General features: G+C 44.0%; 1 protein-coding gene and 1 long non-coding RNA gene across 6 annotated transcripts; one reads left to right on the forward strand and one right to left on the reverse strand.

Moving 5' to 3' along the window:
- Positions 1-110336: 110336 nt before the first annotated feature.
- Positions 110337-133525, reverse strand: LOC130282282 (uncharacterized). Of its 5 annotated transcripts, none has more exons than XR_008846318.1 (5): positions 133094-133525; positions 131188-131320; positions 118118-118174; positions 115845-115934; positions 110337-110449 (listed from the first exon to the last, which is right to left on the reverse strand). It is a non-coding gene; the product is annotated as an uncharacterized LOC130282282 (long non-coding RNA). The 5 variants fall into 5 exon arrangements; XR_008846315.1 differs by lacking the exon at positions 110337-110449 and adding an exon at positions 115039-115327; XR_008846317.1 differs by lacking the exon at positions 118118-118174.
- LOC130281650 (vertebrate ancient opsin-like) lies at positions 114000-234478 on the forward strand. The gene is made up of 5 exons (XM_056529097.1): positions 114000-115174; positions 125089-125299; positions 210115-210232; positions 218359-218598; positions 234128-234478. Exons 1-5 carry the CDS (start codon positions 114829-114831, stop codon positions 234359-234361), a joined length of 1149 nt encoding a protein of 382 aa, XP_056385072.1. The 5' UTR covers positions 114000-114828; the 3' UTR covers positions 234362-234478.
- The last annotated feature ends 53880 nt before the right edge of the window (positions 234479-288358 follow it).

Here is a 288358-nt window from a genome sequence, read left to right on the forward strand (position 1 = left end):
TTATAAGGAAAATGGACATCCCAAATAAATTATATCACAGAAAAAGAGTTCCAGGTTGGCACTGCCACAGGATAATTTGGATCTTGTGCACTTCGTCACGGCTACTCACGGACCCCCACTAGCTCCCGGTGCTCTTCCAGACATCTTCCTGGCAAAATCAGATAAAGAAGATACGGAGGCACTTCAGGTAACTTGCGGGTGCTTTAATGTGAACAGGTCATACAACAATGCTCAGTCTTAATTAACTCACCATATGTGTGAACAAAAATTGTGACATATTAAAAGCGACGTCTCATACAAATATTACAACGTTGTGAAAATATGCAAATATACAAATACGTTACACATGCAAATAACTTATTATCCATCATATAGATTAAACTTCATAAATTAAATAGGCTACTAGTTATTGCACACCAACACTTTGATGGTTATACTATAATAGTACGGAAATACCCCATATGTGGCCCTAAACTGTTAAACTTTAAATACAACAAGGCTCCGAAGTGCGCATTTAAGGCCTAAATCAGGGAGTCTGGCAATACTGGGAGTTGTTGTTTTGCAACAGCTGGAAGCTCCGTTTTGGAAACAGTACAATAGGTTTTTAATTTTTATTGGGGGACTGTGTAGGGGTATATGTATATGTAGTGTTTTTAACTTTTTATTTAGTGTAGTGTAGTGTTTTTAGGGTACATTCACAAGGGCAGGGGTTTACAGCGAGTTTCCCAATGGGAGTTTTAACTGCAGTGGAAAAGTTGCTGCATCTCAAACTTGCAGCGAGAAAGACACTGTAAACCCCCGCCCGTGTGAATGTACCCTGTACATTCACATGGGGGAGGGGGTGGGCTGATGATTGCCGACATGGGGGATTGATTTCAGAAGGGATCCCGCTCCGGTCCCCACCCGGCGCGCCTTTTTTTACACTATTTTTTGGGGGAAAAGCATTGATAAATTCCCCCCCAATGCTGTAATTTCAACATTGGAATTACTAACATTTTCTTTTTTTTTTTTTTAAAGAAATGTGGGCACTTCCATAGACTTTAATACAATGTTTTCCAAACAGAGTGTCTCCAGCTGTTTTAAAACTACCCTTCCCAGCATGCCCAGACAGCCAAAGGCTATGTTGTTTTTTTTTTGTCTGACCACAGTGCTCTCTGCTGACACCTCTGTCCATGTCAGGAACTGTCCAGAGCAGAAACAAATCCCCAGGTGTCAACAGAGAGAACTTCCTGTAGAGCATACAGCAGCTGATAAGTACTGTAAGGGTTAATATTTTTTAATATATGTAATTTGCAAATCTGTTTAACTTTCTAGCACCAATTGATTTGAAAAAAAAAATAGTTTTCCACCGGAGTACCCCTTTAAGGGTAGAGTCACAGGTAGCTCCAACAGCTCCATCCTGTGGTGTGCTAGTAGTGGTGGATTTCTTGCTGTAGACACAGTGCTCGCTTCTACGAGCAGACACACAAAGCTACCTGGCCCGTAGGAGGGAGCTTGCTCTTGTGACTGCCTAGGTATGACACTACACTAAAGGGTTTTTCTCATCTTGGAGAGTTATCTCTTAGCCACAGAATAGTGAATTACTATCTGATTGTGGGGTCAGATGGCTGGAACCCCTGCGATCTAGAGCCTTTCGTTAGAATAAAGTGGCGGGTTGGGCATGCACTTTACTGCTACATTCATTCTCTATGGGAGCCACAAAAACAGCTGAGCACTGTAGTCATCAATATCCAGCAGCTCTTATAGAGAATGAAGGGAATGGTGGCACATATGTGCAACCTGCCACTTTATTCTAGTGAGAGAATAGGGTCGGTCTTGATCTTGGGAGGGCCCCAAAGGCCAGACCCTCGTTATCAGGTAGTTATCCCCTATTACAGAGAAGGGTCCAAAAAAGAGAAAATATGCAGTGAGCGGCAGTTGTGTGGACTAAAATGCATGGTTGATGTCAGAGGAGAATGGTCAGACTGGTTCAAGATCACAGGAAGGCAACAGCAACTCAAAAAACCACTGGCTACAAAAAAATTTACGCAAAATACCATCACTAAATACAAAACATGCCAAACCTTAAGCAGATGGGCTACAGCAGCAGAAAACTAGAAGACCAAGTGCCACGTCTGCAGCTTATAATAGAAAACTTAAGCTACAATTTACACAGGCTTACCAAAATAGGTCAATAGAAGACTGAAAGAGCTTTGCCTGGTCTTATGAGTCTCAATTCCAGCTGCAAAATTCAGGTGGCAGGGTTACGATCCATCCTGCCTCGTGTCAGTGGTGTAATGGGGTGGGGGACAATTTCTTGGCACACTTTGGGCCCCTAAGTACCAATTGAGCATCGTTTAAACACGACAGTCTAACTGAGCCTTTATTACCTCAGTGGACCCATCTTCGGATGGATACTTCCAGCAGTGATATGCTCCAAGTAAAAAAGCTGATATCATCTCATACATGACAATGATGTCACTGTCCTACAATGGTCACCAGATCTCATCCAATAGAAAACCTTTGGAATGTGGTGGAATGGGAGATTCATATCATGGATGTACAGCCAACAAATTACACCTAGTAGAAAGTATGCCCCATAGAATGAAGGCAATGTTAAAGGCAAAAAGGGGTCGAACCCGGCAAGGTGTACCTAATGAAGTGGCCTTGTGAGTGTATATGTGTTTTATAATTCTCTGTCTAATAGATGGAGTAGTACTTCTCACATAGTTTAGATTGCATTTTTCAAAAGTGATCATTTAGACAACATGGGTGCTCTCACAATCTGCAACCATTTCAAACCACCAATAGAGGGAGCATGAGTCACAAAAAGACTTGAAGCCACACTATTACCTACAGTCCGGCCTCTTTTGACTACAAAATCTGATCCATATTTCAAAATATCCCAGAGGTCAGGGTCCAGATCTATAATAGATAAGTATCTCTGAATGATTTTGGTTATGTCACTGTCCTGAGCACTATAGGTTGTGATAAATCTAACTCTGTTATAATTATGTATTGTGCATGTCTTTTTTTGTTTTGTTAGCTGTGCTCTTGTGCGACTTTTGGCTATATTTGCCCCTATGAAGGGCACTGTCTCTGACTACCCCTCATGCATTGCCACATCCATAATTTCTCAACCTCATATTGTTGTGCTTCCCTACATATTCCCCTCACCCCAATGAACTAACCAATAGGTAGGTGAGACAGAATGTAAGAAGGGTGGACTACTACTAGCATGCAGAAGGGATATGCCTGTTATTGGTTTTCTGTAAATACTAATGTGTAAAAACCAGATCACATTCAGTAGTATTAAAATACTTGACAAACTTAGGTATGGACAGCACTGACCCCCTCCAAATAATAAGGAGATCATCTATGTACCGTCCACACCAGAATATGTCTTGACAAAACAATTATGCATAAGTACATAATTTTTTAAAATAATTTATAAAAATTTCATATTTATAACAATGTTGGGAAGCTATGTTGAAAGGCACAAGAGCATGGGGTAAACTATTATTTGCAGATTTTTGTTTTATGTTTAAAGTATGTTTAAAGCGAGACTAAGGATTGTGTAAAAATGTCTTCAGTTCGGACTCTGAGACTAATAAATGGCTGAAGGAGGAGGGGATAAAGTGATAATATGCTTATGATGTTATAGAGGCAGTTGGAGGGATCGGGTAAGGAGAGGGGGGTTAAGTGTAGTATAGAGGTTCGTGTGAATGGCACGGATCTCGGAGAGGGGGAGGGTTGGGGGGAGGGAGGGAAGGGAGGGCAGCAAGCTAGGTTTCTCTCTAAGAGTAGATTTGCATTCATGTGGAAGGAGGTGAATCAATAAGTAAAGTAAATGGATAACTACATCAGAGGGGTCAAAAACAAAAACAAGCTTGTTGTGATGTTTGAGAGGATTAATAAATATCTTCCTTCAATTGTATGTCTCTTAGAGACTCATCTGGCTAGAGAGTCATTATCCATATTGGGTGGGGGTTGGGCAAAGTAAGTGTTCCACTCCACATTTTCTGATTATTCCTCTGGAGTGTCAGTACTTTTCGACAAGGCAATCAATATCCAGATAATTAATTACCAGACTGACCAGAGGGGAAGGTTTGTGTTTTTGTATACTAAATGGGAGGGAAGACTTACCATTCTGGAATTTACATACACCCCCCCCCCCCCCCCCCCCATTTTCAGTAGAAGTGCTCCAAACGCTGATGGGTTTTCAAAGTGACAAAGAGTACCAGGATCTATTGTGCTTGGAGACATGAACTGTGTAATGAACAAAAGAACTAAATTGCCAGGGAAGAAATCTGGAGAAAGGCAACACCCTACTGTATAAATGGTGCCAAGAGGTGAGGTAGGAAGATGCCTGGTGCAATTTATATCCTAACAAGAGAAATTTCTCTTGTTTTAATGCCACCCATGAAACCGCCTCTAGGATCGATCATGTATTGGCCAATAGTTCAGCGCTAGCATCAATACAGAAAATATCGTATGAGCCTAGATGTATCTCGGACCATGCGATGTTGGTCTGTTACATTAGAAAGGGGCAGGAAAGAAAACGAAGCTGTTAGGAGCATGTACATTGACTAAAACTAGACAAAATAACTGTGGATAGGGAAATCAAAGAGTTCTGGGAAATAAATAAAGGTCTACTAACATTCTCACAGTCTGGGATACACTACAGGCATTTCTGAGAGGGATATTAATTAGAAAAGCGATTTTTAAGAAGAAGTGTAAAGATGAGCCAATAGAGGAGCTAATAGAAAAAATAAGAAGAACAGAGAGTATATATGATAGCAATCCTAGAGAAGAAAATTGGCATAAGGTAAATTCACTCGAAGAAATGCACCGGAAGATAGTAATGGAGAAGGCACAACACACAGGTTTTTTTAGGAAACAAAGACACTTTTTTAGAGACAGGAAAGCCGAATAAAACCTTTATGAGGATTATTAATCAGAGGGAAAAAAAGAGGATTTCAAATAAAAAGGGGAGGGAACCCTGTAAGCAAGAGGAAATATCACGCATTGCACTGGAATTTTACCAGGATTTATACACTAAGAGTAAGAGGTCCGAAAGAGAAATTGAGTTCTTCCTAGATGGGATTAACCTCCCCACAATTAGTGAAGAAGAGCGTACAGATCTCGGGAAAAATTTTAGTCTAGAAGAAGTGGAACGGGCCCTTAAATCCTTTACCCATAGTTCCCCTCCAGGGGTCGGATGGCCTGGCATTTGATGTATATAAAAAGTTTAGTGAGTCCCTGTTACCATATTTCCTTGAGGTAATCGATGAATCCTTATGTAAAGGGGAACTGTCCCCCACAATGGCGGAAACCATTATTGTTTTAGTACCAAAAAAGGGGAAGGATAACCGGGATATTGACACATATAGACCAATCTCGCTGCTAAACACTGACTAAAAGTCATTTGCTAAGATCTGGGCCAGGCGATTACAGCAGGTAATCAAACATCTAATAGGCAGTGAACAAAAGGGATTCGTACCAGGAAGAAACATCTATAGCAATATCAGATGTGTATTAAGGAATATGCAGCTGCCTGAGGATGGGGACCCTCGCTCCATCATGTACTTAGATGCTCACAAAGCGTTTGACAGGGTGGAGTGGGGATTTCTCTTCTGTGTAGCGAAGCGTATGAACTTGGGAGAGGTATTCCTAAAAGTTCGAAAAGCAATATATCATTCCCCTAGAGCCAGAATTAATATAAACAATGAAATCTCAGGAAGTTGTTCAGTTACAGAAGGGAACAACGCAGGAGTACCCCCTGTCCCCCCTCCTTTTTTCCATTTTTATCGAACCCCTTGCTCAGCTTATAAGGGAGACAGAGATATTCGAGGGGTTCCGCATTAATGGGAAAAACGAGAAAATACTACTATACGCAGATGATGTGGTATTATTTATATCGGACCCGGTTAAGAAAATAGCTAAAGTAAATGAGTTGATAAAAGAATACGGGACATACTATGGTTTCCAGATTAATGGGAGAAAATCAGGATTATTGATGTTATCGGGTGATAGCCAAGGGATCCCAGAGGAGGTCCATATAAGAAAATGAGTCCCTGGAATATCTAGGGATTAAAATATCCAAGAAGATAGAGGATTTTTCCCAATTAAATATGAATCCATTAATTCAGAAAGTAAGAACTAAAATACAAATATGGAATAAACTTCTGATGAATATGGCAGAAAGAATTCTGCTGATAAAGATGATAATATTCCCTATGATATTACACATGTTGAGGGCAGCACCAATTTGGTTGAGGGAACAGCACTTCAAAATAATCCAAAGGGAGATAAATAGCCTATTATGAGATAGGAAACAAGCATGCATGAAGCACGGATTCCTGAATCCCCCTCTGGGAAAAGGAGGATTTGGAATCCTGAACTTGCAATTTTATTACATTGCACCACAAATTGAATATATGGCGAATGAGGATGGAACACTAAAAGATTTTTTTGTAAAATTGGGGAGCACAGGTGGCACTACACTAGAATTAATTGAAAGTAGTAGATGTATTCATGAGGGAGTAAAAAAGATTCCCCCTTAGCAATATGCTAAATAGAATATGGAGATACACGAGACAGCTTCTTGACATAAAAGGGAGTCTACACTATACACTGCTTTGTGATAATGGGTATTTAGTTGAATTCTTCAAATTGAGAGGATATGTGAATTGGGAAAAAAAAGGGTGTTAAGAGAGTGAGTAATTTAATAGTAGATGACAAATTAGAAGAATGGAATGTTGTTACTAGGGAATATAGTTGTTACAACTAGCTCTCCTGCCTTGTTCTCCTCTGTCGGCGGTGCCGCGGTTCACTTCGCGGCACGCGCTCGCATGCGGGCCCCGTGCCGTTACTCACCTCCTGCTTCCTCCGCTGTCCCAGGTCGCCGGCGTGTGTGTACCAGCCCTCTAGGGCGCGCACATGCTGGCTCTCTGTGATTTAAAGGGCCAGTACACCCTTAATTGGTTACTGCTGCTTGCTGACACTATAAGTGTCAGCAATTCCTGTTTTCCCTTGCCGGATCTTTGTGCTCACCTAAGAGAAAGTGTTCCTGCTGTGTATTGCCTCATTGTGTACCTGACCACTTGCTCTGTGACCTCACTTTTCTCCTGTGTCGCCTGCCCTTTGCCCTCCTAGCTTTGTTCCTGACTACGCTCCTGTGCCGCCTGCCCTGACCTATTGCATGTCCAGACTTTGACTATGTCTAATCCTTCCTGTGCCACACTTCACCTCGGCAGCCTGTGTGGACGAGTCGTATCAGGGGTAGCGACCTGGGTGCCGCCTGCTGCAGCAAGTCCATCCCGCTTTGCGGTGGGCTGTGGTGAAAACCAGCGGCACCTTAGACTCCAATCCCTGGTACGGCCTACGCCATCATCCACACAGGTTCAGCGGATCCACTTCTCCACTGCCGTAACTATAGTCTTGATCAGAGTAGTTTCTTTCTTTAAATGCAAGTGAGAAGTACTTTTGAGAAGGGCAGGTACAATCCAAAGTAGGAAACCTGTAAACATGAGTTAATGGATTATATATTCAGCATCCAGATGACTTGAACAAAAGTTTTAGGCAAGGTTTATAAAGGGTTGGTAAAAGCATCCCGAGATAAGAGTGTTCCAAAAAGTAGAATAAAATGGTCACAGGAGGTGGAGTGGATAGAAATGGAAGAATGGGAGGAGGTGTTTAAAAACATTACCCAGTCTGCCCTGAACATTAACCATAAGATTTCAATGATTAAAATGGCACATAGGATCCCATACACACCGATATTCCTGCATAATATCGGGAAAAGAATAGATTCTAAGTGTCCAAAATATGTCAAGCAGAAGAGGCGGATCTTATCCATATGACATGAGGATGCCCTAAGATTAATAAGTTTTGGCTTGAGGTGTATAATACGGTTGAAAGGAAGTTAAGAATAAAAATACATTTTGATATAAATCAGCTATCCGGTATAGGATTAATAGGTAGAGAAAGGAATAATATCCCTCTAAAAGTTTTTGGTAGTGATGTCGCGAACATAAAATTTTCGGTTCGTGAACAGCGAATGTGAACTTCCGCAAATGTTCACGAACCGGCGAACCGGGCGAACCACCATTGACTTCAATGGGCAGGCGAATTTTAAAACCCACAGGGACTCTTTCTGGCCACAATAGTGATTTAAAAGTTGTTTCAAGGGGACTAATACCTGGACTGTGGCGTGCTGGAGTGGGATCCATGGCAAAACTCCCATGAAAAATTACATAGTTGATGCAGAGTCTGGTTTTACTCCATAAAGGGCATAAATCACCTATTATTCCTAAATTCTTTGGAATAACGAGCTTTAGCCCCCTTTAGGCAGCACTTAGAGCCCCCCTTTAGGCATCACATAGTTAGATCCCCCTTTAGGCAGCACATAGATTCCCCCATATTAGGCAGCACATAGTTAGAGCCCCCTTTAGGCAGCACATAGATTTCCCCATATTAGGCAGCACATAGTTAGAGCCTCCCTTTAGGCAGCACATAGATTCCCCCATATTAGGCAGCACATAGTTAGAGACTCCCTTTAGGCAGCACATAGAGCCCCCTTTAGGCAGCACATATTTAGATCCCCCCTTTAGGCAGCACATAGATTCCCCATATTAGGCAGCACATAGTTAGAGCCCCCCTTTAGGCAGCACTGGTTTTATTTCACAGCCAAAAAAGGTATTTTTTTATTTTTATTTGAACAACTGTCACATCAAATGTGATTTGCACTAGTGTAACAATGAGCAAAAAAGGTTGCCAGCGGAGTTCCCCTTTTAAGCAGTGGTCCCCAACCAGGGTGCCTCCAGCAGTTGCAAGACACACGGACTGAACTTATAGCCCTTTTAATACTATAGTTAGTTGCTTGAAGGAAATTAAGTTTTACACCGGAGTACCCCTTTTAACCAGCGGTTCCCTCCCAACCAGGGTGCCTCCAGCTGTTGCAAGACACACGGACTGAACTTATAGCCCTTTTAATACTGTAGTTAGTTGCTTGAAGGAAATTAAGTTTTACACCGGAGTACCCCTTTGAACCAGCGGTTCCCTCCCAACCAGGGTGCCTCCAGCTGTTGCAAGACACACGGACTGAACTTATAGCCCTTTTAATACTGTAGTTAGTTGCTTGAAGGAACTTAAGTTTTACACTGGAATACCCCTTTTAACCAGCGGTTCCCTCCCAACCAGGGTGCCTCCAGCTGTTGCAAGACACACGGACTGATATTTGAGCCCTAAAAAGGGCTTTTTTGGGTGCTGTCCTTAAAGCAGATGTTAGACTAGTGCTTTAGGATTAAGTGGACCCTGAATACACCACCTAGCAGCAACCTAGCTATCGCTTTCCCTATACAGCCGGAGCAGCTTCTCTGTCCCTCCACTTTCTAAGCCTGCAGCATGCCGAATGAAGCTAAAATGGCGTCTGTGCAGGAGGTAGGAGGGTCTGGAAGGGAGGGACTGCTGCTGATTGGCTGTAATGTGTCTGCTGACTCTGACTCACAGGGTCAAAGTTTACCGCAATGTTAAAGTATAGAAGGCAAATCGAACTTCGCATATGTTCGCCTGGCGATGCGAACATGCTAAGTTCGCTGGGAACTGTTCGCCGGCGAACAATTCGCGACATCTCTAGTTTTTGGTTTGGCAAAAATACGAATTCTAAGGAGATGTTTGCCCCTGAAGGTCCAACAGTGAAGGAATGGCAAAATGCAGTAGAACAGATGAACGTATATGATTGCCCCTAAGATTTACAATGAATGGAGTAATTGGGAGGAGATAACCTAGCTGGCTGGAGAAGAGTAGGGGGAGGGAGGTAAGGGTGGACGGAAGGGTCATCAGCTGTTGTTCTGTATAATGTATGTCAATGTATGAACATTTAATATGGAAAATAAAAACTAAAGAAACAAAAAAAAAAGGAAAATGATTTTGTTTTAACAATCATAATACATTTGCTTAGTGCAGAGGAATGCCCTGTCATATGTGCCCCTTTCATATAATGCCCCCTGTGATGTGCCCCTCACTTATAATGCCCCCTGTGATATGCCTCGTATATTAAATGCCCCTGTCCTGTGCCCCTCAGATTTAATGCCCCATGTAATGTGCCCCTCAGATATAATCCCCCCTGTATAATGCCCCCATAGTGCCCCAAACAGTAAAAAAAAAAAATACAATTGTACTCACTTAATCCATGTTCCCATGAGCAGGTCTCTCCCTTGCTTCTGGCTTGCAGCATTTGAGCTGCAGGGACAAGATCTTCGGCAGGCGCGAAGATGTCACATCATTGTGCCGGCCTGCCGGGGATCGTGTCCCTGCATGGAGTAGTGAGTTTATGTGAGTGAATGGAGGAGCGGGAGCTGATAGCATTGATTGCGTTGCTGGGTGACACCATCGCGGGATTACTTCCAGTTTAATGGTGTCACCCCATTTCATATTTCTAGGTAATTTTTAGTTGCTTGTAGATAACTATCCAGCCAAATACTATGTTCCTAAAAAATTGGACAAACTATGATGGATCTTCATAGAGGCAAAAAGACCATCTTATGTATTTTAGGCATGACATGAAAAATTGGACAAACAGGATGTTGTTCGAAGTGTAAGTGTCATCCAGCTATGTCAAACGTTTGGATCGCATCAGGTCTCAGTCCTGAGACTTGCTGCAATTGTAACAAATTGTGACAAAGACGGGTGAAGTGTGCACCGGCCGTACTTCACTCCCCGGCTGTCAATCAAATCCGACCTTTTCTCTGCATTAGTCAGAAGTGAAGTGCACTGCCTTGCACTTCAGCTGACTATTACTGACAATCACAGAGGGTCTCTGGACTGAGACAGGGAGCAATCTAGACTTTAGACATTTTGAATGTTTCTACAAATGGCACTAACGCTTTAACGGTAAAACACTACATTTGCTTCTTAGTAATAACACCACCTCTAGCAAAACCTTTTGTAAGTTCTGTCTGAAATCCTCTGTAGGATCCACTTCCAATTTTTTGTATTCTTTCTCATCTGACAACATTGGCATCACCCCCCATTATCTGATAATTGTATAGGGATTTCCCTGTAATGATTTTCATGTCTGCCTCTTATTTCTCATTATATTATTATTGCTGGTAGACTTCTTGTTATGTAGTTCTCTCAGATTCCTCTATTTCCTGGAATTGGTCCATAACCTTTGACCTCGTCTGTACAAGGTAAAATTCTAGATTACCAAAACACAAAGGCTTCACATTCTTTGTTATATTACATACTGTAATATTTCTAGTTCCTATTCATTCCATCAATTTCTTTTGTAATAATTTCAAACTAAGAGTAGATATTTATTTATGGAATGTAACACCTTTACTTGAAGGGGTACTCCGGTTGAAACCTTTTTTTTTTTTTTTTTTTTTTTATCAACTGGTGCCAGAAAGTTAAACAGATTTGTAAATTACTTCTATGTATAAATCTTAATCCTTCCAGTACTTATCAGCTGCTGTGTACTCCACATGAAGTTCTTTTCTTTTTACATTTCTTTTCTGTCTGACCACAGTGCTCTCTGCTGACACCTCTGTCCATGTCAGGAACTGTCCAGAGCAGGAGAAAATCCCCATAGCAAACCTATCCTGCTCTGGACAGTTCCTGACATAGTTACATAGTTACATAGTTAGTACGGTCGAAAAAAGACATATGTCCATCAAGTTCAACCAGGGAATTGAAGGGTAGGGGTGTGGCGCGATATTGGGGAAAGGATGGGATTTTATATTTCTTCATAAGCATTAATGTTATTTTGTTCCAGGAATGTATCTAATCCTGTTTTAAAGCTGTTAATTTTTCCTGCTGTGACCAGTTCCTCAGGTAGACTGTTCCATAAGTTCACAGTTCTCATGGAAAAGAAGGCGTGCCGCCCCTTGAGACTAAACCTTTTCTTCTCCAGAGGGAGGGAGTGCCCCCTCGTCCTTTGGGGGGGGGGGGGGGGGATAACCTAGAACAGTTTTTCTCCATATTTTTTGTATGGGCCATTAATATACTTATATACGTTTATCATATCCCCCCTTAAACGTCTCTTCTCAAGACTAAACAATTGTAACTCCTTTAATCGCTCCTCATAGCTAAGATGTTCCATGCCCCATATTAGTTTAGTTGCGCGTCTCTGCACCCTCTCCAGCTCCGCAGTGTCCCTTTTATGGACTGGTGCCCAAAACTGAACAGCATATTCCAGGTGAGGCCGTACCAATGCTTTATAAAGGGGGAGTATTATGTCCCTGTCCCTTGAGTCCATGCCTCTTTTGATACATGACAATATCCTGCTGGCTTTGGAAGCAGCAGCCTGACATTGCATGCTATTCTGTAGTCTGTGATCTACAAGTACACCCAGATCCTTCTCTACCAGTGACTCTGCCAGTTTAATCCCACCTAAGACATACGACGCATGCAGGTTATTAGTACCCAGATGCATAACTTTACATTTATCCACATTAAACCTCATTTGCCAAGTGGATGCCCAGACACTTAGTCTATCCAAGTCATCTTGTAACTTATGCACCTCCTCTATAGACTGTACCGTGCTACAAAGCTTGGTGTCATCTGCAAAGATAGAAACAGAGCTGTTAATGCCATCCTCTATATCATTGATAAATAAATTAAACAACAGCGGTCCCAGTACAGAACCTTGGGGTACACCACTAATAACCGGGGACCAATCAGAGTACGAATTATTGACCACCACTCTCTGGGTACGATCCATGAGCCAGTGTTCAATCCTGTTGCAAACTAAAATTTCCAAACCCAAAGACCTTAACTTACCTATCAGATGTCTATGAGGGACAGTATCAAATGGTTTAGCAAAATCCAGAAACACTATATCCACAGCCATTCCAAGGCTTCTACTCACCTCTTCATAAAAGCAAATTAGATTGGTTTGACAACTTCTATCCTTAGTAAACCCATGCTGGCTATCACTGATAATACAATTATCCCCTATGTATTCCTGTATGTAATCCCTTATAAGTCCTTCAATCAATTTACCCACAATGCTTGTTAAACTTACCGGTCTATAGTTTCCTGGGGAAGACCTAGAGCCCTTTTTGAAGACTGGCACCACATTCGCCTTGTGCCAGTCCCTTGGCACAATACCGGTCACCAGTGAATCTCTAAATATCATGAACAGGGGTACAGATATTACTGAACTTACCTCTCTAAGAACTCTTGGGTCTAGTCCATCCGGCCCTGGAGATTTGCTTACATTTATATCACTTAACTTACCTTGTACCATCTCTACATTAAGCCAGTTCAGTACATTACATGATGTGTTACCAGCACTGACCTGGCCAATGTCAGCTCCTCCTTCTTCCATAGTATATACAGAACTAAAGAACCCATTCAGTAGCTCCGCTTTCTCTTTATCGTCTGTGACAACCTCCCCATTATCATTATTAAGGGGTCCTACATGCTCTGTCCTTGTTTTTTTTTGCATTTATATATCTAAAAAAATATTTAGGATTAGTTTTGCTTTCTTTGGCCACCTGTCTCTCATTTTGAATTTTTGGTGTTTTTATTACATTTTTACAGATTTTATTAAGCTCTTTGTACAGTTTAAATGTTATAGCTGACCCATCAGATTTGAATTTTTTGAAGGCTATTTTTTTGCTGTTTATTGCTCTTTTAACATCATTTGTCAGCCATGTAGGATTTAGTTTTAGTCATTTATATTTGTTCCCCTTTGGTATATATTTAGCTGTATAGTTATTTAGAGTTGATTTAAAGATGTCCCATTTACCTTCTGTATCTGTATTTGACAACACCTCCCCCCAGTCTATGTCCTGTAGTGCAGCTCTCAGCCCGGGGAAATTTGCCTTTTTAATGTTATATGTTTTTGCCTTCCCCGTCTGTCTTTGTTTTCTACATTTTAAGTCAAAAGTAACTATATTGTGGTCGCTATTACCAAGGTTTTCCTGCACAGTTACATTACCAATCAGCTCTGCGTTGTTGGAAATGATCAGATCCAACAAGGCATCACTTCTTGTTGGGTCCTCCACAAACTGGCCCATAAAATTATCCTGCAGTAAATTTAGGAATTGTCGCCCCTTTGTAGTTTTAGCCAACCCCGGACCCCAATCTATATCTGGATAGTTAAAATCTCCCATTATTACCACTGTACCTGCCCGGGCGGCCCTCTCTATTTGTTTATGAAGCCGACCTTCTATCTCTTCAGTGATATTAGGGGGTCTGTAGATTACACCAAATATTATTTTTTCAGTATTTCCCTCCTTTTGTAATTCTATCCACAGTGATTCCACCTCCTCAGAATCATCACACACTATGGCATCGTTCACACTGACTTTCATACCACTTCTTACATACAGACAGACTCCACCACCTTTTCTGTTCATTCCATCCTTGCGAAACAATGTAAACCCCTGCAGATTGACAGCCCAGTCATGCGAGGAGTCCAGCCATGTCTCAGTGACCCCAACTATATCAATATGTTCCTCCAGTATCAAGGCCTCAAGCTCCCCCATTTTATTTGCCAGGCTTCTGGCATTTGTGAACATACACTTTACATTTCCATCCTTTATGTTATTAGGGTTAATGGGATTCAAGGGTGTAAGTTTTATTTTCCTTTGAAGCTTATAGACAGAGGTGTCAGCAGAGAGCACTGTAGTCATACAGGAAAGAACTTCCCATTTTCTCTAGGGAATATAGCAACTGATAAGTACTGGAAGAATTAAGATTTTTTAATAGAAGTAATTTACAAATCTGTGTAACTTTCTGGCACCAGTTGATTTAAAAAAAAAAATAGTTTTCCACCAAAGTACCCCCTTTAAGTTTTCCCCATTACGTGCATTGCTTGATATTTGTATATTTGAAAAAAATAAACTCCATTATTTTCCTCCCCTGAAAAAATGCTTTTTATCTGTGAATAGTGTCCTCAGTTTGTTGACCTCCTTGATTCTATGATGCGAATTACATTTTTAAGCAGGAGCAAAATTTAGACTTTTTTCTAACACCTGGATTTTAGTTTCTGCAATATGCACACCGACAACTTCACCATGGTAACAATATTATTTTCATCACTTCCATCTATTTGTTGTATCCCCTGGTATAGTAGGTTTTCACCACTCCTTTAATACTTTTTTGTGTTTTTAACCTCCCCTACGTGTTATTTTGTGTGTTGTTTCACCTTATCTGTTGTTCGTTCCAATTGTTATTTTGATTATGGCGTTTAGTACGATTTACTTTGCCATCATCTAAATTGGATGTATCTGCCATTGTATCTGTATCCAAAGTGGAAAAATAAAATATATTTTGTTAATTATTTCTTCTACGTGTTTTTTCCCAGAAACTTTCCAGATTTCTCTCTTTTCTTTTCTTGCAAAGTACAGTGAACCCTCAACTTACAATGGCCTCAACATACAATATTTTTGGTATACAATGGTCTTTTATGGACCAATGTTACTTGAATCCAGACTAAACATACAATGTACGGACAGTCCAGATCTGTGGAACATGTCAATGGCTGTAAGAACTGACCAATCAGTTTGGATATTTCACTGGTAAAACCCCTGTATTACTGAAGTGTATGCACTGACTGGCTGTCTGGAAGCGCCTCCCTACAGTACAGGGAGGTATTACATGTTCTGTACTACTCTTTACCTGTGTCAGGGTTAGCTGCTCCTTTGGACACTAGGTAAGGGTGGCACAATTACTTTTTTTGGGACACTGCATAAAGTAGCCCCTGTCTCTGCATAGATTTACAGCTTCCAGTAGATCTTTCTCACTTTTTATATGTAAGGACTTTCTTTATCTGTATTAGATATCCACTTATTTTTCTCAGAACCAATCACCAGGTTTCCATAGAGTTATGGTCTCAACATACAATGGTTTTAAACTTTTAACATACAATAGTCATCCTGGAACCAGTTGATATTGTAACTTGCGGGACCACTGTATAAAATCTGTGATTTGCACAATCTTTACAATTGCTTTCAAACGCTGTTACGCTCATCTGAATGTCGTTCTCTAACTTGGCAATATCTTTTTAATTTACTATTAAACTCTGAAAAGAGAGGGTTTTAGTGAGTCTCTAATGGTTTTCATTTCCACATCCATTTGCCAAAACTTTTGTTGTTCATGCTTAGTTGAAATACGAATCCGTTGTAGGGGGCATTTGATAACGCTTCATACCACTTGTGTATTTTGTGTGTATTTTGACCTATAGGGGTTTTATTTTCTGTCTACAAATGTGTGGAAACTAGCTTTGGGGTTTCTCTATGGAAAATGGGGTACTCCGGCAGTAAACAATATTTTTCATATCAACTGGCTCCAGAAAGTTAAACAGATATGTAAATTACTTCTATTAAAAAATCAGTCTGACCACAGTGCTCTCTGCTGACACCACTGTTCATGTCAGGAACTGTCCAGAGAAGGAGCAAATCCCCATAGCAAACCTCTCCTGCTCTGGATAGTTCCTGACATGGACAGAGGTGTCAGCAGAGGGCACTGTGGTCAGACAAAAAAAGAACTATACAACTTCCTGTGGAGCATACAGCAGCTGATATGTACTGGAAGGGGTAAGATTTTTTAATAGAAGTAATTTACAAATCTGTTTAACTTTCTGGCACCAGTTGATTAAAAAAAAAAAAAAAAAAAAAAAAACATTTTCCACCGGAGTACCGCTTTAAGGTTGGGAATTATTGTTCTCTGGCCTAAACACCCTAATGTGTTATCTCACTGGGTGTTTTTTTTTTTATTTCATGCCTATCTTTTAAATGGATTAATTAAAATGTTGGACTTTTAATATCATAATTTTTTCCTGGGAGCTGGATACCCTTCCCTATTTTTGGGATTCTCCTTGCATTGTACTTGCTCGGCATCATCCTGGCTTCCAGAATATATATACCGAGTGCTTGGACTAAAGTATATACAAGCGGTGAGCTGGTTACGATTTTTTTCTTATGACTGGCAGAAACACCCTAGTGCAGTGTTTCCCAACCAGCGAGCCTCCGGCTGTTGCAAAACTTCAACTCCCAGCATTCGCTCTCCTGGGATGCTGGGAGTTGTAGTTTTGCAACAACTGGAGAAACCTTTGTTGGGAAACACTGCCCTAGTGTATCACGTTTTATTCTGGAAGAGCCCGGCCCTATAACACAGGGTGTTTGGCAATGAGTATGATATGGGAGTGCAAAAAATAAACAAACAAATAAATAAATAAATACAGCAATACTTATCCCCTGCTTACTCCTAGTCTAGCACTGCCATGTCATAGTCCCCAGTGAAAGTCAGCCATCACACGCACTTGTTCTTACATGGGACTGCTATGACCAGTGATTGGTTGCATTGTCCTATGCTGAGTATATGGGGATCTCACCAAAGAACTTCTACCAGGGACCAGGAGCAAACAAAGGGTTAAGTATTTGCCCACACTTTCCCTGCCACCAGGCAACTTTAGGGAAAGCCCAGAGAATCAAGTGGAATAGAAAATCCATATATTCTGCTAGAACAAAACAAGTAACTGGAGATTATCAAGTCCTGCAAAACAAAGAGAGATCAACATTCACAAAGCATGGACAATATGACAATTGACTCTGCATCTATCTGCTGATAACCTAAATTACTTCATTATTTATTGTATGTTTAGACGTACATTGCAGCCGAATCTTCAGCAGGAGCGCCTGTCAATCAATAGCATTTAATTGTGAAGCATTGTTATACACGGGAGAAGGATTGTTACATTGCTGATGCTGATTTAAAGACATATTTGCATACAGTACATCCATTAAAAGGCATTGCATAGAAGCTAAACCAGACTTATTTATTATTACTCAACATTTCCCTGACACTGTACAGATTATCTATCTATCTATCTATCTATCTATCTATCTATCTATCTATCTATCTATCTATCATCTATTTATCTATCTATCTATCTATCATCTATTTATCTATCTATCATCTCTCTATCTACTTCAATCTATCTAACTATTATCTATCTACTGTATCTATCTATCTGTCTGTCTATCTATAACAAAGAATCTCTCCTCAGTACTCCAATCAGCAAACAAAGTGAAATTTATTCCATAAGCAGTATCTCACAAAAGCAACATTTTGACCAGCTCCTCCTGGTCTTTCTCAAGCATGAGAAAGACCATGAGGAGCTGGTGGAAATGTCGCTTTTGTGAGACACTGCTTATGGAATAAATTTCACTTTGTTTGATGGTTGAGGTACTGCGGAGAGATTCTTTTTTTCTGCATCAAGTTGAGCCCCTAACCAAGGCTTGAGATTCTGCATGCACCAACTTATTGGACTTTTGCAAGAAAAAGTCCACAAGAGAAGTACAGTCGGCACTGCCTCTCTTTCTCTATGACATGCAGGATGGACGCAGGCTTGCCAGTGCTCATAAATTCCTTGCTCCTGTCGGTGCTCAGTGGTAAAAAGACATAGCTTCAAGTAAATACTTTGTGTAGAAAGAAACCACGGCACTCGATCCGGATGCAATTAAAAGTCTTTATTACCGCTGGAGGTACATAGACGTGTCAGGAGGGGGAGAAGAGACGGGACTACGTCCCGACTACGTAGGGACCGGTAGAAGCAGAGTGATCTGTGAAACAGACGTAGTCCCGTCTCTTCTCCCCCTCCTGACATGTCTATGTACCTCCAGTGGTAATAAAGACTTTTAATTGCATCCGGATCGAGTGCCGTGGTTTCTTTCTACACAAGGTATTTTATTGGACTTTTGCTTTGGGATGTGCTGTTTTTCTTCCTTTTGCTATCTAAAACCATGGGAGTGGAATCTGCCGACTTAACTTGTCTATGCTTAGATACCTGGGGTGAAATGAGGGTATTTCTATCTTCACTCTTCGCTATATCTCTCGCTCTAGACACATTCCAAGCCGATTAGCCCCGTGCCCGGAGATGGCTGGATGACTGAGTAGAGTGAGGTCCCGTCAGCCGTGACACACGAAAAATGATCCTCCCTCTTCACTGTATTGAACATCCCCAGCAGGTGTTAACTGTCCTTGATGTACCCGGGAATATGTGGGATCAAGGGCTGCAGCATAGCATCAACCCAAGAGCAGAGCCTCTCATTGAGAGATGATATACCCATTAAAATAGGACAGAGAGGAGGAGGGAAAACACCTTTGTGGGTCTTTGAAAGGGAATGTAAAATAGGCACGACAGGGTCCAGGGGTAGCAAATATTCAGCCTGATTCTTTGAAAAGAAACCTTTAAACACCCCCAACCTTATAAGCTTCTCCAACTCCCCTCTAAACTCACTAGTAGGGTTCCTGGGCAAAGGCCTGTACATGTTTAAATCTTCCAGGATAAGTTTGTTCAAATTATAATACAGACCCTTGTCCAAGATGACAATGGCATCACCCTTGTCAGCCTGACGGATGGTTACATCTTCCATTTCCCCTAATTGTGTCAGTGCAACCTTCTCTTTAGCTGTCAAATTCTGATGGAAAGCAATTTTGTCTCTACCAGAACTATTCCTGGACAAGGACATCAAGTCCCACTTCACCGATTCCTGGAACCAGTCCAGGGTCAGAGTTTGTGACATGATGGGGTAAAAGGCAGTATTTGCATTGTTAAATGCAGGTACCTGTGATGTAACAGACTTGTCAGCTAATTGGTGGTGATCTGACAGGGCCATGAGCTCCACATAAGTGAAGCTGACAGCTTCTTCAGATCCCTGTTCATCATATCCATTGTGTATTCCACAATCAACATTTTGTTATATAGTATCAGAGCCATCATGATGCAAGTGATTTATACAGTATTTGTATCAACTGGCAAAATGTTTGTGAATGGTAATGTTTCTTGTTAATCTATTAACATCCAGTAATGTCTTGAAAACATCCATTCACATTGTAAAATCCCTATATATATGAGTGGGAGGTACTATTGCATCACCATTGCAGGTGTTACCTGCAGGTGATATGTGCTACATCTGGGATCCTCCCCCTTATAAGCAATAGTGTGGTAGTTCAACAGTTGTATGAGTAAGGCCAGGTGCCTCTGGCCGAAACGCGTCACCTCCATGCTTACCTGCTGTACTGCGTGCTACTAATACCAATAAATGCACGTCTTGCTTTGAGCTTCTACGCCGGACTACTATTTCTTCTTTTAGTTTGTGTCTCTGGTGAAGTCCACACCTGTTCTTGACATGGTGGGTCACGCTGGGAGAGCTGACTATACCTCTCTCCTTCTGCAATCTATCTAGCTATCATTTATTTATTTATCTATCTATCTGTCTGTCTGTCTATCTGTATTTATCATTTCTCTCTCTCTCTCTCTCTCTCTCTCTCTCTATCTAGATACAATACAAAAGAAGGGCAGGGTCACAGGTGCAGCAAAGCTATCAAAAGACAAAGCTGCAGCACTCCAAAATGGTGATGAAAAAAATGGTGAATTTATTCCATCCAAAAAGATGCAAAGTCTCAGTCGCCCAATGCGGCCATTTTCAAGCATGTAACATATCTATCTATCATCAAAAAAGAAGTTGGCTGCAGCACACAAAATAGAAGTTCAGGTTCAGCCACCCATGCGGCCCTTTTCAAGCACAAGTGAACAGTGATCATAGGTAGTATTTATATGGTATCCAATATATTATTAATTACATCCAAGTAGTAACAAAAGTGCAACATTATATGAATAAAACAGGATAAATACATAGTGTACAGTGTATCTCATATACATACTCATTTTTCCATTAATATATAAAGTGCAGATGTGCAGATCGTAATAAATAGATAATAACTTACAAACAATGTGCAAGTGAAACATGTGTGGCATAATTAATCATAATTACAGGGAGGAGGAGGCAGGCAGATCTGGTAACACTCACCTATCGGCAGTGTTAGTGTATATACAGAGCATAGCGTGTTTGTAATGCACACGTGTAAGTCCATGCTGATCAATACACAGTCACCGGCAGTGCATCACTCAAGGCGCACACTGATCTGCGTACTTCTAGAGCTAGATAGAAGCCAGTAAAGATGTGCCATGTTAGAGTCATGTGTTTCAGAGCAGGCAGATGACCCGTGCATCTGCGCACACAAGTATATTGGAGTAGTAGTGCCATCATAATAAAGGGCAAAGAAAAGAGCAAAATGTATACACAGTCTAGCAGTAGGAAATCACAACTGCCAATGATAAAAGAGCATATGTATAATCATATAGGACCCTAAGGTCACACATGGAAATCACAATCTAAGATCAGTCATGGAGCACATTAACCCCACACATACCGTAGGACCACATCTCCCAGCACAACCTGGCATGACATTATTGAGTCACCCTTTGGCCCTCACGGGGTAAACCTGATGTACCCCAGAGTGGTCATCCGGGTGGGAGAGGGCGCCACACCTGGGACGGGAAAAGCTCCTGAGGAGTGCATAAGCAACACACATGCATGTACCTGCGGGTCCAAAAAATGGCATAAAGTATCAGATCATAGTGTATTGTTATTAAAATTTATTATAGTGATATAACCAAACAAATGGGCATGATGGAAAAGATTATAGTATAGTGGGACAATCTTACTGGCTTCTTATTAGATACCAGATGAAATACAAGATAAACTAAAGAAATAATAAAGTTCCTAGGTGAGAGTTGACGACCGTATGCTTCTCCCCGTCTCTGTAAAAGAAAAAAGAGAGAAAAAAAATTATTAGAAAATAAAGGAATGAAAAAGGTCACAAAGTACAAATCATAATAAGCAGCAGTGAATCTCAAGACGGGACGGGACTATCTTGCACTGTAGATCTGGGTGGAGACAGTATAATCTACATTAAGTCCTTTCGGACATAGCGACTGAAGTTTATATATCCATTCAAGTTTGCAGCATTTTAATTTACTCTCTCAATCTCCACCTCTTTTCAGAGGAGGGATGTGGTCAAGCAGAACAAATTTCAGATTTCATGAAGTCCCATGTCGTCTCCCCTACATAGAGGAGACAACATTGGCACACCAGGACATACACCACGAAATCACAAGAGCAGGTTAGGTAGTGTTTCAAATGATATACCTGGTTTGTAACAGGATGTACAAAGGTTGATCCCTTGAGCATATGCGCGCAATTGACGCATCTGCAACAGGGGAACGAACCCTTGCGCCGAATAGGCAGGTATTTCTGTGTGGGTTTTGAAAAAGAAACATCAGATTTTACCAACTTGTCTCGCAGGTTGCCAGTACATCGAAAAGATAAGAGTGGAGGACAGGCGAATTCATTAATTTGGGGAAAACTATGTGAAAGTAATTTCCAATGTGCCCATGTCATCTCCTGTATGTAGGGGAGACAACATGGGACTTCAGGACAAGATTCAATCACCACAGATATACTGTAACGAAAAAACGGTTAGACTTACCTGTACCTAAACACTTTGTTGAAGTTAACCATATTGAGAAAGATCTGAAATGTGTTCTGCTTGACCACATCCCTCCTCTGAAAAGAAGTGGAGATTGAGAGAGTAAATTAAAACGCCGCAAACTTGTATGGATTTATAAACTTCAGTCTCTACGTAGAAAGGACTTAATGTAGTGTCTCATACTGTCTCCACCCAGATCTACAATGCAAGATAGTCCCGTCCCGTCTTGAGATTCACTGCTGCTTATTATGATTACTAATTTTTTTCTCTTTTTTGTTTTACAGAGAAGGGGAACACACACAACAAGAACGTGGTCTCAAATGTCAGGAAGTGCTCAAGCCCAAATGCTGGCGTGCATTTATAGGGAATAGCAAGTCCTGCACTTGTGGTCCGTTGCTATGGGCAATCCCCAGCAAAAAAATGCATACAATGGAGGATGTCTGCAACCGACCACAAGGACCACCATACATCATCCTTACCCGATGAATGAGTGTGTGGATGTGAACATAGAGAAGTACAGAAACACAACATAACATCAATGCACTGGTGTGGTGGATGTAACAATGACATTAGCTAACCCTCAAAACTGATGTAAAATTGAGACATTAGCCAGTATATCCTTATATGAAGGACATACCTGAGCCCGCATACCACGCCAATGTTTCTCAAGTGATGCGGGAAGGGGAGAAGCGTCCGGTCATCAACTCTCATCGATGCCACATTTTGCAGATATAAAACTTTTAGTTAATTTTTTATAAATTTTTTTTGGGAATAAAATGTGACTAACAAGCAGCATTTGTGGATTTTTTTTTTTTACGTTTATGCCGTTCACCATACGGGATCATTAACAAATTTTCAAATATGTTTATTTAAAAAAAAATATTTTACGCATTTTGGGGGTAAAATGGGAAAAACTGACAATTTTCATTTTTATTGGGGGAGCGGATTTTTCACTTTTTATTTTTACCTTTTTCAACTTTTTTTTAACACTTTTTATGTCCCCATAGGGGACTACCTATAGCCATCATTTGATTGCTAATACTGTTCAGAGATATGCATAGGGCATAGCACTGATCAGTATTATCAGTGATCTTCTGCTGTGGTGCTGCGGATGCTTGTCCCCCAGAATTCAATGGAGACAGGAGTAAGCAAACATAGATCCCTCCGCAGGGACCATTTTATTGGAGAAAATAATAAAAATGCGGGGTACAGATTACGCATTTCGAGGGAAACACCCTGTTCATCAGATCTACACAGCAAAGGTAAAATGCAGTTTAAATAATGAGTAATTGGCACCAAATGCTTTAAGTAGGCAGAGCCAAAGGTGCAGAAAATGTAAACAGGAATTACAGCAAGAAGAAAACTTTCATAACAAATATTGCATAAAATCATTATAAAGTAACACACATCCATTAGGTAATACATATATGTATCAATGAGAATACACCAAAGTATAAAAATTCATTAGTATTGACAGATATCATGTCATGGGTCCTGGTTTCAGTAGCGCTGCATGTACGGGAGGGCTTCCTGTGGTTAGGAGCGCATCAGGAGGGGGGCGCAGCGCCCATGTGACCAGGGTAACCAATCACAGACTTGTGAGCTCGACATCACTGACAGAAGCCGGGAAGCAGAGCTTACTAGTGTAAACAAGCGGGGAGTGTGTTAGGGACTCAGTGTGAGTATTGAAAGACGTGGCAGCTGTGAGGATGTCTTGCAGTGGTTGTATTCACATAATGGCTGTAATAAATGTGTAGGGAACTATTAAAAGGTAGGTATATGTGAACCATGTAGGTGTCTATGGCAGGTATGTGCAGACAATACAAATCATGTTGAATAATGGGGATATGAGTATTTTTGTTATTGGACAGAATTGAATATAAAAAATAAATTTGCCAGAAATATGTATAAAAAAGGAAAACATGCAAATTAGCTCACCACACCCTCTTCACAGGTAGTGCGTCCTGCAAAACAGCTCAGGCTCCATTAAGAAGTCTCAGAAATGATTGGGATTTATGCCAAGCCAGAACTCTCTCTCCAGAAGGAAAGAGGCCCATCTGCAGACAGCTGTTTTGGGGTGCTTGCCTCTTTTCAGTACAGAGCAGGGTAATCTGGCTTGGCTGGGGTGTGACAGACCTCTCACCTCAGCCAAGCCAGATTACTCTGCTCTGTACTGACGGGGGGCAAGCACCCCGAAACAGCTGTCTGCAGATGAGTCCTCTTTCCTTCTGGAGAGAGAGTTCTGGCTTGGCATAAATCCCAATCAGTTCTGACACTTCTTAATGGAGCCTGAGCTGTTTTGCAGGACGCACTACATGTGAGCTAATTTGGTGAGATAATTTGCATGTTTTTGTACCCAGAAGCCCGCGGAGTGCTAAATGGCCTACTAGAATCTTCGTTTTTACACCAGAAGTGGTGCCTCTCCCTGAGGAAAACACTGACCCCATTTAGAAAAGGAATTAAATATTAGTAATATTAATACTGGCATGTATTGAGAGGAAAGTAAAATGGCTCAAATAGGGAAAAGTACTCATATGCACACATATAGCATGGGAGTAGGTAAACCCATAAAAACACACATAAAATAGTGTGAATGCCAGTGGTAAATAGTAAATATGCCAATATTGTGTATATGAGCATGATGGAATAAAACACAGATAAAATATAAAAATTATTATAACATAAAACACAATAAGCAAAAGATATGGGGTACAGTGATATAAACTACAGCAAAAAAACTGCAAAAAAAAACCCTGAGAGGTGTAGTAAAACCATATTGCGTAAAGTTTGTGAGGTGGAGTCCTGAGAGAGTGTCTGGTGTCCTGAGGAGGCCTGAAGCCTACCACACAGCCACGCATCCAAAAGTCCACTACCCCACAGGTGAAAGTCAAATCTGGTAAGCTACAAACGGGGTGAAGTCAGTCTAGTCAGTCCTTGTCAAGTCAGTCAAGATCAATCTGTATCAAGTCAGTGTGGCCCTGCATCAAATTGTCCAATTCCACTATGAGTCCCAGCGAGCCCTGAGATCTCTGAAGTCACTGTCACCTCTTTGGGCCTAGCCAAGCTGTTCAGACTGTCTGACACTTGTCTGACTCAGTAAAGCTGCCGTTGTTCCGTAACTTGGTGTCGGAGTCATTATTTGTCCCCGTGACAAGCCCAGGATCCAGCGGTATACCTTCGGGTGGTAAAGAGGTAAAACCATGCCCTGGCGTCACAAACACAAGGGGTTAATGCCATCTGCCCCTAGGATAATTCCATTTGCCCTCATCACACCCTCACCACAACTTTTGGTGTCACGAACAGGATACGGTGTGTGCCTTATACCAAAAGTATCCCCCCAGTCTGAACTGTGTCCAGTATTGCAGAGTAAAATGCACGAGTGTGCGACAAAAATTGCGCCAGAAAGTGTACTGGACTTTATAAGTGAAAAATGTTTATTCCAAGGCACTTGTGAAATAAAGGGGGAGGTGAAGAGAAGTCAGTTATATGCCATTGTGAACTGTCCAATATGTACATATGTAAAATTCAGTCTGAAGTTATGCTATGTAACAAAGTGCTGGCTGTACCTGAAAGGGTTAAAGATGTGCCGGAGAAGCGCGCAAAAATGTCCCGCACTGGTCAGCGTCCCGCCCCTGGGCTTGGAATCCATGTTGCAGTATCGAATCCCAAGTGAAACGTGAAAGATCCGCCTCTTGTTGCTGGGGGAGCGAAAGTAAGCGCTGCACCGCTGACGCACTTCCGGCCAGCGGCCATTTTTCTGAAGACCTGCATAAAAGAGACCTTTTCAGTTTGCCAGAAGTCTGTGAGGAGCAACATGGCGGAGCAAGCAAGCACGAGTTCAGAGATTCCCAAGATGGTGCCGGAGGCCCAGAAAGTCGCCACAGCGCACATGTTTCAAGAGCTAGCGGATCGTTTACAGAAAATCTCCATCAGGGCCGAAGAGGCCTATCTCAAAGTCTCGCTGCCCAAGGACGATCGAGAGTGGCCAGCAACTCCGGCGGGAGGAATGCCGGCATCTTCCAGATGAGCGTTGCCGGTGAGGCTGTCCCCTTATCACTAAACCTGGGATCCTGGACGGAGATCCACACTGAAGAATCGGATGCGAGTACTCTGGTTGAGGATGCTTTCTCTACCCCTCCATCTACCCCCAGCCCAGGGCAAACCCCCCAGGTCAAGGAGTCTGCAGCACACCCCCCAGTCACCACTGCTGCCACGGTGGCTATTTGGCGATGAGCCTAGTCTGATCCAATACATGAGAGAGCACCTTCTACCCCTGCCAGGGAAGCCCCATGCCCCAGTTCTGATGGCCCAGTCTGAAAGAGCTAAGCGAGAAGCCCAAGTGGCCAAAATAGTGATGGGGATGAGGGCACAAAGAAGGAAGGAGTATGGGCCAAAGCTGCTACCGTATGAAGTGTGCCAAGCGCAACAGTAGGACATTAAAACCCTGGAGGCCCTGTATATTAGGATGTTAGACCACCCCTGAGAGGGAGAGTCACCCCTGGAAAGGCGCAGAGCTACAGTTGTGAAGTTTGACAAAGTACAGGGGTTTGGCACCCTCATGGACTGTCATCATAGTGGAACAATCCTTGTGAATATTTGTGCAATTAAAAGTGCCCAACATTCTCTTTAGAGTGGGAAGATTGTGGAATACACTCCAGTTCAAAGCGTGAGAGGAGACCGGGCAGCAGCGGTGACCCGTCCGAAGAACCCCACACAGATTCCTTTTACATATTTTCCATTGGATGACTGGGATGTGGATCCCATCAGTTTACTGGCTCCTAAAACCAAAGAGCCTTTTCAAGAAGAAGAGGAGATCTATTTGCCAGAAGTGCCTGTCATGGCACCAAAGTACCTACACAAGTTGTCTGCGGATGTGCCCAGGCCTACTCCTGTTACTGAGGAAGTTTTGCCTAACCACCGGGCACCAAGTAAAGTGCCTCAACCTACTCCTGCTTAGGAGAAGGTTTAGCCGGCCCAACAGGCACCAACACCAATCCCCCCAGTGGCACAAGCTGCTGTGCAAACAGTGGTTACCATTAGTCCCACCATCACTGAGTCTAGCCTGTCCAGGGAGAATTGGAAGGCACGAGTTAGTCCTTTGGAGGGGGTACAGTCCTGTGGTTCCCGTTATATGTCCCAGACTAGGAAGTAGAAGATTCCCAGGCTGAAGAATTTATGTGAGATAACTTTGCTATTCAGTCGAGAGAAGCGCCATTATTGTTTTCTAGGTTCCTGCAACGTTTAAGAAAAGTGCCTGGTAGACTAATCAAGAACTCTTTGCAACCATTTTGCGTAAGTGTATGTGCCCGGCTTACAGCCGTGATCCTTTACTGAGAACTCTAATGTACCAGAACTGTGGAGTGATACTCCAAATCTAATTACAGCATGATATATTGTTTATTCTTTTTGCACAGGTGAATGCAATTATTGTTATTGTCGTGAAACTGTATTATTTGAAGTACATTGTCATAAAGTGTATATAAAATGTTTATACAAAAGGTCTAAAGAGTTTAATGTCCTTTCTATTCATGGCAATTGTATAGGAGATATCCTGACCTTGTCAGGAGAAGGGTATCCACTTACCTCACTGCCATACAGTTACCTGCATGATATAGGGAGTAACAATGCCCTTGTATAAAAGTTATTTGTCCATAGTATACTAAGTATACTAATGCCTAGTTAGTATAGCATAATTACATCTGATGTCATTTCATGTACAGATAGTCAGATAGATAATGTACATAGCACTTATGTATCTAAAATAGTCAAATGTCATATAACTAGTTAGGATGGTACCTAACAAGTCTAAATATTCAGTCCATAATAGTTATTTAATCTATAATTATTTTCCTGTCCATCATTTACAGGGTACTCTTGTGGCCTGAGAGTTTTCCTGGAGGTGTAAATAACAGGTACAATAACAGAGCTACTGTGTATATAGGTAACATTCTTATGTGTTGTCAAAATGAAGAAAAAAAAAGAAAATGTGTATTTACTTGTATAATGTTATGGGGAGAAGTAGCTAAAGCCTGAAGGGCCCCATTAGCAAAGGCATTCGGGTAGAGAGCCTTTGGCAGCCCGATCCGAATTCATCCTTATTCTCCAGCAAGCAGTTACGAGTCCAAAAATTCTCCTATGTGTACATATTATTGTCCCAGTTATTAATACCCACAAAATGGAGCATGTATGGCCGTTAGGAGTAATGCTACATGGACTCCTCCACAGTTTTGTCACAGCGAGCGCTCGGTCCCCGCCTCCGGACCGGAGCGCCCGCTTCCTCGCCCCCTCTCCTCAGGATCCCGGTACCTCCCGCTCAGACACACTGACCGGGAGCACGGGAGCCCTTGTGTCGGGGATGCGTTGCAGCTGGTCCCCGCTCACGCGCCGCATCCCAGTTTATCTTACCCGGCGCCTCGTTCCCTGCGCCGACACTCTCTGCTTCCCGGCGCATGCTGCCCCCCTCTCTAGGGCGTGCGCGCGCCACCTTCAGTAAATTTAAAGGGCCAGCGCACCATTGATTGGTGCGCTGGCTAATGACCCCTGCCCCTTCCCAATAAAAGTTGCCTGCCCCTTCCTGCCCTTGCCGGATCTTTGCGCCTTGTGCCTCTGAGAAAGCGTTCCTTGTAGCCTGTATCTCCTTGCCTGTTGCCGAACCCGTTGCTACCGTCTTATCGCCTGTGAACCCTTGCCGCCAGCCCTGACCTTTGCTACGTCCGACTACGCCTTTGCCTGCTCCCTGTGTACTTCGCCATATCAGCTGCCAGAGAGGTCAAGCCGCTATTGGGGGAACGACCTGGGTACTACCTGCCGCTGCAAGTCCATCCCGCTTTGCGGCGGGCCCTGGTGAAGACCAGTAGTCCCTTAGACTGCGTTCCCCTGGTACGGCCCGTGCCATCGCCTCTCTGGTCTAGAGGATCCACTTCCAGTTCTGCCAGTTCGTGACAAGTTTATTTGTTCACCAGCCCTGAGAAGGACATTTGTGATATGCTCCAGGAACTGTTTGTTGCTATCACCAGGCCTCAGTGGGCACTTCATGTCGTCCGCCCTCCAGGACTGGGTGCCGAGGATGGCTGTTGTTAAGAGGGGGAGTTTGTGGTGCCCCTGTACAGGAGTGGCATCCCTGTACCCCTGCTGCCCTGTCAGGCAGACTTCATTCAGTGACCCCTGCCCCCCCCCATTCACCTATGTGCCCTAACTAGTTAAGCAGTGCCTATGTTCTGTATTGTAATGTACATACAGTATATTGTTATATACCTTTAAGTAATGTTGCTATGTGTTGTAACCAGGCAAGGTACCAGTGACCATGTGACCTATGGGACCCCTCCAGAGTCTCCCCCATATAAACCCTGGGAGGAGCTAGCTAGTCAGTATGGAGTTCTTGCCCTGCTGAGGAACAGTGTGGTCAAGTCCTGAGAGAGAGTGTCTGTTGTCCTGAGGAGGCCAAAGCCTACCACGCAGCAATGCATCCACAAGTTCACTACCCCACAGGTGATAGTCAAAACCTGGTAAGCTACAAACGGGGTGAAGTCTAGTCAGTCCCAGTCAGGTCAGTCAAGATCAATCTGTGTCAAGTCAGCGTGGCCCTGCATTAAATTGTCTAAGTCCACTACAAGTACCAGAGAGCCCTGATGTCTCTGAAGTCACTGGTCACCTCCATGGGCCTAGCCAAACTGTTAAGACTGCTATACCTGTCTGACTCAGTAAAACTGCTGTTGTTCCGTAACTTGGTGTCGGAGTCATTATCTTTCCCCGTGCCTAGCCCAGGATCCAGCGGTATACCTTTGTGTGGTGTAGAGGTAAAACCCCGCCCTGGCATCAAGAACACAAGGGGTTAATGCCATCTACTCATAGTGTAATTCCATCTGCCCTCATCACACCCTCACCACACTTCGAGACCCAGAATAGGCATAATTCAGTACTCCTTAACCTCTTAAGGACATAGGGCATACCTGTACATGGAATGTATATGGAATTTTATGTGCAAAATTGAAAGCATTATGATTTTTAGAAGGTGATGAGGAAAAAATGAAAATGCAAAAACGGAAAAACCCTGCATCCTTAAGGGGTTTAATTATGCTTTAAAGTCAGTTTTGGTTTCTTGGATATATGACTTCTGCTGGAGAGGGTTGCAAAAATGGCCGGCCATGGGCTGTGATGACCATAAGACACTGTATAGCACTGTTGTTAGATAACTTTATGCATGGAGCTATTAGGGTGGGTTCACACCACGGATTAGATCCGGGGACTGAAAACCGGGCACTCCCATATCTCAGCCCGACCCGGCCCCCTTCTCATTCATTTGAATGAGCTGCCCGGAGTCAAACAGTGACTTCTGTCTGCTAATTTTTTGCCCCGTATCCGGTTTTCTGACCGGACTGACAACTGTGGTATTCTGAGAAAAACGGATACGGGGCAAAAATGACCCGACCGGAGTCACTGTTTGACTTTGGTCAGCTCATTCAAATGAATGAGCAGAGAGCCGGTTTCGGCTGGGATACAGGGGCGCCCCGTTTCAAATCCCGCCAGCTCCCATCCAGGATCCGGTCCCATACTAAGAAAACGTGATGTGAACCCTCCCTTAGCTGTTATTTGACCAATATTTAGTACTGTTATTGCCATCTTTAATTTGACACTGTATGGTTTGGCTATTAGAGATGAGCGAATCAAATCTGAGGAGTTCGAATTAGTTACGAATTTCTTGAAAAATCCGATTTGCAATGAATTTGAATATCGCCGCTATACTATCACGTAAATCGCTTCATTAACCTCCATTTAGTGCGGTCCAGGCTCCAGGTTATCTAAAATGCACATGTGAGGACATGGGGCAAGCAATCCTGGGAAGGCAGGAACAAGAGTAGGCAGGATGACCCTGAATCACATGCAGAATGCAGCAATAAGCAGCCAGTCACCCCTATGTCACAGCCCTTTATAATCGGCAGCCATATTCCGGCTAGTCACTTCATCCTTTCACTGCAGAGAGATAGGACAGACAGCACTTTGTGTGTTACACAGAAAAGCTTTTTCCAGCAGTGTTTCACCTCCTAGTTACATCTGCGTTCTGGTGGACAGAGAGCAGTGTGTTTTTCCACAGAAAATTATTTTTACTGCAGCGATTAACCTCCCAGTCACTTTCTACAGCATTGTATTACAGAGAGGGCAGAGAGCTGTGTGTTACCTCATACATTTGAACAAGCTGGCTCAGCTGGAGAAACCTTAATAGAGGAGGGAGGAATACATTTATAGTGCAACTGTAAGTCTCAAGGCAGTAGGCTGGAACACAGGAGGTAGTGGATCCGCTGGACCTGTGTGGCAGATGACACGGCCGTGCCAGGGAGCGGAGTCTAAGGTGCCACTGGTTTTCACCAGAGCCCGCCGCACTGCGGGATGGTCTTGCTGTGGCAAGTGGCACACTGGTAACTACCCCTGGCATGACTCGACCACACAGGCGGCTGAGATGAAGCGAAGCACAGAAGGGATGAGACAAGACGTGGTCAGGATAGCAGGAGATCAGAGCTGGCGTCACTGATGCGTAGACAGGGACGAAGCAGGAGGTCAATAGGCAGGCGGCAAGGAGCAAGGTCAGGTCATGGAATACAAGGGTCTGGAACACAGCAAGGCAACACAGAATACAATTTCTCTAAGGCCTGAGATAAACAAAGATCCGGCAGGGGTGTGTGGGAGGTGCAGGAACTTATAACAGAGGTACAGGTGGGACACATAATTACGGGCACACTGACCTTTAAATCTTAGAGCTCTGGCACACACGCACCCTAGGAGGCAGGGGCACACGTGCCGGAGGTGTGGGGGCGCAGGCTGTAACAGTACCCCCTTTAGGTCTCCCCCTCCTTTTGAGGCTCAAAAAAATGCTTCAGGAGAGAACAGTCCAGGATGTTTTCCTCGGGCTCCCAGGATCTCTCCTCAGGACCAAATCCCTTCCAGTCAACCAGGAAGAATTTTCTTCCTCGCACAGTCTTAGTGGCCAAAATCTCTTTGACTTGAAAAACATCCGAGAAACCTGAGACAGGAGTGGGAGCAGTGTACTTTAGAGAGAAACGGTTGACTACCAGAGGTTTGAGGAGGGACACATGGAGTTGGGAATATGTAGAGAAGAAGGCAAACAGAGTTTATATGAGACTGGATTGATTCTTTGCAAGACCTCAAACGAACCCAGGAAACGAGGACCCAACTTGTAGCTGGGAATCTTGAAACGAATGTACCTGGAGGATAACCGAACTTTATCACCAGGAGAGAAAGACGGAGGAGGTCTTTTCTTATCTGCCTGGGTTTTCATGCGAGAGGAGGCTAGAGACAAAGAATGCAGAGTCTGTTGCCAAATGGAAGAGACGTCACGGACAAGTTCATCAACAGCTGGCACAGAGGAAACTGGAACTGGAAAAGGAGAACAGTGATTATGTCCATAACCAACAAAAAAGGGAGAAGTCCTCCGTGGACTCAGAATCCATATGATTATAGGAGCATTCGGCCCAAGCAAGAAGATCAACCCAATCATCCTGATGGGCTGAGACAAAATTACGTAGATAAGTCTCCAGAATTTAATTTACCCTTTCCACCTGACCATTGGACTGAGAGTGGTAGGCAGAGGAGAAGTCCAGATTGATGTCAAGACAGGTACAGAGAGCTTGCCATAATTTAGAAAAAAATTGAACTCCGCGATCCGAGACCATATGATTTAGTAGACCATGAAGGCTAAATATATGCTGTAGGAAGCGCTTCACCAGCTGTAGAGCAGATGGGAGACTAGGTAGTGGAATGAAATGAGTCATCTGGGAAAACTGACGACCCAAATGACTGTGTTATTACGGGATGGTGGCAGATCGGTAATAAAATCATAGCAATGTGAGACCAGGGAGTTTCCAGAATGGGCAATGGCTGTAAGAGTCCTGCAGGTTTCTGCCATGGAGTTTTGTCATGGGCACAGGTAACACAGGAACAGGCAAAATCGGAGACGAGTTCTAGATGCGGCCACCAGTAGTGCCAGGAGATTAGAAGTAAGGTCTTTCGAACTCCCGGATGACCTGCCAAAAAAGAAGAATTACCCCATTTCAGTACGTTGCATCTCAATCTGGCGGGCACAAAGGATTTTCCAAGAGGGACTTGCTGAAGATCGTCAGGAGAGGCAGAAGTCAAACAATCCAGAGGAATAAGGTGCCTAGGCGTGGAGTCCAATCTTATGACCTCAGAGGACCTGGAAAGAGCATCAGCTCTGAAGTTATTTTTAGCTTGAAGGAAATGAATTAAGAAATTAAATCTGGAAAAAAATAATGACCACCTTGCCTGGTGGGGATTCAATCGCTGAGCAGAATGGAGGTATAGAAGATTCTTGTGGTTAGAGTAGATACTGACCGGATGAGAAGACCCTTTTAACAAATGTCGCCATTCCTCCAAGGCAAGATTTATATCTAGGAGTTCTTGATCTCCAATGGAGCAGTTCCTCTTAGCTGGCGAGCAAGTCTTAGAAAAGAAACCACAGGTTACAGTCTTGCCCTTGGAGTTTTTCTGGGTAAGAATGGCACCAGCTCCTACTGATGAAGCATCTACTTCCAAAGCAACAGGCCTCTCCGGATCAGGTCTTAAAAGCACAGGAGAAGAGGCAAACACAGTCTTTAGGCAGTTGAAGGCCTCTTCAGCCTCAGGAGGCCATGACTTGGGGTTAGAGTCCTTCTTAGTGAGAATCACAAGCCGAGAGATTAGGAAGAGAAATGTGTGTTGAACTGACAATAATAGTTGGCAATTCCCAGAAAGCGTTGAATAACCTGAAGTCCAGTAGGGCGAGGCCAATCCAAAACTGCAGTCAGTTTATCAGGATCCATCTGCAGGCCTTTATGAGAAACAATGTAACCAAGGAACGGTAGACAAGATCTCTCAAATAAGCATTTCTCCAGTTTAGCGTGTAGAAGATTCTCCCGTAGGCGCTGAAGAACCAAACAAACATGTAAGAGGTGTTCTGCCAGATTAGGTGAGTAGATCAGAATGTCGTCCAGATATACAACAACAAAGGTGTAGAGAAGGTCTCGGAAGATGTCATTGACAAATTCTTGAAAGACAGCTGGAACATTACAGAGACCGAAAGGCATCACCAGATACTCAAAATGTTCATCTCGGGTATTGAAGGCCGTTTTCCATTCGTCTCCTTCGCGGATACGGATAAGATTATATGCTCCCCGCAAGTCCAATTTAGTGAAGACCTTGGCACCGTGTAAACGATCAAAAAGCTCAGGGATCAGAGGAAGAGGAGAACAATTTTTGATCGTGATATTGTGAAGACCTCTGTAGTCTATGCATGGACGGAAAGAACCATCCTTCTGCAATACAAAAAAGAAACCTTCTCCGGCAGGAGAAGAGGACTTCTGGATAAATGCCCTTTGGAGATTCTCTTGGATATATTTTTCCTTGGCTTGAGTTTCTGGAACAGATAATGGATAGATTCTTCCATGAAGAGGCACGGTTCCTGGCTGCAAGTGGCTGTGGTGGTAAGGTCTCAGCCTGCTTTTCATAGAATACATCAGAATATTCTTGATATGGATGAGGCAGACCAGGCATGGGAGGATGATAAGAGACAACTTTAGACTGGACTGGCACAAGACAGTGATTTCGACAAAATTGACCCCAGCATGTGATCTCTCCCGAACTCCAGTCAAGTTGTGGAGAATGCCGTTGATGCCAGGGAAGACTAAGAAGAAGCTCTGAGGTACAATGAGGAAGCACATAGAATAAAATGTTTTCCTTATGCAAGACTCCCACTTGCATGACAAGAAGCTCTGTGTGGAAAAGCACCGTACAGTCCAGATTTTGTCCATTTACAGAAGAAATAAACAAGGACTTAGCAAGCCGGGTCACACGTAGGCAAGGTTTATGGACCAAAGAGGCATTAATGAAGTCGCCAGCGGAGCCAGCGGGCACGCACGCGGAAACTGATAGACAGAGAAGGAAGCAGCAGAGGGTGGAGGAGAGTGACGGTATGAGATTCGCAGGGGGGCACATCCTACAATGCGAATCCCAGCCAGGCCGGCAGCGGAAGTGAGAGGGGTAATGCGCTCACGGCCAGAGTGTCTGGCCAGAGTGCAGTCTGTAAAAGCAACTCTGTGGCCCTCATTTACTAAAGTCCAACCGACTCTTTTTCTCAGTTATTGCGCCCAAATTCACACCCTAACCAATCAGAACTTTAGACATGTCCCATGGATATATCAAAAGGTTTTTGTAATGACAGGTACAATTTCATTTTTCTAGCCAAATTTGCTGCATATAAGAACAGAAACAGAATTACTGAATCACTTTCTGGTATTTCCACATCCCGTGCCACAAATATGGCTCCATAATAACTCCATTTGATAAATTTGAGGTTAATGAAGTGCCAGATTATCTATATTAGACTACAGTATATCGAGTACTCTCTATGATTGAGTTGAGAGATATGTTAGAGGCGGTTCATGGCTTGTTGACCACATTGATGTTGAGGCCAAGAAGAGGATAGGAAAGGATCTAATACACTACTGGGCCTCCAGCCATTGTTCTCAACAGGAAAAAGAGATGTGTAATGACAACTTTAGGTTCTCGTTCCCTGTAAGTTTTCAATCTTTGAGAGTTCAGGGACTCTTGAAGATGCTGGGATTCTGATGGATGATTATTAACTATTCTTAGGATCCAGATGTATCTGTTATTATAACCTGGAAAGATGTTTATAAGAAGCGATGGAATGTGATAGTTGCATAAAGCAAATTCCCTGGGATTACTTCCTTATACACGTAACGTGAAGGTTCGGCTTCATGTTCAAAGATCTTTTCACAATTCCTCCATACCCATGTTCCTAGACTTTATCTGATTAAGAACAGGTGCCTGATTACATTTATCCTTATATCCCCATAGTAAATGTGCCAAGGAATGTGACATTATATAAAGCAAGGACATGATGAACATATTAAGATATAATACATTTAAAATGAAGGAATATTACACCTTAAGCCAAACAATGTTTTATATAAAAATGTGCATTGGAATCTCTGTCGTCTCCCTTCAACATAGGTTTCCTTTTGTGTCATTTCCATTTACTGTATCATCAAAACATTTTTATTATGTATAAATAATTATTATTAATACAATATTATTATTATTGTCATTTTTTTATTCTACTATTTTATGTAATTTCCACATAAATGTGTTTTCACACTGTCTACTATAGTAGGCTGACACCTCCAGCTTTGCTGTGTAGACTGAAAATTGGGTTGCGCTGCAATACTACACGCAGCTCATGAACAAGGATGACACTGTTTATTTATATATTTATTTTAAAAAATTACTTTTTTTTCTTACATAAGCAGCTCCTTTAAGATGCTTCCTTTTTTTGTTGTTTACTCTATGTGATCATCTGCTCTGGATTAATACAATTCTAGGAATCCAAGGTTGTTCTATAAGCCATTTTTCACATCGTTCTGCTGAAAAAAGTAATAGGACGGAAACTCTTACAAAATATGAGAATTCGGTAAGATTAATAGACTGTGACATTAGGTCTATCAAAAGGTTAGAGATCAAAAGAAGTAAGCAGGGGACTGCATCCATGATACATCAAGAATGATAGAGCTTCTATGAAGTAATGGGCCATAAGCATTATTCTATGCAGGCTATTAAGTTCTGTTTTCTGCTTACTCCTCATCTGTTCCTTACTTTTTACTTTTGGTTTTGGGGGGGGCTACTATAACCAAATATGAAATTCTGAAATGATATAAAGTCTTTAACAGGCTCTTGACCCACCAGTTGTCATTTATAATACTTGTGTCTTCTTATGCATCAGAGGGGCTTTTGGGCCTCCTAAGGCATCCAAGCCCAAGGGCAACTGCCAAGTACCCCTGCCCCCCTACACCTACAATCATTGGAAATTGGCTTTCTACAACAGTGACCTGGCAACATTCAAACCTACTCTACTCTGCCTACTATCTATATTGCATCTAAAATTTGCTAGACTGAAAATTGTCTATCAGGGTGTAAGCATAGGACAGTGGTCTCCAAACTGTGGGCCAATAGATGTGGTAAAACTACAACTTCCAGCATTTCCGGACAGCCAACAGCTGAAGACCCTCTGTCATAGTGGGTACATAGATTCCAGTTGCACCAAGGCTTTTGTTCCTGGAGACAATAGTTCTATATAAAAGGCTCATGGTATTTAAAATCTCCATGGGATTTGTATGGACTCCCCTTGTACAAGAAAAGGGCCAATTTGAGGTTATTTTTGGGAAAGATCTAAGGCAACCTTAAAGGGGTACTCCACCCCTTAAAGGGGGACCCCCCACGATCTCCCTGCTGCACCTGGCGTTCGCTTAAAGCGTTGGATGCAGCGCCAGAGGCTCGTGATGTCACGGTATCGCCCCGATCGTGATGTCACTCCCACACCCCCAGAATTCAAGTCTATAGGAAGGGGCTGTGACGCCCCCTCCAATAGACTTGCATTGCAGGAGCGTGGCCATGATGTCATGAGCGGGGCGTGACCGTGACGTCATAAGCCTGCGCCCTGCATCGCCAGTCATCTGGCATGGAGCGAAGATCGTTCCATGCATCGGATGTCTGGGGTGCTGCAGCCGAGATCGCAGGAGTCCCCAGCAATCAAACATCTTATCCCCTGTCCTTTGGATAGGGGATAAGATGTATAGGGGCGTAGTACCCCTTTAACCCCTTAAGGACCAAGCCCATTTTGGCCTTAAGGACCAGAGCGTTTTTTGAACATCTGACCACTGTCACTTTAAACATGAATAACTGCAATGCTTTAATCTATCATTCTGATTCCGAGATTGTTGTTTTTTCGTGACATATTCTACTTTAACATAGTGGTAAAATTTTGTGGTAACTTGCATCCTTTCTTGGTGAAAAATCCCCAAATTTCATGAAAAAATTACAAATTTTGCATTTTTCAAACTTTGAAGCTCTCTGCTTGTAAGGAAAATGGATATTCCAATTTTTTTTTATTATTCACATATACAATATGTCCAATTTATGTTTGCATCATAAAATTGATGAGTTTTTACTTTTGGAAGACATCAGAGGGCTTCAAAGTTCAGCAGCAATTTTCCAATTTTTCACAAAATTTTCTAACTCGCTATTTTTCAGGGACCAGTTCAGTTTTGAAGTGGATTTGAAGGGTCTTCATATTAGAAATACCCCACAAATTACCCCTTTATAAAAAAAACCTGCACCCCCCCAAAGTATTCAAAATGACATTCAGTCAGTGTTTTAACCCTTTAGGTGTTTCACAGGAATAGCAGCAAAGTGAAGGAGAAAATTCAAAATCTTAATTTTTTACACTCGCATGTTCTTGTAGACCCAATTTTTTTTATTTTTGCAAGGGGTAAAAGGAGAAAATATTTACTTGTATTTGTAGCCCAATTTCTCTTGTGTAAGCACATACCTCATATGTCTATGTAAATTGTTCGGGGGGGCACAGTAGAGGGCTCAGAAGGGAAGGAGCGACAAGGGGATTTTGGAGAGAAAATTTTTCTGAAATGGTTTTTGGGGGGCATGTCACCTTTTGGAAGCCCCTAGGGTGTCAAAACAGCAAAAAAAAAAAACATATGGCATACTATTTTGCAAACTAGACCCCTCGGGGAATGTAACATGGGATAAAGTGAGCCTTACTACCCCACAGGTGTTTCATGACTTTTGCAAATGTAAAAAAAAAATTATAATTTTTTTACCTAAAATGCTTGTTTTCCCCAAAATTTTACATTTTCAAAAAGGGTAATAGCAGAATATACCCCCCAAAATTTGAAGTCCAATTTCTCCCGATTCAGAAAACACCCCATATGGGGGTGAAAAGTGCTCTGCTGGTGCACTAAAATGCTTGGTTTCAAAAACATTTTACATTTTTACAAAGAGTTAAAGCAGAAAATACCCCCAAAATTTGAGAAGTAGTCACATTTGGTGTTTTGGAAGCAAATTTTGCTCTGGGGGCATGCCACATTTTGGAAGCCCCTATGGTGCCAGGACAGAAAAAAAATCCCCACATGGCATACCATTTTGGAAACTAGACCCCTTGGGGAACGTAACAAGGGGAAAAGTGAACCTTAATACCCCACAGGGGTTTCACGACTTTTGCATATGTAAAAAAAAAAAAAAAAATTACCTAAAATGCTTGGTTTCCCCCAAAAATTAACATTTTAAAAAAAGGTAATAGCGGAAAGTACCCCCCAAAATTTGAAGCCCAATTTCTCCCGATTCATAAAACACCCCATATGGGGGTGAAAAGTGCTCTGCTGGCGCACTACAGGTCTCAGAAGAGAAGGAGTCACATTTTGGCTTTTTGGAAGCAAATTTTGCTCTGGGGGCATGCTGCATTTAGGAAGCCCCTATGGTGCCAGGACAGTATAAAAAACCCCACATGGCATACCATTTTGGAAACTAGACCCCTTGGGGAACGTAACAAGGTGTAAAGTGAACCTTAATACCCCACAGGAGTTTCACGACTTTTGCATATGTAAAAAAAATTATAATAATTTTACCTAAAATGCTTGGTTTCCAAAAATTTTACATTTTTACAAAGGGTTAAAGCAGGAAATAGCCCCCAAAATTTGAAGCCCAATTTCTCCCGATTCAGAAAACACCCCATATGGGGGTGAAAAGTGCTCTGCTGGCGCACTACAGGTCTCAGAAGAGAAGGAGTCACATTTGGCTTTTTGGAAGCAAATTTTGCTCTGGGGGCATGCTGCATTTAGAAAGCCCCTATGGTGCCAGGACAGCAAAAAAAAAACAAAAAAAACAAACCCACATGGCATTACATTTTGGAAACTAGACCCCTCGGGGAACGTAACAGTGTTACAGTGAGTACTTACACCTCACAGGTTTTTTGAACAGTGGGCCATAAAAGTGAAAACTTTGATTTTTTTTGCACTATATTGATAGTTTAACCCCAAATGTTTCATTTTCACATTGGGTAATAGGGCAAAAGGCCCCCAAAATTTGTAGAACAATTTTGTCTGAGAAAAAAAAATACCCCATATGTGGATGTAAATTGCTCTGTGGACGCACTGCAATGCTCAGAATAGAAGGAGTGAAAATTTTCGTCGGGGTCATGTGCATTTATAAAGCCACCAACAGCCAAAAAAAAAAACACATGTGACACCATTTTAGAAACTACACCCCTCAATGAACATAACAAGGGGTACAGTGGGAAATAATACCTCACAGGTTTTTTGAAAAGTGGGCCATAAATTGAAAAATTTGATTTTTTTACACCAAAATGCTGGGGTTACCCAATTTTTAACATTTTCACAAGGGGTAATATGAGGAATTGGGTTACAAATTTTGGAGGGCTTTTTCCCCTGACTATAAAAATGCATCCACATATGGGGTAACGTGCTGGGCGGCCCACTACAAGGCCCAGAAGTCATAGAGGTCACTTTGTATTTGTCGCCTATGGCATATCAGTAGCTGACGGTTACATACATTCCGAGGAAAATACAAAAATGAAACACCCACATGTGACACCATTGCAGAAAGTACCCACCCTGAGGAATGGGTATAGGGGTAAAGAGGACATTTTGGACGCACGGGTGTTTCCTAAATTTATTTTCCAGGAATGGATGAAGGGTAGCTTTTGAAAATTGCAATTTTCAATCTATGCTCTGCTTCCTCTTTCTGGGAACAACAAACATGTGACTCCGAATTGTCGCCTGGAAATACGACAGAGCTCAGCGAGAACTCTTCGCATTTTAGGCGGATGTTTGTTACGGACCTACCAGTTACAGACATTCAGAGGAAAATACAAGAAAGGATCACCCACATGTGAACCTATTACAAACTACACCCCCTAGGGAAGGTGTATAGGGTGAAGTGGAGATTTGGAACAGACGAGTGTTCCCTTCATTTATTTTCCAGGAATGGATGAAGTGTACTATGGGGGGAAAGAAAATTGCAATTTTAGTACTGATATGCCAATTATTTTCCCAGAATGATGACCCAGAGTACAGCCAAAAGTAAAAATGATGCCTGCCACAAACCCTATACTCTGAATCATCATTCTGGGAAGGGGATGTGTGGGGCCGTCCGTATTCTGTTACCTCAAATGCGCAACCCGCTCAGGTGGGGAGAGAGCATTGAGCATTTGAGGCAACTGCAAACCTCCAATGCTGTTGACACTGTGTCCCATGACCCATTTTTTAGGGGGAAGAAAAAAAAAGATATTGGGGGTATTGGGAAAAAGGTTATAGTTTTTTGGGGTTTTTTTCTTTTTGGGGGGAGGGGGACATGAAGTTCCAGAGGTGCTCTGACCCGCTCTTTGGCGGTAACCATAGATGAGGGCCTTTAGAACTTCCTCTTGGAACTCCAGGTATGTCCCTGTGTTGCCAGCGTACTTGTACAGTACAAAAGAGTTGTACATGGCAACCTGTACCATGTAGACAGCAACTTTTTTGTACCATACTTTTGTTTTCCGCATGGCATTATATGGCTTAAGGACTTGATCAGAAAGATCAACTCCCCCCATATACCGATTGTAGTCCACAATACAATCGGGCTTGAGGACCGGTCCCAAAGTACCTCGCACAGGGACAGGGGTGCTGCCGTTCCCCTGAATAGTGGTGAGCATAAGGACATCCCTTTTGTCCTTATACCGGACCAACAACAGGTTCTCATGGGAAAAGGCACGGGACTCACCCCGGGGGATAGGAGTCTGCAGGGGATAGGAAGGAAGGCCTCTTTGATTCTTCCGGACTGTCCCAAAAGCGACCGTGGATCTGGCAGCGAGGGATTTGAAGAGAAGGATACTAGTATAAAAGTTATCCATGTAAAGGTGGTAACCTTTATCTAGCAATGGGTGCAAAAGGCCCCAAACAATTTTCCCGCTAACACCCAGAGTGGGGGAACAATCTGGGGGTTCAATGCGGGAATCTCGTCCCTCATACACCATAAACATAAAGTACCCGGAGGTATTCTCGCAAAGTTTAAACATCTTCACGCCATACCGCGCCCGCTTGGAAGCTGAGTCTCCCCTTACAGCTGATAAGAGACTCATCAATAGCGACCAGGGACATAGGCCTCCCAAAATCTGGCCCCGAAGTCATTGATGACCGGCCTGATTTTATACAGGCGGTCATATGCCGGGTCAGTTCGGGGGGGGACATGCCGCATTATCAGCATAATGCAAACATTTCTGAATGGTCTCGAACCGGGAACGTGCCATGGCCATATTGTAGAGCGGGCTCTGGTAAAAGACGTCCCCACTCCAATATTGCCTGACACTGGGTTTTTTAACTAGACCCATATGCAGCGCAAGGCCCCAAAAGGTCCTCATTTCGGCTGCATCGACTGGAGTCCAGCCGCCGGGTGTAGCTAAAAATGAGCCCGGTTTAGCGGCGACGAACTGTTGGGCATACAGATTCGTCTGTGTAACCATTAGATTAACAAAGTCGTCACTGAAAAAATGACCGAAAAAGTCCTTTTCAGTGAACCCGGCGATGCTAATCTTGATTCCTGAGTCGCCAACAAGCTCAGGAATCACGGGCTCGTGGTCTGCTGGCTCAGCCCAGACAAGTTCTCCGGTACGAGGTACCAGTGACCTTGGCAGGGGGCTTCACTAGTATGAGCGCCAGGGGGACTCATACTAGCATGGGGCACAGGGTCAAGGACAGAGGAGGTTTGCGTCTCCGCCGCCTTGGTGGCTCATCATCAGAACTAGATGATGAGGAGGACGATGAAATAAGGAAGGTGAGGTCTTCATCATCCTCTGAGCCACTCTCGGTGTCGGAGGCAATTATGGCATATGTCTCCTCCGCCAAAAACACTCTGCGGGCCATTTCCCTACTCTAATGGGGATACGGGTGTGTGTGTGTGTGTGTGTGGAGGGGGGGGAAACTTTATTGGTGTATGTGCTGTGTGTGGTGTGGTGCGAGACTACCTCCCTCACCCGCCCTAACCCTCCCTAACCTAACTAAACTAACCCGCCCTAACAGAAAAAAAATAAAAAGGGGACTTTTTTTTAAAAAAAGGGACTTCTAGCGCAAAAAAGCCCTGCGCCAAAAAAAAGCGTTTATCTAATCAGTGGTGTGCGCACTGATTAGCGCTTGTGGCGGCAGGGGGCGCAGAAGTCAGTGGGGGGTCCGGCCACTCAGCCCAGAACAGTGGCTGGTGGCTTGTACACAGACCCCCACACAAAAAACCCGAAAAATAAAAAACCGCTTAACCCCGAAAAAATGCACCCACCTGAACCCAAAAAAACGCTGATCAGTGATAAATCACTGACAGCGGTGGGACAGGCTGCACACACAGGTACGGTCCGTCCACACAGTACACCCCTGCTACCGGTGGCACGGACCGCCTATGGGTGCAAAAAAAAATACGCTTTAACCGAAAAAAGTGCCTTTACCACAAAAAAAAACGCTGATCAGTGATAAATCACTGACAGCGGTGAGGTGCGCCGCACACACAGGTAAGGTCCGGCCACACAGTACACGCCTGCTACTGGTGGCACGGACCGCCCATGGGTGCAAAAAACGCTAGAACACGCGAAAAAAAGCACCGGCACCACAAAAAAAAATGCTGATCAGTACTATGGGACTGATCAGCGGCAGGTGGGCTTTAACAAACTGTGGTGGACCGCTCTTTTATAACTAAGAGGGTCCGCACACACGCTTAGGGAAAAAAAAAGATCTGCGCCCAAAAAAAAGGCTGGCGGCAGACCGCAGCGACCCAGCAGGGCCGGGGTCACGCAGCTAAAGGTGCTACGGACCCACGGAAACCCACTGAGGTACGCCGGAAAAAAAAAAAAAATATTTTTTAACCCTTACCTGTCCCTACCTAAATCTAAAGAAAACCCTGGGGATTTCTGTGCCAAGGGGCCACAGAAAGGGGGCAAGGGGTACTTTCTTTTACAGTGAGGGAATGGTGGCAGCACGGGGCTCCGTCCTGCTCGCCAGAACTATGTGAAATGGCGGGCAGAACGGAGCAACATGCTCCTAGCCTCCACCATCGCCTCCCATTACACTGTGATTGGTGTGGCCACTTTGGCCACCCAAATACAACTGTACTGAGGGGGGTGGCCACAGTTAATACACGGTTAATACTTAATTGATTGAAATCAGCAGACATCCAGCTCCGATCCCCGCCCGGAGAGGGGCGGGGAACCGAATCGCAGCACATTGCTCGTCTGAATTGATAAGCGATGTGCTGCGATCGTGCACATTGGGGGTCATGATGACCCCCTGGGCGATATGCCGAGATGCCTGCTGAACGATTTCAGCAGGCATCTGGCACCAGTCCCCAACCGGCTAGCGGTGGGGACCAGATTTCCCACGGCGTATGGATACGCCCTGTGTCCTTAAGGACTCGGAATGCAGGGCGTATTAAAATAAATTATTTTAATGTATTATTTTAGAGTGGTAGTTCCTCAGAACAAACTCCCAACAGATGAGGTAGGTAAATCCACAGCAAGTGAATGTTAGCATGTCTGGGATAAACATGTATCAATCCTAAGATAGAAATAATATAAGGGCAAGATGGACCAGGTGGTCGTTTTCTTTTGACAATCTTCTATGTTTCACCATGAATAAGTCCATTACCAGCTCGAAACGTGTTGATTTCTGTGCTTTTCCATCCTTGGTATGTTGCACTATACCCTGCTGTTAGTCTACTATGGAATACATGAATTATATTTGATTTTAATAAAGGAGTGTGACTTATGAAGCTGTTGGAGGGCTGGTCCGTATGTTAATCTTTTATGTTTCTGTGTTTGTGTAGGTTTCCTCTGGTTTCTCCAGTTTCCTCCCATACTCCAATATGTCATATTGCCGCTGAGCCGATAGCTGGCTGAGGCAGGACACCGATGTGGTTAGCGATTTGCTGAGCTGCAGTGCTTTGTGTCGGGCCACAGAAATAGAAAGAGGATCGCATTGAGGAAAGGAGCAGGACATGGGAGCCACTGCGGAAGCACTGGAGGTGAGTAGAGGTTTATTCTTTTATCTACTACATTATGGGCATAGTTCTGAAATAAAATCCTTTCTGCCAGATAACCCCTTTTTAACCACCTATATTAAATACATTTTTTTACCTACAGAGATCGCGTCCTGGACTCCTTACCCTGGCTTCTGGTTCTCGTGCACTAAGATGATAACACTGAGGACAATAAATGTTGCTTTTTCATGCATGGATATTAAAGAGATGTGTAGTCTTTCCAGGTTCATCAGCACAGTTCCCAAGCACCAGAAGCTGGAGAATAAAGGAAGGTGTACTCTACTCAGCTTCATCGGTACAGTGTACAAGTGCCGAAAGGCAAGAAAAGAACTATGGGACTCCTGCTTAGTTGGAAGTAAATTTTAGCCAGATTGCAGGGTTGGCGGGCTTAACAGCAATGGTTTTGTAACACTAAACCCCAAATATGTAAATACATGCTGGTGGGTTACTGTCCAAAATATCGCTGGTGCCCTTTAAAGTGAACTGAATCATTTCCTAATGGGGTATATATTTACCCAACATTCCCTAATTTAGCAACCATTTTTTTCCCAGCTTCCCCCCTAACAGTGTCAGAATAGATGTTATGTGTGTACATGTATGTGTGTAGTCAGGCCATGTTGTTGTTAGTCTTGTACTTTTTTCCCCTCTATCAGAGTTCCTTTTTTAAAACATGTTTTCAGAAGTCTTCTAACTTAATTCTAACAGCATCTGAGAAAATAGTATCTGAGTTTCATATTCCAGTCATATTCCAGTCAATACTGAGCCCTAATGTGGACATCATGTTTATTTGCCGAATTTAATTCGCAAGTTGATTTTCAATCTTTCTTATTCATCTGTAAATGCATAAAACGTATTTCTTATCAAGGAAGACTTTTAGCAGAATTGTCTCTTGGAAATATTTGAGGTCATTTCATAAATATTTCAAGGTCTTACTTCATTGCTGAATTCTACTTTAATCTGTTTCCTGGCATTTGTGTGTGGCCTTATGGGATACTTCACTTGTGAATTACTTCATTATTAAATTATGTGATGCACGCTCTCTGTTCTGTGTGGTTTAGAGAGGCCGCTCCAACCAGACATGGTCATATAATGAATGATAATGTGCCATTTGCTTTATTTCTAAGGACATTAAAAGCCAACATTGTTGTGCCCCCATATAATCTCCTTATATATTTGATCTAAGTTTGTTAATCAAAATCGGGTAAACTTTCTCCTTGAGGAGAGCACCAGGATGTGCAGAGTCTTGTCGGCCACCCAAGCTCCACTGGGAAAAATATGCAAAGTAGCTCTTCTACTTGGAGATCCCTTGCATTTTTGCAATTCAATGATTGGCTCTTTAAATAACCTTGATACATGACAAGGGAACGCAAGCTAAGCCGAAATATATCCCAGAAGAGAGTAGACAGCTTGAGCACCTCTTCTCTCTTAGGGAGATTCAAACTTTTATGAGTGAGACATTGACATGAAGAGGAGCGTCTTCCAATAGGTGGTACAAGAGAGAACCCAATTTCATGGGCATCCACTATGCAGTAACTAATATGTTATTTTTATTCTGTTGGTCCTTACGTTTATGGTATGTTCATTTTTTTCTCAATATAAATTCAGACAAGAAAATAGTCAAGGATAACAATAATTGAACATAGTCTGTTTTCTAACAGTAGTCAGTGAGTTGAAAAAAGAAACAAAGCATTGTAGTCTTCAGGAAAGCTGAACGGGCTCAGCAGATATCAGTTAGAATCAGCTCAATGTTTGGAGCAAAAAAGTAACAAAATAACAGAAAAATAAATTACTGAACAACATGGTAAACAGATGGCCGTCCAAGTGGCCTGTTTGCCTTTTAGTTCAGAATGGAAGTTTCATGTGGTGAGGAAACAATCTCATATTTATGTAGTGTGTTTAGGTTTCATGTAGGCACTGGGAAGGAGGGGGGACTTGGAAGAGGGTAAAGTTAGTTGCCATGAGTAAAAACGCTATAACTGTTCTGTGGGAACTGATAGAGATTTACAAGCAATAGAGTTAGGTGTGGTTGTATGGTGACCTGAGAATCAAGCAAGGAGGAGATTATAGAGCCTACACTCTGCCAGAGCGTCCGCAGTATCAGACAATCCCAAATAATGTGTAAGAGGGTGCCCTCCTGCCCACATCCCCTCTAACATTGCAAAGAGCAATTTGGATAGATTCTGCTAAGACTAAAAAGGGGTATAGTACCACCTAAGAAGGGTTTTAGTCACCACCACTTGGTGATGTGCACTTTTACACAAATCGTTAATGTCTGAGAGAGCCCGGAGCCATTTTAGTTGAGTAATCTGGGAGGTAAGCTCTGATGACCATTTTTGGTATGTAACTGAGTTGGAGAACACCCCCTTATCTTTCAAGAGCAGATAATTGAAAGAAATACCCCTTTGCTTGTGGCGAGTTCTGGTCAGAAAGGCCAAGATTTTTGTAGGGAGAAGAGTCATTTCTGAGAGAGTGTGTTTCACAGACTTGCAAGAATTTGTAGAAATACAGTCATGGCCGTAAATGTTGGCACCCCTGAAATTTTTCTAGAAAATGAAGTATTTCTCATGTTTTTTCCCAATGTGTGTATTGAAACTAAACCAAATAAGGGAGGAAAAAGAGCGAATTGGACATAATGTCACACCAAACTTCAAAATGGGCTGGACAAAATTATTGGCACCGTTTCAAAATTGTGGAAAATTAAGATTGTTTAAAGCATGTGATGCTACTTTAAAATCACCTGGGGCAAATAACAGGTGTGGCCAATATAAAAATCACACCTGAAAGAAGATAAAAAGGAGAGAAGTTCACTTAGTCTTTGAATTGTGTGTCTGTGTGTGCCACACTAAGCATTGACAACAGAATGAGAAGAAGAGAACTGTCTGAGGACTTGAGAACCAAAATTGTGAACAAATATTAAGAATCTCAAGGTTACAAGTCGATCTCCAGAGATCAAGATTTGCCTTTGTCCACAGTGCGCAACATTATCAAAAAGTTTGCAACCCATGGAACTGTAGCTAATCTCCCTGAGCGTGGACAGAAGAGAAAAATTGATGAAAGGTGTCAACGCAGGATAGTCCGGATGGTGGATAAGCAGCCCCAAACAAGTTCCAAAGATATTCAAGCTGTCCTGCAGGCTCAGGGAGCATCTGTGTCAGTGCAAACTATCCATTGGAATTTAAACTATATGAAATGCTATGGCAGGAGACCCAGGATGACCTCACTGTTGAAACAGAGACATAAAAAAGCAAGACTACATTTTGCCAAAATGAAATTGAGTGAGCCAAATTCATTCTGGAAAAACGTCTTGTGGACAGATGAGACCAAGATAGAGCTTTTTGGTAAATCATTCTACTGTTTACTGAAAACAGAATGAGGCCTACAAAGAAAAGAACACAGTACCTACAGTGAAATATGGCAGAGGTTTAATGATGTTTTGGGGTTGTTTTACTGCCTCTGGCACTGGGTGCCTTGCATGTGTGTAAGGCATCATGAAATCTGAGGATTACTTACAGATTTTGGGTCACACTGTACAGCAGTGTCAGAAAGATCTTTGGTCTTCCAGCCGGACAATGACCCCAAACATTCATCAAAAATCACCCAGAAATCAATGGCAACAAAGCGCTGGAGAGTTCTGAAGTGGCCAGCAATGAGTCAAGATCTAAATCCCATTGAACAACTGTGGAGACATCTTAACCTCTTAAGGACGCAGGGCGTACCTGTACGCCCTGCTCCCGGTCCCCGCATCATACCGTGTCGGTCCCGGTGGATAATGATAGCCGGGACCCTGGGCTAATTGCATGCAGCACCAATCGTTGTGCTGCACGCTATTAACCCTTTAGACGCGGCAATCAAAGTAGATTGCTGCGTCTAAAATGAAAGTGAAAGCTTCCCGGTAGCTCAATCGGGCTGATCGGGACCATCGCGATAAAATCACGTTGTCCCGATCAGCTAGGACGCAAGCTGAGGTCCCCTTACCTGCCTCCGTCACGTCTGATCGGTGATTGATTGCTCCAAGCCTGAGATACAGGCTTGATCAATCGGTCGCCTATAGCACTGATCAATGCAAAGCTATGGCTTTGCAGGGATCAGTGTAAAAGATCAGTGTGTGCAGTGTTATAGCCCCCTATGGGAGCTATAACACTGCAAAAAAAAAGTGAATAAAGGTCATACAACCACTTCCCTAATAAAAGTTTGAATCACCATTCCCATTAAGAAAAAAATCAGTGTGAATAAAAAGAAACATATGTGGTATCGCCGCGTGTGGAAATGTCCAAATTATAAAAATATATTGTTAATTAAACCGCACAGTCAATGGCGTACGCGCAAACAAATTTCAAAGTCCAAAATAGCGTATTTTTGGTCACTTTTTATATCATGAAAAAATGAATAAAAAGCGATCAAAAAGTCCAATCAATACAAAAATAGTACTGATAAAATCTTCAGATCACAGCGCAAAAAATTTGCCCCATAGCGGCCCGTACGTGGTAAAATTAAAAAAGTTATAGGGGTCAGGAGATGACAATTTTTTTAATTATTAATTTTCCTGCATGTAGTTATGATTTTATTCAGAAATACGACAAAATCAAACCTATATAAGTAGGGTATCATTTTAATCGTATGGACCTACAGAATAAAGATAAGGTATCATTTCTACCGAAAAATGCACTGCGTAGAAACGGAAGCCCCCAAAATTTACAAAATTAAATTTTTTCTTCAATTTTGTCGCACAATGAATTATTTTTTTCCATTTCGCCGTGAATTTTTTGGTTAAATGACTAATGTCACTGCAAAGTAGAATTAGTGGCGCAAAAAATAAGCCATCATATGGAATTTTAGGTGCAAAATTGAAGGTGACGAGGAAAAAATGAAAATGTAAAAACAGAAAAACCCTGCGTCCTTAAAGGGGTATTCCAGGCCAAAACTTTTTTTATATATCAACTGGCTCCGAAAAGTTAAACAGATTTGTAAATTACTTCTATTAAAAAATCTTAATCCTTCCAATAGTTATTAGCTTCTGAAGTTTAGTTGTTGTTTTCTGTCTAACTGCTCATTGATGACTCACGTCACGGGAGCTGTGCAGTTCCTATGAGGATATTTTCCCATCATGCACAGCTCCCGGGACGTGACATCATCATTGAGCAGTTAGACAGAAAACTTCAGAAGATAATAACTATTGGAAGGATTAAGATTTTTTAATAGAAGTAAATTACAAACCTGTTTAACTTTCCGGAGCCAGTTGATATATATATATATATATATATATATATATATATATATATATATATATATATATATGAAAAAGTTTTTGCCTGGAATACCCCTAAGAACTGTCACGTCTCACCTGCATGTCAGAAAGATTGGCTGCCAAGTCCATCCCTCTGCAGTGGCCTCTTGCTCACATAACAATATAGATTGGAAGCAAAAAAAAAATAATGTATTAAAAAAAAAAAAAAAAAAAAAGAGCCCTGACTCTGGAGTTAAAAAATAAATAGCCATTTAAGAACTACAGATTAAATAGCAGGTTTTCTATATTTATCTATTTATTTTTAAACTGTTTAAAATTTCTATGGATGCCCATGCCCACTTTCTTCCTTCTAGAGGAAGTTACATAAGTTTTATCTCCCCCCCCAATCAAAGACCTACATCATAAGCTACTTACCCAGCCAGGGCCCTTTACAGATGAGTGGGAATATCTCTAAAACAGCTGTCTCCAGATGGGTGTCTCTCCTTTTTGGAAGATATTCTAGTTTGGTTGATAATCTGTAGTCATGATTTATGGCTGTTACGCCTAGCGCTCCGGGTCCCCGCTCCTCCCCGGAGCGCTCACGGCGTCTTTCTCCCTGCAGCGCCCCGGTCAGTCCCGCTGACCGGGAGCGCTGCACTGTCTTGGCCGTTGGGGATGCGATTCGCACAGCGGGACGCGCCCGCTCGCGAGTCGCATCCCAGGTCACTTACCCGTCCCGGTCCCCTGCTGTCATGTGCTGGCGCGCGCGGCTCCGCTCTCTAGGGCGCGCGCGCGCCAGCTCTCTGAGACTTAAAGGGCCAGTGCACCAATGATTGGTGCCTGGCCCAATTAGTCTAATTGGCTTCCACCTGCTCCCTGCCTTTATCTGACCTCCTCCCATGCACTCCCTTGCCGGATCTTGTTGCCTTGTGCCAGTGAAAGCGTTTAGTGTGTCCAAAGCCTGTGTACCTGAACTTCTGCTACCCATCCTGACTACGAACCTTGCCGCCTGCCCCCGACCTTCTGCTACGTCTGACCTTGCTTCTGCCTACTCCCTTGTACCGCGCCCATCTTCAGCAGCCAGAGAGGTGAGCCGTTGCTAGTGGATACGACCTGGTCACTACCGCCGCAGCAAGACCATCCCGCTTTGCGGCGGTCTCTGGTGAAAACCAGTAGTGGCTTAGAACCGGTCCACTAGCACGGTCCACGCCAATCCCTCTCTGGCACAGAGGATCCACTACCTGCCAGCCGGCATCGTGACAGTAGATCCGGCCATGGATCCCGCTGAGGTGCCGCTGCCAAGTCTCGCTGATCTTCCCACGGTGGTCGCTCAGCAATCGCAGCAGATTGCCCAACAAGGACAGCAGCTGTCGCAGTTGACCGCCATGTTACAGCAACTTCTGCCTCTGCTACAGCAGCAACCATCTCCTCCGCCAGCTCCTGCACCTCCTCCGCAGCGAGTGGCCGCTCCTAACCTCCGCTTGTCCCTGCCGGACAAATTTGATGGGGACTCTAAACTCTGCCGTGGATTTTTGTCTCAGTGTTCCCTGCATATGGAGATGTTGTCGGACTTGTTTCCTTCAGAACGGTCTAAGGTGGCGTTCGTAGTAAGCCTTCTTTCAGGAAAGGCCTTGTCTTGGGCCACACCGCTCTGGGACCGCAATGATCCTGCCACAGCCACAGTCCAGGCCTTCTTCGCTGAACTCCGGAGTGTCTTCGAGGAGCCAGCCCGAGCTTCTTCTGCCGAGACTGCCCTGTTGAACCTGGTCCAGGGTAATTCTTCCGTTGGCGAGTACGCCATACAATTCCGTACTTTTGCTTCTGAACTATCCTGGAATAATGAGGCTCTCTGCGCGACCTTTAAAAAAGGCCTATCCAGTCGCATCAAGGATGTGCTGGCCGCACGAGAGATTCCTGCCAACCTCCAAGAACTCATCCATTTGGCTACCCGCATTGACATGCGTTTTTCTGAGCGACACCAAGAGCTCCGCCAGGAAAAAGACTTAGATCTCTGGGCACCTCTCCCACAGTATCCGTTGCAATCTACGCCTGGGCCTCCCGCCGAGGAGGCCATGCAAGTGGATAAGTCTCGCCTGACCCAGGAAGAGAGGAATCGCCGTAGGGAAGAAAATCTCTGTCTTTACTGTGCCAGTACCGAGCATTTCTTGGTGGATTGCCCTATCCGTCCTCCACGCCTGGGAAACGCACGCACGCACCCAGCTCACGTGGGTGTGGCGTCTCTTGGTTCCAAGTCTGCTCCTCCACGTCTCACGGTACCCGTGCGGTTTTCTTCTTCAGCCAACTCCTCCCTCTCAGCCGTGGCCTGCTTGGACTCCGGTGCCTCTGGAAATTTTATTTTGGAGTCCTTTGTTAATAAATTCAGCATCCCAGTGACCCGTCTCGTCAAACCGCTCTACATTTCCGCGGTCAACGGAGCCAGATTGGACTGCACCGTGCGTTACCGCACAGAACCCCTCCTGATGTCTATCGGACCCCACCACGAAAGGATTGAGTTCTTCATTCTCCCCAACTGTACCTCTGAGGTCCTCCTCGGTCTGCCTTGGCTCCGGCTTCATTCCCCCACCATTGATTGGACCACCGGGGAGATCAGGAACTGGGACTCTGCCTGCCACAGGAAGTGCCTCTCCCCCCCTCCCAGTCCCGTCAGGCAAGCCTCTGTGCCTCCCCATGGCCCCCGTCCTGGTGTCACACTGCCCCGTGCCAGGCCTCGCCCTCTGCCCTCCCTCCCCATTCCCACTCCTGCTGTACTGCCTGCCGTTGAGGAAACCCTCCATTCTTTCCCGGTGTCCTCATCCCAGGGGAGGCAGTTACCGGACAAAGAGAAGGGGAGACCTAAGGGGGGGGGGTACTGTTACGCCTAGCGCTCCGGGTCCCCGCTCCTCCCCGGAGCGCTCACGGCGTCTTTCTCCCTGCAGCGCCCCGGTCAGTCCCGCTGACCGGGAGCGCTGCACTGTCTTGGCCGTTGGGGATGCGATTCGCACAGCGGGACGCGCCCGCTCGCGAGTCGCATCCCAGGTCACTTACCCGTCCCGGTCCCCTGCTGTCATGTGCTGGCGCGCGCGGCTCCGCTCTCTAGGGCGCGCGCGCGCCAGCTCTCTGAGACTTAAAGGGCCAGTGCACCAATGATTGGTGCCTGGCCCAATTAGTCTAATTGGCTTCCACCTGCTCCCTGCCTTTATCTGACCTCCTCCCATGCACTCCCTTGCCGGATCTTGTTGCCTTGTGCCAGTGAAAGCGTTTAGTGTGTCCAAAGCCTGTGTACCTGAACTTCTGCTACCCATCCTGACTACGAACCTTGCCGCCTGCCCCCGACCTTCTGCTACGTCTGACCTTGCTTCTGCCTACTCCCTTGTACCGCGCCCATCTTCAGCAGCCAGAGAGGTGAGCCGTTGCTAGTGGATACGACCTGGTCACTACCGCCGCAGCAAGACCATCCCGCTTTGCGGCGGTCTCTGGTGAAAACCAGTAGTGGCTTAGAACCGGTCCACTAGCACGGTCCACGCCAATCCCTCTCTGGCACAGAGGATCCACTACCTGCCAGCCGGCATCGTGACAATGGCTTTTATGGGTTGGACATTGTCTTTGATGGTAGCTGCCTCCAGTATGTGGCACTGGAGAGACAGATTTCTACCTAATTTGCATACCTTTTCCCAGGCAGGATTACTCAGCCTCTAAAACGCCCAACATCAGCTAGAGGTCTCAAGAAAGGGGCATTGAAAATCTTTAGCTCAGTCCCTTGCATGCAATCTAAAAGATGGTGGGAGCAGCTAGCTGCTTTAAAGGTTTCAGTGGCTCCCTTACCAGTGGCCCCTGTACAGGTGCAAAAATTTGACATATGAAATATCCGTCCCAAATTATAAGAAAAAAAAGAAAAAAGAAGATTCTGTATGTCAGAGACTAATCTCAATCACATGAATATTGTTTTGGTTTTAGATAGATGAATTACCGGTAATTATATTTTCCGCGTGCGTCTCTTACTGTAGCATGAATTTGATTCTCTTCAGAATAATTTTGCACAACATTAGCACAAAAAGGCCTCAGTGGATTCCATCACATGCTGCTTTTTATTTTGTTTTCTAATTTTCCTCCTTTTTTGTGCTGAAATTACATTAATAAGGATAATTATTGCTTTGCCCTTAGGCTTGAATCTAAAAAGTGCAACATGAAATGGACCAGAAGAAGGTTTGTTAATCCTGATTAAAGGACTGATCACACAGCTCCTCAGAACTGATATAGAACCTTCCAACTATTGTCTGTAAGTGGCATAAGTTGGCAGTAGAATAATGTATTTCACACATACACACAAAATGACACTTCATAATTGTGTTCAGGCTAAGATGAGGAAAAACCATTAGACGTTGGTCATTTAGAAGTAGCTCTTATTTTCATAAAATGATCTAAAAATTCTCTAAGGATGAAGGGAATGATAAAAGTTTCTGGAGAAGCTGTTTTAAGTAAGTATTGCTTGTCTAATTCACACTTTACTTAAGTTTTCATAGTATAAAAAAGGCATTGTGTGGTGAGTTTCCAGCGTGATTCAACATTTCCATTTGTGTAATTTTAATTGGGCATTTCCATAAATGAATGACAACATCATTGTAAAATAGAAAGTGCCCAAAAAAATAAAATGATGTGAATTTCAATTTATAAAGAAAACAGCATGAAATGTGTGATGTGCTTTATAATCCAATGTACTTTTCCTCAAAGTACGGAATGTTCCCATTTTTTTTAATAACATTTTAATATAGTTAGTCAAATGTATAGAATATGAAAAGTTTTGGGCGCATCATGTTACACAAAACCTGTAACTAGGAAAAAACATAATTAAATCAACAGGGACACATAATACACTTTATCATACTGCATAGAAAAGGTTGGATCTGCTGGGCGGATAGGGAGTGGAGCACAATACTGCCTGCTTTTCCAGCTTATAGCTAGTGTTGAGCGGCATAGGCCATATTCGAATTCATTATATTTTGCAAATATATGGACGAATATTCATCATATATTCTCTAAATTCCCATATTCATAATATTTGCGTTTTATTTTCGCATATGCGAAAATTTGTAAATGCGAAAATTAGCATTTACAAACATTTGCATATGCGGAAATTCACATTTGTGAAAATTTGCATATGCTAATTTTCGCATATGAGAAAATTCGCGCGCCAGTCTCACACAGTAGTATTAGAACCTTCTTTATACCACACAAGCTGGAAGCAGAAAAGGATGACCACTGTGATGTGTACTGTGAAAAAAAAAATTATTTGTAATTGCGAATATATAGTGCTATATTCGAGAATATTTGCGAATTCGCGAATATGCGATATTCACGAATAAAATTTGCATTGCGAATATTCGCGAGCAACACTACTTATAACTCATAATTGGAGCTGGTCTCAGAAGGGAGACCCAATGTAATCACAACTTTTCCCTTTTTTAATATAAAATGATTGTCCATTAGGCCACATTACACTCCTGGTGCCACTTGGGCTCAATAAAGCCTGTCTCTATATAATTTTATATCATCAGGGGGTTTGTTTTGTTCCAAAAGAACTTAGTCTCAGGGAACTGTGTCACAATTTCTCCCAATGCTAACTTGTTCCTGTCCATTGTCTCAACTGGGTCTACAAGCTAGGCCCCCCACTGTCTAGGTCAAACTATATAGACCTATAGGGCAACCAAATCCCACTACCAACCTACGTATTTCCACTAAGCTTTCAAATTACATCCAACTACTTAGCTTCCTCTGGGTTTAAGCCATCCACCTCTCATCCCCATCCTTACACATTATCCATATTGGGCTGATTTTCTACCAACAGCTCACCATCCTGTAGTTCCTGCATGTCTGTTTAAAGTGACAGGCAACTATTAAAGGACAAGTATCATGTAAAAAAAAACTTAGCCCCTATCCAAAGTATAGGGGATAAGTTTTAGATCACAGGGGTTCCGAGCGCTGGGGGGTCCTGTTTGGAGCCTCGGCTCTCCCATACAGCAGTGCGTCACAACCCCTGCCAGAAGCGGGGGCCACCACACCCCCCTCCATATAGTTTTATGGGAGAGCCATTTGGCAAACTTTGGCTCTCTCATAGAATTAAATAGAGGGGGAGTGACGGCCTCCGCTTCGCTGTGTAGGAGAGCCGGGGCTCTAAACAGGAAATTGCGGGGGGGCCCAATGCTCGGACCCCCCACGATCTAAAACTAAAGTTTTTTTACATGATACTTATCCTTTAATAAAAGGAGACAGTTCTACAAGGGAAAATTCACAATTTCTCTCCTTTGCATTATAAATAAGACAGTTTATGGGCCAAGACATTTTTCATTTAAAAGTCTTCTAAAATAAATATATAAGCCCCTTGTATTAACACTTTTTAATGGCTTTGGAAGGAAAGGCATTCCGGTGTCTTACAATGCTTGCATTATTAGGAGAACAGATGTCCTCATGCAGATGTTATAAAGGGGGTCTCCACATAAGAGCCACTGAAAACAGAAACCTTTGTTACCCATATAATTCATTATACCCCATATAATACATAATTCTCCTGCAGTGGCTACTGGGCAAATATTTTAACTACAACTTGAAAAGCTTTATATATACTAAATATATGATAAATACTGGCGCAGAAAAAATAGGACTTACTGTATTAAGAAATAGGGAATTCAACAGAATGCTATTGCACAGTCCGTTATTAAGATGCTTTTGCGAATACTTGTAGTTATTCTGTGTTCTCTATAAGTGAAAAGTGATAGTGATTAATATGTGGATATTCCAAGCTAATGATGCTCCTATTATAGAGCAGCAAGGTACATACCTATTCAGTGACCATGTGATATTTATATAGGAAGTGAATCATATTCTGTATATTTGTGGTCGTTGCTACATGACTGATATGCGTACAACCCTAGTACTAACCTAACAACCAACTGTAACCAATAACCTATCAACCTCAACTAAGCAGTCTGAAGTGTGCCATAACTGCGGCGTAAAGAATATGCCTAGAAAAGAGGGCATACCCTGTGGTAAGTGTGATGGAATGAAAAGAAGGGGGGGCGGGTGGGAGCGAAGAACCCACAGCGTCATTGAAGGGGGGAGAGCCGTGGGTTTTATGGTCATCCCGCTCCTCCCACAATTACAGGCCAGCTGCGCAGGCCTTACCATTTGTGGTCGTTGCTACATGACTGATATGCGTACAACCCTAGTACTAACCTAACAACCAACTGTAACCAATAACCTATCAACCTCAACTAAGCAGTCTGAAGTGTGCCATAACTGCGGCGTAAAGAATATGCCTGGAAAAGAGGGCAAAACCCGGATTTAAACAAACATTTGTTTATTGCAGATTACAACACAAGAGACTGGAATGTGCTAGCCATTTCTTTGCGAGGGTTAGGGATATACTGCATGTAGCATCCGCATTTCCAACATCCTAATTTCATGATTACGTGGGCTGGGACCCCGTGCTTAGAAGTGGCTGTAGCTGCGCCAATACGGAAGGAGTGACCGGATAATGAAGTTGGGACTCCTCCCAGCGACCTAACCGAAATGCGTAAATGTTTGATGAATTGAGAAGTAGTTAGCGGGTTGGATCTGAAATGGAGTAAAGGGTCGTCAGCTGATAGGTTAACACAGGCATTCAACAAATCACGGAGGACTGTGACAGGACACCATTTGTGCGCGGTGGGGAAAACCGGACAATCACAGTTTGACCCGGAGACGAGGTCTTGGTCTGACTGAGGGACAGCTCGAAATGATCAGAGACATGTGACAGCTGACTGACCTTAAGAAAGGGCGCGTTGACAGTCCGAGCAGTACACTCACCCGGTCTGAGAAACCCATAATAGGCAAGGTATATGGCCGCTATCAATGTGAGGCTATCACGAATACCCAATGGTGCGAAGTCTAACAAGTCGGACAACTGCCTGAACATGTTGCCTGTGATTGGTTGTCTGACTGGGCTGCGAGGGACTTCCTTCTTAAGGATGCCCTTCAGAGCGGACTTCACCAAGCGAGAAGAGAGTATAGAGTAACTACGGGTATTGGTCAAGGATAAATGGTGTTGGATACCGGCTAGATAACTCTTAATAGTATTGTGGGATAAATGCAGTGTGGTATGGCAAAACCCGACATATGCTAGAAGGGAACTGAAATCTTGTCGCCTTCGGCGTGCTTGGATCTGAATTTGGAGAATGAGTTCCACGCCGTACCATAAATTTTTCGTGTATTTGCGGACAAGGAATCACTGACCAAACGTTTGGCTATCCGAAGGTGCTGGTTCAGTTCATGACTTAGTGAATGGAATGGGGGAACTTGCGCCCCTATGGAATCGGCCTCTGGCATCACCTGAAAAAAATGTGACAGGTTGTTCCTAGATAAGGCATCTGCTGCAATATTCTGGACTGCTTCAATGTGAGCACATGTGAAAGTAAATGTATGTTGTAGGGACAGCCAAACTAACCGTCTAGCCAAGCTCATTTATCTAAAACATAGCTGACCGTCTAACACCAGGACAGAGAGAGAGTATCCGAAGACGTGTCGGATGAGAATTGTATACGTGACTGGACCTAGACAAGTACGAAACGTTATACAAGTACCTTAACAACCTAGAACACCCTGAAGAGCATCTTTAGGAACGAGACTACACAGAGAAAGGAGTGCATCGACAACGCAAGCAATCACAACCTGAAAACGTGTCAGGTTCATGAGGTGATTACTTGGAGAACAATGTACGACACTTTAAACCAGCACAGAGGGAAAGTATCCGAAGATGTGTCGGACGAGAATCGTATGCGTAACCGGGCCTAGACGAGTATGCGCCCGGTGACAAGTGCGAAGCGTTATATGAGTACCATATCAACCTAGAACACCATAAAGTACATTTTTTGGGACATGACTACACAGAGAAAGGAGCGCATCGACAACGCAAGCAATCACAACCTGAAAGCGTGTCAGGTTCATGAGGTGATTACTTGGACAACAATGTACGACACTTTAAACCAGAACAGAGGGAAAGTATCCGAAGATGTGTCGGACGAGAATCGTATGCGTAACCGGGCCTAGACGAGTATGCGCCCGGTGACAAGTGCAAAGCGTTATACCAGTACCATATCAACCTAGAACACCATGAAGTACATTTTTGGGACATGACTACACAGAGAAAGGAGCGCATCGACAATGCAAGCAATCACAACCTGAAAGCGTGTCAGGTTCATGAGGTGATTACTTGGACAACAATAAACAACTCTTTAAACCAGGACAGAGGGAAAGTATCCGAAGGCGTGTCGGACGAGAATTGTATGCGTAACTGAGTCTAGATAAGTGTGTGCCCAGTGGTAAGTGCGAAAGTTCATACGAGTACCATGACAACCCAAAACATCGTGAATTCCGTTTTTGAGAACGTGACTATATCGTAAAAGAGGTGCACCGACAACACAAGTAAACACAACCTGAAGACGTGTCAGGTTCATGAGGTGATTACTTGGATAATAAAACAAATCTTATCACCTATGTGTGGCGTTATTGCTGTTCTGAAGGCGTGTCAGTAACAACCGTGCAACGTACCCCCTGCAGGCGTGGCAGGCATGATGGGTATACATCACATATGTGTGGTGTTATTGCTGTTCTGAAGGCGTGTCAGTAACAACCGTGCAACGTACCCCCTGCAGGCGTGGCAGGCATGATGGGTATACATCACCTATGTGTGGTGTTATTGCTGTTCTGAAGGCGTGTCAGTAACAACCGTGCAACGTACCCCCTGCAGGCGTGGCAGGCATGATGGGTATACATCACATATGTGTGGTGTTATTGCTGTTCTGAAGGCGTGTCAGTAATAACAATTATGCGACGTACCCTTTCTGCAACATGACAGGTTTAACAGGTAAACACCACCTATGCGTAATGTCAGTGTCGTTCAGAAGGCATGTCAGTACCAACGATAATGAAACATACCCCGTCTGCAACGGTTTACTGGGTAAGCCCCGCCTGTGCGTCGTGTAATTGTCGTTCTGAATATGTGTCAGCAGGGCCAACTGCTATGTATCACCCTGCCTATATAAAGATGCGTGCAGAACGACTACGTGTGAAACTGTCGTGGACTGCTATGCATGGCTGTACCACCAACTTGATGAACCTATACTCGGGCCAACCATATACGCGCATAGACCACCAGTGAACGCCTGAAGCTAACCACGACCGATGGAAGAGATTATGCCGGCAAGTAGTAACTATTGTGACCACATACCTGCGTACGGGGCCACACCCCATGTGCTGTATGAGCATCTTTGCAGATGACACCAAGCTTTGTAGCACAGTACAGTCTATAGAGGATGTGCATAAGTTACAAGATGACTTGGATAGACTAAGTGTCTGGGCATCCACTTGGCAAATGAGGTTCAATGTGGATAAATGTAAAGTTATGCATCTGGGTACTAATAACCTGCATGCATCGTATGTCTTAGGGGGGATTAAACTGGCAGAGTCACTGGTAGAGAAGGATCTGGGTGTACTTGTAGATCACAGACTACAGAATAGCATGCAATGTCAGGCTGCTGCTTCCAAAGCCGGCAGGATATTGTCATGTATCAAAAGAGGCATGGACTCAAGGGACAGGGACATAATACTCCCCCTTTATAAATCATTGGTACGGCCTCACCTGGAATATGCTGTTCAGTTTTGGTCGCCTGTACATAAAAGGGACACTGCGGAGTTGGAAAGGGTGCAGAGACGCGCGACTAAACTAATATGGGGAATGGAACATCTTAGCTATGAGGAGCGATTAAAGGAGTTACAATTGTTTAGTCTTGAGAAGAGACGTTTAAGGGGGGATATGATAAACGTATATAAGTATATTAATGGCCCATACAAAAAATATGGAGAAAAACTGTTCCAGGTTAAACCCCCCCAAAGGACGAGGGGGCACTCCCTCCGTCTGGAGAAGAAAAAGTTTAGTCTCAAGGGGCGACACGCCTTCTTTACCATGAGAACTGTGAACTTATGGAACAGTCTACCTCAGGAACTGGTCACAGCAGGAACAATTAACAGCTTTAAAACAAGATTAGATACATTCATGGAACAAAATAACATTAATGCTTATGAAGAAATATAAAATCTCATCCCTTCCCCAATATCGCGCCACACCCCTACCCCTTAATTCCCTGGTTGAACTTGATGGACATATGTCTTTTTTCGACCGTACTAACTATGTAACTATGTGTGCTGCACAAAACTGCGGGCGTACGAACTTCACAAATAGCGCAAGCGCATGTATAGAACACATGCCACGAGTGCACACGCAGCCTGATTCCCGCATGCACCCGAGTAATATAACCCTACAAACATACGTGATATAAGTCCTGCGAGCGGGTGTGCAGCACAATCCTTATGAGTGCATATTCAGTAGTAATCCTACGAGCGTGGGGGCCATGTAATACTATAAACGTGCGTACAGTGTGACTCGTATGAGCGTGTACATAGTATGATTCCTATTAGTGTGTACAACATGACTCCTACAAGAGCGTGTGTAGTATGAACCTTGCAAGCGAGTACAAGCGTGTATACCACGTAAACCTACGAGCAAGTGTACAGTATGAATGCTACATTGGTATGCACCGCATGAACTTTATGAATTATGCAAGCGAGTGTACCGTATAAATGCTACCGCAAATGTACTGCATAATCCTAACGCGTGTAAAGTAAGAATCCAACAAGCGTGTGTACAGGATATCCTACCAGTGTGTACTGTGTACGGCATGAATCTTATAAGTATGTACGCAGCATAATGCTAAAAATATGTACAAGCGTGTGTATAGAGTAGATGCTACAAGCATGCACCCCACAAATATGCTCAAGCGTGAGTGCGGTATGAATGCTACAAGCAAGCGTACAGCATGAATCCTAAGGGCGAATGTACAATATAATCCTACAAGCGAGTGTACAGTATGAAACCTGTAGGCAAGTAAACGGCATAAACTCTACAAGTGTGTACTGTATGAATCTTACAAGCGTGTGTGCAGTATAAACCTTACAAAGGGGGTGTACAGTATGACCCTAAAAGCGTGTGTACGGTATAAAACTACAAGCGCGTAGAGAACGAATGAACCCCATAAGCGTGTGTGGCGTATAAATGTTACCGGCATGAATCTTACCAACGTGTATGGGTACCAGGATGTGTACAGCATGAACCCTACGGCATGATTCCTATAAGTGAGAATCGTAGCTCCACAACAGCTGGAGGCACACCGCCCGGAAACACAGAAGTATAAATATAAAATAAATGAAGACTGTGAGGAAGTTAGTTAAGAGACAAAGGTTGGAGGTGAGCACAGCTGTTGGTGTAGCGTGCCTTAGACTGACCAGATTGGCAGCTGTGGGGGTGAAGCATAAGCCCACAGGGTGGGGCGGAGCGGTGAGTCCGATTGAGTGTAAAGGTGTGCGAGTCTCAGTATACCGGAGACACATATAGATCCTCCCAGCGGCACAGAAATACAAAATGTGATAATGATATATATGTGCAGGAGGCTGTTCACATAGAGCGGTAATGTTATACATGTGCAGGAGACTGTTCACGTGGTGCGGAAATGATAAAATATGCAGGAGACTGTTCACATAGTGCGGTAATGATATGCATGTGCAAGAAGCCTAACACATAGTGCGGTAATGATATGCATGTGCAAGAAGCCTATCACATAGTGCGGTAATGATATGCATGTGCAGGAGACTGTTCACATAGTGCGGTAATGATATGCATGTGCAGGAGACTGTTCACATAGTGCGGTAATCATATACATGCGCAGCAAGCCTATCACATAGTGCGGTAATGATATGCATGTGCAGGAGGCTGTTCACATAATGCAGTAATCACATACATGTGCAAGAAGCCTAACACATAGAGCGGTAATGATATACATGTGCAAGAAGCCTAACACATGGTGCGGTAATGATATGCATGTGCAGGAGGCTGTTCACATAGTGCGGTAATCATATACATGTGCAAGAAGCCTATCACATAGTGCAGTAATGATATGCATGTGCAGGAGGCTGTTCACATAATGCAGTAATCATATACATGTGCAAGAAGCCTATCACATAGTGCGGTAATGATATGCATGTGCAGGAGGCTGTTCACATAGTGCGGTAATGATATGCATGTGCAAGAAGCCTAACACATAGTGCGGTAATGATATGCATGTGCAGGAGGCTGTTCACATAATGCAGTAATCATATACATGTGCAAGAAGCCTATCACATAGTGCGGTAATGATATGCATGTGCAAGAAGCCTAACACATAGTGCGGGAATGATATGCATGTGCAGGAGACTGTTCACATAGTGCGGTAATGATATGCATGTGCAGGAGGCTGTTCACATAGTGCGGTAATGATATGCATGTGCAGGAGGCTGTTCACATAGTGCGGTAATGATATGCATGTGCAAGAAGCCTAACACATAGTGCGGTAATGATATGCATGTGCAGGAGACTGTTCACATAGTGCGGTAATGATATGCATGTGCAGGAGACTGTTCACATAGTGCGGTAATGATATGCATGTGCAGGAGGCTGTTCACATAGTGCGGTAATGATATGCATGTGCAGGAGGCTGTTCACACAGTGCAGTAATCATATACATGCGCAGCAAGCCGTTCACATAGTGCGGTAATGATATACATGTGCGAGGAGCCGAATGCCGATATGTAATACAATAACCTGGGGCCGGGCTGACCAAGGGTTTCCCTGAACTCCGGCTCACCTCCGGAGTCCGGGAACAGCCAGCGTTACCCCCAGTCAGCCACGGCCACTTACCACCACCATGCCGGCTGAAGTCAGCTGACCGGTGGGAACGTGACTCCACCTCCTGCCGACATCATGTGACAAACCCTCAAGCGAAGAACCCACAGCGTCATTGAAGGGGGGAGAGCCGTGGGTTTTATGGTCATCCCGCTCCTCCCACAATTACAGGCCAGCTGCGCAGGCCTTACCATTTGTCACTTGAATCTAAAGGAAAAAGGCAGATCAATGCAAAGGTAAGAAATGAAATGGTTCTTACCCTATACTGTTCTTGACCAATGAATATGTGGAGTATGGTGTTCAAAACGAGTAGTTATTGCTGCAAGAGGTTTCTATTTCTGTATAGGTAATCTGTTAGGATTAGAGCTGTTAATTCCGGTGATCCCCGCCTATTGATCTATATAGGCAAGCAATACCTTCATGTACAAGCGGTACTTTTAGTTGTACTAGTCCATTTGCATCTTGTAATCCGGTGGTCTGTTGCATGCAGGTAGAATAGGTAGATCCGGGGTGCTGCTGATGGGATCAGATGGGAGACTGCCCCGGCCGGTGGTGTCTCTACTGTAACGTAATCCCCCTGGAAAGCAAGGTGGTCAGCTGTTTGCCGCTAGTGACGTCACTACGGAGTGGCAGAATGTCCAAAAGACCTCAAACGCGTTCTAGACATTCCGGTGTTCTATGTTTGGGATAGGTATGTGATTGGCTATTCTGCTATTTATGCTACAAGTCATTGTATTTTTCTTTATTACCCTGCCTGATTAGTAAATGATATCGGTGGGTTGTATGGTTGAAAGGTATACAAATTTGTTGATATCTAGTTAATTTTTTACAGTTTTGTTAGTTATGGCATTTATATTTTTATTTATATGAATTTATGGTCTTAAAGTTTATTGTTCTAGGAAGCCGAAAATGTCACAGTAACTGTTTAAAAATCCACTTTGTTTCTGCCCGTGACATCTGGGCTATGTAGTTACCACCTCTCCAGTGCGGTTTGATTTCTTCCAAACCACAGAATATGGATCCCTTCATGGTGGAATTATGTTTATCCCTAAAATGTACAGATAGTGGATGTCCTTCAAAGCTCCTTTTTACATTAGAAAGATGTTCTGATAAAAAGCTCGTAATTGTATTTTAAAATCAAGCTGGCGGTCTTCCACCAGGCGAGGTACTACCTGTTCCAGCCCCTGCCTCTCAGCACCCCCCTGACTGTGAAAGTGCAAATGTTTCATTTAATCAGTTATGGTTCATTGTTATCTCTCCAAGCTGTTTCATTGGATTCCTGTCATAATTCCACAGGCAATATGACGGCAACGACCATAGGGCCTCAGTCTTGAAAAGATTACATTGATTTTTTTTTATTTAAATTTAAGATTTATATTAGATTCACAATATTAATGTCCCAGTGTTTACTTTGAACCAATACTGTATGACCACAAAACCCAAACTAACAAGGAGTCACATGGCGGCACAATAACAGAGCCTAGAGGTGGCAGCAGCAAGAGGAGACCATAATCTGGCAGATTGACACAGCCTGGAATTGGCAGCATCAAGAGGAGACCATATAGTGGCTGAATGACAGCCGGCAGAATGAGGAGACCATAGGGCTCACAATGCCTAAGATTCAAAAGATGAATTAAAAAATTTTAATTGAACATTTATGATAGCTAATGCTACCATAAAAAATTGTAGGTAATATCCCAGGCCCAGCAGCATCATTAAACTAAATAGTGGCTGAATGGCACAGCCTGGAGTGGCTGAAGCATGAGGAGAGCATACAGTGGCTGAATGGCACAGCCTGGAGTTGGCTGAAGCATGAGGAGACCATATAGTGGCTTAATGGCACAGCCTAGAGGTGGCTGAAGCATGAGAAGACCATATAGTGGCTGAATGGCAAAGTCTGAGGGTGGCTGAAGCATGAGGAGACCATATAGTGGCTTAATGGCACAGCCTAGAGGTGGCTGAAGCATGAGGTTACCATATAGTGGCTGAATGGCACAGCCTGGAGTTGACAGAAGCATGAGGAGACCATATAGGGGCTGAATGGCACAGCCTGGAGTTGGCTGAAGCATGAGGAGATGATATGATTGCTGAATGAGAGCCTGGAGGTGGCAGAGGCAGCATCAGGAGTCCAGAAAGTGACCCAGTGACAGAGTGGTGCGGTGGGTGGAAATACCATTACCCGGTGATGAAGGTGGGTGAAAAAAGGTCTGATGCAGAGGAATGTTTGTAACTGTGGAGCAGCACCTTAAATCTGTTTGGCATTATCCATGTTTGTGAAGTGATGGTGTGGCACCATGGTCAATCTACTTTGATGCATCAGGCATTGATGGATGGAAACCCTGGTTCATCTATGCCTGATTCATCTTCACAAAGTCTCTCCACATTTTTTGTAGACAGATGAGTTCTCCTTGGGGTGACTATGGTCCCTGCCGCACTTAACACCGCTGTGATGGCACACTACTGGCCGGGCAGGACAGCTTTTCCAGAGCAAACTCTGCTAGTTGCGGCCACAAATCAAGTTTGGCTGGCCAGAAATCCAGCGGATCTTCAAGGTGTGTTGGCATGTTTATGTCAAGGTATGCCCTGCTCCAGATCTACTTGCTTCTGATGAGTTGCTTCACTATGCAGGTAAAGAAAGCTGCTCATTAGCAACTGTAGACTGTAGATGGAGCTGGTACTAATCCTGCCACGCCACCCCTCCCCAGCAGCCATGGCATTGTACGCAGTACAATTAAAATTATACCCTACTTATATAGGTTTGATTTTGTCGTAGTTCTGGAAAAAATCATAACTACATGCAGGAAAATTTATACGTTTAAAATCGTCATATTCTGACCCCTATAACGTTTTAATTTTCCATGTATGGGGCGGTATGAGTGCTCATTTTTTGCACCATGATCTGAAGTTTTTAGCAGTATTTTTGCATTGATCAGCCTTTTTGATCGCTTTTTATTAATTTTTTCATGATATAAAAAGTGACCAAAAATACGCTATTTTGGACTTTGGAATTTTTTTGCGCATACGCCATTTACCATGCGGTTTAATTAACAATATATTTTTATAATTCAGACATGTCCGCATGCGGCTATACCACATATCTTTATTTTTATTTACACTTATTTTTTTATTGGAAAAGGGGGGTGAGTCAAACTTTTATTAGGGAAGGGGTTAAATTATCTTTTTTATCCACTTTTTTTTTTGCAATGTTATAGCCCCCATAGTGGGCTATAACACTGCACACACTGATCTTTTACATTGACCAATGGTTTCTCATAGGTAACCATTGATCGATGATTCTGCCACTTAACTGCTCATGCCTTGATCTCAGGCACTGAGCAATTATTCGGTGATCGGACACCAGGAGGCAGGTAAGGGGACCCTCCTCATGTCCTACAGCTGTTCAGGATGCCATGATTTCACCGCGGTGGTCCCGGACAGCCCACTGAGCTAGCCGGGGGTAGTTTAGTTTCACTTTAGACGCTGTGATCAAATTTAAACACCGCATCTAAAGGGTTAATAGCGCACGGCACTGCGATCAGTGCCACGCTCTATTAGCCACGTGTCCCGGCCGTCGTTAGAGGCTGGGCCCGACTCGCTATGAAATTATTATAGAAAGGGAGCAGACTCAGGGCGAACAGGTATGCCCTTGGTCCTTAACAGGTTAACTCCCTCTGGATGCTTGATGAAAAACTGCCACACACCGAGTAGCTGACTTTACCACCAACAGTCCGCACTAATTGACTGCTACTGCCGCCGTCTCCAGGAACCCCTGTTCCACTACCTCCTGGGAAGGTAGGCTGCCGCGAAGCAGGTGGTCTCCTCCGGGCACGTTTGACTCCAGAATTTCCACTTCTGCCACCATGATGACTGCCAACCATGCTACCACCTTGCTGGCTCAGCTGATGCCTCACAGGCAACCCTCTTCTCTTGATAAAGCCCCTTCTGCACCAGGCTCCCAATTGCGATCGGATTCCCCATCATCAACAAGTGTCTGCACGTCACTGGTGTCCTCCTCAGATTCCTCAACAGTGTCTGCTTCAGGACCCTGAACGCTGGACACACCACCTCTCACGTCACTCTCCTCATCACAACTTGCCCACCTAGCGGAGGAAGCGGTGGATGTCTCCTCCACTTCTTGGCTGGGCAGTAGCTGCTGACTGTCCTCTATTAGATCATCCTCATTGAATAGTGGAGCTGAACCCACAGCATAAGATACTTCTGTAGGAGAGGGAACAGCATAGGACAGAGGCAATGGGAGGACAGGGGCTGCTCCTGGGCTATGCCAACTGAGGATTGTGTCTGAGGAACCCACTTACTGTTGACTGGGGGTATCAGATGTCAATTGTGATGATGTGGATGACCGTGTTAACCAATCGATGATGGCAGATGGGTTGCTGGTCGAGACACGATCTCTAGCTGATACCAGGAGATCATGACTCCTGCTGCCACTCGTGCCTAGTCTGCAGCGATCTCTGCCTGTGCCTGATGAATTTTGGCCTCTGCCACTCCTCTGTGCACATCCTGGCACTTCTCTGCCTGACATACTTAGTGCGTATATGAGGGGAGTAGATACGGTTCATTACGCTTAAAACAGTATTTGTCTAGAAAATCAGCAGGTGTGTACTTTTTATTGTCCTTTCACAGTATCTAGGCTCTTGACAGATTAACAGGTACAAAATAGTACACTACTTAGATGTAGGTATGTGGTTTGCACTTATGAGGGCAGAAAAATGCGCTACAGTACGCTTAATAAATGTATTGGAGTACAACACCAGCCGGTAAGTACTTTTGCCTGGGCTTTCACAGTATCTAGGCCCTTGACAGATTAGTAGGTACACAATAGTACACTACTTAGATGTAGGTATGTGGTATGCATTTATGAGGGCAGAACAATACGCTACAGTACGCTTAAAAAAGTATTTGAGTACAACACCAGCCGGTGAGTACTTTTGCCTGGACTTTCACAGTATCTAGGCCCTTGACAGATTAACACACACAAAATAGTACACTACTTGTAGTGTGTGGTATGCACTTATGAGGGCAGATGTAGGCATGTGGTATGCACTTTCGAGGGCAGAAAAATGCACTAGAGTACGCTTAAAAAAATGTATTGGAGTAAAACACTGTGTACCAAACCAAAAATTGCACTCTCTCAAAGACTATTAGGAATGGACTGCTGGTTATTATTCTGTCTACAGACTTGTATAACCAGCAGACCATTTGTTGTGGAACAAAGACACAGAATTGAGCTGAAAAATTATTCCTCCATCCTCTGCTAAGGTTTATGAAGCTGAGGTAGCTGGTTCAAATGTATGAGGCAACACACAGCTCTCTGCCCCTCTCTTTAATACAATGCTATAGAAAGTGACTGGGAGGTTAATGACTGCAGTAAAAAAAAAAATTCTGTGAAAAAAGCACTGCTCTCTGTCTACCAGAACGCTGATGTGACTAGGAGGTAAAACACTGCTGGAAAAAGCTTTTCTGTGTGACACAAACACACACACAGGCTGTCCGTCCTATCTCTCTGCAGTGTAATGAATGAAGTGACTAGCCGGAATATGGCTGCTGATTATACAGGGCTGTGACATTACGGGGGTGACTGGCTGCTGATAGGCTGCATCCTGCATCTGATTCAGGGTCATCCCGCCTACCCACCTTCCCTTCCTGCCTTTCCAGAGTTCCTTGCGCCATATCCTTACATGTGGATCCACCATTTTAGATGCCCTGGAACCTTGTCCGCACTAAATGGAGTTTAATGCAGTGATGTTCGCGACAGAATCGCAGCGATATTCCCATTCATTGCGAATCAAATCTTCCATGAAATTCGTAATGAATTTGGATTCGTCAGCTTCGATTCGCTCATCTCTAGTTATATGGTCATTGTATTGTACTTTTAGCCCGGTGCTCCATTCCATTTGGGCACTGTAGTTCATTCCTCTTTTTACCCTTTCTCGTGGGAGACTACCATGCTCATTGTGGAATGCATGTTGCATTTCAGATGATCCACGGGATGTCTCCTCTTACCCTCACCTCCATTTGTATTTGACACGCATTTGCGTGTCACCAGAATGGAGGGGAAAGTTTGTTATGGTACACATCCTGACCGGAAGGAAATCCTTTTTCGTCAATGATGTCAACGCGTCCTAACCAGAAGCGAAGACCTCCATCCATCAGCGCTGGCATTAACAGCATTAGCAGCGTTGGTGGGTAGGCCGGATGTGACGTACCAGACTGAATTGGCGGGTTGAAGCCCCTAAAGCTACATCATCAGCGTCCCCGGAAGTTAGGCTAGTAATCATGAGCCATCCAGAGCACAGTAGAGGGGTGGAGCAAAGAGGCCTGTAAGTCTATTTATATGTTTTATTGTATTATCTATTTGAGCCTGAGGAAGGGGGAATTCTGCCATATCCCAAGAAACACGTTGCTTTGGCATTTTATTGGTTTTTTTTTAAGTGAAATAATTCCTGTCATTTTACACCAACTGAAGCTGGATCTTTATGTGGAACAAGTTGGATATCACAGGAGCGATTGTTTGAGCACCTACCTGGAGGGGGGTACTAGAGTGATTACTATAGTCCCCCCACTGTGGAGAGAGTCTTATCCTTCTTTACATGATTTTTCTGTGAATTCACATATATATGCATTAATTGCACATTGAGCGCTGGTCCTTTTTATTGTTTTTCTTTTTATGCTATATTCTTAGATAAGTACACATGGGTGAGGCAATCATCCACAAAAAAAAAAAAAAAAAGCGCATGACCACCCACGTGCACTCTGGGAGCTAGGAGTGGAAATTTCTCTATTTAATGGAGGGAGCTGCGTAGCGGAAAATGGCTACATGAAATTTAATATTTTGCCAAATTGAAACTTGCTTACAGATAAACATTTTTATTTATTTACAGCAAGCTCCAGGTAAACCGTTGTTTGCTAGAAAATAAGGCTTGAAATTGCAGAAAGGTAGATCCAATGATATAGGAATCTTGGTAGAAGTCTTAACGTTTTTAGTATGTAGTGGATAAAATATGATCCCAGTATGGGTTCCAGTGGAAGAAATCCACCCGTAGAAGTTGGTTAAGTAGTGTGTATCACGGGAAATTACAGAAGCGTATTACTGAAGAGAAGCACAGGCATATCTCTTGAACATGATATCAAAGCCCAATAGGAAATTCCCTTGTTTCTCAGTTCAAAGACAGGGGAATAAAATAAATGAACACAGAGCAACACAAAACCACCCATTCTCTGTATTAGAACACTACTGTATCTTGTAATGGAAGGTTGTGATTAATCTTCATGGCCCCTGTCTGGTCACTGCTCCCGACTCCCATATAAAAGAGCATTCCCTTGGGTATATATTAAAATTAAGATATTTTTCATTTGACCATGTTGATCCTTATATCAGAACATGAATAGTAATAGCAACAATCATTTACATATGCTACAGATTTGGCTTTTAATGAGTCACAAGATACTTTTGATGTCTCCAGGTAATTCCCAGGATATGATCAATATAAACCTGCACGTGTGAATTTCAGACATATAAATTAAGCATTTGATGCATGCACTATAGTGATGGTGATCCACTATGGAGGTTTTCCATCTTAAATATGAGTTTGTTTAATGAACAAAGAACTATGTTACCGTAACACAAGTTGATGTGGAAATATGTAGAGATAGATAAATAGATAAAAAAAAAAAACATTAAACGCAAGTCCTTGGCATTGTACGTCAGCTGTTCATTTCTCTTGCAGTGGCCACTACAGGGAAATATATAATTACACAAATTCAAGTAGTTGGCTTCTCATGTAATTGCAGGGATAAACTGGGGCTTTTACCTATGGACCATAGGTTCCTGAGTGAGAGATCTTTATTAGAGTTGAGTGAACTTACAGTAATTTGGCTCGTCACAAATCTGGCGGCTCGGCCGTTCATTACTTTAGTCTGCATAAATTAGTTCAGCTTTTCAAGTGCTCTGGTGGCCTGGAAAAGATGGATACATTCCTAGGAGACCTAAGACTTTTCTTTGACTTTTTCTGGCAACCGGAGCACTTGGAAAGCTGAAGTTATATATGCAGACTAAAGTAATCAACGGCCGAGCCGTCAGATTCATGACAAGCCAAATTACTGTAGGTTCACTCAACTCTGATCTTTATAAAGTGTCCATATGCCATAATTGGATATGTGGAAGGGGAATGTTGAGTTTAAACATTTCTTATTGTGTCAAGATCTGCACAGGTGTGTTCACATAATGCACTATTATATTGATCCACTTGTGTTGATCCCCTTTCTGGATGTGTCACTTCTCTTAATCCACAAGTTGGAGTTTGCCAATTTTTATTAGGGTCTTGCAGTTAGAGAGGTTGTCCAGCACATATAGCATTGCTAGGTTGTAGCATCTTCTTTGACTGGCCTATTGACACCTGGCCCAATGAGTCTTCAGAAAGAATAGGAGCAAATGGAGCCAATTCCCTTTAAGAAGGGTTTGTGGAAAAGTGGCATGAGGAGGAGTTCATTGAAGTACTTTGGGGCTATAGAGCGGAGAAAGCCACCATTCCAGTGGGAGAAGAGTTAATGATAATATTTTCTAGAAATATATGTACACATAACATTCTATATACGCATAACTATGTATAGTAGTATAAATATATCAGGGGGCAGTACAGAAATCTCTCCTATGACCTATTTATACCAAGAACTGTATCTATAACAAGGGGACATCCTCTACGTCTAGAGGAAAGAAGGTTTCTACACCAGCACGGACGGGGGTTCTTTACTGTGAGAGCAGTGAGACTGTGTGTTACGCCTAGCGCTCCGGGTCCCCGCTCCTCCCCGGAGCGCTCACGGCGTCTCTTTCCCTGCAGCTCCCCGGTCAGTCCCGCTGACCGGGAGCGCTGCTCTCTCATGGCCGTTGGGGATGCGATTCGCACAGCGGGACGCGCCCGCTCGCGAATCGCATCCCAGGTCACTTACCCGTTCCCGTCTCCTGCGGTCATGTGCTGGCGCGCGCGGCTCCGCTCTCTAGGGCGCGCGCGCGCCAGCTCCCTGAGACTTAAAGGGCCAGTGCACCAATGATTGGTGCCTGGCCCAATTAGCTTAATTGGTTCCCACCTGTTCCCTGCTTATATCTAGTCTCCTCCCTTGCACTCCCTTGCCGGATCTTGTTGCCTTAGTGCCAGTGAAAGCGTTCTTTGTGTGTTTATACCCTGTGTACCAGAACTACTGCTATCTCCCCTGACTACGAACCTTGCCGCCTGCCCCCGACCTTCTGCTACGTCCGACTTTGCTTCTGCCTACTCCCTTGTACCTCGCCTATCTTCAGCAGCCAGAGAGGTGCCGTTGCTAGTGGATACGACCTGGTCACTACCGCCGCAGCAAGACCATCCCGCTTTGCGGCGGGCTCTGGTGAAAACCAGTAGTGTCTTAGAACCGGTCCACTAGCACGGTCCTCGCCATCCCTCTCTGGCACAGAGGATCCACCTCCTGCCAGCCGGCATCGTGACAGTAGATCCGGCCATGGATCCCGCTGAGGTTCCCCAGCAGTCCATCTCTGATCTCACCACGGTGGTCGCCCAGCAATCCCGACAGATCGCCCATCTATCCCACCGGCTGTCGGAAATGTCCACCATTGTGCACCAACTTCAGTCGCAACTGCAGCAGCAATCATCTCCTCCGCCACCTCCTGCACCCCTTCCGCAGCGAGTGGCCGCTCCTAGCCTCCGCCTGTCCTTGCCGGACAAATTTAATGGGGACTCTAAGTTTTGCCGTGGCTTTCTTTCGCAATGTTCCTTGCACTTGGAGATGATGTCGGATCAGTTTCCTACTGAAAGGTCTAGGGTGGCTTTCGTGGTCAGCCTTCTGTCTGGAAAGGCCCTGTCATGGGCCACACCGCTCTGGGACCGCGATGACCCCGTCACTGCCTCTGTACACTCCTTCTTCTCGGAAATTCGAAGCGTCTTTGAGGAACCTGCCCGAGCCTCTTCTGCTGAGACTGCCCTGCTGAACCTGGTCCAGGGTAATTCCTCCGTTGGCGAGTACGCCATACAATTCCGTACTCTTGCTTCTGAACTATCCTGGAATAATGAGGCTCTCTGCGCGACCTTTAAAAAAGGCCTATCCAGCAACATTAAAGATGTTCTGGCCGCACGAGAGACTCCTGCTAACCTGCATGAACTCATTCATCTAGCCACTCGCATTGACATGCGTTTTTCTGAGAGGCATCAAGAGCTCCGCCAGGAAAAAGACTTAGATCTCTGGACACCTCTCCCACAGTCTCCACTGCAATCTGCGCCTAGGCCTCCCGCCGAGGAGGCCATGCAAGTGGATCGGTCTCGCCTGACCCTGGAAGAGAGGAATCGCCGTAAGGAAGAGAATCTTTGTTTGTACTGTGCCAGTACTGAACATTTTCTGGTGGATTGCCCAATCCGTCCTCCACGTCTGGGAAACGCACGCTCGCACTCAGCTCTCGTGGGTGTGGCGTCTCTTGATGCCAAGTCGGCTTCTCCACGTCTCACGGTACCTGTTCGGATTTCCACTTCAGCCAGCTCTCCCCTCTCAGCCGTGGCCTGCCTGGACTCTGGAGCTTCTGGGAATTTTATTCGGGACTCCTTTGTGAATAAATTCCGGATTCCGGTGACCCGTCTTGTCAAGCCACTCCACATTTCCGCGGTCAACGGAGCCAGGTTGGACTGTACCATACGTTTCCGCACGGAGCCCCTTCTTATGAGCATCGGATCTCACCACGAGAGGATTGAACTTTTGGTCCTCCCCAATTGCACCTCGGAAATTCTCCTTGGACTTCCCTGGCTTCAACTTCATTCCCCAACCCTGGATTGGTCCACTGGGGAGATCAAGAGTTGGGGGTCCTCTTGTTCCAAGAACTGTCTAAAACCGGTTCCCAGTAACCCTTGCCGTAACTCTGTGGTTCCTCCTGTATCTGGTCCCCCTAAGGTCATTAAGGACTCTGCCTGCCACAGGAAATGCCCCTCCCCCCCTCCCAGTTCCATCAGGCAAGCTTCTGTGTCCCCTCATGGCCCTCGTCCTGGTGTCACACTGCCCCGTGCCAGGTCCCGCCCTCTGCCCTCTCTCCCCATTCCTACTCCTGCGGTTCTGCCTGCCGTTGAGGAATCCCTCCATCCTTTCCCGGTGTCCTCATCCCAGGGGAGGCAGTTACCCGATAAAGAGAAGGGGAGACCTAAGGGGGGGGGTACTGTTACGCCTAGCGCTCCGGGTCCCCGCTCCTCCCCGGAGCGCTCATGGCGTCTCTTTCCCTGCAGCTCCCCGGTCAGTCCCGCTGACCGGGAGCGCTGCTCTCTCATGGCCGTTGGGGATGCGATTCGCACAGCGGGACGCGCCCGCTCGCGAATCGCATCCCAGGTCACTTACCCGTTCCCGTCTCCTGCGGTCATGTGCTGGCGCGCGCGGCTCCGCTCTCTAGGGCGCGCGCGTGCCAGCTCCCTGAGACTTAAAGGGCCAGTGCACCAATGATTGGTGCCTGGCCCAATTAGCTTAATTGGTTCCCACCTGTTCCCTGCTTATATCTAGTCTCCTCCCTTGCACTCCCTTGCCGGATCTTGTTGCCTTAGTGCCAGTGAAAGCGTTCTTTGTGTGTTTATACCCTGTGTACCAGAACTACTGCTATCTCCCCTGACTACGAACCTTGCCGCCTGCCCCCGACCTTCTGCTACGTCCGACTTTGCTTCTGCCTACTCCCTTGTACCTCGCCTATCTTCAGCAGCCAGAGAGGTGCCGTTGCTAGTGGATACGACCTGGTCACTACCGCCGCAGCAAGACCATCCCGCTTTGCGGCGGGCTCTGGTGAAAACCAGTAGTGTCTTAGAACCGGTCCACTAGCACGGTCCTCGCCATCCCTCTCTGGCACAGAGGATCCACCTCCTGCCAGCCGTCATCGTGACACTGTGGAATTCTCTCCCGGAGGAGGTGGTCATGGTGATCTCTGTAAAAGAGTTCAAAAGTGGTCTGGATGCATTTTTGGAGAGAAATAAAATGACCGGTTATGGATAATAGATTTATAGGGACAGAATGTTGATCCAGGGATTTATTCTGATGCCATATTAGAGTTGGGAAGGAATTTTTATCTCTAGTAAGATGTTTTTTTGCCTTCCTCTGGATCAACTCAGTAGGGACTCATTAGGGATATAGGTTGAACTTGATGGACTCTAGTCTTTTTTCAAACTTATGAACTATGTTACTATGTTACATATATTCATTCGCACGTATGTTTCTGCTAAATGTAATTTACAGAGTGGAAAACATTAAATCTGAATGCAATGTCTATGTGTGGTTCCACCTGGTGGTTATGTGTGGACTTGCACTTGCATTCTTTTCACTTCAAAATAACTAGAGAAAGTAAATGAAGATAAAAAATAATTTGCCTGTTTTGATGTTTGCACCAAATCAGTGAAGTGGAGACATAGGGTCACCTCTGCGGCACATGCACTTATAGAGTCACCTCTGCGGCACATGCACTGTTACGCCGAGCGCTCCGGGTCCCCGCTCCTCCCCGGAGCGCTCGCTTCACTCTCCCCGCGGCAGCGCTCCGGTCACGTCCTCTGACCCGGGGCGCTGCGATTCCGCTGCCAGCCGGGATGCGATTCGCGATGCGGGTAGCGCCCGCTCGCGATGCGCACCCCGGCTCCCCTACCTGACCCGCTCTCCGTCTGTTCTGTCCCGGCGCGCGCGGCCCCGCTCCCTAGGGCGCGCGCGCGCCGGGTCTCTGCGATTTAAAGGGCCACTGCGCCGCTGATTGGCGCAGTGGTTCCAATTAGTGTGTTCACCTGTGCACTTCCCTATATCACCTCACTTCCCCTGCACTCCCTTGCCGGATCTTGTTGCCTTAGTGCCAGTGAAAGCGTTCCTTGTGTGTTCCTTGCCTGTGTTTCCAGACCTTCTGCCGTTGCCCCTGACTACGATCCTTGCTGCCTGCCCCGACCTTCTGCTACGTCCGACCTTGCTTTTGCCTACTCCCTTGTACCGCGCCTATCTTCAGCAGCCAGAGAGGTGAGCCGTTGCTAGTGGATACGACCTGGTCACTACCGCCGCAGCAAGACCATCCCGCTTTGCGGCGGGCTCTGGTGAAAACCAGTAGTGGCTTAGAACCGGTCCACTAGCACGGTCCACGCCAATCCCTCTCTGGCACAGAGGATCCACTACCTGCCAGCCGGCATCGTGACAGTAGATCCGGCCATGGATCCCGCTGAAGTTCCTCTGCCAGTTGTCGCTGACCTCACCACGGTGGTCGCCCAGCAGTCACAACAGATAGCGCAACAAGGCCAACAGCTGTCTCAACTGACCGTTATGCTACAACAGTTACTACCACAGCTTCAGCAGTCATCTCCTCCGCCAGCTCCTGCACCTCCTCCGCAGCGAGTGGCCGCTCCTGGGATACGCTTATCCTTGCCGGATAAATTTGATGGGGACTCTAAGTTTTGTCGTGGCTTTCTTTCCCAATGTTCCCTGCATCTGGAGATGATGTCGGACCTGTTTCCCACTGAAAGGTCTAAGGTGGCTTTCGTAGTCAGCCTTCTGTCCGGAAAAGCCCTGTCATGGGCCACACCGCTCTGGGACCGCAATGACCCCGTCACTGCCTCTGTACACTCCTTCTTCTCGGAAATCCGAAGTGTCTTTGAGGAACCTGCCCGAGCCTCTTCTGCTGAGACTGCCCTGTTGAACCTGGTCCAGGGTAATTCTTCCGTTGGCGAGTATGCCGTACAATTCCGTACTCTTGCTTCAGAATTGTCCTGGAATAATGAGGCCCTCTGCGCGACCTTCAAAAAAGGCCTATCCAGCAACATTAAAGATGTTCTGGCCGCACGAGAAATTCCTGCTAATCTACATGAACTTATTCACCTAGCCACTCGCATTGACATGCGTTTTTCCGAAAGGCGTCAGGAACTCCGCCAAGATATGGACTCTGTTCGCACGAGGCGTTTCTTCTCCTCGGCTCCTCTCTCCTCTGGTCCCCTGCAATCTGTTCCTGTGCCTCCCGCCGTGGAGGCTATGCAGGTCGACCGGTCTCGCCTGACACCTCAAGAGAGGACACGACGCCGTATGGAGAACCTCTGCCTGTACTGTGCTAGTACCGAACACTTCCTGAGAGATTGTCCTATCCGTCCTCCCCGCCTGGAAAGACGTACGCTGACTCCGCACAAAGGTGAGACAGTCCTTGATGTCTACTCTGCTTCTCCACGTCTTACTGTGCCTGTGCGGATGTCTGCCTCTGCCTTCTCCTTCTCTACAGTGGCCTTCTTGGACTCTGGATCTGCAGGAAATTTTATTTTGGCCTCTCTCGTCAACAGGTTCAACATCCCGGTGACCAGTCTCGCCAGACCCCTCTACATCAATTGTGTAAATAATGAAAGATTGGACTGTACCATACGTTTCCGCACGGAGCCCCTTCTTATGAGCATCGGATCTCATCATGAGAGGATTGAACTTTTGGTCCTCCCCAATTGCACCTCGGAAATTCTCCTTGGACTTCCCTGGCTTCAACTTCATTCCCCTACCCTGAATTGGTCCACTGGGGAGATCAAGAGTTGGGGGTCCTCTTGTTCCAAGAACTGTCTAAAACCGGTTCCCAGTAACCCTTGCCGTAACTCTGTGGTTCCTCCAGTAACCGGTCTCCCTAAGGCCTATATGGACTTCGCGGATGTTTTCTGCAAAAAACAAGCTGAGACTCTACCTCCTCACAGGCCTTATGATTGCCCTATCGACCTCCTCCCGGGCACTACTCCACCCCGGGGCAGAATTTATCCTCTCTCTGCCCCAGAGACTCTTGCCATGTCCGAATACGTCCAGGAGAATCTAAAAAAGGGCTTTATCCGTAAATCCTCCTCTCCTGCCGGAGCCGGATTTTTCTTTGTGTCCAAAAAAGATGGCTCCCTACGTCCTTGCATTGACTACCGCGGTCTTAATAAAATCACGGTTAAGAACCGCTACCCCTTACCCCTCATCTCTGAACTCTTTGATCGCCTCCAAGGTGCCCACATCTTCACTAAATTGGACTTAAGAGGCGCCTATAACCTCATCCGCATCAGAGAGGGGGACGAGTGGAAAACGGCATTTAACACCAGAGATGGACACTTTGAGTATCTGGTCATGCCCTTTGGACTGTGCAACGCCCCTGCCGTCTTCCAAGACTTTGTCAATGAAATTTTTCGTGATCTGTTATACTCCTGTGTTGTTGTATATCTGGACGATATCCTAATTTTTTCTGCCAATCTAGAAGAACACCGCCAGCATGTCCGTATGGTTCTTCAGAGACTTCGTGACAACCAACTCTATGCCAAAATTGAGAAATGTCTGTTTGAATGCCAATCTCTTCCTTTTCTAGGATATTTGGTCTCTGGCCAGGGACTACAGATGGATCCAGACAAACTCTCTGCCGTCTTAGATTGGCCACGCCCCTCCGGACTCCGTGCTATCCAACGCTTTTTGGGGTTCGCCAATTATTACAGGCAATTTATTCCACATTTTTCTACCATTGTGGCTCCTATCGTGGCTTTAACCAAAAAAAATGCTGATCCCAAGTCCTGGCCTCCTCAAGCAGAAGACGCCTTTAAACGACTCAAGTCTGCCTTTTCTTCGGCTCCCGTCCTCTCCAGACCTGACCCTTCCAAACCCTTCCTATTGGAGGTTGATGCCTCCTCAGTGGGAGCTGGAGCTGTTCTTCTACAAAAAAATTCTTCCGGGCATGCTGTCACTTGTGGTTTTTTCTCTAGGACCTTCTCTCCAGCGGAGAGGAACTACTCCATCGGGGATCGAGAGCTTCTAGCCATTAAATTAGCACTTGAGGAATGGAGGCATCTGCTGGAGGGATCAAGTTCTCCTGTTATTATCTACACCGACCACAAGAACCTCTCCTACCTCCAGTCTGCCCAACGGCTGAATCCTCGCCAGGCCCGGTGGTCTCTGTTCTTTGCCCGATTTAATTTTGAGATTCACTTTCGTCCTGCCGATAAGAACATTAGGGCCGATGCTCTCTCTCGTTCCTCGGATGCCTCAGAAGTTGAACTCTCTCCGCAACACATCATTCCACCTGACTGCCTGATCTCCACTTCTCCTGCCTCCATCAGGCAGACTCCTCCAGGAAAGACCTTTGTTTCTCCCCGCCAACGCCTCGGAATCCTCAAATGGGGTCACTCCTCCCATCTCGCAGGTCATGCGGGTATCAAGAAATCTGTGCAACTCATCTCCCGCTTCTATTGGTGGCCGACTCTGGAGACGGATGTTGTGGACTTTGTGCGAGCCTGCACTATCTGTGCCCGGGATAAGACTCCTCGCCAGAAGCCCGCTGGTTTTCTTCATCCTCTGCCTGTCCCCGAACAGCCTTGGTCTCTGATTGGTATGGATTTTATTACTGATTTACCCCCTTCCCGTGGCAACACTGTTATTTGGGTGGTCGTTGATCGATTCTCCAAAATGGCACATTTCATCCCTCTTCCTGGTCTTCCTTCTGCGCCTCAGTTGGCTAAACAATTTTTTGTACACATTTTTCGTCTTCACGGGTTGCCTACGCAGATTGTCTCGGATAGAGGCGTCCAATTCGTGTCTAAATTCTGGAGGGCTCTCTGTAAACAACTCAAGATTAAATTAAATTTTTTTTCTGCATATCATCCCCAGTCCAATGGACAAGTAGAAAGAATTAACCAGATCTTGGGTGATTATTTGCGACATTTTGTTTCCTCCCGCCAGGATGACTGGGCAGATCTCCTCCCATGGGCCGAATTCTCGTATAACTTCAGGGTCTCTGAGTCTTCCTCCAAATCCCCATTTTTCGTGGTGTACGGCCGTCACCCTCTTCCCCCCCTCCCTACTCCCTTGCCCTCTGGTCTGCCCGCTGTGGATGAAATTTCTCGTGACCTTTCCATCATATGGAGAGAGACCCAAAATTCTCTCTTACAGGCTTCATCACGCATGAAGAAGTTCGCGGATAAGAAAAGAAGAGCTCCCCCCGTTTTTTCCCCTGGAGACAAGGTATGGCTCTCCGCTAAATATGTCCGCTTCCGTGTCCCTAGCTACAAGTTGGGACCACGCTATCTTGGTCCTTTCAAAATTTTGTGTCAAATTAATCCTGTCTCTTATAAACTTCTTCTTCCTCCTTCTCTTCGTATCCCTAATGCCTTTCACGTCTCTCTTCTCAAACCACTCATCCTCAACCGTTTTTCTCCCAAATCTGTTCCTCCCACTCCTGTTTCCGGCTCCTCGGACATCTTCTCGGTCAAAGAAATTTTAGCTGCCAAAAAGGTCAGAGGGAAAAATTTTTTTTTAGTGGACTGGGAGGGTTGTGGTCCTGAAGAGAGATCCTGGGAACCTGAGGACAACATCCTAGACAAAAGTCTGCTCCTCAGGTTCTCAGGCTCTAAGAAGAGGGGGAGACCCAAGGGGGGGGGTACTGTTACGCCGAGCGCTCCGGGTCCCCGCTCCTCCCCGGAGCGCTCGCTTCACTCTCCCCGCGGCAGCGCTCCGGTCACGTCCTCTGACCCGGGGCGCTGCGATTCCGCTGCCAGCCGGGATGCGATTCGCGATGCGGGTAGCGCCCGCTCGCGATGCGCACCCCGGCTCCCCTACCTGACCCGCTCTCCGTCTGTTCTGTCCCGGCGCGCGCGGCCCCGCTCCCTAGGGCGCGCGCGCGCCGGGTCTCTGCGATTTAAAGGGCCACTGCGCCGCTGATTGGCGCAGTGGTTCCAATTAGTGTGTTCACCTGTGCACTTCCCTATATCACCTCACTTCCCCTGCACTCCCTTGCCGGATCTTGTTGCCTTAGTGCCAGTGAAAGCGTTCCTTGTGTGTTCCTTGCCTGTGTTTCCAGACCTTCTGCCGTTGCCCCTGACTACGATCCTTGCTGCCTGCCCCGACCTTCTGCTACGTCCGACCTTGCTTTTGCCTACTCCCTTGTACCGCGCCTATCTTCAGCAGCCAGAGAGGTGAGCCGTTGCTAGTGGATACGACCTGGTCACTACCGCCGCAGCAAGACCATCCCGCTTTGCGGCGGGCTCTGGTGAAAACCAGTAGTGGCTTAGAACCGGTCCACTAGCACGGTCCACGCCAATCCCTCTCTGGCACAGAGGATCCACTACCTGCCAGCCGGCATCGTGACATGCACTTATAGGGTCACCTCTGCGGCATTTCCTCTGCGGCACGTACACGTAAGAATTTAGGAATTGTATAAATGAAAATACCAAATAAAATGAAAATACCAAAATATACATGTTTTTAAATTGCTTCTTCGAAATATTACACAAATGAAATACCCTGTGCATTATCTATACCACAGATACGCTTTACTATGACTGTCCAAGCATGCCGGAAGTTGTAATTTTGTAACATCTGGAGGTCCACAGTTCCGAGACTACTGCTATAGGCAGAAAGCAGGTATATATAATATAAAAGCACACAGTTAGTAAATCTTATTTCACAGCTCTAACCTGCTGTACTATATTAGCAGATTATTGACACTCAATAATGTATACATTCTGGAATGGTTAACTTCCGCTTTGAAAAAATAAAATGGCCTCATTTTAACACCATTTCTTATTTAGGTAAAAAAGGATGAGCCCATTAGGTGAAGGATAGCTTTTCTGTAATAAAAAAAAAGACATTGGTCATGAGGCTGAAGGGTTTAAGTTTCCCCTCGAGGACTACTTTGCCTATTTTTTCTACCAAGAGAAGCTTAAAGGGGTTATCCGACATAAGGTGACTTTAGTAATCAAGTGTCATACAGTAATGGACATGATTTCCAAGGATCTGTGCTTGTGTTGCTTGTAAATGGTCATGTCCTGTGTCTCCCATCATGCTGCTGGCTTATTTTTGGGAACTGGCTACATCCTGTTTCTATAGCCTCCCTTAGACTACAATCCCCAAGATCCTTGTTTCAAGGTTAGAGGTTACTTTTTTCCCTCCCACACATCAGCCACCCCACCCATTGCAGCACAGCTATACCCCTTACACACAAGCCGTGGATCTGTGTGATAATGAATACATGCACATGTGCGTTTGTAATATTATCAGGGGGCCGGCTTCACACACAACAGACAAAGCAGCCAAGCCTGCTTTTAGCCCCTGACTTTTGACGTATTTTCTCGGGCTGCACAGCAAGCTGGAAAATACATTTTATTTAGTAGATAATGGCAGATATGATAATATGAACAAGACTAAATATGAGGATAAGAATACAGCAGACAAAACCAGGAGATGCATGGCATGAACAGGTAAACTAAATGTCAGAACATTAAACTAGTCAGGAAATCAAGAGCACTGTTCACACTGGACACAAGGAACACACTAGACACGGCACTCTCCCCCGAGTGAACAAGATACTAGCCTAGGAGGAAACAAAAATCCTAAATACAGGCAAACACGGGTACAGACAAAAGAGTAACTCACTTCTAGATAGACAGATTAGCACAAGGCTAAGAAGAGGATTCTATCCTAGGAGATCCAGGATCAAACAAGGGTCACAACAGGACTGACAATACCCACAGTGTGAATACAGATGAAGGAAACACAAAGCATATGCAAAACGAACAATACAAGAATACTAAAACCCGACAAAAGTACTAAAACAAGGCAAGCTAAAATCTAGATATCAGACAGGACAGATAACCATAGTTAAAACTCAGGACATGTGCTCAGACAGACATAGTGAACATAATGCAAACATGGTCAGAGTAAAAGGTGTAATCACCAGCAATGAGATCAGCTGAAGTGGGCTTATATCCACTTCCAGTGCTGAATCCAAGAAGGTTAAATCTTCCCATCCCAGGGAGAATTAACACAAGAAACTGTTCAGGCATAAACTGCATGTCTGAACAGGTCCCAGAACAGAAAATGCAAAACACAAATATACGGACATTACACAAAGAACTTCCATACCAGCCACCAAGCACTGGTAAGTGTTAATATATTAGTAACTAGACTAACTTTGCTGCCCCTGTCTTACATTCAAATAACCAAAAATCCTAGAATACCCCTTAAACCACCTCAGTTCCACAACGAAGGCTTCTCTGCCAGCCAGCCATCACCTTGCTGTATATTGATTAGGGCAGGGGTTCTCAACCAGTGGTACGTGGGTTGTGCGGGGGTACGCCAATGCACTGACAAATACCCACCATGCATTGGCCAGTATTTGCCAGTGCACAGCAGAGAATGGTTGCGGCAGCACTCTGTATAGTATCGCGGCCAGAGCTGCAGCTGCTGCTACTATACGGGAGCCGAGTGGTTACTGAGGAGACGTGTAACCTCCCGTGATGTTGCACGAAAGAGCCGCAAAAGACGCAGGAGGACGTCACACGCCGAACGGGACTCTGAGACGCGCTGTATACCCGGACAGGCCACACGTGACGTGCTGTATACCCGAACAGGCCAGGTAAAAAAAAAGGAAAAGTGAAGAATTAGTGTATGGGAGGGAGGAAGAGAGTTTTTTTTTTTTGTGTGTGTATATATATATATATATATATATATATATATATATATTAGCTCAGGGGGGTTGGAGGAGGGATGAGGGAGAATGGGGGGGAGTAATAATGGCACAATGGCATTAAGATGGAGGGATAATGGCAAAAGGGGATCAGAGGGAGGGGAGAATAATGGCACAAGGGGATTAATATGTAGGGAGGAGGGTTGAGTATTGATTACCCTCCCCATCCATCTTAATCTTTTGTGCCATTATTCCCTCCCCCCCCCCCCCCCTCTGATACCCTTGCACCATTATTCCCCCCTTTCTCTGATCCCCTTTTGCCATATCGGATAATAATGGCACAAGGGGATTAAAGGGGTATTCCATGAAAAAACTTTTTTTTATATATCAACTGGCTCCAGAAAGTTAAACAGATTTGTAAATTACTTCTATTAAAAAATCTTAATTCTTTCAATAATTATCAACTGCTGAAGTTGAGTTGTTGTTTTCTGTCTGGCAACAGTGTGCAGTTCCCGAGACAAGCAGAGATGTCAGCAGAGAGCAGAGTAGAAGAGGTTTGCTATGGGGATTTGCTTCTAAACTGGGCGGTTCCCGAGACACGTGTCATCAGAGAGCACTTAGATAGAAAAAAACAGCTCAACTTCAGCAGCTCATAAGTACTGAAAGGATTAAGATTTTTTAATAGAAGTAATTTACAAATCTGTTTAACTTTCTGGAGCCAGTTGATATATATAAAAAAAAGTTTTTTCCTGGATAACCCCTTTAAGACGGCACATTGGGATTAGAGTGAGGGGGAATAATGGCACAAGGGGATTGAGATGGAGGGGTGGGAAATGGTGCAAGGGGATCAGAGGGAGGGAGGAATAATGGCACAAGGGGATTAATATGGAGGGGGGGGGGCGAGTAATGATTATTCCCCCCCCCCCTCCATCTCTCCATCTTAATCCCCTCCCTCTGATCCCCTTTTGCCATATTGGATAATAATGGCACAAGGGGATTAAGATGGAGTGAGGGAGGTGATGATTATACCCCTCCATCTTAATCCCCTTGTGCCATTATTCCCTCCTTCATCTTTATCCCCTTGTGCCATTATTCTCCCCTCCCTCTCATCCCCTTTTTGCCATATCGGATAATAATGGCACAAGGGGATTAAGATGGATGGGGAATAGTGGCAAAAGGGGAACAGAGGGAGGGGGGAATAATGGCACAAGGGACAAGTATTGTATTAGTACAAAGGTAAGCACACGCCATTATTAAATTAAGTAATTTTACTTATTTTGTTCTCGGGTACCCATCGTGCGTAAATTCCATGCAAATATACTCGGGGGGGGGGGGGGGTACCCATGGACAGTCGCGAAAAGGTTGAGAACCACTGGATTAGGGTTCAAGACCGCCAAAACAGCTGTGTATACATGGGCATCTCTTCCTTCTGGAAGAGATTCTGGCTTGGCTAATAATCCCCACTCATATTCCAAGGCTCTTATTAGGGATGATTATTGACCACTACTTCCAATGAATGGCACCCAATGGGAGCCATCTCTTTTCTTTCTGGAGGAGAGCTAGCTACCTTATGCATCGATAGTAAAAATAATAATGTACAAAACATTGTGTTATAAGCAGAGTATATTTGGTGCAAGTTATAGGGTTCTTGTGGTGGAAATGTATCCCATTATTGTGAGTTTCTCTCTACCCCCTGTGTAGTCAGGAATTGCATTCTACCAGAAGTAGAAATGGACTTGTATGGTGGAATCCATGTGGAAAACACCATTATCAACGGGGCTTTGAATGTCGGTGCTTATTTTCACGGAAAATAAATGCCAAATTCAGGCAGCATGGATCCATTAAGGAAGATCCTTGTGGAATATTCTCAGAGCAGATTTTTTCCGTATGAAAGTACAAAATCCAGAACACTTTGTCTAACCAAATAGGTCAAAGACTCAACTATGTACATACCAGGTCTCAGGAAAAGGACCCCTCGAGCATCTTAAGATCTTTTAGAGGAAAGAGATAAAAGAAAGTGATTAAGTCTCTGGCAAAAATCTAGTGCATCAGAGAGGAGATTCAGTACACTTTCTAGAGTTGGGGAGGGTTATTATAACATACATCATGTGGTGGGGTCTTCTAAGGATCATATTTTTTCCTGTTTGGCCATTTTAGTACAACATTCCTTGAGCAGGGAATGAAGTGATGTGGATATATACGACTAGATGCACTAGGATATACGACTAGGCACCTGCATTTAGACCACTCCAGAGGGGGAGGGGGGGGGTGGAAATGTGGACAAATGTGGACAAAGGTGGACAATTCCTTTCGTAAGCTGTGACCTTGGCTGCATTTAAAAATTATTTGTGCTATTGTCCCCAGCCCCTTATTCACAGAGTCGTTTCCTCCATCCGCAGTGTGTTAGCCACTGCAGGGCTATTTGCACACACCTAATCATGGTTAAACTTAATTCATCATCGCTCTATTGTGAAACTCCATAGGGGGCCATGTATCCACACAGAAATCACATTTTTTGCATACAAGCAGCGTCTTGGTAATCACTTCAGATCAATAGTGCCAATATGACTAAGAGGACTGTTATATTACTTTCACAGAACAGTAACAGTTAACCATTTAGTTGCTGTCATGATCTCATAACATCCTCAAGAATGCCTAGAAGCCGTATGTACATGTGACCTAACTAAGTGCATCACTAGGACAAACACTAGAGGGGCTGAGGATGTCATGAGGGTTCACCCATCTCTGTTTGCATTAGCTCTTTACTTACACTGTAATCGTGTGCATAGTGTACTGAAGGACCTAATGGGACTTGATCTCAGCTTTGTCAGGGTCTTTAAAGGGGTACTCTGGTGCTCGCATTCTGAACATTTTGTTCAGAATGGTCGGAGTTAGAAGCCGTGATCGTGACGTCACGCCACACCCTTCCATTCATATCTATGGGAGGGGGCGTGTCGACCAAGACGCCCCCTCCCAAAGACATGAATGGAAGGGGCATGGTGTGATGACAGGAGTGGGCATGGCCATGACATCACAACCACTGCCGCAGGAACTCGGCGTCTAGCAGCGGAGTATCCCTTTAACACCTGGACCTGTGGCAATAAGCCGACTAACAACAAGTATGTATATAAAGAACCCTGATGGGAAAATTCCTTTTAAAGGTAACCAAGCATTAGAATTAACAATATATAATGTAGGGGTGGCGTTCTGCATTAGGGTAAGATGTCCGCTGTATGCCCTTGTGATGTGAGATGGGTGATTAATATTTGAGTCATATTTTCCAGGACCTTGGTGATTGCTGAACATTTGTGTATGGTTTAATCCCGGTTCCTGGGACTCTTTACTCTTTCTCCCTTTTACCACTCTCATAATTGCATACTTTACCTTGTTTTGTTTTGCGGTCATTCTTTTTCTCCCTGGGCATCGGGCAATACAGGATTAACATCTATATAGTTATCCTGAGTGTATATGTTTACATATGTTGGTATTTAATTGCTAGTATGTTTCTGTACAGCCTATACCTTTTACGTGTATATACACCCGGATGGGGGTCACTTTAGTATCTCCCATTTCCTATTGATGTTCTGTATCCCAGTTTTGCTTCTGTCCCTCATCCAGATGCCTTAGTAGTCGTTCCTTTTAAAATTCTGTTTTTAAATTCAGTCACTAATAATAAAGACTATATATACTTTTTCACTATTTTATGTCTATGTGTAATTTTCTTGGGTATTATTTGTATTTCTCTGTATACCAGAAACAAGGTTGGACCATAGGTCAGTACTTTGTGCCCCTCTTTTTTGGTTATAATATATAATGCCTGGCAACGTGTTATTTATGGTAAAATCATCTTCCTCACCATTCCCTGGGGACATTTCTGCCTGCAGGGATGGTGAGGATATGAAGTTCGTAAGGATACAGATTTTACCATATATAATGCGTTGCCAAGCATTATATATGGTGAAATCTAGTGCTTGGTTCCCTTTAATGATTTATATCTCTCTCTCTCTCTCTCTCTCTCTCTCTCTCTCTCTCTCTCTCTCTCTCTCTCTCTCTCTCTCTCTCTCTCTCTCTCTCTCTCTCTCTCTCTCTCTCTCTCTCTCTCTCTCTCTCGTTTTGCTATGTTATCACATGTAATGTCTTTTTCATCCAGTTATGTTACCACTTTTTAGTTCACATTACCATAAACCCTATCTAACCAAGAGGTCCTCAGCATTTATTTTTTCTCACTAGAAATATATCCTATTTGTAGAACATTCATTGCCAACCACTGTGCTATATGAAAAGTAAAGTTTAAAGAGAACCTGTCATCACTCATGCTGCCCGAACCACAAATCATCAGAGTGCTTCCTGATAGCTTCCTCTTGCCTCAGCCAAGGCTGTTTGGGAAGGCAGGAGCCACTGGACCACCACAATGTTTCACAGTTCAGGCAGCATGTAAGTGGTAATTGGTTGAACAAAGAAGAATAACCATGTCCTGACCTTAATGCCTTGGCGACACATGGCGTATGAAGCATGTCATTGATTAGTGTTAGCAATCCAAGTCTCCCATGTTTTTCCAAAAATTTGGGAAAAAAGCCTATCGCCTGATAAAAATTAAAATCAGCCCTATTTTACCCTACGTGTGTTACGCCGAGCGCTCCGGGTCCCCGCTCCTCCCCGGAGCGCTCGCTACATCCTCGCTACTGCAGCGCCCCGGTCAGATCCACTGACCGGGTGCGCTGCGATACCGCCTCCAGCCGGGATGCGATTCGCGATGCGGGTGGCGCCCGCTCGCGATGCGCACCCCGGCTCCCGTACCTGACTCGCTCTCTGTCGGTCCTGTCCCGGCGCGCGCGGCCCCGCTCCCTAGGGTGCGCGCGCCGGGTCTCTGCGATTTAAAGGGCCACTGCGCCACTGATTGGCGCAGTGGTTCTAATTAGTGTGTTCACCTGTGCACTCCCTATGTATACCTCACTTCCCCTGCACTCCCTCGCCGGATCTTGTTGCCATCGTGCCAGTGAAAGCGTTTCCTTGTGTGTTCCTAGCCTGTGTTCCAGACCTCCTGCTGTTGCCCCTGACTACGATCCTTGCTGCCTGCCCCGACCTTCTGCTACGTCCGACCTTGCTTTTGTCTACTCCCTTGTACCGCGCCTATCTTCAGCAGTCAGAGAGGTTGAGCCGTTGCTAGTGGATACGACCTGGTTACTACCGCCGCAGCAAGACCATCCCGCTTTGCGGCGGGCTCTGGTGAATACCAGTAGTAACTTAGAACCGGTCCACTAGCACGGTCCACGCCAATCCCTCTCTGGCACAGAGGATCCACCTCCTGCCAGCCGGCATCGTGACAGTAGATCCGGCCATGGATCCCGCTGAAATTCCTTTGCCAGTTGTCGCCGACCTCACCACGGTGGTCGCCCAGCAGTCACAACAGATAGCGCAACAAGGCCACCAGCTGTCTCAACTGACCGTGATGCTACAGCAGCTACTACCACAGCTTCAGCAATCATCTCCTCCGCCAGCTCCTGCACCTCCTCCGCAGCGAGTGGCCGCTTCCAGCCTACGACTATCCTTGCCGGATAAATTTGATGGGGACTCTAAGTTTTGCCGTGGCTTTCTTTCACAATGTTCCCTGCACTTGGAGATGATGTCGGACCAGTTTCCTACTGAAAGGTCTAAGGTGGCTTTCGTAGTCAGCCTTCTGTCTGGGAAAGCTCTGTCATGGGCCACACCGCTCTGGGACCGCAATGACCCCGTCACTGCCTCTGTACACTCCTTCTTCTCGGAAATTCGAAGTGTCTTTGAGGAACCTGCCCGAGCCTCTTCTGCTGAGACTGCCCTGCTGAACCTGGTCCAGGGTAATTCTTCCGTTGGCGAGTACGCCATACAATTCCGTACTCTTGCTTCTGAACTATCCTGGAATAATGAGGCCCTCTGCGCGACCTTTAAAAAAGGCCTATCCAGCAACATTAAAGATGTTCTGGCCGCACGAGAAATTCCTGCTAACCTACATGAACTCATTCATCTAGCCACTCGCATTGACATGCGTTTTTCCGAAAGGCGTCAGGAGCTCCGCCAGGATATGGACTTTGTTCGCACGAGGTGTTTTTTCTCCCCGGCTCCTCTCTCCTCTGGTCCTCTGCAATCCGTTCCTGTGCCTCCCGCCGTGGAGGCTATGCAAGTTGACCGGTCTCGCCTGACACCTCAAGAGAGGACACGACGCCGCATGGAAAATCTCTGCCTGTACTGTGCCGGTACCGAACACTTCCTGAAGGATTGTCCTATCCGTCCTCCCCGCCTGGAAAGACGTATGCTGACTCCGCACAAAGGTGAGACAGTCCTTGATGTCAACTCTGCTTCTCCACGTCTTACTGTGCCTGTGCGGATATCTGCCTCTACCTTCTCCTTCTCTACTATGGCCTTCTTGAATTCCGGATCTGCAGGAAACTTTATTTTGGCCTCTCTCATCAACAGGTTCAACATCCCGGTGACCAGTCTCGCCAGACCCCTCTACATCAATTGTGTTAACAATGAAAGATTGGACTGTACCATACGTTACCGCACGGAGCCCCTCCTAATGTGCATCGGACCTCATCATGAAAAAATTGAGTTTTTGGTCCTCCCCAATTGCACTTCCGAAATTCTCCTTGGACTACCGTGGCTTCAACGCCATTCCCCAACCCTGGATTGGTCCACAGGGGAGATCAAGAGCTGGGGTACCTCTTGTTTCAAGGACTGCCTTAAACCGGTTCCCAGTACTCCCTGCCGTGACCCTGTGGTTCCCCCTGTAACCGGTCTCCTTAAGGCCTATATGGACTATGCTGACGTATTTTGCAAAAAACAAGCTGAGACTCTACCTCCTCACAGGCCTTATGACTGTCCTATTGACCTCCTCCCGGGCACTACTCCACCCCGGGGCAGAATTTATCCTCTGTCCGCCCCAGAGACTCTTGCTATGTCTGAGTACATCCAGGAAAATTTAAAAAAGGGGTTTATCCGCAAATCCTCCTCTCCTGCCGGAGCTGGATTTTTCTTTGTGTCCAAAAAAGATGGCTCCCTACGTCCTTGCATTGACTACCGCGGACTTAATAAAATCACGGTAAAGAACCGCTACCCTCTACCTCTTACCCTCTACCCCTCTTTGATCGCCTCCAAGGTGCCCACATCTTTACCAAACTGGACTTAAGAGGTGCTTATAATCTCATCCGCATCAGGGAGGGGGACGAATGGAAAACGGCATTTAACACTAGAGATGGACACTTTGAGTATCTGGTCATGCCCTTTGGCCTGTGCAACACCCCTGCCGTCTTCCAAGACTTTGTTAATGAAATTTTTCGTGATCTCTTATATTCCTGTGTTGTTGTGTATCTGGACGATATTCTGATTTTTTCTGCCAACCTAGAAGAACACCGCCAGCATGTCCGCATGGTTCTTCAGAGACTTCGAGACAATCAACTTTATGCCAAAATGGAGAAATGTCTGTTTGAATGTCAATCTCTTCCTTTCCTAGGATACTTGGTCTCTGGCCAGGGACTACAAATGGACCCAGACAAACTCTCTGCCGTCTTAGATTGGCCACGCCCCTCCGGACTCCGTGCTATCCAACGTTTTTTGGGGTTCGCCAATTATTACAGACAATTTATTCCACATTTTTCCACCATTGTGGCTCCTATCGTGGCTTTAACCAAGAAGAATGCCAATCCTAAGTCATGGCCTCCTCAAGCGGAAGACGCCTTTAAACGGCTCAAGTCTGCCTTTTCTTCTGCTCCCGTGCTCTCCAGACCTGACCCATCTAAACCCTTCCTATTGGAGGTTGATGCCTCCTCGGTAGGAGCTGGAGCGGTTCTTCTACAAAAAAATTCTTCTGGGCATGCTGTTACTTGTGTTTTTTTTTCTAGGACCTTCTCTCCGGCGGAGAGGAACTACTCCATCGGGGATCGAGAGCTACTGGCCATTAAATTAGCACTTGAGGAATGGAGGCATCTGCTGGAGGGATCAAAATTTCCAGTTATTATTTACACCGATCACAAGAATCTCTCCTATCTCCAGTCTGCCCAACGGCTGAACCCTCGCCAGGCCAGGTGGTCTCTGTTCTTTGCCCGGTTTAATTTTGAAATTCACTTTCGCCCTGCCGACAAGAACATTAGGGCCGATGCTCTCTCTCGTTCCTCGGATGCCTCGGAAGTAGAGCTCTCTCCGCAACACATCATTCCTCCTGACTGCCTGATCTCCACCTCTCCAGCCTCCATCAGGCAAACTCCTCCAGGGAAGACCTTCGTCTCTCCACGCCAACGCCTCGGAATCCTCAAATGGGGTCACTCCTCCCATCTCGCAGGCCATGCGGGCATCAAGAAATCCTTGCAACTGATCTCTCGTTTCTATTGGTGGCCGACTCTGGAGACGGATGTTGTTGATTTTGTGCGGGCCTGCACTGTCTGTGCCCGGGATAAGACTCCTCGCCAGAAGCCTGCTGGTCTCCTTCATCCTCTGCCTGTCCCCGAACAGCCTTGGTCTCTGATTGGTATGGACTTTATTACAGACTTACCTCCATCCCGTGGCAACACTGTTGTTTGGGTGGTCATTGATCGATTTTCTAAGATGGCACATTTTATTCCTCTTCCTGGACTTCCTTCAGCGCCTCAGTTGGCAAAACAATTTTTTGTACACATTTTTCGTCTTCACGGGTTGCCCACGCAGATCGTCTCGGATAGAGGCGTCCAATTCGTGTCAAAATTCTGGAGGGCTCTCTGTAAACAACTCAAGATTAAATTAAACTTCTCTTCTGCTTATCATCCTCAATCCAATGGGCAAGTAGAAAGAATTAACCAGGTCCTGGGTGACTATTTACGGCATTTTGTTTCCTCCCGCCAGGATGACTGGGCAGATCTTCTACCATGGGCCGAATTCTCGTACAACTTCAGAGTCTCTGAATCTTCTTCAAAATCCCCATTTTTCGTGGTGTACGGCCGTCACCCTCTTCCCCCCCTCCCTACTCCCTTGCCCTCTGGTTTGCCCGCTGTGGATGAAATAACTCGTGATCTTTCCACCATATGGAAAGAGACCCAAAATTCTCTCTTACAGGCTTCATCGCGCATGAAAAAATTTGCCGATAAGAAAAGAAGAGCTCCCCCCATTTTTTCTCCCGGAGACAAGGTATGGCTCTCCGCTAAATATGTCCGCTTCCGTGTTCCCAGCTACAAATTGGGACCACGCTATCTTGGTCCTTTCAAAATCTTGTGCCAAATTAATCCTGTCTCTTACAAACTTCTTCTTCCTCCTTCTCTTCGTATTCCTAATGCCTTTCATGTCTCTCTTCTTAAACCACTCATCATCAACCGTTTCTCTCCCAAACTTGTTTCTCCCACTCCCGTTTCCGGCTCTTCGGACATCTTCTCCGTAAAGGAGATACTGGCCTCCAAGAAGGTCAGAGGGAAAACCTTTTTTTTGGTCGATTGGGAGGGCTGTGGTCCTGAAGAGAGATCCTGGGAACCTGAGGACAATATCCTAGACAAAAGTCTGGTCCTCAGGTTCTCAGGCTCCAAGAAGAGGGGGAGACCCAAGGGGGGGGGTACTGTTACGCCGAGCGCTCCGGGTCCCCGCTCCTCCCCGGAGCGCTCGCTACATCCTCGCTACTGCAGCGCCCCGGTCAGATCCACTGACCGGGTGCGCTGCGATACCGCCTCCAGCCGGGATGCGATTCGCGATGCGGGTGGCGCCCGCTCGCGATGCGCACCCCGGCTCCCGTACCTGACTCGCTCTCCGTCGGTCCTGTCCCGGCGCGCGCGGCCCCGCTCCCTAGGGCGCGCGCGCGCCGGGTCTCTGCGATTTAAAGGGCCACTGCGCCACTGATTGGCGCAGTGGTTCTAATTAGTGTGTTCACCTGTGCACTCCCTATGTATACCTCACTTCCCCTGCACTCCCTCGCCGGATCTTGTTGCCATCGTGCCAGTGAAAGCGTTTCCTTGTGTGTTCCTAGCCTGTGTTCCAGACCTCCTGCTGTTGCCCCTGACTACGATCCTTGCTGCCTGCCCCGACCTTCTGCTACGTCCGACCTTGCTTTTGTCTACTCCCTTGTACCGCGCCTATCTTCAGCAGTCAGAGAGGTTGAGCCGTTGCTAGTGGATACGACCTGGTTACTACCGCCGCAGCAAGACCATCCCGCTTTGCGGCGGGCTCTGGTGAATACCAGTAGTAACTTAGAACCGGTCCACTAGCACGGTCCACGCCAATCCCTCTCTGGCACAGAGGATCCACCTCCTGCCAGCCGGCATCATGACAACGTGTCAAAAGCCCTAACCCTTACCCTACGTGTCAAATAAGAAGAAAATAATAAAATGATAGATACAGACCTCCAGGTATATATTATTTATATAGATATGGTATGTAGTAAAGTTGAATGTATGTAGAATATAATATGCAGGCTAATTGTATTAAAAAAATTTAAAATATTTATTGGATATTCACATATACGGTAAGTCTCAGCGGGGCCCTTGCTGTGGACTAACAGGTTTATGCAATATTAATCAACAATAATAAAATGACATAAAATGGTTAAGAAAAAAGTTCAATAACAGCCACCTATGTTTGCACTTAATTGTGGTATTTGATTCTGGCTGTATCTTCTTGCCGTATATATTAACTTAACTGCATTGGTAACAGTCTTGAAATAACAGTATCAGTTATTACTAATACCACAATTAAGGCTGCGTTCACACGGCCGTCTAGACCCGTCCCGTTCTTCTCCCGTCAAAGATAAAAAAACGGACTTAAAAAAAAAACGGACACTAACTGATGGAAACGGATGTTAATGTAATATATGATGTCCTGTATTAGCCGTGGGTCCCGGCCGTTGATGGCCGCAGGGACCGCCGCGATAGGTGTGTATTCACCTTATAAGACGCGCCAACTTTTTCTCCCCAGTTTTGGGGAAGAAAAAGTGCGTCTTATACGGCGAAAAATACGGTAACATTAAACATAACTTCATGCTTCATAGTGTGTCCTGACACTTCTCTATGATACATCAAAGTTGTTTGGAACCTTTGAGACTAATTATTATTGAATCCATCCCTCCAGAAGTCCATGATAGACATCAGCGCCTCATAAACCAAGAGTCATTCTGGATACATAAATTAGGAACTTTGACCCCTCAAGGTCTAAATGAGACCCTTAAAAATATTTGCTAATCTCGATATATAAATGGAACTTGATAGTAGTTTGTACCCTTGGTTTTGTTACTTTTCATGTGCACCTGAGTATTATACTGTTCCTTAGATGACCTTTATTTAACCTGTTAATGACACAGGGCGGTTCTGTACTCCCTGAGTCCGCTCCCGTTCTATAACGCGGGGCCTGTAGCTAATAGCACTCGGCATTGATCGCGGTGCCGCGTGCAATTGACCCTTTAGAAGAGGCGTTGAATGTTGAACGCCGCATCTAAGGTGAAAGTAAAACAATGCCGGTTAGCTCAGGGGGCTGTTTGGGATGGCCGCGGCAAAATCGCGGCATCCCGAACAGCTTACAGGACAGCTGGAGGATCCCTACCTGCCTCCTCGCTGTCCAATCGCCGAATGACTGCTCAGTGCCTGAGATCCAGGCATGAGCAGTCAAGCGGCAGAATCATTGATCAATGGTTTCCTATGAGAAACCATTGAACAATGTAAAAGATCAGTGTGTGCAGTGTTATAGTCCCCTATGGGAGCTGTAAAATTGAAGAAGAAAAAAAGTGATTAAAGATCATTTAACCCCTTCCCTAATAAAAGTTTGAATCACCCCCCTTTTCCCATTAAAAAAAAACTGTGTAAATAAAAATAAAAATAAACATATGTGGTATTGCCGTGTGCATAAATGTCCAAATTCTAAAAAATATATCGTTAATTAAACTGCACAATCAATGGCGTACGCGCAAAAAAATTCCAAAGTCCAAAATAGTGTATTTTTTGTCCCTTTTTATATCATGAAAAAATGAATAAAAAGCGATCAATAAGTCCGATCAATACAAAAATTGTACCGCTAAAAACTTCAGATCATGGTGCAAAAAATGAGGCCTCATACCGCCCCATACACAGAAAAATAAAAAGTTATAGGGGTCAGAAGATGCCAATTTTAAATGTATAAATTGTCCTGCATGTAGTTGTGATTTTTTCCAGAAGTACGACAAAATCAAACCTATATAAGTAGGGTATCATTTTAATCGTATGGACCTACAGAATAAATAAGATAAGGTAATAAAGTTACAAAATGGCGTTTTTGTTTTTGTTTTTTTTCAATTTTGTCTCACAATGATTTTTTTTTCATTTCGCCATACATTTTTGTGTAAAATGACTGATGTCTTTACAAAGTAGAATCTGTGGCACAAAACATAAGCCATCATGTGGATTTTTAGGTGCAAAATTTTTAGGTGCAAAAATGGAAAAACTCCGGGTCCTTAAGGGGTTAATTTAAATATATAAATGACATATAAATGCATAATACATATTATTTATACATAGTCCTTTTCATACATGCTACATTGTGTGGTTGAAAAACGACATAATGTTTTTTTTATATTTGTTTTTCAGCTTAAAGGAGATATTCAGTGGTGAAAAACGCATCCCCTATTCTAAGGATAGGGGATAAGTTTCAGATCGCTGGGGCCCCCCGGCAATCTCCTGTATGGGGCCCCGACAGCCCGCGTGAAGGGGGCATGTTGACCACCGCACAAAGCGGCGGCTGACACGCCCCCTCAATACAACTCTATGGCAGAGCCGGAGCGCTGCCTTTGGCAATCTCCGGCTCTGGCATAGAGTTGTATTGAGAGGGCGCGTCGGCCGCGCTTCGTGCTATCTGGACAGCGAGCCGGGGCCCCGTAAAGGAGATCGCGGGGGGCCCCAGCGGTCAGACCCCCCGCGATCTGAAACTTATGCCCCTTTAAGTCCTTTTATATGTGATATGAGTTATGTACAATCATTGATTGCTTTAGGTAATTTCTTGCATATGTGCGTTTTTTATGCGTTGTTCACTCCTATGAATTGTCCGTTTTGCAATGCTGGTTAAACATGGGTAAATTTTTGTACTTAATGTTTTTCTATGAAGGGGTTAAACTCCATCTGGTGTATAACCAGGTGCAGTAGACCCATTTGACATGCCTGATGAAGCTGCGCATGCGCAGCAAAACACGTTCCATGCTGGGACTACAATAAAACGTACTTACCTGAAGGTCCTGATATCCTGCTTCCTTAAACTATTGAGCGCCGATAGATCCTGTCTCCTTTTTGAAGTCTTCTGGTTTACACGCTTTGGACAGGCTGCAGATGGAAATGTTATACTCGCGCTTCACATTGTTGTGTATAGTACAAAACCAACTCTGGTGAGCGACTGCCTTCCCCTCCCTGGGGGACAACTTGGAAATCCGGCAAATGAAAGTGCCTTCTCCCTCCTCTCTCTTTTCTAATAGTGAAGACGTACAATAGCCAAATGTAAATCAATTCAAAGTCTAGCAAAATTTAAAGACAGACACCGAGATGGAAATGTCATATTTAGAAGTTTAGATGGAAAAAATACAAAAAGTTTTGATTTAGAAAGATTCAGTTTTAGTTATAGGGAGGGCATGATGTTTGAGACAGCATAGAGACAGTCACTTGTATTTTGTAGGAGTACAGCAGGGGTGATATCCTGGGAAAAGGTATATAACAGGGATGATGTCATGGGAAGAAGTATATAACAGGGATGATGTCACGGGAAGAGGTATATAACAGGGGTGATGTCATTGGAAGAGGTATATAACAGGGATGATGTCATGGGAAGAGGTATATAATGGGTGATGTCATGGGAAGAGGTATATAACAGGGGTGATGTCATGGGAAGAGGTATATAATGGGTGATGTCATGGGAAGAGGTATATAACAGGGGTGATGTCATGGGAAGAGGTATATAACAGGGATGATGTCACGGGAAGAGGTATATAACAGGGGAGATTTCATTGGAAGAGGTATATAACAGGGATGATGTGATGGGAAGAGGTATATAACAGGAGTGATGTCACGGGAAGAGGTATATAACAGGAGTGATGTCATGGGAAGAGGTATATAACAGGGATTATGTCACGGGAAGAGGTATATAATAGGGGTGATGTCATGGGAAGAGGTATATAACAGTGATAATGTCACGGGAAGAGGTATATAATGGGGTGATGTCATGGGAAGAGGTATATAACAGGGGTGATGTCATGGGAAGAGGTATATAAAGGGGATGATGTCATGGAAAGAGGTATATAACAGGGATGATGTCAAGGGAAGAGGTATATAACAGGGATGATGTCATGGGAAGAGGTATATAACAGGGATGATGTCACTGGAAGAGGTATATAACAGGGATGATGTCATGGGAAGAGATATATAACCGGGGTGATGTCATGGGAAGATGTAAATAACAGGGGTGATGTCATGGGAAGAGGTATATAACAGGGATGATGTCATGGGAAGAGGTATATAACAGGGATGATGTCACGGGAAGAGGTATATAACAGGGATGATGTCACGGGAAGAGGTATATAACAGGGATGATGTCATGGGAAGAGGTATATAACAGGGATGATGTCATGGGAAGAAGTATATAACAGGGATGATGTCACGGGAAGAGGTACATAACAGGGATGATGTCATGGGAAGAAGTACATAACAGGGATTATGTCACGGGAAGAGGTATATAACAGGAGTGATGTCATGGGAAGAAGTATATAACAGGGATGATGTCATGGGAAGAGGTATATAACAGGGATGATGTCATGGGAAGAAGTATATAACAGGGATTATGTCACGGGAAGAGGTATATAACAGGGGTGATGTCATGGGAAGAGGTATATAACAGGGGTGATGTCATGGGAAGAGGTATATAACAGGGATGATGTCATGGGAAGAGGTATATAACAGGGATGATGTCATGGGAAGAGGTATATAACAGGGGTGATGTCATGGGAAGAGGTATATAACAGGGATGATGTCATGGGAAGAGGTATATAACAGGGATGATGTCATGGGAAGAGGTATATAACAGGGATGATGTCATGGGAAGAGGTATATAACAGGGGTGATGTCATGGGAAGAGGTATATAACAGGGGTGATGTCATGGGAAGAAGTATATAACAGGGATGATGTCACGGGAAGAGGTATAAGGAGATTGCGGGGGGCCCCAGCGGTCAGACCCCCCGCGATCTGAAACTTATGCCCCTTTAAGTCCTTTTATATGTGATATGAGTTATGTACAATCATTGATTGCTTTAGGTAATTTCTTGCATATGTGCGCTTTTAATGCGTTGTTCACTCCTATGAATTGTCCGTTTTGCAATGCTGGTTAAACATGGGTAAATTTTTGTACTTAATGTTTTTCTATGAAGGGGTTAAACTCCATCTGGTGTATAACCAGGTGCAGTAGACCCATTTGACATGCCTGATGAAGCTGCGCATGCGCAGCAAAACACGTTTCATGCTGGAACTACAATAAAACGTACTTACCTGAAGGTCCTGATATCCTGCTTCCTTAAACCATTGAGCGCCGATAGATCCTGTCTCCTTTTTGAAGTCTTCTGGTTTACACGCCTTGGACAGGCTGCAGATGGAAATGTTATACTCGCGCTTCACATTGTTGTGTATAGTACAAAACCAACTCTGGTGAGCGACTGCCTTCCCCTCCCTGGGGGACAACTTGGAAATCCGGCAAATGAAAGTGCCTTCTCCCTCCTCTCTCTTTTCTAATAGTGAAGACGTACAATAGCCAAATGTAAATCAATTCAAAGTCTAGCAAAATTTAAAGACAGACACCGAGATGGAAATGTCATATTTAGAAGTTTAGATGGAAAAAATACAAAAAGTTTTGATTTAGAAAGATTCAGTTTTAGTTATAGGGAGGGCATGATGTTTGAGACAGCATAGAGACAGTCACTTGTGTTTTGTAGGAGTACAGCAGGGGTGATATCCTGGGAAGAGGTATATAACAGGGATGATGTCATGGGAAGAAGTATATAACAGGAGTGATGTCATGGGAAGAGGTATATAACAGGGATGATGTCATGGGAAGAAGTATATAACAGGGGTGATGTCATGGGAAGAGGTATATAACAGGGATGATGTCACGGGAAGAGGTATATAACAGGGGTGATATCATTGGAAGAGGTATATGACAGGGATGATGTCATGGGAAGAGGTATATAATGGGTGATGTCATGGGAAGAGGTATATAACAGGGGTGATGTAATGGGAAGAGGTATATAATGGGTGATGTCATGGGAAGAGGTATATAACAGGAGTGATATCCTGGGAAGAGGTATATAACAGGGATGATGTCACGGGAAGAGGTATATAACAGGGGAGATGTCATTGGAAGAGGTATATAACAGGGATGATGTCATGGGAAGAGGTATCTAACAGGAGTGATGTCACGGGAAGAGGTATATAACAGGAGTGATGTCATGGGAAGAGGTATATAACAGGGATGATGTCATGGGAAGAAGTATATAACAGGGACGATGTCACGGGAAGAGGTATATAACAGGGGTGATGTCATGGGAAGAGGTATATAACAGGGATAATGTCATGGGAAGAGGTATATAACAGGAGTGATGTCATGGGAAGAGGTATATAACAGGGGTGATGTCATGCGAAGAGGTATATAACAGGGATGATGTCATGGGAAGAGGTATATAACAGGGATGATGTCAAGGGAAGAGGTATATAAAAGGGATGATGTCATGGGAAGAGGTATATAACAGCCATGATGTCACGGGAAGAGGTATATAACAGGGATGATGTCAAGGGAAGAGGTATATAACAGGGATGATGTCATAGGAAGAGGTATATAACAGGGATGATGTCACTGGAAGAGGTATATAACAGGGATGATGTCATGGGAAAAGGGATATAGCCGGGGTGATGTCATGGGAAGAGGTAAATAACAGGGGTGATGTCATGGGAAGAGGTATATAACAGGAGAGATGTCACGGGAAGAGGTATATAACAGGGATGATGTCATGGGAAGAGGTATATAACAGGGATGATGTCATGGGAAGAGGCATATAACAGGGGTGATGTCATGGGAAGAGGTATATAACAGGCATGATGTCATGGGAAGAGGTATATAACAGGGGTGATGTCATGGGAAGAGGTATATAACAGGATTGATGTGACGGAAAGAGGTATATAACATGGACGATGTCACGGGAAGAGGTATATAACAGGGATGATGTCATGGGAAGAGGTATATAACAGTGATGATGTCATGGGAAGAGGCATATAACAGGAGTGATGTCATGGGAAGAGGTATATAACAGGGATGATGTCATGGGAAGAGGTATATAACAGCGATGATGTCATGGGAAGAGGTATATAACAGGATTGATGTGACGGGAAGAGGTATATAACAGGGACGATGTCACGGGAATAGGTATATAATGGGTGATGTCATGGGAAGAGGTATGTAACAGGGATGATGTCATGGGAAGAGGTATATAACAGGGATGATGTCATGGGAAGAGGTATATAACAGGAGTGATGTCATGGGAAGAGGTATATAACAGGGATGATGTCATGGGAAGAGGTATATAACCAGGGTGATGTCATGGGAAGAGGTATATAACAGGGGTGATGTCATGGGAAGAGGTATATAACAGGGATGATGTCACGGGAAGAGGTATATAACAGGGATTATGTCACGGGAAGAGGTATATAACAGGGATGATGTCACGGGAAGAGGTATATAACAGGGGTGATGTCATGGGAAGAGGTATATAACAGGGATGATATCACGGGAAGAGGTATATAACAGGGGTAATGTCATGGGAAGAGGTATTTAACAGGGGTGATGTCAGGGGAAGAGGTATATAACAGGATTGATGTGACGGGAAGAGGTATATAACAGGGATGATGTCATGGGAAGAGGTATCTAACAGGGGTGATGTCAGGGGAAGAGGTATATAACAGGAGTGATGTCATGGGAAGAGGTATATAACAGGGACGATGTCATGGGAAGAGGTATATAACAGGGGTGATGTCATGGGAAGAGGTATATAACAGGCATGATGTCATGAGAAGAGGTATATAACAGGAGTGATGTCATGGGAAGAGGTATATAACAGGATTGATGTGACGGGAAGAGGTATATAACAGGGACGATGTCACGGGAAGAGGTATATAACAGGGATGATGTCATGGGAAGAGGTATATAACAGTGATGATGTCATGGGAAGAGGCATATAACAGGAGTGATGTCATGGGAAGAGGTATATAACAGGGATGATGTCATGGGAAGAGGTATATAACAGCGATGATGTCATGGGAAGAGGTATATAACAGGATTGATGTGACGGGAAGAGGTATATAACAGGGACGATGTCACGGGAATAGGTATATAACAGGAGTGATGTCATGGGAAGAGGTATATAACAGTGATGATGTCATGGGAAGAGGTATATAACAGGAGTGATGTCATGGGAAGAGGTATATAACAGGGATGATGTCATGGGAAGAGGTATATAACCAGGGTGATGTCATGGGAAGAGGTATATAACAGGGGTGATGTCATGGGAAGAGGTATATAACAGGGATGATGTCACGGGAAGAGGTATATAACAGGGATTATGTCACGGGAAGAGGTATATAACAGGGATGATGTCACGGGAAGAGGTATATAACAGGGGTGATGTCATGGGAAGAGGTATATAACAGGGATGATATCACGGGAAGAGGTATATAACAGGGGTAATGTCATGGGAAGAGGTATTTAACAGGGGTGATGTCAGGGGAAGAGGTATATAACAGGATTGATGTGACGGGAAGAGGTATATAACAGGGATGATGTCATGGGAAGAGGTATATAACAGGATTGATGTGACGGGAAGAGGTATATAACAGGATTGATGTGACGGGAAGAGGTATATAACAGGAGTGATGTCATGGGAAGAGGTATATAACAGGGATGATGTCATGGGAAGAGGTATATAACAGGAGTGATGTCACGGGAAGAGGCATATAACAGGGGTGATGCCATGGGAAGAAGTACATAACAGGGATGATGTCATGGGAAGAAGTACATAACAGGGATTATGTCACGGGAAGAGGTATATAACAGGGGTGATGTCATGGGAAGAAGTACATAACAGGGATGATGTCATGGGAAGAAGTACATAACAGGGATTATGTCACAGGAAGAGGTATATAACAGGAGTGATGTCATGGGAAGAAGTATATAACAGGGATGATGTCATGGGAAGAGGTATATAACAGGGATGATGTCATGGGGAGAGGTATATAACAGGGATGATGTCATGGGGAGAGGTATATAACAGGGATGATGTCATGGGAAGAGGTATATAACAGGGGTGATGTCATGGGAAGAAGTATATAACAGGGATGATGTCACGGGAACAGGTATATAACAGGGATGATGTCACAGGAAGAGGTTTAGAGCTGAGTGTCATCAGTGTAGAGATGGTACTGGAAACTGAATCTTCTGTTCGTTTGTCCAATATAGAGAAGAGAGAAAAATCAAGAAAGGGCCCAGGACTGATCCCTGAGGAACCCTGACAGCAAGAGGAAGAGGAGAAGAAATAGAGCTAGAATATGAGACGCTGAAGAAGTAGAGAGAGGTAGGAAGAAAACCAATTTGCTGCATCAGATTTCTCTGTGGAATTATAACTTCCCAGTCTGAAAATCCAACATGGAGTTAATTATTTTTTTTTACTTTAAAGTTAGAATTTCTCCGTTAGCTTAGAAATGGTGACAAGTTCAATGCTTTTGGGAATACAACTCCAAATATTGATTGAAGGATTACACTTTATTACCGGTCGGTGTGGCAGATAAAAGGTTCTGTAATATCACAAGTAAGGTTAATTATTTGTGTATATCATACGGCAATTGAAGATGGATATAATTCAGTAGTGGATCAGAAGGGGAGAAAAATGGGTGAAAATGATAATACACCTGGGAGTTGATATAAAGAATTAATTTCCTATGCAAGGTAGAGCTTTACTAAGATCTGAATTGATGTTCCGAAATTCTGACATTGCTAAAGATATTTGTTAGTGCAAAGAGACACACGGTACCTTTCATAGATTTGTCTGTCCTTCAGTAACATAGAAAAATGCTTTAGTTCTCTGGTGCTAAGTGTCAAAGAGGTGTTCCCAAGCCCCTGAACTGCTGAGGGCTGGAACGCCTCCTCACTCCCCCTACCATTTCCCTCCTTGCTTCATTAACAGTCAGCTGAGAGCCAAGCCCTGTTTCAAATCCCACTTTTGCGCTGTGCATGAAAATTGTGCACAGGTGAGAGATTTGAAAACAGGGCTCAGCTTGCAGCTGACTGTCAATCAAGCTGGGACAGGGATAATAGGGGAAGCAAGGAGGCGTTTCAAACTTCCACACCTCAGGGGTTCGGGAATGCCTTTGTGTCTCTCAGCAGCAGAGAGTAAAATAATTGTTCTATGTTATGGAAGCACAGACAGATATAGAGTATGAAAGATACAATGCATCATAACAACTATCTAACAATGTCAGCAGTTTGGAAAATAGCTTACAGCTGACAGATTCCCTTTAAAGGGGTACTCCACTGCCCCAGCGTTTGAAACATTTTGTTCCGAACGTAGGGTGTGGGCTGCGGAGCTCATGATGTCAACGTCAGGCCCCTCGAGACATCACACCATGCCCCCTCAATGCAAGTCCATGGAAGGGGCATGGCAGATGCCATGCCCCCTCTCATAGACTTGCATTGAGGGGTCATGACATGACGTCACAAGGGGCGTGATCATAACATCATGACCTCCGCAGCCCGCACCGAGCGTTTTAAGCTAATGATTGCTTTTAGCAGGTCAATGATAACACTGTCTAGGAATACTAGTGCAGTCCAGCAATAGCTAAGTTAGTCAGTGAGGATGTTATCAAATCTGGGCATCCTATTGCTATACAATATCATTCCCCAAATTGGTGTCTCAGTCACGCTACACTGAAATTATTCTGTCATCTTTTGTATCAAGTCACCCTTGCTCAGTCCTTGATCATTGTGCCAGCTAAAACATATATATATATATATATATATATATATATATATATATATATATATATATATATTTATATATGCTATATGTTTCTACCCCATGGTCTGAATTTGCAATGATGTTGTGTTATTCACTGTATCTATGTGTTAATTTACATATAATTGTATTTACATTACCATCATGTAGTGGTGTGATAAAGGAGAGTTGTATGTTATAATATCTTCATTAATGTAATTGCATTTGCATGATAATGTTAATTAATGGGTAGGATTAGGGATAAGATGTCTGTTGCGGGGATCCTGACGCTGAGGTTCCCCGCTATCTCCCTGCTGCACCGGGTGTTTGCTTAGAGTGTCAGGTGCAGCGCCAGAGGCTCGTAATGTCACGGCCACACTCCCTCAATGCAAGTCTATGAGAGGGGGCCACCTCCCATAGACTTGCATTGAGGGTGTGTGGCTGTGACAGCACGAGCGGGGCGGGGCGTGGCTGTGATAGCACGAGCCTCGCCCTGCATCGCCAGTCATCTGGATGTCTGGGGTGCTGCAACGGACCCCCGCGATCAGACATCTTATCCCCTATCCTTTGGATAGGGGATAAGATGTCTAGGGGTGGCGTACTCCTTTAAAGAGTTAATGTGGGTGTTTAATAAGCTGCTGTGATTGGTGTAAACTGCTGATCACTACTCTACCAATCAGTGGTAGTCATGGTGTTGGGAAGCTCCTCCTATGCCCAAAATGGACAATCAGAACCGAAGAAGATGCGCCTAGCATCATGAGCACCACTGATGGGTATAGTAGGGATCAGTAGTTTACACCAATCACAGCAGATTATCCAAAAAACTTCTGGAAAATTAGCTTGCAGTAAAAGCAGAACATCCACCTTCATTGACTGGGGAAGGGTGTTTTGGTGGGTTTCTCTATGCCAAGAGGGGAAGTGCCTATATTTACACCTGATTGGTAGCCAACGTAGTGTGAGATGGTTGCTTTGATGATGTTGTAAAACAGACTGTGGCTGCTCTTGAAAGGAAATGTGTATGACACAATCTTTTGCTTTAAAGAGTGCGTTCACACCGGTGGCGGTCGCCAGGCGGAACTTCGCTCACGGAACTCAGTGAGTGGAGATTCCGCCGTGTGAACGCATCCAAAGGGTGAAACAAACCTCTGTACCATCACATGAATGCACCTTGGCCTGGTAGTCCACTGCCTTGTCAGAGAGCCTGACTCTGGTACATTGATGAGGGAGCACTTTTTCATTTTGCTTGTATGCAGAAACATCTTAAGGACTATCCTGCTCGGTGATGACAGCTTTATATGTGGCTGAGTTGCTAAGAGTTGGATTACGATTGAGAAAGCAATTGTGGAGCTTTGTTAAAGCTGAGTAGCCTGAGTTAAAGGGACAGCAGCCCAAAAAGTTGTGTTTAAAACTAAAGTCTGGGCTTGGCTGGGAAGGGCTGTTGCCATTATTTTCTTGACTGGGCTTGTTGCCAAATTGTTACTTAAAGGGGTACTCCGGTGGAAAACTTCTTTTTTTAAATGAACTGGTTCCAGAAAGTTAAACAGATTTATAAATTGCTTCTATTAACAAAACATTATCCTTCCAGTACTTATTAGCACCTGTATGCTACAGAGGAAATTATTTGCTTTTTGAATTTCTTTTTGGTCTTGGCCATAATTCTCTATGCTGACACCTCTGTCCATGTCAAGAACTGTCCAGAGTAACATAGGTTTGCTATGAGGATATTCTCCTGCTCTGGACAGTTCCTGATATGGGCATCAGGTGTTAGCAGAGAGCACTGTGGACAAGACAAAAAGGAAATTCAAAAAGCAAAGAATTCAAAAAGCATATAGCTACTAATAAGTACTGGAAGGATAACTTTTTTTTTATAGAAGTAATTTACAAATCTGTTTAACTTTCGGGCACCAGTTGATAAAAAAAAAAATGTTTTCCACAGGAGTACCCCTTTAAAGAGTACCTGTCATGAGCTTGTTAAATTTTATAATCCTCCCAGTTCACTGCCACCATCATGATAAACCACCCCCTGCCTTTATTGTTATTATTTTTTTGTTTTCTACCTTGATATTGCTCTGTATTTTCAGATTCACAGACTGGGAAGGAGCGTTCCCCATCAGGCTGTGACATCATCTGAAGCCATACAGGGGAGAACTTCCTCCCTCACCCTGCTAAACACAGCCCAGAGCAGTTCAGTGTGTGAGATAAGCTATGATTCGCTAAGGCTGTACACACCCCCCTCAGCACTCCAGACTGCATTTCCTGATTTTGGACTTCTGCCACGCTTGTAGGAGTCCAAAGTCTGTGCAAGAGATGGGGGAAACTTGCTCTGGACAAGTAGGAAGACACTTAGTGGCAGCTTTTTTTAACCCCTTAAGGACTCAGCCCATTTTGGCCTTAAGGACTCAGCCAATTACATTTTTACGTTTTCATTTTTTCCTCCTCGCCTTCTAAAAATCATAACTCTTTTATATTTTCATCCACAGACTAGTATGAGGGCTTGTTTTTTGCGCGACCAGTTGTCCTTTGTAATGACATAACTCATTATATCATAAAATGTATGGCGCAACCAAAAAACACTATTTTTGTGGGGAAATTAAAACGAAAAACGCAATTTTGCTAATTTTGGAAGGTTTCATTTTCACGCCGTACAATTTATAAAAATGACGTGTGTTCTTTATTCTGAGGGTCAATACGATTAAAATGATACCCATTATTACATACTTTTCTATTATTGTTGCGCTTAAAAAAAAATCACAAACTTTTTAACCAAATTAGTATGTTTATAATCCCTTTATTTTGATGACCTCTAACTTTTTTATTTTTCCGTATAAGCAGTGGTATGGGGGCTCATTTTTTGCGCCATGATCTGTCCTTTTTTATGGTATCACATTTGCATATAAAAAACTTTTAATACATTTTTTATAATTTTTTTTGTAATAAAATGTATTAAAAAAGTAGGAATTTTGGACTTTTTTTTTTCATTCACGCCATTCACCGTACGGGATCATTAACATTTTACTTTAATAGTTTGGACATTTACGCACACGGCGATACCAAATATGTCTATAAAAAAAAATTACGCTTTTTGGGGGTAAAATAGGAAAAAACGGACGTTTTACTTTTTTATTGGGGGAGGGGATTTTTCACTTTTTTTTTACTTTTACTTTTACATTTTTTACATTTTTTTTTACACTTGAATAGTCCCCATAGGGGACTATTCATAGCAATACCATGATTGCTAATACTGATCTGTTCTATGAATAGGACATAGAACAGATCAGTGTTATCGGCTATCTTCTGCTCTGGTCTGCTCGATCACAGACCAGAGCAGGAGACGCCGGGAGCCGGACGGAGGAAGATGAGGGGAGCTCCGTGCGGCGTTCTGAATGATCGGATCCCCACAGCAGCGCTGCGGGCGATCCGATCATTCATTCAAATTGCGCACTGCCGCAGATGCCGGGATCTGTATTGATCCCGGCACCTGAGGGGTTAATGGCGGACGCCCACGAGATCGCGGGCGTCGGCCATTGCCGGCGGGTCCCTGGCTGCGATCAGCAGCCGGGATCAGCCGCGCATGACAAGGGCATCGCTCCGATGCCCGCGGTTATGCACAGGACGTAAATGTACGTCCTGGTGCGTTAAGTACCACCGCACCAGGACGTACATTTACATCCTGCGTCCTTAAGGGGTTAAACACAAATGAAATAAAGTACATTAGAAAGATTTTTTTATTTACCATAAGGAGTGCAATAGCCAAACATTTTTTTTTATAATAGTGCCCATTTAAAAGTTTCAAGATTTTGCAAGTGACAGTGTATGCATGTGTCTCTGCAAGAGGTACTCTACCTAAGAGGTACACTCAGGGCCGGCCTTAGGTGTTCAGGCGCCCTGTGCGAGCTAACCTTGTGCCCCCCCCGCCCCCCCAGAAACGTACACAAAGAGGAAAAAATATATATATTTTTTATATTTAATCATTCCCCTGCCCCCTGAATCAGTCCCATGCACCCCTTCACCAGTCCCCTGCCCCCCCTTAATCAGATACAGTATAGTTTCCCCACATTAGGTGCAGTATAGTTCCCCCACATTAGGTGCAGTATAGTTCCCCACATTAGGTGCAGTATAGTTCCCCACATTAGGTGCAGTATAGTTCCCCACATAAGGTGCAGTATAGTTCCCCCACATTAGGTGCAGTATAGTTCTCCACATTAGTTTGGCAGTATAGTTCCCCACATTAGGTACAGTATAGTTCCCCACATTAGGTAGTAGCAGGTTCCCCACATAAGTTAGAAGAGGTTCCCCACATTAGGTAGAAGCAGGTTCCCCACATTAGGTAGTAGCATATTCCTCATATTAAGAAGTAGCAGTTGTTTTTACTCATTTCATCGTTGCCTTAATAGTTTTATATGTAATAAAAAAATTTTTTTTTTTAAAGTTACTAAAATGCCCCACTACTATTTTACTTTATAACATAAGGGGGTTGAATAGCAGATTTTAAAATTTGTTTAAATGGTTTAAACTTCTAATAAAACATATATATATACCGTATATACATATATATATATATATATATATATATATATATATATATATATATATATTGGCTAAAACTGATTTTATTGCTTACAGTTTTCTCACTGGAGCACTATGTGCCAGTAATACATATCACCAAATATTATAAATTTTAAATATGGAGCAGGATATACTTGGTAAATCACCTGTAATGAAAGACAAAGAGAAAATGAATTATCTTGGTAAGAATCATTAACCTTTAAACACAAGTTATACAGGAACTCATATCCTATACATAAAACATTTTTCCAGTATGATTCAAAGCCATAAAAAAAAAAAATCTTCAGCATATAAAAAACCTAAAAAAATAACAATGATAAGGTTTTGCAACAAGTAATAAATTCACTGAAAATCTAAAGAAACATTTCTAATATGCTTACATTCACTCCTGCTCATGACTGTTTTAGTAACATTTGGAAGATACAGAGATGGGAGCTCTACATAAAATACTTATATGAGGACCCAGGCCGAGGATACTGCGTTGCACACACCCGATGTGCCTATAGATACTAATAATTAACAATAAACGGAGCAGTCCTACTAGGCTAGGGGAAAGGAGGTTATAGAAATCAGAAGAATTGAAATAATAGGAGAGAAAAAAAAGGTTTGTGTCAAATATTGGACGTTGCTTTGGACAACACACAATATAATACAAATGATATATAAAATGTAAAATACATAAAAACACAATTGCTAGCTAAAATTGCACTAATGAGGTGGCTGGGACACAGGGTCTGTGCTATAGTAAGCACAGTGGGACAGTCTGGAAATTGCAAATGTCCTATTTGTTATAGGTGATGATTGGTGGGAATTGTAGTCTCAGTGAGGGTATTTTGCGCAAATAGCGCTGAAAGATGACATCCACAGTGTTGGCCGTAGTTGCAGCACTCGACAGTGACACTTAGTCTTCTTACCCTCACCATTGAAAAAGGGGACGTGGCTCTCCAAAACGCGTCTGGTCATAGACTGTTTCGCTGCACAGAGATTGAGACTTAACAGGGACGCTCCGCTACCCCAGCAGAGCCGAACACTAGGCTACCCCAGCAGAGTCCAAGACTTGCATTACTAACTAGCCGCAGCTAGCACCGGCATTCAGCCTTGGACCTCTGTACTTCTTGCTTATCCTCCCCGTGCCGTCGGGGTATAGAAGGCAGAGCCCAGAGGACTTCCAACACAGATACGCGCAGATCACCGAGCATTTGAAGAGCTGGTAAGAGGCACATATCCTTTATCACCTTCTTTAACTTGTCCCCATGCCGTCGGGGTATAGAAGGAGTAACTTCGTGATACTGTGTGAAACTTGGTGAAGCTTTAGCGCTACCACGCACATCTGCTTATTTTACAGACAGCCCTGCGCAGACAGGGAGAGTGGGCTCAGCACTGGGAGTCTCCAACGCTGTCGAGCGCTGCCACTACGGCCAACACTGTGGATTTCATCTTTCACCGCTATTTGCGCAAAATACCCTCACTGAGACTACAATTCACACCAATCATCACCTATAACAAATAGGACATTTGCAATTTCCAGACTGTCCCACTGTGCTTACTATAGCACAGACCCTGTGTCCCAGCCACCTCATTAGCACAATTGTAGCTAGCAATTGTGTTTTTATGTATTTTACATTTTATATATCAAAGCAAGGACCCTGCCAAGGACATCACCAGTAAGTCATCAAGAGTATCATTGTTATTTTAAATAAATGTCCAATATTTGACACAAACCTTTTTTTCTCTTCTATCATTTCAATTCTTCTGATTTCTATAACCTTTTTCCCCTAGCCTAGTAGGACTGCTCCGTTTAATGTTTTAGTAACAGTATTTCTTTTTTTAATTTTGCAAATGAATATATTAAAAGTAAAAAAAAAGTGCACATTGTTTTAAAAGATTTTTATTTACCTGCATAGTTTTGTTAGATTAACCCTTCAGAGTGAAGACAAGGGGATTTTAGTGCTCTTAGTGGTGTCATTGTGCCCCTGAAAGTCTCCTCCATGCTGTCCCACAATTGCTGTTTTGCCAGCAGTACTCATACTGAACTTCCTTTCCCTAACTTCACAGGCCATTCACAACTCAACACAGCACACATTTATCTCTGCTATGTTATAACATAGTGCTGGTGAAATTGCACTGAACAGGCTCACACTGTGCTAGGAGTGATTTACTCACTGCACTACTATATGTGGCATGTGAAAAAAGAAGGGGATACTGAAGGACTGTGTTTCAAAGGTGACGTGTGAGCAGAAATGCAAGAAACAGCAGCAGCAAGGAAAGAGTGCCCTGAGCTTCTACTGAGGTGGTGGTGGTAGTACAGAATTACACTGCAGCAAGCTGTATGAGCAGACGTGATAGCTGCTTATAGTTTGGTGGACAATAGTTTAGTTTTAAAAGTGGTGAGAAGTGAGAGGGAGCCTTGATTTACCTTTTATTGAACAGTGTGGATTATCTCCAGCAGGTAGACTGGCTCAGCAGATTGTAAGGAAGTGAGACACCTAGTGGTCAAGACTTTAGGTAAATTAAATGATTTACCAATATGTTGGGAATCACCTGCTATCAAATGGAGAGAAGTTATCAGGCATCTGGCATATGTATGCAGCAGTATACAATGGGATGCTGTTCTGGTATTCAGCTTATATTTAGAACGTAGACTACTTTAAAGATGTAAACCTAGCCTTATAGGTTTCTGCTCATAGAGTCCTATATTACAGACCCGTAGACACTCCATGTGTTGCCATATGGTGCCTTTTTGAGAAAATACTGTATCTCTGTACAAGAAGACTTATGAAACATAGTACATTACCAAATCAGGAACACAGGTATACAACAGTATGGTGACATTCAGAGCTAAATTATGGCCGGTTGTATGAGCCCTAAAATAAAGTTTTAGAATATATTTGTATGTTTTGTATCATTGGAAGTATGGACTGTTATAGACTGGGTGTAAAAAAAAAAAAAGTTTATTAATATGACAAAAGTGAGTCTAAAATACCCGTAGAGTAGAGAGAATTATATGTTAATGTGGTAGCAGCAACATATAGGGGGACATGTATCAATGTTTGCTTATGTATTCCTTTTTTTAGTTTTTTTTTTTTTTTCTTACAAATTTTTTTTCTTATGTGCGACTTACTGCTTTCAGCCTGTTGATAAATTTCTTTCACGTAAGCAATTTTTCTTTTTTTTTCTTTTGCTTTTGTGGTGGCTTTTTCTGCTCCATGTCTGAGCTGGAGTAAATTTAGTAGTTTTTTTCATGCGATGCGACTTTTTTGCAACTTTCACACTTGATAAATCTCTGACCACTGCAAGTCAAAAATCACTTTTTGCTTTGGTAAGCAAGATTTGTATTTTTTGCTTAGGACACTGAACAAGCAAAAAGTCGCAGAAAAAAGAGCGTAGGCGCATGTGCAACAATTTGCGACAATTTTAAGCAAAAAAAAATCGACTAAATGCTTTGATAAAGGTCCCCCCATAGAGAGTAATAAAACAAAACAGTTTTAAAGCTCTTGAATGTAAGAGATACAATGTATTAAAACATCATGAATAGTATATCACAAGCAAATAAACAGCAGTAAAGTGTTTCACGGGAAAGACATAAAACATTGTAAATATATAATATATATATATATATATATATATATATATATATATATATATATATATATAATTTTTAACTAAAGCTAAAATACAATAGAACATTTTGCCCCATTTATTAATAATCATAATAAAAGTCATTTCGGATCTGCTTTGAGTACATGTAATTTGGGCTTTTACGTTTTTTTTTTATTATAAGCAGCAGGAAGGGGATTCAATGGGATTCAATACGCCAGTGAAAGGACTAATAGTCCACTATCAGGCAGGGCGCACACATCACATCTGACTGCTGGAGTACACAGCCCTTATTTCCCTGAGGAATCTTAAGATTCTTCTTTCCTCCCCAGTCTGCATTCCTTACAATATGTTGCACTGTCAGCATCAGGCAATGACAGGATTAACCTTCTTGTGGTATTCATTCCTAGGAAACTACTACCATCTACATCTCGTGTCACTTTTTTTTGTAAGAAGAGGAAACTGGTACACACGTTGTTCTGAGGAACCCAGCCTTCTTCTGAGAAGGGAGGGGATTAACTCTTTGCCTACATTCTGTCAAGGAGGGATCCCAGTGTTATGTTCTCCTACGGACCAGGAATGCCTGGTGAGGTTTTCAGCACTGCTGCTGTCAGATGAAGGGTGGCTGCACACTAGGGGGGGTCACTGAGCACACAGGCACGCATGGATCAATGGCACATGTATATAAGGAGGAGTACACAACATTCAGCATTGCCCGGAGTTCATTGATTCTCCTGGTTGCCTTTCATGAGTGACACCTTTTAAGAGAAAATAAAAAAAAAATAAAGCAAAATGCCCTGCAGGTTGTCACCGTCTTCTCCAGGACTGCAGAAGACTTCTTCGTGTTGGAAGACTTGCAGCTGAACTTGTTTGCTGCCACCTTTTACAGTTGCCGGACTTCATCACCCACCAAGTTCCCACCGGCAGCATGTCCCCCAATGACTCTCTAGAAGCCAGTCCAGAGACGTCCACCCAGTGGAACCCGTTTCAGAGTCCCCTGAAATCCGTCGAGCCCTGGAACTTCCAACTCTTGACGGTCCTCATGTGCCTGATCACAACTTTGTCCATCGCTGAGAACTTTATCGTCATCATAGTCACCTTCAAGTTCAAGCAGCTGCGGCAGCCCCTCAACTATATCATCGTCAACCTGTCGGTGGCAGACTTCTTGGTGTCCATTGTTGGCGGCAGCATCAGCATCGCCACCAACAGCAGAGGATACTTTTACCTGGGACCGTGGGCTTGCGTGTTGGAAGGATTTGCTGTAACTTTTTTTGGTAAGAAGAGAACGTTGATACTTAACCCCCTTGTCATTCTTCACTGTAGTTTTCGCACCACACAGATGCAGCAGAGACGATTTTGTCATATAGGCATCTGTATTTTGTATCAGGGATGACAATCTCAGTACAGCGCTGTGGAATATGTTGGTGCTATATAGATAAAGGAATTATTAATTATTTATCATTATCATTGTTATTAATAATAATATCTAAATTGTGACAACAACGAGCATTTATATAGCGCTTTTCTCCCAATGAACAACCAACATCTACGCACCACACTACACACTACACCTGACAACCCCGGCTCTGCTACATCCAAGTAGTTTAACCCAACATTTTGTTTTTTTAACAGGTGAATTTTAAGCGACTCAATACTCTTCCTAAGACAGAACTAACATGATATCATGTATTCAAAATGTTCTGTTCTTAGTTGACTTTCCAGAGGAGCTAAGATCAGCCCTGCATGCAGACAAGCACCTCAGAGCCTTCGAAAACCTGATCGTATGCAATAACAATCACAAAGTAAAATATAAATAAAAAATAAATAAATATATAATTTTTTTTATTATTATTATAATATATATATATATATCTATATATATCTATATATATATATATATATATATATATATATCCTTATTATATCATTAAAAAAAAGTTTGACCTCATGGGTGATCTGGGTGCTTAAGGCTAAGTTTCAAATCTGTTGCATGGCGTTTTTTCGGTCCAAAAATATGCTGCGGCCAGATGTTAGCTGTAAATCAATGAGAAATCGACAAATTATTTTTTCACTTGGCGTTTTTCAGTTTCGCATTTATTTTTTCTTTTGGCGTTTTTTCACTCTTTTTTGGCGTTTTTCAGCTCCTTGGCGGTTTTGCAAAACCACAGCATGTTGAGCGTATGGCGTTTCTTAGTCAAAATCTTGCCGTTTTTCTCCCATAGAAGTCTATGGGAGTGAAAAAAACGTCATTAAAAAGCGATGTAGGTTTTGCATTTGGCAGGTTTGGTGTGCGAAGAAAGTTTCAGGTGGAAATCAAAGATGTCTTAGAATGTTCTCCAAACTGAGGCTCTCTGGCTGTGGCAAAACTGCAACTCCCATCATGCCCTGACAGCCTGCGGCTGTCAGGGCATGACGGGAGTTGTAGTTTTGCAACAGCCAGAGATCCACAGGTAGGCGAACATTAGTGTATTAGATAGCGAAGCACTTATCCACAGGTGCACTTATTTGTCTGTGTGTACAAAAATATGCAAATTGGTCACATTAACCCCTTGTTTCTATCAACAGGCAGAAATCTGAATGAGAGACCACGTATAGATAGAAAGTATTTTTAAATCAATTTTATGGGCAATGCTATTGTGCTATAAAGTAGCAGGGTAGTAGAGAGGATTTGCACTATGTTAAAGGGGTACTCCAGTGGAAAACTTTTTTTTTTAAATCAACTGGTACCAGAAAGTTAAACAGATTTGTAAATCACTTCTATTAAAAAATCTTAATCCTTCCAGTACTTTTTAGGGGCTGTATACTAAAGAGAAAAGGCACTTTTGGAACAAGTTTGTATGCAGGCTGCCATTAGCTTGATCACATGATGTTGTACAGTTTAATGAATGGCTGCAGGATCCGGGTCTGGGGATTTCAAATTTGCTTTCATGCAGTATAGTTCTATAGTACTGATGTGTCTTTGTTTTACGTGCTATGAAGAATGCTATTTAACTGATATGGAATAAAGCGTCTTCATGCAACTTGAACTCCTCAGAAGGGTTAAAGGGGTACTCCCATGTAAAACTTATTTATTTTTTATTTTTTAAATCAACTGGTGCCAGAAAGTTAAACAGATTTGTAAATTACTTCTATTATACAAATCTTAATCCTTCCAGTACTTATTAGCGGCTGTATACTACAGAGGAAATTCTTTTCTTTTTGGATTTCTTTTCTGTCACGACCACAGTGCTCTCTGCTGACACCTCTGTCCATTTTAGGAAATTTCTCCTGCTCTGGACAGTTCCTAGAATGGACAGAGGTGTCAGCAGAGAGCACCGTGGTCCTGATAGAAGAGAAATCCAAAAAGAAAAGAATGTCCTCTGTAGTATACAGCCACGAATAAATACTGGAAGGATTAAGATTTTTTTAATAGAAGTAATTTATAAATCTGTTTAACTTTCTAGCATCAGTTGATAAAAAAAAAAAAAAAAACAACAAAGTTTTTCACCAGTTTTTGCACCTTTTACCACTCACTACATAATTGCACATTGTCATGTTGTCATATATATATCTCGTATCTCTGACTGTGCCATCATATAGAAAGGCAAGTAAAAAATAGCAACTAGTCCATTCATAAGTCACACACTTTACCTTTTTTGCCCCCTGCTTGGGTGAGGCCTCTGAGATTTATTACTGGCTTAGCACAGCAGCACAGAGTATTTCTGGAGGGAACTGTAGTGAGGCAGACTGTCTGCCTAATTACAGTCCCTGCCAGAAATACTCTGTGCTGCTGGGAAGCCTACTCCATCTTCTACCTGCCTTTTACTGCCCCCTACATGATGGTACAGTCAGAGATATGTTATATTTCACATAAAACTTATAAGCCAGACTGTGCCATCGTGTAGGGAGCGGTGAAAGGCAGGGAGAAGATTCATACAACTGTACAATTCATAAGCCACCCACATGGCCAGGCTAGCCTGTTCTGGGTCCATGCAGATGTCGACAGAGAAGGCCGGCAGAGAGATCAGGGCCCTTCTTCAAGCGGGGCTCTGTACAGTGAGATTAAGATTTTTTAATAGAAGTGATTTACAAATCTGTTTAACTTTCTGGCACCAGTTGATTTAAGAAAAAAAAGTTTTCCATGGGAGTACCCCTTTAACAGGGTCTTAATGTTTATATTAAGCTTATAAAGTAATGTTATATCTAATGATCAGTCGGGATCTGACCTCTGGGATTACCATGATCGGTGTGAATGAATGGTTCTGAGCTTTTTCCCTGCCGGGCTCCTGGCTACCCTAAAATATAGATATATTAGTCACGCTGAAGTCAAAAAAGGCGTAAAGAATTAGAAAAACATTCAAAAAATAGCACCACACCTGACGTCAGGTTGTATATGGTATTGCAGCTCAGTTCCATTCATGTGAATAGAGCCAAGTTGTAATACCACACACAACCTGAGGACAGGTGTGGTGCTGCTTTTGGAAAATATATATATATTTTCCATTCCTTTATATCCCCTTTAGGTATTGGAGTATGAATCCTCTTTTCTGCCACCCTTGTCCCAATTTTGGCAAAAAAAAATATTATTCCATAATAAAAAAAATTTACCTATTGACAAATCATATTAAGAAAGTTTTATCAAAGATTTGCAGTCGTATATTTACAATACTTAGGGATATCACAAACAGACATTTCCAGTCACATGGAGTTCCCGTTAGACAATTTGTATGAATGTATGATCTTACAAACAGCAGTCAAAGGTTCCACCATGTGGGATAAATACTGTGCTATTCATGTTGTTTGTTTTATTATGTCAAATTTGTATTGGTCAGTTTCTTTTTTATGTAATGAAAATGGTCAACACATATAAAAAAAATTTTTAATAAATAAATAAGTAAATAAATAAACAGTAAAGTAAATAAATACATAGGGGAATATTCCATGCACTATTTTGCAGTACTTCTGTATTGTAGTTTATTCTGCCTCTCAGAGTTATCCTATTAAACCCTGCCAGAGTCTAATAGTAGTACTTAGCCTTAAAGGGGTATTCCAAGAAAAAACTTTTTTTTTATATATCAACTGGCTCCAGAAAGTTAAACAGATTTGTAAATTACTTCTCTTAAAAAATCTTAATCCTTCCAATAATTATCAGCTGCTGAAGTTGACTTGTTCTTTTCTGTCTGGCCATAGTGCTTTCTGCTGACATCTCTGCTTGTCTCGGGAACTGCACAGAATAGAATGGGTTTGCTATGGGGATGTGCTTCTACTTTGAACAGTTCCCGAGACACGTGTCATCAGAGAGCACTTAGAAAAGAACAACTCAACTTCAGCAGCTAAAAAGTACTGAAAGGATTAAGATTTTTTAATAGAAGTAATTTACAAATCTTTTTAACTTTCTGAAGCCAGTTGATATAAAAAAAAAAAAAGTATTTTCCTGGATAACCCCTTTAACCCCTTAAGGACGCAGGACGTAAATGTACCTCCTGGTGAGGTGGTACTTAACGCACCAGGACGTACATTTACGTCCTAAGCATAACCGCGGGCATCGGAGCGATGCCCGTGTCATGCGCGGCTGATCCCGGCTGCTGATCGCAGCCAGGGACCCGCCGGCAATGGCCGACGCCCGCGATCTCGCGGGCGTCCGCTATTAACCCCTCAGGTGCCGGGATCAATACAGATCCCGGCATCTGCGGGAGTTCGCGATTTAAATGAACGATCGGATCGCCCGCAGCGCTGCTGCGGGGATCCGATCATTCATAACGCCGCACGGAGGTCCCCTCTCCTTCCTCCGTGCGGCTCCCGGCGTCTCCTGCTCTGGTCTGTGATCGAGCAGACCAGAGCAGGAGATGACCGATAATACTGATCTGTTCTATGTCCTATACATAGAACAGATCAGTATTAGCAATCATGGTATTGCTATGAATAGTCCCCTATGGGGACTATTCAAGTGTAAAAAAAAATGTAAAAAAATTTAAAAGTAAAAGTAAAAAAAAAGTGAAAAATCCCCTCCCCCAATAAAAAAGTAAAACGTCCGTTTTTTCCTATTTTACCCCCAAAAAGCGTAAAAGACATTTTTTATAGACATATTTGGTATCGCCGCGTGTGTAAATGTCCGAACTATTAAAATAAAATGTTAATGATCCCGTACGGTGAACGGCGTGAACGAAATTTTTTTTTAAAAAGTCCAAAATTCCTACTTTTTTAATACATTTTATTAAAAAAAAATTATAAAAAGTGTATTAAAAGTTTTTTATATGCAAATGTGGTATCAAAAAAAAGTACAGATCATGGCGCAAAAAATGAGCCCCCATACCGCCACTTATACGGAAAAATAAAAAAGTTAGAGGTCATCAAAATAAAGGGATTATAAACATACTAATTTGGTTAAAAAGTTTGTGATTTTTTTTAAGCGCAACAATAATATAAAAGTATGTAATAATGGGTATCATTTTAATCGTATTGACCCTAAGAATAAATAACACACGTCATTTTTACCATAAATTGTACGGCGTGAAAACAAAACCTTCCAAAATTAGCAAAATTGCGTTTTTCGTTTTAATTTCCCCCAAAAAATAGTGTTTTTTGGTTGCGCCATACATTTTATGATATAATGAGTGATGTCATTACAAAGGACAACTGGTCGCGCAAAAAACAAGCCCTCATACTAGTCTGTGGATGAAAATATAAAAGAGTTATGATTTTTAGAAGGCGAGGAGGAAAAAATGAAAACGTAAAAATTAAATTGTCCTTAAGGCCAAAATGGGCTGAGTCCTTAAGGGGTTAAAGGAAAACTGTCACATGTTTGCTCCTGCACTATCCACAGGTACTGATGGATAGTGCGGGAGATGCTGATTCCTATGATCCCTACTATGGCCGGATCAGCCCGGCCGTTCACCCGTAATCTTAGTTTTATTATATGTGGAAATCTCGCTGTAACTGGCACGAGCGGGGTTTCTGTAAATTAACTGGCACTGACGTCAGTGCCGCCCGTCCGCAGCGCTGCCTGCTTATGAATATTCATCCCCCTCCCTCCAGCTCTCCCTCTTTCATTGTTCCTAACTAGAGGGAATGGGGATGAATATTCATAAGCGTGCGGCGCTGCGGATGGGCGGCGCTGACGTCAGTGCAAGTTAAGCTACAGAAACCCCGCCCGTGCCAGTTACAGCTAGATTTCCACATATAATAAAACTAAGATTACGGGTGAACGGCCGGGCGGATCTGGCCAAGGTAGGGATAATAGGAATCAGCATCTCCCGCACTATCCATCAGTACCTGTGGATAGTGCGGGAGCAAACATGAGACAGCTTTCCTTTAAAGGGGTACTCCGGTGGAAAACATTTTTTTATTTATTTACTGGTGCCAGAAAGTTAAGCAGATTTGTAAATCACTTCTATAAAAAATTCTTTGCTTTTTGAATTTCTTTTTTGTGTTGTCCACAGTGCTCTCTGCTCACACCTCTGTCCATATCAGGAACTGTCCAGAGCAGCATAGGTTTGCTATGGGGATTTTCTCCTGCTCTGCACAGTTCCTGATACGGGCATCATGTGTCAGCAGAGAGCACTGTGGACAAGAAAAAAAAGAAATTAAAAAAGAAAAGAATTTCCTCTGTAGCATACAGCTGCTAAAACTACTGGAAGGGTAAAGATTTTTTAATAGAAGTCATTTACAAATCTTTTTAACTTTCTGAAGCCAGTTGATATAAAAAAAAAAATAAAAAAAAAGTATTTTCCTGGATAACCCCTTTAAAGGAAAACTGTCACATGTTTGCTCCTGCACTATCCACAGGTACTGATGGATAGTGCGGGAGACGCTGATTCCTATGATCCCTACTATGGCCGGATCCGCCTGGCCGTTCACCCGTAATCTTAGTTTTATTATATGTGGAAATCTCGCTGTAACTGGCACAGGCGGGCTTTCTGTAGCTTAACTGGCACTGACGTCAGTGCCGCCCATCCGCAGCGCTGCCCGCTTATGAATATTCATCCCCCTCCCTCCAGCTCTCCCTCTTTCATTGCTCCTAACTAGAGGGAATGGGGATGAATATTCATAAGCGTGCGGCGCTGCGGACGGGCGGCGCTGCTGTCAGTGCCAGTTAAGCTACAGAAACCCCGCCCGTGCCAGTTACAGCTAGATTTCCACATATAATAAAACTAAGATTACGGGTGAACGGCCGGGCGGATCTGGCCAAGGTAGGGATAATAGGAATCAGCGTAATCAGCAAACATGTGACAGCTTTCCTTTAAAGGGGTACTCTGGTGGAAAACTTTTTATTTTTTATTTACTGGTGCCAGAAAGTTAAGCAGATTTGTAAATCACTTCTATTAAAAATTCTTTGCTTTTTGAATTTCTTTTTTGTGTTGTCCACAGTGCTCTCTGCTGACACCTCTGTCCATATCAGGAACTGTCCAGAGCAGCATAGGTTTGCTATTTTCTCCTGCTCTGCACAGTTCCTGATACGGGCATCATGTGTCAGCAGAGAGCACTGTGGACAAGAAAAAAAAGAAATTCAAAAAGAAAAGAATTTCCTCTGTAGCATACAGCTGCTAAAACTACTGGAAGGGTAAATATTTTTTAATAGAAGTAATTTAAAAATCTGTTAAACTTTCTGGCACCAGTTGATAAAAAAAAAAAAAATACGTTTTCCACTGGAGTACCCCTTTAAATCAGTGTTTCCTAACCCGGGTGCCCGAAGCTGTTGTAAAACTACAATTTTTCTTGGAATGCTGGAAGCTGTAGGTTTGCAACAGCTGGATGCACCCTGGTTGTGTGTGGTATTACAACGTGGCTTAATTTAATTAAATGGAACTGAGCTGCAATACCACATACTAACTGAGGACAGGGTTAGTGCTGTTTTGGAAGAAATCAGCTCTGTCTTTCTAATCTTGGATAATCTCATATAATGAAGCCCCATCTGCCATACCATCCAATGGGTACTCATGATTGTATTGTGGGGCAGGGTGGCCAGGTCACAGTGGGAGCCCCCTTCTACTGTTTAACTTTTGAGATGCTACTTTCACTGTGATCCGCATAATCAAGGTGAATGAATGGCTGAGATCAGAGTTATCTCTGGTCGCGGCTTCTGCTGCAGGGTGTCATCTGTAATATAGAGCTCATATCTGCTGTGTATGAATTGCGCTCGGCTTCTGAACCCAATCCACACACTCCATAACTCTACAGCAGACAGAGCCAATCCCTCCTGGTTTTCAAGATCTTTGCTTGCAGTCATTCAATGGGAACCTTCCATGCTAATGTAAACAATTACAGTTCCTATTGAAGAACAGCAAGCAAATATCTTAAAAGCCAAGAAGAATTCATATAGAACATGTATAGAAAAATTATTTTGGAGAAAAGACATCTTAAGGGCAAGATATTTCGTTATATTTCGATATGATCGTTTTATGCCTAGGCCAATAACCATGACAAGGGGGCATGCTCCACGTCTAGAGGAAAGAAGGTTTCTACACCAGCACAGACAGAGATTCTTTACTGTAAGAGCAGTGAAACTATGGAACTCTCTGCCTTGTGATGTCTGACTCATAAACAAGCTCAAGGGGGGGGGGGGGGGTCTGGATGCTATGTTTATGGGAATAGAACATTGATCAAGGGATTTATTCTGATGCCATATTGGAGTAGGAAAGGGATTTTTGCTGTCATGGGGCAATTGGCATCAGCCTCGTGTTTTTTTTGTTTTTTTTTGTTCTTGTTTTTGCCTTCCTCTGGATCAACACAGTAGGGTTTTATATTGAACCTGATGAACTCTTGCCTTTTTTTAACCTTACAAAATATGTACTGTAAAACTTTTCATTATACTATGAAAAACTTTCACCTGCATTAACCCCTTAAAGGGATATTCCAGGATTTTTTTTTATTTGACTATGCTACAGGGGCTGTAAAGTTAGTGTAGTTCATAATATAGTGTCTGTACCTGTAGTGTGTGTGATGGTTTTTCACAATTCTGTAAATTTCACTCCAGTATTTATTTTTACCAGCATACCAAATGACTGTTGTCTCAGATTTTTCCCATGTTGCAATGCGGCCGAGACCTGACATCCCTAGTCAGCTGATGACAGGGAGCCTGTCTGCTTCAATGGGTGGAGGGATCGCTTGGTGGGAGAGGGATCAGTCTGCAACTAATTCAACAGCTGTAGGCACCCTGATTGAAAACCACAGGTCTTTGAATGGATGCAGCTAATTTATGTGTCAATGGGTGGGGTGGCTGATGTGTGGGAGGGAGGAAAATGGAATTGTGGGATTTGTAGTCAAGAAAAGAAAAGTCAAACAGGAAATACAAGTTCACAAAAAGCTAGCCACAGTGTTATGGTAATCTCACAACATAGCCATTTAGCCCCAAGACAAGCGCAGATCCTTCCTAAGCATGTCCATTACTGCCTGCCAGGTACGTACTAAAATCACCTAATGGTGGATAACCCCTTTAAGTGCTGCATGGACTAATGTATATAAATACTCTCTATGTCCAAAGTTCCCTAGCCCATGTTAGAGCAAAATATATGGTCGGTGATCTGTAAAGACTTGTGATTTTCATTGAAGATAGAGGTAATAAATGCAACACAACCAATATAGTATCCTCTATGAGACACTCCATTGGTTGTGCTATCTTTATTATCTGGTCTTCGACTACAGCAGACCTTAGGACTGGGCACGGTGAAGCCTACACTAATATATATCTCTATATATCTTGGGTTCTGTGTAGTTGAATTTCTTCTATTTCTTTGAATATTGGACGTTCCTCCATAGTAACCCTGTGTACCATCATATTGGATCAGCACTCTTAGGTTAGGTTCACACTATGAAATTTCCGCCTACAATTCCACTTTGAAATTACAGGCACAAATTCCGCTTACTAAAATGTATAGTGTAGTGAATGGGTTTCCGTTCACAAATTTACACCTCAGAATTTGTGAAGTGGAATTTGTGAACGGAAAATGCACTTTCAAATTTCCGCCTGGAGAATGGCGTTGCTCATTCTTCAGGCGGAAATATTTGCGGAACACATTGCAGTCTATTGGAGACTGCAGTGTCCGCACGGTCCTAGTGCCAACTGATTTGGCGCTGGCTGCACTCGGAATCTCCAGGTGGAAATTTTCTGCCTGGAGATTCCGCAGTGTGAACCTAGCCTTATGGTTTATAATAAAAACATCATCCATTATTGCTTACAAACTTCTTAAATATTTTGCCTTTTGCCTCTCAGGAATTGTAGCTTTGTGGTCCTTGTCGATCTTGGCCTTTGAAAGATATGTGGTGATTTGCCGACCACTTGGAAACCTCCGCCTCCGTGGAAAACATTCCGCCATTGGTATTCTATTTGTGTGGGTTTTCTCTTTTATTTGGACAATTCCCCCAACCATGGGATGGAGTAGCTACACAACAAGCAAAATTGGAACCACATGTGAACCCAACTGGTAAGAAACATTTCTCTTTTTGATTTTTATGTAATCTAGATACATTTGTTGGTTGATGAAGATTTTATCACCCTGGAGGCTGGAGAACTTTTTTTTTATTGTAGGTAAAGTATATCTACTGTCAAGAGTCATGTTAAAGGTAACCAATTGGCAGATTTTAGCATATATAACTTCTGACAATGCGTTATATATGCTAAAATCAATATCCTCACATCTCCAGGGGACGTTTGTTCCCCCAGAGATGATGAAGATATGAAGTTATAAAATATCCAACCCCCCCCCCCCCCGCCCACTCAACAAGTAGTCCCCTGGGCGGGGACTTCTACTTACTAGCTCCCATTGCTATGGCTGTGGTCCTGCCCCCTCGCCTTGATTGACGGCGCACATCACCACTCTGCTCCGTCTGCTAAGGGGCATCGGGAGCTAGTAAGTGTAGTTCCCAGGTACCGACCCAGGGGACTACTTACCGGGCGGTCGGGGGGGGGGGGAAGGGTTTGGGGGTTCGACGATACTCTATAACTTCATATCTTCACCATCCCTGGGGGAAAAATGTCCCCGGGGGATGGTGAGGATAACAATTTTACCATATATAATGCGTTGTAGAGCGTTATATATGCTAAAATCTGCTGATTTAAGGTTGTGTTCTCATCAAAACATAACCTGAGATGTCGGCTTTAAGATTCCCAACCTTATCATGGAGAAAAACCTGACTTCTTCTGTCCTCTAACTAGGTTCCAAAAAATTCCAGGGTAATATTCAACCCTAGTTGGGATAACCTTGTCTGGCCTTATGGGCTTTTGTGTAATCCTTGTGTTCTCATCTATGTTGTTCTGCATACCGTGCCATTATTTTCAGACCTTTTTATTTCATACCATGGCAGAACCCTTTGGACCCTATTGGACACCTATAGGGTTCAAAGGGCTTTGGGCGCTACCAGTGATGTCCATTTGACACCACCAATGCCCATCTCGCATCGAATCTGGAACAGCGCTGTGGCTTCTGTTATAACTAGAAGGCACATTGTTGATGAAAACATAACCTGAGATGTCGGCTTTAAGATTCCCAACCTTCCAGGGTAACCATTAACCCTAGTTGGGAAAACCTAGTGTAACCTTATAGGTTTTTGTGTAATCCTAAATCTCTATTTCCTATTCATTATCGCCATTGTCAACAATTTTTCTAAATCAATGTGTAACTCCAGCATTGCTCTCCTACCTGTTCTGCAAAGGTGGGTGTGGAAAGACCCAGGCCATGCTAGGCAGTACAGTTGCCGGGGCAATCAAACCATGCACAGAGAGTTCCGTGCATGAGTCTTATAAATAAGAAAAGCGCTCGTGCATGGAACACGCTTGTATGGTACAGTTGTCTTTGCAACCCTGACTGCCCGGCCTATGCAGCAAGCACTGAGCTAGGGAGTGAAGAACTTAGCTGCGTGCTTCATAGCTTTAGCCTTTACCTGTGAAGAGAAGATAGGAGTTTTGGTTTTGTAACAGCTGGGGTGACCACAGCTTTATGCCATGACATGATTTTTCTCCATGATTTTTAACCAGTACAATGAGTGTCTAATGTTTTATTTTTTTTTTAACTCCTGTAGGAAAATGGGCAAATGGAAAAAGTAATTTTCCACTGTATAAGTGATATTTTTAGTAATATTTACAACCAGCCTTATTTATTTATCAGTCATGTTTGGTTGGATTTGTCAATAATCTAATATTTATAGAGATGCCAGACAATTCTTTGATTTTCGGGTCTCTGCTGTCTAGGAAAATTTACACTAATAAACAGATGGAATTACATTGTGAACATACACAGCATCAGAGCCAGCATGCAGCAATCTATAATAAAAAAAAACATATTCTACATTTAGCCAATTCTGCTGTGAATGTCAATGGGGAAGTTAGGGCTGATAGGCCGAATCATCAGTTTATGCCTATGAATGATTATTATTTAGTACAGTGTTTTCCAAACAGTGGGGGGGAGATATTCAAAACTACTGTCATTTCTGTTCCAGCGATATTAATTACAACTTTTTTTTTCTTCTCATATTTTGAAAGGTCTCTTGTGCTGCTTTGAAAATATAGGAAAGTTCACTTTTGTGCCAATTTTGCTTCAAAATTGCCAAATTTGGCACCAATTTTTTTTACCGCCATATTGTATTTTTTTTTTGCGCCAAAATTGCTGAATTTGGTGCCAGATTTTACATCCCGGAAGATTTTGGCTGAAGCATCTCACATAATATTCCATGATTACTAGTGCCCAGATAAGCGATAACTGTATAAATAAAACATTTCTAGAGCTTAAATGTGAGTTCAGGTGCAGTGACCATGAAAAGAATATATATATTTTTTTTAACAACATTTTCCAATAATAATGATTTATTTTTCAATAATTGATTAAATAACACCTTTTACCCAAAAATCTAAAGAAAAGAAGAAAAGAAAAAAAAGGAAAAACTACAACCATTTTTGTGATTTGTACACTAGCAAAAAGCGGGTGTAAAATTTTTGATGTAAAATGGACTGTAAAACATTAACCCCTTAAGGACTCAGCCCATTTTGGCCTTAAGGACTCAGACAATTTAATTTTTACGTTTTCATTTTTTCCTCCTCGCCTTCTAAAAATCATAACTCTATTATATTTTCCTCCACAGACTAGTATGAGGGCTTGTTTTTTGCGCGACCAGTTGTCCTTTGTAATGACATCACTCATTATATCATAAAATGTATGGCGCAACCAAAAAACACTATTTTTGTGGGGAAATTAAAACGAAAAACGCAATTTTGCTAATTTTGGAAGGTTTTGTTTTCACGCCGTACAATTTCTGGTAAAAATGACGTGTGTTCTTTATTCTGAGGGTCAATACGATTAAAATGATACCCATTATTATATACTTTTATATTATTGTTGCGCTTAAAAAAAATCACAAACTTTTTAACCAAATTAGTACGTTTATAATCCCTTTATTTTGATGACCTATAACTTTTTTATTTTTCCGTATAAGCGGCGGTATGGGGGCTCATTTTTTGCGCCATGATCTGTACTTTTTTTTGATACCACATTTGCATATAAAAAACTTTTAATACATTTTTTATAATTTTTTTTTTATAAAATGTATTAAAAAAGTAGGAATTTTGGACTTTTTTAATTTTTTTTCGTTCACGCCGTTCACCGTACGGGATCATTAACATTTTATTTTAATAGTTCGGACATTTACGCACGCGGCGATACCAAATATGTCTATAAAAAATGTTTTTTACGCTTTTTGGGGGTAAAATAGGAAAAAACGGACGTTTTACTTTTTTATTGGGGGAGGGGATTTTTCACTTTTTTTTTACTTTTACTTTTACATTTTTTTACATTTTTTTTTACACTTGAATAGTCCCCATAGGGGACTATTCATAGCAATACCATGATTGCTAATACTGATCTGTTCTATGTATAGGACATAGAACAGATCAGTATTATCGGTGATCTTCTGCTCTGGTCTGCTCGATCACAGACCAGAGCAGGAGACGCCGGGAGCCGCACGGAGGAAGGAGAGGGGACCTCCGTGCGGCGTTATGAATGATCGGATCCCCGCAGCAGCGCTGCGGGCGATCCGATCGTTCATTTTAGTCGCGAACTGCCGCAGATGCCGGGATCTATATTGATCCCGGCACCTGAGGGGTTAATGGCGGACGCCCGCGAGATCGCGGGCGTCGGCCATTGCCGGCGGGTCCCTGGCTGCGATCAGCAGCCGGGATCAGCCGCGCATGACACGGGCATCGCCCCGATGCCCGCGGTTATGCTTAGGACGTAACTGTACGTCCTGGTGCGTTAAGTACCACCACACCTGGACGTACATTTACGTCCTGCGTCCTTAAGGGGTTAAAGGGGTATTCCAGGAAAAAACTTTTTTTTTAAATATCAACTGGCTCCAGAAAGTTAAACAGATTTGTAAATTACTTCTATTAAAAAAATCTTAATCCTTTCAGTACTTATGAGCTTCTAAAGTTTAGGTTGTCTAAGTAATCTCTGATGACACATGTCTCGGGAACCGCCCAGTTTAGAAGAGGTTTGCTATGGGAATTTGCTTCTAAATTGGGCGGTTCCCGAGACACGTGTCATCAGAGAGCACTTAGACAGAAAAGAACAACCTTAACTTCAGAAGCTCATAAGTACTGAAAGGATTAAGATTTTTTAATAGAAGTAATTTACAAATCTGTTTAACTTTCTGGAGCCAGTTGATATATATAAAAAAGTTTTTTCCTGGAATACCCCTTTAACATTATACATAGCCACGCCCAATTTTGCAAAACTGGTGTGACTAGTGTAAACCTTGGATAATTCTCATGTAAAACTATTTGAAGATCAGATTTTTTGCGTGAAACAAAATTTTTGATGTGAAGAGTTTTGAATATGGCCCTCTGTGTCTCCAGTTGTTGCAAAACTACAACTCCCAGCATGCCCAGACAGCCGAAGGCTGTCCGGGCATGCTGGGAGTTGTAGTTTTGCAACAGCCAGAGGCACGCTGTTTGGAAAACACTGACTTAGTGTATGTAGACTTGTGTACTGTTGTATGTGTGTTTTTATTACTTTGTGAATTAGCGGTTACACTGGATAAGTGGCATAGCTGAGCATCATAGAAGCTGCACAACACAGCGTTTTGTATCATCAGAGAGGAGAATTAGTGGCAGGAGCCCAGTATTGGCCATGTGCGGTCATAAATATGCAGAACCTAGTCCGAAAATACCTCCACTACAGGTGCGCTGCCAGAACAGAGGGAACATATCAATAATTAAGAACCCGGTCTGTCATAAAAAGCTGAGTCCTAAAATGCTCAGGAACTATGTTGTAATCTCCAGTTCCCCTTTAACGACTCTTAAAGAGGGACTCACGACCAAGTGGAGACTTTAAAGGGGTACTCCGGTGGGGGAAAGTCAACTGGTGGCAGAAAGTTAAACAGATTTGTAAATTACTTCGATATAAAGATATTAATCCTTCCATTACTTATCAGCTGCTGTATACTACAGAGGGAGGTTAGTTGTTCTTTTCTGCCTAAAAACAGTGCTCTCTGGCCAGAGAAGAAGAGGTTTGCTATGGGGATTTGCTCCTACTCTGGACAGTTCCAGACATGGACAGAGGTGTCAGTAGAGAGCACTGTGGTCAGACAGGAAAGAGCAACTCCGCTTCCTTTGTAGCATACAGCAGCTGATAAGTACTGGAAGGTTAAGATTTTTTTAATAGAAGTAATTTACAAATCTGTTTAACTTTGTGGAGCCAGTTGATAGGGAAAAAAATGTTTTCCACTGGAGTACCCCTTTAATCTTTTTGCTTAAATTGGTTTTGCAATTGCTTTCATTAGTCAAACAGCTGCCCCCCTGCCTGCTTAGATACATACTAGTCCATGCATTATCACCTATGTCATGGACACACTTCCTTGATTGACAGCTGTGAGTGCAGGGCTCATAGCTGGAGGAAACTCCTCCCACTGTCAGCTTGTGTCCTGCTACTGTCAGTGAGGACAAGTTGGGAGTTGTAGTTTTACTAATGCTAGGGGAGAGCAGACAGCATACTGAGGGAGGGGGCGGAGACCTGCACAGTGAGGCCATGCCCTTCCCTTTGAACAGAATTCAGGCTAGTGAGCTAAATTAAAAGTGCAACAAAAAAATAAATAAAGGTGTTAGACACATAACACATGGTCAGGATTAGGTACTGAGTGATATCTTAAAAAACATTTTTTTTTTTTGGATCTGACGGGTTCGCTTTAAGCGGTTTTCCAATAAAAAAAATATTGCATTGGCATTTAGAAATTACAGACATTTTTTACAATATCCCTCCATCTTCACAGGCTCAAAAGTAATTGTTTAAACTAATATAATTATAAATAGAAGGATTACATTTAATACCTAGATGAATACTTTGCCGTCAATGTCTGCCCGGGGTCTGGAACATATGGACATCACCAAGAAGCTGACTTTCCTCCCTTGAGATGCTTTGCCAGGACAGGGCCGTAATGGGTCTTTGTGCTTCTAGTCTAGTCTTTAGTAAAAAAAGCCCCATCAGGGAGAGGTGAGATTAATGACTCAGTAGAATGTGCAATTTCTTTGCTTTAAAGGGATACTCCGGTGCTTACACATCTTATCCCCTATCCAAAGGATAGGGGATAAGATGCCTGATCGCGGGAGTCCCGCAGCTGGGGACGCCCACGATCATGCACGCGGCACCCCATTTGTAATCAGACCCCAGAGCGTGTTCGCTCCGGGTCTGATTACGCTCGACAGCAGGGCCGGCGGCGTGTGACGTCACGCCTCCGCCCCGTGTGATGTCACGCTCCACCCCTCAATGCAAGCCTCCTGTAGGCTTGCATTGAGGGGCGGAGCGTGACATCACACGGGGGCGGGGGCGTGGCGTCACACACCGCCGGCCCTGTAGTCGAGCGTAATCAGACCCGGAGCAAACACCCTCCGGGGACTGATTACAAACGGGGTGCCGTGTGCATGATCGTGGTCGTCCCCAGCTGCGGGACTCCCGCAATCAGGCACCTTATCCCCTATCCTTTGGATAGGGGATAAGATGTGTAAGCACCGGAGTACCCCTTTAAGGAGCTCCTGTGTTGCTCCTGTGTTGATGATAGGATAGGTCACCATCCTATCATCTTTGCAGCATTTTACTGAATTTAGGCAAATAGTATAACTCAATACACTACATTACATCAATCCGCAATCCCTTCATCAATATATACCCATCGCCAGTCAAAATTGATGTGAAGTAGCATGATGTGGTAAACGTCATTTCCAATTATACTTAGGTGGGAAGGGGGTATGTCTCATTCATATGTAAGGTCTCAACATTTGTCCAAATCATCACATTGCCTCTGGCAGCTTCATTTCTGGCACCCCTTGACGAATTAAGCATAATCAGTGTTTAAAAACACATAATAGATGCAAAGCATCTATGGTGCAAAAAAAAATGGTTAACGTAAGTTAGGCCAGAATTTTAACACATTTAGAATAGTAAATCTGCTACAATGTATCTTTTGTGGTTTATACTGTACATATAGCAGACACCAAGGTGGGGCCTTGTATCTAAACACCATCAAGGCACCATGAAAAATATAGCAGGCACCTAGTTGGCACCTGGTACCTAATGCTATCTAAACATATCTTAGCACCTAGCTGGCACCTGGTACCTAATGCTATCTAAACACCATCTAAGCACCATTTAGATATAGCAGTCACCTAGCTAGCACCTGTGACCTAATGCTATCTAAACACATCTTAGCACCTAGCTTGCACCTGGTACCAATGCAATCAAAACACCATCTAAGCACCATGTAGATATAGCAGGAACCTAGCTTACACCTGGTACCTAATGCTCTCTAAACTCCATCAAAGCACCATGTAGATATAGCAGTCACCTTGCTGGCACCTGTTACCTAATGCTATCTATACACATCTTAGCGCCTAGCTGGCACCTGGTACCAATGTCATCTAAACACCATCTAAGCACCATGTAGATATAACAGGAACCTAGCTGACACCTGGTACCTAATGCTACCTTAACACCATCTAAGCACCATGTAAATAAAGAAGGAACGTAGCTGGCACCTGGTACCTTATGCTATTTAAACACCATCTACGCACCATGTAAATAAAGAAGGAACGTAGCTGGCACTTGATACCTAATGCTATCTAAACACCATCTACGCACCATGTAAATATAGCAGGCATCTAGCTGGCACTTGGAACCTAAACACCATCTAAGCATAATGTTATATTATAATTGCACAGGGTCCCACTATCTAATACATACCCTTTCCTTGTTCAGCTTCCAGGTCATATAGGACAGAGTGTTTTTAAGGTCTCCTCCAGGTGGTCCCATAAAAAGCAGACATACTGTGTAAATATATAGCCGTCTGCTCCACTGGTTTCCCTATATTCATTGCTAAACTGTATCAGTATTATTCACCACAGGATATCATGATGTGCCATTCAAAAAGTTCCTAAAGACCAGACCGAAATTGCAAGAACTTTTCTTAAACCCTGATGATATATGACAAGGGCTGAATGTATCTGCTTTATGTGGAAGTTCCTATATAATGGTTCTGTCATCGGAACATCATTGGAGTTCAGAGAGGACGCTTAAATTATTTTATGATGGATCGTCTTTTTTGTTTTCTTTTATCAATTTAATCTCCTTAAGATCCCCGACCTGTCTACTTTCCAATACTTCAAATATCCATTATTATGCTTTCCTTACCGTTTAAAGTTAGTTTCTATGCAATATCAATCTCTGGGAAGATTCACTATGAAGAATGACAGTGTATAAAATCCAATCAATTTTAGTCTCTGAGTACATGGATATGTAAAAGAGTCCAAACCATAATACAGGGAGGGGGCGAGGAGAGAGGAACCAGGGGCGTAGCTATAGAGGTAGCAGGTAACAGTCACACTGGCCCCAAAGAGGGCCCCAAAGCACATCAGGCCCCAAAGAGGGCCCCAAAGCACATCTGCCCCATAAGAGATCAGTATTATAATTGGCATATAGGGCCCTGTTTCAGATTTTGCATTGGAGCCCAGAAGCCACAAACTACGTCTCTGAGAGGAACTAATATAAAATTAAAATGGGACTTGCTTCCAGTGCTCTTACAGGAGGGCTTGGCAGGGGTTAACATACACAGGGGAAGATTTATCAAAACCTGTGCAGGGGAAAAGTTGCCCAGTTGCCCATAGCAACCAATCAGCTAGCTTCTTTTTTTAACAAGGCCTCTGCAAAATGAAAGAAGCGATCTGATTGGTTGCTATGGGCAACTGGGCAACTTTGCCTCTGCACAGGTTTTGATCAATCTCCCCCACTGCGCTAGTGACAGTGTTCATCCCAGCGCAGTGTTTCCCAACCAGAGTGCCTCCAGCTGTTGCAAATCTACAACTCCGAGCATGCTGGGAGTTGTAGATTTGCAACAGCTGGAGGCACCCTAATTGGAAAACACTGCCCTGGTGTAATGAATACCCTTGTTCACCCCAGCGTAATACACATGCAATGTTGCCTTCGTATTATCAATCACAACTGTCCCCAGCAGATCTTAGGGTATTGTCAACTATTAACCAATCCCTACAGAGGTTTCCTCCCGCAGGGACAACGACCCTTTATAATGACCCCCACTAAAATTTTACCTTTATTTATTATATTTCCACATTCAGTTTGGGAATTTCCTTTTTAAATATTATAAATAAAGGTTACATTTTAGTATGGGGTCTTTCTAAAGGGTCTATCTCCCCGTGGAGGTTGGGTGGTTGGAAGACCCCTCAAAGGAATGTTTAATAGCATTCGTATTAAAACTGCAAATCCCGGCCTAATGGATCAGATGGCCTAAACTGACAGCTGCCATAATACTGATGAAAACTTGTGTTTTAGTTTTGGGGTAGTGTGAACTCAGTCTTAGTGAGAGAGACATGGAGAGTTAAAGGGGTATTCCAGGCAAAAACTTTTTTTAATATATCAACTGGCTCCGGAAAGTTAAACAGATTTGTAAATTACTTCTATAAAAAAAATCTTAATCCTTCCAATAGTTATTAGCTTCTGAAGTTTTCTGTCTAACTGCTCAATGATGATGTCACATCACGGGAGCTGTGCATGATGGGAGAATATCCCTTACATGATGGAAGAATATCCCCATAGGAGCTGGACAGCTCCCGGGACGTGAGTCATCAGAAAGCAGTTAGACAGAAAACAGCAACTCAACTTCAGAAGCTAATAACTATTGGAAGGATTAATATTTTTTAATAGAAGTAATTTACAAATATGTTTAACTTTCCGGAGCCAGTTGATATATATATAAAAAAAAGAGTTTTGCCTGGAATACCCCTTTAAGGACTTATTGCATTCTTCTTGCACAAGTGCCTGGCTGTCTGTGTGCGCGCCTGGTGCCCAGTTTTTGTATATACCCCTTTGTAGGAGAAAAAGACAGTGTAGTTGCTTCCCAACCAGGATTACTTGGAGTTCCTTACAACTTGGTCAGGGTTCCCCAGAAAACAGCAACAAGATCTGCCACTTTTAGTCACACGTAACGGATCCGGTGTGGATCCGTCAATGACTGACCCTAGAATGTGCCTCCTGCTGTGCCTGTGTTGTCTGCTCATAGCAGCAATCCGCCGCTATGCAGCCACGTTGAAATCTTTACTGTAAGGGTAGGGTCACACGTAACGGATCCTCAGCGCATTTTATGCTACACATCTGGCGATGAACGACGCTAGAGTGTGCCTCCTGCTAAGCCTGCCTTGTCTGCTAGTGGCAGCAATCCGTCGCTGCAAGCAGACACACAGTGACCTGCGATTTGCCTCGCGCATGCGCAGTGTACTCAAACATCGCGGCTGCTCTCTGTCTAGCTTAGGGAGCAGGGGGAGTGACCGCAATGTCTGTGATTATACTGCACATGCGCACAACGAGTCACAGGCCCCTGTGTGTCTGCTCATAGCGGCAGATTACTGCTACTAGCAGACAAGATAGACACACTATAGGATCGGTCATCGGCGGATCTGTAGCATAAAATACGCTGCGGATCCATAATGTGTAACCCTACCCTTACAGTAAAGATTGCAACTGAAGTGAATTCAGCCTGCCTAAAGACCCCTGGCTAAATTGTCTAAACCAGAATCATACATCTAAGAAAGATTGAGGTTCAAGGGGAAATAGGGGTTCACCAGGGATCTCCCAATATCGATATAGGGCTCCTATAGAGGTGAATAAGGCCCGATATCATAAAGAGGCCTGGGAAGAAAATATATGCAAAGCAGCTTTCTCATGCCACATTTCTCTTAACATCAATGTTTCACTTTAACATAGGAGTCTTAGAAACTGACTGGGAATGTATACCAAGCCAGAAACCTCTCCAGAAGGAGTGAATATGTATCTGCAGAGCTGTTTCGGGGTGATTGCTTCTCGTCAGTACATACAGAGGCATGCAAAGGTTTTGCTTGTTCCATTACTCCATGTTATAGGAACAATGGGGGAGATTCATCGAGACCTGTTGCCCATAGCAACCAATCAGATTGCTTCTTTTATTTTTCAGAAGCCTTTTCAAAAATAAAAGAAGCAGTCTGATTGGTTCCTATGGGCCATTGGTCGACTTTTCTTCTGCACAAGTTTTAAAGGGGTACTCCGGCGCTTAGACATCTTATCCTCTATCCAAAGGATAGGTGATAAGATGCCAGATGGCGGGGGTCCCGCCGCTGGGGACCCCTGTGATCTTGCACGCAGCACCCCAGTTAAGATCAGTCCCCGGAGCATCACACAGGGGCAGAGGTGTGACGTCACACGCCGCCGGCCCCATGGTCGCCGGTAATCAGACCCGGGGTGAACATGCTCCGGGGACTGATTTTAACTTGGGTGCTGCGTGCAAGATCACGGGGGTCCCCAGTGGCGGGACCCCCGCGATCAGGCATCTTATCCCCTATCCTTTGGATAGGGGATAAGATGTCTAAGCGCTGGAGTACCCCTTTAATGATTCTCCCTTAATATCTTCATACCTACTGCAACAAATGGAGACTGTTTGGTAGAGCAGAGAGGGTGTGCAGCATCATACTAGGGAGCCACATCGCCTCTATACACTGCCATACAGGATTTTTAGAATGGTTTCCTCTCCATTTCCTATTATTGTAGTGTCTTTGAAAAAGGAGCATCCTGCACAGCAGAAGGGGCATAAGGCCACCAGTCTAAAGCATCTACATAGGCTTATACGTGAAACCTCTTCAGAAGAGGACCACTCTTATCCAGACCAAATTTTAGGTTGACAAATTTTCAACCTTGGTTGACCAACACTGTCACTGGAACTCCAGTGCTCATAGGGGGCACGGCCCAGTAGCAGCCCCAGTGGCAAAGATTTATCAAAATTGGTGCAAAGAAAAATAGCATCAGTTGCCCATAGCAGGCAATGGCTTCCAGCTTTTTTTATTTTTATTTTTTACAGACTCTTCTACAAGCAAATCCTCCATTTCTTTTTTATGATAAAGCTGTATCTACGTATCATTTTATGTTCATATCCTTTAAAGGAGTTGTCTACTGGAAAGTATCTTTAGTCCTTTGTGCCTGGGCTGCAAAAAAAGAAAACAAACTTTAACTCAGCTTCCTCTGTTCCCCTGTAGCGCCACTACAGCTGTTCAGTCCTCCAGTCCGGTCTTCTTTCTACTTCTGTGTGCACGGATCGTCACACTGCGCTTAGCCTATCACCAGCAGCAGCGATGATCGCAGTGTGACGATCTGTGCACATAGAAGAAGACCGGACCGGAGGACTGAACTGCTGTAGCAGCGTTCCGAGGGAATGCAGGGGAGTTAAAGTTTGTTTTCTTTTTTGCAGCCCGGGCCCAACAGACTGAAGTTAGTTTCCAGTAGACTACTCCTTTAAGTTTATGGTATTTCTGGAAATGTGACTGTAACATGTGACTGTAACATGTCTCCAATAATAACTGGAAATAGAAAATATTGGTCTAGAAAATGGATAAAAGATGCAAGGTGACGACTATTTAGGACAGCTATTCAATGAAGAAAGACACAATGCAAAGTGACTTGTTCTGACTTGTATTGTTTCTCAAAGGGTAAAACTATGGGGTCATTGTCAATCCCAGTGGTCAGACCCCACCAACATAGTGCCCATTGCCTGTTAAGTAGCTATTAAATATTTGTGGATGGAATACTCTTTAGTGCTAAAATGTATGTTCACCTTCACCAGTTTTCACACTTAAATAAAGTTGCGTTACAGCCTGTATTATTCCTCAAAGCTGCAGTCATGATTCTGCAGGCTTCAGAGCTGAAAGCTACAAACTTTTCTTGCTAGTCAGAACTTGTTCTCTTGATTTGTGTTTTTGGAAATTTTGTATGTAATTTTCTTATTGCTTTATAGGACTGCAGCAAAGAGATTAGGATGTGTCTGACAGCATGAGTGTAAACTAGTTCCAATAACATCCAGCTGAATTGTGAACGCAGCTCTATAATGCAGGCTGCAATTCTGGAACGAGATTGTGTATTTGGGTCACAAAGTCTAGAATCCCCTTATACACATTTGTGGTGGTTTTGGGTATGTGTCAGGCTATGCTGTCAATAGTAGTCCCTAATGATTTTGTCCCATAGTTGAGATATTGTTAAAAGGAAGCGCGGTGGATTTACTGCCTGAAGAGTCAGAATCCTAATGGCCTAAATTAAGAGTTTACCTTCAAGGCATTTTTGTGAAGAACATTATACAATCTAACCTGCAGGAAAATAACATATTCAGATATAATATTCTTGATTGCCTTTAAAGGGAGCTAGGATAGTTTCAATAAAAACAGTCATCAAACGAGATAACAATTTGGTAATGGAATGATGCAGCCTCAGATATATAAAGAACCATGTGGTAGAATCAGAGAAATAATCCAATAGTGAAATTGGAATCCCACAATATTATAATTAATTTACTAGTGTTATTGGTTAATCATCCATATAAGTAATACGATGGGATCATTGGTGTACTGTGGAAATAAATACTTACCTGTTGTCCAAAATAGTAATTATGAGCGATCTATATGATTTTGATATGAGCTTGATTCTATCACAATCAGTCTATCAATCCGCGCAGAGGATTCTGCGCAGGAGATAGAAAGAAACTATTAGTTAGTGCAGCAAGTTCTGCGCAGTAGGAATGGTGGACCAATAAGAGGAGAGAGTTGGAAAGCCAATCAAATGCGGCCGCGTCACTCTGGAAGAGGAACAATAGATAGACATGTAAACAATAGCACGTGCGCAAGCGCCGTCCTGGATAGACGATGCTGGCAGCTATCTTTTCGCGCATAGAAGTATGCGCAGGTACGGAAAGAACCTGAAGTAACCAGTAAGAGAAGCGGACGATAATAGGTAAAACCAGTATTGGCCAACTAACCTGTCAATTATGTTTATGGATGCAGAGGCATGATGGGAAGTCTACAGACGTCACGGAATGTGATAGACCTTATTGGTCAAGAGTAACATCAATCACTGATTCACCAATGAACTCAGAAGGAATAATGCAACAATATCTTGTTTGATGACATCACAAAGGGGAGGTTATATAACCTCCAAATCGGCTCCCATACACGCCATTTGCCCTATAGCTCTTGAGAAAGCCACCTGTTGGCTTTAGGAATACTTGTCAATTCATATAGAGACCGCCTGTTGGCATTTTAATATTAGGCATAATGACAATAAAAGTTATGTTTTACAATAGTAATTAATAAGTGGATGGTAAGATTAGGGTACTAGTGATTGTTACGTCGAGCGCTCCGGGTCCCTGCTCCTCCCCGGAGCGCTCGCGGCGTTCTCCTCTCTGCAGCGCCCCGGTCAGACCCGCTGACCGGGAGCGCTGCACTGACATTCACGATGGGGATGCGATTCGCATAGCGGGACGCGCCCGCTCGCGAATCGCATCCCAAGCCACTTAACCATCCCGGTCCCCGGCTGTCATGTTCTGGCGTGAGCGGCTCCGCTCTCTAGGGCGCGTGCGCCAGCTCTCTAAGATTTAAAGGGCCAGTGCACCAGTGATTGGTGCCTGGCCCAATCAGTCTAAATTAGCTTCCACCTGCTCCCTGTCCATATAACCTCACTTCCCCTTCCCTTCCTGGCCGGATCTTGTGACCTTGTGCCAGAGAAAGCGTTAGTGTTGTCCAAAGCCTGTGTTCCAGATCTTCTGCTACCTTCATTGACTACGAACCTTGCCGCCTGCCCTGACCTTCTGCTACGTCTGACCTTGCCTCTGTCTAGTCCTTCTTTCCCACGCCTTCTCAGCAGTCAGCGAGGTTGAGCCGTTGCCGGTGGATACGACCTGGTTGCTACCGCCACAGCAAGACCATCCCGCTTTGCGGAGGGCTCTGGTGAAAACCAGTAGCAACCCTAGAACCGGTCCACCCCAATCCCTCGCTGACACAGAGGATCCACATCCAGCTAGCCGAATCATAACAGTGATCACTTTGTGATCAATTGTAAATAGTGTTTTGATCACCCTCCATCCATAGGTTCCCTTGTGTGTATACCATAGTTGAGTGGTAACCCCACAGTGATCTTTTCTGTATATGAAGCTGTTTCCAAAGTCCAGGAATAAGACCTCAGTGGCCAAAATTCTATAAACAACTTGTAACTTTACTAAACTTTTTCACAAATACAGAAAATACACAGTCCCTTGCATATGATTTTTGATGAGTGCAGCTTAGGAATCAGGAGAATGATGATTTGGTCACTGTCCCTTTGAATTACAATTCTTTCACAACTACTTTGCAGAAAAAAATCTTTAGTGCTTTGGCATGTGCACATGGAACTAAACTCTGCAGATATGTGTAGACGTTAAGGCTTCTCTAGTATGTAAGTTTTAATGTCTATTTACTAAAACTGCTGAACGATGATTTTCACACGTAGTAAACCATGCTGTAGTGCATTATAAGGCCTCCACTTTACTAACACTTTTGCCAGTAATCTGTAAAGCGACACTTGATGAAGTGTATCCAGGAAAGTTCTCCCTGACTTGGCAGACAGGCGGGCACTGGTTCAACCAAAGGCCAATAAAAAGATCCAGTGAAAGGCAAAATGGTCCTTGTTCGACCTATCTGTTCTTGATAAATCCTATTTAGTAAGACTGAAGATTGAGACTGTACCTTAGATCTGTATTTCGGCGAGACTAGAATTTTAAGTAGGAACAGTGATTTGCTAGCAGACCTACAGTATTTATAGGAGGTATGCATGATATTAGCAGTACCTAGGCTCACTAATTTTAGTCTTTTCAGGGCTCTATAAAAGGCCAGCTAAGGCCCTTTTCATACTAGTGTGACAGCCGTCGGGGAGAATAGCAGGAGAAAAAATACTGCCGGTGCCATTTTTTTCTCCCACTATTCCCGCTGAAAAACAGTGGCGCCCAACGGACTTCATTGACTATGAAACTGGAAAAAAAAAAAAGAGAGTTTGACGGCTGTTCTCGACAGGACGCAATGGAACGCAATGGAACTTGGAACTGGCTCCTACATGTTTGAGACAGAAGTCTACATGTGACCAAATCAGTCATACATGAAATACAATGCAACACAAGAACATTAACCCTCTAGAGGCTGCAGACCTATGCTTTAGGCTCAGGGCTAATGCAAGGATTTTTGTCACCCTGGCTCTAAATTTATGTGGAAATTAAACGTGGAATTAGATGTGGAAATCCATCCGGAATTTCCATCGTGTGAACATAGCCTTAGACTCTTACGGTATTCCATTAACTAAAAGTCACATCATCAGATCGGCGCCCGGAGATCATGTCCCCACGGCTCACACTGCAAGAATGGAGCAGCGTGTGAGAAAGGTGACAGCTAGAGATAGCTGCTCAGGCGCTATATGGTACAGGGGAATTATTAAAACTGGGAGGAGGGGGCATGCACAGAAAAGGGCAAATTATAAGTGAGGGGCACATGTCAGGGAGGGCACTGTATGTGGGGGCACATGACAGGGCCCCCCCGTCATGTGCGCATATAATGCCCCACTGACATTTGCTCCTCACTTATAATGCCCCCCTGTCATATGCCCCTCACTAATAATACTCCCTGTCCTGTGACCCTCACATATAATGCTCCATGTCCTGTGTCCCTCACATATAATGCCCCATGTCCTGTGTCCCTCACATATAATGCTCCCTGAGGAGGCAGGACAGGGTGCATTATATGTGAGGGGAACAGCACAGGGGGCATTATATGCGAGGGGCACAGGACAGAGGGCATTATTATGTGGAGGGAACAGGACGGGTTATAATTATTATATGTGGGGGCACAGGATGGTCATTATTACTATATATGAGGGGCACAGAATGTTTTGCATTTCAGAGGTATAGGCCGGCATTTATCATTGTAGGTGTAAGTGAAGCATTTATCATTGTAGGTGTAAGTGAAGCATTTATCATTGTAGGTGTACGTGAAGCATTTTTCTACACCTTTTTTTGCTGGTAATGTGTAGGAGCACCAAATTTATTCAAAGGTAGCAGAGCATTTGATACATTTTGTGCAGGTCACATTTTCCAAGATTTCTCTCTTCACATACACCAAAAAGCGCAGCTAAGTCTGGGCTGGTGTAGTTTTAGAGACTTTTTGGTGGTTTTGCACCTTTTTTGCGCCTTTTTATAAAAAGGCGCAGTTCATAAATCCCTTCCATATCATGTGTATTGCCAAAATCGGTGGATTGCAACTCAAAATCAGCAGAAATGTGTAAACCAAAAGGCGCAAAAAAAGGCATAAATAAACCCTGCTTTTTTAGACCCCCCAAAAAAACTGTCTAAAGACAAAGATAAATGTTTGCCATAGTGTATATTATAAGGAATTTTTGGGGTAGTATGGTTTTTATGAGCCACAATACATTACGGTATTGTATTCAGGGGGTTCATGGCAAGGTTATAATCAGAGAGCACAGTATGTTGTAGTATTATATTCAGAGGGTTCAGTGTGTAGTAGTATTATATTCAGAGGGTTTAGTGTGTAGTAGTATTATATTCAGAGGGTTCAGTGTGTGGCAGTATTATATTCAGATGTTACAGTGTGTGGCAGTATTCAGAGGTTACAGTGTGTGGCAGTATTATATTTGTTACGCCGAGCGCTCCGGGTCCCCGCTCCTCCCCGGAGTGCTCACGGCGTCTCTCTCCCTGCAGCGCCCCGGTCAGTCCTGCTGACCGGGAGCGCTGCACTGTCATGGCAGTTGGGGATGCGATTCGCACAGCGGGACGCGCCCGCTCGCGAATCGCATCCCAGGTCACTTACCTGTCCCGGTCCCCGGCTGTCATGCTCTGGCGCGCGCGGCTCCGCTCTCTAGGGCGCGCGCGCGCCAGCTCTCTAGATTTAAAGGGCCAGTGCACCAATGATGGTGCCTGGCCCAATCTTCCCAATTAGCTTAATTGGCTTCCACCTGCTCCCAGACTATATCTGATCTCCTCCCATGCACTCCCTTGCCGGATCTTGTTGCCCTTGTGCCTAGTGAAAGCGTTCCCTTGTTTGTTCCTAGCCCGTGTTCCAGACCTCCTGCCGTTGCCCCTGACTACGATCCTTGCTGCCTGCCCTGACCTTCTGCTACGTCCGACCTTGCTCTTGCCTTATCCCTTGTACCATGCCTATCTCAGCAGTCAGAGAGCTTGAGCCGTTGCCGGTGGATACGACCTGGTTGCTACCGCCGCTGCAAGACCATCCCGCTTTGCGGCGGGCTCTGGTGAAAACCAGTAGCTACTTAGAACCGGTCCACCGACATGGTCCTCGCCAAACCCTCTCTGACACAGAGGATCCACCTCCAGCCTACCGATCCGTGACAGTAGATCCGGCCATGGATTCCGCTGAGGTGCCGCTGTCAAGTCTTGCCGACATTTCCACGGTGATCGCCCAGCAAGCCCTAAAGATCACCCAACGAAATCACCAGCTGGCATACTTGACCACCGTGACACTGCAACTTCAGTCACAGATACAGCAGCTGCTGCCGCAGATACAGCAACTTCAGTCACAGACACAGCAGCTGCAACAACCATCTCCTCCGCCGGCTCCTGCAACTCCTCCGCAGCAACCGGCCGCTCCTAACCCCTGCTTGTCCCTGCCGGACAAATTTGATGAGGATTCTAGACTCTGCCGTGGTCTCCTGCCTGGGAAGGCCCTGCCATGTGCCACACCGCCCGGAGCACTTCTCTTACAGTATCCTTTGCAAACCACCCCTGTGCCTCCCGCCGAGGAGGCTATGCAAGTGGATCGGTCCCGCCTGACCCCTGAAGAGAGGACTCGCCGCAGGAAGAAAGAAGATTTACTTCTACACTGCACTGTGCGTTACCGCACAGAACCCCTGCTCTTCAGCATGGAACTTTTTGTTTTGCCCAAATGCTCCTCTGAAGTCCTCCTCGGTCTGCCATGGCTCCAACCCCCATCTTCTGCCCTTGTCTGGACCACCGGGGAGATCGGGAGCTGGGGTGCTTCTTGCCACAGGAAGTGCCTCACGTCTGCTCCCAGTCCCGTCAGTCAAGCCTCTGTGTCTCCCCCTTTACCTGGCCTCCCCAAGGCCTGTCTGGACTATGCTGTGCCTCCTCCTCACGGCTCCCGTCCTGTTGTCACTCTGCCCTGTGCCGGGCTTGACCCTCTTCCCTCCCTCCCCACCCCCACGCCTTCTTGTGTGCCCGCTGTTGATGTGGTTTCCCGGGGCTTCGCCACCATCTGGAAAAAGACCCTGAAATTCCTCATGCTGGCCTCATCCCGGGTGAAGAAGCTTGCCGGAAAAAAGAGAAGAGCTCCTCCTGTTTTTGTGTGGCTCTCCGCCAAGTATTTCGGCTTCCGTGTCCCCAGTTTGTATCTCGGACCACGTTATCTTGGACCCTTTGTAGTCGAGTGCTCAGAGGAGAGATCTTGGGAACCTGAGGACGACATCCTGGACAATAGTCTTGTCCTCAGGTTCTCAGGCTCCAAGAAGAGGGGGAGACCCAAGGGGGGGGGGGTACTGTTACGCCGAGCGCTCCGGGTCCCCGCTCCTCCCCGGAGCGCTCACGGCGTCTCTCTCCCTGCAGCGCCCCGGTCAGTCCTGCTGACCGGGAGCGCTGCACTGTCATGGCAGTTGGGGATGCGATTCGCACAGCGGGATGCGCCCGCTCGCGAATCGCATCCCAGGTCACTTACCTGTCCCGGTCCCTGGCTGTCATGCTCTGGCGCGCGCGGCTCCGCTCTCTAGGGCGCGCGCGCGCCAGCTCTCTAGATTAAAAGGGCCAGTGCACCAATGATGGTGCCTGGCCCAATCTTCCCAATTAGCTTAATTGGCTTCCACCTGCTCCCAGACTATATCTGATCTCCTCCCATGCACTCCCTTGCCGGATCTTGTTGCCCTTGTGCCTAGTGAAAGCGTTCCCTTGTTTGTTCCTAGCCCGTGTTCCAGACCTCCTGCCGTTGCCCCTGACTACGATCCTTGCTGCCTGCCCTGACCTTCTGCTACGTCCGACCTTGCTCTTGCCTTATCCCTTGTACCATGCCTATCTCAGCAGTCAGAGAGCTTGAGCCGTTGCCGGTGGATACGACCTGGTTGCTACCGCCGCTGCAAGACCATCCCGCTTTGCGGTGGGCTCTGGTGAAAACCAGTAGCTACTTAGAACCGGTCCACCGACACGGTCCTCGCCAAACCCTCTCTGACACAGAGGATCCACCTCCAGCCTACCGATCCGTGACAATATTCAGAGGTTACGGTGTGTGGCAGTATTATATTCAGAGGTTACGGTGTGTGGTGGTATTATATTCAGAGGATACGGCGTGTGGCGGTATTATATTCAGAGGGTACAGTGTGTTGTAGTATTTTCAGAGTGTGTACAGTGTGTACAGAATTATATTCAGAGGGTGTGTGCCAGTATTATATTCAAAGGATATGGTGTTTGGCAGTATTATAATAACTATTGTTTTCATATAGAGGATCAGAGCCCGCTGACATAGCGAGGAACCATCTTTGCGTCGAGTGAACATTTAGCTGGACCCGGCAGTATGTACCATCTGAATTAGATAAGGAAAGACTATAGAGAAGACGTCACCTGTTGTCACTGATATAATTCTGTATTCTCCTCACTATGTCATATCAGAGCTGTAGTCACTTGTAAGTTCTGCAGTAATGATGGGTGAAACAACAACTCCCAGCATCTCCTCACCACATACTTAAGGTCATACTGGGAGCTGTAGTTTTAAATGGTAAAAACTTCTTTAGCACTTTCCCATTCTGTGGTAATTGGTATATTTGATTATTATACTGGAAATAATTTTCTGCAACATGCTACAGCGCGGGCATCACAACATGCTACAGCCCGGGCATCACAACACGCTACAGCGCGGGCATCACAACATGCTACAGCGCGGGCATCACAACATGCTACAGCGCGGGCATCACAACATGCTACAGCGCGGGCATCACAACATGCTAAAAAAATCAGGGCCTATATCCCTTAATGTTATGTTTTAGCAAATATTCATCCAGTTGTTGTTTAAAAGTCTGTACAGACTAATAAAACCACATCTGTTCTTAGTGTAAAAAACCCTTTGCCTTAGACAAAATCTCCTTTCTTCCAGTATAATAAATGTGTGACCACGTGTCCTATGTGTAGTCCTGTTTTTGGAAACATTCTAATATATTATACGTAAACTGCTTAAAATGTCTTATGATCTTTGTAATATTGATATATCTGTTTAAACATATCCTATCTGTTTGTAATGTAAGGCCATGTTCACACTACAGAATGTCCGCATGGAAAATCTCTGTGCGGACAGCTGTCTCCTAGACCGCTATGCATTCCGTGCAGTGTCTGCAGAAAGAATGAATGTGTGGGGTACAGAAAATGGAATTTCTGTGCTGGAAACATCTGGCATGGATATTCTGCCATGTGCACAGAGCAGCAGAATCCTGTTGAATTCAACCGGACTCTCCTACAGCGGAATTTCCGTGCTGAATTCCGCAATGGAAATTCGGACGTGTGAACATGGCCTATGAGTCTTAAACAAGGTTAGGACTGTATGATACATTTAATAATATTTACACCTACAATTGTGCAAAAGCACCAGACATCCCCCAAGAAACAAGGATAAGGTGTAGAATTAATCAGTAAATCTTTATTTTATTAGCGTACAAAAAACATTAAAATAACATATAAGGGATCACACAAAGAATGGAAATAATACATATATATACATAGTGATACTGGGATGAAAGTCCCGATATAATTGTCCACTGTATGTCTGTTCAAAAAAGTAAGGCTACAGGCTGAAACAACAGTTCAACACAAAGTTCATGAAGTGCTTTGATAGAATATATGTATATACTCCTTTAACCCCTTAAGGACCATGGACGTACGCGTATGTCTAAGCATCCTGGTAGTTAAGGACCAAGGACATACACGTACGTCCGTGCGAATTTCGGTCCCTGCCGTCCGCCGGGCGGGGACCGGAGTGACTGCTGATATCGATCAGCAGTCACCCCGCGCAAATGCCCAGGGGGGTCATTAGACCCCCCCCCCCATGTCGGCAATCGGCGCAAATCGCAAGTGAAATCACACTTGCGATTTGCGCAATTCCGGGTTATTACGGGTCTATGGTGACCCGGAATATAAGGGGGATCACGATTGTCCAAGACACCCCCGATCCCCCTGAAGGGATAGGAGTGAGGTGGCAGGGGTGCCATTCCTCCTATTGGTGGTCTAGACGCGACCACCAATAGCAGATCGGGGGCGGGGGGGGGGGGGGGGGTTAACTTTCGTTTTCCCCGTCCTACCCACCCACAATAGGCAGGACGGGGAAGCCGAAGGGGACCGGCGCCGGAGTCCACTTACCCTGCAGGCGAGGCTGCGGGCGACGAACGGCGTCGGAGATCGGCGGGCGGCGATGTCGTGCAGCAGGCTCCCTGGATCCGACGGAAGCCGGTAAGTTGCCTAGCAACATCTGGAGGGCTACAGTCCGAGACCATTATACAGTTGTCTCTATACTGTAGCACTCCAGATGTTGCAAAAACTACAACTGCCAGCATGCCCAGACAGCTGTTTGGGCATGCTGGGATTTGTAGTTTTGCAACAGCTAGAGGGCTACAGTTTGAGACCACTATATGGTAGTCTCTGAACTATAGCCCTCCAGATCTTGCAAAACTACAACTCCTAGCATGCCCACACAACTTTTTGCTGTCAGGGCATGCTGGGATTTGTAGTTTTGCAACATCTGGCGGGACCACAGTTTGCAATTTTCTCTATACTGTAGCTCTCCAGATGTTGCAAAACTGCAAATCCCAGCATGCTGGGAGTTGTAGTTGCGATCCCTCCAGCTGTTGCATAACTACATCTCCCAGCATGCCCTTCGGCGATCAGTTCATGCTGGGAGTTGTAGTTTTGCAACAGCTGGAGGCACACTGGTTGGAAAATATTGAGATAGATAACAGAACCTAACTGAAGGTTTTCCAACCAGTGTGCCTCCAGCTGTTCCAAAAGTACAACTCCCAGCATGCACGGTATGTCAGTACATGCTGGGTGTTGTAGTTTTTAAACTGCTGAAGGTTTGCCCCCCTCCCCCCATGTGATTGTACAGGGTACATTCACACGGGCGGGTTTACAGTAAGTTTTCTGCTTCAAGTGTGAGCTGTGGCAAATTTTTCACCGCAGCGCAAACTCCTAGCAGGGAACTCACTGTAAACCTCCGCCAGTGCAAATATACCCTAAAAACACTACACTACACTAACACAAAATAAGGGGTAAAACACTACATGTACACCCCTTACACTGTCCCCCCCCCCCCCCCAATAAAAATTAAAAACGTCTTGTACGGCAGTGTTTCCAAAACGGAGCCTCCAGCTGTTGCAAAACAACAATTCCCAGCATTTCTGGACAGCCACTGACTGTCCAGGCATGCTGGGAGTTTAGCAACAGCTGGAGGCACCCTGTTGGGGAATCACTGGCGTAGAATACCCCTATGTCCACCCCTATGCAATCCCAAATTTTGTCCTCAAATGCGCATGGCGCTCTCTCACTTCAGAGCCCTGTCGTACTTCAAGGAAACAGTTTAGGGCCACATATGGGGTATTTCTGTACTCGGGAGAAATTGAACTACAAATTTTAGGGGGCTTTTTCTCTTTTTCTCCTTTTACCACTTATGAGGAAAAGTTGGGGTCTACACCAGCCTGTTAGTGTAAAAAATAAATAAATAAATGTTTTACACTAACATGCTGGTGTTGCCCTTTACTTTTTATTTTCACAAGAGGTAAAAGGGTTGGCTGATTTTACAGCGGTTCTGACATAAACACATAAAAAATAAATACCGACATGTGACCCCATTTTGAAAACTACACCCCTCACAGAATGTAACAAGGGGTATAGTGAGCCTCAACACCCCACAGGTGTTTGACAAATTTTTGTTAAAGTTGGATGGGAAAATGAAAAAAATAATTTTTTTTCACTAAAATGCTGGTGTTACCATACATTTTTCATTTTCACAAGGGAAAATAGGAAAAAAGCCCCCCAAAATTTGTAACCCCATTTCTTCTGAGTAAGAACATACCCCATATGTGGATGTAAAGTGCTCTGCGGGGGCACTACAATGCTCAGAAGAGAAGGAGCAACATTGGGATTTTAAAGAGAAAATGTGTCCGGAATTGAAGGCCACGTGTGTTTACAAAGCCCCCATAGTGCCAGAACAATGGACCCCCCCCAACATGTGACCCCATTTTGGAAACTACACCCCTCACGTAATGTAATAAGGGGTACAGTGAACATTTACGCCCCACAGGTGTCTGACAGAATTTTGGAACAGTGGTCTGTGAAAATGAAAAATTAAATTTTTCATTTGCTCACCCACTGTTCCAAAGATCTTTCAAATGCCAGTGGGGTGTAAATGCTCACTGCACCCCTTATTAAATTCTGTGAGGGGTGTAGTTTCCAAAATGGGGTCACATGTGGGGGGGGGTCCACTGTTCTGGCACCACGAGGGGCTTTGTAAACGCACATGGCTCCTGACTTCCATTCCAAACAAATTCACTCTCCAAAAACTCAATGGCGCTCCTCCTCTTCTGAGCATTGTAGTTTGACCGCAGAGCACTTGACGTCCACACATGGGGTATTTCCATACTCAGAAGAAATGGTGTTACAAATTTTGGGGTAATTTTCTCCTATTACCCCTTGCAAAAATGAAAAATTTGGGGGAAAACTGCATTTTAGCGAAACATTTTTTTTTTCATTTACACATCCAACTTTAACAAAAAGTTGTGAAATACCTGTGAGGTGTTAAGGCTCACTATACCCCTTGTTACGTTCCTTGAGGGGTGTAGTTTCCAAATTTATGCCATGTGGGTATTTTTGCTGTTCTGGCACCATAGGGGCTTCCTAAATGCGACATGCCCCCCCAAAACCAATTCAGCAAAATTTGCTTTCTGAAAGCCAAATGTGACTCTTTCTCTTCTGAGCATTGTAGTTCGCCCCAGAGCATTTAACGTCCTAACATGGGGTATTTCCATACTCAGAAAAGATGGAGTTACAAATTTTGGGGGGCATTTTCTCCAATTATCCTTTATAAAAATGGTAAATTTGGGGGAAAAAACTGCTCTTTAATGAAAAAAAAATATTTTTTCATTTACATATACGACTTTAAGGAAAAGTCGTCAAACACCTGTGGGGTATTAAGGCTCACTGGACCCCTTGTTACGTGCCTTGAGGGGCGTAGTTTCCAAAATGGTAAGACATGTTGGGGGTTTTCTGCTGTTCTGGCACTATAGGGGCTTCCTAAATGTGACATGCCCCCCAAAAACCATTTATGAAAAAATCACTCTCCAAAATCCCACTGTCGCTCCTTCCCTTCTGAGCCCTCTACTGCGCCCGCCGAACACTTGACATACACATATGAAGTATTTCCTTACTCGAGAGAAATTGGGCTACAAATTTTGAGAGGATTTTTCTCCTTTTACCCCTTGTAAAAATTCTAACACTGGGTCTACAAGAACATGCGAGTGTAAAAAATTAAGATTTTGAATTTTCTCCTTCACTTTGCTGCTATTCCTGTGAAACACCTAAAGGGTTAATACACTTACTGAATGTCATTTTGAATACTTTGAGTGGTGCAGTTTTTATAATGGGGTCATTTGTGGGGTATGGGGTATTTCTAATAAGAAAGCCCTTCAAATCCACGTCACACCTGAACTGGTCCATGAAAAATTCTGATTTTGAAAATTTTGTGGAAAATTGCTGCTGAACTTTGAAGCCCTCTTCAAAAGTAATGTCTTCCAAAAGTAAAAACATGTCAACTTTATGATGGAAACATAAAGTAGACATATTGTATTTGTGAATCACTATATAATTTATTTGGAATGTCTCTTTTCTTCACAAGCAGAGAGCTTCAAAGTTAGAAACATTTTCAATTTTTTCATCAGAATGTGTCACGAAAAAACAATCAGAATAAAAGGTAAAAGCATCCCAGAGTTATTAATGCTTAAAGTGAAAGTGGTCAGATGTGCAAAAAACGCTCTGGACCTACAGTGAAAAATGGCCTGGTCCTTAATGGGTTAAAGGCCTAGACAGCTCCCAAGAAGTGGTACAGGAAAAACCAACACAATGTAACTCCAAGTCAATCACACTTCTGTGAAGCAACACTGATTGACAATCAATTTCCCATGCTGTTGTGCAAATTTAACAGACAACAGGTGGAAATTATAGGCAATTAGCAAGACACCTCCAATAAAGGAGTGGTTCTGCAGGTGGTGACCACAGACCGCTTCTCAGTTCCTATGCTTCCTGGCTGATGTTTTGGTCACTTTTGAATGCTGGCGGTGTTTTCACTCAAGTGGTAGCATGAGACGGTAGCATGGGTCTACAACCCACACAAGTGGCTCAGGTAGTGCAGCTCATCCAGGATGGCACATCAATGCGAGCTGTGGAAAGAAGGTTTGCTGTGTCTGTCAGTGTAGTGTCCAGAGCATGGAGGCGCTACCAGAGACAGGCCAGTACATCAGGAGCCATGGAGGAGGCCGTAGGAGGGCTACAGCCCAGCAGCAGGACCGTTACCTCCGCCTTTGTGCAAGGAGGAGCACTGCCAGAACCCTGCAAAATGAACTCCAGCAGGCCACAAATGTGCATGTGTCCACTCAAACGGTCAGAAACAGACTCCATGAGGGTGGTATGCAGGCCCAAAATCCACAGGTGGTGGTACTGCTTACAGCCCAACACCATGCAGGACATTTGGCATTTGCCAGAGAACACCAAGATTGGCAAATTCTCCACTTGCGCCCTGTGCTCTTCACAGATGAAAGCTGGTTCACACTGAGCACATGTGACAGGCGTGACAGAGTCTGGAGATGCCGTGGAGAACGTTCTGCTGCCTGCCACATCTTCGAGAATGACAGGTTTGGCAGTGGGTCAGTAATGGTGTGGGGTGGCATTTATTTGGGGGGCCACACAGCCCTCCATGTGCTTGCCAGAGGTAGCCTGACTGCCATTAGGTACCGAGATGAGATCCTCAGTCCCCTTGTGAGACCATATGCTGGTGCAGTTGGCCCTGGGTTGGCCCTCCTAATGCTAGACAATGCTAGACCTCATGTGGCTAGAGTCTGTCAGCAGTTCCTGCAAGAGGAAGGCATTGATGCTATGGACTGGCCCGCCCGTTCCCCAGACCTGAATCCGATTAAGCACATCTGGGCACATCATGTCTCACTCCATCCACCACAGACTGTCAAGGAGTTGGCAGATGATTTAGTCCAGGTCTGGGATGACATTCCTCAGGAAACCACCTCATCAGGAGCATGCCCAGGCTTTGTAGGGAGGTCATACGGGCACGTGGAGGCCACACACACTACTGAGCCTCATTTTGACTGGTTTTAACCCCTTAAGGACTCAGGGTTTTTCCGTTTTTGCACTTTCGTTTTTTCCTCCTTACCTTTTAAAAATCATAACCCTTTCAATTTTCCACCTAAAAATCCATATTATGGCTTATTGTTTGCGTCGCCAATTCTACTTTGCAATGACATTAGTCATTTTACCCAAAAATGCACGGCGAAACGGAAAAAAAATAATTGTGCGACAAAATAAAATAAAAACGCCATTTTGTAAATTTTGGGGGCTTCCGTTTCTACGCAGTGCATTTTCGGTAAAAATTACACCTTATCAGTATTCTGTAGGTCCATACGGTTAAAATGATACCCTACTTATATAGGTTTGATTTTGTCGCACTTCTGGAAAAAATCATAACTACATGCAGGAAAATTTATACGTTTAAAAATGTCATCTTCTGACCCCTATAACTTTTTTATTTTTCCATGTACAGGGCGGTATGAGGACTCATGATTTTTGTTTTGATCTGACTTTTTGATCACTTTTTATTCATTTTTTAATGGTATAAAAAGTGACCAAAATACGCTTTTTTGGACTTTGGAATTTTTTTGCGCGTACGCCATTGACCGTGCGGTTTAATTAATGATATATTTTTATAGTTCGGACGTTTACGCATGCGGCCATACCACATATGTTTATTTATTTTTTTTATGGGAAAAGGGGGGTGATTCAAACTCTTATTAGGGAAGGGGTTAAATGACCTTTATTAACACTTTTTAAAAAAAAAATTTTTGCAGTGTTATAGGTCCCATAGGGACCTATAACACTGCACACACTGATCTTCTACACAGATCACAGGCGTGTATTAACACGCCTGTGATCAGTGTTATCGGCGCTTGACTGCTCCTGCCTGGATCTCAGGCACGGAGCAGTCATTCGTCGATCGGACACCGAGGAGGCAGGTAAGGGCCCTCCCGGTGTCCGGTCAGCTGTTCGGGACGCCGCAATTTCACCGCGGCGGTCCCGAACAGCCCGACTGAGCAGCCGGGTCACTTTCACTTTAGAAGCGGCGGTCAGCTTTGACCGCCGCTTCTAAAGGGTTAATACCACACATTGCCGCGATCGGCGATGTGTGGTATTAGCCGCGGGTCCCGGCCGTTGATGAGTGCCGGGACCGACGCGATATGATGCAGGATCGTGGCGCGATCCCGCTTCATATCGCGGGAGCCGGCGCAGGACATAAATATACGTCCTGCGTCGTTAAGGGGTTAAGGACATTACATCAAATTTGGATCAGCCTGTAATGTGGTTTTCCACTTTGATTTTGAGTGTGACTCCATATCCAGACCTCCATGGGTTGATAAATTTGATTTCCATTGATAATTTTTGTGTGATTTTGTTGTCAGCACAATCAACTATGTAAAGATGAAAGTATTTCATACGATTAGTTCATTCATTCAGATCTAGGATGTGTTATCTTAGTGTTCCCTTTATTTTTTTGAGCAGTGTAATCATAGCGCCCCTCCCAAGACTAAACTCTGGATCCGCTCCTGACACAGCTGTCCACACACTGCTGTATTTGAACTCTGAATGCCGGATGACTTGCGTGACTTATCCGCCACCAACTAGGGTTCAAGCCGCAATGTTTTAGGGCACTTTCTACCTGGCAAAACAAACAGAAATTATTCAGGCCACTGCGAAAGCAGCGGCTGCGACAATACCAAATTTTCCAGCCAGGTGTACATGCCTAATTTTTCTGGCCTCTGCTGCTGCACTTGTTATGGTGCAGCAATTTTTATGGCCGCTGCTACAGCTGCAACAATACCAAATTTTTCATCCATGTGTACATGCCTAATTTTTATGGCCTCTGCTACTGCACTTTTTCTGGTTCTGCAATTTTTCTGGCTGCTGCTACAGATGCGGCTGCGACAATACCCAATTATTTATCCATGTGTACATGCCTCATTTTTCTAGCTTCTACTGCTGCAATTGTTATGGAGCTGTATTTTTTATGGCCGCTGCTACAGAAGCGGCTGCAACAATACCAAATTTTTCAGGCATGTGTACATGCTTCATTTTTCAGGTGCTCTCTGCTGACATCTCTGTCCATTTTTGCAACTGTGGATATTAGATGTATGCTAAGGGTAGCATGGTGGTTCAGAGGTTAGTACTGCTGCCTTGTTCGAATCCCACTATGTGCTGCCTCAAGGGGGGCTCTAACTATGTGCTGCCTAACATGGGGGAATCTATGTGCTGCCTAAAGGGGGGGATCTAACTATGTGCTGCCTAAAGGGAGGCTCTAACTATGTGCTGCCTAATATGGGTGAATCTATGTGCTGTCTAAAGGGGGGATCTAACTATGTGCTGCCTAAAGGGAGGCTCTAACTATTTGCTGCCTAATATGGGTGAATCTATGTGCTGTCTAAAGGGGGCAATCTAACTATGTAATACCTAAAGGGGGGCTCTATGTGCTGCCTAAAGGGGGCTAAACCACGTTATTCCAAACCATTTAGGAATAATAGGTGATTTATGCCCTTTATGGATTAAAAACCAGACTCTGCATCAACTATGTAATTTTCCATGGGGGTTTTGCCATGGATCCCACTCCGGCACGCCACAGTCCAGGTGTTAGTCCCCTTGAAACAACTTTTAAATCACTATTGTGGCCAGAAAGTGTCCCTGTGGGTTTTAAAATTCGCCTGCCCATTGAAGTCAATGGCGGTTCGCCCGATTCGCGAACTTTTGCTGACGTTCGCTGTTCGCAAACCGAAAATTTTATGTTCACGACATCACTACCGAGGACCCCTCCGCATCGCCTGCTCTTGTACCTGCAGCAGCACCTCATCCACGGTAGAAGCCATCACCGGGTGGGAGCGCTGTGATCTTCTTCACCAATCTTCTTCACCTCGCTGTGCCGACTGGCTCTGCCTCTTCCTCCCTGGCTCTAAGTACCCCTTCCTACTCCTCCTCACCCTAACTATTAACCCCCAATTAACCCTTTCTTACCTGGCCATCATCCCCCTGTCACGTGCCCCTCCGTTACGATTTTCTCCCCTCTAGGGCTTACTGTACCATCCGGATAGTCCCTTCATGTCCTGTTCCTAAGAGTGACCACTCTAATGTCCGCAGTGTCTGGTATCACCTCCCAGCCACTGTGGTATAAAGTTGTTGTGTGGCTGAGGAGCCTCCCTTCACAAGTATGTAAACTTGCATCTACAGTCTCCCAAGCTCAGCTGCACTCCAAAGAAGTGGCACGGGTGCACGCTGTAAAAGATCCCGCAGTGTACAGCAAACAACTTGACAGCGGCCCTTGAACTTTCTTAATACTACAGTGTATGCAGAGGTAACACTGTGACACTAAAAATGACAAGTTGCAAGTTTACAGCAAACAGACTGCTGCACTCCATTTAGGTGAAAAAAGTGATGGTCTTTATTTACACAAGCATGTGGGCGACGTTTTGGCTGGCATACCCAGCCAGACATTCTCAAGCCCCTTGAGAATGGCTGGGTGAGTGGTCAGGAACGGCCCATTGCTGCTGACTACCAGGGCCCCGTACGGGAGATCAAGGGGGGCCAAGCAGACGGACCCCCCGCAATCTGAAACTTATTCCCTATCCTTAAGATAGGGGATACGTTTTCCGTAGTATTCAGCAGCTAATAAGTACTAGAAGGATTAAGATTTTTTAATAGAAGTAATTTACAAATCTGTTTAACTTTCTGGCACCAGTTGATTTAAAAAAAAAAATTCCACCGGAGTACCCCTTTTAATGGAACTTTTTGATTTATTTTTATACATTTTTCTATGCTTACACTGTTTACCATGTGTGATGATAATTATTATATTTTAATAGATCAGACATTTATGCACAAAGGGATACCAGATATGTAGTGTTTTCTTATTTTTATAAAAAAAATGTATGTTCTTTTAATGGGGAATTTTTTTTTTCGTACGGTGGTGGTTTTATAAATGTGTAAAAAAGCCTTTTTTTTTTTTTTTTTAATTTTTAACCCCTTAAGGACTTTTTCCATTTTTGCATTTTTAATTTTTTCCTCATTACCAAAAAATCATAACTCTTTCAATTTTGCAGCTAAAATTCCATTTTATGGCTTATTTTTTGCGCCACCAATTCTAATTTGCAGTGACATTAGTCATTTTACCAAAATATCCACAGTGAAGCGGAAAAAAATTCAGTGTGCGACAAAATTGAAGAAAAAATGCCATTTTGTAACTTTTGGGGGCTTCCGTTTCTACGCAGTGCATTTTTCAGTAAAAATTACATCTTATCTTATCCTGTAGGTCCATACGGTAAAATAATACCCTGCTTATATAGGGTTGATTTTGTATTGCTTCTAAAAAGAATTATAAGTACATGCAGGAAAATGTATACGTTTAAAAATTTAATCTTCTGACCCCTATAACTTTTTTCTTTTTCCGCGTACGGAGCGGTATGAGGAGTCCTTTTTTGCGCTGTGATCTGAAGTTTTTTAGTACCATTCTTATATTGATCGGACTTTTTGATCGCTTTTTATTAATTTTTTCATTTTATAAAAAGTGACCAAAAATACGCTATTTTGTAATTTGTAATTTTTTTGCGAGTACGCCATTGACCGTGAGGTTTAATTAATTATATATTTTTATAGCTCGGACATTTCCGCACGTGGTGATACCACATATGTTTATTTAAAATTTTTATTTAGGCTAGGTTTCCACTTGGTTTTTTTTCTGGTAGTTTTTGGATATCTGCCACTGCAGTTTTTGAGCCAAAGCCAGAAGTGTATTCAAAAGGAATAGGACATATAAAGGAAGGACTTATACTTCTCCTCCCTTATGGATCCACTTCTGACTTTGGCTCAAAAACTGCAGTGGCAGTTTTCCAAAAACTGCCAGAAAAAAAAACAAGTGGAAACCTAGCCTAACAGTTTTTTTTTTTTTTTAATGGGAAAAGGGGAGTGATTCTTACTTTTATTAGGGAAGGTGTTAAATGATCTTTATTAACTTTTTTTTTTAAACTTTATTTTTTTGCAGTGTTATAGCCCCCAGATGGCTATTTCACTGCACATACTGATCTCATACACAGATCACTGCCATGCATGCATTAACATGGCAAAGATCAGTGTAATCGGCGGTCGATTGGATTTCAGGCTTGGAGTAATCAATTCCCAATCGGACGCGACGGAGGCAGGTGAGGGACCTCTGCTCGCGTTCTAGCTGATCTGGACATCGCGATTTCACTGCTATGGTCCCGATCAGCCCACCTGAGCTGCCGGGAAGCTTTAATTTTCATTTTAGACGCAGCGATAAACTTTGAACGCCGAATCCAAAGCGTTAATAGCGCACGATGGCGCTCGATATTAGCCCAGTGTCCCGGCTGTCATTAGCCGCCGGGACCGAGTGCAGGGCATACAGGTACGCCCTGCATCCTTAAGAGGTTAAGCCCCCATTAGATTGCTATGTACTTATCAGTACTATCAGCGATCTTTTTGTATAGCCTGGCTCTCCAGGCTGCATTAGAAGCTCGGCGATCTTGCATGCCAGCGAAAGTTAAGAAACATCTGGCAGCCGTTTGTGCTTATCAGACCCCTGTGATTGCACAGTGGGGGTCTGATAAGACCACCGAAACCTATGGTTTTTTCTATACATGCGGTGATCTGCATTAATCACAGCGTCTATAGAGTTAATGGCAGACATCAGTGGGATTGCTGATGTCCACCATGATCAGTGAGGCTCTGGCTGCTGATAGCAAATGAAGCTCACCTGCTCACCAGCTCCTGTGCTCACTTTATAGCCGTGTCACGAAGTTACTTGCTGCAGCGCTGTACATTTTGGCGCATGTCCTAAAGTAGTTATATATACCATTGTTATTATGGAGAATTAGCATATGTGTTACGCCGAGCGCTCCGGGTCCCCGCTCCTCCCCGGAGCGCTCGCAGCATCCTCTCATTCGCAGCGCCCCGGTCAGACCTGCTGACCGGGTGCGCTGCAATATCACTCCCAGCCGGGATGCGATTCGCGATGCGGGAGGCGCCCGCTCACGATGCGCATCCCAGCTCCCGTACCTGACCCGTTCCCCGTCTGTCTTGTCCCGGCGCGCGCGGCCCCGCTCCTTAGGGCGCGCGCACGCCGGGTCTCTGCAATTTAAAGGGCCACTGCGCCACTGATTGGCACAGCAGGCTTAATCAGTATGTTCACCTGTGCACTCCCTACTTATACCTCACTTCCCCTGCACTCCCTCGCCGGATCTTGTTGCCATTGTGCCAGTGAAAGCATTCCCTTGTGTGTTCCTAGCCTGTGTTCCAGACCTCCTGCCGTTGCCCCTGACTACGATCCTTGCTGCCTGCCCTGACCTTCTGCTACGTCCGACCTTGCTCTTGTCTACTCCCTTGTACCGCGCTTATCTTCAACAGTCAGAGAGGTTGAGCCGTTGCTGGTGGATACGACCTGGTTGCTACCGCCGCTGCAAGACCATCCCGCTTTGCGGCGGGCTCTGGTGAATACCAGTAGCAACTTAGAACCGGTCCACCAACACGGTCCACGCCAATCCCTCTCTGGCACAGAGGATCCACCTCCAGCCAGCCGATTCATGACAATATGTCTGTAATTTCTACATAGAGGAACTTATTGAATTACTCTGCATTATTATTTTATATTCTTTACTTTCTTATTTGCATTACAAATATATTGTGTCGTATGTTTAACATAGGGGATTATGTCATCTTGTGCTGTTAACTATTACTAGTATGAGCATTCCCCATCTTGATTTTTGCAGTCATACTTGCCCCATTACGGTGTGGTGTCACATCCGGCGGGGAGCTCTGTGTCTATTCGAGCGCCATGTTGATTTGGGCAGACACCACACGCCATCTTTTACACAGGTGATTATGATTCATTTTTCACAAATGGAAATGTGGTGGTGACCATCCTGCTGTCTCTTTGGGCGACCAAGACATTTCCCATGACATAAACACCCAGTGGTTTTAAATTGCTTCAACCAACGTGACATGCATTTTCTATGCGGAGCACATTCACCAAATTTATTCAGAAAGTTTCCCTGTACTTTCACAGCAGTACCCCGTTCTTGCAAATTCCAAAATGCAAAAAGCTTTTTCTTGTCGAGCTGTCATCATCGTATGTCACACTATGAGGCACATTTCATTTTGGAAAATGAAAGCTGTGCTGTGACTGGTTCCTATGGGCAGTTTTGCTTTGACTTTTATTCAACAGCCATTTAACTCTGAGGTTACTTTACAATAATCTTTTAATATTATACTATCCTTTTGAATCACCCTTTATTTATCAAGAGCTGTAGTTACATATAAAGATAATAAACCCTGTCCATATGGATCAACGTTTAATCCCACAATTCTATTTTATTAACTAGCAGAGAACTCTGTGTTTTTTACATAAACCTTGTGGGAGAGGAAAAGCAACAATGACACTCTTGTCCTCATATTCCACCCTCATATCCCTTCCAGCTATCCTTCATATTTTGTCCTCATATCCCATTCTCATATATTGACCTCATATCTCAACCACGTATTCCATCCTTATATCCCGAACTCTTATCCTCAATCTTGTATTCGGTCCTCATATCTCGACCTCATATGCCATCCTCATATCTTGACCTCTATCTCGACCTCATATTCCATCCTCATATCCTTGTGTTTCAACCTCATATCCTGACCTCATATCCTGACCTTGACATATCCCATCCTCAAATCATGTCCTCATATCTTGACCTCATATCCTGCACTAACTATTATTAGAGAAAACCCCAACCCTGGCATAAGGGGGTAGGCTAGGGATTATTTAAGTCTACTATATTTTTTTGTTGATATACAAGTGACATATACCAAGTTATCTCCAACCCTGTGGAAGTTTCGCTGGAACATACACACACACGTTGAGTTATATATATCGATTTAGGGTAGGGTCACACTTAGGCTTTAGGGTAGGGTTTCATGCTGTGGATGCGCTGCTGGCAGAGCAAGCTCCCAGCTGCAGCTAGGAGCTCTCTCTGCCCTCTCTCTGTGACAGCCGGTAGCGCATCCACAGCGTGAAATACACTGCAGATGCCCTGTGTGTGACCCTACCCTAATGACGACTTTCAGAATTATCATTGTACAGTACCTGACTATATTGGTCCTTGTGTTCCCGTATGGGGACGTAACTGTGTAGAATTTAGAGGCTGCAGTATCATTTGGGCTTTGGAGCAAGAGGAAACCTGAACGGTCTCTATGCACAATATAAGACCAGTCCTATATAACACAATTGGTAGGTGGGGACCCTATTACAGATTTACATTAGACCTATAACTAAAGTGAACAATGCAGGCTCATCGTTGGTTAGATAATGGACATGAAGATACTTCCCTGTCATTGTTGAATATTGATAATTTTAGTAAAGGAGATGGTTACAGCAGTAGAATATTAGTGAGCGGCGCTGCATGTGTAAGATGAATGCTGAACACGAGGAAACAAATCATCCAGGAATTCAGCAGATCTGGGAAGGAAGGATATGTGAGAGGAGCAGAAGTGTTAGAACAAGAGGTCATGGTCTAAAGCTGGAGGTGAAAGTCTCCCGGGAATGGGCTATAGTGATGCTTCATGAAAATGCTCCTGCTGTCTGGATGGCAAGTGCATGGAACGAGTGTGATGTGTCCCGAAAATACCAGTCTAAACCAACGAGAAAATGAGCAGATTAGGAGAGACAGCGGAGTGATCTGTGGCCGGCTTTAAATGGAATTGTGCAGCACAGCACAGTGGGAACTCCACTGAAATAGCAGCTATTATGCCGATTTTGTTAGATTTGGGGAAGTTTGCGGAGTATTGTATTCTACACACTTCAATTCGACTCCAAGAGAATAAAAAAAAAGTCTGCAATTCTTTTAGTTTTAATAGACAGATTAGCTTAATGTACTGCAGAATTTTACCCTTTCAATGCTAGATGCAGCGTGTTGTTATTGTTTACCAATAAGACATTGTTAGAATTGTTGAAACTTTATATGCGCATTGTGTGAATGTAATGATTATATATGTGATTACGATATTACAGCAAAAATTTCTGAATGGAGCCTCTAGTACCATGTTGGACCACCTCTAGCCTGAATAGGAGATGAGATACAGTTGGGTATCGAGGCTTACAGGTTCTGTATGGCATCCTGTGGCACATTTGCCCACAGATGTTGCAGCTGATCCTGTAGATCCTTCACACTCGTAGGTTGCCAAAGATGGTGTCCCAGCTGGTCCTATAAATTCTCAATTGGCCATAAATCTGGCGACAGGACAGGCCAAGGAAGTGGTACATAGAAACATAGAATGTGTCGGCAGATAAGAACCATTTGGCCCATCTAGTCTGCCCAATAATCTGAATCCTATCAATAGTCCCTGGCCCTATCTCATATGAAGGATAGCCTTATACCTATCCCATGCATGTTTAAACTCCTTCACTGTATTTGCAGCGACCACTTCTGCAGGAAGGCTATTCCATGCATCTACTACTCTCTCAGTAAAGTAATACTTCCTGATATTACTGCACAAACCTTTGCCCCTCTAATTTATGTCCTCTTGTGGTAGTTTTTCTTCTTTTAAATATGATCTCCTACTTTACCGTGTAGATTCCCTTTATGTATTTAAAAGTCTCTACCATATCCCCTCTGTCTCTTCTTTCTTCCAAGCTATACATGTTAAGGTCCTTGGTACATGGTAAGTTTTATCTTGCAATCCATGTACTAGTTTAGTATCTTCTCTGAACTCTCTCTAGAGTATCTTTATCCTTTTGGAGATATAGAGAGGATAAAAAGAAGAAAAGAGGGCAGTGCCTCGTGTAACCCAGCGAGTATAAGAGGATAGTGGCAGTCTAAAAGTGGACTCTCACCCGTGACACCTCTTAGTTTTGATGCATATCACCCCATATGTCGGGGTACCAAGGAACTGCAGGCCAGAGGAGTGATTGCTGGACAACGAATCAGTGGGTCCAGAGACAAAGGTTCAGGTTCATGAAAATAAAAATAAAAACTCCATCTTCTGCCCTGTTCCAGTAAAGCACTGTTCTGTTTTTTAATCAAGTAAAACCATATTTATTGCACCAAATAAGTTTTACAGGCACATCAGAGGCAAGACGCGTTTCGGGTCACTGCGTACCCTTTCTCAATTGCAGATGTCACATACATACATACATTCTACATACAGTATGAGGGCAGCACAGAGGCTTATCTGACCATTGTTACACAGGGCACATTTTTATATCTGTTTATACCTGTCCTGTGTTAATGTATCTAAATGCAAGAGACACCTTAGTTCCCAGTGTTTATTAAAAGTACTATAGACTTACGATACCAATGACCTTCATCAGCCATCACTTACTGTCCCGGTGCTCGCAGTGTTCTGTGCTGGCAGAACGGGAAGCATAACTTGGTCCTATCTGTTTGTTTAGTTTATTTTTCATGGATAGATCTGAAATGGGGGTATACTCTGTTACACTGAGAACTGAGAAGCTCATAAAGAAATTACAGACAGTTTTAGATTTAGTTTATGAATTTGGATTCTTGCCAGAAGGAAGTATAGGTCTTTTGATAAAATGAGTATGATTGGTGCAAATTGCACCTGTTTAAATCTGGATTACCCACAAGGCACCCTGATGAGATGTATGTGCAAGTAGACGGACTTAAATAGAAACCTTCATTAAACGCCTCTTCTCTAAATGACAGGGACACTGTAACCTATTGTAAGAACAAAATCACAATTTCTCCTTACACAGCTGTAAACCTACCAAATATATCGAAATTTTGAGTCTAACATGTATACTGGTTAATTCTGGGGAGGTTAATTCTGGGGATTAAAGGGGAAGTCCAGCTTAGAACTTTTTTGACCCATCATTCCCGGGCTGTGGGCATATAAAACAACAATCTGGACTTACTCACTGACACTCCCCCAGTGTCCCAGTATCGCTGTTCCAGTCCTCCAGGGCTGTCCTCTTCCTGCTTGCCAGTGGTCAACATGTTACACTGCCCAATGGCTAATCCTCAACCTGCCATAGCCAATGATAGACTGAGTGGCAATGTGATGTATGGAGCTCCGGCACTGGTCTTCTTGCTGGTGCCAGTGCTCAATACGTGACACTGCGGCTCAGCCTGTCACTGGCCGATGTGGGACATTGCTGCAGCCGGCAATTAGCTGATCAGCAGTGTGAGAATGTTGGACCTAAAACTGTCAAGATAATTAAAGATGGAGATTTACTTTAATACCGAGACTACATGGAGACTTTTTGGAGCGCAGCTTTCTGATTTTTTTTTATCAAGCTACTTCTCCATTCTACAGCAATGTTCCCCAACCTGTGACTCTCTAGCTACAGTTTGGATTGGTCAGGACTTCATTGTGCAGCAATTAATTTGTTTCATCCGAAAAAAAAATTGTGTGGTCGTCAGTGTTCCTGTTACGCCGAGCGCTCCGGGTCCCCGCTCCTCCCCGGAGCGCTCGCAGCGTTCTCTCTTTCGCAGCGCCCCGGTCAGACCTGCTGACCGGGTGCGCTGCGATATTACTCCCAGCCGGGATGCGATTCGCGATGCGGGACGCGCCCGCTCGCGATGCGCATCTCGGCTCCCGTACCTGACCCGTTCCCCGTCTGTGTTGTCCCGGCGCGCGCGGCCCCGCTCCTTAGGGCGCGCGCGCGCCGGGTCTCTGCCATTTAAAGGGCCGCTGCGCCACTGATTGGCGCAGCAGGCCTAATCAGTATTCTCACCTGTGCACTCCCTACTTATACCTCACTTCCCCTGCACTCCCTCGCCGGATCTTGTTGCCATTGTGCCAGTGAAAGCGTTCCCTTGTGTGTTCCTAGCCTGTGTTCCAGACCTCCTGCCGTTGCCCCTGACTACGATCCTTGCTGCCTGCCCTGACCTTCTGCTACGTCCGACCTTGCTCTTGTCTACTCCCTTGTACCGCGCCTATCTTCAGCAGTCAGAGAGGTTGAGCCATTGCTGGTGGATACGACCTGGTTGCTACCGCCGCTGCAAGACCATCCCGCTTTGCGGCGGGCTCTGGTGAATACCAGTAGCAACTTAGAACCGGTCCACCAGCACGGTCCACGCCAATCCCTCTCTGGCACAGAGGATCCACCTCCAGCCAGCCGAATCGTGACAGTAGATCCGGCCATGGATCCCGCTGAAGTCCCACTGCCAGTTGTCGCCCAGCAGTCGCAACAGATAGCGCAACAAGGTCCCCAGCTGTCTCAACTGACCGTGATGCTACAGCAGCTATTACCACAGCTCCAGCAACAATCTCCTCCGCCAGCTCCTGCACCTCCTCCGCAGCGAGTGGCCGCTTCTGGCTTACGATTATCCTTGCCGGATAAATTTGATGGGGACTCTAAGTTTTGCCGTGGCTTTCTTTCGCAATGTTCCCTGCACTTGGAGATGATGTCGGACCAGTTTCCAACTGAAAGGTCTAAGGTGGCTTTCGTAGTCAGCCTTCTGTCTGGGAAAGCTCTGTCATGGGCCACACCGCTCTGGGACCGCAATGACCCCATCACTGCCTCTGTACACTCCTTCTTCACGGAGATCCGAAGTGTCTTTGAGGAACCTGCCCGAGCCTCTTCTGCTGAGACTGCCCTGCTGAACCTGGTCCAGGGTAATTCTTCTGTTGGCGAGTACGACATCCAATTCCGTACTCTTGCCTCCGAATTATCCTGGAATAATGAGGCCCTCTGGGCGACCTTTAAAAAAGGCCTATCCAGCAACATTAAAGATGTGCTGGCCGAACGAGAAATTCCTGCTAACCTGCATGAACTTATTCATCTTGCCACCCGCATTGACATGCGTTTTTCCGAAAGGCGTCAGGAGCTCCGCCAGGATATGGACTTTGTTCGCACGAGGCGGTTTCTCTCCCCGGCTCCTCTCTCTTCTGGTCCTCTGCAATCCGTTCCTGTGCCTCCCGCCGTGGAGGCTATGCAAGTTGACCGGTCTCGCTTGACACCTCAAGAGAGGACACGACGCCGCATGGAGAACCTATGCCTGTACTGTGCCGGTACCGAACACTTCTTGAAAGATTGTCCTATCCGTCCTCCCCGCCTGGAAAGACGTATGCTGACTCCGCACAAAGATGAGACAGTTCTTGATGTCTACTCTGCTTCTCCACGCCTTACTGTGCCTGTGCGGATATCTTCCTCTACCTTCTCCTTCTCTGCTACGGCCTCCTTGGATTCCGGATCTGCAGGAAATTTTATTTTGGCCTCTCTCATCAACAGGTTCAACATCCCGGTGACCAGTCTCGCCAGACCCCTCTACATCAATTCTGTTAACAATGAAAGATTGGACTGTACCGTGCGTTACCGCACGGAACCTATCCTAATGTGCATCGGACCTCATCACGAAAAAATTGAATTTTTGGTCCTCTCCAACTGCACTTCTGAAATTCTTCTTGGATTACCGTGGCTTCAACGCCATTCCCCAACCCTTGATTGGTCCACAGGAGAAATCAAGAACTGGGGTACTTCTTGTCACAAGGACTGTCTTAAATCGGTGCCCAGTACTCCTTGCCGTGACCCTGTGGTTCCCCCTGTATCCGGTCTTCCTAAGGCTTATATGGACTATTCTGAAGTTTTTTGCAAAAAGCAAGCTGAGACTTTGCCTCCTCACAGGCCTTATGACTGTCCTATTGACCTCCTCCCGGGTACTACCCCACCCCGGGGCAGAATCTATCCTCTGTCTGCTCCAGAGACTCTTGCCATGTCGGAGTACATCCAGGAGAATTTAAAAAAGGGGTTTATCCGCAAGTCCTCCTCTCCTGCCGGAGCTGGATTTTTTTTTGTGTCCAAAAAAGATGGCTCCCTACGTCCTTGTATTGATTACCGCGGACTTAATAAAATCACGGTAAAAAAACGCTACCCCTTACCTCTTATCTCGGAACTCTTTGATCGCTTACAAGGTGCCCACATCTTTACCAAACTGGACTTAAGAGGTGCTTATAATCTCATCCGCATCAGGGAGGGGGACGAATGGAAGACCGCATTTAACACCAGAGATGGACACTTTGAGTATCTGGTCATGCCCTTTGGCCTATGCAACGCCCCTGCCGTCTTCCAAGACTTTGTTAATGAAATTTTTCGTGATCTCCTATATTCCTGTGTTGTGGTTTATCTGGACGATATTCTGATTTTTTCTGCCAACTTAGAAGAACACCGCCAGCATGTCCGCATGGTTCTTCAGAGACTTCGTGACAATCAACTTTATGCCAAAATGGAGAAATGTCTCTTTGAATGTCAATCTCTTCCTTTCCTAGGATACTTGGTCTCTGGCCAGGGACTACAAATGGACCCAGATAAACTCTCTGCCATCTTAGATTGGCCACGCCCCTCCGGACTCCGTGCTATCCAACGTTTTTTGGGGTTCGCCAATTATTACAGACAGTTTATTCCACGCTTTTCCACTATTGTGGCTCCTATCGTGGCTTTAACCAAGAAAAATGCCAATCCCAAGTCCTGGTCCCCCCAAGCGGAAGACGCATTTAAACATCTCAAGTCTGCCTTTTCTTCCGCTCCCGTGCTCTCCAGACCTGACCCATCTAAACCCTTCCTATTGGAGGTAGATGCCTCCTCAGTGGGAGCTGGAGCTGTCCTTCTACAAAAAAATTCTTCCGGGCATGCTGTGACTTGTGGTTTTTTTTCTAGGACCTTCTCCCCGGCGGAGAGAAACTATTCCATCGGGGATCGAGAACTACTGGCCATTAAATTGGCGCTTGAGGAATGGAGGCACCTGCTGGAGGGATCAAAATTTCCAGTTATCATATTCACTGATAACAAGAATCTCTCCTACCTCCAGTCTGCCCAACGACTGAACCCTCGCCAGGCTAGGTGGTCGTTGTTATTTGCCCGTTTTAACTTTGAAATCCATTTTCGCCCTGCTGACAAGAACATTAGGGCCGATGCCCTCTCTCGTTCTTCTGATGCCTCTGAAGTAGAGGTCTCTCCGCAACACATCATTCCTCCGGACTGTCTGATCTCCACTTCTCCAGCTTCCATCAGGCAAACTCCTCCAGGGAAGACCTTCGTTTCTCCACGCCAGCGTCTCGGGATTCTCAAATGGGGACACTCCTCCCACCTCGCAGGCCATGTGGGCATCAAAAAATCCTTGCAACTCATCTCTCGATTTTATTGGTGGCTGACTCTGGAGACTGATGTTATTGATTTCGTGCGGGCCTGTACTGTCTGTGCCCGGGATAAGACTCCTCGCCAGAAGCCTGCTGGTCTCCTTCATCCTCTGCCTGTTCCTGAACAGCCTTGGTCACAGATTGGTATGGACTTTATTACGGACTTGCCCTCATCCCGTGGCAACACAGTTGTTTGAGTGGTCGTTGATCGATTTTCCAAGATGGCACATTTTATTCCTCTTCCTGGTCTTCCTTCAGCGCCTCAGTTGGCAAAGCAATTTTTTGTACACATTTTTCGCCTTCACGGTTTGCCCACGCATATCGTCTCAGATAGAGGCGTCCAATTCGTGTCTAAATTCTGGAGGGCCCTCTGTAAACAGCTCAAGATCAAATTAAACTTCTCTTCTTCTTATCATCCCCAATCCAATGGGCAAGTAGAAAGAGTTAATCAGGTCCTGGGTGACTATTTACGGCATTTTGTTTCCTCCCGCCAGGATGACTGGGCAGATCTTCTACCATGGGCCGAATTCTCATACAACTTCAGAGTCTCCGAATCTTCTGCTAAATCCCCATTTTTCGTGGTGTACGGCCGTCACCCTCTTCCTCCCCTCCCTACTCCCTTGCCCTCTGGTTTGCCCGCTGTGGATGAAGTGACTCGTGATCTTTCCACCATATGCAAAGAGACCCAAAATTCTCTTTTACAGGCTTCATCCCGGATGAAAAGATTTGCTGATAAAAAAAGAAGAACTCCCCCCATTTTTGCTCCCGGAGACAAGGTATGGCTCTCCGCTAAATATGTCCGCTTTCGTGTCCCCAGTTACAAACTGGGACCACGCTATCTTGGTCCTTTCAAAATCAAGTGCCAGATCAACCCTGTCTCTTACAAACTCCTTCTTCCTCCTTCTCTCCGTATTCCCAAAGCCTTCCATGTCTCTCTCCTTAAACCACTCATCCTTAACCGCTTCTCTCCCAAAGTTGTTTCTCCCACTCCAGTTTCCGGATCTTCTGACGTCTTTTCTGTGAAGGAGATTCTAGCATCCAAAATGGTCAGAGGTAAAAGATTCTTCTTGGTCGACTGGGAGAATTGCGGCCCTGAGGAGAGATCCTGGGAAACTGAGGACAACATCCTGGACAAAAGTCTTATCCTCAGGTTCTCAGGCTCCAAAAAGAGGGGGAGACCCAAGGGGGAGGGGGTACTGTTACGCCGAGCGCTCCGGGTCCCCGCTCCTCCCCGGAGCGCTCGCAGCGTTCTCTCTTTCGCAGCGCCCCGGTCAGACCTGCTGACCGGGTGCGCTGCGATATTACTCCCAGCCGGGATGCGATTCGCGATGCGGGACGCGCCCGCTCGCGATGCACATCTCGGCTCCCGTACCTGACCCGTTCCCCGTCTGTGTTGTCCCGGCGCGCGCGGCCCCGCTCCTTAGGGCGCGCACGCGCCGGGTCTCTGCCATTTAAAGGGCCGCTGCGCCACTGATTGGCGCAGCAGGCCTAATCAGTATTCTCACCTGTGCACTCCCTACTTATACCTCACTTCCCCTGCACTCCCTCGCCGGATCTTGTTGCCATTGTGCCAGTGAAAGCGTTCCCTTGTGTGTTCCTAGCCTGTGTTCCAGACCTCCTGCCGTTGTCCCTGACTACGATCCTTGCTGCCTGCCCTGACCTTCTGCTACGTCCGACCTTGCTCTTGTCTACTCCCTTGTACCGCGCCTATCTTCAGCAGTCAGAGAGGTTGAGCCGTTGCTGGTGGATACGACCTGGTTGCTACCGCCGCTGCAAGACCATCCCGCTTTGCGGCGGGCTCTGGTGAATACCAGTAGCAACTTAGAACCGGTCCACCAGCACGGTCCACGCCAATCCCTCTCTGGCACAGAGGATCCACCTCCAGCCAGCCGAATCGTGACAGTTCCTATGCCTCAGCTAAGTCCAGTATGACGCTTTGAGATCTAAGATTGTGCCCAATTTTTTATTTATTTATTTATTACAAAACAAATAAAATTCTCCTTTGTAAAGTTCCCATAAATCAGCACTCCATGTAAATGTACTCAGCTGTAGTCAAACTGCTAAACTTTAGTAAGTATTGTGGTTAGGTACATAGTGACGTAAAGTATGTCACAAAATGTAACTTTAGAGCATCTGTCACTTAATCTACAGCTGTTAAACAGGGGTGACATAGTGTATTAGGGGGTAACAAGCTTATGCAAAGCATACCTTTGTAGATATGCTTGTTTTATTCCAATGAAAAAAAGTTTTTGTGCAGCATCTCCGCCTCTCTTGGCTAACGTCAAACCCGCTCCGTTTGGTGATTGAAATAAAAGGCTTAACAGATATTTTGGCGCAGGCAGAGTTTGTCTGCGAGTGATTCTCAAGAGGTGGCCGCTTTACTGAAGCAGACAGATGGAATAGTCTTTACAACTCAGTTAGGCCTAAGGAGATGACCAGTGACTTAGGAGGCTTGCGGGCTCTCTGGGACTTGTAGTAGACTTGACTAGGACTGACTAGATTTCACCCCTTATATAGCTTACCAGGCTTTGACGTTCACCTGTGGGGCACTTGGTTGGTGGAAGCGTGACTGCGTGGTTAAGCCTTGGGTCTCTTCAGGACATCAGACACCCTCAGGTCTTGACTGTACTGTACTCAGCAAAGACTCAAACTCAAGAAACTGAACTAGCTCCTCCCTTAGTTTTATATAGGAGGTCTTTTGGGGAGTCACATAGGTCACCTCACAAGTCACCAGGTAACTGACACCGTCCCTGGTTACATGACTTGGTAACAACATTTAAAGGCATATGAACATTATAAAAACATTCTCATGTGTAATATAAGGCACTTATTAACCATTTGAGACATATATAATAAGGGTGGACTCAGGGGACACTGAGATAGAGTCCGCCACACAGAACAGAAAGGTGCAACTCCTGTACTGGGCCACCACACAACAGAAGATTGTCAGAGCCGGCCAGGTCAGTGAGCGCTTGTAAGGAGCACTATCAGCACACGCCACAAGCACCCGCCCCCCCCCCTTCCCCCCATTGAACGCATGGAGTGCTGTCAGCGCACGCCACCAGCACCCCCTAACACCCAGGGCTGTGGAGTCGGAGTCGAGGAGTCGGACGAAATTTTCGGTACAAACAATGCACCGACTCCGACTCCTACTAAATTTAGATTGGAATAAAAAAATTTAAAAAAAGCAAGTTTAAATGTCTTAATTCACAAAAAGTTATAATTAATTACTTCTCTACTGTAAGAATAAAGACCAATGCATGCAGTGCCTCATGTAACCGCAAAACAAACACGTTAAGTGACTGTGAAGAAGCATGCTTTTCATGTGCTTTACTATTTGGCACCCAACGCACAATTAGGAGCGGCAATACTTATACTTTCCATAGTGTTGTGTTCTGCGGTTACAGGGAACCCATGGGTAACCTAGCCTCTCACTGATAAGGGATTAAGTAAATATGTTTTTTGCAGGACTAGAGACACTTGTATAAGTGAAGGGAATGGAGGGTCAATAGTTCAAGACTAAAGCTGTAAACCATTGGAAAAACTGCTGCCATTCAGCTAAGGCTATAAAAACTTGTAAACTTGATTCTTAGCTTAGAGGGGTACTCCACCGCTAGACATCACGAGGGGCGGAGCCGTGATGTAGCGATGCTCCAGCCCCTGTATCGCCCGAACTCGCTCTGTGCAGTAGGGAAATCATGTTTTATAATAAATGCCCCTTCATGGATCCTCCCACTGCCCTATCTTCAGCAGCAGATCAGCACACAAACTGTTCAATACAGTAGACTGTTGGCTTCCCAGCCAGTAGTCCTGTGGTAATGACATGCATGTTGCCTTTCTTTCCTTCAAGGAATGTATAAAATACATTCACATAGTAATACAGAGGAGTCGGAGTCGGGGAGTAGGAGTCGGAGTTGGAAGCACAGAAAACTCCGGAGTCAGAGTTGGAGTTGGAGTCGGAACATTTATCTACCGACTCCACAGCCCTGCTAAAACCCACGACCCCCCCATCCCAGGCAGGGAGCGCAGTTAGAGCTTGCAGGGTGAGTGCTCGCATGGAGTGCACACCACCAGCAAACCTTGCATGGAGCGTCCATTGCCCGCTAGAGAAGAGAGAACAGAGGGAGGGCGCCCATGACAGCTGCACTGGTGGTGATTGACTGAGCAGGCATTCAGTTCTGCATGGAGCACCAACATTATTCAAGCAGACAGACGCAGGTGTGGTATCCCGGTACAGGACCTTGTCCTGTCCCTGTCTAAAGTCCCCTCAGCTAGACCTCCTCCATCTCCACAGGGCTCTCCTGCAGGGCTTGCCCCTTGGTCGCCTCATATAATTGTATTTACCTGTCTATTATTTAATGTATAGGTATAATAAATGTATAACCTTCCTAGGTCATGTGATCTACAGTTGTGAATGTACAGAGGTTTAACCCCTTAAGGACTCATCCTTAAATCATAACACTTTCAATTTTGCACCTAAAAATCCATATAATGGCTTATTTTTTGTGCCACCAATTCTACTTTGCAGTGAAATTAATCATTTTACCCAAAAATCCACGGCAAAACAGAAAAAAAAAATCATTGTGCGACAAAATTTAAGAAAAAATTTCATTTTGTAAATTTTGGGGGCTTCCGTTTCTACGCAGTGCATTTTTCCGGAAAAATTTCACCTTATCTTTATTCTGTAGGTCCATACGGTTAAAATGATACCCTACTTATATAGGTTGGATATTGTCGTACTTCGGAAAAAAATCATAACTACATGCAGGAACATTTATATGTTAAAAATTCTCAATTTCTAACCCCTATAACTTTTTTATTTTTCTGCGTACGGGCCAGTATGAGGACACATTTTTTGCGACGTGTTCTAAAGTTTTTATCGGTACTATTTTTGTATTGATTGGACTTTTTGATCGCTTTTTATTCATTTTTTCATGATATAAAAAGTGACCAAAAATACACTATTTTGGACTTTGCAATTTTTTGGCGAGCAGATTAAATGAGGAGGTTTGTTACAGTGTGTCACCCCAGTAGTAAGGCGATTACATAAGGAGGAGGTTTGTTACAGTGTGTCACCCTAGTAAGGTTATTACATGATAAAGAGATTTGTTACAGTGTGTCACCCCAGTAGTAAGGTGAGGCGTGTCAAAGGGTGGAGCCAATGGGCGGAGTCAAGGAGGCAGCAAAATTAGCATTCGCCTAGGGTGGCAAAAATCCTTGCAGCAGCCCTGATCATGTCAGACTCACCGCGCTTGTGCCATAATGCTCATTAGTACTCATGAGTGCCAGTCACCAGGCAGAGGGAGGTGTTGTAGCCCTGGGGCATAGTGGACCCCGAGCCAAACCTCTCTGACACTGTAGAAATCCTTTATATTGGAATAAAACAACCAACTCCACCAACACTCGTATGCTTTGTATCTGGTTTAGGCTATATTGCCTGATTAACAGCTAGAGATGAAGAGGCAGATACACTTAAAGAAGATGTGCAAATATTTTCATTCTTTTCTTGGCGCATGTTTGTAATGGATTTTGTCCAACCCTTGTAAGTTGTTTTGTAATACTTCTCATCTATGTGGGGTTAAGAGGACGTGTCAGTCTGCTCGCTTCGTGTATAATATGAAGTGTGTGTTATTTTGGCAAATTTTGCACTACATTAAAATCTTTTGTGAATGTGTCCCAGTGCGGTTATTATAAATACTCTGAATGTTTCTCCAATGCACCAGGATGAATAATGAATGCGAGGAATAATCATTCTGTATTCTGCATATGGACTATGGGTCTTGTTCTATCAATTTATTAAAACTCGCTTCAATACAATTTATTCTTGTTTAGGGCATCAATTAGTTATTACAGCGGTCTCTCAAGTTACAATCTGAATTGGTTCCAGGATGACCATTGTATGTTGAAACCATTGTATGTTGAGACAATAACTCTGGAAACCTGATAAATGATTCTGAAGCCCCAAAATATAGTCCAAAATAGACAAAAGTGAGGTTTAAAGAAAACTAAGTAGATACTAATACAGATAAAGCAAGTCCTTACATATAAGAGGAAGAAAGATCTGCTGGGAGCTGTTATCAATGTCTATGTAGAGGACAGGAGCTTCTTCAGGGTCCTGTACAGAACACACAATGGGGGGAATTTATCATTGGTGGTAGAATCTTTTTTCTTTTCTATATGTAGCACAAATTCTTGAGCAGTGAGTTATTTTGCGTCTTTTTTGTGCATCCTTTTTGATAGAGCAAAAAGCAAGTACTCTTTGGTGTATTGTGAAATGCATTTTGCAGTGGATACTAATTTATCAATGTGTTGTGTTTTTTATATTTGAACTAGCTGAGTACCCAGCGTTGCCCGTTTTTTCCTTCATAATCCTTGTTGTGGAGGAAAATCAACAGAGGAAGCTTTTGACTTCATATCCCGTCCTCATATATTGTTGTCATATCCCAACCCGTTATCCCGACCTCCTATCCCGACCTCCTATCCCGACCTCCTATCCTGACCTCCTATCGTAACCTCCTATCCCGACCTCCTATCCCGACCTCTAATCCCGAACTCTAATCCCGTCCTCCTATCCCGACCTCCAATCTCGTCCTCCTATCCCTTCCTCCTATCCCGACCTAAAAATCCCGACCTCCTATCCCGACCTCCAATCCCGACCTCCTATCCCGACCTCCTATCCCGACCTCCAATCCCGACCTCCAATCCCGACCTCCAATCCCGACCTCCTATCCCGTACTCATATCTCGACCTCCTATCCCATCCTCCTCTCCGGACCTCCTATCCTGACCTCCTATCCCGACCCGTAATATGTGTACCAGGTATTGAAATATCTACAGCCGTACGGAAGTTATGTGGGAACATACATATCCCATTGATTTGCATGGGACTTTAAACAAAAACCCTGACCCTCACAAATGGGGGTAGTTAAGGGTTACATTAACTATCCTATATTTTAAGTGGACATATAAGTAACATGTGACCAAGTATTATGGAAATACCTCCAGCCGTTTGGGAGTTATGCAGTAACATATATTTCCCATAGACTTGTATGGGGCTTTAAACAAAAACCCCGCCCCTGGCAAATGGGGGTGAGTAAGGGTTAAATTACCTATCCTGTGTTTGTTGTTGACATATAAGTAACACGTGTCCCAAGTTTCATGTTAATATCGTTAGCCATTTGGACGTGATGCTGGAACATACACACATACACACACATTGGCCCTCATTTACTAACATGAAACCGACAGTTTTTGTCGGGTTGTGCGACCAAATTTGTGTCGCATAGCCCATGCGACACAAATTTGGTTGCACAACCCGACAAAAGATATCATCACTCCGAGTGTTTTTTAAACCCGTCAAAATGGGTGTGGTTATCACAAAAAGGGGCGTGTTCCCGACAAAAAAGAAAAAACACTCGGACTATGATGTAAACCGAGTGAATCCTACCCCCATCATGGAACAGGGTCTGTTCCATGTTGGGGGTATTAGTACAGGGGTTGATCGCATCGGGTCTCACTTCTGAGACCCGATCCGATCAAAAGTTATTAAGCAGGGGAGGGGGCGGCATGGTCCGCTCTCCAGCGATGTATGATGTGTACATGTATATGTCCCCACAGCTTCTATATATCTTGCCCCCCGCTGCGCAATAATAATAATAATTTTATTTACATAGCGCCTACAGATTCCGCAGCGCTTACAATTATGGGGTATAAACAAAGACAAGTATCAGACATAATATTACACAATAACTATTCAAACAAGAGGTGTGGGGATATGTTAAGGATATGTTGAGGCCAATTAAAGAATATGTTGTAGGCCTGTCTGAAGAGATGTGTTTTCAGGCCACGTTTGAAACTGGATGTTGTTGTTGTTGAGTCTGAGGGATTGAGGGATAGCATTCCAGAGAACCGAGGCAGCACGAGTGAAGTCTTGGAGACGGGAGTGAGAAGTTCGGATTATAGAAGATGTTAGTGTGAGATCATCAGCAGATCGTAGAGAACGTGTAGGATGGCAGACAGAGATGAGAGAGGAGATGTAGGGAAGTGCAGCATTGTGGAGAGCTTTGTCTGTGAGACTGAGGATTTTGTACTGTATTCTGGACTGAATTGGTAACCAGTGTAGTGACTGGCACAGGGAGGAGGCGTCGGTGTAGCGGCTGGAGAGGAAGATGAGTCTGGCTGCGGCATTAAGGATGGACTAAAGAGGAGAGAGTTTGGAGAAAAGAAGGCCTATTAGTAAAGAGTTACAGTAGTCAAGGCGGGAGTGAATCAAAGCAATAATGAGAGATTTAGCAGTTTCAGTAGTGAGAAACGGGCGGATTCTGGAAATGTTTTTGAGATGCAGGTGACAAGAATGTTAAAGGGACTGAATATGGGGAGTGAAAGACAGATCAGAGTCAAGTATAACTCCAAGACAGCGAGCCTGGTGCCTGGGAGTTATGGTAGTCCCACATACCGAGATGGAAATGTCGGGGTTATGTACAGTATCAGTTGATGGAGAAAAAACAAGAAGTTCTTCTTTCGAAAGATTTAGTTTCAGATATAAAGAGGACATGATGTCTGAGACAGCAGAGAGACAGTCACTTGTATTCTGTAGGAGTGCAGGGGTGATGTTGGAGGAAGAGGTATAGAGTTGGGTGTCATCAGCATAGAGGTGGTACTGGAAACCAAATCTACTGATTGTTTTTCCAATGGGGGATGTGTAGAGTGAAAAGAGTAGAGGACCCAGGACCGATCCCTGGGGAACCCCGACAGCAAGGGGAAGAGGAGAATAGGTAGAGCCAGAAAACGAGACGCTAAAGGAGCGGCCAGAGAGATAGGAGGAAAACCAGGCGAGAGCAGAGTCCTTGAGACCGATGGAGCGGAGACTACTGAGGAGGAGTTGGTGATCCAGTGTGTCAAAAGCCGCAGAGAGGTCCAAGAGAATCAGTAAAGAGAAATTGCCATTTGATTTGGCCGTCAGAAGATCGTTAGTGACTTTGGTTAGGGCCGTTTCTGTGGAGTGAAGGGAGCGGAAACCAGACTGTAAGGGGTCAAGGAGAGAGTTCTCGGAGAGATAGCGGATAAGGCGGGAGTAGACCAAGCGTTCCAGGAGTTTGGAGATAAAGGGGAGATTTGACACGGGTCGATAGTTGGCTGCACAGGATGGGTCCAGAGATGTTTTTTTCAATAGTGGGGTTATGATAGAGTGTTTGAAAGAGGAAGGAAAGACCCCAGAAGAGAGGGAGAGGTTAAAGATTTTAGTTAGGTGACAGCTGATAGCAGGAGAGAGAGACTGGATGAGGTGTGAAGGCATAGGGTCACTAGAGCAGGTAGTGGGGCGGGCGGAGGAGAGGAGCCTGGAAACCTCATCCTCCATTACAGGCTCAAAAACTGAGAGTGATGAAGAGGAGACGTGGCTGGGAATTGGATCAGAACTTTTAGGGGACTGGGAGAGGATTTCATCACAAATGTCATTGATTTTAGTTTTGAAGTATTTGGCCAGGTCTTCAGCACAGAGATCAGTGATTGGGGTCTGTACTTTAGGCCGAAGGAGAGAGTTGAACGTGTCAAAAAGGCGTTTTGGGTTGTTAGACAGAGAGGAGATGAGGGAGGTAAAATATGTTTGTTTGGCGAGATGAAGAGCGGAGTAATAGGATTTATGCATGAATTTATAGTGCAGATAGTCTGAAGAAGTCTTGTTTTCCTCGAAAAGTGCATTGTGGGGCTAGAAGCACCCCCAACTCCTCCACCATGCCTGGTGTCAGATCTAGGGGTATGGGAAAAGTGAAGGTCACCATAAGATAAAGCAGCGAGAGAAGTGTCAGAAGGTTGTATCCATGTTTCTGAGAGCCAGCAGATTAAGAGAATTAGTGAGAAATAAGTCATGAATCTGGGTGAGCTTATTGCACACAGATCGAGAGTTTAGGAGAGCGCAGTTAAAGTTTGTAGTGGTTCCGCAAGAGGCAGATAGTGTAGAGCAAATATTAGTGAAAGGTGGGCCAGGGTTAGGAGCAATGTCCCCAGCAGCTAAAAGCAGAAGAAAGAAAAGGAAGAGCAGATGGCTGGGTGAAGTGATGAAGCGACTTCTGTGCTGTACCATGGAATGAGGTGACTTTGGGTGGTTTATGATGCTGAGCAGTGCATGCGAACAATACATAGGTGAGGGAAGGAGGCATGGACAGATGTATATAGAGTCCACCGGAGAAATCGGTGGGGGATAGAAGAGAAAATGTATCGCAATGATGTAAGTAATAAGTATGTGCATGTTTGTTTTTTGTTTTTTCTGAAAAGAGTGACTTACTTTTGTAGTTATAATGTTGAGTTAGTTCCCTTTTGGTTCAATTCTGGTATAATTCTTGATATCACACTTAAGAAGCACTTTAGATGGCAGTATTAGATGGCATATTTGAATGTCTCCAGACCTAAGGTCTACAAGACCTATAGCCTCTGATATATAGTGCTAGGCTAAGCCAGAAGATTGGCAGAGGAGTGCAATCAGGTGTGAAAAAGGAAAGAAAGTTAAGAAAAAATAAACAGTTTGGGATCACTCAGGGGAAATAAATTGTGATCAAATAAAATATAAACACTAGCCAGATAACAGTAATAAATATACATGACAATGCAATGATGGGGGAATGGGAGTACACATTCACAGGATGAGGGACATACCAGATTGATTATTTAAATACAGCTAAATACATTTGCAGTGGTGAAAACAAATGATGGTGGTAGTTGTTCAAGAGATGAAATGAGGACATACTTACAAAAGTTAGAGAGTTCTATTCCATGGGGTCTGGTAGGAAATGGCGTCTGGCATCCAAAATTAGATCTTGTCCCCCATGCAAGCGCAATATGTCTTGTCCCCCGCCGCGCTATTATATACCCCCCGCAGCGCATGCAGATATATATTATACATGCCCCCACACAGCGCATCTATATACACATGCCTCTGAAGCGTTATCAATGACTAATGCAGTGGTCTCCAACTTGCGGACCTCCAGATGTTGCAAAACTACAACTCCCAGCATGCACGGAGCATTCTGGGAGTTGTAGTTTTGCAACATCTGGAGGTCCACAAGTTGGAGACCACTGGCTAATACTTGTCAATGATAGCACTTCAGAGGCATGTGTATAGAAGCAAAGTGGGGAGCAGACATATAGCGTTATCTGGTCCACACTTCGGTACAATACACAATCCTCAGCCATCACCGGAGCTTCCCCATCGCCTCCCCCCATCCCTGGTGTTATAATTACCTGATGCCGGGGTCCGGGGTCTGAGGTCCGCTATGCTCCTGGCTTCGGCGCTCTTGCTGTGCGCTGTCACTGTGCGCACTGATGGTGACATCACGACGTGCGTTGGGGACGTCACCATCAGTGCGTACAGTGACAGCGCACAGCAAGAGCACCGAAGCCAGGAGCATCGCGGACCTCGGACTCCGGCAACAGGTAATTATAACACCGGGGATGGGGGAGGCGATGGGGCAGCTCCGGTGATGGCTGAGGATTGTGTATTGTAGCGAAATGGGGACCAGATAACGCTATATGTCTGCTCCCCACTTTGCTTCTATACACATGCATCTGAAGCGCTATCATTGACAAGTATTAGCCAGTGGTCTCCAACTTGGGGACCTCCAGATGTTGCAAAACTACAACTCCCAGAATGCTCCGTGCATGCTGGCAGTTGTAGTTTTGCAACATCTGGAGGTCCGCAAGTTGGAGACCACTGCATTAGTCATTGATAGCGCTTCAGAGGTATGTGTATATAGATGCGCTGTGCGGGGCATATATAACGCGCTGTGCGGGGCATATGATTGCGCTGTGTGGGGCATATATATATGCGCTGTGCGGGGCATATATACATGCGCTGTGCGGGGGACATATATACAATTTTCCGTGCAACACAATTTCCAACCCGTGGGACACAATTTTTTTCCCATGCAACACATTAGTAAATCAGGGAGATGATTTTTTTTTACTCCGAGAACATGCGACACTTTCAGGAAACCTGTGGGACACATTTCCAAACCTGTGCGCCAAAAAAAAAAAATTGTCGGGCGACAGATTAGTAAATATGGAGATTTTCACTCAGAGAATTCAGGGAAAACCCTCAGAGATTAAACCGACACTCTTAGTAAATGAGGGCCATTGAGTTTTATATACAGGTTCTTCTAAAAAAAATTAGCATATTGTGCTAAAGTTCATTATTTTCCATAATGTAATGATAAAAATTTAACTTTCATATATTTTAGATTCATTGCACACCAACTGAAATATTTCAGGTCTTTTATTGCTTTAATACTGATGATTTTGGCATACAGCTCATGAAAACCCAAAATTCCTATCTCAAAAAATTAGCATATTTCATCCGACTAATAAAAGAAAAGTGTTTTTAATACAAAAAAAAGTCAACCTTCAAATAATTATGTTCAGTTATGCACTCAATACTTAGTCGGGAATCCTTTTGCAGAAATGACTGCTTCAATGCGGCGTGGCATGGAGGCAATCAGCCTGTGGCACTGCTAAGGTGTTATGGAGGCCCAGGATGCTTCGATAGCGGCCTTAAGCTCATCCAGAGTGTTGGGTCTTGCATCTCTCAACTTTCTCTTCAATATTTCCCTCAATTCTGTATGGGGTTCAGGTCAGGAGAGTTGGCAGGCCAATTGAGCACAGAAATACCATGGTCAGTAAACCATTTACCAGTGGTTTTGGCACTGTGAGCAGGTGCCAGGTCGTGCTGAAAAATCAAATCTTCATCTCCATAAAGCTTTTCAGCAGATGGAAGCATGAAGTGCTTCAAAATCTCCTGATAGCTAGCTTCATTGAACCTGCCCTTGATAAAACCCAGTTGACCAACACCAGCAGCTGACATGGCATGTTCAAAAGTGGCAGCTGACATGTTTCTGGTTCAAAAGTGGCTTGACCTGGGGAATGCGGCACCTGTAGCCCATTTCCTACACACGCCTGTGCACGGTGGCTCTAGATGTTTCTACTCCAGACTCAGTCCACTGCTTCCCCAGTCTGGAATCGGTCCTTCTCCACAATCTTCCTCAGGGTCCGGTTACCTCTTCTCGTTGTGGAGCGTTTTCTGCCACATTTTTTCCTTCCCACAGACTTCCCATTGAGGTGCCTTGATACAGCAATCTGGGAACAGCCTATTTGTTCAGAAATTTCTTTCTGTGTCTTACCCTCTTGCTTGAGAGTGTCAATGATGGCCTTCTGGACAGCAGTCAGGTCGGCAGGGGATGCCGGGGCTTAGCGTTAACCCCAAAATCAGACGGCACTAACCCCCAATTATTAACCGGTACCCACCACCCCAGGGGTGCCGGCAAGAGTCGGTACCAACAGCCCCTGAGTGTAAAAAATGGTGCTCCTGGGCCTAGGCAGTGACAGGCTGGTGATATTTAGGCTGGGGAGGTCCTCGCCCACCTTGGTAATGTCAGATTGTTGCTGCTTGGTTGGCATCTGGCTGATACTGAAAATAGGGGGAACCCTATGCGTTTTTTTTTTTTTTTTTTTTTATAAAAAAAAATGTGTGTGGTTCCCCCTATATTCAGTATCAGCCAGATACCAACCAAGCAACAACAGCCTGATGTTACCAGGGTGGGTGAGGACCATTGTTACTGGCCCTCCTCAGCCTAAAAAACACCAGGTAATAATTGGGGGGTTAGCGCTAGCTGATTTTGGGGCTAACGCTAAGCTCCTGGGCTCTCTCCCCTGGGGTGTTCCTAAACAGGGAGCCTCTAATTGTTGACATCTGCCTGTGTCAGGCCCAAATCCTATATGTGTATTATAATTATAACTGTGTGATGTATTATCCAAGCCATGGGTGAGAGGTCATCCAGACTGTGTTTCTGTGTATTGCATTTTATTGGGGGGTCTGGCTGTTTGTTTACATCTCCTTTGAAGTCAAAGGCTTTTTTGAAGTCATGCACTCTGGTCCCATCATATAATCAAAGAGATAAGGGGTCAGGAAGAGAGAAGACCCCCTGGTGGGATCAGAGGGGAGGGGGGAATTGAGTCTCCCTCCCAAGAGAGCAGATATGATATTTAAACAATGCTAGACTAAAAGTTGGGTGTTCAATGCTGTGCAACAAGCTGACAAGACCATCCTAAGAACAGCACTCTCACTGAAGGACTGCTATACCATCATGCTGTAAGAACCTCATCTTTTGTTGTCTGAACTTGCCTTGCAAAACTCTATTATATATTTTTGTACCTGTATGTCAATTGTTTCTGTATTTTTATATATATATAGCACTGTGATACCTTTTATCAGATTAAATGTTTAATTAATCAGCTCTGGTCTTTGATCTCTAAATATAGGAGCTCACCTTTCTGAAGATAAACACGTTTATCTAAGGGTTAATTTGGTGATTTGCTGGGACTTGTAGTGGATACCCAGAGGTCTGGCAGCTTTAACCCTTGCACCATCAAACTCTCTCTAGCATCTTAGCTGGACCGATAGGGTGTGATCGTGACAACTGGTGGCAGCGTCGGGATATATTTTGAGATTTTTAGTGCTTGCTGAATTTTACCTGTAAGGAAATCTTAGCACTAAAAAAGAAATTGCATATATCTTCTTGTGTGTAAATTCCAAAGACAGAGCTCAGTGCTGGTTTAAAAGACATACAAAAAGAGTGCAAGACAGTTCTGTCCTCCCCATCTCCTGTTTTACCTCCTTTGTCTCATCTCGGAAATATGGAGGCATATCACAAGCAGTCCAAGCCTGCACTGGAGCTAATGTGCCAAGAAAAGGACATCCCTACTGCAGGAAAGAATAAGGAACAACTTATTGCTGATCTTGTGGAGTATGATGCCCGTGCAGAAGAGCTGAGTGACATGAGACAAAGTCCTACAGCTGGAACTGCCATCCAAGGACTGATATCTCCTGGGGAATACAACATTACTCCCCATCAGGACAGTACTCCACATGAGGCCTTGGACTCTTATATGCGGACTGCCTTACAACACCTTGGGAATGTGGATGCCAATATGAAACTCCAACTGCTTCTCCAGGACCAAACTGCAGAGAGAGAGGCCCAGGTACAGGCTGCAGAGAGAGAGGCCGCAGAAAGAGAGGCCCAGGCACAAGCCGCAGAAAGAGAGGCCCAGCGAAGGCATGAACTGGAGGTTCTGAGGCTGAGAGGGGATGCTTCCTCCGCACGCAGTGATGTGCAGGATCAAGGAGACCACAAACCTCGCTTGGAACATTTCCCATGTTGGAGAAAGATGGTGATCTGGATGTGTTCCTGAGGGGATTTGAAAAGGTTTGCAGGCAGTTCCATCTACCTAAGGAACAGTGGGGACGATAGCTAACCCCACGGCTGCGAGGGAAAGCTCTGGATGGGTTTGCTTCGCTTCCCTCTGAAAGTGACCAGGACTATGAGGTAATAAAATCTGCCCTGCTAAAAAGTTTTAATTTGACTCCAGAGGCTTATCGGAAAAGATTTAGGACTTTGCAACAAAGCACCACAGAAAGCTGCACTGAACACGCAGGTCAGCATTCAGGCAATGGACTGGGGGCCTACAGGTCACTACCTATGAGGCCCTGGAGGACTTGATGGTCCTGGATCAGTTTCTCCAAACGCTGAGCTTTGAAGCCAGAGAGTGGATTTTGGACCGCAAGCCCAAGACAGCCATGGAAGCAGCAGAACTAGGAGATGACTTTGCCAACAACCGGGCGCCAGCAGCAAAGCGTGGATCTGCAGAAGCTGGAGTAAGTACCTGAAGGGGAGCCACACAATCACAAAGCACCACCAGGTCAGCCGGGAAATTCTTGCCATCATTCCCAAAAGCAACAGGAGCCACATTGGGTCAGGGGGACACCCGCCGATGTTACAGATGCAACAATATTGGGCACCTGAGTGCCACTTGTCCCAACAAAAAGAATTCTCCACCAGTAGCTGGAGGACACACAGCCGTTCTTCTGGTGTCCGGAGCGGTGGAGAAAAAAGCGGATAACCTGCAGAGTCTAACTGTGGGTGACCGGGTGACAGTGGGTTTGCGAGATTCTGGAGCCTCCTTTACATTGGTGTGACCTGAAGTGGTGGATACAGAGGACATCATCCCTGGAAGAGCCATGGCTTTAAAAGGAATTGGAGGTGTGCGGCCTGCTGTGCCCATGGCCTGTGTGTACCTGGATTGGGGTACAGGCAAAGGTTTGCGGGAGGTGGGGGTCTCTGAGGACATCCCTGTTAATGTTCTGCTGGGGAATGATTTGGGTCGGATGCTCTGTCATTATGCTCCAGAGGACACTACCTGCACACCAGAAGGGCTAGGAGAGAGCCCTGTTCATTCTGAAGTACTGTGCGAGACTTTGGGAGACATTGTGAAACGTGGTGACTGGGAGGGGGTGCAGGGGATTGATAAATGTTTACCTGTGACTGAGCCAGTAATGTTTTCCAAAAGTGAAATGGGGTGTATTGTGACATGTGGTGATAATGCATTGCCAATGCCAACACCTAGTGGAGATGGGCTAGGGGGAGGGGTTGGTGTGCCCCTGGTGACATTTAAGGATGAGGGTCCAGCAGTGAGTGATATGTCCCAATCCTGTGAGCCTAAGGAGGAGGATGGAAGGAGTGAAAGTCCTGTGTATGATGCCTGTAACATTGTTATGTCTGGAACTGAGGGAGAGGAAGGTGGAGATGCTAGTTCATCTGGGGGAAATGTGCTCCCAAATGCCCCGAGATGGGGGAGGGAAATGAGCATTTCCGGGAAGCTCTGCGCAGTGACATTTCCCTTGAAGGGCTGAGACAACGTGCTGAACATACAGATGTTGACACAGATGGGCATCGGGTATATTGGGAAAATGATATCTTGTTCTGGGAGTCCCTTTACAAAGGCATGCTAGGGGCCCAGGAGAGAGAAAGGCAGTTAGTGGTTCCTAGGCAGTACAGGAAAGAGCTGCTGAGGTTGGTCCATGAGACTCCCCTGGCAGGACATTTGGGAGTGGCCTATGCGGTCATAGAGAAGGAATGTCCAGCTGTGGTCTGGGCTTTTCAAAAATTACAGCCATACCTGTATGACAGGGATTTTACTGTCATAACTGATCACAACCCTCTACATTGGTTGGACAGAGTGTCCGCTAACAATGGCACCTTGAAACAAATGCTAAAAACATTTGTAGAATCAGAGGGCAGAGACTGGGAAAAGTATTTACCCCATCTGTTATTCGCTTACAGGGAGGTACCCCAAGTATCTACAGGTTTCTTGCCCTTTGAAATATTATATGGTCACAAAGTGCGGGGACCCTTCGATTTAGTTAGGGAAGAATGGGAAGGGGGGCTACATGCCCCAGAGACTTCTGTGGTGGAGTATGTTCTGAAATTCAGGGACAAGAGGCAGGCATTGACTGGGTTGGTACAGGACAACCTCATAGCAGCACAGTCCAGGCAGAAGTACTGGTATGATCACAATGCAAGGGACCGGGTCTATGAAGTGGGACAGAAGGGAATGGTTCTGAACCCCATCAGGCAGAGTTGCAGGCTGCCTGGGAGGGTCCCTTCCCCATTCTGCAGCGCCTAGAACCCACCACATATGTAGTTGCCCTTGATGAGAAAGATCCGAGGCAGAGACAGTACCACATTAATATGGCATACTATGACCCTGAGAATGTGGTACTCAGTGTATGTAGTGCACCAGAGGAAGGGCTGGGTAGTGATCCCCTACTAGACCTAGTGGAGGAAGCTCAGAGCCAAGGATCCCTTCAGGATGTGGAGATCAATCCACAGCTCTCAGATGAAAGGAGGAGGCAGCTTAATCAGGTACTAGGCCCCTTCAGTGCCATCTTTGCCTGGGAATGCAGGGCCTGTGGTGTCAAGAAAAGAAATAGACGGTTAATGGAGACAGATCTATCAGGCTGGCAGGCAATATCTCTCTGTCCCCATCTTAAGGGGGAGGTGTCAGGCCCAAGGCCTGATTATTAAAATCCGATATGTGTATTATAATTGTAACTGTGTAATGTCTTATCCAAGACATGGGTGAGAGGTCATTCAGACTGTGTTTTGTGTATTGCATTTTATTGGGGGGTCTGGCTGTTTGTTTACATCTCCTTTGAAGTCAAAGGCTTTTTTGAAGTCATGCACTCTGGTCCCATCATATAATCAAAGAGATAAGGGGTCAGGAAGAGAGAAGACCCCCTGGTGGGATCAGAGGGGAGGGGGGAATGGAGTCTCCCTCCCAAGAGAGCAGATATGATATTTAAACAATGCTAGACTAAAAGTTGGGTGTTCAATGCTGTGCAACAAGCTGACAAGACCATCCTAAGAACAGCACTCTCACTGAAGGACTGCTATACCATCATGCTGTAAGAACTTCATCCTTTGTTTTCTGAACTTGCCTTGCAAAACTCTTTTATATATTTTTGTACCTGTATGTCATTTGTTTCTGTATTTTTATATATATAGCACTGTGATACCTTTTATCAGATTAAATGTTTAATTAATCAGCTCTGGTCTTTGATCTCTAAATATAGGAGCTCACCTTTCTGAAGGAGGCTCTGGTAAAACACTTTTATCTAAGGGTTAATTTGGTGACTTGCTGGGACTTGTAGTGGATACCCAGAGGTCTGTCGGCTTTAACCCTTGCACCATCACACTCTCTCTAGCGTCTTAGCTGGACCGATAGGGTGTGATCGTGACAAACAATCATCTATAGACAGCTGTATATACAGGATAACGCACAAAGACTAAACCCAGAAATGCTCAACAGCAGCGTGGGTTAACTCCTTGATGGGCTCCTGTATAGTATGCTATGCACCCCTGTATACTATACAGCCGGCGGAGGTAAGTAGCGATGCACTGCACCCTTTATATGTATATGCTATACATCACTCCTTACACTCTGTGGACTGGGCACTCTGCATCCGACCCATAGTGTGGTACCCTGAAAGCAGCTCAGGTGTACAAATAGAACTGTGTGGAGATTTAGAACTTTACACAAAATTTATCATGTGCCTTGCACAAGTATGGCAATTTGGTGCAATTGCACCAAATTTAGACCAGCCAAAACAATCTACAAAAAACATCTACCTACACCAACACTGATAAATTCCCCCCAATGTCCTAAAAATGTAAAATGGAGCCGCCCTGGTTCCCAAAGGAGCAGTGTGGCACAGCCTGGCTGACGGCTGTCCGAGCATGCTTAGAGTTGTAGTTTTGCAAAAGCTGGAGGCACACTGCTTGGGAAACACTGCTTTAAACACTGGTGGATAGGGATAAAAACACAAGCCTAGGGCACCCACCCACAGAACAGCTTATTCCGCAGATGCCATGATAATTACATTATAAGGTTCAGAACTTTTTTATGTATTTTTTTTATACATTTCTATTTATTAGTATGTATCATAATGTCCAGTCCTTGGTATCCGCAGGTTTATTTATTAGTATATTTTAGTATATTACATAAACACATGGCTATTATGAGGGATGACTCTCATAAAATGTGGAATTATGTACAGTATGTGGTCATAAATCTGTTAAGTAGCGATATCCCTGTGTTTGATACTATAAATACATTTTACTCTGTGTATATAAAGTTACATTTATAAAGGAAAACACATGTGAAAATAACTGCAGAAGAATACATCTCAGATGTCGGAGACATCAAACTTTTGTGAACTGGTGACCATATTAAAGAGGTACTGCAGTGTAGGAAAATGTATCCACTACCCAAAGGAAAAGGGTGTGTCAGACTGTTACGCCGAGCGCTCCGGGTCCCTGCTTCTCCCCGGAGCGCTCGCGGTGTTCACCTCCGTGCAGCGCCCCGGTCAGACTCGCTGACCGGGAGTGCTGCACTACATTCTTCGTCGGGGACGCGCCTGCCCGAGGCTCGCATCCCAGTCTCCTCACCTGCCCCGTCCTCCGTCCGCTCAGTCCCGGCGCGTGCGGCCCCGCTCCCTAGGGCGTGCGCGCCGGCTCTCTGAGATTTAAAGGGCCAGTGCGCCATTGATTGGCGCCTGGCCCAATCAGTACCTGCACCTGTGTCCTCCTATAAAAACCCACTTCCCCTTCCTGGTTTGGCCGGATCTTGTTGCCGTGTGCCAGTGAAAGCGTTTTGTGTATGTTCCTAGCCTGTGTTCCAGACCTTCTGCTGTTGCCCCTGACTACGACCCTTGCTGCCGGCCCTGACCTCCTGCTACGTCCGACCTTGCTCTTGCCTTGTCCTTCTGTTCCACGCCAGTCTCAGCAGTCAGTGAGGTTGAGCCGCTACCGGTGGACACGACCTGGTTGCTACCGCCGCAGCAAGACCATCCCGCTTTGCGGTGGGCTCTGGTGAATACTAGTAGCAACTTAGAACCGGTCCACCGGTACGGTCCACGGCAATCCCTCACTGACACAGAGGATCCACCACCAGCCTGCCGAATCCTGACACAGACAGCTGGGACCCCTATGATCTCCTGGTCGTTTAAAGGAGTTATGCAGGATATGAAAACTTATCCCCTATCTGCAGGATCACAGGGGGTCTAACTGCAGGGACCCCCAGGGATCCCCCATACAGCACCTTACTCTCCTCATGAATGGTGGCATGTCAACACCTGCATGAAGATGTGGCCAACACACACCCTCCCTGCATCTCTATGTGAAAGCTGGTGATACAATATTCGAGTATCTCCGTGTTCAGGGCCGACAGGGTGCATGTCGGCCACAGCTTTGCGCCGTGTTCGACACACTAGGGGATACGTTTGTTATAATGGACTTCTTGTTTAACCCCTTAAGGATCAGGCCATTTTACACCTTAGGACCAGAGCGTTTTTTGAACATCTGACCACTGTCGGTTTAAACATTAATAACTCTCGAATGCTTTTAGTTATCATTCTAATTCCGAGATTGTTTTTTTCGTGAAATATTCTACTTTAACATGGTTGTAAATTTTTTTGGTAACTTGCATCCTTTCTTGGTGAAAAATCCCAAAATTTGATAATTTTTTTTTTTAAATTTAGCATTTTTCTAACTTTGATGCTCTCTGCTTGTAAGGAAAATGGATATTCCAAATAAAAATGTTTTATTCACATATACAAAATGTCTACTTTATGTTTGCATCATAAAATTGACAAGTTTTTACTTTTGGAAGACATCAGAGGGCTTCAAAGTTGAGCAGCAATTTTCCAATTTTTCAAAAAATTTTCAAACTCACTATTTTTCAGGGACCAGTTCAGGTTTGAAGTGGATTTGAAGGGTCTTCATATTCGAAATACCCCATAAAAGACCACATTATAAAAACTGCACCCCCACAGTATTCAAAATGTGACATTCAGTCAGCATTTTAATCCTTTAGGTGTTTCACAGGAATAGCAGCAAAGTGAAGGAGAAAATTCCCAATCTTAATTTTTTTACACTTGCTTGTAGACCCAATTTTTGAATTTTTAAAAGGGGTAAAAGGAGAAAAAATATACTTGTATTTGTAGCCCAATTTCTCTCGAGTAAGCACATACCTCATATGTCTATGTAAAGCGTTCGGCGGGCGCAGTAGAGGGCTCAGAAGCGAAGGAGCGACAAGGGGATTTTGGAGAGTATGTTTTTCTGAAATGGTTTTTGGGGGGTTGCATTTAGGAAGCCCCTATGGTGCCAGAACAGCAAAAAAAAAACACATGGCATACTATTTTGGAAACTAGACCCCCTGAGGAACGTAACAAGGTATAAAGTGAGCCTTCATACCCCACAGGGGCTTCACGACTTTTGCATATGTAAAAAAAATAAAAAATAATTTCACTAAAATGTGTGTTTCCCCCCAAATTTCAAATTTTTGCAAGGGTTAATAGCAGAAAATACCCCCCAAAATTTGTAACCCCATCTCTTATGAGTATGGAGGTACCCCATAAGTTGACCTGTAGTGCACTACGGGCGAACTACAATGCTCAGAAGAGAAGGAGTCATATTTGGCTTTTTGAGAGCAAATTTTGGTCGGGGGGCATGTCGCATTTAGGAAGCCCCTATGGTGCTAGAACAGCAAAAAAAACACATGGCATACCATTTTGGAAACTAGACCCCTTGAGGAACGTAACAAGGAATAAAGTGAGCCTTCATACCCCACAGGGGTTTCACGACTTTTGCATATGTAAAAAAAAAAAAAATAATGTTTTCACTAAAATGTGTGTTTCCCCCCAAATTTCACATTTTTGCAAGGGTTAATAGCAGAAAATACCCCCCAAAATTTGTAACCCCATTTCTTCTGTGTATGTAGGTACCCCATAAGTTGACCTGAAGCGCACTACGGGCGAACTACAATGCTCAGAAAAGAAGGAGTCATATTTGGCTTTTTGAGAGCAAATTTTGGTTGGGGGGCATGTCGCATTTAGGAAGCCCCTATGGTGCCAGAACAGCAGAAGCCCCCCACATGGCATACCATTTTGGAAACTAGACTCCTTGAGGAACATAACAAGGAATAAAGTGAGCCTTAATACCCCACAGGGGTTTCACGGCTTTTGCATATGTAAAAAAAAAAGTGTGTTTCCCCCCAAATTTCACATTTTTGCAAGTGTTAATAGCAGAAAATGCCCCCCAAAATTTGGAACCCCATTTCTTCTGAGTATGGAAATACCCCATGTGTGGACGTCAAGTGCCCTGCGGTCGAACTACAATGCTCAGACAAGGAGGAGTGCCATTGAGCTTTTGAAGAGTGAATTTTTTTGGAATAGAAGTCAGGGGCTATGTGCGTTTACAAAGCCCCCCTTGGTGCCAGAACAGTGGACCCCCCACATGTGACCCCATTTTGGAAACTGCACCTCTCACAGAATTTAATAAGGGGTGCAGTGAGTATTTACACCCCACTGGCATTTGACAGATCTTTGGAACAGTGGGCTGAGCAAATGAAAAATTAAATTTTTCATTTTCACGGACCACTGTTCCAAAAATCTGTCAGACACCTGTGGGGTGTAAATGCTCACTGTACCCCTTATTACATTACGTGAGGGGTGTAGTTTCCAAAATGGGGTCATATGTTGGGGGGTCCATTGTTCTGGCACTATGGGGGCTTTGTAAACACACGTGGCCTTCAATTCCAGACACATTTTCTCTTCAAAATCCCAATGGCGCTCCTCTCTTCTGAGCATTGTAGTTCACCCGCCGAGCACTTTACATTCATATTTGGGGTATTTTATTACTCAGAAGAATGGGGTTACAAATTTTGGGGGGCTTTTTTCCAATTTTCCCTTGTGAAAATGAAAAATTTAGGGTAACACCAGCATTTTAGTGAAAAAAAATAATTTTTTTCATTTTCCCATCCAACTTTAACAAAAATGTGTCAAACACCTGTGGGATGTTAAGGCTCACTATACCCCTTGTTACATTTCGTGAGGGGTGTAGTTTCCAAAATGGGGTCACATGTTGGTATGTATTTTTTTGCGTTTATGTCAGAACCGCTGTAAAGTTAGCCACCCCTGTGCAAATCACCAATTTAGGCTTCAAATGTACATAGTGCACTCTCACTCTTGAGCCTTGTAATGCGCCCGCAGATCATTTTACGCTCACATATGGGGTATTTCCATTCTTTCCATATTTTGGGGGTCTTTTTTTCCTTTTACCTCTTGTGAAAATAAAAAGTAAAGGGCAACACCAGTGTGTTAGTGTAAAAATATATATATATATATATTTTATACTAACAGGCTGTTGTAGACCCCAACTTTTCCTTTTCATAAGGGGTAAAAGGAGAAAAGCCCCCCAAAATTTGTAGTGTAATTTCTCCCGAGTACGGAAATACCCCATATGTGGCCCAAAACTGCTTCCTTGAAATACGACAGGGCTCCGAAGTGAGAGAGCGCCAGGCGCATTTGGGGACTAAATCAGGGATTGCACAGGGGTGGACATAGGGGTATTCTATGCCAGTGATTCCCAAACAGGGTGCCTCCAGCTGTTGCTAAACTCCCAGCATGCCTGGACAGTTAGTGGCTGTCCAAAAATGCTGGGAGTTGTTGTTTTGCAACAGCTGGAGGCTCCGTTTCGGAAACACTGCCGTACAATACGTTTTTAATTTTTATTGGGGGGGGGGACAGTGTAAGGGGGTGTATATGTAGTATTTTACCCTTTATTATGTGTTAGTGTAGTGTTTTTAGGGTACATTCACACTGGCGGAGGTTTATAGTGAGTACCCGCTGGGAGTTTGCGCTGCGGTGAAAAATTTGCCGCAGCTCATACTTGAAGCAGAAAACTTACTGTAAGCCGGCCCGTGTGAATGTACCCTGTACATTCACATGGGGGGGGGGGGGGGGGGCAAACCTCCAGCTGTTTCAAAACTACAACTCCCAGCATGTACTGATAGACCATGCAGGCTGGTAGTTATACTTTTGCAACAGCTGGAGGCACACTGGTTGGAAGACCTTCAGTTAGGTTCTGTTATCTAACTCAATATTTTCCAACCAGTGTGCCTCCAGCTGTTGCAAAACTACAACTCCCAGCATGTACTGATCACCGAAGGGCATGCTGGGAGATGTAGTTATGCAACAGCTGTAGGGATCGCAACTACAACTCCCAGCATGCTGGGATTTGCAGTTTTGCAACATCTGAAGAGCTACAGTATAGAGACCACTGCAAACTGCGACATGGGGGTCTGATGACCCCCTGGGCATTTGCACGGGGTGCCTGCTGATAGATATCAGCAGTCACCTCGGTCCGGTCCCCGCCCGGCACGTGATGGGGACCGAAATTCCCACGGACGTACTCATAAGCGCCTGGTTCTTAAGACCCAGGGTGCAGGGATGTAATCATACGTGCCTGGTCCTTAAGAGGTTAAAGAAGAACTCCAGCCACATTATAGGGGATAAATAGCTGATCGAACTGCTGGGATCCGCTTCAGTTTCTGAAACAGGACGCTGGCTTTCAGCGAAAAGCATGCGTCATCTACTGATAGATGGCACACGCTCCATTTATTTCTATGGGAGCGCTGATGATGCCTGAGTGCTGTACTTGGGTCTTTTTGGAGCAACAATAAAAATTATTGGAGCGCATGTCATCTGCAGCCACGTTCCAGAGATCGTGGGAGGTCCCAGCAGTCGGACCCCTGTGATCTGCTACTTATCCCTTATCATGTGGATAGGGGTTAAAGGAGAACTCCAGACCATAAAAATTGTCCCCCATAGTGCCGGAAGTAAAAAAATTAAGATGTACATACCTTCCTCCACTCCTCCGGGGCCTTCGGTAACCAGCTACGGTCTCTGCCGCAATCCACTTCCTGGTTGCCCGTGGTCGGATGAATCAGCCAATCACCAGCCGCAGCGCAGTCCGACTCGGCCGGCGATAGGCTGAGCGGCAGTGTGACGTTTTCGGCCCCGGCCGCAGGTGTAGTGAAAAATTTTGTGTCCTGAAGCGTTTTCACACTGCCGCTCAGCCTATTGCCGGCCGAGTCGGATTGCGCTGCGGCTGGTGATTGGCTGATTCATCGACCACCAGCAACCAGGAAGTGGATTGCGGCGGAGACCGGAGACGGTTACCGGAGGCCCCGGGGGAGCGGAGGAAGGTATGGACATCTTTATTTTTTTTACTGCCGGCACTATGGGGGACAATTTTTATGGTCTGGAGTTCTCCTACAAGTTAGTTTTAGCTGTAGTTCTCATTCAAGCAATGTACCATCTAGTAGAGATAAGCAGGAGGGGGAGCCCAAAACTCCCAGTAAGAAGTAAGAGACAAACTATGGAGAACAGGGGATTACCTAATATTGGTGTGAGTGGGCAGACTTCTTTTAGCAACTCCAAATTAAATAGATATGTGGAGACTATTACTCCCAATTCACTCATGACCAACAGCATATCCTTCCTTGCCGCATGAGAGAGGGCCAGCATTTCGAGGATCTATAGTGAAAGAAGTCGAGTTACTTAGTTAGGGCCGATGCTAAGTAATAGGACAATCAATGGGGCAATGCTAGGCCTCAAGATGCCTTTTGCCTCGTCTAAGTCACTTTGAATTGGCCAGATAAAAATATGGGAAAGCCTGTCTAGTCTGAGAAAAAAAAGGTTTAGGCAGAAATACAGGGTAGCCTGAAAGAGATAAAGGATGCGTGGTAATGAAATCTTTTTCAAAATGTTTATTCTACCTAGCCACAAAAAATCTTTATTATTTCAGGAAGTAATGTCATATTCTAAGGACAAGATAAGAGGGTGTTTAGCTAAAAGAAAGGTCTGAAGGAATATGGACACCAAAATATTTAATGGTCTGTGACTGCCAAATAAAAGGAGAGGCTTTTTAACCCCTTAAGGACTCGGTTTTTCCGGTTTTGCACTTTCCTTATTTCCTCCTTACCTTTAAAAAAATCATAATTCTTTCCATTTTGCAACTAAAAATCCATATGAAGGCTTATTTTTTTGGGCCACCAATTCTACATTGTAATGACATCAGTCATTTTACCCAAAAATCTATGGTGAAACGGAAAAAAAAATAATTGTGCGACAAAATTGAAGAAAAAAATGAAATTTTGTAACTTTTGGGGGCTTCCATTTCTACACAATACATTTTTCGGTAAAAATGACACCTTTTTTTTTTTTATTCTGTAGGTCCATACAATTAAAATGATACCCTACTTATATAGGTTTGATTTTGTCGGACTTCTGGAGAAAATCATTACTACATGCATGAAAAGTAATCAGTTTAAAATTGTCATCTTCTGATCCCTATAACGTTTTTATTTTTCTGCTTACGGAGCGGTATGAGGGCTAATTTTTTGCGGTGTGATCTGAATTTTTTATTGGTATTATTTTTGTATTGATCTGACTATTTGATCGCTTTTTATAAATTTTTTCATGATATAAAAAGTGATAAAAAATACGCTATTTTGGAATTTTTTTGTGTGTACGCCATTGACCGTGCGGTTTACAGGTACACCCTGAGTTCTTAAGTGGATAAGCTCTGCTACCACACCCGAGGAAAGGGTAATATTTATTGCTACATTTTCAGATATATAAATTTTATCACATGATTTTTCCTGCTATGGAGCAATAAAAAAAAATCATTTGTGGTGACCCAGTACAGAATACCGTATCCTGCCCATCCTGCAAGGCAGATGTTGCCCTCAGTGTCCGTCTTGGGCCCACTACTAAGGAATCAATATATTATATTGTTATGCCATTCCCCTTTATAAAGCATTGGTACGGCCTCACCTGGAATATGCTGTTCAGTTTTGGGCAGCAATCCATAAAAGGGACACTGTGGAGCTGGAGAGGGTGCAGAGATGCGCGACTAAACTAATATGGGGCATGGAACATCTTAGCTATGAGGAGCGATTAATGGAGTTACAATTGTTTAGTCTAGAGAAGAGACGTTCAAGGGGGGATATGATAAATGTATATAAGTATATTAATGGCCCATACAAAAAATATGGAGAAAAACTGTTCCAGGTTAAACCCCCCCAAAGGAAGAGGGGGCACTCCGTCTGGAGAAGAAAAAGTTTAGTCTCAAGGGGCGACACGCCTTCTTTACCATGAGAACTGTGAACAGTCTACCTCAGGAACTGGTCACAGCAGGAAAAATTAACAGCTTTAAAACAGGATTAGATACATTCCTGGAACAAAATAACATTAATGCTTATTAAGAAATATAAAATCCCATCCCTTCCCCAATATCGCGCCACACCCCTACCCTTCAATTCCCTGGTTGAACTTGATGGACATATGTCTTTTTTCAACCGTACTAACTAAGTAACTATGTAACTATATGTTGTTATTCTCAAATTTTCTATGTTACTGTTTCTTTAAGTCTGTTAGCAGAGAAGGTGCAGAGTGGATCAGGTGACCTGTCTGCCCCAATATGAGTCTTCCAAATTGCCCGGTATATAGTGTAGGGGCAGGAGTTTTTCAGTTCATGCTGAGGTAGTGTGGAGAGTTCAGAGAGAGAAGTGTGAGGTGAGCTGAGGAGGCCTCAAGCTAATCAGAAGTTACATAGTTAGTAGTATGGTCGAATAAAGATATACGTCCATCAAGTTCAACCAAGGAATTGAAGGGAAGGGGTATGGTGGAATGAAGGGGAAGGGGTGTGATTATATTTTTGCATAAGCATTTATGTTATTTTGTTCTAGGAATGCATCTAACCCTGTTTAAAGCTTACAACTGTTTCTGCTGTGACCAGTTCCTGAGGTAGACTGTCCCATAAACTCACAGTTCTTATGGTAAAGAAGGCGTGTCGCCCCTTTAGACCAAACATTTGGGGGGTTTAACCTAAAACAGTTTTTCCCAATATTTTTTTGTATGGGCCATTTATATACTTATACACATTGATCATATCCCCTATTAAACATCTCTTCTCAAGACTAAACAAATGTAATTCTTTTAATCTTTCCTCATAGCTAAGATGTTCCATGCCCAATATTAGTTTAGACGCGCGTCTCTGCACCTTCTCCAGCTCCACAACGTCCCTTTTATGAACTGGTGACCAAAACTAAACAGCATATTCCAGATGAGGCCGTACCAATGGATTATAAAGGGGTAGTATTATGTGCCTGTTCCTTGAATCCATGCCACTTTTGATACATGACAATACCCTTTTGGCCTTAGAAGCAGCTGCCTGACACTGCATGCTATTCTGTAGTCTATTATCTAAAAGTCACCCAGATCCTTCTATACCAGTGACTCTCCCAGATTAACCCCCCCCCCCCCCAAGACATAGGATGCATGTGTGGTGTCCCGGTACCGCATCCTATACGGTACCTGTATAGAGGTCCCCATAGTCAGAGTCTCTAGGATGTCGGGGTCCTTTTTATCTAGTCCGCCCCTTGTCACCTCTCATCTAGGTATTAGTAATCTAACAGTTTATTCAGGATTTATATAAATATAATTGTACAAATGTATATAATTGGTTAGTTACCTGTACGGAGCGTAGCAGGACCTGCGGGTCACGTGATCAGGTAAACTCTATGGTTTTTGCTTAAAGGGGTTCTCCCTTGTTTATACTGTTTTTTGTTATTATGTTTGTGTGTTATGTGTGTATCAGTATGTGTTTTTTTATGTGTGTTGTGATTATGTATATATATATTTTCTTACCTTTTGTGAAGATCCGGAAGCTGGACCCTTTTTCTTCCAGTGGGTTGCTGTGCACCTCGGCCTCCGCCATGTTGTGTTCGGTAAGTGGGATGTCGGGGGGTGTGTTCTTGCTTCTGTCCTTCATATCTTCTGACGTCCGAGGCGAATCTTTTCTTCGCAGACAGTTTGTCAATTAGACAAAAAAAACTTTATTGGTAAAAAAAAGAAAAGAAAAACTACCTGCGCATGCGCCGGAAGAGGCCGCAGATTTGTCGCTGAGCCACTGAAGAAACAGGAAGAAAAGATTTGCCTCGGACTTCAGAAGATCCCACTTACCGAACACAACATGGTGGAGGCCGAGGTGCACAGCAACCCACTGGGGGGCCAGCTTCCGGATCTTCACAAAAGGTAAGAAAATACATATATACATGATCACAACACACATAAAAAAACACATACTTATACACACATAACACACAAAAATAATAGCAAAAAACAGTATAAGCAAGGGAGAACCCCTTTAAGGACCTTTGGAGGTCCCTATGACGTATTGCATCCATCATTCTTTGTAACGGTGAGTGAGTTACTCGGACCAATCAAAGCAGCCCTGCCCATATAAGGGAGCGGCGGCCATTGTTAGCTCTTTTTTTCTTTGTGGGCTATTGTTAGAGAAGGATCTGTGCTGCTGTCATCAGTGAGTTTAGGCCTGAGCCTTGCGGCGACGGCTAATCATTACAAAACCGTGAGTGTATCAATCCCTAAGCACTCTACAAGATCACCGGACCATAGCTATCCCCTAAATCCGGACGGATCTTCGCAATTAACCCTAAATTCAGAGACTTATATCAAAAGTCAAGGTCCGCAACAACTGTCAGTCACTGAAGTGTATAGAGACTGTATTGATGAGACTGTTACTGTTCATTGGATGTACCGCAAGTCTTTTAGTAAAGTTTATCCAAGTTCAAGTTCAACTACCTTGTGGACCTTCAGTCATTTCATGCACCTATCGTTACTGGGAAGGGCGGCGATAGGCCGGAGAATTACCTCAGCATACTAGCCCTCAGCCTGGCGTCACGAACAATAGGGTTAACCTTAACCCCTGATATACTGAAGCAAAACCCTGACTACTCTACCACTACCCCAGAGGCATACCACACATGCAGATTTTTAGTACCCAGATGGATAACTTTACATTATCCACATTAAACCTTTTATGCCAAGTGGATGCCCAGATGCTTAGTCTATTCAAGTCATCTAGTAACTTGTGCACATCCTCTATAGATTGTACCGTGCTACAAAGCTTAGTGTCATCTGCAAGGATAGAAACAGAGCTGTTAATACCATCCTCTATATCATTAATAAATACATTAATCAACAGCGGACCCAGTACTGAACTTTGGGGTACACCACTAATAACCAGGGATGATAATCAGAGTACGAATCATTGACCACCACTCTCTGGGTACGATCTTTAAGCCAGTTTTCAATCCAGTTACAAACTAAAGTTTCCAAACCCAAAGACCTTAACTTACCTATCAGACGTCTATGAGGGACAGTATCAAACGCTTTAGCAAAATCCAGAAACACTATATCCACAGCCATTCCTCTGTCAAGGCTTCTACTCACATCTTCATAAAAGCAAATTAGATTGGTTTGACAACTTCTATCCTTAGTAAACCCAGGCTGGCTATCACTGATAATACTATTATCCCCTATGTATTCCTGTATGTAGTTCCTTAGGAGTCCTTCAAAAAACTTTCCCACAATGCACATTAAGCTTACCGGTCTATAATTATCTGGGGAAGACCTAGAGCCCTTTTTGAAGATTGGCACCACATTCGCCTTGCGCCAGCCCCTAGGCACAATACCAGAGAATCTCTAAATATCATGAACAAGGGTACAGATATTACTGAACTTAGTTCTCTAAGAACTCTTGGGTGTAGTCCATCTGGTCCTAGAGATTTGGTTACATTTACTTTACTTGATTTACCTTGAACCATATCTACATTAAGCCAGTTCAGTACATTACATGATGTGTCACCAGCACTGACCTGGCCTATGTCAGCTCCTCCCTCTTCCTTCGTTTATACAGAACTAAAGAACCCATTCAGTAGCTCTGCCTTCTCTTGATTACCAGTGACCACCTCCACATTATCGTTATTAAGAGGTTCTACAAGCTCTGACATTGTTTTTGTTTTTTTTTTTTTTTTTTGCATTTATATAACTAAAAAAAAATGTAGGATTTGTTTTGCTTCCTTTGTCTTGTCTCTCTTTTTGAATCTTTGCTGTTTTTATTACTTTTTTTTACAAATTTTATTAAGCTCTTTGTAATGTTTAAATGCCACAGCTGACCCCTCAGATTTGTATTTTTTTAAAGCTATTTTTTAGTTTTTTATTGCTCTTTTAACATCAGTTGTCAGCCATGCAGGATTTAATTTTAATTGTTTATACTTGTTCCCCTTAGGAATATATTTAGCATAATTATTCAGTGTTGAATTGAAAATTTCCAATTTATCATCTGTATCAGTATTTGAGGACACCTCCTCCCAGTTTATGTCCTGTGTAGCTCTTAGCCCAGGAAAATGTGCCTTTTAAGGGTGCGTTCACACGCTATTGCTAGAAGCGGGTTGCCCGCTGCGGGAAACCCACTGCAATTTACGCTACCATTAATTTCAATGGGTCCGCGGACAGTCTGCAAATCTGACACTATTGCAGACTGTCTGTGGACTGATTTAAATCAATGGTAGCATAACTCGCAGCAGGATTCCCACAGCGGGAAACCCGCTGCTAGTAATAACGTGTGAACACACCCTTAAAATTATATGTTTTTTGCCTGGCACTCTGACGTCCCCATTGCCGGCCGCAGCGCTGCCCAGCTCATCAATATTCCTCCCCTCCCTCCGTCTCTCCCTCTTCTCCCCGCTCTGTAATGAAGAGGGAGAGGCGGAGGGAGGGGAGGAATAATGATGAGCTGGACAGCACTGCGGCCGCCGGCGGTGATGTCAGAGTGCCAGTTACCCCACCTGTGCCAGTTATCCCTTAATTAGCATATAGGGAAAAACGAAGATATCGGACGAACGGCCGGGCAGAACCGGACACTGTAAGCATCACACTGATCAGCGTCCCCTGCTTCAGCCAGTACCGCTGGTTAGTGCGAGGGCAGCAAGCTGACAGTTTTCCTTTAACCCCTTAACGACGCAGGACGTATATTTACGTCCTGCGCCGGCTCCCGCGATATGAAGCGGGATCGCGCCGCGATCCCGCATCATATCGCGTGGGTCCCGGCGCTAATCAACGGCCGGGACCCGCGGCTAATACCACACATCGCCGATCGCGGCGATGTGCGGTATTAACCCTTTAGAAGCGGCGGTCAAAGCTGACCGCCGCTTCTAAAGTGAAAGTGAAAGTGACCCGGCTGCTCAGTCGGGCTGTTCGGGACCGCCGCGGTGAAATCGCGGCGTCCCGAACAGCTGATCGGACACCGGGAGGGCTCTTACCTGCCTCCCCGGTGTCCGATCGACGAATGACTGCTCCGTGCCTGAGATCCAGGCAGGAGCAGTCAAGCGCCGATAATGCTGATCACAGGCGTGTTAATGCACGCCAGTGATCAGCATTAGAGATCACTGTGTGCAGTGTTATAGGTCCCTATGGGACCTATAACACTGCAAAAAAAATGTAAAAAAAAAGTGTTAATAAAGGTCATTTAACCCCTTCCCTAATAAAAGTTTGAATCACCCCCCTTTTCCCATAAAAAAAATAAAACAGTGTAAAAAAAATAAAAAATAAACATATGTGGTATCGCCGCGTGCGTAAATGTCCGAACTATAAAAATATATCATTAATTAAGCCGTACGGTCAATGGCGTACGCGCAAAAAAATTCCAAAGTCCAAAAAAGCGTATTTTGGTCACTTTTTATATCATTAAAAAATGAATAAAAAGTGATCAAAAAGTCCGATCAAAACAAAAATCATACCGATAAAAACTTCAGATCACGGCGCAAAAAATGAGTCCTCATACCGCCCCATACATGGAAAAATAAAAAAGTTATAGGGGTCAGAAGATGACATTTTTAAACGTATAAATTTTCCTGCATGTAGTTATGATTTTTTCCAGAAGTGCGACAAAATCAAACCTATATAAGTAGGGTATCATTTTAACCGTATGGACCTACAGAATAATGATAAGGTGTAATTTTTACCGAAATATGCACTGCGTAGAGACGAAAGCCCCCAAAAGTTACAAAATGGCGTTTTTTTTTCGATTTTGTCGCACAATGATTTTTTTTTCCGTTTCGCCGTGCATTTTTGGGTAAAATGACTAATGTCACTGCAAAGTAGAATTGGTGACGCAAAAAATAAGCCATAATATGGATTTTTAGGTGGAAAATTGAAAGGGTTATGATTTTTAAAAGGTAAGGAGGAAAAAACGAAAGTGCAAAAACGGAAAAACCCTGAGTCCTTAAGGGGTTAAGTCAAAAGTAACTATATTGTGGTCGCTATTACCAAGGTTTTCCCGCACAGTTACATTCCCAACCAGCTCTACGTTGTTAGAAATGACCAGATCCAACAGCGCATCACTTCTTGTTGGGTCCTCCACAAACTGGCCATAAAATTATCCTGCAATAAATGTAGGAATTGTCTCCCCAAATCTATATCTGGATAGTTAAAATCTCCCATTATTACCACTGTACCCGCCCGGGCAGCCCCCTCTACTTGTGTAGAGCTTCTACTTCTATCTCCTACCTTCTATCTCCTCAGTGGTGTTGGGGGTCTATATATTACACCAAAAATGATCTTTTCAGTCTTTTCCTCCTTTTGTAATTCTACCCACAGGGATTCCACATCATAAGATCATCACACACTATGGCATCGTTCACATTGACTTTCATATCGCTTCTAACATACAGACTCCACCACCTTTCCTGTTTACCCTTTCTTTGCGAAACAGTGTTACAGTGTAAACCCCTGCAGATTGGCAGCCCAGTCATGTGAAGAGTGTAGCCATGTCTCAGTGACCCCAACTATATCCTTTCAATGTGTTCCTCCAGTATCAAGGCCTCAAGCTCCCCCATTTTATTTGCTAGACTTCTGGCATTTGTGAACATACACTTTACATTTCCATTAAAGGGGTTATCCACCATAAGGTGATTTTTGTACGTACCTGCCAGACAGTAATGGACATGCTTAGGAAGGATCTGCGCTTGTCTATGGGCTAAATGGCTATGTTGTGAGATTACCATAATACTGTGGCTAGCTTTTTTGAACTGGCATTTCCTGTTTAACTTTTCTATTTTTTTTACTACAAATCCCACAATTCCATTTTCCTCCCTCCCACACATCAGCCATCCCACCCATTGAAACATAAATGAGCTGCATCCATTCAAAAGACCTGTGGTTTTCAATCAGGGTGCCTACAGCTGTTGCATTAGTTTCAGAATGATCTCTCTCCCACCAATTGACCCCTCCACCCATTGAAGCAGACGGGCTCCCTGTCATCAGCTGACTAGTGAGTCAGGTCTCGGCCACATTGCAACCTGGGAAAAATCTGAGACAACAGTCATTTTGCATGCTGTTAATAAAAATTGGTGTGAAAATTACAAAAGAACTATGAGAAAACCATCACACACAGGTACAGACACTATATTATGATCTACACTAACTTTACAGCCCCTGTAGCATAGTCAAATGAAAAAAAAAATCCTGGAATATCCCTTTAGGTTTTACACATTCAGTCTCACTAATGGGATTTTTTTTTGAGTTATTTGGGCTAATGGTATTTTTTGAGTTATTGGGGCTAATTTAATTTTTTTGGAGTTACTGGGGCTACATATATTTGGGCTACATTTATTTTCACCGCTGGTTTGTAACACATGGATCTCCCTATCCACTGCTATTACCCCCCACAGGTCTCCTCTCCACCCACCATTATGCCCTGGCCCCTCTCTAACCTATCTATCCCACTATCTGCTTGATTTTCTTCATTGCCATCCCCCCCACTTACCTAGTTTAAATACTCTGCCACCCCTTCCAGGATTCTCTCCCCCAGCACAGCGGACCCCCTTCCATTCAGGTGCAAATTATCTGTAGAATCAAGTTTGTACCTAAATGAAAATCAGCCCAGTGCTCTAAAACCCAATCCCTTCCCCCTTACACCACGACTTAACCTCTTAAGGACCCAGCCATTTTACACCTTAGGACCCGGCTATTTTTTGAACATCTGACCACTGTCACTTTAAACATTAATAACTCTGGAATGCTTTTAGTTATCATTCTGATTCCGAGATTGTTTTTTCGTGACAAATTCTACTTTAACATAGTGGTAAAAAAAAATGTGTAACTTGCATCCTTTCTTGGTGAAAAATTAGAAAATTTTAGGAAAAATTAGAAAATTTTGCATTTTTCTAACTTTGAAGCTCTCTGTTTGTAAGGAAAATGGATATTCAAAATATTTTAATTTTTTTTCACATATACAATATGTCTACTTTATGTTTGCATCATAAAATTGACAAGTTTTTACTTTTGGAAGACACCAGAGGGCTTCAAAGTTCAGCAGCAATTTTCCAATTTTTCACAAAATTTCCAAACTCACTATTTTTCAGGGACCAGTTCAGGTTTGAAGTGGATTTGAAGGGTCTTCATCTTAGAAATACCCCACAAATGACCCCATTATAAAAACTGCACCCTCCAAAGTATTCAAAATGACATTCAGTCAGCCTTTTAACCCTTTAGGGGTTTCACAGGAATAGCAGGAAAGTGAAGGAGAAAATTCACAATCTTCATTTTTTACACTCGCATGTTCTTGTAGACCCAATTTTTGAATTTTTATGAGGGGTAAAAGGAGAAAATGTATACTTATATTTGTAGCCCAATTTCTCTCGAGTAAGCACATACCTCATATGTCTATGTAAAGTGTTCGGTGGGCGCAGTAGAGGGCTCAGAACCGAAGGAGTGACAAGGGGATTTTGGAGAGTACGTTATTCTGAAATGGTTTTTGGGGGGCATGTTGCATTTAGGAAGCCCCTATGGTGCCAGAACAGCAAAAAAAAACACATGCCATACCATTTTGGAAACAAGACCCCTTGAGGAACGTAACAAGGATTTAAGTGAGCCTTAATACCCCACATGTGTTTCACGACTTTTGCATATGTAAAAAAATAAAATAAAATTTCACTAAAATGTGTGTTTCCCCCCAAATTTCAAATTTTTGCAAGGGTTAATAGCAAAAAATACCCCCCAAAATTTGAAACCCCATCTCTTCTGAGTATGGAGGTACCCCATAAGTTGACCTGAAGTGCACTACGAGCGAACTACAATGCTCAGAAGAGAAGGAGTCATATTTGGCTTTTTGAGAGCAAATTTTGCTCGGGGGGCATGTCACATTTAGGAAGCCCCAATGGTGCCAGAACAGCAAAATAACCCCCACATGGCATACCATTTTGGAAACTAGACCCCTTGAGGAACGTAACAAGGGGTACAGTGAGCATTTACCCCCACAAGTGTCTGTCAGATCTTTGGAACAGTGGTCTGTACAACATTTTTAATTTGCACAGCCCACTGTTCCAAAGATCTGTCAGACACCAGTGGGGTGTAAATTCTCACTGCACCCCTCATTACATTCCGTGAGGGATGTAGTTTTCAAAATGGGGTCACATGTGGGGTTTTGTTTTTTTCGCGTTTGTCAAAACCGCTGTAACAATCAGCCACCCCTGTGCAAATCACCTCAAATGTACATGGTGCACTCTCTCTTCTGGGCCTTGTTGTGCGCCCCCAGAGCACTTTACGCCTACATATGGGGTATCTCCGTACTCGGGAGAAATTGCATTACAAATTTTGGGGGGCTTTTTTCCCTTTTACCACTTGTCAAAATGAAAAGTATAGGGCAACACCAGCATGTTAGTGTAAAAAATTTATTTTTTTACACTAACATGCTGGTGTAGACCCCAACTTCACATTTTCATAAGGGGTGAAAGGAGAAAAAGCCCCCCAAAATTTGTAAGGCAATTTCTCCCGAGTACGGTGATACCCCATATGTGACCCTAAACTGTTGCCTTGAAATACGACAGGGCTCCAAAGTGAGAGAGCGCCATGCGCATTTGAGGCCTGAATTAGGGATTTGCATAGGGGTGGACATAGGGGTATTCTATGCCAGTGATTCCCAAACAGGGTGCCTCCAGCTGTTGCAAAACTCCCAGCATGCTTGGAAAGTCAACGGCTGTCCAGCAATACTGGGAGTTGTTGTTTTGCAACAGCTGGAGGCTCCATTTTAAAAACAGTGGCGTACCAGACGTTTTTCATTTTTATTGGGGAGGGGAGGGGGGCTGTGTAGGGGTAAGTGTATATGTAGTGTTTTTTACTTTTTATTTTATTTTGTGTTAGTGTAGTGTAGTGTAGTGTTTTTAGGGTACAGTCACACGGGCGGGGGGTTGCAGCGAGTTTGAGCTGCCGCGCAAAATTTGCTGCATCGCAAACTTGCAGCCTGATACTCACTGTAAGCCCCCTGCCCATGTGAATGTACCCTGTACATTCACAGGGGGGGACCTCCAGCTGTTGCAAAACTACAACTCCCAGCATGCACAGTCTATCAGTGCATGCTGGTAGTTATAGTTTTGCAACAGCTGGAGGCACACGGGTTGGGAAACACTGAGTTAGGAAACAATGTTTCCCAACCAGTGTGCCTCCAGTTGTTGCAAAACCACAACTCCCAAACATTCTCAAGCATGCTGGGAGTAGTAATTGGCAACATCTTTAGAGCCAGATGTTGCTGAACTACAACTCCCAGCATGCTTGGAGTTGTAGTTTTGCAACATCTGGAGGACTACAGTTTGCAGACCACTAATACAGTGGTTCCCAATCTGTGCCCTTCCAGATGTTGCAAAACTACAACTCCCAGTATGCCAAAACTGTCCAGGCATGCTGGGAGTTGTAGTTCTGCAACATCTGAAGGGCCAGATGTTACAGAACTACAACTCCCAGCATGCCTGGACAGTAAGGGCATGCTGAGGATGTGTAGTTTTGCAACATCTGGAAGGGCACAGTGGTCTCCAAACTGTGGACCTCCAGATGTTGCAAAACTGCAACTCCCAGCATGCCCAGATGCCAAGGGCTGTCTGGGCATGCTGGGAGTTGTAGTTTACAGGGTCCCATTACAGCAATGCATGTCGCTTTACGGCGACGTGCATTGCTGTAAAGGGCCCAACCGCGGCTGAAGATCTACTCACCTGTCGCCGCCGACGCCGTCTTCGCCGTCTCCGCCGTCTCCGCCGCCAGGATCCGGGTCTTCAGGGACGAGGTAAGTATCGGGGCCGGTCCCCAGCACTCCCCCGTCCCCCGCCGCGTCCTCCGGTCTTCCTCCCGTCCTCTCCGGACTTTCAGGGGCCGGGCAGGACGGGAGGAAGTAACCGCCCCCCCTCCTGCGATTGGTCGGTTAACTAACCGACAGATCGCAGGGTATAGGAGGAGGTGGCCGGCTTGCCACCTCGCTCCTATACTTTAGCATGGTCCTGGCTGTCTGTGACAGCCGGGATCATGCAAAATTACCGGGCGGTCGGGTCCCAGAGACCCGATCAGCCCGGTATCGCCGCAGATCGCAAGGGCGATTTCCCTTGCGATTTGCGGCGATCGCCGACATGGGGGGCCTACATGGCCCCCCTCGGCGTTTGCCCTGGATGCCTGCTGAAGGATTTCAGCAGGCATCCAGTTCCGATCTCCAGTTCCGATCTCTGCCCGGCCCAGGGTGTGAGGGCGTATCCATACGCCCTGGGTCCTTAAGAGGTTAAAGGGGTACTCCGGTGGAAAACTTTTTTTTTTTTTTTTTTTGTTAAATCAATTGGTGCCAGAAAGTTAAACAGATTTGTAAATTACTTCTATTAAAAAATCTTAATCCTTCCAGTACTTATTAGCTGCTGAATACTACAGAGGAAATTCTTTTCTTTTTGGAACACAGTGCTCTCTGCTGACATCACGATCACAATGCTCTCTGCTGACATCTCTGTCCATTTTAGGAACTATCCAAAGCAGCATATGTTTGCTATGGGGATTTTCTCCTACTCTGGACAGTTCTTAACCCCATAACGACGCAGGACGTATATTTACGTCCTGCGCCGGCTCCCGCGATATATCAACGGCCGGGACCCGCGGCTAATACCACACATCGCCGATCGTGGCGATGTGCGGTATTAACCCTTTAGAAGCGGCGGTCAAAGCTGACCGCCGCTTCTAAAGTGAAAGTGACCCGGCTGCTCAGTTGGGCTGTTCGGGACCGCCGCGGTGAAATTGCGGCGTCCCGAACAGCTTAAAGAACACCGGGAGGGCCCTTACCTGCCTCTTCGATGTCCGATTGGCGAATGACTGCTCCGTGCCTGAGATCCAGGCAGGAGCAGTCAAGCGCCGATAACACTGATCACAGGCGTGTTAATACACGCCAGTGATCAGCATAGGAGATCAGTGTGTGCAGTGTTATAGGTCCCTATGAGACCTATAACACTCCAAAAAAAGAAGTAAAAAAAAAGTGTTAATAAAGGTCATTTAACCCCTTCCCTAATAAAAGTTTGAATCACCCCCTTTTCCCATAAAAAAAATAAAACAGTGTAAAAAAAATAAAAATTAACATATGTGGTATCACCGCGTGCATAAATGTCCGAACTATAAAAATATATCATTAATTAAACCGCACGGTCAATGGCGTACGCGCAAAAAAATTCCAAATCAAAAAAAGCGCATTTTTGGTCACTTTTTATACCATTAAAAAAATTTATAAAAAGTGATCAAAAAGTCTGATCAAAACAAAAATCATACTGATAAAAACTTCAGATCACGGCGCAAAAAATTAGTCCTCATACCGCCCTGTACGTGGAAAAATAAAAAAGTTATAGGGGTCAGAAGATGACATTTTTAAACGTATAAATTTTCCTGCATGTAGTTATGATTTTTTCCAGAAGTGCGACAAAATCAAACCTATATAAATAGGGATTCATTTTAACCATATGGACCGACAGAATAATGATAAGGTGTAATTTTTACCGAAATATGCACTGCGTAGAAACGGAAGCCCCCAAAAGTTACAAAATGGCGTTTTTTCTTCGATTTTGTCGCACAATGATTTTTTTTTTCGTTTTGCCGTGCATTTTTGGGTAAAATTACTAATTTCACTGCAAAGTAGAATTGGCGACGCAAAAAATAAGCCATAATATAGATTTTTTGGTGGAAAATTGAAAGGGTTATGATTTTTAAAAGGTAAGGAGGAAAAAACGAAAGTGCAAAAATGGAAAAACCCTGAGTCCTTAAGGGGTTAAAATGGAGATGTCAGCAGAGAGCAATGTGCTCGTGATGTCAGCAGAGAGCTCTGTGTTCCAAAAAAAATAAAAAAAGAATTTCCTCTGTAGTATTCAGCAGCTAATAAGTACTGGAAGGATTAAGATTTCTGTTCAACTTTCTGGCACCAGTTGATTTAAAAAAAAAAGTTTTCCACTGGAGTACCCCTTTAAGTCATGCATTTAACTCTCTAAGCTCCCGCTGTCTTTCCGGCGATAAACATGGTACAGGCAGTATTCCAAATAATAAAACCTTAGAGATTCTTCCCTTCAGTTTGGCACCTGGTTCCGTATAATTATTCTTTAGGACCTCCATCTACCATGTATTCTGTCGTTGGTTACCCCGTGGACCACAACAGCTGGGTCATCCCCAGCCCCCCAAAGTAATTTGTCCACCCATTCCACCACATGCCGAACCCTGGCACCAGGGCGACAAATTATTCTATCCGTCTTCCTGATTATAGAATCCCCTACATCCACTAACTGCCTAGGCCTACCTGCGTTACCATCCTCCACACTACTAGTTAGACTGCTCCCCCGGCTGTTAGGGAGACCAGTATCCTCTTGGGTTGCTGTGATGTCCCAGTACGGGATATGCTCCGACAGTCCTGTCTGGTTGAGTCCCTGTACGTCCTCAGGGCTCACCTGCAGTGTTTCCCCAATAATGTGTATAAGTTATATATTAAGGGTAAAGGACCTTTGATATGGCCACATGATTGTTAGTCACATGATAAGGCTTGTCACATGTTCAAGTCATATGTTTTGCTACCCAGAGAGCACCAGGTGAACCGCAGTTGGCCTATGGACTCCTTGCTCGGCCGCCTTTATAAGAGGGGGAGGTACTACAATCTTTCTCTCGTCTTTCACTCTCTGCTGAGGTCCAGTCCAGTCCAGACGTCTCAGAGCCAGTGTCCAGCACATCTGGAGGCCTCAAGCCTAAATTGCAGCCACAGATCTGTAAGTCAAGTCCTCTTTATCTTCTGTTACTATCTTCAGTCAACTCAAGTCAGTTATAGTCAGCGTGGCTGTGCTAGAGTCTGTCAAGTCACTGCTAGAGTCTGTCAAGTACTGGAAAGGTTAAGATTTGTCAATAGAAGTAATTTACAAATCTGTTTAACTTTCTGGCCCCAGTTGATTTAAAAAAAAGTTTTCCACGCTAGTACCCCTTTAAGCAACAGGATGGGTGGACGGAGAAAAAAAGCATTTTTGTCTATATTACAAAGTTTCTTACATTGATTTATACTATTCATGCCCCCTTCAATAGACATGAATGGAGGTGGGCGCGACATGATGTCACAATCACGGAAGCCCCAGGCTTCTGTGTCCGTAGTGCCGCAGCACCGACCCGGAGATCGCGGGGGGGGGGGGGGGGGTCCCAGTGGCTGGACTCCCCATGATCAGACATGTTATCCCTTACCCTTTGGATAGGAGATAATATGTCTAGGGGCAAAGTACCCCTTTAATGCCAAGCCAGAAGTCTCCCCAGTAGACAGCTGTTTCAGGGTGATGTCCCTCGTCAGGCCTCTCACCAGCCAAGCCAGAACACCCTACTCTCTACTGAGAAGGGGCAACATAGGATCAGCATATGTATTGTGGCCACTTTCTGTGGAATATGTCCAACTGATACAAATAGAAAAAAATATATTTTCCTTGCTACTTGTTTCCTGGAGTCAGGTGAAATATGAATTATGGAGGCCAGGTCCCATAGTTGTGAACAAACTAGTATCCTCTGCTGCATTCCTCAAGCAATGATGGCTATCAAATAATGTTCTGGCAAACAAGATAGATGACCATACAGGCATGTCTTTATTATGAAGTCCATGGTGTCCTCAAGGGAGGGGAATAGTACCAGGTACTTCTATAAATCTTTTTTGCAACAAGAAATAAAATGTCATGTCACTTAATAGGGCTCTTGGAGACTCTAACATTCATGGCCGGCCTTTAGTTTTGCTCAGTGGGGACCGGATCTCTGGGACCACTGCAGGTCAGTAAAATTGAGTGTTTTGGCCCCTTTATTGCATACACAGGCATATGAGTTGTTGTGCTTGCTATAGCTTATCCCATTCAAGCTCCCTTTTTATTGTTTTGATTGATCTGCAGGTGTCCCAGAGGTCAGAACCCCAACTTTTTTTTCAGTCTCCTATTAGTCACTGACCATTCCTTTATTCCTTTTCTTTACTGCACAGGTATTCGGGAGAAACTGAAGACCATACCTACATTATCACGTTCCTTATGACATGCTTTGTTCTACCTCTGATGCTCATATTTGTGTCATATGGAAAGCTGATGAGAAAGCTAAGGAAAGTAAGTCGTCATGAAGGCATTACAAGCATCCCACTTCATATACATTGGATCGATCTTCCCTATTATGTCCTCTGCCTGAAGCTTGCACCTCTTGATCACTGATTTGCATATTTGATGTAAAAATAATATTCCTTGGTTTACTTCTTTCAAAGGAGAACTATTATATAGGATAATTATAGGGTATAAATGTCTGATCGCAGAGGGTCTGGCCACTGGGACCCCCATGACCTCCTGCATGGCATCCTAGCTCTCCCCAGGAACATGGCATGTCAACCCCCACATGAAGAGGCGGCTGACACACTCCTCCATGTATCTTTATGGGGGAGCCAGAGACACCGAAACTCTGTATCTCTGAGTCGGACCCCCTGCGATCAGACACTTATTTTTTATCCTTTGGATAGGGGATAAGTTATCCTACATGATAGTTCTCCTTTAAGGCCAATTGAGATCTGCAAGGTCAGCTGTAATCCCCCACAGCTAACCTCTCTCCAGACTGCTGGGGATACTATGACATTGGGGTACTGTTCCTCTAAGCTATTAAAGGGGTTATCCAGAATTTGAACTGCAGAAGTTGAAACCCCAACAATCTCCAAAATGGCACCCGAAGCTCCCTGTGCACAGAGCTTGGTCAACCAGCCCCCTTTATACATTCTCCCAGTGCTGTCTCTGGGACGCCTATAGAAAATGCATAGAGGGAGCATGTTGACCTTGCTCCATGTTGATAGGGGATAGTACCTTATTTAGTCTAAGGAGCATCAAAAAATATTTTCGTTTTTGTGTCACCGCATACATAGAGCCTTAACTTTTTCAGTTTTTCACTTAAACAGGGGCTTGTTTATTTTATATATATATATATATATATATATATATATATATTTTTTTTTTTTTTTTTTTTTTTTTTTTTGGCATGATGGGTTATATTCTTCAGTGGTATCATTCTAACTTCCTGGGGTAATGGGGGTAAACCACTGCAGTTGGGCCATTTATTTTTGCAATTTATTTTACTCTATAAAACAGGTTACTTTTATTTTGTAGGTACAATTACTACAAAGCCAAATATGTATCATGTTTTATGTTTAAAGGGGTAAGGTGTGGTAATTTATTAACTGTAAATATCACACAAAATAGCGCAAAAAAAAAGTTGCATACTAAGCAAGGTCAAAACTATCTTACAAAACTGCCTTTGGAGGGCACTTTGAAAAAAATGACACACAAAAGTCACAACTGTGCCTTTTAGTGTAGAAAAGTTGCAGAAAAGAGGATGAATCATAGAAAATGATGTTCTGAAGTGATTTATTGTTTTTTGTTTAAATGCACTAAATTTAGAAAGGACGTGCAACTTTTTTTTTTTTTTTATAAATTGGGTACACATACGGAAAAGCAAAGCAAAAAATAAATGAATAACATAAAACTAAATGTCCCCCATATTCTCTATCTGTCCCAAGAGATCAGTTATTTCTACCCTCCTCCTCCTCACAGTCCACAGCAGGAGCCCCCCCCCCCCACCTTCTGCCCTGTTTGCCATAGGACACAACGATGGTTAAGCCTACAAACCTAGCCATTCTCTATATAAAAATGGAATAAACCAGCACGAAACACCCCATATTCCATGCAGGATTTCTACAATAATTTTTCAAAAGTATTAAGACAATCTTCTAGACTCAAAAAAAAAAAAAAAAGCACGTTTGTCTGCTGTACACTTTTATTCTTCAGTTTAGTATTCCTTTAAAGAGGTACTCCGCCCCTAGACATCTTATCCCCTATCCAAAGGACAGGGGATAAGATGTCAGATTGCCGGGGTCCCGCTGCTGGGGACCCCCGCAATATAGCATGCAGCACTCACCTGTAACTGCTTCCGGAAGCGCTGGAGGCTCTCAAGCTAATTCCTCCCGACCACGGGGATGGAAGATCATGATGGCACGACTCTGCCCTCATGTGACGTCACGCCCCGTCCCCTCAATACAAGCCTATGTGACGGCACGCCCACTCCCATAGACTTGCATTGAGGGGGCAGGGCGTGACGTCACACGAGGGCGGAGTCGTGACGTCACGATCTTCCATTCCCGTGGTCAGGAGGAATTAGCCTGAGAGCCTCCAGCAATTCCGGAAGCAGTTACAGGTGGGTGCTGCTTGCTATATTGCGGGGGTCCCCAGCGGCAGGACCCTGATGATCTGACATCTTATCCCCTTTCCTTTGGATAGGGGATCAGATGTCTAGGGGCAGAGTACCCCTTTAAGGCCCTGTTCACATCACATTTTGACTTTTTGTTGGAGGTGTAGGTTGGAGATTTCAAAATGTATACCTCAGAGTGAGGGCTAGAACATATCCCAGGCATACAGTGGGGTACATTCCCACTCCCAAAAGGGAAGCCCTGGAAGGTTCTGATGATGTCATTGTCCATATAAGGACGATCTATACATGGAAACTGTTCAGTGTTATTTCAAAAGGATGAAGGATTCCCAAGACTCTTGCTATTATGAACTTTTCAATTTTGCCAATACATATGTGAACTTTTAAAGCTTTCATCCACCCATATACATAATTATGAATCAATGGAATGCATTAGTGTGGGACTCATACCATCATCTTTTGTAAAAATCCAATATTCTAAATGTCACTGCCATGACATTAAAGCCCTTTACTACAGCCACAACTTAAAACAAATGCTGTATCTATCTATCTATATGTAGCTAAAGGGGGTGAGTATTTACCTCAGGGAGAGGCCACCACTCCTGGTGTAACGGAGCTTCAGAAGGCCATTAAGCACTCCGCGGGCATTCTGGGTAGGGGAATATGCAAAGCAGCTCATTACATCACCTTTTCAGGTAATGTTCCCTGGTATCAGCTTAGCTCCTGTTAAGGAATATAAAAAGCTGATCAGGATTTTATGCCAAGCCAGACTACTCCCCAAAAGGGAAGTTTCTACCCATCTGCAGACAGCTGTTTCGTGGTTTTTGCCACTTGTCACAGAGCAGGGTGATCTGGCTTGGCTGGGCATATATATATATATATATATATATATATATATATAGACCAATAAGGAGCAGCACATCCAGTGTAAAGAATTCCAGGGGTGCAAGCCAAATGGATCTCGGTGCTCCTATCCCCGTTTTAAATATAATTGATAGTCGGCAGCACACCAACTTTAGTGAAATCAAGTGTTCTTTATTCCATGTAGGAGAGACAACGTTTCAGCGATCTCACATCGCCATTTTCAAGTGTTTAACAAGTGAACCAGTGAGGTTTAAATATACCCCTTCATTAGTGACATCATCACAATTTACATATCACAAGACTTATTAGTAAGTGTCAAAACAATGTGTTCAAACATACAGTTATACAATCGTATCCAAATTTACAAAATACAGTGTCATCCTTCAGTGACCCTTCTTATATACAGTGTATACATCCAATCGCCTCTGTAAAATTATTATGCGAATATACAATTATCAGTGCACAGGTGCTTAAGTGTTAATAGTGACATTTAAAAACATTACCAGTCTGGTGTCCTGATTGGATATTAGTGGAAAGGCGCAAACCGCCATCCAGCTGCACGCCCGTAACATCCACATGGGACGTCGGGACTAGTTTCCGGTAACTAGTCCCGGCGTCCCATGTGGATGTTACGGGCGTGCGGCTGGATGGCGGTTTGCGCCTTGGGACTAATATCCAATCAGGACACCAGACTGGTAATGTTTTTAAACGTCACTATTAACACTTTAGCACCTGTGCACTGATAATTGTATATTTGCATAATAATTTTACAGAGGCGATTGGATGTATACACTGTATATAAGGGTCACTGAAGGATGACACTGTATTTTGTAAATTTGGATACGATTGTATAACTGTATGTTTGAACGCATTGTTTTGACACTTACAAATAAGTCTTGTGATATGTAAATTGTGATGATGTCACTAATGAAGGGGTATATTTAAACCTCACTGGTTCACTTGTTAAACACTTGAAAATGGCGATGTGAGATCACTGAAACGTTGTCTCTCCTACATGGAATAAAGAACACTTGATTTCACTAAAGTTGGTGTGCTGCCGACTATCAATTATATATATATATATATATATATATATATATATATATATATATATATATAAATATCTTGTCTTTCATATTCCTTATTCATATCTATATTGCTCTGAACAAACATTATGAATAGTGTTGCTCACGAATATTCGCAATTCGAATATTATTCGCGAATATCGCATATTCGCGAATTCGCGAATTTCGCGAATATAGCGCTATATGTTCGTAATTACGAATATTCGTTTTTTTTTGTTTTTTTTTCACAGTACACATCACAGTGATCACCCCTCTCTGCTTCCAGCTTGTGTGGTGTAAAGAAGGCTCTAATACTACTGTGTGAGACTGGCGCGCGAAAATTCGCATATGCGAAAATTCACATATGCGAAAATTAGCATATGCGAATTTTCAAGTATGTTAATTTTGTATATGCTAATATTCACATATGTTAATTTTCGCATACGCGAAGTTACGCATATGCGAAAATGAAACGGGAATATAACGAATATGCGAATATTCGCGAATATATGACGAATATTCGTCCATATATTCGCGAATATTCGCGAATTCGAATATGGCCTATGCCGCTCAACACTAATTATGAAGTGCCACTGCACACATGTTGGCGCATGCTACATCTGTAAGTACATTTTCCGCTTCCTTAGATTAGAACACTGCAGCACCTGTGGAGACCACATCTCTGTGCACCCATTAAAAAGGCACTACGCCAACCTGGAAACAGCCTTACTATACTCAGGAGGCCCATATCAAATATCGCCTGCCCTTCTGTGGTACATGTGCCCTTGGATGTGGACCCTGAGTCTAAAATATGTATATACAATAAAATAAGTGAGTATTAGGCATGGTATGTAAGCGTAGTTGTAAATGTAGTACGTGTAGTTATTTGGGGCTATGTAAGGTTGTTATTTGCATTTGGATGCACTTTTTGTTATTTAACAAGAAACTGATTATAGACTCTGCAATTACACTTCATCTTTGTTTACCGAAAAATCTCGATCTTTGAACTCCAGTGACATTTTCACTCTATTATTCTGATATGTGCATTAAAGGGGCTTTACCAATCCAACCCACTTGGCTGCTTCTGCATCTCCTATAAACTACAATGAAGAGTGACCACACAGGCATGGCCACTATGGGGGAGATTTATAAAACCAGTGTAGAGGAAGAGTGGAGCAGTTGCCCAATCAGATTGCTTCTATCGTTTTTCACAGTCCTCTTTAAAAATGAAAGAAGCAATCTGATTAGTTGCTATGGAAACTGCACCACTCTTCCTCTGCACAGGTTTTGATAAATCTCCCCCTATATTTGTGGGAACGAGAGACCATACTCCCACCAATTACGCCTGTGGATACACCACAAAGTAATTGTCTGGCCATGTTTTCCTAATAAGACTTTAATTTGATGTTGCCTAGAAACCAGACAGGATTAATGTGGTCATATACCCTTAATAACTCTTAGACAAACTTTCATTAGACAGGAAGCTATTTCCCCCTATACCTCCCACAATCAGGAACATTCCTGTGTTCTAAATGGGGAGAGGAGAGGTAAAATACACTGTTAGACGGCTCTGGTGGTGGCTTATCTCCTCGAAAACAAAAAGGTCGGGTAGATGAAATCCAACATACCTGACCCTTCTCTCCCCCAATATAATCGGTCAGGAAAGAGTCAGGAGTTCCTTGTACAGTTTATAGCAGTGTTTCTCAAGCGTGGTCCTCAAGACCCCCCTACAGGTCCTGTTTTCTGGATTTCCTTAGTCTTTCACAGGTGATCAGGCATCACCACAGTTATATGAGGAAGTCCTGAAAACATGACCTGTTGAGGGGTCTTGAGGACCACGCTTGAGAAACTCTGGTCAGCTGGTCCTGCTAAAGTTAACAGAGTCAGCTGACACTTGATTCAATTTTATAGGGACCTTAAGATGTTCCTAGGTGAGGAGGTGATGAGCAGGGTGCCCCCAGTGAACTTTTGGGTTACAGCTGGTTAAAATGCTTAGCATTCTAGACTAAAGTCAGGTTCCATAAGAGGACAGAATGGGTTAAAAAAACAAAAAAACTATAAAGCAGTACATGTCTTACCAATCCCTTGTCACTGCTATTCTGATGGTGCCTGGATCACCACTGATCTCCACTTCCTGGTCCCCATTGTAACACAGGAAATGTCCAATAGCCAATCACTGGCCTAAGCGGTGGCCAGCCTCGTGAAGTGGTTTGCACCACTGGAATGGTAGCATCAGAGGATCAGTGAGGTGAGTACTGCTTTTTTTTTTTTTAACCCAGTCTTTTCTCTCTTTATTAGTTTTATCTTTCCAGACAACCCCTGTAATAAGTCTTTTATTGGCAAACTAAGATAATACAGAAAACCAGTCTGCTCAGAACCCCTAGAAGAGGAAACCACAGCAAAGTCTGACCCCTGCTCTGTGCAATAGATGTAAACGGACTGGTTATGGCAAAACCGCAGGGGAAGTGAGAACTGGGGTGTTTGACCTGGTGCTGTCACTTGGGAGTCAGAAAACAGACTGTAAACTAATTTACACAATGAAATCACCAATAAACATTGTTGTATTAGGTATGACCATCACATCTTTATACACAGAACTAACCCTGACTAATCCTGAACTACACTATGTAAAAACATGTGATGTATAGTGTTGAGCGGCATAGGCCATATTCGAATTCGCGAATATTCGCGAATATATGGACGAATATTCGTCATATATTCGCGAATATTCGCATATTCGTTATATTATTTTCGCATGTGCGAACATTCGCGTATGCGAAAATTAACATATGTGAATATTAGCATATAGAAATTCGCATACGCGAAAATTCGCATATGCTAATTTTCGCATATTCGAATTTTCGCACGCCAGTCTCACACAGTAGTATTACAGCCTTCTTTACACCACACAAGCTGGAAGCAGAGAGGGGTGATCACTGTGATGTGTACTGTGAAGAAGAAAAAAAACAAAAAAAAAAAAAAACGAATATTCGTAATTACGAATATATAGCGCTATATTCGCGGAATTCGCGAATTCGCGAATATGCGATATTCGCGAATAATATTCGAATTGCGAATATTCGTGAGCAACACTAGTGATGTACTAGATGTAGCAATCCCTATGCACAAAGAGGGAAAGAGATATTAATAAAGCCAAGCAACACAGTGGCAGCCGTCCGGGAGCACCCCAATAGCTGAGGTTACCCTGTTCCTGTTAAGTTTTAAAACTAGGATTACTCTGAAACACAGCAGCGTCTAAGAGACAATCATAGCTCATTGTGATAACGGAGCTTGTCCCAGTAACACAGGCAGCATGAAACAGCTGACAGGTTACCCTTCAGGACTCCAATGTTCATGATACAAATTAAAGGGGTACTCCGGTGGAAAAGAATTTCCATTTAAATATTATAAGTGCATATATGTGATGCAGTGCAGTATCCTATGCGGGCTGATACAAAGCCTATGTAGAACCAAGTTGTGCACTGATGATGATAACCGGCTGGCAGCGCAACACTACTGACTGTAAATCAAAATTTGTCACAAAAAGCACGGAATAGTCTTGATATAAACAGAAGATTGGTGCACATGCACAACTTTAAGGGGTACTCCAGTGAAAAAAATGTTTTCAAATCAACTGGTGCCAGAAAGTTAAACAGATTTGTAAATTACATCTTTTCAAAAATCCTGATCCTCCCAGTACTTATCAGCTTCAGTATGATTCAGAGGAAGTTGTGTAGTTCTTTCCAGTCTGACCACAGTGCTCTCTGCTGCTACCTCTGTCCATGTCAGGAACTGTCCAGAGCAGGAGAGATTTGCTATGAGAATTTGATACTGCTCTGCACAGTTCCTGACACGGACAGAGGTGGCGCAGCAGGTGGGGTAACTTCTGGGCTCCAAAACAATGTGCCATTTATAATACATGTGTCTTGATATGTGGTCGAGGGGCTTGGTTACTCTCATACACCAGAGCCTCGGTGTGACTGGTATTCCCTACATTGACATATCTGATGCTATATAAGCGATATGAAGAACAAAATGTATTAAATAGTGATGTCCTCTCTCCATAGGTGTCAGACACTCAGAGTAGATTGGGATCATCTAGGAAACCAGAGAAGGAAGTCACTCGGATGGTGGTAATAATGATCCTGGCTTTCCTCATTTGCTGGACACCATACGCTGCCTTTTCTATCCTGGTTACGGCACATCCCACCATAGAGTTGGATCCACGTCTCTCAGCAATCCCAGCATTCTTTGCAAAAACTGCTTCCATGTATAATCCCATTATTTATGTATATATGAACAAACAGGTACAGTATATTTGTATCCATTTCAGGTTTATAGAATGCAAAGATTTTTAACTCTTACAAAAAAAGATTACCGTAACTTGATTCTGTTCTGAGGACTTCCCCTGTGAGGACCTACTCTCGCACTATTAAATCCCTTATTGGCAAGTGTTACACACCCTAATAAGGGTGGCCCCTCACAGGAACCTCTCCCTATTTCCACCTAAAAACACTACCATTTCCCAGTGTTTTAAGTTGGAAATAGGGAGAGGTTCCTGTGTGGGGCTGCCGAGCATCACTTGCCCAGAAGTGAATTAATAATGCGAGAGTAGGGTCTTACAGGGAAGTTTTTACCTCACGTGTTACAATGGACCATACGTTGTTCCCTTCCACCTTTTAGAGGTCTTTGCAATGCATCAATACTTGGTGGTGTAGGTGGCACATGGTGCTTTTTGCACACCTATTCTTTTGCTAGATTTCAAAAAAAATTGGGGTTCATATATTTTATCCTAAAAATAATATCAAAAGTTAAGTTTTAAGTAATGCATATCCTCAATGTCTAATACGGAGGAATTTCTGTAACTGGGGACCAGTTCCTTAATTATGTTTTGCAGTATCCATGGCAGCCCAATGAGAGAGCCTGGAGGTGGTAGCAACAGCATGAGGAGACCATATGATGGCTCAATGAGAGAGCCTGGAGGTGGCAGCATCAGCATGAGGAGACACTATGGTGGCACAATGAGAGTGCCTGGAGGTGGCAGCATCAGCAGGAGGAGACCATATGGCGGCACAATGACAGAGCCTTGAGGTGGCAGCATCAGCATGAGGAGACCATATATCAGCACAATGTCAGAGCCTGGAGTTGGCAGCATCAGCATCAGAGCAGTGCCAACTGAGGGTTGAGTCTGAGGAACCCACCGACTGTTGACTGGGGTTGTCGGATGTCACTTGTGATGAAGTGGATGACCAAGTGAACCAATCAATCACGGCTGCTGGGTTGCTGGTCGAGACACGACTGCTAGCTGACACCGGGAGCTCAGACCTCTTGCTGCAACTCCTGCTGCAACCTCTGCCTGCGCCTGATGAATTTAGGCCTCTGCCACTCCTCTGTGCACGTCCTGGCACTTCTCTGACTGACATACTTATACACCAGCTGAGTGTGTATATATTACACTTATGAGAGGAGGACAATGCGCTCCACTATGCTTAAAACTGTATTAGACTACAGAAACAAGTATTTAGCTTTGTCTGGCCTTTCACAGTAACTAGGCCTAAATTAGTTTTTCAGGGAAAAAAAACGTACACTATGTAGGTGTACGTACAGTTTACACTTATGAGAGGTGGACAATACGCTCCTCTTAAAACTGAATAAGGCTACAGAAACATGTGTGTAGCATTGGCTGGCCTTTCACAGTAACTAGGCCAAAATTAGTTTAACAGGAAGTTATATAAAGGACACCACGCAGGTGTACATACAGTTTAAACATATGAGAGGAGGACTATGCGCTCCACTCCAACTGTATAAGGCTACAAATACAAGTGTCCAGCTTTGGCTGTCCTTTCACAGTAACTAGGCCTAAATTAGTTTTTATGGGGAAAAAAACATGCACCAAGTAGGTGTACCTACAGTTCACACTTATGAGAGGAGGACAATACGCTCCACTTAAAACTGTATTAGACTACAGAAACAAGTGTGAAGCTTTGGCTGTCCTTTCACAGTAACTAGGCCCAAATTAGTTTTATAGGAAAAAAACATACACCACCTATGTACGCACAGGTTACACTTTCGAGAGGACAATAAGATCTGTTATGCAACCTGTATTAGGCGCTGTAATCAGGTGACTATGGCTTTTTGTGCTCATCCTAACTGGCCCCTGTTAGCTTTAGAGTTGTTGTACACCCAACTGCAGCAGTACAGAATCGCTGTGTAGTAGAACCCAGTACAGTATTATTAGGCACTAATAGCAGGTGACAATGGCATTTAGTGCTCAACCTAACTGGCCCCTATAAGCTTTAGAGTTGCTGTACACCACTGCAGCAGTACATAATCGCTGTGTAGTAGAGCCCAGTACAGTATTATTATGCACTAATAGCATGTGACAATGGCTTTTAGTGCTCAGCCCAACTAGCCCCTATAAGCTTTAGAGTTGCTGTACACCCCACTGCAGCAGTAGAGTCGCTGTATATTACACCCAAAAGTGTACTTTCTCTCTCTCTCTCCCTTCCCTGTCAGTGCTTTTCTGCAGGGATTTTGGCTTGTGCTTAATCGCTGCTGTAAAGCTCATTTTTTGGGCAACACACACACTGCTCTATCTGAAATAAAACACTGGAATGGCTGGCCGCAAGATGGCTGCAGATTATATAAGGCTGTGAGATCACAGGGGTGGCTGGCTGCTAATAGGCTGCATGCTGCATGTGATTCAGGGTCATCCCGCCTTCCCTTCTCACCTTCCCAGAGTTCTTTGTCCCATGTCCTCACATGTGGATCCACCATTTTAGATGCCCTGGAGCTTGCACCGCACTAAATGGAGTTTAAAGAAGCGATTCGTGCAATTGAATCGCGGCGTTATTCGGATTCTTTGTGAAGTAAATTTTTCCTGAAATTCATAAAGAATTCAGATTAGTCAGATTTGATTCGCTCATCCCTACTAATGGCTTTCAGGATACCTCTGACAAGCACATGGAGGGCTGTGCAGCCCCCCAAAGAAATGCCACCCCACACCATTACTGACCCACCGCCAAACCAGTCATGCTGGAGGAAGTTGTAGGCAGCAGAACATTCTCCACAGCGTCTCTGTCACGTCTGTCACATGTGCTCAGTGTGAATCTGCTTTCATCTGTGAAGAGCACAGGGCACCAGTGCGAATTTGCCAATCTTGGTGTTCTCTGGCAAATGCCAAACGTCCTGCACAATGTTGGGCTGTAAGCAAAACCCCCACCTGTGGACGTCAGGCCCTCATACCACCCTCATGGAGTCTGTTTCTGACCGTTTGAGTGGACATATGCACATTTATGGCCTGCTGTAGGTCATTTTGCAGGGCTCTGGCAGTGCTCCTCCTGTTCAAAGGCAGAGGTAGCGGTCCTGCTGCTGGGTTGTTGCCCTCCTATGATCTCCTCCACGTCTCCTAATGTACTGGCCTGTCTCCTGGTAGCACCTCCATGCTTTGGACACTACGCTGACAGACACAGCAAACCTTCTTGCCACAGCTCGCACTGATGTGCCATCCTGGATGAGCTACACTACCTGAGCCCCTTGTGTGGGTTGTAGACTCCGTCTCATGCTACCACTAGAGTGAAAGCACCGCCAGCATTAAAAAGTGACTGAAACATCAGCCAGGAAGCATAGGAACTGTGAAGTGGTCTGTGGTCACCACCTGCAGAACCACTCCTTTATTGGGGGGGGGTGTCTTGCTAATTGCCTATAATTTCCACCTGTTGTCTGTATCATTTGCACAACAGTATGTGAAATTGATTGTCAATCAATGTTGCTTCCTGAGTGGACAGTGCGATTTCACAGAAGTGTGATTGACTTGGAGTTACATTGTGTTGTTTAAGGGTTCCCTTTATTTTTTTGAGCAGTGTATAAAAAAAAGTTATAGGGGTCAGAAGATGACAATTTTAAATATAATAATTTTGGTTCATATAGTTATAATTTTTTTAAAGTAGTAAAATAAAATAAAACCTATATAAATTAGGTATCCTTGTAACCGTATGGATTTACAGTATAAAGATATGGTGTCATTTTTACCAAAAAGTGCACTGCGTAGAATCGGAAGCCCCCAAAACTTGCAAAATGGCGTTTTTTTTTCCACAAATTAATTTTTTTTTTTCTGGTTTCACCTTAAATTTTGTGGTGAAATGATTGATGGCATTACAAACTACAATTAGTATTACAAAAAACAAGCCCTCATATGGGTCTGTAGGTGCAAAATTGAAAGCGTTCTGATTTTTAGAAGGTGAGGAGGAAAATACGAAAGTGCAAAAAAAGAAAAATCAGTCCGTAAGAAAAAAATATATATATCGGCACTCACCAATTCAGCTTGCAAGTCTTCTTTATTGAAGCATACTTACAAATAGGGTACAGAAGAGAAGGGTAGTGGGGGGCCATAGCCGGACGAAGCATGCCAAGCGTGCGAAACAGGAGCTCGGTCGCCATCCACTGCCCCCCCACTACCCTTCTCTTCTGTACCCTATTTGTAAGTATGCTTCAATAAAGAAGACTTGCAAGCTGAATTGGTGAGTGCCGATATTTTCTTTTTCTTACGGACTGATTTGAAAATTGCTTGCCATATCTGAGCACCACCTCCAGCAACACAGCTACACTAGCATCCATCTGCCGTCTTACACCCCAGGACACCACTAGAAGTGCCGGACCACCTCTATTGTGAACTGCAAAAAAGAAAAAACCTGTGGTGCTTAAGGGGTTTCATTGATGAGAAATTGTATTGGTGAGACGAGTAAAGAGCACATGAAAGGAAATGTCACGTGATGTGATAAAGGACACAATCCCCTATAAAATTCAATAAAGTGCCATCCTAGCACCATTTTTTTTACAGTGGACAGCAGCACAGCTAGGGCGCTACTGCAGACTGGTGCTACTTGCTTTATGTGAGTATATTTTCTTAATATTATCTAACATTCCCGATCCCAACCAAAATTGTGGTGTGCTGTTTAGACAACGTGCAGTTTTAGTTTCATCTGTAACACAAGCAGAGCACACTGTCAAATGTGAGTGTAATGACAATGGTTCGTACTTGCGACATTCAGTTTTTCCATCTGTGGCACAAAGTATCCAATAAATGTTAAAGGGTTAAAATGGGTTTACAGAATAGGTGATGATTTTCTAAGAACCTCACTGATCATTAGTGTTGCTCGCGAATATTCGCAATGCGAATTTTATTCACGAATATCGCATATTCGCGAATATTCACAAATATAGCACTATATATTTGTTATTACGAATATTCGTATATATATTTTTTTTCACAGTACACATCACAGTGATCATCCCTCTCTGCTTCCAGCTTGTGTGATGTAAAGAAGGCTCTAATACTACTGTGTGAGACTGGTGTGCGAGTTTTCGCATATGCGAAAATGTGTATATGCTACTTTTCGCATATGCGAATTTTTGCTTGTGCTAACTTTGGTATATGCAAATTTTCGTATGTGTAAATTTGCGCATATGCGAAAATAAAACGATATTATTAGGAATATGCGAATTTAGCGAATATATGACAAATATTCGTCCATATATTCGCGAATTCAAATATGGCCTATGCCACTCAACACTACTGATCATTAGTGTTGCTCGCGAATATTCGCAATGCAAATTTTATTCGCGAATATCGCATATTCGCGAATATTCACGAATATAGCACTATATATTCGGAATTACGAATATTTTTTTTTTTTTTTCACAGTACACATCACAGTGATCATTAGTGCTGAGCGGCATAGGCCATATTCGAATTCGCAAATATTCGCAAATATATGGACGAATATTCGTCATATATTCGCTACATTCGCATATTCATAATATGCGCGTTTTATTTTCGCATATGCAAAAATTTGTGTATGCGAAAATAACCCTATACGAAAATTAGCATATACGAAAATTAGCATACGCGAAAATCCGCATATGCGAAAATTAGCATATGCAAATGTTCGTATGTGCGAAAATTCGCACGCCAGTCTCACACAGTAGTATTACAGCCTTCTTTACACCACACAAGCTGGAAGCAGAGAGAGATGATCACTGTGATGTGTACTGTGATTAAAAAATAAATACATTTCGATTCGATTTCGCGAATATGCGATATTTGCGAATAAAATTCGCATTGTGAATATTCACGAGCAACACTAGTGATCATCCCTCTCTGCTTCCAGCTTGTGTGGTGTAAAGAAGGCGCTAATACTACTGTGTGAGACTGGCGTGCGAATTTTCGCATATGCACATTTTTGTTTATGCTAATTTTTGTATATGCTAATTTTCGCATATGCGCATTTTTGTTTATGCTAATTTTTGCATATGCGAAAGCACGAATATTACGAATATGCGAATTTAGCAAATATACGACGAATATTCGTCCATATATTCGCGAAATATCGCGAATTCGAATATGGCCTATGCCGCTCAACACTACTGATCATGGTCCCCAGAATAAATGGAACAGAAGCTCACGTTTTGCCTCCACTTCATTCATCTTCATTGGGATTTCTGATTCTAGCCGGGTGCAGCACTGAATGGAGGGGCAGTTGTGCATGTTTGCTGCCCTTTCATTCACTTGGGGGACAAGGCACGCCTGTTTTGATGATCATGGGGGTCCTAGCAGTTAGACCCCCCATGATCACCTTGTTATCTTCCATCCTGTGGATTGTTGGTAACTTTAGATCAGCGGTCTTCAAACTGTGGCCCTCCAGATGTTGCAAAACTACAACTCCCAGCATGCCCGGACAGCCAGCGGCTGTCCGGGCATGCTGGGAATTGTAGTTTTGCAACATCTGGACGGCCACAGTTTGAAGACCACTGCTTTAGATCTTGGAATAAAGTAGCAGTTCAATGCATTATGTTTAGAATAATCCTTTTTTTCATCTGTGACATGTAGCCTGAAGTTTACTCTCTATCTATCTATGTTTTCCTTGATCTTTAAAATGGGTAGAAAACAGAACAATTTCAACAGCAAAATAAATAAATAAAATACTTTTTAAACTCGCTTAAAAAAGGCACTGTCATTGTGGACAACTTTTGATATATTGCAGAACTCATTATAATATGCCATTTCACAATATACAACATAAAAGAAACGTACATTTTCACCCGAAATAGCAGTGTGTGTATGTACATTCCTATACAGGTGGGGCTATGTGCAGATTGCAGAGCATTGCACCCCAGTGTCTGTAGAAGACCTTAGGGTGCAATGCTCTGCAGTCTGCACATATCCCCCCATGTGTATAACAGTGTGTGCGTATGTACATTCCTATACAGGTGGGGTTAGGTGCAGAGCATTGCACCCTAGTCTGTACTATAGACAAGGGTGCAATGCTCTGCACATACCCCCACGTGTATGGGAATGTAAATACACATGGGGGGTATGTGCAGACTGCAGAGCATTGCACCCTAGGGTATTCTACAGACTAGGGTGCAATGCTCTGCGGTCTGCACATACCCTATGGGAGCTATAACAAAAAGTGTAAACAAAAAATAACCCCTTCCCTAAATAAAAAAATGTAATCCCCTTCCTCCGCCTTTCCAATTTTTTAAATAAAATAATGTAAAAAAAAAAAAATAAATACATTTACGCACAAATGTACTACAGACAAGAGTGCAATGCTCTGCACATACCTCAACCTGTATAGAAATGTACATACATACACTGTTAGACACTGGGGTGCAATACTCTGCAGTATGCACATACACCCCCCCCCCCCATGTGTATAGCAATGTGTGTGTACAAGACCCTAGGGTGCAATGCTCTGCAGTCTGCCCATACCCCCATGTGTATAAGTGTGTGTGCGTATGTACATTCCTATACAGGTTGGGGTATGTGCAGAGCATTGCACCCTTGTTTATAGTACAGACTAGGGTTATAGATCTCATAGGGTATGTGCAGCCTGCAGAGCTTTGCACCCTAGTCTGTAGAAAACCCTAGAGTGCAATGCTCTGCAGTCTGCACATACCCCCCCCCCCCCCATGTGTATAACAGTGTGTGTGCGTATGTACATTCCTATACAGGTGGGGGTATGTGCAGAGCATTGCACCCTAGTCTGTACTATAAACAAGGGTGCAATGCTCTGCACATACCCCCACCTGTATAGGAATGTACATACGCACACACACTGTTATACACATGGGGGGGGGGGGGGGGGTATGTGCAGACTGCAGAGCATTGCACTCTAGGGTTTTCTACAGACTAGGGTGCAAAGCTCTGCAGGCTGCACATACCCTATGAGATCTATAACAAAAAGTAAAAAGTGTAAAAAAAAGAAAAAAAATTAACCCATTCCCATTAACCCTTTCCCTAAATAAAAAATTGAATCTAAATTACGACACCCCGCAACACCCTGCCTTTACAATCTTTTTAATAAAATAATGTAACCACGTGTGTAAATGTCTGAACTATTATAAAATAATGCTGAATAGATTGCACTGTCGATGACGTACATGTAAAGTAAATACTAAATTCCAAAATAGCGCATTTTTGGTCACTTCATATGCCATAGAAAAAAAATTATAAAAAGCAATACAAGAGTCCCGTTAAAATAAACAATGGTACCAATAAGAACTACAGACCACGGCACAAAAAAATTAGCCCTCATACATCCCGGTAGGCCAGGTATGTGCAGAGCATTGCATCGGTCAGTGACCCAGGGCCTCTGAGTCTGCATATTCATTGCTATTCACATCTGTTTATACACTAGAGTGAAATGCTCTGCACATACCCCCCATGTATAGCAGTGTGTGTACTACATGTATACATGGGTACCTAGTGTCTGTACATTCCTATGTTAGTGGGAGCGGGTGGGAGTGACAAACATTTTAGTGGAAGCAGGCGGGATTGGAGCAAAAATCCTATGGGAGTGGGCGGGATTGGAGCAAAAATCCTATGGGAGTGGGCGGGATTGGAGCAAAAATCCTATGGGAGTGGGCGGGATTGGAGCAAAAATCCTATGGGAGTGGGCGGGATTGAAGCAAAAATCCTATGGGAGTGGGCGGGATTGAAGCAAAAATCCTATGGGAGTGGGCGGGATTGGAGCAAAAATCCTATGGGAGTGGGCGGGATTGGTCAAAAAAATCTTTGGGAACAGGTGGGAGTGGGATTGAAAAACCAGTCCCGCGCTGGGCTCTTCTTTGTACAGTACAGATTGCCAGCAATTAGATGACAGGTTAGACCTCCAGGAGCTGCAGACATTGTCTCCCCTACTTTGGGCACTCCAGCAGCTTCAGAACTACAACTCCCATCATGCAGACTGCTTGGGCATTACAAGAGTTGTAGTTTTGCACCAGCTGGAGGGTCCAAGGTTTCTGACAATTCCTGCCCGCTTCTCCAATGTATGTGTTTCACTCCTGCCCGCTACACAAGTGCGTACATTCCTACCCACTAATTTATCCAATAAAAATTTTTAAAAAACTTTGGCTGCAAAACCTTCCACACTATCCCCCCCAGCTTTCCCAGTCTCCTGAATGTGCCAGGAGCTTGGGAAAGCTGAACTGCACATCAACTGCATGGCCGCCATTACCCGGATTATTATATGATTTCTGATTATTCCCAGTGCACAAAGTAATATAGCTATAAGCAGATGTGCCATTCAGGAGCATGGAGAAGCTATGTCGGTTATTCTCACCTAGCTTTTCTGTGCTCCAGAATTGCATTTCTGCTTATAGCTATATTACTTTATGACCAGGCAAATTTCAGAAAGCATGCAACAATCCCTAGAATAACCACCATATGAATGCTGAACTAAGTATATGTGCTAATCAGGAGCATAGAAAAGCTGTGTGAGAACATCAGATCCTGTAAGGCCAGGTTCACAGTACAGAATCTCCATCCAGACTAAATCCGGTTGGAGACTCTTGCAGCTCTGAGTGAATAAGTCTGTACTAGGACCACGGAGAAATCTCTGTCTCCATAGCTTTACTGGGAAAATATGAAACATAGAAAAATGTATTCATAAAAATGCTGTACTTTTATCTAAAAAAATCCTTGCACTAATCTAATAAAGATCTAATCTTATATTTATACATTTTATACTATTATGATCTCGCCATAATGTCTTAGGAATAATGCAGGCAAGCTCCAAGCATCTTCCTCTGCGGAACATTTACGGCATGAAACCAGAGAGGAAAGGGTTACAGAGTAGAGTGCAGTGATTGGCTGACTGCTGAGGCTCCTCCCCAGACTCAGAGCAGAAGAGTCATCACTGTGAGGGAGACAGACTGACACGCCCTCCCATTGACTTGCATTGAGGGGGCGGAGCGTGATGTCAAATGGGGCGGAGTCGTGACGTCACGATAATCCGTCCCTGTGGACGGGAGGCAAAAGAATGACAACCTCCAGCGCTTCCGGAAGTACTTACAGGTGGGTGCTGCATGGTAGATTGTGGGGGTCCCCAGCGGCGGGACCCCCGCGATCAGACATCTTATCCACTATCCTTTGGATAGGGGATAAGATGTCTTGGGGCCGGAGTACCCCTTTAAGAACATTGATAATTGTACAATGAACAAAGTGAGTGACTGATGTGTTCAACTCACTGTCTGGTGTGAACACACTTTAAAAAAAAAGAAGGAACTATATTACTGCAGGAATGTAATCTCACAGGTGGAATCCTATTACGGTCCTGTGCAGACAAAGGTTAAATGTTATTAAGAAATAAATATAAATCCAAAAAGCATACAGGAAGTGTGATGAGAAACGAGTTTTATAGAAAACAGTATAGCTAAAAAGTTATGGCCTTACATTTACCCCTTCCCGGCCCATGACATACATGTACATCATGGGTCGGGTGGGCGGACATGACGGGGACCCACGGGTCGGGTCCGCATCAGGACCGGAGGATGTCTGCTGCTGCTTCCTCACGGGGAGGATGTGGGTTGCTTGGGAAGCCCGAGGTCTTACAGTGTCCGCGGCATCTTCCCTGGCTCTGAGATTGCTTAAGGCTCCCTTTGGCAGCCCTTAGCAATCGAGCACAGATTTCATAGATCAATGTAATGCAATAGCATTACATTGATCTATGTAAGTCATCTGATGATGGCTTATGATAGACCCCAGGGTGGGGCCATAAAGTGTGTGTAAAAAAGTTTAAAAAAAAATTGAAAATGTAAAAAAAATCCCTCCCCTAATAAAAAATGCAAATCCCCCCCTTTCCCATTTTTTAAATAAAACACTGTACAAATATAAAAAAAAATGTACATATTTGGTATTGCCGCGTGCGTAATTGTCCAAAATATTAAATTATTATATTTCTGATCCTGCATGGTGAATGGCATAATCGCAAAGAAATTCCAAATGCCAAAATTGCAGATCAAAAAGCCAGAACAACACAAAAGTGGTACTGTTAAAAAACTACAGCTCATGGCGCAAAAAACAAACCCTAACACACATCCGTAGGTGGAAAAATTAAAAAGTTATAGGGGTGAGAACATGGTAATGAACAAAGTGTATTTCTCATTTTTCAAGGTGTACATTTTTGTAACCATAAAACGAAACAAAAATTAATCAAGTTTTGTATCATTGGAATCAAACTGACATAGAATAAAGATGGAATGTCAGATTTGCGGTATTTTGAACTCTGAAAAAAATTTGCCCTACAAAATTGTGCAATTCCATATTTTTTTTTTTTCAATTTTGCCCTGAATGTAATTTTTTTCTGGCTTTATAATACATTGTATGATAAAAAAAAAATAATGTGTGGAAAATACAACTTGTCACTAAGAAAATAAGCCCTAATACAACTTTGTCAGTCGAAAAATGAAAAAGTTATGGGTCTTAGAATGTAAGGAGGAAAAAACGTGAGCCAGAAATCAAAATTTGCTGGGTCATGAAGGGTTTAAGATAGTAACACAGTCCCTCAGTAACGTATTTTACTGCACTATGAATAATGTTGGTGCCCCATGAATTAGTATTATTATGGTTCCAGTTTTTATCATTATCTATTCCTATTACTATAAGGGCCTTACAGTCAGAAATACATAGGCTTTTTTAATGCATTTTTTTATACTCCCTAATAATGAATTTTAACACCAAAAAGGAAAAGTCATGGAACTATGGAAACCACAAGATAAATAGATATGTTAATGATATGCAAGCGGTAAAAAATATTTTAAATATTCAGTTATTCTCAGCATTGAGTAACAGCTCCACATCCAGAAATACATGTACTTGCATGCTATCAATGAGGTTATTAACCCCTTAAGGACCCAGCCAATTTTCACTGTTGGACCCGGCCATTTTTTGCACATCTGACCACTGTCATTTTAAACATTAATAACTCTGGGATGCTTTTACCTTTCATTCTGATTCCAAGATAATTTTTTTTGCGACATATTCTACTTTATGTTAGTGGTAAAATTTTGTCGATACTTGTATAATTTCTTGGTGAAAATTTCCAAAATGTTATGAAAAAATTTAAAATGTTGCATTTTTTTAACTTTGAAGCTCTCTGCTTACAAGGAAAATGAATATTCCAAATAAATGATATATTGATTCACATATACAATATGTCTACTTTATGTTTCCATCATAAAGTTGACATGTTTTTACTTCTGGAAGACATCAGACGGCTTCAAAGTATAGCAGCAATTTTCAAATTTTTCACAAAATTTTCAAAATCGAAATTTTTCAGGGACCAGTTCTGTTTTGAAGTGGATTTGAAGGGCCTTCATATTAGAAATACCCCACAAATGATCCCATTATAAAAACTGCACCCCTCAAAGTAATCAAAATGACATTCAAAAGGTTTGTTAACCCTTTAGGTGTTTCACAAGAATAGCAGCAAATTGAAGGAGAAAATTCAAAATCTTATTTTTTTACACTGGCATGTTCTTGTAGACCCAGTTATTGAATTTTTACAAGGGGTAAAAGGAGATAAATCTTCCTAAAATGTGTAACCCAATTTCTCCCGAGTAAGAAAATACCTCATATGTGTATGTCAAGTGTTCGGTGGGCGCAGTAGAGGGCTCAGAATGGAAGGAGCGACAGTGGGATTTTAGAGAGTGAGTTTTTCTGAAATGGTTTTTGGGGGGCATGTCACATTTAGGAAGCCCCTATGGTACCAGAACAGCAAAAAAAAAAAAAAAAAAAACACATGGCATACTATTTTGGAGACTACACCCCTCAAGGCACATAACAAGGGGTACAGTGAGCCTTAACACCCCACAGGTGTTTGATGACTTTTTGTTAAAGTTGGAAGTGTAAATGATTTTTTTTTCACTAAAATGCTAGTTTTCCCTCAAATAAATTTTTTTTTACAAGGGATAATAGGACAAAATGCCCCCCAAAATTTGTAACCCCATCTCTTCTGAGTATGGAAATACCCCATGTGTGGACGTCAAGTGCTCTGCTGGCGCACTACAATGCTCAGAAGGGAAGGAGCGCCATTGAGCTTTTGGGAAACAAAATTTTTGGAATGGAAATAAGGGGCCATGTGCGTTTACAAAGCCCCCCGTGGTGCCAGAACAGTGGACCCCCCCACATGTGACCCCATTTTGGAAACTACACCCCTCACATAATTTAATAAGGGGTGCAGTGAGTATTTACACCCCACTGGCGTTTGACAGATCTTTGGAACAGTGGGCTGTGCAAATGAAAAATAAAATTTTTCATTTTCACGGATCACTGTTCCAAAAATCTGTCAGACATGTCAGTAAATGCTCACTGTACCCCTTATTACATTACGTGAGGAGTGTAGTTTCCAAAATGGGGTCACATGTCCATTGTTCTGGCACTATGGGGGCTTTGTAAACACATGTGGCCTTCAATTCTGGACAAATTCTCTCTTCAAAAACCCAATGGCGCTCCTCTTCTGAGCATTGTAGTTCGCCCGCAGAGCACTTTACATCCACACATGAGGATGTTCTTACTCAGAAGAAATGGGGTTACAAATTTTGGGGGGCTTTTTTCCTATTGTCCCTTGTGAAAATGAAAAATTTTGGGTAACACCAGCATTTTAGTGAAAAATTTTTGTTTTTTTCATTTTTCCAATTTTCATTAAACACCTGTGGGGTGTTAAGGCTCACTATACCCCTTGTTACATTCCGGGAGGTGTGTAGTTTCCAAAATGATCAGATGTGGGTATTTCTTTTTTTGTGTTTATGTCAGAACTGCTGTAAAATCAGCCAATCCTGTGCAAATCACCAATTTAGGCCTCAAATGTACATAGTGCACTCTCACTCCTAAGTCTTGTTGTGCACCCGCAGAGCATTTCACGCCCACATATGGGGTATTTCCGTACTCAGGAGAAATTGCGTTACAAATTTTGGGGGTCTTTTTTTCATTTTAACGCTTGTGAAAATAAAAAGTATGGGGCAACAACAGCATCTTAGTGTAAAATTTTTTATACTAACAAGCTGGTGTAGCCCCCAACTTTTCCTTTTCATAAGGGGTAAAAGGAGAAAAAGCTCCCCCAAAATTTATAGTGCAATTTCTCCCAAGTACGGAAATACCCCATATGTGGCCCTAAACTGTTTTCTTGAAATACGACAGGGCTCTGAACTGAGAGAGCTCCATGCGCATTTGAGGACTAAATTAAGGATTGCATAGAGGTGGGCATTGGGAATCACTGGCGTAGAATATCCCTAACAGGGTGCCTCCAGCTGTTGCTAAATTCCCAGCATGCCTGGACAGTCAGTGGCTGTCCAGAAATGCTGGGAGTTGTTGTTTTGCAACAGCTGGAGGCTCCGTTTTGGAAACACTGCTATACAATGCCTTTTTCCATTTTTATTGGGGGGGGGGGGGAAAGTGTAAGGGGGTATATATGTAGTGTTTTATCCTTTATTATGTGTTAGTGTAGTATAGTGTTTTTAGGGTACATTCGCACTGGCATGTTACGGTGAGTTTCCCGATAGGAGTTTGCCCTGCAGCGAAAAATTTGCCGCAGCTCAAACTTGAAGCAGAAAACTTACTGTAAACCTGCCTGTGTGAATGTACCCTGTACGTTCACATGGGGGGGGGGGGGGCAAACCTCCAGCTATTTCAAAACTACAACTGGAGGCCATGGTAGCATGTTTAGGTCATGCAGGTTGCTCCCAGTGGCACAAGGAACTTGCAATATGCAACAAGCAACACTTCAGAGAAATGATCTGATGTTCTATGGTTAAGACTTCTTTATGGCATTGGCAACGTAGTCTCCAGGCCATTCTCCGTCCGGCTATGATTGTGTCCAAGACAAAAAAGTGACTTATCGTTGAAGTGGATAGACTTCCATTCCAGCCTCCATTCCTGTCTTACACTGCACCATGATAGCCTTTGAGAGAGGTGGAATGAGGTCAGTTGGACACTTACAGCTGGACGTCTGGCTCGTAGCCCAATGTCATGCTAGAGCCTTCTGATGTTTGTTGCACTCGCAGTAAGGAATGGATCACTATGTGTAAACTTTTAATCTAACATGCAGTGGTTCACCTCTATGCACCTCTTGCTATGATTCCAGTTCATCTTTGGTCTTCTAGCCAGACACAATGTTGGACAGTGCTGATATTCCAGCCTATGCATGTAGCCATTTGCTGAAGTGATACACCAAGGGCCCTCCCTGCATGGATTCTGTCTCTCTCAATTTGATTTCATGTGGCTGAAAAAAATTTGCTTTCATACTAATGAAGCCCCTTCCACATGCCACAGATTGGAGCAAGGTGCTTGCAAATTTGATAATTTGCAGATCCTGGCAACACCTGCTAACTCCTCATTATGTATAAGCTTATACCTTGTTCTTCTTGGTGTTGCATCTCCAATGTTGAGTCGTGTATAATTCTTTGGCAACACATGGTGTTTCTATGGGTCACTGACACCTGCTTAAAGCCTTGTGATACTTCTTTTACACTACTAAATCTGTCATTTTCTTCTAGTTCAGGAGGTGTTTGCTTCAGATGTTCCACTGCACTGACCTCGAACCAAAGGAGTCGAACATCGCAACTTCAGAGCGAGTGGTGCTTAACCGCACTAACCACGGTGGCGAGATGCAGGCCATAGCGGCACACATAACGTCAAACAGCAGCAACAGAAAGACTGAAGAAGAACAGAGTAGCTGCAACTCATTTGCACAGCTTACAATATCAGAAAACAAAATCGGCCCTATGTAGACTGATAATATTCAACGTGTGCCAACTATTGTATGCAACTGAACTCTCTATCTCACGTGTTCATCACCAAGAATGATTGACAGAAGACTATGAGAAATTGCTACCTGTCAACGGACATTCATATATAGACACCATGGGGGGGGGGGGGGTATGGGGGAATTCATCAATAATGGTTGTCCTGTGTATGTTTTTACCCCCTTTTTTTTTTTTTGCTTCATTTTTTGTTGTCCAGGTTCAAATTCATCATAAGGTGTACGCTCTTTCAGGAATCTGGTTTGGACAGCTGTTTTTTGGACAATTGCTGTGGACAGCAATTTTTTCACACCATAAATTGTATGGTGTGGAAATGCGACACACGAACAAAGGATACGTCAAAACCGGCGACTATATGCGTTTGTTGCACATGATGAATTTGTGACTACTGGAAAAAAAATGGCAAAATTTTGAGGAAACACAGTTTGGTATGAAAAGCGTCATAAACGGTTTGGCGCGTCAAATTGTTGCACACGATCAAAAGGGGGGTAAACGGCTTGATGAATTCCCCCCCATGTGACTTATATTTGCAGGTTCTGTAAATGTCTGAATGCATTTTATTCAGAAGATGTATGATTCCACTAAATTAAAAGTTCAATCACAGAATATCTCCTCTATCAAGTGGAAAATCATGCTATTATAATACAACTAGAATAGTTTGTCTATGCTGTGCTGATCTACTGCTGTCAGGGTCTTTTTACACTATACACCATAAGCTACCATGTTAAAAATAAAAGGGTTGTAAAACAGAATGATGTATACCAGACAGATTAAGGCCAAATGGCAGGCTGAAAGGATCCTATGGATATGTTTGTCATAGATGTTGGAAATTCAAAATCTTCAGGAAATGTGCAACAAATGATTGGTGCATAAGTATACTACTCCTATACAATGGACAAGTATCAGCACTATATATAGCACAACAGTACCACAGTTGACTCTGGGATATATGGATGTGATAAGCCAATAGCAAGTAAATACTATTGTTTTTGGGTGATTGTTTTTCCCATCATTTACCCAGCCATCAATAAACTATTTGTACTATCTTGCACTGTCAGGATATCATTACGACCACATTGGAATCCATAATTTAAATGACTCCAGAGTAAAAAGTCATCACTCAACTGGCTGTGTCATCAACACATGCCCTGAATGTTAATCCCCTTAATCCCCATGTATTGGGAGGTTTTTAATGAATCCTGTGTAAGAGGGGTTACCTTACCTCCTTTATGATGGAGGGGAACATTAGTCTTTAAAAGAAAAAATAACAAAAACCCTAAGACAATTGAGTCATATAGACCTATATCGTTACTTAATTCTGATGTTAACATTTTTGCTAAAGTCCTGGTGACAAAGCTTGGAAAATTGATTGGTGGCGTAGATAATCATGACCAGAATGGGTTTATCCCAGGCAGGACATTGTTGGACAATCTGGACAGGGTCTTCTCCAATGTTCAGATAAGTGGTGAGGGGTTCCCCTCCATCCTATCACTTGGTGCTACTAAGGCGTTTGACAGGGTGGAGTGAAGTACCCTATGATGGGAATTGGAACTTTTCGGTGTTGGATCACAATTCTTGAACAAAGTTAAAATGTTGTATAATAATCCTATTGCAAGGATCCTCTCAAAAAATAGTCTTATGGGGGGAGATTTATCAAAATCTGTCCAGAGCAAAAGTTGCCCATAGCAACCAATCAGATCACTTCTTTCATTTTTAACAAGGCCTCTGCAAAATGAAAGAAGTGATCTGAGGCAACGTTTCCTCTGCATTGGTTTTGATAAATCTCCCCCACTGTTCCAGGCAGGGGTGTCCCCTTTCCCCCCTTCTATTCTCTCTATACATCAAACCTACAGCAATTGCTTTAGATCGGATCATCAAATAGAGGGATTAGAGGTTAGGGGAGATAAGGTTTCCATTTTGCAGACTTTATTTTAAAGGGGTTCTCCACCATAAGGTGATTTTAGTACGTACCTGGCAGACAGTAATGGACATGCTTAGAAAGGCACTTGTCTTGGGGCTAAATGGCTATGTTGTGAGATTACCATAACACTGTGGCTAGCTTTTTGTGAACTGGCATTTCCTGTTTGACTTTTCCTTTTTTTTTTTTTTTTTTTTTTACTACAAATCCCATAATTCCATTCCTGGACGTCCTACGGCAGCACAGAATGGGTTAAGTTCGTCCTCCCGAACTTGTCAGAAGAGGTAATTAGCATAAAAAAATTAACAAATTAGCGTAATTAGCCCAATTAACAGACCCCTCCCTCTAGGTATAAATGGACAAACCCACAAACAGACCATAGAGTTTTTTTCTTCTGATCTCAGAAGGGGTATTAGGGTTTTTTTTTTTTCCCTCCTGTATTTATTTATACTATTGTTTCTTTTTTTACAGGTTTTTTGCCTGGATTATGCGGGTAAGCTGTGAAGCACTCCGCTTTTCTCGCTATGTTAAGGTGACTGTGAAGTCCCGTTCGCATGAAGATGTGTACTTTGAGCCTAGCAGGTACTGTGAAGTACTTAGCTTACCATGCGGTGCCTGCCCGGTCTGGTGTGCTCTGGGCTCGGCGTGTTTGCTTCCGAGTCAACGCAGCTCCGGTCTCCGGAGCGCTTAGAGGTCCGCGATCCAAGGGGCGTTCCCGCGTGCAGTGAGTCGCGATTCGCGGGAGTCCGGAAATGAGCTGCGCGTCACGGGGAGTGGGCGGGACGCCTGCGTTTCCCGCCATGTGAGGCTTATAAACTTGCTCCTTGTCATCCCTGCTGCCGTAGACACTGTGCTTGGGGCAGCAGGGCTCTGGAGATTAAAAGTAAGTTTTTTTGTTTGCTTCTGGGTATGCATGGTTTACTGTGAAGTTTCCCACACTGCCAATATGTATATATAGTAGTTGATTGGTTAGCATACTGTGGATATGCATCTATTAGGTTACTGTGAAGTACCTTCCCGTTTAATTACTGTCACTACTATCTTGGTTGTTTATGCTGTGGTCTGGTCATACAGTTCAGAATTGCTTTACTATTGACCCCCCTTTTTGTCTACAGATGTCGGACGAGGCACCTAGGGGTAAAAGGTCCAGCAAGGCAAAACACAGGCTATGTGAATCATGTTCCCAGCCTCTAGCAGATGATGCAGAAGGGGATGTGTGCGGCAGATGTTCACTACAGCAACCAGTGGAAGATGATAGGTTTGGAGATGAGGCTTCCTCCTTCTTTGAGTGGTTTAAAAAACGGATATCCACTATACTACCGGGAGAGAGTCCCTCAGCAAAAAGGCGTAAGATACAACACAGAGCTGTCTCTCCTGCAGACTCTGAGGCATCTGAATCAAGGTCCTCTGTAGAGTCACAAGACTCTCCGGAGGATTACTATATCTTTCACAAGGATGACATGCATTCCCTAATAAAATCGGTGAAACACGTATTAGAGACTGATCGTTCCACAGAGGGGAGAATTCCCAGGGAAAGTCTTTATTACTTTCCTGTCTCCAAGGACAGGGTGTTACCCTCTCATCCTGCCATCACCAAGTGGTTCACGGCCAACTGGGATAAGCCGGAGAAAAGAGTAGATGTTGGATCCCGTTTTAGGGCGGTATACAAGCTGTCATCCGAGGCTACCTCCTCATGGTTCAATCCTCCTAAGGTGGATTTGCCTGTAGCCAAGCTAGTCAAGAAGTCATACTTTCCTTCCGAGGAATCTTCTGTTCTAGCTAATCCTATGGATAGAAAAGCAGAGTCTCTGTCTAAAAAAGCTTTTTCTACTGCTGCAGCAGTATCCAAGGTAGCGATGTCCTCTGTTCCGGTGGCCAGAGCGCTCCGAATATGGATAAGTCAATTATCCAGAGATCTTATGGATGGAGTCCCTAGGGACGACATCATCAGGAAAATTCCTGTCATGAAGTCTGCGGCAGAGTTCCTGTGCGATGCTCCACTGGACACACTGCGTCTATCAGCCCAAAATATGGCTGAATCAAACTCTATAAGGAGAGCCCTTTGGATCAAGCAATGGGGAAAGGGGGACGTAGCAGCCAAGAATAACCTCTGCTCCTTACCTTTTTCCCCAGAATCTCTCTTTGGGCCAAGCCTAAAGAGTATCCTCAAAGACATGAATGATGACAACGATGCCTTCCCAGGAACATCCAAAAGGGATGCATCTAAAGGCCGTCCAAAATGGCGGAGGTCTCCCAAATTCCAAAGGAGGAATTTTCAGCCAGGCCAGTATAATAGGCCTAGGTTTGGTAGGCAGAGGAGAGGCGCAAACTCTAGCTCTGCCTCTAAGAGCAAACCTCCAGAAAAAAGGAAGCCCTTATGACGCCACCTTAACATCCCCCAAGGTTGGAGGAAGGTTAGAAAAATTTTTTCAAGTGTGGGCTCATACGACACAGGACAAGTGGGTTCTTTCAGTGATTCAGAAAGGCTACAAACTCGAGCTTCTTTACTCCCCTCCGGGAGATTTCTTCTCAACACAAAGCAGGACCAGAATGTGATTTCTCTGGTCAAGAGTTTTCTGGAGAAGAACGCAGTGGAATGGGTACCACATCAGGAGCGGTTCACCGGGATTTATTCAAGGATTTTCGCAGTACCGAAGTCCAGCGGGAAGTGGAGATTAGTTGTGGATCTCACGTACCTGAACAAGTTCATGATCAAGAAACACTTCAAAATGGAAACTATAAGATCAGTACTTCCTTTGGTGAACCAGGGAGACTTCATGGCGACTCTGGATTTGTCAGACGCCTATCTACATGTTCCCATCCATCCGGCATACAGAAAATTTCTCAGATTCACATTAATGGTAGACAACACAACATGGCATCTACAATTCAAGTGTCTTCCCTTCGGGCTGAGCTCAGCACCGAGGGTGTTTACGAAGCTAGTGGTGGTTCTTTCGGCGGCATTACGCCTCCAAGGAATCACGGTGGTGCCGTACCTGGACGACTGGTGGGTGAGAGCTGGGTCCAGCCTAGATTTGTCCCATCACATGAAGGAAGTAATTTATTTTCTCCAAAATCATGGCTTCCTAGTCAACCTGGAAAAGTCTCAGTTGATTCCATCACAGCAGATTCTTTTTTTAGGGTTCATAGTAGATTCCCTAGCGATGAAAATCTCCATTTCCCGGGAAAGGGAAACGAAGTTGAGGAATCAGATAAAATTCCTGATAAGATCCAAGAAGGTATCTATTCGTCAAGCAATGAGAGTCCTGGGCAGCCTTACATCAACGATAGATGCGGTCCCCTGGGCAAAGGCCCATATGCGCAGTCTGCAGACAAGGGTTCTCTCATGCTGGAACAGATCAAAGACAGATTTGGAAAGCTGTGTCTCGATTCCTTCAATTCTCCGCAGGGAACTTCGTTGGTGGCTCATGCGGAACAGGTTCTCTCAAGGAAAATCGTTACTACCATCGCAACAAATTGTCATCACGACCGATGCTTCAGCTCGTGGATGGGGAGCCTGCATTGGCAATCGCTGGACCCAAGGCCTTTGGTCCCAGGAAGAAGATTCGCTGTCCTCAAACATGAAGGAGCTGCGAGCAGTGCGTTTAGCACTGCTTCACTTCACCCCTGTTTTGCTTCACCAGGATGTCCTAGTCAGGTCAGACAATCTGCCTACAGTTTTTTATCTGAACAAACAGGGGGGAACCAGGTCTCAATCCCTGATGTCCGAGTGTGCCAGGATCTTCAGATGGGCGGAATGCAGCTTCAACAGTCTTGTGGCAGTACACTTACAAGGTATCCTGAATGTCAAAGCGGATCTTCTCAGTCGGAGATCCCTTCATCCAGGCGAATGGGAATTGAGCATGGAGATCTTCAACCAATTAGAAGAGCGGTTCGGTACCCCGGAGATAGATGTATTCGCGACAAGGAGGAATGCCAAGCTGCAGAAGTTCTGCTCTCTCTCTTGTCTGGACCACCCATATCATCTGGACGGTCTGTCATTATCCTGGGAGGGGAGGTTCCTGTATCTGTTTCCTCCTCCTGCTCTAATCCAGAGGACCCTACTGAAGGTCAAAAAGGAGAACCCTCGAGCGATCCTGATCCTCCCTTATTGGCCCAGGAGGGCTTGGTTCTCCCTAGCCATGGAAGTATCTCACAATCGTTTCTGGCATCTGCCCAAGACAAGGGATCTTCTATCCCAGCAGGGGATTTGCCATCAGGAGCTCAACTCCCTGCATCTGACTGCTTGGGAGGTGAATTGAACCTGCTTAGGTCCAAAGGGCTATCTAGTGAGGTCTTATCTACTTTGGACAAATCAAGCAAAACAGGTACAAGAAAGTGTTACTCCAGAGTATGGAGTCTCTTCAAGTCCAAGTTTCCTGGAGATAATCCGTCAATTATTGATATTCTGAACTTTCTTCAGCTCGGACTCAGTAAGGGTCTCAAGCAGTCCACTCTGAAAGTCCAATTTGCCGCTATAAATTTTTTTCTAGCAGGAAGATTTACTGGAAACCCGTTGGTCAAGAGATTCTTCAAAGGGGTAAATAATATTTGCCCGAAAGTCAGCAAGCCTATACCGTCTTGGGATCTTTCCAGAGTCTTGAAGTGCCTCACATCAGACCCCTTTGAACCCATTCAATCCATTGATATAAAGTTTCTCACGTGGAAAACTTGTTTTTTAGTGGCTATCGCTTCAGCACGCAGGGTCAGTGAGATTCAGGCACTCTCTTGCCGTGAGCCATATCTAAGAGATCTTGGGGATGCCTTACTACTTCGTACTCTTCCCGGGTTTATCCCGAAAGTCCATTCTGTGCATAACCTTCAACAGGAAATTATTCTACCGGCTCTAGCTGAACATCAAGAAATCTCCAAGTTAGATGTCAGACGTACAGTGTTAGAATATATTGCTAGAACAGCATCATTCAGGTGCTCGGAACATTTGTTTGTGCAGTTCGGAGCCAAATCTAAAGGCTCCAAGGCAGCCAAATCCACTATTGCCAACTGGATTAAGAAGACTATCAGTTTTTCCTTCCAAAAGCAAGGCCTGGAGCCTCCAAGGGATCTAAAAGCCCATTCTACCAGGGCAACCTCGGCATCTTGGGCTGAAGCTTCTCAGGTATCACTTCAGGAGATCTGTAGAGCGGCTACGTGGGCAACGCCAACCCCATTCATTCAACACTACCGTCTGGACGTCTCCAGTAGCTCAGCCCTAGGCAAGGCAGTGTTGGAAGAAGCGTTTAAGAAGTAATGCCCTCCCTTTATTATTTTCTGCTACTTAAATCCCATTCTGTGCTGCCGTAGGACGTCCAGGAATGAATTAAATTTTGCTTACCTGAAAATTTCAATTCCTGGAGTCCGTAGGCAGCACAGGGATCCCACCCTAATTAAATATTGCTTTATAACTACTCTATGGTCTGTTTGTGGGTTTGTCCATTTATACCTAGAGGGAGGGGTCTGTTAATTGGGCTAATTACGCTAATTTGTTAATTTTTTTATGCTAATTACCTCTTCTGACAAGTTCGGGAGGACGAACTTAACCCATTCTGTGCTGCCTACGGACTCCAGGAATTGAAATTTTCAGGTAAGCAAAATTTAATTCATTTTCCTCCCTCCCACACATTAGCCACCCCACCCATTGAAAAGTAAATGAGCTGCATCCATTCAAAAGACCTGTGGTTTTCAATCAGGCTTTTTCATTAGTTGCAGATCTCTCTCCCACCAAGCGATCGCTCCACCCATTGAAGCAGACAGGCTCCCTGTCATCAGCTGACTAGTGAGTCAGGTCTCGGCCACATTGCAACCTGGGAAAAATCTGAGACATTTTGTATGCTGTCAAAAATAAATATTGAGGTGAAAATCACAGAATAATTGTGAGAAAACCGTCACACACAGGTACAGACACTATATTATGGACTACACTAACTTTACAACCCCTGTAGCACAGTCAAATAAAAAAAAATCCTGGAATACCGCTTTAATGTATGTTCAAAATGTATACACTATTATCCCTGTGTACTTATTTTGGATATCTTTCTTATTTGAATGTTAACTTAATCCTATATTCTTTCATTAATTATGAGACTGATCTATCTAATTCTAAACTAAAAAAAAATGTAAGATACATTCTTGGGAGATGGGGTTTCTGTTGCAGTTAGGGAGTTTTTTAACCTGAATCTTAAATCTTTAATATTGAAAATGGGGGTAAAATAGATATGTGGTATAGGCTACTTTTCTCCATGGCAGATACAATATCATAAAGATGATATTTCTAACACAAATTCTTTTCATAATAATGAGAAGCCCATATGGATAGGGGAGAAATGGTTTCGGAGGATTAAGGGGTATTCTGGGATTTTTTTTTTATTTGACTATGCTACAGGGGCTGTAAAGTTAGTGTAGTTAATAAAGTAGGGGGGAGATTAATCAGAGAGAAGCAGGTAGTCCCTACGAAACGGTCATTGCTCCATATCACCACACCGCTCCTTTTGTTGTTATGCCTATATTACCTCTTCAATAAAGCAAAGCTAATTCAACACTGCAGAGAGTGCCATCATTGTTTCCTTCTCCTCTTTGGCCAGTTTTCAAAGAGATTGCTGCTGTTGATGATTGAGCACCTGGACACAGCGAGGCGCACCAAGTTGGCTCCATACAGCCAAACACAGGGGTGAGTCGATCACATTCAGATAGTGCCGGCTGTATCATTTTACTGCCACGAGATTAATCAAAAATTGTGCAGAAGAAAAGTCAACCAGTTGCCCATAGCAACCAATCAGATTTCTTCTTTTATTTTTAAAAGACCTCTGAAAAATGAAAGAAGTGATCTGATTGGTTGCTATGGGTAACTGGTCAACTTTTCTTCAGCACAGGTTTGACGAATCTCCCCATAGTGTCTGTACCTGTGTTTAACCCCTTAAGGACTGAGACCTTTTTCACCTTAACCCCTTAAGGACACATGACGTTCTCATACGTCTCCATTTCCGAGTCCTTAAGGACACATGACGTATGAGAACGTCATGTGTTTTACCGGCCCCCCGCAACCATCTGGAGCGGAGCCGGTGCCCAATGCCTGCTGAAATCGTTCAGCAGGCATCGGGGCATATCACCCAGGGGGGTCATTATGACCCCCCATGTCGGCGATGGCCGCAGATCGCTGGACAATCAGCTAAAGTGCATGCTGGGAGTTTTAGTGGTGCATCTGGTGGTTGCATAACTACAACTCCCAGCATGCCCGTTGGCTGTCAGTGACTGCTGAGAGTTGTAGTTTTGCAACAGCTGAAGGCACACTGAGTTAAGTAGCAAACCAGTGTGTCTCCAGCTGTTGCATAACTACAATCCCCAGCATCCCCAGCCAAAGTAGTATGCCTCCAGCTGTTGCATAACTACAACACCCAGCATGCCCTTCTGCTGTCCGTACATGCTGGGGGTTGTAGCTTTTGCAACAGCTGAAGGCACACTGGTTGCAAAACACTGAGTTTGTTACCAAACTCGGTGTTTCACAACCAGTGTGCCTCCAGCTGTTGCAAAACTACAACTCCCAGCATGCACTGATAGACCGTACATGCTGGGAGTTGTAGTTTTGCAACAGCTGGATGTTCCCCCCCCCCCCAATGTGAATGTACAGGGTACACTCACATGGGCGGAGGATTACAGTAAGTATCCGGCTGCAAGTTTGAGGTGCGGCAAAATTTCTGCCGCAGCTCAAACTGCCAGCGAGAAACTACTGTGAACCCCCCGCCCGTGTGACTGTACCCTAAAAACACTACACTACACTACCACACAATAAAATAAAAAGTAAAAAACACTACATATACACATACCCCTACACAGCCCCCCTCCCCTCCCCAATAAAAATGAAAAACGTCTGGTACGCCACTGTTTCCTAAACGGAGCCTCCAGCGGTTGCAAAACTACAACTCCCAGCATGCACTGATAGACCGTACATGCTGGGAGTTGTAGTTTTGCAACAGCTGGATTTCCCCCCCCCCCCCCCCCCCAATGTGAACGTACAGGGTACACTCACATGGGCGGAGGATTACAGTAAGTATCCGGCTGCAAGTTTGAGCTGCGTCAAATTTTCTGCCGTAGCTCAAACTGCCAGCGAGAAACTACTGTGAACCCCCGCCCGTGCGACTGTACCCTAAAAACACTACACTACACTAACACAAAATAAAATAAAAAGTAAAAAACACTACATATACACATACCCCTATACAACCCCCCTCCCCAATAAAAATGAAAAACGTCTGGTACGCCACTGTTTCCAAAACGGAGCCTCCAGCTGTTGCAAAACAACTACTCCCAGTATTGCCAGATAGCCGTTGACTGTCCAGGCATGCTGGGAGTTTTACAACAGCTGGAGGCACCCTGTTTGGGAATCACTGGCGTAGAATACCCCTATGTCCACCCCTATGCAAGTCCCTAATTTAGGCCTCAAATGCGCATGGCGCTCTCACTTTGGAGCCCTGTCGTATTTCAAGGCAACAGTTTAGGGCCACATATGGGGTATGGCCGTACTCGGGAGAAATTGCCTAACAAATTTTGGGGGGTGTTTTCTGCTATTACCCTTTTAAAAAATGTTAAATTTTTGGGAAAACAAGCATTTTAGGTAAAAAAAATATATATTTTTTTACATATGCAAAAGTCGTGAAACACCTGTAGGGTATTAAGGTTCAAATTACCCCTTGTTACGTTCCCCGAGGGGTCTAGTTTCCAAAATGGTATGCCATGTGTTTTTTTTTTTGCTGTTCTGGCACCATAGGGGCTTCCTAAATGCGGCATGCCCCCAGAGCAAAATTCGCTTTCAAAAAGCCAAATGTGACTCCTTCTCTTCTGAGACCTGTAGTGCGCCAGCAGAGCACTTTTCACCCCCATATGGGGTGTTTTCTGAATCGGGAGAAATTGGGCTTCAAATTTTGGGGGGTATTTTCTGCTATTACCCTTTTTAAAATTGTAAAAATTTTGGGAAACCAAGCATTTTAGGTAAAAAAAAATATATATTTTTTTACATATGCAAAAGTCGTGAAACACCTGTAGGGTATTAAGGTTCACATTACCCCTTGTTACGTTCCCCGAGGGGTCTAGTTTCCAAAATGGTATGCCATGTGGGTTTTTTTTTGCTGTTCTGGCACCATAGGGGCTTCCTAAATGCGGCATGCCCCCAGAGCAAAATTCGCTTTCAAAAAGCCAAATGTGACTCCTTCTCTTCTGAGACCTGTAGTGCGCCAGCAGAGCACTTTTCACCCCCATATGGGGTGTTTTCTGAATCGGGAGAAATTGGGCTTAAAATTTTGGGGGGTATTTTCCGCTATTACCCTTTTTAAAAATGTAAACATTTTGGGAAAACAAGCATTTTAGGTAAAAAAATTTTTTTTTTTTACATATGCAAAAGTCGTGAAACACCTGTAGGGCATTAAGGTTCACGTTACCCCTTGTTACGTTCCCCGAGGGGTCTAGTTTCCAAAATGGTATGCCATGTGTTTTTTTTTTTGCTGTTCTGGCACCATAGGGGCTTCCTAAATGCGGCATGCCCCCAGAGCAAAATTTGCTTTCAAAAAGCCAAATGTGACTCCTTCTCTTCTGAGACCTGTAGTGCACCAGCAGAGCACTTTTCACCCCCATGCGAGGTGTTTTCTGTATCGGGAGAAATTGGGCTTCAAATTTTGGGGGGTATTTTCTGCTATTACCCTTTTTAAAAATGTAAAATTTTTGGGAAACCAAGCATTTTAGGTAAAAAAAATATATATTTTTTTTACATATGCAAAAGTCGTGAATCACCTGTAGGGTATTAAGGTTCACTTTACCCCTTGTTACGTTCCCTGAGGGGTCTAGTTTCCAAAATGGTATGCCATGTGTTTTTTTTTGCTGTCCTGGCACCATAGGGGCTTCCTAAATGCGGCATGCCCCCCAAAAACCATTTGTCGCTCCTTCCCTTCTGAGCCCTCTACTACGCCCGCCGAACACTTTACATAGACATATGAGGTATGTGCTTACTCGAGAGAAATTGGGTTTCAAATACAAGTAAATATTTTCTCCTTTTTACCCCTTGCAAAAATTCAAAAATTGGGTCTACAAGAACATGCGAGTGTAAAAAATGAAGATTTTGAATTTTCTCCTTCACTTTGCTGCTATTCCTGTGAAACACCTAAAGGGTTAATACACTTACTGAATGTTTTTTTGAATACTTTAGGGGGTGTAGTTTTTATAATGGGGTCTTTTATGGGGTATTTCTAATATGAAGACCCTTCAAATCCACTTCAAAACTGAACTGGTCCCTGAAAAATTGTGATTTTGAAAATTTTGTGAAAAATTTCAAAATTACTGATGAACTTTGAAGCCCTATTGTGTCTTCCAAAAGTAAAAACTCATACATTTTATGATGCAAACATAAAGTAGACATATTGTATATGTGAACCCAAAAAATATATATTTTGAATATCCATTTTCCTTACAAGCAGATAGCTTCAAAGTTCGAAAAAGGCAAAATTTTCATTTTTTTCATCAAATTTGGGGATTTTTCACCAAGAAAGGATGCAAGTTACCATAAAATTTTACCACTAAGTTAAAGTAGAATATGTCACGAAAAAACAATCTCGGAATCAGAATGATAACTAAAAGCATTCCAGAGTTATTAATGTTTAAAGAGACAGTGGTCAGAATTGCAAAAAACGCTCCGGTCCTTAAGGTATAAAATGGCCTGGTCCTTAAGGGGTTAAGGACTGAGCCTTTTTTGCAATTCTGACCACTGTCACTTTATGCATTAATAACTCAGGGATGCTTCTACCGATTATTCTGGCTCCGAGATTGTTTTTTCGAGACATATTCTACTTTAACACAGTGGTAAATTTTTGTTGTTACTTGCATCCTTTCTTGGTGAAAAATCCCAAAACTTCATGAAAATTTTGAAAATGTAGCATCTTTCTAACTTTGAAACTCTCTGATTGTAAGGAAAATGGATATTCCAAATAAATGATATATTGACTCACATATACAATATGTTTTACTTTTGGAACACATTAGAGGGCTTCAAAGTTCAGCAGCAATTTTCCATTTATTCACAAAATTTTCAAAATCTGAATTTTTCAGGGACCAGTTCAGTTTTGAAGTGGATTTGAGGGGTCTTCATATTAGAAGAACCCCATAAATGACCCCATTATAAAAACTGCACCCCCCAAAGTATTCAAAATGACATTCAGAAAGTGTGTTAACCCTTTAGGTGTTTCACGGGAATAGCAGCAAGGCGAAGGAGAAAATTCAAATTCTTCATATTTTACACTCGCATGTTCTTGTAGACCCAGTTTTTGAAATTTTACAAGGGGTAAAAGGAGAGAAATCCCAAAATTTGTAACCAAATTTTTTTCGAGTAAGGAAATACCTAATTTGTGGATGTCAGGTGCTCGGTGGGTGCACTAGAGGGTTCAGAAGGGAAGGAGCGACAATGGGATTTTGGAGAGTGAATTTTTCTGAAATGGTTTTTGGGGGGCATGTCACATTTAGGAAGCCCCTATGGTGCCAGAACAGCAAAAAAAAAAAAAAAAAACAACATGGCATAATATTTTGGAAACTACACCCCTGAAGGAACGTAACAAGGGGTCCAGTGAGCCTTAACACCCCACAGGTGTTTGCCGACTTTTCGTTAAAATCTGATGTGTAAATTCATTTTTTATTTTTTTTCATCACTAAAATGATGGTTTTCCCCCAAATGTTTTATTTTTAAAAGGGGTTATATTACAAACTGCGCCCCAAAATTTGTAACCCCATCTCTTCTGAGTATGGAAATACCACATGTGTGGACGTCAAGTGCACTGCGGGTGCACTACAATGCTCAGAAGAGAAGAAGTCACATTTGGCTTTTGGAAAGCAAATTTTGCTGAAATGGTTTTTGGGGGGCATGTTGCATTCAGATAGCCCCTATGGTGCCAGAACAGCAAAGAAAAAACCACATGTCATACAATTTTGGAAACTACACCCCCCAAGTAACGTAACAAGGGGTACAATGAGCCTTAACACCCCACAGGTGCTTAAAAATTTGATTTGTTTCACTAAAATACTGGTTTTACCCCAAATTTTTCATTTTCACAAGGGGTAATTGAAAAATTACATTTTTCATTTTCACGGACCACTGTTCCAAAAATCTGTCAGACACCTGTGGGGTGTAAATGCTCACTGTACCCCTTATTACATTAGTTGAGGGGTGTATTTTCCAAAATGGGGTCACAGGTGTGGGGGGGGGTCCACTGTTCTGGCACTATGGGGTTTTTGTAAACACACATGGCCTTCAATTCCTGACATATTCTCTCTCCAAAAGCCCAATGCCGCTCCTTCTATTCTGAGCATTGTAGTTCACCCGCAGAGCACTTTACATCCACATATGGGGTATGTTCTTACTCAGAAGAAATGGGGCTACACATTTTGGGGCTTTTTTCCTCTTCTCTCTTGTGAAAATGAAAAATGTAGGGTAACACCAGCATTTTAGTGAAAAAATTCATTTTTTTTTTTCATTTTCACATCCAACTTTAACGAAAATTCGTCAAACACCTGTGGGGTGTTTAGGCTCACTATACCCCTTGCTACATTCCGTGAGGGGTGTAGTTTCCAAAATGGGGTCACATCTGTGTATTTATTGTTTTGCATTTATGTCAGAACCGCAGTAATGTCAGCCACCCCTGTGCAAATCACCAATTTAGGCCTCAAATGTACATGGCTTGCTCTCACTCCTGAGCCATGTTGTGCCCACAGAGCACTTTATGCCCACATATGGGGTAGTTCTGTAATTAGGAGAAATTGCGTTACAAATTTTGGGGGTCTTTTATTTCCTTTTATCTCTTGTGAAAATAAAAAGTATGGGGCAACACCAGCATGTTAGTGTAATTTTTTTTTTTTTTTTACACTAACATGCTGGTCTAGAACCCAACTTTACCTTTTCATAAGGGGTAAAAGGAGAAAAAGCCCCCCAAATTTTGGAATGCAATTTCTCCAGAGTATGGAAATACCCCATATGTGGCCCTAAACTTGAAATGCGACAGGGCTCCAAAGCGAGAGAGCGCCATGCGCATTTGAGGCCTAAATTGGGGATTTGAATCCACAACAAAAATACCCTACGGCAGTGTTTCCCAAATGGGGTGTCTCCAGCTGTTGCAAAACTCCCAACATACCTTCACAGTCAGTGGCTGTCCGACAATACTGGGAGTTGTTGTTTTTCAACAGCTGGAGGCGCCGTACAAGATGCTTTTACAGGGTTTACACGGACGGGTTTACAGTGTTTGAACTGTGGTGGAAAATTTGTTGCATCTCAAACTTGAAGCAGAAAACTCGCTGTAAACCCGCCCGTGTGAATGTACACATGGGGGGTGGACCTTCAGACCTTCAGCTGTTGCAAAACTACAACTCCCAGCATGCACTGACAGACCATACATGCTGGGAGTTGTAGTTATGCAACAGCTGGAGGCACACTGGTGGCAAAACACTGAGTTAGGTAACAAACTTGGTGTCTCCAGCTGTTGCAAAACTGCAACAATCAGCATGCATTGACAGTCGAAGGGCATGCTGAGAGTTGTATTTTTGCAACAGCTGGAGGCGCACTGCTACAACTCCCAGCATGCCCTCTGGTAGTCTGTGCATGTTGGGAGTTGTAGTTATGCAACAGCTGGATGCACACTTTTTCATAGAAAAAATGTGCCTCCAGCTGTTGCATAACTACAACCCCCATCATGCACAGACTACCAAAGGGCATAATGGAAGTTGTAGTTGGAACTCCAGCTGTTGCAAAACTACAACTCCCAGCATGCCCTTTGGCTTTGCATGCTGAGAGTTGTTGCTAAGCAACAGCAGGAGGTGAACATGCCTCACCTCCTGCTGTATCCTGCCGCCGGGTCCCCGCAACTGCTGCCACCGAACCTGCTGCTCCTGTTACCGCCACCGCACTAGGGGGGACCCCCGCCGGACCAGGGAAAGGTAGGTGACCCCGCTGGCCCCGATCGCCATCCCAATCACTGCCCAGCAGGGTCGTGATTGATCGGTCGTTCCGACCGATCAATGACGTGATCGTGAGGCGGCACACGTGCCAGCTCCCTCCTGCTGGGTAAGGGTGAATGGGGCTGTCTCGGACCAATATTCCCAAGGGTGTACCCATACGCCCTCAGTCCTTAAGGACTTTAAAACAGGGGCATATGGATTCGCCTGGCATCACTACGGGGTTAATGGACAGTCTCGCAATCCTTATGTTATCTTTGCCCTGATGTTCATTTTTACCAGCATGCAAAATTACTGTTGTCTCAGGCTTCCCCAGGATGTAGTGCGGCCCTAGACATTACATCACTAGTCAGGCATCGGGGGGGGGGGGGGGGGGTGAATCATTCTGCACATGGATGCAGCTGTAGTGCAATGGGTGGAGTGGCTGATGTGTGGGATGGAGAAAAGGTACCTCACACTGACAAACAAAGGATCCTGGGACTTGTAGTTGAATGGAGGGAACTTCAACATAAAACATTATGGTGGACACAAAACACAGTCATTTAGCCAAAAGACAAGCCTGGATCCTTCCTAAGCATTTACATTACTGTCTGACAGGTAAGTACTAAAGTCTCCTTATGGTGAATAACCCCTCGGGAATAGCCCTTCCTAATTTTAAATGAAACTTTCTGACTAGACATCTGTCTTCGATAAAATGGGGGAGAAAGTTCATATTCATTCAATACAATATGGAGGTGAATGGGATTAAAAGAAACACTACTTTTGAAGTATATGTTCTCACATTTTGATTTATTGTCTAAAACTTGGAGAGCACTAAAAATATTTGTCGAGTGAAGGGTATTTTGAGGGTAACACTTCTTTAGGAATCAAAGAGATTGGGAAAGTTTTAGGGGATACAGGATAGAGTACTTTTAAAAAAGTAAGGGGAATGAAAACTCTAGATTTAAAATAAATTGTGATTTATAGAGAAACCCAGGTTTAGATAACAATGACAGATAAAAAGTAGCTAAAAAGAATATTGATGTGGAATCACACAGAATAATAGATTATGTTTGTAATGGGGTTAATGAAAATAAGGATATAGCATAAATATATAAAATGTGTAGCCAAGAAGTAAATAGAGATCTACCACTAAGAACAGGGGAAAAAATGGGAGAAGGAGTTGGGAAATATTCCATTGACTTTGGCCAAGTTTCCTTATAAGAAAAATTCTAAATGACATAGATGTTATCAGGATCAAGCAGACCTTAAAAATATTATTTGGGGATGTCAGATTAATTTAGAATATTGGAAGGAGATCTATGAGGTAATCCAAATGTAAGCTATTAACTTCCTGGTAATAAGATGTACACTGGATTATATATTGGCACAAGAAGGGATCGACTCACTAACTGCACTGAAGACATGTAATAAGTCCAAATTCACTTAAACAAGTAGCATAGTTATACATAAGGCCTTGTACTATGGGGCCTGGTGGGCACCCTCAGTGTCTAGCATTTAGGGTATCACACACTGTCATTATATTCTTTCTTCTCATCTGATTGTGGAGCAGAACAACAGAATAGTATTATGAATACTATGAATAGTCCCTGGCCTATCTTATATGAAGGATAACCATATGTCTATCTCTATCTTATATGAAGGATAGCCTTCTGTCTATCTCTATCTTATGTGAAGGATAGCCTTATACCTATCTCTATCTAATGTGAAGGATAGCCTTATGTCTATCTCTATCTTATATGAAGGATAACCTTATGTCTATCTCTATCTTATATGAAGGATAACCTTATGTCTATCGCTATCTTATATGAAGGATAGCCTTATGCTTATCCCTATCTTATATGAAGGATAACCTTATGTCTATCTCTATCTTATATGAAGGATAGCCTTATGTCTATCTCTATCTTATATGAAGGATAGCCTTATGTCTATCTCTATCTTATATGAAGGATAGCCTTATGTCTATCTCTATCTTATATGAAGGATAACCTTATGTCTATCGCTATCTTATATGAAGGATAGCCTTATGCTTATCCCTATCTTATATGAAGGATAACCTTATGCTTATCCCTATCTTATATGAAGGATAACCTTATGTCTATCTTATATGAAGGATAGCCTTATGTCTATCTCTATCTTATATGAAGGATAGCCTTATGTCTATCTCTATCTTATATGAAGGATAGCCTTATTCTTATCCCATGCATGTTTAAACTCCTTCACTGTATTTGCAGCGACCACTTCTGCAGGAAGACTATTCCATGCATCCACTATTCTCTCAGTAAAGTAATACTTCCTGATATTATTGCAGGAACCTTTGCCCCATATAAAACTATGTCCTCTTGTGGTAGTTTTTCTCCAATTAATTCTCCTCTCCTCCTTTACCGTTTTGATTTCCTTTATGCATTTAAAAGTCTCTATCATATCCCCTCTGTCTCGTCTTTCTTCTATATGTGTCAAGGTCCTTTTAACCTTTTCTGGTAAGTTTTATCCTGCAATCCATGTACTAGTTTAGTATCTTCTTTAAACTCTCTCAAATGTATCTATATCCTTCTGGAGATATGGTCTCCAGAACTGCACACAATACTCCAAGTGAGGTCTCACCAGTGCTCTGTACAGTAGCATGAGTATTTTCCTCTTTCTACTGCTAATACCTCTCCCTATACACAAATTATCACTTTCCTCCCTATTGCTAAAACCTCTCCCTATACACCCATGAACACTTCTCTCTCTACTGCTAATACCTCTCCTATACACCAATGAAACCTTTCCTCTTTCTACTGCTAATAACTCTCCCTATACACCCATGAGCCCTTCCCTCTTTTTTACTGCTAATACCTCTCCCTATACACCCATGAACACTTCCCTCTTTACTTCTAATACCTCTCCCTAAAGACTCATGAGCAGTTCCCTCTCTATTGCTAATACCTCTCCCTATACACCTATGAAACCTTTCCTCTTTCTACTGCTAATACCTCTACCTATACAGCCATGAGCACTTCCCTCTTTTTTACTGCTAATACATTTCCCTATACACCATGATGACTTCCATTTCTACGGCTAATACCTCTCCCCATACACCCAAGCATTCTGCTAGCATTTCCTGTTGCTTTATTACATTGTCTGCCTACCTTGTCTTCTGAAATGACCTCTAAATCCTTTTCCTCAGAAATTAGGACTTAAAAATAATAAAAAGAACAGTGGTGAGAACCCAGCCTGTAAAAAGTCTGTATCTCTTTTATAATGTTAAGTATTTACAATAAATGATTAATACACTTCAATCTCAAAACTATTACTGCCACCAGGTTTCTGCCTAGTCGCTTTGAAGCAGCTGTTCTCCTGTTACTGAATTCAACCTGAACAAATGCAGAAAATGTAATATCTGACTGAACATCCATTCTGTAAAACAGAAATAAGTTTTATGAACTTTTTTATTCTGGGTAGTTTCAAGAAATTTAATATTTTATAGAAACCTAAATTCTATGGAGTAGAATGTAGTAATGTGTTGTAGGCGCCCTACATAATCTACATAATAAAAGGGAAACATATATTATTAAATTACTGTATCCCATGAGTTTAACTACTAGGGTATCTGGCACAGCAGCTGGTATGGGACAAGTAACTAACTCCATTCCGGGGTAAAATGAAGCACAATTGTGGCACATTATGAGATAGACACACATTTAGTTTGTCATAAAGTTTGCTGTTTTAGTGATTTAAGATCCTTAATCAGATGTTCATATCAGGGCTACAATGATTAATCGAGCTCCGATTCGTTGTTAAGCAAAAAAGGAGTTGCAAATGTCACAACACCGGCATTATGATATTTTAAACTCATTTTTTGGGTCAGCGCTGCACTTCTGCGGGTGGCACTGCTCTCTCCCTAATCCCTGGCTGTCTCCCAGCATGTGAATATAAGTTACAGTGCTGTGATGTCATATTCTCTGCCGGTCTGATTGGTTGGGATCGATTGACCAATCAGAGCTCCCGGCGGGGAATATAAAACCAATGCACCCCGGCCAGGGGGCAGAGTGCAGTGCTGCCCTCACCTCTGTACGAGTTAGGATATAATGCAATCTAAGAGAAAGTCCTTTTCCTTACATTGCTGGTACCACATGATTGGTGTACAGGGCTCCATGCTGTGAGCAAGTTAGGGCGAGGAGAAGGCGAGCTGCTGCGAAAGTCGGCTGGCTCCTCTGACTGTTAACCTGCATTACAAGACAGCATGAATATTACTTCGCAAACCGCAGGCAAAGTAAGGAAAAGGACCTTCTCTTAGATTGCATTATGCCCTAACTGATGGTGCCTGCACCTCCGTACCTCGGTGAAAGTTTTTCTTTAAATGCTAAGTCAGTATTTCCAAACCAGGGTGCCTCCAGCTGTTGCAAAGCTACAAGTCCCAGCATTTGTCTGTCCGGCCATGCTAGGACTTGCAACAGCTGGAGGCACCCTGATTGGGAAACACTGTACCAAGTAATAATAGGGGTGCAGGGAAAACATAAAAAAAAATTGTTCACTTTTGTGGTCATTTTGCCGCCTTTCCCTGATTAATCAATTAATTTATTGGCAATGAATTGATTGTGCAATTAATCATTTGTTGCAGCCTTAGTTCTTTTGGTTCATAAAGTACAGTTAAAAGCATTTCATAGTTTTTCTTGACTAATACATCAGGTTTATGCACAGACCCAATATTTACAGCGTTCAGTGCCCCTTCTGTATCAAGACGCCTGTCACGATGCCGGCTGGCAGGAGGTGGATCCTCTGTGCCAGAGAGGGATTGGCGTGGACCGTGCTAGTGGACCGGTTCTAAGTCACTACTGGTATTCACCAGAGCCCGCCGCAAAGCGGGATGGTCTTGCTGCGGCGGTAGTGACCAGGTCGTATCCACTAGCAACGGCTCAACCTCTCTGACTGCTGAAGATAGGCGCGGTACAAGGGAGTAGACAGAAGCAAGGTCGGACGTAGCAGAAGGTCGGGGCAGGCAGCAAGGATCGTAGTCAGGGGCAACGGCAGGAGGTCTGGAACACAGGCTAGGAACACACAAGGGAACGCTTTCACTAGGCACAAGGGCAACAAGATCCGGCGAGGGAGTGCAGGGGAAGTGAGGTATATATATGCAGTGCACAGGTGAACACACTAATTAGAACCACTGCGCCAATCAGCGGCGCAGTGGCCCTTTAAATCGCAGAGACCCAGCGCGCGCGCGCCCTAGGGAGCGGGGCCGCGCGCGCCGGGACAGGACCGACGGAGAGCGAGTCAGGTACGGGAGCCGGGGTGCGCATCGCGAGCGGGCGCCACCCGCATCGCGAATCGCATCCCGGCTGGAGGCGGTACCGCAGCGCACCCGGTCAGTGGATCTGACCGGGGCGCTGCAGTAACGAGGATGAGGCGAGCGCTCCGGGGAGGAACGGGGACCCGGAGCGCTCGGCGTAACAACGCCATCAGTGGAGTTTATCACAATTTCTGTGTTTTGTTTGTTGCCATAAGCGGATATCCAAAATGCCAGGGCGAACTGCAGAAGTCTTGAAAAAGAAGAGTCAACACTGACCCATAACTTCCATAAAGTTGATGTATTTGTCAATAATTTTTTAACCACTTAAGGACGCCTTTTTTGGTCATGAGGACACAGCCAGTTATAATCCATAACTCTTCTATTTCCATCCACAGACCCATGTGAGGGCTTGTTTTTTGCGCAACCAATTGTACTTTGTACTGACACCTTCCATATTACTCTGAAATATATGGCGCAACCAAAAATTTTTATTTTGTGGGGAAAATTGAAAACAAAAACTGCAATTAAACTGCAACTTTCAGAGGGTTTCGTTTTTACGAAGTTTACAATTTACGGTATAAATGACATGTTCTCTTTATTCTGTTGGTCAAAACGATTAAAATGACACCCATGTTTACATACTTATTACTATTACTGAACTACTTTAAAAAAAAAAAAAAAAGACATTTTTAACAAAATTTGCTCCATTCTGACCCCTTTAACTTTCTTATTTTTATGTCTACGGGGCTGTATGTGGGCTAATTTTTTGCGCCGTGATCTGTAATTTTTATTGGTTTCCCTTTTGTGCATATATGTGATATATTTTGATCACTTTTTATTTCATGTTTCTGGGATGTGATGTGACCAAAAAGCAGTAATATTTACTGTATGTTTTTTTTTTCATCATATTGCTATTACTAATCACTGCTATGCATATGCATAGCACTGATCATTAATATCGGCAATCGACTTCTCTGGTCTGCTAGAAGGCAGACCAGTGAAGATCTCCAGAGCCGGCCAGGAGGCAGGTAAGGGGACCTTTGGCGGCCATTATTACCGATCAAACCCTGGAGATTATGCCACAGGTGGTCTGATAAGTCCTCCCAAATCCTCATAAAGCAGCAGATGCCATGATCATAATTGATCATGGCATCTGAGGGGCTAATGGCAGGCATCAGTATGACTGCTGATATCCGTCATTACTGGGAGTCCCTGGTTGCTGATAGCAGCCGGGACCTGCCCTGTATAAAATGCTTATATTCATATTAGTGTAAACATAGGAACATCTGACTAAAAAATCTATTACTGTAAGTAAGAAATCTGGATGATGAGAAGGTTGTGAAAATGTATTCAGATCACTGGGAAAACGGGGCCAGGAAATAATGAAAAAGACACAAGGGTCAAAGATAGAACCAAAGTAATAATGTTGTCCCCCAAATGAATGGAGCGGCACTGGTTATGAAATACCATAGACAGTGGACTGGTCCTCCATTGCATGTGTGCTGCCGCTCCATTCATTTGGGGGACAAATTAACTATATTCCCGTGAGATTAGGGGGTCCAAATGGCCAGGCCTCCACCGATAAGCTAGTTATCCCCTATCTAATCATAGACTGCATGTTAACCCCTTAAAAAAAGGCATGCATTTTCACTGAAAGGGGTATTCCAGGATCTAAGCTTTTATCCCCTATCCATTGTATGCGGGGCTGCGTCTCCAGTGTCGGAACTTTCCGAGTTTCTGAGACTGGAGATGTGACGTAACGTCACGCCCCCTCCATTCATGTCTATGGATCCCGGAATACTTCTTTAAAAGGTCATACAAAATAATAATTATTAATGTTTTTATTATAATATGAAGAATTACCTGAGATTTATTACTACCAGAAGCTATTTAGCAATTTTATCCTATTACTTCTGGTTTTAGAAATATATTCTAGTGAGTTTATAGTTTTTTCACCTTCGGGGATTTATGTTTAGTGTTGAGCGGCATAGGCCATATTCGAATTCGCGAATATTTGCGAATATATGGACGAATATTCGTCATATATTCGCGAATATTCGCATATTCGAATATCCTCGTTTTATTTTCGCATATGCGTAAATTCGCGTATGCGAAAATTAACATATGTGAATATTAGCATATACAAAATTAGCATACGCGAAAATTCGCATATGCGAACATTAGCATATGCGAATTTTCGCGCGCCAGTCTCACACAGTAGTATTACAGCCTTCTTTACACCACACAAGCTGGAAGCAGAGAGGGGTGATCACTGTGATGTGTACTGTGAAAAAAAAAAAAAAAAAAACCAATATTCGTAATTACGAATATATAGCGCTATATTCGCGAAATTCGCGAATTCGCGAATATGCGATATTCGCGAATAATCTTCGAATTGTGAATATTCGTGAGCAACACTATTTATGTTTATAAATGCAAACAAAAAATGTAAGAGAGTGTAATGTGCCATTAGACCAGTGACTTAACATCCTTGGAGGGTCAAGGGCTCCACAGAAACTAGAAGAAAAAGAGCGATCACTTTGAGAGCAGGAATGACAACCTATGGCTGTTCAGAGATACTTAGCGTTGGTACAGACAAGACAGACACAAAATTATTATAAAATCCAATCAAAAGGAACAAACAGTCGCACCGATACCTTCAGCCCTCACATGAGATGGATATACTCACGTCAGGTAGTAGACTAGAACAACCATACACGGCGGTGCTAGGACAATTCAAACAGAAGTCATCAATAAGAAATATAAAGAAAAGGACAGGCGTCCTGCACTCACCGCATAAGACCTGGTCAGACAGCTCCCATCTTGGGCTGCTCCTCCGGTAGGGTCTTCAAGACAGCATGGGATGCTCAGAGGCGTCCCATGCTGTCTTGAAGACCCTACCGGAGGAGCAGCCCAAGATGGGAGCTGTCTGACCAGGTCTTATGCGGTGAGTGCAGGACGCCTGTCCTTTTCTTTATATTTCCTACAAAATTATTATATGTTACAGTGTCGCTGCCTTTTTACAAAACTTTTCAAACCTGTCAAAAGTTCTGATTGGTCAGGCTCTGAATGTTTGAACCCTGGCCGATCTCTAGATATAGCCAGGTAAGCAAGTAGTAACGCCCCTCACTCTGGCTGTGATCTCTGTTCAGATGCAGGAGATGGCTCCATTATACAGTGCATTCAGACCCTTTCACATTTTTCACATTTTATGTTTCAAGCTTGTGCTAAAATAAAAGAAAATATAACGTTTTCCCCCATCATTCTGCATTCAATACCCCATAATGAGAAAGTAAAAACAGAATAGTAGAAATTTTTTAAATTCATTAATGGTCTATTCACACACATACAGGATCCTGTGCAGATTTGATGCGCAGGATTTGTAACTGCAGATTAGAAGCTGTGCTCAGTCCTGCAGTTTACATTGAGGTCTGCAGCAGAAAATCCTGATCATCAAATCTGCGCAGGATATTGAACGTGTGAACGTACCCTAAAAGGGAAAAACTAAATTTGCATGGATATAAATATACAGACCCTTGCTATTACCCTTGCTCTGAGGACCCCCCAATTCTATTGATCATCTTTAAGATGATTCTACGCCTCTATTGCAGTCACCTGTGGTAAATTCAGTTAATTGACAGTTAATGACAAGGCCATAAGGGGGAAGTATTGCCAGAAAAGCTCAGAGATCTGAAGAAAATCTACAAAAAAATCTGCTGCATTAAAAGTTTTCAGTGTCTCCCTAATTCTTTAATGTAAAAAAAAACAACCATGACTCTTCCCAGAGCTGGCCAACCCATCAAACTAAGTAATCAGGGGAAATGGGCTCTGGTATGAGAGATGACCAATAACCAATGGTCACTGTGGCTGAGCTCCAAAGATCCTGTGTGCAGATGGTCAATCATCACTTCAGCCTCCACTAACTTTATAGCAGAGTTGCCAGAAAGAAGCCTCTTCTCATTAACCCCTTAAGGACCAAGGACGTACCGGTACGTCCTTGGTCCTGCTCTTCTGATATAACGCGGGGTTACACAGTAACCCCGCGTCATATCATGGCGGGCCTGGCGTCATAGTGAAGCCGGGACCCGCCTCTAATAGCGCGCAGCGCCGATCGCGGCGCCGCGCGCTATTAACCCTTTAGCCGCGCGCTCAGAGCTGAGCCGCGCGGCTGAAAGTGAAAGTTCTCGACTAGCTCAGTCGAGCTGTTCGGGATAGCCGCGGCTAATCGCGGCATCCCGAACAGCTGACAGGACAGCGGGAGGGCCCCTTCCTGCCTCCTCGCTGTCCGATCGCCGAATGACTGCTCAGTGCCTGAGATCCAGGCATGAGCAGTCATGCGGCAGAATCGTTGATCACTGGTTTCTTATGAGAAACCAGTGATCAACATAGAAGATCAGTGTGTGCAGTGTTATAGGTCCCTATGGGACCTATAACACTGCAAAAAAAAAGTGAAAAAAAAAAGTGAATAAAGATCATTTAACTCCTATTAAAAGTTTGAATCACCCCCCTTTTCCAATAAAAAAAAAACATAGTGTAAATAAAAATAAAAATAAACATATGTGGTATCACCGCGTGCGGAAATGTCCAAATTATAAAAATATATCATTAATTAAACCGCTTGGTCCATGGCGTGCGCGCAAAAAAATTCCAAAGTCCAAAATAGTGCATTTTTGGTCACTTTTTATGTCATTTAAAAATGAATAAAAAGTGATCAATAAGTTCTATCAATGCAAAAATGGTACCGTTAAAAACTTCAGATCACGGCGCAAAAAATGAGCCCTCATACCACCCCATACACGGAAAAATAAAAAAGTTATAGGGGTCAGAAGATGACAATTTTAAACGTATTAATTTTCCTGCATGTAGTTATGATTTTTTCCAGAAGTCCGACAAAATCAAACCTATATAAGTAGGGTATCATTTTAATCGTATGGACCTACAGAATAAAGATAAGGTGTAATTTTTACCGAAAAATGTACTAAGTAGAAACGGAAGCCCCCAAATTTACAAAACAGCGTTTTTTTTTCAATTTTGTCGCACAATGATTTTTTTTCCTGCTTCACCATAGATTTTTGGGCAAAATGACTGACATCATTACAAAGTAGAATTGGTGGCGCAAAAAATAAGCCATCATATGGATTTTTAGGTGTAAATTTGAAAGAGTTATGATTTTTTAAAGGCAAGGAGCAAAAAACGAAAATGCAAAAACAGAAAAACCTCCGGTCCTTAATCCCTTAAGGACGGAGCCCATTTTCACCTCTAGGACGAAGCCCTTTTTTGCAAATCTGACCACTGTCACTTTAAACATTAATAACTCTGGAATGCTTTTAGTTATCATTCTGATTCTGAGATAGTTTTTTCGTGACATATTCTACTTTAACATAGTGGTAAATTTTTGTGGTATCTTGCATCCTTTCTTGGTGAAAAATCCCAAAATTTGATGAAAAAATAAAAAAATTAGCATTTTTCTAACTTTGAAGCTCTCTGCTTGTAAGGAAAATGGATATTCCCCAAAAAAATTTTTGGGATTCACATATACAATATGTCTACTTTATGTTTGCATCATAAAATTGACGAGTTTTTACTTTTGGAAGACACCATAGGGCTTCAAAGTTCAGCAGCAATTTTCCAATTTTTCACAAAATTTTCAAACTCGCAATTTTTCAGGGACCAGTTCAGGTTTGAAGTGGATTTGAAGGGTCTTCATATTAGAAATACCCTATAAATGACCCCATTATAAAAACTGCACCCCCCAAAGTATTCAAAATGACTTTCAGTAAATGTTTTAACCCTTTAGGTGTTTCACAGGAAAAGCAGCAAAGTGAAGGAGAAAATTCAAAATCTTCATTTTTTACACTCGCATGTTCTTGTAGACCCAATTTTTGAATTTTTACAAGGGGTAAAAGGAGAAAATGTATACTTATATTTGTAGCCCAATTTCTCTCGAGTAAGCACATACCTCATATGTCTATGTAAAATGTTCGGCGGGCGCAGTAGAGGGCTCAGAAGCGAAGGAGCGACAAGGGGATTTTAGAGAGTACGTTTTTCTGAAATGGTTTTTGGGGGGCATGTCACCTTTAGGAAGCCCCTATGGTGCCAGAACAGCAAAAAAAAAACACATGGCATACCATTTTGGAAACTAGACCCCTTGAGGAACATAACAAGGAATAAAGTGAGCCTTAATACCCCACATGTGTTTCACGACTTTTGCATATGTAAAAAAAAAAATAATAATTTCACTAAAATGTTGGTTTTCCCCCAAATGTCACATTTTTTAAATGGTTAATACCAGAAAAGACCCCCCAAAATTTGTAACCCCATCTCTTCTGAGTATGGAGGTACCCCATAAGTGGACTTGAAGTGCACTGCGGACGAACTACAATGCTCAGAAGAGAAGGAGTCATATTTGGCTTTTTGAGAGCAAATTTTGCTCGGGGGGTATGTTGCATTTAGGAAGCCCCTATGGTGCCAGGACAGCAAAAAAAAAACACATGTCATACCATTTTGGAAACTAGACCCCTTGAGGAACGTAACAAGGGATAAAGTGAGCCTTAATACCCCACAGGTGTTTCACGACTTTTGCATATGTAAAAAAAAAAAAAAAAAATTTCACTAAAATGTGGGTTTCCCCCCAAATTTCACATTTTTGCAAGGATTACTAGCAGAAAAGACCCCCCAAAATTTGGAACCCCATCTCTTCTGAGTATGGAGGTACCCCATAAGTGGACCTGAAGTGCACTACGGGCGAACTACAATGCTCAGAAGGGAAGGCGTCATATTTGGCTTTTTGAGAGCAAATTTTGCTCGGGGGGCATGTCGCATTTAGGAAGCCCCTATGGTGCCAGAACAGCAAAATAACCCCCACATGGCATACCATTTTGGAAACTAGACCCCTCACAGAATGTAATGAGGGGTACAGTGAGCATTTACCCCCCACTGGTGTATGACAGATCTTTGGAACAGTGGGCTGTGCAAAATTTTTCATTTTCACGGACCACTGTTCCAAAGATCCGTCAGACACCTGTGGGGTGTAAATTCTCACTGCACCCCTTATTACAATCCGTGAGGGGTGTAGTTTTCAAAATGGGGTCACATGTGGGTGTGTTTTTTTTTTTTGCGTTTGTCAGAACCGCTGTAACAATCAGCCACCTCTGTGCAAATCACCTCAAATGTACATGGCGCACTCTCCCTTCTGGGACTTGTTGTGCGCCCCCAGAGCACTTTGCGCCCACATATGGGGTATCTCCGTACTCGGGAGAAATTGTGTTACAAATTTTGGGGGGCGTTTTTCCCTTTTACCTCTTGTGAAAATGAAAAGTATAGGGCAACACCAGCATGTTAGTGTAAATTTTTTTATTTTTTTACACTAACATGCTGGTGTAGACCCCAACTGTTCCTTTTCATAAGGGGTAAAAGGAGAAAAAGCCCCCCAAAATTTGTTAGGCAATTTCTTCCGAGTACGGCGATACCCCATATGTGACCCTATTCTGTTGCCTTGAAATACGACAGGGCTCCAAAGTGAGAGAGCGCCATGAGCATTTGAGGCCTGAATTAGGGACTTGCATAGGGGTGGACATAGGGGTATTCTATGCCAGTGATTCCCAAACAGGGTGCCTCCAGCTGTTGCTAAACTCCCAGGATGCTTGGACAGTCAATTGCTGTCCAGAAATGCTGGGAGTTTTTGTTTTGCAACAGCTGGAGGCTCCATCTTAGAAACACTGCCATACAATACGCTTTTCATTTTTATTGGAGAAGGGGGGTGGGGGGGGGGCAGTGTACATGTGTATATGTAGTGTTTTACTCTTTATTTTATGTTAGTGTAGTGTTTTTAGGTTACATTCACACTGGCGGCAGATTACACTGAGTCTCCCGCTAGGAGTTTGAGCTGCGGCGGAAAATTTGCCGTAGCTCAAATTTGCAGCGGGGAACTCACTGTAATCTGCCGCCAGTGTGAATGTAGCCTGTACATTCACACGGGAGGGGGGTCAAAACTACAACTCCCAGCATGCACTGACAGATCATGCATGCTGGGAGTTGTAGTTTTGCAACAGCTGGAGGCACACTGGCTGGAAAACCTTGAGTTAGGTTCAATGACCTAACTCAGTATTTTCCAACCAGTGTGCCTCCAGCTGTTGCAAAACTGCAACTCCCAGCATGTACTGATTGCGGAAGGGCATGCTGGGAGATGTAGTTATGCAATGGCTGGAGGCACGCAAGTACAACTCCCAGCATGCCAAGACAGCCTTATGCTGTTCCTGAATGCTGGGAGTTGTAGTTTTGCAAGATTTAGAGGGGTTCAAGTTGTAAATCACTGTCCAGTGGTCTCAAAACTGTGGCCCTCCAGATGTTGCAAAACTACAACTCTCAGCATGCCCAGACAGCAAACTGCTGTCTGTGCATGCTGAGAGTTGTAGTTTTGCAACATCTGGAGGGCTACAGTTTGAGACCACTTAGTGATCTACAACCTAAACCCCTCTAAATATTGCAAAACTACAAGTCCCAGCATGCCCACACAGCAAACAGCTGTCTGGGCATGCTGGGAGTTGTAGTTTTGCAACATCTGGAGGGCCACGGTTTAGAGACCACTGTAAACTGTGGCCCTCCGGATGTTGCTAGGCAACAACTCACCTAGCAGGACCCGGAAGCCGCCGCCGCCGCCGCACGTGGGGGATCCCTGCATGGAGGATCGCGATCCGGGATCCAGGTAGGGACCTTCGGCGCCGACCCTCCCTGGACAGTTCCCCCGTTTTGCCCGGACACCGATAGGTGGGCAAAGCGGGGGAACCGAACTTTAACCCCCCCTCCCCCGGTCTGCTATCGGTCGGTCGCTCGGCTGACCAATAGCAGGGATAGGAGGAGTGGCAACCGTGCCACCAAACTCCTATCCCTTTAGGGGGATCGAGGGTGTCTCGGACACCTACGATCCCTCTTATTTTCCGGGTCACCGGGTCACCAGTGACCTGTATGACCCGGAATCGCGCAGATCGCAGGTCTGAATTGACCTGTGATTTGCGCGCATCGCGGTCATGGGGGGGTCTCAGGACCCCCCTCGGCGATGTGCCGGGATGCCTGCTGTTAGATAACAGCAGTCATCCCGGTCCGATCACCGCTCCCGGCGACGCGGCGCTCCCGGAACCCCGCGACATACATGTACGTCGCCGCGAGCCAAGTGACACTTCGCGGCGCCGTACATGTACGTCGCTCATCGTGAAGGGGTTAAGGGGTTAAAGGGGTACTCCAGTGAAAACCTTTTTTTTTTAAATCAACTGGTGGCAGAAAGCTAAACATATTTGTAAATTACTTCTATTAAAAAATCTTAATCCTTCCTGTACTTATTAGCTGCTGAATACTACAGAGGAAATTCTTTTCTTTTTGGAATGCTCTCTGATGACATCACGACTAGAGATGAGCGAACTTACAGTAAATTCAATTCGTCACGAACTTCTCGCAGTTGATGACTTTTCCTGCATAAATTAGTTCAGCTTTCAGGTGCTCCGGTGGGCTGGAAAAGGTGGATACAGTCCTAGGAGACTCTTTTCTAGGAATGTATCCACCTTTTCCAGCCCAATGGAGCACCTGAAGGCTGAAATAATTTACGCAGGATAAGTCATCAACTGCCGAGCCGAGAAGTTCGTGACAAATTGAATTTACTGTAAGTTCGCTCATCTCTAATCACGACTACAGTTCTCTCTGCTGACGTTATTATAATAATAATAACGCTTTATTTATTGTTGTCCTTAGTGGGATTTGAACACAAGTCCCCAGCACTGCAAGGCAGCAGTGCTAACCACTGAGCTACCATGCTGCCTTAGCACACATCTGCAATGCATCTGCAATGCATCTGCAATGCATCTGCTATGCATGGTTGCTAAAATGGACAGAGATGTCAGCAGAGAGCACTGTGCTCGTGATGTCATCAGTGTTCAAAAAAGAAAGGAATTTCCTCTGTAGCATTCAGCAGCTAATAAGTACTGGAAGGATTAATATTTTTTAAGTAAGTAAGTAATTTACAAATATGTTTAACTTTCTGCCACCAGTTGATTTAAAAGAAAAAAAAAAAGGTTTTCACCGGAGTACCCCTTTAAAATACAGGGCGGTAGCAGAATCATGCTGTTGGGAGTATTATCCAGTACATAAAATGTGAGGACCACTAGGGTATAGTGAAGCAATGATAAAATTAGGCTTCTTACCCTTAGGTGTTGCGCTCAGAGCACAACATCTACAGTAGCATTGGGAAGGTCAAAGTCGGGGGCAGCCGCCACAGTGAATCGCCAGAGACAATGACCGTCAGTCCGGTATGCAAATGGGAATTGGAAAGCTACAAAAAACTTTGCTAGTTCAGGATCGAAACGTGTTGTCAACATAATAAAATTGTTCAATACATCTCCTGGAGCAAGCGCCTTCATCTAGGGAAGCAAAGGTTTTTTTTGGTACCTTTCCTATTTCTATTATTCAGTGCATGGGACATGGAGACTGGTCAGGGTTGAGGGAAAGCTGAATGGAGTAAACTACAGAGATAAACCAGATCCAGAGCACTCTGAACCTCAGACTGGGCTGAAGGTTCATCTTTTTACAGGATTTATGAAAACCTGTGTAGAGGGAAATTGGTGCAGTTGGAAATTGGTGCAGTTTTCCATAGCAACCAATCAGATTTCTCCTTTCATTTTTTTTAAAAGGCCTCTTCAAATAAAAGAAGCAATCTAATTGGTTATAAAACAATAAATACCAGCGTTATGATAATAGTAAGGATGTTTAATAATAAATAGGTAAAAAAAGTAAAAAAAAAAAAGAAAAAAAAATTGAAAATCTCACAGTAGCCAATGATGTCTTTAGAATTCAGTAGCATTCCAAAAGGTAAAGGACGAGGCAGCTATTTTGGACGATAAACTGTGATTTTTGAAGGCTGCCCCTAGTGGAAAGGCTACATGCAGAAAAGGTGCAATAGTGCAAGCCTATTTGTTGTCTGAGGAGGATGGGACAACAAAGAGATACCGGTTCATCCGATTACTGACATTAACCCCTTAAGGACTCGGCCATTTTTTGCAAATCTGACCACTGTCACTTTAAACATTAATAACTCTGGAATGCTTTTAGTTATTCTGATTCTGAGATTGTTTTTTCGTGACATATTCTACTTTAACATAGTGGTAAAATTTTGTGGTAACTTTCATCCTTTCTTGGTGAAAAATCCCCAAATTTGATGAAAAATTTGAAAATTTTGCATTTTTCTAACTTTGAATCTCTCTGCTTGTAAGGAAAATGGATATTCCAAATAATTTTTTTTAAATTCACATATACAATATGTCTATTTTATATTTGCATCATAAAATTGATGAATTTTTACTTTTGGAAGACACCAGAGGGCTTCAAAGTTCCGCAGCAATTTTACAATTTTTCACAAAATTTTGAAACTCGCTTTTTTTCAGGGACCAGTTCAGGTTTGAAGAGGATTTGAAGGGTCTTCATATTAGAAATGCCCCATAAATTACCCCATTATAAAAACTGCACCCCCCAAAGTATTCAAAATGACATTCAGTAAGCGTTTTAACTCTTTAGGGGTTTCACAGGAATAGCAGCAAAGTGAAGGAGAAAATTCACAATCTTCATTTTTTACACTCGCATGTTCTTGTAGACCCAATTTTTGAATTTTTGCAAGTGGTAAAAAAAGAGAAAATTTTTACTTGTATTTGAAACCCAATTTCTCTCGAGTAAGGACATACCTCATATGTCTATGTTAATTGTTCGGCGGGCGCAGTAGAGGGCTCAGAAGGGAAGGAGCGTCAAATGGTTTTTGGGGGGCATGTCACCTTTAGGAAGCCCCTATGGTGCCAGAACAGAAAAAAACCCCACATGGCATACCATTTTGGAAACTAGACCCCTCGGGGAACATAAAAAGGGGTAAAGTGAACCTTAATACCCCACAGGTGATTCACGACTTTTGCAGATGTAAAAAAAAAATGCTAAAATGCTTAGTTTCCCAAAAGTTTAACATTTTTAAAAAGGGTAATAGCAGAAAATACCCCCCAAAATTTGAAGCCCAATTTCTCCCGATTCAGAAAACACCCCATATGGGGGGTGAAAAGTGCTCTGCTGGCGCACTACAGGTCTCAGAAGAGAAGGAGTCACATTTGGCTTTTTTGAATGAAATTTTGCTCTGGGGGCATGCCGCATTTAGGAAGCCCCCATGGTGCCAGGACAGCAAAAAAAAAAAAACACATGGCATACCATTTTGGAAACTAGACCCCTCGGGGAACGTAACAAGGGGTTAAGTGAACCTTAATACCCCACAGGCGTTTCACGACTATTGCATATGTAAAAAAAATATTTTTTTTTTACCTAAAATGCTTCTTTTCCCAAAAATTTTACATTTTTAAAAAGGGTAAAAGCAGAAAATACCCCCCCAAAATTTGTAACACAATTTCTCCCGAGTACGGCGATACCCCATATGTGACCCTAAACTGTTGCCTTGAAATACGACAGGGCTCTAAAGTGAGAGCGCCATGCGCATTTGAGGCCTAAATTAGGGATTGCATAGGGGTGGACATAGGGGAATTCTATGCCAGTGATTCCCAAACAGGGTGCCTCCAGCTGTAGTAAAAATCCCAGCATGCCTGGACAGTGGCTATCTGGCAATACTGGGAGTAGTTGTTTTGCAACAGCTGGAGGCTCCGTTTTGGAAACCGTGGCGTACCAGACGTTTTCCATTTTTATTGGGGAGGGGCTGTGTAGGGGTATGTGTATATGTAGTGTTTTTTACTTTTTATTTTATTTTTTGGTAGTGTAGTGTAGTGTTTTTAGGGTACAGTCGCACGGGCGGGGGTTCACAGTAGTTTCTCGCTGGCAGTTTGAGCTGTTGCAGAAAATTTGCCGCAGCTCAAACTTGCAGCCCGATACTTACTGTAAACCTCTGCCCATGTGAGTGTACCCTGTACATTCACATGGGGGGGGGGGAACATCCAGCTGTTGCAAAACTACAACTCCCAGCATGCGCTGACAGACTGTACATGCTGAGAGTTTTAGTTTTGCAACAGCTGTAGGCACACTGGTTATGTATCACTGAGTTTGTGACCTTACTCAGTGTTTCAAAACCAGTGTGCCTCCAGCTGTTGCAAAACTACAACTCCCAGCATGTACGGTGCATGGTGTAAGGTGACTGCTGGGAGTTGTAGTTTGCAACAGCTGGAGGCACACCGGTCGTGAAACACTGAGTTAGGTAAAAAAAAAAAAACTGAGTTTCACAACCAGTGTGCCTTCAGCTGTTGCAAAACTACAACTCTCAGCAGTCACCGACAGCCAATGGGCATGCTGGGAGTTGTAGTTATGCAACCACCAGATGCACCACTACAACTTCCAGCATGCACTTTAGCTGTTTGTGCAAGCTGGGAGTTGTAGTTATACAACGGCTGAAGGTACACTTTTCCATAGAAAAAATGTGCCTCCAGCTGTTGCAAAACCATAAGTCCCAGCATGCCCATAAGGGAATGCTGGGAGTTGTGGTGGTCTGCCTCCTGCTGTTGCATAACTACAGCTCACAGCATGCCCTTTTTGCATGCTGGGAGCTGTTGCTAAGCAACAGCAGGAGGCTGTCACTCACCTCCTGCTGCTGCTCCGTCACAGGACAGTCCCTCGCCCCGGCCGTTGCTCCTGGGGCCCCGATCCCAACAGGGACACCGGGGATCGGGGTCCCCAGCACCCGAGGTCGTCTTCCCGCACCCGCTCACGTCCTCCGGAAGAGGGGCGGAGCAGGTGCGGGAGTGACACCCGCAGCAGGCGCCCTGATTGGTCGGCCGGTAATCCGGCCGACGAATCAGGGCGATCGTGAGGTGGCACCAGTGCCACCTCACCCCTGCAGGCTCTGGCTGTTCGGGGCCGTCAGAGACGGCCCCGATCAGCCAGTAATTCCGGGTCACCGGGTCACTGGAGACCCGATTGACCCGGAATCGCCGCAGATCGCTGGACTGAATTGTCCAGCGATCTGCGGCCATCGCCGACATGGGGGGGCATAATGACCCCCCTGGGCGATATGCCGGGATGCCTGCTGAATGATTTCAGCAGGCATCCGGCTCCGGTCCCCAACCGGCTAGCGGTGGGGACCGAAATTCCCACGGGCGTATGGATACGCCCTGCGTCCTTAAGGACTCGGAATGCAGGGCGTATCCATACGCCCTGCGTCCTTAAGAGGTTAATATAGATGTTTCCAATGATGCTTATTGAATATGTCATAGATATCATGTTTGTCCGGTATTAGTTAACAGTGGATGGAAAGTTATATATATATATATATATATATATATATATATATACAGTGACCCCCCCGACCTACGATGGCCCCGACATACGATAATTTCAACATACGATGGCCTCTCAGAGGCCATGGCGTGTTGAAGGCAGCATCAACATACAATGCTTTTGTATGTCGGGGCCATCGCATAAACGGCTATCCAGCAGCGCAGACTGCTTCAGCTGCCACCGGATAGCTATTTACAGCGCCCCGTGTGCCCCGGTCTGCTTACTTACCTGTCCTCGGGGCTCCGGCTCGTCCTCTTCGGGATCCCCTCCATCGTCGTCATCACGTCACTGCGCACGCCATCCCGTCATCCAATAGGAGCGGCGTGCGTAGCGATGTGATGGCGGCGACGGAGAGTAAGGACGGGGACGCGGCGACAGTGATGGAACGAGACATCCAGGGCAGCGGTGACGGTCCGGAGCGGCGGGGACACGTGAGTATAACCTCCAGTACCAGTGGTCTTCAACCTGCAGACCTCCAGATGTTGCAAAACTACAACTCCCAGCATGACGGGGACGCGGCGACAGTGATGGAACGAGACATCCAGGGCAGCGGTGACGGTCCGGAGCGGCGGGGACACGTGAGTATAACCTCCAGTACCAGTGGTCTTCAACCTGCAGACCTCCAGATGTTGCAAAACTACAACTCCCAGCATGACCGAACAGCCGTTGGCTGTCCGGACATGCTGGGTGTTTTAGTTTTACAACATCTGGAGGTCCGCAGGTTGTAGACCACTGTCCTATACTTTACATTGCACGGATCCCTCAACATATGATGGTTTCAACAAACGATGGTCCACTTGGAACGGATTACCATCGTATCTTGAGTGACCACTGTATATATATCCTGTTATTCCTTTGGTGGCATGCAACATGCAGTTGGTATTCCTTCCTCAGCTGTCTACCTATCTAATTGGTTGCTTAGGAAAACTGCATTACTCTTCCTCTACACAGGTTTTCATAAATCTCCCCAATGACCCTAAGAACTAAGACAAGACAACCCAGACAGCGCCCTGACTTAAACCCAATCGAATATCTCTGGAGAGACCGAAAAATGGCTTTCACCGATGGTCCCATCCAAACTGACAGAACTTGAGAGGATCTGCAGAGAAGAAAGGCAGAAAATCCCCCAAATTAAGGTGTGTAAACCTTAAAGGGTGTGATTACACTGAGGAATTGGAGAGTAGAGATGAGCACATTTTTTGAAAAATTCGATTTGGGTGGTTTACTGAATTTTCGGAAAAAATTTGGTTCGGTCAGAATTTATTCGTGGCAAATCTGTGTTAAAAACTACTATTTCTGGGCTACAGAGAGCCTCAATACACAAAGGTGTTTGCTGGGTTAGTAAAATAATACTGTTATTCAGTATGACATGCAGATTAGAGGCGTCACTATTAGAATCACTGTCGCAGAGCAACACAATGACAGAGCCTGGAGGTGGCAGCAGCATGAGGAGACCATATAGTGGTTGAATGACACAGCGTGGAGGTGGCGGCAGCATGAGGAGACCATATAGTGGCTGAAAGACACAGCGTGGGGGAGTTGGCAGCATGAGGAGAACATATAGTGGCTGAATGACACAGCCTGTTATTGGCGGCAGCATGGGTAGACCCTATAGTTGCAGAATGAGACAGTCTGGAGGAGGCAGCAGCATGAGGAGAACATATGGTGGCAGTATGAGACAGCCTGGAGGTGGCATCAGCAGCATCAGGAGTCCTGAAAGTGACCCGGTGACATAGTGGGGCGGTGGGTGGCAATACAAGTACCCGGTGATGAAGGTGGGTGAAAAAAGGAGAACTTGGCATCAGATGTGTGGCATCAGGCTGGTTGCAGGATCAGAATAGTAGCTGAGGCAGATAGGCAGAAGAAAACAGTCTCTTTTGTAAAAGTGTTAGTGTGCACAAGTAAGTATTAAGGATATGCATTACGTAAAACTTAACTTTTAATAATATTCTTAGGATAAAATATGAGTACCCAAATTTTTTTTTTTTTTAAATCAAACAAAAGGAAAGGTGTGCAAAAAACACCATGTGCCACCTACACCACCAAGTATTGATGTGATGCAAAGACCTCTAAAAGGTGGAAGGGAACAACGTATGGTTCATTGTATCCGGTGGGGGTAAAAACTTCCCCTGTAAGGCCCTACTCTCGCATTAGTAATTCCCTTCTTGGCAAGTGTTACTCACCCTAAAAAGGGTGACCCCCACACAGGAAGCTCTAAAAAGGGCGGTCAAAGGTTTTTTAGGGGAAAATAGGGAGAGGTTCCTGTGTGGGGCCACCCTTTTTAAGACGAGTAACACTTTCCTCGAAAAGGTGGAAGGGAACAACGTATTGTCCATTGTAGCAGGTGGGGGTATAAAATTCTTCTGTAAGGCCCTACTCTCGCCCTATTAATTCCCTTCTTGATAAGTGCTACTCACCCTAAAAAGGGCAGCCCCACACAGGAAACTCTCCTTAGTTCCACCTAAAAACCCTGTGAAATGGCAGTGTTTGTAGGTGGAAATAGGGAGAGGTTCCTGTGTGGGGCCACCTTTTTAGGGCATGTAGCACTTGCTACAGGGGCTGTAAAGTTAGTGTAGTTCATGATATAGTGTCTGTACCTGTGTGTGACGCTTTTCTCAAAATTTTTCTGTGATTTTGACCCCAATATTTATTTTTAACAGCATACAAAAATTACTGTTGTCTCAGATTTTTCCCAGGTTGCAATGCGGCCGAGACCTGACTCACTAGTCAGCTGATGACAGGGGGCCTGTCTGCTTCAATAGGTGGAGCGATCACTTGGTGGGAAAGAGATAAATCTGCAACTAATGCAACAGCTGTAGGCACCCTGATTGAAAACCACAGGTCTTTTGAATGGATGCAGCTAATTTATGTTTCAATGGGTGGGGTGGCTGATGTGTTACAGGGAGGAAAATGGAATTATGGGATATGTAGGCAAAAAAAGAAAACTCAAACAGGAAATCAAGTTCACAAAAAGCTAGCCACAGTATTATGGTAATCTCACAACATAGCCATTTAGCCCCAAGACAAGCACAGATCCTTCCTAAGCATGTCCATTACTGTCTGCCAGGTACAATACTAAAATCGCCTTATGGTGGATAACCCCTTTAATAGTGCGAGAGTAGGGCCTTACAGGGGAAGTTTTTACCACCACCGGTTACAATGGACCATACGTTGTTCCCTTCCACCTTTTAGAGGTCTTTGCATCACATCAATACTTGGTGTAAGTGGCACAGGGAGTTTTTTGCACACCTTTCCTTCTGTTTGATTAAAAAAAAATTGGGGTACATATATTTTATCCTAAGAAAAGTTACGTTTTACTTAATGCATATCTTCAATACTTGCTTGTGGTCTGATGCCGAGGATTGTCTGTAACTGGGGAGCAGCACATTAAATATGTTTTGCACTATCCATATTTGTGAAGTGTTGGTGTGGCACCATGGTCAGTGACCTGATTCATCTTCACAAAGGTCAGTCTCTCCACAATTTTCGTGGACAGGCGAGTTCTCCTTGGGATTACTATGGCCCCCTGTTACGCCGAGCACTCCAGGTCCCTGCTCGTCCCCGGAGCGCTCGCGGCGCTCACCTTCGTGCAGCGCCCCGGTCAGACGCGCTGACCGGGAGCGCTGCACTACTGTCTCCGGCGGGGATGCGACCCGCGTAGCATCCCAGTCTCCTCACCTGCTCCGTCAGATAGGCATCGGCCAACTAAATGTAGGATGTCCCTGTAGTAGGTCAGTTTGTCCTCCCTCTAAGTGGGTGTAAAAAAAGGCCCCAATTTTGTGACGGTAGCGAGGGTCCAATAAGGTGGAGATCCAGAAGTCATCCCGCTGCTGAATGGTGACAATTTGGCGGTCACTAGGCAAGCAAGTGAGCATGCATCGTGCGGTTTGTGCAAGTGACTCGAAGGGACACCCTGCCTCCAATTCCACTGCATACTGCCGCATTGTCTGGGTCCTCTGTCTCGCCTTCCTCATAACCCTCTAGCTCCTCCTCTCCTGTCAGATGACTAGAAAAACTGCCCATTTCGCAAAACCTAAACTGTGCTCCACTGAGCCCCTCATCCTCCTCCTCCTCTAGTTCAGCCCCCACAGGCCTCATGTGGCCGTGAGATGTAGGCGCCATGTCTCCAGTGCCCTGACCAGCCATTGTTTCCAACACATGTTGTAGTAAATGAAGCAGTGGAATTACATCAGTCATCCCGTAATCCTGGCGACTGACTAATAATGTGGCTTCCTCAAAGGGCCTGAGCAAACGGCAGGTGTCACGTATGAGCTGCCACTGGTTGACATTGAAGTTACACAGGGGAGTCTCCCTATCCGCTTGGATCATCAAGAAATCGGTGATGGCTTTTCGCTTTTCTCCAACATATGGAGGGTGGAATTCCAACGTGTGTAAACATCGCAAATCAGACTATATTGGGGCATACAGTTCTGATGCTGCAGCTCAAGGAGGGTGTGCTTTGCGGTGCACAGTTTCCTTCCCATTGTTAGGATGTCTTGCAGATGGGAGGAAACACTTCAGGACCCGCTTGAAAACCAGATTGAACACGTGAGCCATGCAGGGCGCATGACTCAGGCTTCCTTGTCGAAGCACAGACAAGATGTTTTTCTCATTGTTGGTCACCATGGTTCCCATTTACAGTTTTCGTGGAGTAAGTCATGATTCGATTTCTTGATGAATGACTTTTAGCAGTTCCTCCCCTGTGTGACTCCATTTGCCAAAGCAAACAATGTGAAGAACAGCGTGACACTGCCGTGCCCTGCACAAATAGTATGCTGGAGGGGCACTAAGACTTGTCCATGCAGTGGAGGCTGAGGAAACGATGGAGGATGAGGAGGTGGAGTCGCACACTGTCACAGGACCAATGGCCTGAGAACATGGAGGCGGAAGCCGGCATGACCTGTCTAAGTTGCCTTTGTGGCTGTGCAGGAGCAACATTTACCCAGTGGACCCTAAAAGGACATGTATTGTCCCTGACTATAGTTACAGCTGCACACGTCGGCGCTGCCGTGCACTTTGGTACACACCGACAGGCTCAAGGACTGGCCCACCTTCTGTTCCACAAAATTTTGCACGGCTGGTACTGCCTTCTTTGCAAAGAAATGACAGCTTGGGACTCTCCACCACGGCTCAGCACAAGCCTTCAGTTCTCTGTAAGGTGCAGAATCCACCACTTGAAAAGGGAGGGACTGCAGCACCAGCAACTTGGACAGGAGCACATTCAGCTTCTGCTCCGTTGGATGAGTGGGCGCATATTGTTGTCTCTTGAACATGGCTTCGCCGATGGATTGCTGGCGGAATGACTGACTCAAAGTAGAAGAAGCAGGAGCATCTGGAGTGACAGAAGATGGGTATGATACACTGCTCCCTTCGGCTGAGGTGGTGGAGCCCTGGCTGGCTGAAACAAGGAACGGCGTGCCACCGGGTGATGTAGCAGGCTGGACCACCACATCGGAGCCACAGTTCTCCCAGGCTGCTTTATGGTGACGCTGCATATGTTGAGGCAAGGCCGTGGTGCAACATTTGGACCCTGGCCACGTTTCACCTTCTGCCAACACATCTTACATGTGGCCAGGTTAACATCTTACGGATGCTTGATGGAAAAATGCCACACCGTTGTGTACCTGATTTTCCCACCAACAGTCTGCATTGATTGACTGCTACTGCCACTCACTCCAGAAACCCCTGTTCCACTACCTCCCAGGAAGGTAGGCTGCCACGAAGCAGGTGGTCTACCCCGGGCATGTTTGGTTCCAGACTTTCCACTCCTGCCACCATGCTGATTACCAACCATGCTACCACCTTGCTGGCTCAGCTGCTGCCTCACGGGCAACCTGCACCCCTCTTCTCCTGATGATGATGAAACCCCTTTTGCACCCGGCTCCCAAGTGTGATCGGCTTCATCATCATCAAGTTGTGTCTGCACGTCACTGATGTCCTCCTCAGGTTCCTCAACAATGTCTGCTTCAGGAGCATGAACGCTCGCAACACCACCTACCATGACACTCTCATCATCACTACTTGCCTGCCTAGCAGAGGAAGCGGCTGATGTCTCCTCAACTTCTTGGCTGGGCAGTAGCTGCTGACTGTCTTCTAGATCGCCCTCACTAAATAGTGGAACTGAACCCACAGAGGGTTGTGTCTGAGAAACCCACCGACTGTTGACTCGGGGTATCAGATGTCACTTGTGATGAAGTTTTTTCTAAGAGCCGAGGAACATGCTCTCGAATCACTCAAAGTGCACAAAAAAGTGCAAACGTGTTACACGAAAAAAAAAGTGCAAAAAGTGCGGTCTATGGTAAGCCCTTCTCCGACAGGAGAGAGGCCCCCCAATAAACCTTACCCTTCGTTTCCGGACCAAAAGGTACCTGCGAGTTTCCAGGTTCGATGTCCCTTTTAGCCAAAGCTACTAAGGGACCACAAATGCTTCCGGCATCCCCCTTGGCATTAGCCAAGGTATCTGCCCCCAGAGCCGATAACGGTTGGTACCCTGCCCATGCAGGAGTACCCGGGGTTTTTGCAGGGAGGTGCGGAACCTAATGGCCACACACACCTCCCCTAGACTGCTAGGAGGGACACCCAGAAGGGCTACCACATCCTAACAATCCTGTGGACACACAACATGCAAAAAGTGACACAGTGACAAAAAAAAGAAATAAAGTAAGTAAATGTGTGCAGATATACTTCCCGGACATCCGGCCAGATCTATAAAAATGTGAGTTTCGGCACCTCGGGGTCACCACTCCCCAAGGCACTAAAGTACCTCGACTCCAGACCCTCTCAGCCTCATGGCGAGACCGGGAGGAAAACAGGTTGCATCGGGGCAACCGTTCAGCTGATTCCTCAGAACTAGCCCCGGGACGCCCTGATACACCTGCCCCCTACGATGCAGCACCTATCCCCACCAGCTCCAGACCAGCATGAAACTAATAAGAACAGATACTACACTTGATCTTAGCCAAAAGGCGGAAGTGGATGACCGTGTTTACCAATTTATGACGGCAGATGGATTGCTGGACGACCGCTAGCTGATACCAGGAGCTCAGGCCTCTCGCTGCGTCTCCTGCTGCCACTCACCCCTAGTCAGCTGTGACCTTTGGCTGATGAATTTAGGCCTGTGCCACTCCTCTGTGCACGTCCTGGAACTTCTCTGCATGACATACTTAGTGCATATATGAGGGAAGTACAATACGCTCCCCTATGCTTAAAACAGTATTTGTCTACAACACCAGCCGGTGTGTACTTTTGGCTTGCCTTTCACAGTATCACAGGATTATTGGAGTGAAAATCACAGAAGAATTGTGAGAAAACCGTCACACACAGGTAAAGACATTATATTATGAACTACACTAACTTTACAGCCCCTGTAGCATAGTCAAATAAAAAAAAATCCTGGAATACCCCTTTAACCCCTTCCCTATTAAAAGTTTAAATCATCTTCCTTTTCCCATTTTCTAAATAAAATATTGTAATAAAAAATAAAAATAATCATATGTAGTACCGCCGCATGCGTAAATCTCCAAACTGGAAAAGTCCCATCAACACAAATATGGTACCGATAAAAACTTAAGACCATGGTGCAAAAAAATGATCCCTCATATAGCCCTGTATGCGGAAATAAAAAGTTATAGGGGTAAGAAATGACAATTTTGAACATACTAATTTTGGTGCATGTATTTAGGATTTTTAAAGTAGTTAAAATAAATAAAACCTACATAAATTGGGAATCATTGTAACTGTATGGACCTACAGAATAAAGACAAGGTGTCATTTTTAGTGAAAAATGCACTGCGTAGAAACGGAAGTCCCCAAAATTTGCAAAATGCCTTTTTTTTTTTATTTCATCCCACAAATAATTTTTTGTGTGTGTCACAGCAGATTATTTTATAAAATAAGTGATGTCATTACAAAGAACACTTGGTGATGCAAAAAACAAGCCCTTATATGGGTCTGTAGGTGCAAAATTGAATGCGTTATAATTTTTAGAAGGGGAGGAGGAAAAAAACTGAAGTGCAAAAACGAAAATTGATCGTGGGGAGTCGATCCACTACTGAGGTAGCCTGAGGACTTACCTCTCCTGCTGCGGCGGCTCCGGTGCTCCGAATGATTTATCAATAGAGCACAGAGCACACAGATCAATGGGATTGTATGTAATCCCATTGATCTGTTTGAGGAATCAAATGATTCCTGATTCCTCCTAAAAGTCCCCTAAGGGGAGTAAAAGTATAAAAAAAAAAGTTTAAAAAAAGTTTAAAAACACACACATTAATCCCTTCCTTATTAAAAATTTTAATCAGCCCCCTTTTCCCAAATTCCATATAAAAAATATATAACCATAATACAAATAAACATATATGGTGTAGCCACGTGTGTAAATGTCCGAACTATAAAAATATATCGTAAATTAACCCCTTAACGACCAAGGCCGTATATTTATGTGTCTTATTGGGTTAGTCCCGGCATGTATCTGAAGCCAAATTCCAAAGTCCAAAATAACATATTTTTGGTCACTTTTTATATCATGAAAAAATTTATAAAAAGTGATCGAAAAGTCCGATCAATACAAAAATAGTACCGCTAAAATCTTAGATTATGGTGCACAAAATGGGCCCTCATACCGCCCCATAGCCGGTAAAATAAAAAAGTTATAGGGGTCAGAAGATTACAATTTTAACCCCAGCTCATTTTCACCTTAACCCCTTAACGACGCAGGACGTATATTTACATCCTGCGCCGGCTCCTGTGATATGAAGCGGGGTCGCGCTGCGACCCCGCATCACATCGCGTCGGTCCCGGCACTCATCAACGGCCGGGACCCACGGCTAATACCACACATCGCCGATCGCGGCAATGTGCGGTATTAACCCTTTAGAAGCGGCGGTCAAAGCTGACCGCCGCTTCTAAAGTGAAAGTGAAAGTATCCCGGCTGCTCAGTCGGGCTGTTCGGGACCACCACGGTGAAAACGTGGCATTCCGAACAGCTTACAGGACACCGGGAGGGCCCTTACCTGCCTCCTCGGTGTCCGATCGACGAATGACTGCTCCGTGCCTGAGATCCAGGCAGGAGCAGTCAAGCGCCGATAACACTGATCACAGGCGTGTTAATACACGCCAGTGATCAGCATGAGAGATCAGTGTGTGCAGTGTTATAGGTCCCTATGGGACCTATAACACTGCAAAAAAAAAGTAAAAAAAAGTGTTAATAAAGGTCATCTAACCCCTTCCCTATTAAAAGTTTGAATCACACCCTTTTTCCCATAAAAAAAATTAAAACAGTGTAAATAAAAAAAAAAACATATGTGGTATCGCCGTGTGCGTAAATGTCCGAACTATAAAAATATATCATTAATTAAACTGCATGGTCAATGGCGTACGCGCAAAAAAATTTCAAAGTCCAAAAAAGCATATTTTGGTCACTTTTTATACCATTAAAAAATGAATAAAAAGTGATCAAAAAGTCCGATCAAAACAAAAATCATACCGATAGAAACTTCAGATCACGGCGCAAAAAATTTGTCCTCATACCGCCCTTTCCGTAGAAAAATAAAAAAGTTATAGGGGTCAGAAGATTACATTTTTAAACGTATAAATTTTCCTGCATGTAGTTATGATTTTTTCCAGGAGTTATTTTTATTCACAAATACAATATGTACACTTTAGGTTGGCATCATAAAATTGACATATTTTTTCTTTTTGAAGACTTCAAAGTATAGCAGCAATTTTCAAAAATTTCATGAAAATTGCAAAATCTGAAGGGACAGATGTTACAGAACTACAACTCCCAGCATGCCTTGGCAGTCTAGACATGCTGAGAGTTGTAGTTTTGCAATATCTGGAGGGCTACCGTTTGGGCACCATTGTAATAGTGGTCTCCAAACTGTGACCCTCCAGATGTTGCAAAACTACAACTCCCAGCATGTCCAGACAGCCTTTGGCTGTCTGGGCATGCTGGGAGTTGCAGTTTGGCTTCCACTAGGAAGGCAGCAGTAAAGATCGCTTTACTCCCTTCATGCTCCATGTCGTCGACTCCCTACCTGCGCCCCTGATCTCCGCTGATGTCACCGACGATCGGTGATCCCCACGGCATCTTCTCCCCCCGTTTTGCCCAACATCCAGTCAGTGCTGACTAATGGCAGGGGATAGGAGGAGGTTGCAGCACTGTAACCTCGCTCCTATCCCTCAGGATTATCGGGGCTGTCACTGACAGCTCCGATCATCCCTATTTACCAGACGATCGGGTCACCAGAGACCCGATCAGCCCGGAATAGAAGAAAATCGCATGTCTGAATTGACATGCGATTTTCTCCGATCGCCGACATAGGGGAGGGGGTCTCAGGAATGATTTCAGCAGGCATCCCAGTCCGGTCCCCAACTGGCTAGCGGCAGGGACCAGGAAATTCCCGCGGGCGTATCCATACACTCTACATCCTTAAGAACTCGGGATGACGGGCGTATGCATACGCCCTGCATCCTGAACAGGTTAAACGTATAAATTTTCCTGCATGTAGTTATGATTTTTTCCATAAGTAGGGTGTCATTTTAATCGTATGGACCTACAGAATAAAGATAAGCTGTCAATTTTACTGAAAAATGTACTTACTGAAAAATGTACTGCGTAGAAACGGAAGCCCCCAAGAGTTATAAAATGTTGTTTTTTCTTCAATTTCGTCTCACAATGATTTTTTTTCCCGGTTTCGCTGTAGATTTTTGGGTAAAATAACTGATGTCGCTGCAAAGTAGAATTGGTGGCGCAAAAAATAAGCAATCATATGGATTTTGAGGGGCAAAATTTAAAGGGTTATGATTCTTAAAAGTTGAGGAGGGAAAAACGAAAGTGCAAAAATGGAAAAACCTGTGGTCCTTAAAGGGTTAAACCGCATGGTCAATGGCGTACGCTTAAAAAAATTCCAAAGTCCAAAATAGCGTATTTTTGGTCACTTTTCATACCATAAAAAAAGGAATAAAAAGCTATCAAAAAGTCTGATCAAAACAAAAATGGTACCGATTAAAACTTCGGATCACGACGCAAAAAAATTAGCCCTCATACCATCCCGTACGTGGAAAAATAAAAAAGTTATAGGGATCAGAAGGTGGACAATTTTAAATGTATTAATTGTAGTGCATGTAGTTATGATTTTTTCCAAAAGTACAACAAAATCAAACCTATATAAGTAGGGTATCATTTTAATCGTATGGACCTACAGAATAACAATAAAGTGTAATTTTTACCGAAAAATTTACGGCGTAGAAACGGAAGCCCCTAAAATTTACAAAATTGTGTTTTTTCTTCAATTTTGTCGCACAATGATTTTTTTCCGTTTCACAATAGATTTTAGGGTAAAATGACTAATGTCATCACAAAGTAGAATTGGTGGCGCAAAAAATAAGCCCTAATATAGATTTTTTTTAGGTGCAAAATTGAAAGGGTTATGATTTTTAAAAGGTGAGGAGGAAAAAACGAAAGTGCAAAAATGCTTGGTCCTTAAGGTGAAAATTTTACGCTATGCCCCTTAAGGACATAGCGTTTTTTCAGTTTTTGCATTTTCCTTTTTTCCTCCTTACCTTTTAAAAATCATAACCCTTTTGATTTTCCACCTAAAAATCCATATGATGGTTTATTTTTTGCACCACCAATTCTACTTTGTAATGACATCATTCATTTTATCCAAAATTCTACGGTGAAACCAAAAGAAAAAATCATTGTGCGACAAAATTAGAAATAAAAATGCCATTTTGTAACTTTTGGTGGCTTTCGTTTCTACACAGTACACTTTTCGGTAAAAATGACCCCTTATCTTTATTCTGTAGGTCCATACGATTAAAATGATACCCTACTTATATACCGTATTTATCGGGGTATACCACGCACCGGCCTATTACACGCACCCTCATTTTACCAAGGATATTTGGGTAAAAAAAGTTTTTTACCCAAATATCCATGGTAAAATGAGGGTGCGTGTGTGCGCGTGTATACCCCGATACACCCCCAGGAAAGGCAGCGGGAGAGAGGCTGTCGCTGCCCGCTTTTCTCCCCCTGGCTTTCCTGGGGTCTAGAGCCCTTCTCTCCCCCTGGCTATCGGCGCTGCTGCCCGTTCTGTCCCCCTGACTATCGGTGCCGGCGCCCCATTGCCGGCGCCGATAGCCAGGGGGAGAGAAGCGGCGCCGACAGCCAGGGGGAGAGAAGGAGAAGCGACACCCATTGCCGGCGTCGCTGCCCCGTTGCCTCCCCCCATCCCCGGTGGCATAATTACCTGTTGCCGGGGTTGGGTCCTCGCTGCTGCAGGCCTCCGGCATGCGTCCCCTGTGTCGTTGCTATGCACGGCGCGGCGCACTGACGTCATGCGCCGCGCCGTGCAGCGCATAGCAATGACGCAGGGGACGCACGCCGGAGGCCTGCAGCAGCGCGGACCCGACCCCGGCAACAGGTAATTATGCCACCGGGGATGGGGGGAGGCAACGGGGCAGCGGCGCCGGCAATGGCGCCCTGGCTGTCCGCGCCACTTCTATCCCCCTAGCTTTCGGCGCCGGCAATGGGGCGCCGGCACCGATAGTCAGGGGGACAGAACGGGCAGCGGCGCCGATAGCCAGGGGGAGAGAAGGGCCGGCAGCAGAGCTCTAGACCCCAGGAAAGGCAGGGGGAGAGAAGTGGGCAGCGACGGCCTCTCTCCCCCTGCCTTTCCTGGGGGTGTATCGGCGTATTACACGCACATAGACTTTAGGCTAAAAAATTTTGCCTAAAAAGTGCGTGTTATACGCCGATAAATACGGTAGGTTTGATTTTGTCTTACTTCTGGAAAAAATCTACATGCATGAAAATGTATATGTTTAAAATTGTCATCTTCTGACCTCTATAACTTTTTTCTTTCCACATATGGGGCGGTAGGAGGGCTAATTTTTTGCACCTAGATCTGAAGTTTTTACTGCTACCATTTTTGTTCTGATCGGACATTTTGATCGCTTTTTATTCATTTTTTTATGCTACACTATTTTGGAATTTGGTTTTTTTACATTGACGATTTAATTAACATTATATTTTTTATAGTTTGGACATTTTCGCACGCGGCGATACCACATATGTTTATAATTATTTTTATTTATATTTTTTTTTTATGGGAACAGGGGGGTGATTCTGATTTTTATTAGGGATGGGGTTAACCCCTTAATGACCAGTCCATTTTATACCTTAGGACCAGAGCGTTTTTTGAACATCTGACCACTGTCACTTTAAACATTAATAACTCTGGAATGCTTTTAGTTATCATTCTGATTCTGAGATTGTTTTTTCGTGACATATTCTACTTTAACATGGTGGTAAACTTTTGTCGATACTTGCATCCTTTCTTGGTGAAAAATCCCCAAATTTGTTGAAAAAATTTAAAATTTTGCATTTTTCGAACTTTGAAGCTCTCTGCTTGTAAGGAAAATGGATATTCCAAATAAAAAAAATTTTTATTCACATTTACAATAAGTCTACTTTATGTTTGCATCATAAAATTGACGTGTTTTTACTTTTGGAAGACACCAGAGGGCTTCAAAGTTCAGCAGCAATTTTCCAATTTCTCACAACATTTTCAAACTCACTATTTTTCAGGGACCAGTTCAGGTTTGATGTGGATTTGAAGGTTCTTCATCTTAGAAATACCCCACAAATTACCCCATTATAAAAACTGCATCCCCCCCAAAGTATTCAAAATGACATTCAGTCAGTGTTTTAACCCTTTAGGTGTTTCACAGGAATAGCAGCAAAGTGAAGGAGAAAATTCACAATCTTCATTTTTTACACTCGCATGTTCTTGTAGACCCAATTTTTGAATTTTTACAAGGGGTAAAAGGAGAAAATGTATACTTGTATTTGTAGCCCAATTTCTCTCGAGTAAGCACATACCTCATATGTCTATGTAAAGTGTTCGGTGGGCGCAGTAGAGGGCTCAGAAGCGAAGGAGCGACAAGGGGATTTTGGAGAGTACGTTTTTCTGAAATGGTTTTTGGGGGGCATGTCGCATTTAGGAAGCCCCTAAAATGTGCGTTTCCCCCCAAATTTCACATTTTGCAAGGGTTAATAGCAGAAAATACCCCCCAAAATTTGTAACCCCATCTCTTCTGAGTATGGAGGTACCCCATAAGTTGACATGAAGTGCACTTCGGGCGAACTACAATGCTCAGAAGAGAAGGAGTCATATTTGGCTTTTTGAGAGCAAATTTTGCTTGGGGGGCATGTCACATTTAGGGAGCCCCTATGGTGCCAGAACAGCAAAAAAAAAACACATGGCATACCATTTTGGAAATTAGACCCCTTGAGGAACGTCACAAGGAATAAAGTGAGCCTTAATACCCCACAGGGGTTTCACGACTTTTGCATATGTAAAAAAATATATATATATTTTTCACTAAAATGTGTGTTTCCCCCCCAAATTTCACATTTTTGCAAGGGTTAATAGCAGAAAATACCCCCCAAAATTTGTAACCCCATCTCTTCTGAGTATGGAGGTACCCCATAAGTTGACCTGAAGTGCACTACGGGCGAACTACAATGCTCAGAAGAGAAGGAGTCATATTTGGCTTTTTGAGAGCAAATTTTGCTCGGGGGGCATGTCGCATTTAGGGAGCCCCTATGGTGCCAGAACAGCAAAAAAAAAACACATGGCATACCATTTTGGAAACTAGACCCCTTGAGGAACGTAACAAGGAATAAAGTGAGCCTTAATACCCCACAGGGGTTTCACGACTTTTGCATATGTAAAAAAATTGTTTTTTCCACTAAAATGTGTTTCCCCCCAAATTTCAAATTTTTGCAAGGGTTAATAGCAGAAAATACCCCCCTAAATTTGTAACCCCATCTCTTCTGAGTATGGAAGTACCCCATAAGTGGACGTCAAATGCCCTACGGGAGCGCTACAATGCTCAGAAGAGAAGGAGTAACATTTGCAAATTTTGCTGAAATGGGGGGGACATGTCGCATTTAGGAAGCCCCTATGGTGCCAGGACAGGAAAAAAAAAAAAAACCACATGGCATACTATTTTGGAAACTGCACCCCTCAAGGAACATAACAAGGGGTACAGAGAGCCTTAACACCCCACAGGTGTTTGATAAATATTCATGAAGTGGGATGTGAAAATGAAAAATTTGATTATTTTTACACTAAAATGCTGGGGTTACCCCAAATTTTTCATTTTCACAAGTGGTAAAAGGAGAAAATGTCATTGTAAATGTGTAAATACATTTCTTTGGAGTAAGGACATACCTCAAGTCTGGGCTTAAACAGCGTGCACACCGGTCTCAGAGGTGCCGGAGATCAGTCAGATTCCTTGAGCTTTGGCTTTCTCCTATGGAGCCAGAACAGTGGGACCCCCCCCCCAAGGGGCATTACATGGGGTAAATAACTGGGGTACACTAAGTAACTAAAATGGGGTACAGTGGGACATAAAATTCTAAAACCGATTATGTTCCCAGAATGATGACCCAGAGCATAGCCAAAACAAAAAAATATGCCCGCCCCAAACCCTATGCTCTGAATCATCATTCTGGAATGTGATATGTGTGGCTGTCCCTAACTTGTTGCCTCAAATGCGCACCCCGCTCAGGTGGAGAGAGAGCGCTTCGCATTTGAGGCAACATAAAAAGTCCCGATGATAGTGACTCAGTGACCCATGACCCATTTTTTTATAAAAAATACCCCCAGAAGTCTTATCATTTTTTGGGGGGGATTAAATATTTTTTGGGCAATTTAGTGGTTTTATGGGGTTAAAACTTGGAATGTACTCTGGACTTGGTACATTTAGGTCAAATTGTGGAAAATTAAAATGAAGAGGGAAAATTTAGAACTCCATGGAAGTGTGATACTCCCTGAAGCAATCCTTATTGCAGAGGCCCGGATAATCTGGGCAAGTGTCACATTGAGTGGTGGTGTCCTTCCGAATCCCCCTCTTGTAACACACTCTGAATCTTTTCTGGGCTCGTCCCTTCTTTCCAGTGTTTCCACCTGGAAAGTGTTGGCCTGGGACGATCCTGGCACCTATTACTTCAGTTCCTTGGGAAGTCCGGCCTGCTCTTTCCCGGTCGCCAAAGATCAGGATCTTTAGGACTTCTTGGAACTGGAGGAATGTCCCTGTGTTGCCAGCGTACTGGGACAGTACAAAAGAGTTGTACATGGCAACCTGTACCATGTAGACCGCAACTTTCTTGTACCATACCCGTGTTTTCCGCATGGCGTTATGTGGCTTGAGGACTTGATCAGAAAGATCAACTCCCCCCATATACCGATTGTAGTCCAGAATACAATCGGGCTTGAGGACCGGTGTTGTGGTACCTCGCACAGGGACAGGTGAGCTGTCGTTGCCATGAATAGTGAACAGCATAAGGACATCCCTCTTATTGTTATACTTGACCAGCAACAGGTTTTCATGGGCAAGGGCACGGGACTCACCTTTGGGAATAGGTGTCTTAACAAAATTTAGAGGGAGGCCTCTCTGGTTTTTCCGCACGGTCCCACAAGCGGACGTGGATCTGGCGGCAAGGGATGTGAACAGAGGGATGCTGTCATAAAAGTTGTCCACGTACACGTGGTAACCCTTATCCAGCAATGGGTGCACAAGCTCCCAAACGATTTTCCCACTAACACCCAGAGTGGGGGAACAATCTGGGGGTTCAATACGGGAATCTCGTCCCTCATACACTCTAAACTTGAGAGTGTACCCCGAGGTACTCTCACAAAGTTTATAGAGCTTCACGCCATATCGTGCCCACTTCGAGGGAATATACTGGCGGAAGATGAGCATCCCCTTAAAACTGGTAAGAGACTCATCAACCGAGAGCTCCCTGAGGGGTACATAGGCCTCCAAAAATTTGGCCCCTAAGTGATCGATGACCGGCCTCACTTTGTAAAGCCGGTCATAGGCGGGATCACCTCGGGGTGGATATGCCGCATTATCTGCATAATGCAGGCATTTCCAAATGGCCTCGAACCGCCTCCGTGTCATGACCATACTGTAAAGCGGGGTTTGGTATAGGATGTCCCCTCTCCAGTTCTGTCTGACACTTGGTTTTTTGACCAGGCCCATATGCAGCAAGAGGCCCCAAAATGTCCTCATTTCTGCTGCATCAATGGCGCACCATTCATTGGACCTGGCCAAAAAAGAATCAGGGTGGTGGGCGATGAACTGCCTGGCGTACAGATTTGTCTGCTCCACCATGTGATTGACAAAACTGTCACTGAAAAAATAACTGAAATAGTCAATTTCAGTGAATCCAGAATTGTCAATCCTGATTCTGGAGTCGCCATCAAACTCCGGAACCTGTGGCTGATAACCCTCTGGGGGTCTCCAGACAGGTTCACCGGAAGGGGGCTCCGGTAAACTTGTCTGGGGGGTCGGACTCCTAGTACGAGCGGCATCACCACTCGCACCGGCCACTGGGCCACTATCATGGGGGGTCTCCGCTGCCGTGCAGTGGGCTCATCATCAGTTCTAGATGATGAGGAGGACAATGAAGAACACAGAAATGTTGGATCTTCATCGTCCTCACTGACAGATTCGGAGTCGGAGGCAAGAAAAGCGTATGCCTCCGCTACCGAAAATGCCCGGTGAGCCATCGCCTTTTTTCTACGGTGGCGGGGGGGGGGGGGGGGGGTAGTGTGTGTGTGTGTGTGGGAGGGGTTATGTACTGTGTGTGTGCTTTGTGTATACTATATATATCGGTGTGTGATTAGAAATCACACACCGTTATATGGGGGGGAAAAAATGATGCAGCCAAAAAAAAAAAATGGGGGGGGGCTAATGCAGCGCCCTGAACCCCTAATAGGGCCCGGGTCACGCTGAAAAACTGCAGAAGACCCTTGGGGACCTATTAGGGGTCAGGGGGGGGAATTTTTTTTAAACTTTTTTAACTTTATTTTCTACTATTTACCCTACCTTTCCCTGGGCTGTATGCTTTCCCTGATCTATGGGGAGCTTATTTTCTTCTCTGGGGGCTCTGATTTCGGCAGAGGGGGGTCCCCGGCTTCCTCCAGCAGCTCTGACCGCTGACTGAACTCAGCCAGCCGCGGGAGCTGCAGGAGGATGCTGTTAACTCCTCCCCTGCTGATCGTCCAGCCAATAGCAGCAATCCTGGGGGGGGGGTGGCGAAATCGCCACCTCCCCATAGATACAGTGGGTGATAGGGGGTGTATCATACACCCCCGATCACCTTGTATCTCCGGGTCAGCGGGTCAAACGTGACCCGCATCGCCGGAATAGCCGCAAATCACATGTGTGAATTCACATGCGATTTGCGGTGATCGCCGACATGGGGGGGGGGGGGGGTCGTCTAATGACCCCCCTGGGCATTTGCACGGGATGCCTGCTGAATGATTTCAGCAGGCATCCCGGTCCGATCCCCGCCCGGCGCACAGCGGGGACCAGAACTGCCCATGACATAAATTTACGTCCTTGGTCCTTAAGACCCAGGGTGTCAGGACGTACCGTTACGTCATGGGTCCTGTAGGGGTTAAATCACAATTATTATCCCTTTAGGCAGGTAGAG

This window comes from Hyla sarda, chromosome 7, assembly GCF_029499605.1.
Source record: "Hyla sarda isolate aHylSar1 chromosome 7, aHylSar1.hap1, whole genome shotgun sequence".
Taxonomy (NCBI): Eukaryota; Metazoa; Chordata; class Amphibia; order Anura; family Hylidae; genus Hyla; species Hyla sarda.

What these genes read in the sequence shown, in the direction of transcription:
- LOC130281650 (XM_056529097.1), top strand. Translation starts at nt 114,829, where the DNA reads ATGTCCCCCAATGACTCTCTAGAAGCCAGTCCAGAGACGTCCACCCAG. An exon ending in TGATGAGAAAGCTAAGGAAA is followed by an intron (nt 210,233 to 218,358) that starts GTAAGTCGTCAT and finishes CTCTCTCCATAG; the next exon opens with GTGTCAGACACTCAGAGTAG. An exon ending in ATGTATATATGAACAAACAG is followed by an intron (nt 218,599 to 234,127) that starts GTACAGTATATT and finishes ATTTTCTTCTAG; the next exon opens with TTCAGGAGGTGTTTGCTTCA.